We start from the raw sequence: 285,753 nt of genomic DNA, 5'->3' as shown, positions 1-285,753 counted from the left end.
CTCTGGTTCAAGGACAGACAAGCTATAGGCTGACCAGCCTCCATGAGGTGGCCTGGCAGGAGGCAGTTCTTCCCTCTCAGATGTGGTCAATCAGGTTCTCACTCTTTAAAAAAAAAAAAAAAAAAAAAAAAAAAAAAATATATATATATATATATATATATATATATATATATATATATATATAATTGATTTCAGAGGAGAAGGGAGAGGGAGAGAGAGATAGAAACATCAATGAGAGAGAACCATTGATCGACTGCCTCCTGCACGCCCCACTGGGCACTGCGGGCATGCGCCCTGACCAGAAATTGAACAGTGACCTCCTGGTTCATAGGTCGACACTCAACCACTGAGCCACACTGGCCGGGCCAGGTTCTCACTCTTGAAAATATGAACTGGAAATTATTGAGAAGGCCAGCCAGGTGACAAAAAGAGAAACAGTGGACACAAAAAAGGGGGCAAACAGCAAGAGTGACAGAGCCCATTAGTGGTGGAACTGGGAACTCCTGAGACAGAGTGGCCGTCAAATGAATCCAACGCTCAGAGTTTGCTCAGAGTTGCCGGGGGTCCCGAAGGTCCTCCCGGTGACTCCCTCTGATTGGACTGTTTCTGCTGGGGTGTTTCAGAGAGATTCTAGTTGCAGGCATTATATTAGGAGAGTTTGGGATGCAATAGAAAACCCAACTTAAAGTGGTTGAAATAAGAAAAACAACCCATCTCATTTAACAAAAACCCCCGAGGCAGCCCCCCCCCCCCCACCCAGGTTGATGAACTTAGTGGCTCAGTAACCCCATGGGTTTCCTGACTTCCTCCCCTGTCACCCTGGATATGCTGCTTGTCCTTTTAGCCCCATTTCTTTCATTGTCCAGACAACTGGTGCAATTCCAGGAAACTACGTCAGAGACAAAGAAGGGAAAATTCTTTTCCTGTGTCCCTTTTAAAGAGGGAGGCACAGTCTCCATCAACTCCCCAGATCTCATTGGTCAGAATCACACCTGATGCCCACTCCTAAATCAATCACTGGGGCCCACCCCCATGCACAGCCTGGCTCTATACTTTACCCCAGTCCGTGACAGCTTCCTGTTGGCCAGGGAGAAGCTCACAGGGGTGCCTGTTCCCCGTATTACCTCAGACCTGACAACTAAGTTCTATTTCATGAGATGACCTGGTTGCATTTGTTTCTTTAACTCCAAGAGGCAGCTACCATCCAGATCGTCCTTAGCAGGTGAAGGGACTGGCCCATAGCAGGTACACGCGGAGGGAGTGTTTGAGAGTCAAGTGGGTAAGGAAACGCAGTATTCCATGGGGCCCTAAAAGCCTCCTTTACTTTCCAGTATTTCATGGGGTCCCACACCCACAGGCACCCACACTTAACAGAGGCTGAGAATGGCCCTATCACACTGCCGCTAACCACTGGGCTCCCAGTTTATATCTCGCCTTCTTGGGCCGCTTAAGGAGGGTGGCCGTCCGCCTTTTGGACGCAGGCCCGCCTCTGGCCCCCACAGAGGCTGTTCTGTTGCGGTGGCTCTCAGAACGTCAGTGTGCTGCCCAGAACCAGCGGGAGGGCTCCTAGAGCAAAGCTGGCCGGGCTCCACTCCCAGAGGGTCTGACTCAGAAGGTCTGGGGCGAGTGGATCATGTGTGTTTCTCAGGTGATGTTCCCTCTGTCCCCGACAAGACTGAGACTCACTGCTCTGCGGCAACTGGAAGGGAGGCACTGGAGGCCATAGTTTCTCCTGCAATAAGGACTTGCTTCCTGGTTGCTGTTACTACCTCTCTAGGTAGCAGTGGCTGGATGGCCAAACTTGAAGAAAAAGAGAGGAAGGTCGGAGGGTGGAATGTGGCCTCCTGTGGAGAGAGAGAGAAAGCAGAAGGGACTTATTCCCGGGGAGGGGGCAGGGTTTAGCCAGGCAGAGGGGCGCAGAGCCTCAGGCCTTTGCTGCCCCTGTGCTCTCTCACCTGTAAAATGAGCAGGTACCAGCCCGTCCCCGGCCACGGGGTTGCTGCGGGGACAGGAGGAGAGATGGGGTGAGAGCCTGTGAAATGCACAGCTTTGGGATTGGCAGTCTAACTGATCACTGTGAGGGCACTAAGTCCGGGCTGTGCAAAGGCCCCTTTGGGGGTTCAGCACAGGGAGTGTCTGGGTTCCCTGTGCTTGCTATCTTCTCCAAGCAGGCGCCCACTCTCCGGAAGTTCCGCTCCTCCAATCCTGCGCTCCGCGTGTGGGTCGTTTGGAGGACAGGATTTTCTTCCACCGTCCACTCGGGATCGCGGAACCCGAGGTGTAAGTCGGGGAGGAAGCCCGTGATCCCCGCCCTCAAGCCCGCTCCGCGGTGGCCAGGCCCCCAGACCCTTTGCAGGCCGCTTGGCACAATGGCCCGGGGGAGCCCCCTCGCCCCTCCGGCGCGTCTTCCCGGGACCCTGGGGGCCCCGCCGACTCGTCCCAACATGATTCAGCACCCCGCGTCAGCCTTGGCCCCGGCCCCTGGCACCGGCCTCCGGGTTTGGCTGCCTCGGCCCCGTCTGAACCCTGCGGGCCGCGGGCCAGAGCCGCGCGCCAGGCCCCGCTCCGAAGCCTCTGGGTCCGCACCGGCTCCTCGGGCCCGGCCCCCGCGCCCGTCTTCAGCGCTGGCGAAGCGCGGTCTTTGCTGAAGGCTTTGCTGAAGGCTTTGCAGACGCGTGTGCGCCCGGGCCCCCCGCGCCCCGAGCTGCCCCCGCTGGAAATGCCTGCGCCCCACGTGGGTGCGCACAGGGAGCTCCCCGGCCACACGGTGCCTGGCGCCGCCAGGGGTGCGCCCTGACCGCCGCTGAGTGCCGCTCCGCGCCGGGCGGGTGCGAGCAGGGGCTGCAGGGAGGAGCCGCTCAGAGCCGCCGGGAAGTCCCCGCGCAGAGGGTTTGGGTCGGGGCGCGCCCCTCAGGGCTCCAGCCGGGCGGGTTCCAGATGCGTGTAGCTGTGCCGCACGGGCTGCCAGCGGGCTCTGGGCGGGGGCCTCTGGATGAGAAACAGAGGCCTTGGGTCGGGGATGGGGTCTTGGTCCCACCGGTGACCAGCTGTCCAGCCCTGGGAAGTCCACTCCAGCTGCTTTCCTGACTATCAATGCCGCTCTCGTGTGAGTGTGGATTTCCCATGCCGCCGCTTACAGATACTGTTCTCATCTTCCCAGCGACTCGCTGGGTGCGTGTGATCCACACTCTGCAGATGAAGGGAGGCCTCGTCCCCGCAGCCGGACCTGCTAAGGTGACACCGCGTGGAAGGGGGGCCCTCTGACTTGAAACTGTCTCTGACTCCAAGACTGTGCTGCCCCAGGGAGAGTGTAAGTGGACAGACAGGATTTAAAAAATGTAAAACCCTGACTGATGCCGTTCTCTTCTGACCAGCCCTCAGGTCAGTCCAGGTGAGAGCATGGCCATCCTTCCCCCTATCTCCATGGCAACACTGTGTTCGGACCGGCGAGGTTCCTTCCAGAGGAAGGGGCTCAGGACTGGGCCCTTCTGACAGTCGGCCTGGCCTCCCTCCCTCCCCCAGAACCAGCATATGGATTTATTCGTCCGGTGCATAGGGATCAATGGCCTTGACAAGCAGAACGGGTTTCCCTGTTGTGGAGTTTTCCCTCTCCCACCAGTTGGGCTAAAGGATTTTCTCTCGTGCCCAGAGCGGGAGAAGCAGCCTGGGAGGGCCACACAGTAACTCTGGACCACCAGAGCAGTCTCAGGACCTTTGGGAGGCTGGCAGTGTCTCTAGGTCCTCATCTGTGGTCTGAAAGTCACTCCACAGGTAAAATCGGTGGAATACGAGAGAGAGAAGAGAAAGGCTTGGGTGTCAGAGAACTTTGGGTGCTAGTCTTTGTGAAATGAAATATGTTCATACTGCGACTACTACTGGTCTTGCCTGACCCCACAAGAGTTGTGCCAAGGCTCAGAATGGATAATGGCTACACGGGGCTTGGGGAAGTATGACATGCCCTAGAAATGCAAGGTGGTGTTATGCATACAGACCACTGGGAAGAACAGGGATATACAGATGAATGCCAGCATGGGACCCGTCAGGGGAAATAAAATGACTATACAAATAGTTAAAGTACAAGACACAGTGCATGCGGGTGCTCCACAAATATATCCCCTCCGGTGCCAATTATACTCTTTGGAATAACGAAGAACCTGAATATAGCTATCTCTCTGGGCAGCCTCTAACATTCCTACGCCTACTGCAGGCGCTCCTTCTCTTCATAATAGCTCTAGCCTAATTGTCTCCCCTCTCCAGCGTATCCCCTTCTTTCCATTAATGTGCATCTGCAGCAGGAATTTTTCCCCTGGGGTGGTAGCGGTGTATTAGTTTCCTAGTACTGCTGTAACAAATGACCACAAACGTGTGTGTGTGTTTTATGCTGTTGAGTCAGTTCCGACTCCTGGAGACCTTATGAATGAGTGATCTCCCCAATTTCCTGTCAGTAGGCCTGCACAGTTCCTGTGGACTCCTGCCTATGGCTTCTTTTGTGGCGTCAATCATCTCATAGCTGGTCTTCCGCTTTTCCTACTGCCTTCTGTTGTTCTCAGCATTCCTGTCTTTTTCAAAGAAGGCAGACATTCTCATGACGTGCCTGAAATAGGACACGCCGGTTTTGTCATCTTTGCCTCCGGTGATGTTTCAGGCTTAATTTGCTCCAGGACCCACTTGTTGATCTTTCCAGTGGTCCAGGGAATCCGGAGAGCACTCCTTCAGCACTGTTTTTCAAATGAATCGATTTTCCCCCCATGTCTTCTTCACAGTTCAGCTTTTACATCTGTACATAGTAATTATGGAATACCACAAACTTAGTGTTTTAATATAACACCAATTTATTATCTTACAATTCTGGAGGCCAGGAGTCCAAAATGTGTCTCTTTGGCCTAATATCAAGGAATCAGCAGAATTGTATTCCTCCTGGAGGCTCTAGGGGTGAATGTGTCCTTCTACCTTTAGGAGGACATCTGCATGCCTTGGCTTGTGGCCCCTTCCATTTTCAAAGCTATCAGAGTTCTGCTGATTATTTCTCATACTGCATCATTCCAATCTGCTTCCATGGACACATCTCCTTCTCCGATTCTGACCCTCGTGCCTTCCACGTATAGGGACTTTCTGGTTACATTGGGCCCACATGGATAATCCAGGGTAATTTCTTCATCTTAGCCCTTTGCACTCGCTTGCTTTTTTCTCAATTCCTTTATTCTAATGCTAACCATGTCGAGTCACACTCGACATCCGAGTGCAAAAGGTTAGAATTCTTAACTGATCACATCTGTAAAGTTCCTCTTGCCAGGTAAGGTGACATATATATAGGTCCCAGGGTGGGGGTGGGGGTCACTTAAGGAAAATAAAATCAGATCTGGAGGGTGGGGGGGGGTCACTTAAGGAAAATAAAATCTAGAGCCTCAATCAAAAATAAATTTTTAAGGAAAAATATATAAGCCCAACTCTCCTTCTCCTTCAGTTAAGAAGTAACATTGCAACTTTTTCTAGAAATGTAACAAATTCTGCAAAGACCCTCTGAGTTTACCATATCCATTCAACACCAAACTCCCTACTCTCAGGGAAAAGGAAGCAACGGGTCACAACAGAATCACGTAAAAGGAAGGGAGAAGGCTCAGTATGTTGGCAGGTTGCAATATGTGCTTCAGTGGTAACTCGCCTGTAGCCCTTTGAAATGATTAGCTGCTAACCATTGTTCACAGCTCTTCAGCTGCGCTGCTCTGCAATCCTTTGGCGCTATAGACTTCAAAACATTCTTAAAGCATTAGTAGAACTTTGGCTCCTTTTCCACAAGAAATAACCTAAATAAAAAGAAAAACGGTGCTGCTCTGATTGAAGTGGGCATATGGAGCCCCCTCGAGCTCTTCTGTTAAATTCTAGGGACATAATTTGAAACCTGTTTTGGTGAGGTTCTTTCTCTGAGTAAAAATAATAAGAATAACGTTAGAAATTAGCATTCAGAGTACAGAAATAGGGAGAGGATACCATGTTGTAAATTATCCTCCTGCTGCAGAAACAAGGATCATAATATTCTCCAAGAACTAGCTTTCCTTCTGAGACTTGATCTCCCCACCTCTGCCCAAATAGCTTAGGCTCGTCTCTGCCACAAATCTGCTTATTTTAATTAGAAAAGGGGTAGTGGGCAAATATGGTGACAAGTACCAGAAATTGGAGCCTAGATGGATTAGCTCTGACTCATTCGTTCATTCATTCATCATTCATCATATATTTATGGAGTCCTTATGTGGGCCCAGGACCGGTTTAGATGCTGGGGACATAATATTAACCAGGACCCCGAGTGCCTTTTCACAGTCTGGGGGAAGAGAGGGCCAGGCAGTGAACGAGCAGGGAGGTTCTGCCCGGACTACCTGGAACTCCGGGTTGGGTAGGGCCCTCTGTCAGGGGCACGGGGAGGAGGGCCTGGCGAGCCTTCCAGAGGAAACGGTGTGTGAGCCAAGACCTAAAAGACTGCAGGAGTTACTGGCAGAGGTTGAGACTGGAGCTGGCTGGGATCATGGAGCCAAACGTGCAAAGCCAAGAGATGGAGAGGCGCCAGCGCGGAGAGGTGGGCGCGCTGGACGGTCCGCAGGGGCAGGGGGTGCTGGCGGGCCGCTGGGCGCATCACGGATCTGCCTTTCTCTCCGGGGCTGGGAAGGAAGCCCTGCGGGGTCCTGGGTAGACGTGACAACGGCATGTCGTGCTCCTGGCTGGCAAACTGTGACCTTGGACAACGTGCTTTCCTTGTTTGCTCCTGAGCGCCTGGCTGATCCCCCAAGTCGTTTCCTGCTGCGACCTTGACACCGCGTGGGCAGTGAGCGCCCGTGGCCCGGCCATGCGTGGGGGGCTCTGCAAACGGGACCTGCCAGGGCTGCCTAGGCCCCAGCCTCAGGTCCGTGCGATTTCTGAAAATAAGAGGTCGGGGCGACCCTGATCAAAGAGGCGCCACAAGGACGGGGGTGGGTGGCCCAGGATTCAAGGAGAGGGGCGCGCGGCCTCCCGGCGGCCGGGAATCCTTCCCCAAACCCCGGCCAAACCGCAGCTCCTGCTTCTTATCGCGTCTTTGGGGCCTCAGAGGAAGGCTGCCGGGCCCGGGCGGCTGAAATCCGCCCATTGTTCCCTCCGGGGACGCTGCACCGCCGCTCGGAGGAGGCCCACAGCAGCCCCCGCCGCCCCGGCCACCGGAAGCGCGGGCCTGGCTCGGGGCCAGGGGCCGCTTGGCGTCTTGCGCAGGCGCAGGCCGAGCCGGCGAGGGAAGCCGGGCGCGGCCGGGGATCTGCGTCCCGCTGCTGCCCTCTGGTGGAAGTTGGGCGCCATGGCACGGCCGCTTCCACCCAGCAGCCGGCGGGTGCAGGGCGGGAGGGGACTGGTAACCCCAAGTCGGGAGCCCAGCCAAGCGCTGTGTTTTTCCAGGTCCGCGCAGGCCAGGGAAACCCTGCGTGTTTGCTCGATGGGAATGGATTCCTGGAAAACTAGACGGAAGGTGCCCTGGACATCGGCATGTACTGTATTGTTTAGGAGTCAACAGACCGTTCAAGTAAATGTCAGGTGATAGCGGTGCCGGGAACCCCCTGCCCCCTCCTCCTGGCCTTGGCTGTTCCCTGACCTTGAGCGAGGAAGGCACTGCAGACCAAACAACTTAGCTGCTCGGGGTAGGGGAGGGGGCGGCGGGGGAGTCAAGACTTTGAAGTAAGAGCTGGCCTGCCCGGCCCACAAATCCCACCCCCAGGGTCTCTAAACGGGGCATCACCTCCCCTTGTGCCCACCCCACAGAGGCAGAATGCCTGCGGACTAGTATCCCTCCCAGAGAGGAGAGCTCTCTGCAAGGCGGAAGGGTCGAGGGGGACCCGTCCAGTCATAACCGTATCTGAAGGGCAACCCCAACAAGGAAAGATTTAGAGAAAAGAAGAGTGGACCCCACAGTGGAATTCAAAGTATGTGCCCTAGGCGGATTCCGGAACCACACCAGGAACAGGTCTCTACGTTCCTCCTCACCAGCTGGGTGTGCCGAGTCCTCCCCAAGTCCTGGCTCTGAGGAGCTTTGGTCTCCTTGGGTCCCACCCGGTTCTTATCTCAAGAAGTCAGTTTGGAATGTTTCCTCGCCTCTGATGGGAAGATGAGTCATGAAAGTCGTCATCTGCCGCTTCCCTGCGTAATTCTGCCCTGTTTCTAGGACTGCTGCTGAGGAATGGCTTCCATCATCATCATCATCATCACCATCATCATCATCATTATTACTAGAGGCCCGGTGCACGAATTCGTGCACTGGTGGAGTCCTTTGGCTTGGTCTGTACTCTCTCACAATCCAGGACTCCTCTAAGGATGTCGGAGAGGCCAGGCTGAGGGACCGCACTGGTGCACGAATCCGTACACCAGGCCTCTAGTATGTATATAAGATCTTTGGTTAATCTCTTCCCGCCCTCCCCCCTCCCTCCTTCCCTCTGAGATTCATCAGTCTGTTCCATGTTTCCATGCCTGTGGTTTCCACTCCTGTGTTAAGCGTCTACCCTCTGGTGGTCAGTGCGCGTCATAGCTACCAGCCGTTCAGTTAGCCAGTCACTTAGGCTTTTATATATATAGATTATTATTATTATTATTATTATTATTATTGATTTCAGAGAGGAAGAGAGAGGGAGAGAGAGACAGAAACATCAGTGATGTTTCATGCTACCCCAGCTCCCACTCCAGCCCACGGATGGGCATCATCCGGTGCCACCATAGTTGCTTTTCGAGCCTGTGCCTGGGTTTTTGGTGGGAAGAGAGCAACTTCAGGGATGCAGGGATGAACTGGTAAAGGTCTCCCCACTTTTGCAGCAGTCATACCTTCCATTCGGGGGCTATTTCCTTTCTCTGGGCTCTGACCCCGCTCCCTGGCTGCAGATCCTGGGGGTATAACCCCAGCACACGTGCACTGCACAGTTTATGGAAGCACTTCATGGTGGAGGTTACCATAAGGCTTTCCTGTGGAGGAAGACGTCAGAACATGGGTCCCGACGGTTCACAGTGTGGGTTCCGTTTGGTGACACCGATGTTCCATGTTCTTCAAGAAAGGTGCAGACTGGGTGATCTCATTGGAGAACTGGCACAAAGCCCTCGCCACACAGAGGGCAATCTGAGACTCAGAGAGGGGAAGTGACAGGCCCAGGTAACTCAGCAAGCTGGTGGCCGAGCTGGAATTGGATCCCAGATCTCCTGATGCCCAATTCATTCATTTGCTGCACACATCTGTTGAGGACCTACTAATGGTGAGGTGCAATGCTAGGTGCTGGGGACACAGCTGTGAATAAGATGTGTCTGCCTGGAGCTTATATCCTCTGGTGTATTTGGGGAGATTGTGGGTAAACAAATGAGCACAGGTATCCCACCATACCATGGAGCCAGATGTGCTATGAAGCTCTGGGCACCAGTTCCTCTGTCCTTGGAGGGAAATGTGTGAGGGGTTGGGAGGAGATGCTAACTCGCACCTTCAATCATTAAATAAATATCCCTGATGCCTCCGTGTGTGTTGGGTGCTAGAGGGGATACACACATACAAGAGCAGGTCCTTCCTTCCAAAGCTTGCCACTCAACCTGGTGGACAAGACCTGCTTCTTGGCATGATCTTTGCATGTTTACATCTGTCATTTCTGTGCTCATTGTTTTCTTCCTCAAGGAGGCTTTAGAAATTCCGATTGGTGAGAGTCTGCTTGTGTCTCCTGCCCCTGGGAAGTGACTCTTTTCTTGGGGTTCCATCAGGGACTGTGTTCCAAGTAAAGCCTGGACTGAGCCCCTGCTTTGTGGGCCCTGGGCTGTGAGGTCCAAGCTAGACTCTGACCTAAAGGCCTCCTCCCCACCTGGGTCTGTTGGACCTGCTTGAAGAAGGAAGAGCAGAAGGGGGGCAACCTGGGCTCAGAGCTTTCATCACCTTCCTCCCCGATTCCTTGTGTTGATGGAGGAACATGTCATTCACTGAGGAATAGTTTACCTACCATCATATGCACGCATCTGAAGTGTACAGTTTGATGAGATGTGACAAGTATATCTAGACACAAACCATGACTCTACAAAACGACACAGAAATCTATCACACAGAAATCTCCCTATGCTCCTTTAGAGTCAACCCCCGCCCCCATCCCTACTCCAGGCGACCCTTGGTCCAATTTCTAGCACCATAGATTAATTTTGATTGTTGTCTACCTTCATATGCATGGAAATATGTAACATGTACTTCTTTTAAACATATCTAGCTCCATTTACTCAGCATATGTCTTTGAGATTGATGCATGCAGTTGTACCTGCCAATAGTTCACTCTTCTCTTTATCGCTGAGTAGCATTCATTGTATGAATGCACTACAGTTTGTTCATCCAGTCACCTGTTGATAGACATTTAAGTTGTTTACAGTTTGGGGCTATTACAAATAAAGTTGCTGTGAACATTTGTATATCAGTCTTGAGCATCGACCTATGAATATGAACCAAGAGGTCATGGTTTGATTCCCGGTCAGGGCACATGTCCGGATTGCAGCTTGATCCCCAGTGGGGGCCATGCAGGAGGCAGTGGATCGATGATTCTCTCTTATCTTTGATGTTTCTATCTCTTTCTCATCCTTTCCTCTCTGAAATATATCTATAATAATAAAAGCGTAATATGCTAATTAGAACAGATGTCCTTCCGGACAAAGCCGTGGCTGCAAGGGCTGAGCCCCTGCATGAGTTTCGTGCATCAGGCCTCTGGTATATATATATATATACTTTATTTACTTATTTTTTCTTTTAAAATATATTTTATTGATTTTTACAGAGAAGAAGGGAGAGGGATAGTCAGAAACATCGATCAGCTGCCTCCTGCACACGCCCCACTGGGGATGTCCCCGCAACCAAGGTACCAAGGTACATGCCCTTGACCGGAATCGAACCTGGGACCCTTCAGTCCGCAGGCTGACGCTCTATCCACTGAGCCAAACCAGTTAGGGCTGGTATATATATACTTCAAAAAAGAATGCAGTCAGAGCTCTGGGGAGTGTGCGATTCAGCGGTCACCCACGCTATAGACGTTGTCTTTGTAGGAAACCACGGAAGAATTACTCCACTCCCTGAGCCTCATTATCTTGGTAACCAACTGAGGTAGCAGAGAGCTGTCCTTCGAAAACAAAGGCCCAGAGATGGCCAGATAGAGCGGGCGAGAAGGACTGCAGTCGCACCCCTCCTTCCTCCCTGCGTGGGGCCCCAGGAACACAAGGACAGCATCCGTAGGTGGGCCTTGAGGACACACACAGTGTGGCCTTCCTTCCCCCACCCACTCCCACCCCAGCACAAGATGAAATAAGGTTACAGCGGCCAGGGAAAGCAGCGTTCAGAAACGTGAATGATAAACGTGCCTGGAGTAATTGAATAGCGTTCTGCTGAAAAACGAGCTCTCGGAGCTCATCATCAAGACGATGCTTCACCAGAGGAGGGCTACCTGCCTCCCTGTGCGAACCCCGCAGCTTTAACCCTCGGAGGCTCCGCTAGGGGGATGCAGGCTTTGGCTTTTCACGAGGACTCTCCTTGGAAGCATCTGATGCTGGAGTGAGCTGCCAGGTGGTAGGTAGCGAGCTCCTTGTCCCCGGCTGTGTTCAAGCAGGGGTGGAGGGGAGGGCGCACCCCGTGATCACTCAAGGGGCCTGTCAGCTCTCAGATTCTGATTCTAACATTCTGATTCTTCAGACTCAGCCATCAGGTATCTCTCGAGAGCGTTCTGTATCCTCAGCTCTGGGCTCAGTGCTTCGGGACAAATACACACATACATTACGAAAAGGCAGTAAACCGCAGTTTAGATGGCACTTCGTATGCACCGAACAGTATTCTACGTGCTTTCAGGGATGTGCTGATGGGATCTGCCCGGCTGGTGTGGCTCAGAGGTTGAGTGTCCACCTATGAACCAGGAGGTCACAGCTCGATTCCCAGCCAGGGCACATGCCCAGGTTGCCCACTCGATCCTCAGGGTGGGACGTGCAGGAGGCAGCTGATCAATGATTCTCTCTCATCATTGATGTTTCTATCTCTCCCTCCCTCTCTGAAATCAATAAAAATATTCTTTAAAAAATTATGGGAAGGAACTCAATTCTGGCAACAACCATAGGAGGCAAGTACTCTGCTGTCCACATTTACAGGGGAAGAGACTGAGGCACAGAGAGTCCCAGTAACTTCCTCACGTTCACATGGCTCATAAGGAGAGGAAGGATTCAGACCTAGGTGACGGGAGAAAGAATACAACAGAATATACTCATGTGATTGGGAATTGGTAACACAGTCTCCAATCACGTGAATTCTCCATCTGGAAGGCGGAGTCGAAGGTTTGCAAATGGGGGATGATGGACGAGACCCGGAGTTGAACACCTCTCCGTCCTTCTTGTCACTCCTTCACCTCTAAGGCCCAGCCTTGCTGCAGCCGCCCTTGGAGGGGGCTGAGGGTGGATGCTGTCCCCTGGAACAACTGCACCCCCCTCCCCCCACAAACCCACCTCCCTCGCTGCTTTTTGCCTCTTTCTCTGGTTATCGTAATTATTTGGGAATTTACAGAATAATCTGTCACCAAGTCCTCCTGAACAAATCGAATGTCAGGTTTATAAAACAACCTAATAAAGCAGATGGCATTACCCACTGGTAAATCTCTTCCCCGCTTCCTGCCCCCCCGCCCCCAACTCCGAGTCTCTGAAAGCTGACAGATTATCCATTTATAGGCAGATTAATCCTGAACAGTATAAACATGGGGAGAAAATTACACTTTCTTGTCTCCATAATTGATAAGAAGGAGGCATTAATCTAGAAAGCCGGAGGAAAGGCCCATCTGTCTGCCCCGGCAGACGTGGGGGTGTCTGAGAAGGAAGGAGACCCGTCCATCTTCCTGTCTGTCTGTCTGTCTGCGTTCTTATCAGAAACCTCTTTCCCAGGAGCTTCCCTTCGTCTCCCTGGCCCTGGGCGCTGGGCACCTGCAACCTGAGACAGCCCCCTCCCTGTCCAAGAGGCAGGCGGGGTCAAGGTCCAACATTTCAGCATCGGAGGCCAGCGGCCCAGGCTCTGCCTTCTCTCCAGGGGCTCCCACGATTGAGACGTGATTCCGTGAGTTCCCCGCAGGTGCCCACTGACTTCCCCTGGAGGGGACCCCAAGAGAAATTTGTACAATCAGGTGTTGCTTCCGGGTCCTCCCGACTCGCCACTATTGCTTTAAAACTTTTTGCAAATGTGCACACTCCCCCTCCCTCCCTCCTCTGGAGGCACCTTCCTGAGGAGGCAGCTGGAGGCATTAATTGTCTCCTTGAGGCCTGTCAGAACCGTCAGGAGATGTCACGCTGGCCCAGTCCTCTCTCAGGAGGAGGCATGGCGGTGGAGGGGGGCTTTCTGAGGAGACTCTGCTGTGGAACAACCATCCCCCTCCCAACTCAGGCACAATGGACAACAAACACCCTCCCTCCCACCCCCCACACACTGCCACCCTCCCCCCATTCCATTTGAGGAATTTAGGGCTGGGCCCCTTCAGTCACTGAGCCTGCAATGGCTGGAGGTGGGGATGAGGGAGCGTGTGGGGGAATAGATTTAGTAGAGTGGAGACAGGGTCCAGAGGAAATCCTGGCAGATCCCAGTTTGACCAGAAGGAACCTGTTGGCCAGCCGGACCACGAATGAGAGAAGGAGGAGATAAAAATGGGGATGGGAGGGAGAGAGGCAGAGAAGACAACCAGAAAACACCAAGGGACCCGGAGAAAGGGAAGATGGAGATGGGATGAAGGAGAAATAGAGAAGTCCAGGGCCAGGGCTATTCATTCCTGCCTTTAGGATCGTGGGCATCCCTTGGGGTTTGGGAATCTCCGTTCCCACGCTGCCTCCCCCAGAGCACAGCGAGGTTGCTGGCCACCAGACAAGTGGGCACGTTCCCAGTGACACCCCCTGACTCTGTGTGGAGATGCATGGGGTCCCCCGAGTCTGAATGAACACTTCAACGCCTCCCCCAGATGGTAGACTGGCTTTGACCAGGCTTCTCCCAAGAGTGGACTGTGGGAGCGAGTGCCGGTTGTGGTCGCCCAGGGCCACCTTTCTATGCAGGGGATTGGCGGACACAGAAGTGCTTCCAAAAAAGTGTTCCAGTCTTCGCTTTGGCCTCCAAGCTCTTTGCACCAATGGCACCTCTGCTCCTGGCTGGAATTTGAGGATGGCTGAAGCCAGGGTTTCCCAGACTGAGTCCCTGGAGCACTGATGGTGCTTGAGCTGCTCTTTGGGTCCCATGATGAAATACATTTGGAAGATGCTGGGTTAACCAAGTTCAACAATGTCGTTTCCTCTGTTTCACTTTGGAGATTTTTTTGCTTTCCTCCTCTTCTCTACTCTGGTTGATAGTTTGTGCTCCTCTTTCTTTGTTTTCTTCTAGCCCCCTATATGTTAACGTATTACGGTGGGTTTGACACAATCCCAGTGAAACTGTACATGCTAACTCATTTGGGTTTCACGATTTCCCTTTTAAAAGATATCATTCAGTTCTGTTTTTTTAAATTGACAATTATAATTTTAAAGGAGAAAGAAATAGTGACTCTAACCCTATGGTCCTGAAAGCTTGGAGGTAATGCCATTCCATTTTCATTTACCAATTTTAATAATTGCAACATGAATTGTAAAGTAATGATATGTAAATGATCCAGAGAAGCCATCAGAGCACTTAATTTTAGCCCCTTAACTGTAGTAATTAATGCTGAACATCTAAGGGTTGAAGGGTTAGTTTTAATAAAGATAAGTTTGGGTGATAAAATAAATTTTTGTTCTTATTCTGTTTCTAACAGTCTCAAACTTCTCCAACCAATTAACTTGTTACTGTCTAAAGAGGCACCTTTTGTGCCTTTTTGATAAGGAAAACTGAGTTTCTTTGTATCTTCATAAAGTGACAAACCAGATTCAGTTCCCCACGCGCTGTTAAGAGGAGGGATTTTTTTAAAATATATTTACAAAGCCCTGTGCTAGACATCCTCAGAGGATTCAGAGAAAGGCATAAATACTGTTTCTGCCCTTAAAAAGATAATACAGAGTGAGATTTTCTTTTAAGCCACTCTGCCAATCTCTGCCTTTGAATTGAAGGGTTTAAACCATTAGCATTTAATGTAATTATTGATATTGTTGAACTTAGTTGTGTCCTTTTACTATTTGTTTTCTATCCCCCCTCCCCCCTTTTTTTTTTGCACCTCTATTCCCCCGTTCCAGCCTTCTTTGGGATTATTTAAATTTAGTTTTTTAATTATCATTTAAATAATATTTATTTAAACAATTATTAACCTTTGAAAGCATCTAGAGAAAAAACTACATAATATAGGAGAACAGAAGTTTTAATAACTGGAGATTTTTCATCCTCGCAGGCCATCAACAGGCAGAGCAGGGAGCCAAAGGTGTGGCCTCAGGCTCATTGACATAGCAAGCACCCTCCACATAACCGCTCTGATTCTGTCCCATGTTGGCTGCCCGAGTGCTGGGCTTTTCTTAGACTGAGGTTCCCTAACAGGGAGGGGGTACTGCCGCATTTCCATCTAGATGTTTCCCTCGACCAGAACTTAGAGAATTTCGTATAAACTTCTGTTGCAACCTCTTTCCCTTTGCATCATAAGAATTTATGTTTCTGTCTCCCCGGATGAAGCTGAGCTCCCCGAGGGCAGGCACGGTCTGATAGTTTTCCTTGCACTGCTCAGTGTCTGGCTTGGTTGGAGGTTGGCAGAAGATAAATACCGGATAAATGTGTGTGGAATCAAATGGAATAATACAAGTGAAAAGGAGATAAGTGCTTTAAGAGAGGTGTTTGGGGGAGAAAGACAGTATTTATGGTTGGGGATGTGGAGAGTTTTCTGAAGAAGCCACCATCTGAGGGTTTTGAGTGATGGGAAGGGAAGAACACGCAGGTCCAGAGGCAACATCAGGACAAAGGCATAAAAGATGGGCAAGTGCAGGGTGTTTGTTTCTTCTCTGGAGCTTCTTTGCAAGCCCCTTGTGCTTTGGACGTAAGGGGTGTTGAGACTAAACTGCATTGAGTGGAATATGGAAGCAGCCCAAGTGCCCATAAATACATGAGCGAATAAAAAACGTGGTAATATACATAATGAATATTACTTGGCCATAAAAAAAGAACGAAATCTTACCATTTGCCACAGCATGGATGGACCTAGAGGGTATTATGCTCAGTGAAATAAGTCAGTCAGAGAAAGACAAATACCATATGATTTCACTTACATGTGGAATCTAATGAACAAAACAAATGAACAAGCAAATGGAAACAGACAGAGAGAGGACTGGAGTTGCCAGAAAGGAGGAGGGTTGAGGGACCGAAACAGGGGAAGCGATTAAGAAGTACACATTGGGCCTGGCCAGAGTGGCTCAATGGTTGCGGGTTGACCTATGAACCAGGCAGTCACAGCTCGATTCCCTCTCAGAGCACATGCCCGGGTTGCGGGCTCGATCCCCAGTGTGGGGTGTGCAGGCGGCAGCTGATCAATGATTCTCTCTCATCATTGATGTTTCTATCTCTCTCTCTCCCTGTCCGTTCCTCTCTGAAATCAATAAAAATATATTTTAACAAAAAGAAGTACATACTGGTAATTACAAAATAAGTCATGGGGATGTGAAGTATAGCGTAGGGAATATAGTCAATAATACTGCAGTAACTACCGTATGTATGGTGCTATTGGGTGCTGGAAATATGAGGGAGATGGTACTATGTAAAAGTATATGGTTATCTGACCACTATGCTGTACACCTGAAACTAATACAAAATAATATTGAAAGTAAACTGTAATTTAAAAATTAAAACTAAACTTCTAAAAAAAAAACCCTTGTCTCCTCCTGCTTCTTGGGAAAAAGGGTCAGGATCTGGGGATGCCCAGTGGTCATAGAAGACTTTATTTACTATTATTATTATTATTATTATTCTCACCCAACATCTTCATTGATTTTTAGAGAGAGAGAGAAAGAGATCAATGTGAGAGAGAAACATCGATCGGCTCCCACAGGAGGCCTGGCCAGGGATGGAACCCACCACCTTTTTGATATGTGAAAAGACATTCCAACCAACTAAGCCACCTGGCATCTGGCCAGGGCGGTCACAGAAGACTTTAGATCTGAAAGGAAAAGATCTTTCTTTGTTCCCAACACGCCCACAGTGTTCCACACACTGCATCAATCAGTCGAGGTCCTTGTAGAAATAAATGCACACCCAGACAACGGGACTGAGGGGAATGGAAGGGAGGAGCTGATCACAGAGGTGTTAAAGGAAACCCACAGGGGTGTTCTGGTGTCTTGGGTCCAAAAAAGTCCCATCCCGAGGTCTGAAGGACAAGGGATGACATGCCTTCTGTGTGGGGCTGTCTAACAGGGACCACTGGCAACTCTGGGTGTGTACACACATGTGTCCGTGTGTGTGTACATGCAGGAGGGAGACAAGCCCTCCATCCTCTTTCTCCTCCTCCCCTCTGGAATCTCTCACCAGTGCCTCCCATTGGCCAAACCCAACTGGAAGCCTCCAGGGGCACAGAGCAGGGAGCGGGAAGGTGGAGAGTGGGCCTTCAGATGCAGAATCTCCACCAAACCCCCGTTGTCTCATTTATCCTCACAATAACCTGATGAGGATGGCTTTGACTATGAACATCTGTGTGTTACTTTTTTAAATGTTTTTATTGATTTCAGAGAGGAACCGACAGGGGGAGAGAGAGATAGAAACATCAATGATAAGAGAGAATCATTGATAGGCTGCCTTCTGCACACCCCACACTGGGGATTGAGCCCACAACCTGGGCATGTGCCCTGACCGGGACTCGAACCGTGACATCCTGGTTCATAGGTCGACTGACGCTCAACCACTGAGCCACGTTGGCCGGGCTTTGTGTGTTACTGTGGAAGGAAATAAGGCCTGAGAGATTGATTTTTCTAGGATTAAAAGCTAACCCAAGAAAGACTTGGGTCTTTATTGTTTGTAGGAGCAATTGTCGTGTGTGTGTGTGTGTGTGTGTGTGTGTGTGTGTGTGTGTGTGTGAGAGAGAGCTGGGGTAGGTGGTGAGTACAGGAAACACATAGGAAGCTGGAACCCTCACAAGCCACTCTGGAATGGGATCCTGGAAGGGGCCAGGGGAGTCTGGGCTGGCATTATGGGTTAGGAACTGGACCCGGGGGCTTGGATGCAGGAGGAACACTGGGGTCCCAGGCCCAAGAAGAAGAGACAGTGGTGACAGGGAACAGCGAGCTATAGAAGGATTCAAAAAGATTTCTGTTCAGGAGTCCTTTACATTCACAAAAATTTTGAGGACTCCAGCCCTGGCCGGTGTGGCTCAGTTGGTTGGGTGTTGTCCTATATACCAAAAGGTTGCCAGTTTCTGGTTCCTGGTGAGGGCACGTGCCTGGTTTGTAGGGGGTGTACAGGAGGACATTGATGTTTCTCTCTTTCCCGCTCCCTCTCTCTCTAAAAATCAATCAACTATTCTTTAAAAAAAATTTTTTGAGGACTCCGAAGAGCATTGTTTATTTGGGTTGTATTTCTAATACAATATTTTCCGTATTAGAAATTAAAATGAGAATTTTAAAATATTTATTTTCAATTTATTTAAAAATAACAGCAATAGAGGTACTTCATGTTAATATAAATAACATATTTTTATAAAAAATGTTTTCCAAAACAAAAAGACTTCTGAGAAAAGTGGCGTTCTTTTACATTTTTTGCAAATCTCTTTAAGCCTGACTGGATCCCATCTGTTTCTGCAAACAATCTGTTGGGATATGTTGTTTTGGTTGAAATATGTGAAGAAAATTCGGCCTCATTTGAATATGTAGGTGGAAAAGGTGGGGATTTTTAGTATTTTCTTCAGATAATTGTGGATATTCATCTTTGATATTACATGAAAACTCAATAAATGGTAGTTTCTTTTTCTTTTCTGTTTTTTTTTTCCCTAAAGATTTTTAATTGATTTTTAGAGGGAGGAAGGGAGAGGGAGAGAGTGAGAGAGAGAGAAACATCAATGTGAGAGCAAAACATTGATCAGCTGCCTCCTGCACGCCCGCTACTAGGGGTGGAGCCAGAAATCCAGGCATGTGTCCTGACTAGGAATCGAACCGGTAACCTTTCGGTGCATGGGAGGATACCCAACCAACTGAGTCACTCCAGCCAGGGCTAAACGGTAGTTTCTTAAAGGTTATTTGCAATATGAAATTTAAAATCAATAAGCCTCTATTTCATACTCTGTTGCATATGTGTATGAAAATACATGGGTGATTCTTCTACTTCTGATGGTTCTTTCATCCATGCATGATCTTGTTGAATCATGCATTGGACATGAAAAAACATGATTTCACTGAGTTATGTAGATCTTCCAAATGCTGACACATTTCATTACATAAGATTAAACTATCCCAGCTTTGTTACTGACCTCATCAGGAAAGATTTTAAGTACTGGGGAGCTATCAAGTTCATGGTGGTGAGTACAAATTTTCCATAATTCTAATTTCCAAAAAGAAAGTCAACTTTTATCATTGGCCACAACTCTGACCATTGTTTTCCTTAAAGTGACAGGCTCGCTTTGTTCATTTTTGAGAAAATTTGTACCCAAAACGTAAGTCTGAATGATCATAGCTGGTTAGTTGTTCTTTAAAATAATAGTGGTGTCCCCTGAAGGAGTAACTAGTTGAGCTCACAGCTCAGACTCACACGTGCTTCCACTTGAGAGGAGGATCGTGGTTCCACAGGCAGCAGAAATGTGTTGTGTGTGCTTCTCGGTCTCACAGAATATTAAAGAGACATGTGCTCAGGGTTGAGCTTTAATTAAGTCGATTATTTCTACTGCGTCATAAAGGATATTCAGAAGCAAGAGCGGCTTTAAAAACAACAACTGTGAGTATGTGGTGAGGAAAAATAAAAATAGTTCAATCTGGTGCCGTTACTTTGGTTCCTGTGGTGTCAGCAGTTTGTCCACCATGGTGAGAGCACATCTGTACAAATGGCAACACAGTGAAAAGGACAAAAAGTGCCATAAGAGTATTACAAACATATTTTGACCTTGTGGACCCCAGAGAGTGTCTCGGGGAGCCTAGGGGTCTGTGGACATTCCTTGAGTAGTGATGAGCTGGAGAATCAGGAATAGATGGTCATGAGGACTGGCCGGCGTGACTCCATCTGCCCGAGGAACTGCCCAGCCCCTGTCCTACTCTCTTCAGAGGCGCTGGGCCTTTGCTGCCCACACAGACCATCTAGGGGACATGAAATGGTCTCTGCTCAATATTAACTTTTGAATGAATGAATGAATGAATGGAAGAAATAAATAAATGAAGAAATGAGAGACATTTTTCGGATGACAATATCAAGGCTTATTAAATAACTAGAGGCCCGGTGCACAAATTTGTGCATGGGCGTGGTCCCTCGGCCTGGCCAGCGATGGGGGTTGGGGGGTGGGGTGGGGGCGGCTGGCAGGAGGTTGACTGTGGGAGCGCACTGACCACCAGGGGGCAGCCTGTGATCTCATGGCCTCACCACCATGAAATGGCAGCCGTGTGTGTGTGTGTGTGTGTGTGTGTGTGTGTGTGTGTGTGTCACTCAAGCTTGTGCCTTCTCTACTCCCCCACCTGCCTTGGTCCAAACTCATTTCGCACTGGAGTCAGATATGCACTATCCATCTCACCTGTGTGCATTTTCAAACAGCCGACATTGACATTGACATTGATTGTAAAATCCCTGGGGAAGAGAATGAAGGCACACGTTCTCCCAGGTCCCTGTACCTTAGAATTGGCCTGACTTTGAGTTAGGAGACCCAGGTTCCTAAATAGGGCCTATCAGTATTAGTTCATCTTTAAACAAGTAACTCCACCTCATGGACTTCGTTTCCTAAATCAATATATTGGGGATGGTAATGTACTTATGTATCACTCAGCAAAGCCACAGGAGGGCAGAGGACTATGCCTCGGGCCGGGGTGGCGGCAATGGACTTGGAGGGAAGCGAGTGGAACCTGGATGTGTTCCAGGGGCAGAATCAACGAGGCTCTCCAGCATAAAGGACGGTGGTTCTCCTTTGCACCGAGGCCAGGATGAGACGCCCCTTCCACCACTCACCTCCCTTCCCACACTCTGTCCCCTGTTTCAAAGTTGTGTGTCCCTGGATGCTGCCACTCACCTGCTTTTCCAGCAGCAAGGCCTTGAAGTCACCTTTGCCATCTTAATCGTTTTAAGTGCACAGTTCAGTAGCATTAGTACATTTGCATGGTTATGCAACCATCACCCCATCCTTCTCCAGAACTTTCCACTCATCTGAAACTCTGTCCTGATTACACACTAACTCCCCAATCCCCCCAGTCCTGGCAACCATTCCATTTTTTGTCTATGAATTTGCTCTAAGTCACTCATATAAGAATCATTTAGTATTTGTTCTTTTGTGACTGGTTTATTTCACTGAGTATAACATCCTCAAGGTTCATCTATATTGTAGCATGTGTCAGAATTTCTTTCCTTGTTAAGGCTAAATAATATTTCCATTATCCTTTCATCTGCACACTTGGGTTGTTACTACCTTTCAACTATTATAAATAGGCAACCTGAGTTTTGCATAAGACAGAAGAGTTTAAATCTCAGCTTTGTGAACTTTCTAACTTGGATCAGATGTTCAACTTCCATGAATCTCAGACGTCTTACATGAACAATGCAATGGTTTTGGGTGCCTTTTAGGGTTTGTACAGGCAATGAAGGAGAGCGGGGACGTGCAGTGGTTGGTGGTGAGCAGATCTGACAACTAGTGAGTGCGTAGCGCATGCTAGGAAGCTACTTGGATCCCACAGTGTCACTTACCAGTGCTGCTCTGTAGTCATTCCTTGTCTTTGTTAGTCTGCAATAGCTCTATCCCCGTATCTCATGCTAGAATCTCACGGGGCATGAACTTGAACATAATAAACAGTCACTGACTCTTCGTTGACTGTTTGACTTGGGGATGGGTGTGTGTGTGACTACATAAAAGCATGAGTGTGAGTGTGTATGTGGGCATGTGTGTGTGTGTGAGCACATAGGCTCACTCGGGAGCACCGGAGTGGGTGAGGGTGTGTGTTTGTGGTAGGCAGGGTTGGCAAAGAAATATTGCCCCTGCTGACAGCATATACATCGTGGGCCTGGGGGGCAGTGCGGGTGAATGCTCTGTGCCCACGTATTCGGCACTTGCTTGCCCCCCTTCCCGGCTCTCCACGCTTCTCTCTCGGGAGGGCGGGAGTGTGTGGCGCACAAGTGAGCTGGGAGCTGGGGAGCAGAGTGGCAGGGCGCCCACGGAGCACTTGCAATTGCAGATTCTTTGTTCTGTGGAACGATTCCCCTACCCCCACTCCCCACACACCCTACAGAGCTGTTTTCTGTGCCAGCCTGGCCTCCCATTCCCGCAGCCCAGCGGAAGGGCTGTCCCCGCGTGGCTTTTGCAGGCTCTGGCCTGGTGACAACGCCGTCGCCTTCCTGGCACCTCCCCCTCCCCTGGCCACTTTGCCTTGGCAGGTGTGAAATATTAATTGCCTCACCGGGGACTGGGCTCTTTCTGTCTGTCGTGTCTGACCAGAATACCATTCTCTCCTGCAAATATAATTACGTAGGGGGGCGAGAGGGGGAGGATGGATGGGAGAGAAGAGGGGGCTGCATGGCAGGGAGGGGGAGTGTGTGTGGGAGGGGTGTGGAGTGGGGGCTGTGGCTTTTTTCTTAATCGCCTCTCGCCTGTCTGTTAATTAGGAGCTGAGCTTTGCTACATGCGGAGATATTTTGGTTAATTAGGAAAGAGAAAAGGACAAATTTGTCACGTCTTTTGTTTTCGTTCCACCACGTCTCACGGTGACAGCGGTGGAAGGCTGATGGACTGCTCCGGCGGCAGCACCAGCTGCTCACACCTCCTCCCCGTCCTTGAGAGGCGGGGAGGGGTTCACAGGACCAGGGGGCCCGCGGGGGTGACAGGGCAGATGTGGGTATGGGGTCTGCCTGGGCTGGGCCCATGGTCTCATGGAGACATTCACATCCTTAAACGTGAATGTGGAGCGGATGACAGGGAGGAGCCCAAACCCCACTAGAAGGAAGGGGAGGGGGAAGACACTCCTGCGCTGTCCAGTCTGGGTTGTTGGCCTTGGGCTGATACCCAGTGGATGGAGGCTGAAGTTGCTGTGAGCCATCAGAGTGGACAGGTGGTGTGGGGGCCTCCTAAGGTCTTGGGGAAGGAGGGGGGCATGTTCATCTGGAGAGGGGGTGGTGAGCATATACAGTGTAATACTCCACGAGCTCGTCATCGAATAGACCGCCCAGGGGCTGTGGAAGGTCGCCCTAGTTCTAACTCTGCTCACCTGGCTCAGGTCGCTCTCGGGTCTCGGCTGTACTTCATTCCCTTAGACCCAGAGAGGAGCCCCACCTCCCCGAGCTTCTACCACAGGATGATGAATTACGTGTCAATTCGGCTAGGCTATGGTGCCCAGTTGTTTGCTCAAACACCAGCCTCGATGTTGCTACAAACCTATTTTTAGGTGTGAGTAATATTTACAAGCTGAGACTCGGAGGGAGGCAGACTGCCCTCCCTAGTGTGGGGGAGCCTCAGGCAATCGCTGGAGGTCTTCCGAGCAAAGCCCGAGGCTTCCTGAGCAAGCAGAGCTTCTGCCTCAAGGCTGCACCCCAGATCTTCCTGAGCCTCTCGCCTTCCAGCGGCCCCACAGATTTCAGACCCAAGACTCTGTCAACTTTGCCCGGCCAGCGTGGCTCAGTGGTTGAGCGTTGACCTATGAACCAGGAGGATACGGTTCGACTCCCAGTCAGGGCACATGCCTGGGTTGCTGGCTCGATCCCCAGTGTGGGGCATACAGGAGGCAGCCGATCAGTGATTCTCTCTCATCACTGATGTTTCTATCTCTCCCTTCGTCTCCGAAATCAATAACAATATATTAAAAAAAAAAAAAAGACTGGGTCAACTTTTACGTTATTTTCCTGCTGGCCCACCTACCAATTTCAGATTCGCCAGTTCCCCCAACTACATGAGCCAGCTCCTTAAAATAAATCTATCTATAGGTAGTATATAGATATGAATAGGTATCTGTCATTGGCTCTGTTTCTCTGGTGACTAATTCATACCATCTCAACCCTTACCTGCAACCTGGTCGTCTCCAGCCTTAGTCTGTGAGGGCAGAAGCAAAACTGGGTCCCATAACACCCCCTGGCTCCAGCAGAGGGTCTGACTGTAATAGGCCTTAATATGTATTTATTGCCCATTGAATGAGTTATTTGGGAAACAAGAAAGACCTACATCCCTGAAACCAATCAACTCACCATCCAAGGCAGCACAGGCCGTTCCTGCCTTACAAATGGATTGAGTTCCAAAAATTCATTTGAGTCAGTTGTCTAAAGCCTTTTCCCATAACAACAAGGATATCAGCGCTGGCAAGCGTCCCGGGCTGGCTGCCAAAAACCTATTTAACCCACAGTATAGATTAAGTACTGTGCATTTGCCATGAAAAATGGTAGAAAACAATACTCTTGCAAGGCTAGTAATTAAGAGAGAAATGTGATAGTATTGAATAAAATGGGTAATTTTTTATTTTGAATATTCGAGTTTGAGGAACATGCATGAGCAGGTAGAGAGGACTCAGGGAAAATCTGAATGGAATTTCTAAATCTTTTCAAGGGTTTTAGAAGTCAATGAGACCACGTCTTTATTTGATCTCATTTTTTCTGCAAAGCTCAGGGTTGTCCCTCCCCCTCATTATAAGGCATTGTTAAAATTGTTTTATAATGAGGCCAGTTATTGGTCTAAATTAAGGTCATTATTTTGTTCACAAATGTAACAAAATGGGAGAAAAGGAATCCTCCGGTGCTTGGGCGAGAGTTAGAGAAAACAGCACAGAACGGATAACGGGGTATGGCTGTGTGGGCATGAGAGGGCCAGAGAGGAAGTCCACGGCCAGGAGGCATGATGCACTGGAAGGGAGGCAGGCTGGAGCAGGTACCCAGACTCCCAGGGCCATGTAGGGGAAGTGGAGAGCCGCCTGCCATCAGTTCCCCCATCAATCACCAGGAGGCGCTGTTGTCCGGTCCTGGGGTGGGCAGCCTTTGAGGAGTTGTTGGGATAAGCGGGAGGGAGGGAGTGTGAAGGGCATTTCCAGGTTGGGAGTTACTCCTGCAAAGCCACTCTGAGGTTATAAAGATCCAAACAATGTGTTGCAGACTACAAATACCCTAGGAGCCCAAGGAAGGAGTGTGGACAGTGAGTGAACCACAGATAAGGTGAGCCTGGGACCCGCCTTTGAAGGCCGGCCGAGTGGGACCAGCAGGAAGGCAGGGGACGGGCTTCATGACCGAAAGGGCCGGTGTGAGCAAAGTGCCTGCGGCCAGAGGAGCCTGGTGAGTTCAGGGAAGGGAGAGAATTCCGAGGTACTGACACTGTGCAGTAAAGCAACATAAATGGGATGCTCGGATTGGGGAGTGTTTCTCAGGGTTGGGGTTGGGGGGAGCAAGACGATGAGTTCTTTTTAAAAGGAGTAAATAAAAGCGTTCTATTTGGAAATGATTTAAGATTTACAGGAAAGTGGCAGAGAGAGTCCAGGGTTTCAGGCACCCTTCACCCAGCTTCCCCTCATGTTAACACCCTACATAATCACGGTACATGGACTGATACGAAGACATTAACATCAGTACGATGCTAGTAAGTAAACTGTAGACTTGACTCTCGTTTCACCAGTTGTCCAATTGATGTGCATTTTTTCTGTTCTGGGATCCCACTCAGGATAGACGTGACACTTCGTCAGCCTTCATCCCCTCTAACCGGAGGCGGTGTCTCAGCCTTCCCTAGTTTTTCATGATCTCGACAGTTCTGAGTATTTTTGTCAGGCATTTGTAGGTTGTCCCTCAATTGGGCTTGGTTGATATGTTCTCACGATTTGAGTGAGGTTTGGGGTTTTTAGGACACAGAGGTGAGGTACCCTGCTCACTGAATTATCTCAGGAATCACATGATCTCAACGTGACTCATTCCTGGGGAAGCAAGCATTTCAAGGCCCTCTCTATGGGTCGATTCAGCCAACTTTCCCCGAATAACCCAGCACTCCTGCCTACAGGCGCCTCACTGTCCAGACGAACTAGGGGAGGTGACCTGCTCTGGAGAAGCGGCTTGCTCATCAGGATTCCTCATTGAAAAGTCACTGTTTTGCCTGACCAGTGTGGCTCAGTGGTTGAGTGTTAACCTATGAACCAGAGGTCACGGTTCCATTGGTTTGATTCCTGGTCAGGGCACATACCCGATTCCGGGCTTGATCCCCAGTGTGGAGCGTGCAGGAGGCAGCCAATCAGTGATTCTCTCTCATCATTGATGTTTCTGTCTCTTTTCCCCTCTCCCTTCCTCTCTGAAATCAATATATATATTTTAAAAAAAGAAAAGTCACGACTTTTCCCTTTTCATACTCTGTTAGAGGCCAGTCACTAAGTCCCGCCCACACTCAAGGGGATGGAAATTAAGCTCCACCTTCTGGAGGAAAGAGTAGCAAAGCATTTAAGGAGATACGTTAAAACCACCAAGAAATAACACACATTTGGGTGGAAATGCTTTGAAGCTACACAAAAATCCCAGTTTGATGCGTTCGTTGTTGGGTTAGTTGACTTTGCTATAACCTGGGGACAGAGGACACAGGCAGGAGATTGAGACACAGGGTGATGGCTCTGGGGTCCCCAGCACTAGAGAGTGGTAACAGCCGGAGAAGTTCATTCTTTGCCTGTGGTCAGTCACCCAGGGACTTGTGCCAGGGCTGGGACTGACTGAGTGTTGAGAACCTGGCCAGGGCCTCGGCGGGTGTGGTCGTGGTGGTGAGAGAAGTGGAGGAGGAGGAGGAACTGGAGGAGAAGCACAATTAGCATGGGTTCCCAGCTAGCAATTCGTGGCCATCTTTTCCAGCGGGGAGCTCAGGCAGTCAGGGCTGTAAGGATTCTGTCTTTGTCCCCCGGCTTCCCTGCTTGGCCCTGGGACGGGCCCGAATGGGGAAGATGCGTCTTTGAAAGCCTTACTTCTGAGCTGTGGCAGGAGCCTGCTCCCCGAGCACTCGGGAGCTGCTGGCAGCCTCCTGTTCAGGGCTGCAACCTGACAGAGCAGATGCTGGCCCACTGATTGTGGTCTGTTCCTGGTCACCCTCCCCCCATCCCCAGATTTGGGGGATCGTGAACAGGGGGGGGGGGGGACTCACTTGAGCTCTGCTGGTGTGCAAGTAGCAGCAATGAACCATTGCAGGAGCTCGTGTCCCAGTGTCCGGGCCCTGGAGGTTCTGCCCCTCCTAGTTTTTTCTTCCACGTCTCAGCTTTAAAGACAGGTGCCTGGAATCGGGAGTTGTTTGTTTGTGCAGAGCTGGGGTTTGGATCAGCTGCTGGGTGTCCCAAGGGCTAGTTAGGACTTCCCTTCTCCTTTACTCAGTCACCTCTGTCACTGTCCAGCCTCTGAGGCCGACTCAAAGGGCGTTATCCCAAAATATCTCCTAGGATTAACTAAGCCTGGCTCCTGATGTCTTGGTTTGAATCGCTTGCTGCTTTAGATACCAGTTCTCACCTCGTGTATGTGTGTGTGCATGCTCTCATACATTAAACGGACTGTGAATTGTCTCTCAGCATCTTCAGCCTTTCTTTGATTTATTTGATTCCATCTCACCTCCTCCAAAAAGCCTTCCTGGATTAGCGTTACATCAACCCAATTTTAGTGCAGCCAAGTTAACATCAGTTCTATGCTGTCTGTATTACTGAGCAGTTTCAAATGTGAACATTCTGTCACCTCCTCTAGATAGAGACCCTTGAGGGTCTCTCTTACCTCCCTAAGTCTGTATATTGCCATGCGGACTAAAGCATAAACACTGAAGGTCTTGGTCTTCTATGGTCCCCAGTGACTTGTGACTCAATTCATCCTCTGGAATGGATGAAGATTGGATCAACCTTCCAGGAATCTGGGGTTCTCCTGTTTATTCTCCTACCGTGTATGTGGGTGCGGGAGTGGGGGTGGGGGGGAAAAGTGCCTCTTATTCTAAGCCCATGGCCAGGCCTCTGTTCTGTAGCTTCCCCATTTCCCCAAAGAAATGAGCAGGCAGCAGAATGAGACTTACGCCAAGAGATTCAAAGAATCTCTACCCTGAGGTCCCCCTGGCCCCTGGAGAAAGGGCCTGGTACCTACAGTAGTGATTGATGCCATGGACAGAAGGGGGAAAGCTGACTGGTTCTACCCAGGCCTTGTTTTTTTTTTCCCCCTCCTTACCGCATTATTTGCATTCGGCGAGGAGGTGACACATTCTAGAACATAACCTCCCTTTTCCATTCCAGGAATCTAATTGTTACTTCTGTGTTTGTGAAAGATAAAGGATTAGCAAGAATGCTTTGCATTAAGGCATCATTTGTAAATGCTTTATAATTATTTATGAAATTATCCTGCATTTTATAGCATGGCGATAATAACTTAAATTGATGTATGAAACATGCGCAACCATTATTTCAACAATATTAAATGCACCTCTGAAGAATAATCATTTCATAAATATGAAGGAAGCATTCAGAAGTGGCACCTTAATTTAAGACATTACAGGCTTCGTGACACCCTCAGCCACGACCCTTTCTCTCGAAGACAGATGCAGTTTCTTATCTGGCTGCAGCGCTGTTCCTCTTTCTTGAAGTGAAAATGAATTCTTAATTTAAAATATGTATTATCGAGGTAATTTTGGCAATGTGATGAAGCAATGGGAGAGGAGATAAGAAGCGGAATTTCCAGGGACCAGAACAAATTGGACAAACCTTATCTAGATTCCTGGTCTCCACCTTCCCATGCCCAGGGTTCCTGAGACTCAGCTGATTTGGGGGTATCCTGCAGGGCTGGAGGAGGGGTTAAGAACTTACGGAGGGTGGAGACGGTTATGTTTTTACCCTCTAAAGCCCTGGCTTGGGGGCTGCTTTGAGCAAAGGAAACGCCAAAATAGAAGATCCATTTTGCACAGGTCTCTGCAATAAAGGGGGAGAATCCAGGAGAAATGTGAAAATTGGGAAGCAAGGGTGGGGAGGAAGAGGAGAAAGGAAAAACATAAATCCCAGTCTGTTGTTTGTGAGAAGCTGGTTCGTTTAGTTTCTTTTTTAGACAAGTTATTGGATCCAAGGCCAATCAGCGTGTCTCCCTGGCAGTTCAGCTTCAGTCTTCTGCCGGTGGTGCCCTCTGCTGGTCACTATCAGAATTTCAACATCACTCCTTCAAGAGTGTTAATGTCCACCAGGAATGAAGTGCTTTCCTGGGTCTAACCCCGGTGCTAAGTGTTTTATAAACGTGATCTTGTTCAATTCTCACAAAAGTTATTGGATGAGAAAACTGAGCCTCAGAGAGTTTGAAGTGCAGGTCCAACCTCTTAACTGTTGGACGATACTGAGTCAGCAGGCCAGAGAGCTGACCTTGGCTAGCCCTGTTATCTCGCCCCAGGCCCACGGATGAATGCAAATCTAGGCTGCAGTTCAAGGCCATAACCCAGAGTCTTAGTAATCCTATTTGGAAGTGCATCTTAGTGCCCACCTTAAATTCAGCAATATCTTAAGTGCATGTCCTTTGGGGTAGAATGGGTCTTTGAAATTAATATTCTTTATTCTAAGATCTGGTACTGGCCCGTGTGTGCGAATACTGGAAGTCATGCTGATTCCTCTTGTACTCTCTCGCCTCATACCCAATCTCTACCAGGGAAATCTGTCAGCTGTACCTTCAGAATACCCAGAATCCGGCTTCTTTGTGCCATCTCCACCATGACCATCTTGGTCTGAGGCGCTGTCCTTGTGTATTTGTGGTATTGCTCTAGCCTCCTCCTGGCCTTCCTGCTTCTACGCTCTCCTTCTGTCCCTGCGCTGTCTATTCTAAACCTGTGGTCAGAGAGAGTCTATTAGAACACAAATCGAATTGTGTCTCTTCTTCCGTCTCATTCGGGGAAAAAGCCAAGTGGTCTTACACTGATCTATAGGACACTATAAAATTTGGCCTCTCTGCCTACATCTGTCACTTCTCTCTCATTTTCTCACTATGTGCTCACTCTGCTCCACCTGCTTGGACTTCTTTGAATAGGCAAGTCACGCTCTGCCTCTGAGCCTTTGCACTGGCTGATCCCTCTGTCTGGAATGCCCTTCCTCCAGATATCCTCAGAACATACTCCCTCACTCCTTGAAACTCCTAGAATTCCACCTTCTTAGTCAGGCCTACCCTTACCACCTGTTTAAAATTACAACTCCATGCCCCTGATTGTCAATCTTCCTTCCCTGCTTTATTTTTCAACAAAGCACGTATCACTTCCTGGTTGTGTCATACAACATACGTCTTTAATATGTTTATTGTTTGTCTCCCCCACTAGAATGTAAGCCCGCCGAGGGCAAGTTTGCGTCTGCTTTGTACACTGCCGGTTTCCCAGGAATCTGGAAGAGTGCCCGGGGCATTCGAGGTACGTGGCCAATACTTGTTAAATACACACTGCTGGTTCCTTGTCCCCAGTTGGTGACAGGTAGGGTGACCAATTGTCCTGGTTTGCTCAGAACCGAACTGGCTTTAGCACTGGAAGTCCAGCATCTTGGGAAATCCCTGAGCTCCCGGCCAGTGGGGACTGCTGGTCACCTGAGTGACAGCCTTGAAGAGCATCAGGAAGGCACAGCGTCCTCAGGGGCGAGCTGAGCGTCTGGAGGAGGTGCCCCTCTCCCCCCACGTCATTAGGGGAATTGCTTCATCTCGCGTAAAGCCTTCTGAGTTATTGAAATTGCAGCTTATTATGAAGAAGAAAGTGAGTTTCTATTTCCTTGTAAGTGGCACAGGAGCAGACAAATGACCATGTAATGATGGTCCAGTGGAGCGATTATTTGCCCGAGATGGAGCGGCATAAAGCATCCCTTTGACTAACTCTGCCTCTGCCTTCCTACCCACACAGGGAAGCCAAGTTCAGTGGCCAGTAAATCTTCCTCGGGCTTCACTACCCTGGGACTGCTGTCTCCGCAGCAGCTCACTGGCTGGCCTGGTCCTCCTCTGCCCGGCTGACCCCGGGGTCTCCTGGCTGTGCTTTAGGGTGATCAATCCCGGGCAGAGCCCAGGGCAGGGGTGAAAGGAGACAGGCAGAGAGAGATAGGCAGCTCGAAGGCTCAGGGCGTGACCTTGAATCAAGGCCTACAATGGGCTGTGGAGAGCCATGGAGCGAGGAGCAGGGATCAGAACAAGGTGCAAAGGCGGTGTCAGCAGGGTTGCTTGGGCTTGAAGGCCAAGGGGCAGGGTCAGACAGAAGGTGAGGAAGGGCTGGGAAGAGCAGGAAGCCCTCGATAGGGTCCGTAGCAGCTGAGGGGGATACCTGGAGACTGTTCTCTCTTTGAAAAAATCTCAGTATTTACTCAGGATGTTTGGTCCCCGAGTCTGCCTACCGTAGTCTCCTTGGGCTCCCATAACAAAGCACCACAGACCGGGTGGTGGCTTAGGCAGCTGACATTTAGTTCTCATAGTTCTAGAGGCTGGGAGTCCAAGGTCAAGGTGCTGGTTGATCTGGTTTCTGGGGAGAGCTCTCTTCTTGACTTTAGGATAGTCTTCTTGCTGTGCCTCACAAGGGAGGGAAGGATGGAGAGAGAGAGAGAGAGAGAGAGAGAGAGAGAGAGAGAGAGAGAGAGAGGACTAAGAAGAACAAGAAGAACAAGAAGAACAAGAAGAACAAGAAAGGGGGTGGGAAGAAAGAGGGGTGAGAAGAAAGAGGGGAGAAACTCACTTTCTCCTTCATGCACACAGGCCCAAGCTCTGATGTCTCTCTCTCTTTTTTTTTAATCTATTTTTATTTATTTCAGAGAGGAAGGAAGAGGGAGCGAGAGATAGAAATATCAATGATGAGAGAGAACCATTGATCAGCTAGCTACCTCCTTCATGCCCCTACTGGGGATTGAGCTTGCAACCCAGGCATGTGCCCTGACCAGGAATCTAATCCAGACTTCTTGGTTCATAGGTTGGCGCTCAACCACTGAGCCGCATTGGCCAGGCTCTTTCCCTTATTATAAGGGCACCAGCCCCATCAGAATGGGGTCCCACCCTTATGGCCTCATTTAACGTTTGTCATCTCCCCATAGGCACGACCTCCAAATGCAGTCACAATGTGGGTGAGAGCTTCAACATAGAAATCGGGGGGCCCACAAACACCCAGTCCATTCCATTGCCTAATAAGACTGGTGCTTCCTCTTGGCCCCTGGCATGGCCCCCAGAGACGCAGCCTGAGAAAGGCTCACTTTCAGCCTGGGGATCATGCCTGTCCCCAGGTATTTAAATCGATGGTTCTCAAGGGGTGGTTCCCCCCCCCCCCCCCCCCGCCCTGCCCCAGCAGCATCAGCATCATGGAAACCAGTCAGAAGATGCACTTTCTCGCCAAGCCAGTGTGGCTCAGTGGTTGAGTGTCGACCTATGAACCAGGAGGTCACGGTTTGATTCCCAGTCAGGGCACATGGCTGGGTTGCGGGCTCGATCCCTGGTGGGGGGCGTGCAGGAGGCAGCAGAGCAATGATTCTCTCTCATCATTGATGTTTCTCTCTCTCTCTCTCCCTCTCCTTTCCTCTCTGAAAGCAATAAAAGTATTGTTTAAAGAAATACACAGCCTCAGGCCCCACCCCAGCCCTCCGGAACCAGGGGCTGCCGCTGTGGGGTTTTTCACAGCCTCTCCAGGCATTTCTGATGCAGGGTGGAGTTGGAGAACAATGTGCATACAAGAGTGCCTCCCGTGAGAACTGTGGTTTTAAGATTCTCAAGCTTTAGTGTCAGGATCACCTGTGCGTGGAAAAACACAGTCTGGCCCCACGTGCAGAGTTTGGGGCCCGGGGTCCGGGGACGAGGCTGGAGAACCGCATTTCCCTCTCGTTCCCAGGTGCTTGCTGTGGGCTCCCCTGGGCCCTTTCTCAGGAAGCCGCTCTTCCGGCCGCGGGAGGACCTTCCCTGCGGCCCCCGTTCCAAGTGTTCTGTCTCCTTCACCCCGGACGTGGCTGAGCCCGACTCCCCCAGGTTACACTGCCTTGGGCTGTTGCTCAGCGCCCATTGGCAGCTGGTGCCTGCCGCTCCCAGGCCCGATCCCTGTCTGAGCACCTGCTGCCTCTCATTTCAGGCTCAAACTGGAGGTGGGGAAGAGGCCCAGTAGGCGAGGGTCACAGCTGGTCAGTCCCTGGCCAGGCCTCTGCCAGGGCGCCCGGCAGCTGCTCTCAGCCCGGTCCCTGCCTCTGGAGAGGCCTCGTCTCCCCTGTGCCTTGCTCTCCCCCAGCTGCACGTCGGCTGTATGAGTGGATCCTTGTTTTCTTTTCTTTTCTTTTTTTTTAATTAAATATATTTTATTGATTTTTTACAGAGAGGAAGAGAGAGGGATAGAGAGTTAGAAACATCGATGAGAGAGACACATCGATCAGCTGCCTCCTGCACACCCCCTACTGGGGATGTGCCCGCAACCAAGGTACATGCCCTTGGCCGGAATCGAACCTGGGACCCTTGAGTCCACAGGCCGACGCTCTATCCACTGAGCCAAACCGGTTTTGGCGGATCCTTGTTTTCGTTTCTGCTCGGACCCTGGATGGTGTAGCCAGGGCCCTGCCACTAAGACCAGACCTTATTGCCCCCTTTCTCCTGCTTCCCTGGTTTTCTGACTGTGGCCTGCTCCAGGGGGTGCCTACCCCCCGAGCCGGGCACCTGCGCGTTCCATCCTCAGTGCATCCCGAGGGCCAGGCCACCCCTGCTGCCCTGCCTTCCACACCCCGTGTCTGCAGCAGCCCCAGCCCCGGTGCTCAAGGGGCTGGCCCACCTGGTGGCAGGCCTGGCCCCAAGTCCTCCCTCCAGGAGCCCACCAGCTGCAGCCTTCCCTGCAGGCTGGGCCAGGCACCGGGATAGACAGGTCCCAGGTCGCTCCTGGGGCAAGGCTGGCACTTGGAGAGGGAGTGGTGCTCAACTGCATGGTGCCGTGGCCAGGGAGGGGTGGGCTGAGCTGTTGGCTGGGCTCCCGAGCCCTTAGGATTAGGGACAGGTGGTGGGGTTTTAGTGCATTGTTATCCATTATAGGGGTCCTTCAGCAGTTGCTGGCTGGGAATAAGAGGAACGAGGAAGCCTGTGGTTTTTGTCCTAATTTGTTTGGTTTGGGGCTGGACCCCAGGCTCGGAAACCACAGTAATTAGCGCAGCTGCAGAATTGGGCACACGCAGCACACGCTGTCGCTGCTCCAAGGGCCTGGGCCAGCACCACTTCCCCTGGCTCTGACATGGGCCTTTGTCAGCTGGGGGCTGGGGGCTGGCGGCAAGATTGTAGCAGCGGAGGTGGAGGGACGGGGCTCTGAGCTCCCAGCCTTTCCTCCCACCTGTTTTGGTCTGTGGAGCGCTCCCCCATTTTCTGAGTCTGGGTGGGAGCTGGGAAGGGAGGGCGGCCGGGGATGAGGAAGGCAGAGAAGGGGTGGCACAGCCTCTGAGTGGCTGGGAGGCTCATTGGAGAGGCGGGGTGTGGGGCTCGCTGAGCAGGGACAGCGGGGAGGGCATTGCAGCCAGGGGGCAATGGAGCTGTGCTAGGCCCGCATCTGCCGCTGGCCAAGCCCACGAGAAATTCACAAAGGAGCTCTGAGTGGGAAAAGGGGAGGCAAGAGTCAGAAAAGTGGGGGGCACTGGGCCTGCTGAGAGGGGCTCCGTGTCAGCCACAGGCAGGATGGGGCTGGGGGCATATTGCCATGGGGAGCACAGCACTTTGATCGGAAGCACATTCCAGGCCTGTCACTGGTGCCACAGGCTGTGGGATCCGTGACGTACATGGTGGCCATCCCACAGCCTCCCCGGGGGCTCCAAGGCCACCCCTGGCTCTCCCCTGTCCCTCTCAGGTCCTGCCTGAAATGCTCCTTCTCGGCGCCCCAGTGTGAATGCTGGGTGACCTCTGTGTGCTCAGGAGTGTCCAGAATCTGACGCTTGCTGACTTTAGTTCTTCGCCTTTAATCGCAGGAGGAATAATCGCAGGAAGGGTTTAGGGCAGACATCAGGAAGATACGCGTACTCATAAAAATAGGCGAGGAGCAGAAGGTCATGCCTGAGGGTTGTCTGGACAGTCTAGACCAGGCGTCCTCAAACTACGGCCCGCGGGCCACATGCGGGTGTTTTTGCCGTTTTGTTTTTTTACTTCAAAATAAGATATGTGCAGTGTGCATAGGAATTTGTTCATAGTTTTTTTTAAACTATAGTCCAGCCCTCCAACGGTCTGAGGGACAGTGAACTGGCCCCCTGTTTAAAAAGTTTGAGGACCCCTGGTCTAGACAGACGAAGGGTTCCATCCCGCTGATAACTGATCTCTCTGGGGGCTGGGGAGGAGCCCACCGACCAGAGACATGGAGGGTTCTGTGCGCAGACTTAAGGCCAGGTGCACACCTGGGAACTAGGACGCACCGACTACCATTTTCTTCCGTGGCTGCGTGGTCTCCTTGTAGTGTGGCCAGAGGGTCAGCCCTCTTAGTGTCACAGGGAGCAGAGCCACTGAGAGACAAGGAGGTGGGAGCCGACACTGGCCTCAGCCTACTTTAGGCAAATGACCCCGGCCTCTCCCATGTAGAGTTCCATGGGACACACTTCCTTTCTTCTCCTGAGCAAGCCTAGAGGACGTGCCATGGTAAATGGCAGCCCTTGGCTTTTTCTCCTTCCCTGGCCTTTCCCGAAGGGTCTGGATGGACAGAGGAAGAGGCAGGGAAAGGAGAAAACAGCCAGATCCTAAGAGATGGCCAGTGCGGGGAGAGACCGGGAGAGAAGTGGCTTTAAGGGTTGAACACTAGGCCTTTGGGCTGTGGCTACATTTTGGGGTGAGGAAGATTTGGAGGGGCATTTCCCTCGGGCCGGGTCTCCTGTGGATGAGCTGAAAGCCAGAAGGACTGTGCCAGCAGGGGGACCTCAACATCGTTGTCCCCCACACTTCCATCTTAACGACCTGACACCCCCTGGGAGCCTCACTGCACTGGCTCCACTTCCGTTCCCCATCTGTAGGGAACGCTGACGGAACAGCGATGATGCCTATTTTGTTCGTTGTGGTAACCTCCAGGCCTAGAACTTAGTAGGAACTCAATAAAGTTGGATCAATGAATTTCCCCATGAGGGAGATATTGCTGCTGGGCCCGGAGCTGGGCATGGCGGCTTCCCACCATTTCTACTGGGGGCTCTTCCATCGGGTTTCTTTCTCTTCTCGGACCCCCTCCCCTCTTCATATTCTACTGCTGCCATGTTTCTTTTTTTCATTTTCTCGATTTCTGCTCCATAGGCCTACCCTGATCCCCGGATGTTCTTAAACGTACAGGTTATGCACTTATAGCATGCATTCTCAATGGGACCTCTCCAAAGGCCCATCCCACTAAGAAAACATACAGACACAGTCCCAGTCCCACGGGGCACTCTCCTTAGACCTTTCCAGCGTTCCTCTAAGACAGTGGTCGGCAAACTCATTAGTCAACAGAGCCAAATATCAACAGTACAACGATTGAAATTTCTTTTGAGAGCCAAATTTTTTAAACTTAAACTTCTTCTAACGCCACTTCTTCAAAATAGACTCGCCCAGGCCATGGTATTTTGAGGAAGAGCCATACTCAAGGGGTCAAAGAGACGCATGTGGCTCGCGAGCCGCAGTTTGCCGGCCACGGCTCTAAGACATTCTGAAAGGCCTGGGTCAGACTTTGCTCAGGCAGGCGGAGCAGGCCCAGCTTGCGATTTGATTGTGTCACTCTGACCACACCTCATACCCTATGTTCTCTTAACCTGACGATGTTGGACATTCTTTCAAAGGAGTAGAAGCCTTTCACACTCCTCCCTGAGATATAAACTTTATTTTCCTGATGTGACTGACTAGGTATTGGAGCTCTGCTCCCAGAAAATGTATCAACCAAAGTAGCATTCTGAGAAAGTACTGACAATGAAAGTTTTTATAAGAGACTGATTTGTAGCACAGAAAATAATTGTAGAGGGATTTTTGAGAAGGAGGGATCAGTGGGATGGGGGGGGGGGGGGCAAATGTAGGTTGCCATCAGTGATTTGGTCACAAAGTCAACTTCTAGAGAATATCCAAAAATTAGTATATAGTTACCCTGGCTATCTATACCTTCTATCTCAACTTCTGTAGCCATGGCAAATAATCAAGGTGGGTAATATAAGAGCCAGAAATTCTGTAATAAAAATATTCATCCATCAAAAAAGTTTACCTCACATACTGGCGTCGAGCCTGTAATGGCCCTTTAAATGAACCTGGCTTGCCCACACATGTAGTCCCACCTTTGGAACTAATAAAGCAAGCCCTGTGTGGTAGGCACCCTTTTAGATGGCCCCCAGGGGGTCCCAGTCTCTTGGTGTTCATCTACTTGTATAACCCCTTCCCCTTCCATGTGGGATGGGCTTATTGATTTGCTTCCAATGAAAAAAATATGACAAAAGTGATGGCATGTGACCTCCAAGATTAGGTTATAAAAAGACTATGGCTTCCATCTTGGGAGCTTGCTCTCCCTCGCAATTTCTCCCTTTTTGTTGTTGTTGTTGTTTTCTCTTTTTTCAACCACAGCTACCAGGTTGTAGAACATTTAGGCAGCCTATGGAGAGGCCCATGAGGTGAGAAATTGAGGTCTGCCGGCAACCATGGGAGTGAGCTTAGAAATGGACCCTCCATCCTGCCCCATCCCCGAGTTAAGCCTTTGCGAGGTGGCCATCTCTGGTCTTCAGCTTGACTTCAACCTCAGGAGAGACTTTGAACCAGAGGTATGCAGCGAAGACACGCTCAGATTCCTGATCTGCAGAAACTGCGAGATAGTAAAAGTTTGTTATCGGCCACTAAATTTCGGGGTGATGTGTTACACAGATAACTAATATACCCAGTTATTACTCGTTCTTGATCTCTGGGATTCCTTCAGACTCCCTGTGTTTGCCACTGTCCCTACTAACCCTTCTTTAGCTCCCTGACTCTCCCCCCGCTATTCCATCATGTCCTTAGCTCCTTCGCTAGCTGCTTGGTTTGATGGTCATGTCTTGGATCTTAACATGTGGCTCTGACCTTGGTATCTCTCCAGATAGAAATGTTAGGGTCTGCCTTCAGACATCACACGTCATAATCTTATGGAAGAAGCAACTTCCTGAACCCAGGAGCAGAATCAGAAAAGCAGCTGACTTACCCCAGCAGGAAAGCGCAACTAGAAGCTCTGGGAAGATTTTCAATGAAAGCTGAAACCACCTCCTTATCATGAGAAAATCCCTCGCATTGTAGCCCTTCACCCCATTCTTAGTGTTCCTATCAATCTGGACTTTCCTGCATTTGTTAGCTGATGGATGGCAACTGGTTGGCTCACGACTTTGTAAAAACAAGATGTTGTTTTTGGATGTTTTTCTTTCCTCCTTCTCCCTCCCACCCTGCCTCACTTAAAAGCTTTCATTCTTTAAGTCTAGTCAGTATTTCATTCGTTATTATTATTATTTTTGGAATTTAGACATTGAAATGATCGGGTCTGGGTTCCGTTACATGGCCTGGTGACTTAGGGTAAATAATCTCTGAGACTGGGAGAGTATATGGCTACTTTTTCTCAGTCATCCAGGTCTCATGATAGTTTGGGCCTCGGAGTAAAATCAGGGGCAAACCTAAGGGTGGTCATAGAACTGGAATTCGATTCTTTTTCACTGGATTTCCAGCAGATACTCTCACGTTCAATTCAAAGTTCCTGGGTGGGTTGGGGGCATCTAGACTAGGTTAGAAATAGGACACGATATTCCTCATCTCTGTCACCAGGGCATGATATACCAATAGATGGAAATGCTTGGTAAGAAGCCATGACTGTTTGCCTAGATGCATGGTAAATGTTTGCTGAAATGATGACCAAAGATTAAGGCCCAGTAAGGACCTGTGTGGCCATTCCACCTGCTCTTCCTGCATGATTTCATCTGTGATCATACTGCAACCATCATCAGTGACCTGGTAATTCCTAAAGCATTAGCTCCAGGCCATTATCTCTCTTGAGCTCCAGAGCCATGTCTCTAGCAGCTCACTAGATGACTGCCCTTGAGTGTCCCTCAAGACACCAAAGCTCCTCATGTTCAACATTGAACTTGCTTTCACCCAAAGCTGCTCCCATCCTGTCTTTCCCATCTTCTGGAATCCCTGCACTTTGCTCAAGGCAGACAACTGTGGTCAAATGTGGCTCTTTCTCCCTCACACTGTTCTTGTGGTCAGTCACTGAGTTCGGTTCATTCTATCTCTCGAGTGAGACCACATCTCTCCATCTCCACGGTCACCCCCATGTCTCCTCCCTGGCTCTTCACTTCCTGGGTGGCCTGTGGCCAGTCCCTCTCCACATTCCTAGCAGAGATGAGCACAAAATACAGTTTGATTTATATCATTTCCTGTTTAAAACCATTCAGACTTCTTATTGCCCTTGGGTTACCTGCCCAAGCTGTGAGCATGGGTGGTAAGGCCCTACCTGATCTGATCCAGCCCCGCTTCCTTCTGCGGCCTTATCACTGTTTCATAGCACACCTCGCAGGCTAGGTTTCCGGCACGGGAAACACCTTTCGGCAACTCTCATGCCTTTGCACACGGGCTTTCCTTGGGGAATAGCCTGGGGATCCCCTCCCCTGTGGCTCTCCACGTGGCCTGGGTTTCTCCTCTTTGTCCTTCCAAACTCAGCTAGGCTCCACCTCCTCTGAGGAATCTTTCCTGCCGTCCAAGTCTGGGTGGCTATTTCCCGGGGTGCTCCTGCAGCAGCCAGGGTTTGCTCTGCCATTGTAAATACCTGCCTGCCCCTTCGAGAGCAGGGACAGCGCCTGGTCCCCAGGAGCAGATGAGCAAGGAAGTCACTGGGCAACAGAGGAATGTGCCAAAGCTATGGCAGGAAGTTTCCACCTTCTAGGTACCAGGACATGGTAAAACCCTGCACCTGCCCCACCGGTCCAGCAAGGAACATTGGCTGGTACTATAACGCGATGAGTGCTAGACCCAGGGTCTTGAGGTTGCAGGTCTGAATCCCAACTCTGCCTCTTATTAGGAGAAGTTACTGAACTTCTGCTGGCTCAGCTGCGCAGCAGGGACCATAGCACATACCAGCAGACAGGGCAGCCGTTGCTAAGGTGCCCATCTCAGGAAACAGCTGGCTGGGAGGGAGCCGTCCCCTCTGCGCCCACAGGAGCCTGTGCCCAGGACTATGAACTTGGGCTGTCAGGAGCAAGGTTGACAGAGCACACTCGATAAGGGCCAGGTTGTCGGATATGATAATAATAGTCTCATTTATTAATATAAAGGCCCTCTAATGGAGGCGGCACTTTTAATTAGCCCACACAGCCACGATATTAATTTTCATCCAGAGTTATTTAAGTCCGAGAGCCTTCCTCCCTTCTTCGGCTCGCACTTAGCTGGAGGGCGATGGGGAACGTTTGTAATTGGATTCTGTGCAGGACTTAATTATAAGGAGACAATAAAGCCCCTGAAATGCGGCAGGTCCTACCCCGCTGGCTCTTATTTTCCAGAGACACACTCAGGCCGATGAGGGCACAGATTTATCTAAATTGTAATTTTTAAACTTCCTAAAGCTCGCCTTCCTGGCCCCCAGGCCGAGAGGCTGCTGGGAGGACCGATTTGCGGGGAGGACCGATTTGCAGGGAGGAAGCAGAGATGGGCTGCTCACTCCATTGCTGTAATCAAGTCTTTCGCTCCATGGGCCACTGAGCGGCTTCCCCGGGCCCCTCGGGATCTCAGAAGTGTATTTCCTTCCCTCGGCCAAATGGCTTATTAATAGAATTGGCTTATTTATATCTCACCCAGAAAATCCCAAAGTGAGACGGCGGGGAGATATCGAGCCAATTAGTTGTTGGGCTCGTTGTCGTGGGGGGAAATCTAGTTATTAATTTACTGCCCTTCACCAGCGGCAGAATCGATTCGGAGGAAGCCAGAAGGAAAAGAAGAGGAAGAAGGAGAAAAAGCCCACGAGTTTCCGGCCACCTGGGAAAACTCAAAGAGACGAGGCTAAACCATTTATACCTTCCTCAAAGCTGTCCCACCGTGGGGAGCAAGGATTCGAAGGCCTTGTGTGAGGTCAGCCAAGTGCTTCGAGCGTCTACGGACCATCTACTGTGGGCCTGACTCTTTGTGTACATTACTGCATTTGGTTCATACAACCTCTGTCAAATGGGCTTATTTCACCCAGCTCCTAGCAGAAACGTTGTTCATTCATTCACTCATTCATTCATCCATTCATTCAATTTGTTGAATCCCCCCCGGAGAGACAATAGTGGACTAGAAAGAGACTACCCGCCTGGAGCAAACTTTCTGGCTCAGATGGAGACACTTGCCCAAGGTCATCAGCCAGCATTCAGACTCGGCAAGACTAAGATACGAACACTGGGAGGTTCTGTCAAGGCCAACGTCTGGCGAATCGCTCTGCCTTCTCCATGTATTTGGCTGCAGAAAAATTCAAACCATCTCTTTCAAAAACATCCAAGAGAGTACAAAGAAATAGCAAAATGTAGGGTGTTGGGTTCTGTGGGTGGCATAGCCCTCTACAAAGCATATCATGTGAGGGCCCATCTAGCTCCCCAACTGGGCCACCTCAGAGGAGGACGAGAGATCCCCACGCAGCACGGTTTAGTTTAGGACCTGGAAGAGGAGCGTCTGCTGAGATGCGCTCAGGGGAGAGTCCTCTTGCTACACAAGCGTGATTGTGGAAGATGAGGCCCTCAGGGTTACAAGCTTAAAAAGAAAGTTACTTTCTTAAAAAGGAAAAAAAATGCAATCATCATTACACTTGTAAGAAATTCGGGGTGAGGGAAGGTGGGAAACAGAATAAGTAGGAAGTAAAATAAAATTCACCCACGATCCCACTGACCTGCTCAGATCACACTGTAACATATTGTGAACCATTTTCTCAAACATTAAAAATACTTTCTGAGCATAATTTTAAATGATAATGTAACACTCCATCTTGTGGATATACTATACTTTATTTAACTTTTCAAAATGTGGGGGATACCCAACCCCATAGTGGAGATTTAATTGGCTTCTACTTACTACAGATAAGCGATAAAAACATGTATGTTTGTCCTTATTTGTACTTGCTTAAAATTGAAGTGGAATTATTGCAACAAAAAGAATGAATATTTTAAAGACTCTTGAGATTTATTGCCATATTGCACTCTGGAAATATGGTACAGATTGCTGTGGTGTGAGCAGCGTGCGAGTGGGCTCATCAGTATACCGTACCTTCATCAATATTCTGCATTGACTTCGACAAGTATTTGCTAATTCGTTAGGGCAACAAATGTATTTCATTATTGTGTTTGTTTCACATATATTGATTGCTAGTGAGGCTCAACATTTCTTTGTATGTTTAAACCATTATTTGTATTTCTTCTGCTATTCTGTTATTGTTCCTTACACATTTTTCTTTTGGGTTTAGTGGGTTTTATGTATAAAGACTATTTTATATTTCAAGAACATTAATTTTTGATGTTTTTGTTGCAGACATTTTTCTCGGGTTGATTTTGCTGTTTATTCTTATTCCCTTTGATGTTTTTTATAGAGATGGTTTGAATTTTTATGCAGCCAAATATATGTATTTTTTTCTTTGTGATTTCCCCAATTGCTTTTATGCTTAGAAATTTATCTCCACACTGAGATAGAAATAATAATCTATATTTTAGTCTAAGCATTTTATGATTTCATTTTTTACATTTAACTCTTTAATTCATCCGAGGTGTATTTTTGTTCCATGTTGAGGGATAAGCATTTAAATAGGCAATCATTTACCCCAGCGTCATGTATTAGAGAATGTTTTGTTTCCTCACAGGCTTGGATGCCACCTTTATCACATGCTAACTTTTTTACAAATACAGTAGACTATTTGAGTTGTTATTCTGTTCAGTTGGTTCTATTATAATCACACTGTTATAATTACTGTATCTTTATAGATTCAGGCATTTTTGTATATGAAATGTAGCATTTTATTATCTGGTAGAACAAATCTTCTACAATTACTCGGTTTTAAAAAAATGGCTACTTCTGCTCATTTTCCAGATGAATTTTAGAATCATGCTGTCTAGCTTCAGGGAAAAAAAAAAATCTCATTTGGGACTTTGAAAGGGATTGGATTCAACATATATCTTAATTCATGAACCATTTGCATCTTTATCCTGTGCAGTCTTACCATTCAGGAAAATGCCACGTTCTGCCTTTTCCTCCCTTTCCTTTGATTTTTTTTCAGGTTTAACTCTAGTCTAAATGAAATCTTAGCGAATACTGTGAGACGAGGATCAAAATGGATTCCTTTTCAAATAGCCAATTTCCCCAGATCCCCGTTTTTGCATAACTCACGCCTTCCCCGGTGATTGAGGAAGTTTCTGTTACCATTTATTATTAAGTCCTTATGTATGTATTAGGGTCTGTTTCCAGGCTGTCTAATCCCACTGATCTGCCTTTTCTTGTGCTAATGCCACGCTATTTTGGTTATTGTCTGGTCTTCCCCTTGGAAACGACACCCCCTCCAGATGGCTCTTGGAGTCCCTGCCCGCTTTTCCCAAACCAGGATTCATGTCCTGAATACAGAGCCAGCCCTTGACCAGAGCCTCGGGTAGGAAGCTTTCCAGTGGCCCAAGGGACAGACCGGTTTGATGCCAGTTTTGTTTGTTTTGTGTTTGTTTTTTAATATGAGAGGGGAAGGAAGAGGGACAGAGAGAAACCTCGATGACAGAGAGACATCCATCAGCTGCCTTCTGCACGTCCCCTTCTGGGGATCCAGCCTGCAACCCAGGCATGTGCCCTGACTGGAATTGAACCGGTGACCTCCTGGTGCATGGAATGACACTCAACCAACTGAACCACACCAGCTGGGCAGGTTTTGGTTTTTAGTTGCACAAACACCAAGGCTGGTGGAGACTGAAGACTGATCCCTACCCGTACCCCCCCCCCCCATCTCCCCCACACACACACCTTTCTTAGTTCAGATCCGGGCCCTGGGGCCTCCAATCTCCAGACTCCCCCAGGGAAGAAGGAGGGAGAACGAGTGGCCTGAACATTCCAGGGAGGTGGTGCGAGGTAATAATGCCGCTGTACTGGAAACCTCCCCATTTCTCAAGGGCCTGCTCTGTGCCAGGCCTGTGCGAAGGCCATGGCATATATTAGTCTAATTTTCACCAAAGCCCTGAGCGCACACTACATTTTACACATTAGAAGACTGGCTCGGAGGGGGTGAGAAATACCTAATATCACCCAAATTCTATGATTCTCGCTACTGTGTGGTGGCTGACCCAGTGGCCCCGCTGCCAGGGACTCTTCTGACTGGGGAATTTATCATCCGGAGAAATGTTGGAGGTTCCTTGAGCTTTGAGGGGCCTCTAACTCCAGCTCTCCGGGCTAGCAGAATCTGGTGATATGAGGTCCAGGTGTTTGAAGCTGGTCACCTGAGGCAAGGCTCAGTGCTCACCTCCCCCCACCCCCTTCCAGGCTAGTGGGCGCACCTGAGCATCCTTGCCATGCTCAGCCCTGGGGAGGCTCTGGTTGGTCCGCTAGGTCAGTGGTCGGCAAACTCATTAGTCAACAGACCCAAATAGCAACAGTACAACGACTGCAATTTCTTTTGAGACCCAAATTTTTTAAACTTAAACTTCTTCTAACGCCGCTTCTTCAAAATAGACTCGCCCAGGCCGTGGTATTTTGTGGAAGAGCCACACTCAAGGGGGCCAAAGAGCCGCATGTGGCTCGAGAGCCGCAGTTTGCCGACCACGGCTCTAGGTGAAAAAACAAGTACCTCCGGAGTCTGTGACGTTTGTTGCATTTGCCGAGCTAAGAAACGCCCCAACAGGTAGAGAAACATATGCTGGGCGGCAAGATCTGAAACGCTCCTGAAAATGACCGTTTGCAGCTTCTTTTAGGCAGTTGAAACTAAGGAGGGAATTTAAGGGAGATTACCTGCAGGTGGGACAAAGCAAGGTGGGGATAAGATTATGGGGTGGCTAACAAGATTATGTGCTCTCTTAAGGGACCCCAACGTTAGGGGCACTTGAGGTGACAGCCAGGAACTGGGGCATGGAGCCACAGGCAGACGGGAGGAGCCAGGGAAGATGAGAGTGGGAAGGCCTGAAGGAGTCTCGGAGATGAAACAACTAAAAATGGTTTTGCGTGTTTGTTTTACCAGCTTCTGGTGTGTGCTTCTTAGCTGGGACTCTTGTTGGTGGACTAGGACTATACAGACATTCGTGAGTTCAGGGAAAAAGCAGAGGAGGAGATCATTCCAGTTTTCCCCATTCCAGTTTATTCCTCTCTGACCTGGGCACCTCCCTCCCCCACCCCCATTGCTGGCCTCCAGGGCACTTTCACACCGGGTTGATATCTGCCCCTTTTCTCCTTTGGTTTCCTAGCAAAGGCTGTGATTCTATCAGGAAACTAAGAGTTTCCTCATGGTTGCCAGGGTCTGGGGTGAGCGGAGAATGGAGAATTGTTGTTAATGGGTAGAGTTTCAGTTTTGCAAGATGAAAAGAGTGATGAGGGTGGGTGGTGGTCATGGTTGCACAACAGTGTGAGTGTAGTTAATGCCACTGACCTGTACACGGAAAATAGCTAAGAGGGGAAATTTTATGTTGTGTGTATTTTAGCAGAATAAAAGCATCACAGTGAACGGATTTGCGGATGACACGCCTGCGTTCAGCTTCAGTGTTTGAAAGCCGGTTGACGTGTCTTTTCTTCACTGTGATGGTTCATTTTTTGTGTCAGCTTAGCTATGGTGCCCAGTTGTTTGGTCAAACATTAGTCTAGATGTTGCTGCAAAGCTAGCTTTTAGCTCTACATTGACATTCAGTAGACTTTGAACAAACAGGTTTCCTGCTGTAGTATGGGTGAGCCTCATCTAGCAGTGGAAGGCCTGAAGATCAAACAGGGTTGCCAAAGAAGACATTCTGCGTCTGCATCGATGCTTGCCACAGTCACTAGCCTGCCAGCTTGCCCTGCAGATTGCAGACTTCCAGGTCCAGTTATGTGAGCCGATTCCATAAAGTCCCTAAAATCTCTGTCTCTGTCTTTATCTACCACTACACTACACTACACTACACACACACACACACACACACACACACACACACACACACACACACACACGTGCCCTGTGCCTCTAGCCCACTTATCTGTGCTGCGCCAGCACAGCCATGGGTGAATCTGAGGGCGGGGGTGGGGTGGGAAGGGTGGTAGGGTGGTGGTGAAGGATTTAGAAAAGACAGACAAGAGAATAAAGCTGGGGCTAGATGGGACGCTGCCCTTTGACTAGAGAGACAGCGCCACGGCCTGCAAGCCGAGTCTTTATTTTATAGCCAGATTCCAGGAGGCGAAGTAAGGGCGTGGTCAAGATGTTTACAACGTTCTCGTGGGTTTCGAATCTACTCAGTTACATGCACCTGATCAAGCTTTGTTTACTTGCTGCACCTTCTGCAGCCCATATCACTCAGCCACCTGGGAGCCGCTCTCCACATTTATCCTTCTCTGTTTCACCTGCTCTGGGCCCGTGGGCCTGCCCTGCCTCATGACTGTCCGGGTAAAGGGGTATTTTACCTGCAAGGTCCCAAATAATTTTTGGATCCTGGTCCTGGTCAGGCTTTCAGAAAGCCATCTACTGATGTGTGGCGAACTGGACTCTGTCTGTGGCTTGAGCACATGGAGATCTGGTTTGATCCACTTCTCTCTGCTACTTTCTATTTGCCTGTAGCATTTAAAAAAATGTTTTATTTTTATTGATTTCAGAGAGGAAGAGAGAAGGAGAGAGAGCAACATTAATGATGAGAGAGATTCATTAATCGGCTGCCTCCTGCACCCCTCCTCCGCCACCCCCACCCCACACATCCACACAGGGGAGGGAGCCTGCAATCCAGGTATGTGCCCTCCCTGGGAATCTAACCATGACCTCCTGGTTCACAGGTTGGCGCTCAACCACTGAGTCACGCGGGCTGGGCTACCTGTAGCATTCTTGACTGGCTGGTTCATAGCTGATTCTGTCTTTGGGTAAACCCTTCATTCATCTCCTGCTTTCTTTGCTCGGCATCCAGGCCTAGTCCTCTAAGTGCTTACCTCTCAGCACCAACTTGCACTTCTGAAACCTGTGGGCATTGATTCAGCTTCAACCACAGCCAGATAGACCCCCATATCCTCCTGCCTGTACGTCCTGCAGTAGTTTTTTAAAAAGAAGGATTTATGGTTAATTCTATCTCTCATTTACCTTTTGTAATATCTATGGACCCCAAGATATAGTTTACCCTATTTAACTCCTACAAAAACCCTATTTAATACATAGCATCCCCATTTTATAGATTTGAAAATTGATACATAGAGAGATGATGTCACTTGCCCCAGACCACTCAGCTTTGGGATGGAATTCAATGGTAGGCAATTGAATCCCAGGCCTGTGCTCTGAGGGGTACATGAACCCCAGCGATTATCAAGGGGTCGGGAGCGAGGAAGCAAGAAAAATGAGGCAGAGACATAAAGCAAAGCGGGGAATCAGATGGATAGTATACTACTGTTATTAGTGTTTATATATTATATATATTATTAGTTAATATATGTCTTATTACTTAATAACATATTATTACCACATAGCAGAAAGTCCTGCACGTGTGCTACCGGTGAGCCCCAAATTTGGCTCCCAGCTTCTGTGTTTCAGCTCCCTTGCTGAGCAGAGAAGTTTGACAGCTCATGGTGTTACTATGATCAAACACACCTCACCAGCAACACCCACCTCCCCGAATTCTCTCCAGTGCCTTATCCTGCACGTTTTCCCTCAAATCGAGGAGCTCAGCACTCCCAGGCTCCTGTTGCTGCAGATTGGCAACATTACTTTGCACTTTGTAGGAAAAATGAAGAAAAGGGATAAATCTTTCTCTCTTTGAGTAATGATTCAGTATTGACATTAGATTGTAAATTCTGAGAAAGCGGCAACATTGAGACTTGTATATCTAATGGTGCCCAGTCTAGTGTGATGCTAACTTCAAGCAATGAATCAATAGCAATCGTGTGGAACAAATATGAATATTAATGAATGCTGAAGACGGGTCCCCTGGCACCTGCTTGTTGTAAGAGGGAGGATCCATTTCTGGAGAAGACTGCCGAGGATTCAGTGGTTCTAGAGGTTGTGCAGTAGGAGGAGCATGCGACCTGAACTCTGGAGTCAGACCTCAGTGGCTCTACCACTGAATAGCTGTGTGACCTTAAGGAAGTCCCTTAACCTCTCTGAGCCTCAGGCTAGAAAAATGGAACACTCCTATCATGTGAGATTAAGAGGCCTCAAAGAGGATGTTCCCATGCTTGGAGTATGATAGGTGGTTCCTAACATTCATTCGTTCGTTCGTTCATTCATTCATTCATTCATTCATTTATTCATAGCACTGTTACTGGGCGTGTGCTGTGTGCCTGGCACTCGCTGTGCTCTGCCCTGTAAACAGGACAGGCCGGCACCTGGTAGATTCCTCTCCCCGCCTCTTCCTTCCTGAGGACGGCAGTTCCTGCAGCAGCTATTTAATAATAGAGGCTCTCCAAGTCCAAGTTGCTAAGGGGAGATGGGGCCCGGCAGGGAACTCTGGGGTGCAAGGACCCTGTGTAAAGTAAAGGCCCCCTCCATCCTGTCTGTGTCCCAGCCGACCCCAGGGCCCATCAGACACAGTCAGAGGCCCTTCTCCTCTAACCACACTCTTGGCAGGAGCTCGCCAGGGCCACCGGGTCTCTGCTGAGAAACCATCACGCCTTTTCACTGCGCCTCCAGTGCTTTGGGTCTGTTTTAAAAGAGAAGCCGAGGATGGTTTAATGTCAGTAACATTAGTCAAATGGCCCATGGCCCCTGTGCTCACAAACCAACCCTCCATGCGACTGGAAACAATGCACTAATTACACACAGGCCACAGCAAGGTGGTGCCTGCTCTTCCCGGCTCTTCAGGCTGTTGTGTTTGCATTTTCCTCACCCTCAGGGCCAGCATTTGCATCTCTCCTGTCTCTTAGGAAACTGTGTGTGTGTGTGTGTGTGTGTGTGTGTGTGTGTGTGTGTGTGTAAGCACCACAAACTCAGAGGCTGCAGAGTGAGGGTGAGAATTTTCTCTTTGAATCTACGATAATTCTACAACTCCAGCATGCACTGTATCTATGGACAGACACTTGTTTCCATGCTTTTGTCTTTGAGCCCCAGGCCCCATTCCTGCAGCGTCACAGTCCAACTAAGACTGGCCACCAGGCCAACAGGGTCTGCGTCTCCCCGCCGGCTGGCTGGCTGGCGGCTCCGTGCAGGCGGCTGCTACCTCCGCCATCAGATCAGAGGCTTTCTGAGGGTAAGGGCTGCTGCTCCTCCTTCAGGAGTTTTTATTCCCGGCGCCAGGCACTCAGCGGTGGGGCCAGAAACCAGTTCTGACCTTGTTATCATGAAGGGAGTGACCGGCAGTTCTGGCCGCTCAGCTGAGATGTCAGAGGGCAGGTTGTCCAGTTATCTTCATCCACGCCCTTCACCGGCTGAGGGTGGAAATGTCACTCACACACTTTGGGAAATGAGCAAGAAATACAGAAAAACGGATGTCCTCAGGTCAGCCTAACTGCTTATCTTTTAAAAACATATATATTTTTATTGATATCAGAGAGGAAGGAAAAGGGAGAGAGATAGAAACATCAGTGATGAGAGAGAATCATTGATTGAGCCCCAAACCTGGGCATGTGCCCTCACTGGGAATCGAACCGTGACCTCCTGGTTCATAGGTTGACACTCAACCACTGAGCCATGCAGCCAGGGCCTAACTGCTTATCTTTTCCCTCTCCCTGTGCTGGATCTAAAGGCACCCATGGCCTGGCACCTTCTCCCCGACCCCTTTAATCTCTCAACTGAAAATAAAAGAAAAACAACAAAAATACCCCTCCTGTGGCAAGGCTCAGACACTCCCTTTCCAGAGTCTTTATGATTTCCACCACAATGCAAGGCTAATGAGGGCGATCAGGTCTTTCTCACTTCCCCCCCCCCCAAAAAAAAAATAATTTTTATTGTTTTCAGAGAAGAAGGGAGAGGGGAGAGAGAGATAGAAACATCAATGATGAGAGAGAATCATCGATTGGCTGCCTCCTGCACTCGCCCTACTGGTGATCGAACCTGCAACCCCAGCTTGTGCCTTTGACCGGGATCAAACCCGGGACCCTTCAGTCCACAGGCTAATGCTCCATCTGCTGAGCCAAACCAGCCAGGGCATCTTTCTCATTTTTAATTTTATCCCAGGGCGCCTGCCACAATGCCAGGCCATGGTAGATACTTACTAAGTGTTAAGTACTAATGAGTGAATATCATTTTCAGGAAGGGCTAGGGGTGGATCGCCTCATTCTTCGGAGGCCTTATTCACCCCTGGGAAAGTGCCACAACCCACAGCGTCTGGCGCTGTGCCTTTTGGGAAGAAAAGCTATATTCTGGGGCCTTGGGGCTAGAGGGCAGTGTTCACCTATTGGTACAAGCAGAGCAGCGTGTGTGTGTGTGTGTGTGTGTGTGTGTGTGTGTGTGTGTGTGATGACTGGACATTAATGAGCTCTGGCTCCAGAGAGAATTCTAGAAGTCCCTCAAAACAACTTAGCTCATCTTTCCGTGTTATCCTGCTTCTTAAATATGCCGGGAAATGTTCGTCTGCATCTATGCTGCTGAACAATCAAGTGGATTTGAAGAGTTAAGGTATTTTTTAATCCAGTAAATTTTATTTATATATAACAACAGTACAAATTGTGTCCTTGGCTTGCAAAATAGGAGTGTTTCATATTTACAATAGGTACACAATAATATATTAGAAAAACAAAAAACCCTATTTTATTGGAACATTTTAAATACTTCATTTTCTTCCAGTTTTTTTTTTTTAAATTCCGCAACACCTGTAAAAACAAGAAAGCCAGACAACTATCGCTGCATTTTCTTAAAAATATAGATATCACACAGATTCCAGTGTGTCAGGAAGAGTGGGTTTGGGGAGGAGAAGTGGGCAGAGGCGGGTGGGCTCAGGCCCCTAGAGTCGTGGTACAAGGAGCTGGTCCCTTCCTCCCAGACACACCTGAGGACATCTGCTCTGGATGGAGGGCACTATTTTCATTTTGCTCTCCACCTGCAATGCCAGGAAGGAGGGTAACCTGTCGGGGCCCTTGACTGAAGCCCGGAGGGCGCCCATCTTCCTTGATGCTGGGACAGGGGGCCGGGCGAGCTGCAGAAAGGGTGGGGCCGGCCTGAAGGTGGAGCTTCTTTCAGGTGAGGAGGTGGGATGAGGGCGTCTGCAGAAGAAGCCAGAGAGTCTCAGGTTGCCTTGCTGGGCTGCTGGCCTGTGTGACCAGCAGTGGGCTGATCTCTCCCAGGTCTTTCCTGAGTCCAAGACGTTTCCTAGGTGGCATCGCTGAGCCCAGTAGCTAAACCTTCACTCACGGGGGAAACCAGGAGGAAGGAAGAGAGGAGGGAGGTTGGAGCTAGGGAGAGGATGCTGCCAGCGTCTCGGAGCTTGTTCCTGAGGCTCCCCAAGGCCCTGACCTCCATCCCGAGTCTTGTTGTGGGATCCACTCCGACATGGACCCTGTGTCTGTGCGGCTGCTCGCGTTTTCTCACCGTTGGAGCCCCTCCGCCCCCATGTGCAGGTCTTTCCTGTCTGCAGCCAGGCCTCCCCCAGAGCAGCTGGCTCCGTATTCACCGGCTGCAGGTTCATGGGGGCAGGTGCGGCAATAGGAAGCACCTGGAGATTTAGCGGACGAGGCTTTCAGGCATTCATTCTCTAGGTGTTCTGCCCGGGCCATGTTCAGTCGGTCACACCCATCCTTACTTCTGCATGCGCAGCGGGGCCAGGGGCCTCCATGGCTATTTTTTGTCCTTATTTGGTGGAAATGAAGGAGGTTCAGGGGCTCCAGGAGCAGGGAACTGTCGCCACAAGAGGCAGTGGTCATGGAAACCAGGGAGGCTCTATTGCCCAAGTGATGTCCCCAGAATAAGGTAAGGCAGCTGGGGAGGTGGGCTTTCTTCTTTCCGCAGGCCTCCTTGCTTAGAAAACTCCTGCCCCCTGCAGGTGAGAAAGGAGAGCTGCGCCTGCTAAGTTGGTGGCAAGAACCAGTAGCCTGAAGAATGTAAACTTGCTAGAAGGTCCTTCTCGGTCTTGTAGGTTGTTGCCAGTTTCTCAGCACAGAGAGCGGTGCCTAGAAAATCGTTACCGGTCTGAAGGTTCCCTGAATAAATGAACGAATGAACGAATGAATGGAAAAAAAAAACAGGTCCCTCCCTGGAGTGAGGTTGACAGCTGATCCATGAGTTCAGTGACTGAGCTCTGCAAAGAGGGGTGCTCTGAGCCAGTGGCGGATGGGAAATGGTCCTGAGGGATGTGCTGTGGGAGGGGGAGGGGTGATGGCACGGCAGCACGTCACACCAGGCTGAGGGTGGGAGGCAGCAGGCCCGCTGGAGTGACCTGCTCCACCAAGATGGACGTCTTGTCCATCTCCGTGTCGCCAAACACATTTCTGGGGTCCTGTTCCTCCTTTTCCAGAGGATCGTCTCTTGTGCAGATCAATAAAACACAAGCTGCATTGCCTTTCAAGAGACACCTCCTTCCTCGCCTCCCTCCAAGGTGGATGGCTTCATGTGGGGGAGAGGCTGTGACTTTAATACTTAGTCTGCACTCAACGTCAAACATGTCTTCGAACTGGATAATAGTGAGGAGGGAGGCCAGCGGACTGCCCCTCCTCCCTGTTCCACAGGGCGGACTCCACTGGTTCTTGGCGATCCAAGGTCAAGAGCTGGTGGAGGAGGAATAGGTGAGAAGCCAGAGAGGGGGCAAGGCTCTACCACCACTTACCCCCCTAGCCTGGCTTGAGTCCAACCGACGTTGCCTTTCCCTTAAGTTCTTTCTCAGGGATGCCCCTCCGCCACTTCCCTTGCCAACCCAACTTCCCCAACTCTCCCGTGGAATCCCGAGAAATGGGGCCACGTCTCTTGCCAGCGTTGGCTCTTCCGTCTGTGCGGCTGCTTTCTTCAGTCTACCCCCCATCTCCCATCATTCTCTGCACTCAAGAACCTTCACGAAGCATCCCCGGGGGCAGTGAGTGGCCACCAGAAGTAGCTGCTGGGAGATGCCCAGGTGGAGGCACGGAGGAAGGTAAGGGATGGTTAAGATGCAATGGAGATGTCTAACTTGCTTTGCTTCTTGGTGGAGCCACGTGCTGGGTGCCAGTTAAGAGCAGGGGTGTGATTGGAAAACCTGCATTCAGCACTCAGAAGTAACAGGAGGCGAGCCGGCTTTGTGTGTGTGTGTGTGTGTGTGTGTGTGTGTGGGTAGCACAGAGTTCCTTCTCACATTCCTCTTGCCCATATCGCCTCTCTTTTCATCTCCATAAATCACGGGCTCTGAGCTGATAAGCTTTGGGTGCTGTGAAGAGTAAACACTTTGGCTGAGTGCGGAAGGCCGGTCATTAGTATTTCTTTCAGGCCGTTAATAGAGCCCAGAGAAACTTTAACAGAAGAGGATTATCAGAAGAAAGTGGCCTTGGCATGGCTGGTGGTGAATTATAATGAAAACAAGCAAGTTTCCTGAGTAGGTCGCTGAATGCTTTTCTCTTCCCATTTGTCAGCTGCATTCAGGCAAGAAACTGGAGCCGAGAGCAGGCGATGTCGGCTGTGTGGTTAGCTCAGCAACCCAAAGCCACACGCCAGGGATGGGAGCCAGCCCCAGAGCCTCCTTCCCCCAGCCCTTTCCTGGGAATCCAATGTGGTCAGCAGAGCCTCTGGAAATGGGAATTGTTCGGAGGTAAATCAGGGCCCAGAGAAGCTGGGGCCCAGAGTTAATTACAGAGGAAATGCCTCTGGTCTGGTCTCTCTGGGGATGGCTGGTCCAGTTTCCCAGCATTGCAGCCCCTTGAAAAGTAGGTGGGAAGGGGAGGTCGGTCCGCTCCTGCCTCCCCCACTTCCCATCCCTTTGCCTCTCTCTCGTCCTCCTTCCCCCACACTTCGGTGCCGCTTGTCGAGAAGCCGGAGCCATCTGCTTGGATCCTTGCCAATGCGGGAGGGCTGGAAACTCGGGCGGCTGTCCTGGTCACCAAGGTCTTGTCCCCAACAGCGTGCCTTCCTCTTGGTGACTCCCACTGGCTCCCAAGAGTCCTCTGGACCAGGGCGTGGCGCTGTGGTCTCTCTGTTTGCAAACTGCACTCAGGAGAGTTGGTCATCATGGTTTTAGGTGCCAGCAGGAGAGAGCAGGGAAGGAGCCCAGCGAGAAACCGCCCACGTGTCCCTCCAACTCAGAAGGACAAGAGAGGCAGAAGTCATGGGACCCACAATTTCTTCTCCCCAGGAAGTGCGCAGTCAGGAGCGTCCACATGTGAGCGAAGGGTCGTCTCCCCTCTCCAGGCACAAGAGAATGAAAGAAACTAAGCAGAACAGGAAAGACCACGGCTTCTGTGACCGATGCTCTGCAGGTACTGCTTGCTGTAAACATAGTTTGATGTTTGATTTTTGTTTTCTCTTTAACTGTAAAAACCTCTAGCGGATTGGAATGGAATCCAAAGCCAAACACCCATGCCCCCACAAGGAACCTCCTGGAGGCCTGGCCCAGCGCCTCCAGGCCCTTTCCCCAGGGTGCCTGGCTCTGGACAGTGACTGATGTTAAGGCGGAGCTGCTCATGTCCTCAGGGAGGCCCGTTGTCTGGTCTGAGAGAGGCCCACCTCTCCCCCACTTCCGGTAGGAACTTTGGGGAAACCAAAGGGAAAGGTACCAAAGATCAGCTCCTCATTTGTTGAGGTTTGGGATTAAATAAAACACACACACACGCGTGCGTGCACACATACACACACACACACACATAAAACAAACGAACAAACAAAACAGTAGCAAAAAGCATTGGTACTCTAGAGACACATCTCTGGAGAGATGAGAATATACAGGTGTGTGGTCTGTAAAGCTCAATTTCCCATCCGCCAGGCTGAGCCGCTCCACGGCTTTGCAATTGGCGCAAAGTTCTGTAGTTTCCATGCTCTCTGGCTGCCGGGGTAATTCCAGGTTTTACTGGCCTCTAGTTTTGCAAAGTGTTTGGTGCAGACTTGTGCTCATTCTTCTCCTCCTCATTTTTTAAAAGAAACAACAATTTCCCCTCCGATTTCTCTCAGCCTCTCTGTAGGTTTTTTTGTGGCATTTGGAGACAGGGGTTAGATAAAGGAAGGAGGGCCGGGGACAAGAGAAGGCAGGCGGGGATCGAACCCAGAATTCAACAAAAGTTGGACGGGATTAACAGGGAAGCTTTTTGTTTTGTTTTATTTCTGGTTTTCCTTTTTTCTTAAAAAAAATTAAATAAAGTTCTCATTATTTCCCCGATATACATCAAATGAGTTTTCATGCAAAGCAGCAGTCCCAGAGGCAGAACCGTGTCCAGCTGGCGCCTCTCGGCTTGGAGAGCCGCCTCCTCCGCGGCCCTGCTCCTCTCCTGTGCGGCCTGGGGTGGAGGACGCCCATGGTCTCTCCCTGTAGGATCCGCCTGCGAGGAGACTTGGCTGGCGTGGGAGAGGGGTCCTCCCCTCTCCCCGGGATGGGGTCTCGAGGGATCAGCAAGCTCGGGGGTCCGATCCCCTTCACTCGTCCTTCCTTCCGAGACGCCCAGTGTCACAGCTTTCACGGGTCCCTCTTCCCAGGAACGGGAGGCTCCGTCTCTCAGCTCTCGATGGACATGGCATTTATGAGCTGTTCCACCTTGTAGGCCAGCCGCTGGCGCCGGGCCTGCTCGTCCTGCTCTAGCGCCCCAATGAGCTGAGGAACAAAGCAAAGGTGGGGAGACTTCAGGACTCAGGAGAGGAGACGCCATTTCCGAATCTTCCATCCTTCTATCTGCCTTTCCATTCTCCCCTAATGAGCATAACCTTAAGTAATGCCTATGCTTAATTATGTCTGTATCTATGTGTTTATGTATGTGTGCACGTGTCTATAATTACATGTTATGTGTGCATGTATGTATATAGTGACCCTGGAACAGCCCAGGGATGAGGGGTGCTGACCTCCCAGACAGTAGAAGATTCTCATATAATTACAGTCAACCCTCTGCATGGGTGACTCCCAAAAGGATAGTTGATCTCCAAACAACGTGGGCTTGATCTGTGCGAGTTAGCTGAATTGTGGTCAAGTGAAAAAAACCCACGTGCAAGTGGGTTGTACAATTCAAACCGTGTTGTTCAAGGGTCACCTGCACAGCTAAGGTGTTTAAACAACACCTGGCATTTAGAGAGTGCTATGCAAGCGTTCGTTATTAGTATTATCATCATTATTATTACTGACACCACTTTCAGGCACAATGCTAATGTGTGACTGGTGAATTCCCTGAAGCTGTCCTGTTGAACTGCCACTCATGTGAAGGTCCTCCTGCGTCTCTGACTTGTAACCGACAGGCTGTGCCCACGTGCGCACTGATTCAGTGTTTAAGGAAGAATGAAATGAATCGCCCAACACTTCCCACTGAAGAACAACAACATTAACTAAAAGTGTTATTTATTGCGTTACGACGAGCGAAAGCCGAGGCGATGTGTAAGGAGGAGCTGGATGAGCCAGGGGAGGTTGGGCTGCCTCTGGAAGGATGGGGATGGGGATGATGTTGGAGCGCAGGGGTTTTTGCCTCCATGAATGTGTTTTCTAAATGACCTTCGGATGCTGCCGTTTAAGGACGAGCACGGGCATTGTGTCTAACCGCCTAGCTTGCTGCGTGTTGGCGTCTGTGCCCCGGGGCCCGGTCTTACCTCTTCGCTGTACTTGCTGACGTAGGAGTAGATCTCATTGAGGGCACTCAGCATGTGGAACTCCACCGCGTGCAGGCGGGACTGCTCGGCGAGGTAGGCGTTCATGTCCTGGTCGCTGATGGCGGGCAGCTTGGCGATGTCTGCATAGTATCTGCCGTGCAGAGGACAGGCTCCTTGAGGGGGGCTCACCCTGACCCGGAGCCCCTTGTGAGCACGAGGAGTCCCCCCATTCACTAGCGCCTTCTTCTTTCTCTTCTGATGTGGCTTCCTCTGGCCTCTTGCCTCAATCTGAGGTGGAGGCGCCCAGACAGGCGGGGGGCCCCCCTAAGGCCAGGTTCCATCTAGCTGTGAGCTCCTGGCTGCAGTGCCCCCCAGCGGTGAAAAGCCCAGACTCTGAGCAGAATCCTTCTATTCAAATCTCAGCTCTGCTACCTGCTAGCTGTTTGACCTTGGGCAAGTGACGCACCCTCTCTGTGCCCTCAGTTTCCTTATCAGTAAAATGAGGAGGGTGATACTACCCACTTCACGACTCTGTCGGATATTTTAGTGGGACGGCACAGACAAAATCTTGATCACAGTGCTGGGTGCTTAGCATGTGCTCAATAAATGGTAATTAGGGTGATGATGACCTTGACCTGATTTCCAAGGCCACAAAGCTTCCCTTCCTCTCCCCAGCAGGCAGTGCAGACAAGGGAAAGGACGGAGCAGGTATAAAGGTACCAAACACAGTTGTGAGTGCTGGGCCAGTGAAAGCCACAGGGTGGGGACAGGAGCAGGCAGCGGGCAGGGGCCTGTCCTCAGGTGCCACTGACCTCTCCACCCAGCTCTTGTAGCTGGGGATGTCCTTGGCGTACAGCAGCTTGTTGGACGGGGAGTCCTTGCCCAGCCGGTGCTCTGACGTGGAGCAGGAGTCCATGAAGGTCTGGGCCACCACGGAGAGGCAGGCGTCCGTGATGCTGCCTTTGTGGATGTCAAACACGAACTGGGGGTTCTTGATCACGTTCACCCAGAAGCGCAGAGGGAGGCTGGGGGAAGAGGCGGAGCAGACCCTGAGGGCTGCACCTCGGCCGCACCCCTGATGCTGGCCACTACTATTCACCCCTGCCCCCCAAATTCAAGTTCTCTCTCCAAAGGGCAAGGGATGGAATTACAGAAAACTGGTCCAGCCAGGCCTGCAAACTTAGCTCAAGCTGCTCCCGATCCTGAGAGAAAAGGAGAGACGCCACGGCACCCTGGTGGGGCTTACCCTGCTCTCTAAGAGCTGGGGGTGGGCGAGGGGCGTTCTGTTCCCTCCTGGCAGCCGTTTCCAAGGGCCTCCGCGCCCCAGGGCAGCCCAAGTGCAGAGCACTGCACAGTTTTCTCAGGGCTTCACACAAAGCCACCAGGCTCCCCGAGCCCCTCCACAGTGCCCGTGGCCATTGTCCGGAAGGCGGCCGCCGGCAGCCCCAGGCTCGGCCTCCGAAGGGCACAAAGGGCGCCACCTGTGCTCCCCGCCCAGCCCAGGCCGCTTCCCAGGGCAGCCGGGCTGCTGGGGCTGAGGAATGGGCTCCCCTGGGGCAGGTCTTTCAGGACTCGCCCCGGGGCCTCCCCCAGGGCTTTCGTGTGTCCGGGCAGGGGCCGAGGGAGCAGAGGAGGCCATTGTTGGCGCTGGGAATGACCCACTGTAGCTCCGTTTTTCCCACCCCAAGAGGAACCCATCAGTCCTTAGGAGAGTTCCTTCAGCAAAGTGGGAATTCATAATGGGAGCAGAATGCATTTGCTCCGCTCCTCAGGCCAGGAGGAGGGTAAGCCCGTTTAGTCCCCTTCAAACCCAGAACAGCTGCTGTTTTTTCCTGCCTTTCCCAACTCTGCCTCCTCCTCCAGCTGCCTCCGGGCCTTAACTCCTTTGGCTCCTCTGTGGAGTGAGCTCTGTCCTCGGGCTCGTCCCTCGGGCTTGAGGTGCGGGTCCAGCAGCCCAGCCTACCTCTCCTCTCCTGTTTCTCATCTTCTCTAGACTCCGATGGACCCCAAACTTTCCCGAACATCTTAGTCCTGTCAAGTCTTGGGACAGATCTGCTTTGCCCCCTCCAAGCCCTTCCTTTAGGTTTTCTGCTTATCTTCCAAAATAAATGGTCATTAGCCTGGCCGGCGTGGCTCAGTGGTTGAGCATCGACCCATGAACCAGGAGGTCACGGTTCGATTCCCAGTCAGGGCACATGCCTGGGTTGCAGGCTCCATCCCCAGTGTGGGGTGTGCAGGAGGCAGCTGAGCAATGATTCTCTCTCATCATTGATGTCTCTCTCTCCCTCTCTCTCCCCGTCCTTTCCTCTCTCTGAAATCAATAAAAATCTATTTTAAATAAATAAATAGTCATTAAGATGATGGTGACCTGGGAGGAGCTGCCCCCACTGAGAGGTGACACATCTCCCCCCGCCCCCTCACTTCCACCAGCAGCCTTGGGGAGCTCCTGACCGTCTTTCTTTGGACATTGGCTATTTGAGTCTGGGTAAGGGGACTCCCCCCACCACCACAGCAGGGGAGGGAATTTCTATGACTCGGGCCTGGCCAGCAACAGGAGGCACAGAGATGGGAGAATCCAGACTTTTCTTTCGATTTCCCTGAATTTGCCTACTCCCAGCAACGCAAAGGAGACATGCATGGCCCTGCCGCTGGGGACACAGGCAGAGGGCCTGCCCCGGTGAAGTGCACCGTGGGCTCCGCACCCATGAGCACGCGAGTCTCTCCACTTCACTCCCCTGCGATCGAAGCTGCAGGCTCTGAGGGGCTCGGCAGCCAGGACACACCAGAGAAGGAAGGAATATTCGAGATCGGGGTTGGGTATTTCCAAAGTGTTTTGCTGGTTGCTAGGACCGTGGATTCCCAAATAGCAGCCTGGGCCCATCTGTGTCGGCTCTGTTTTCAGAAGAGATCGCTGACTCCAGACAGCTGTGCGGGCTGCTTGCCCAACCCCAATGGCTGGACCTCCTTTCTCCACTCTCTGTGCTCTTTCCCGAAGGAAGGGTTTTGACTCCGGCTCCTGGCCAGGCCCGATCGGACCTGAAAGCCAGCCCTTCGCTTGGCTTTTGGTCCAGGTTCAAACCCAGGGGAGAGAGGTCTCGTGCCAGCGGCCTGTGGGAGCTGCCTCCCCACGCTGGGTCTGGCTGCAGAGGTTACTTTCAGGGAAGAGAGGCAAGCCTGCAGGACACCTGCCCGCTGCTTCCTGACAGCCACGGGGTAAAACCTTGGCCTTTGGGGATCAGGTGTGCAAGGACCTCCTCCTGATCCGTGGGCTCAAGTCTACAGCAGGGGTGAGCTCTCTCCGGAGCGTGGGCCACCTTCCTCGGGGCTCTCGGCTTAACTCCGGGCTCCCAGGTCTCAGGAAGTGCCTTAGACTCTGTCCTACTCAGGGTGCCCGGCGCTGCCTGGGCTCTGCGGCTCAGCTGCTAGTTCTCAAATGAGGCGCTTTGTGTAGGTTCCCCCAGCTCCCTTTCCCTGAGAACAGAGACCTCAGAGTGAGGGAGGAGGTGCTTCCTGGGGAAAGGTCTCCACCTGAAAGGGCCGAGCTCAAGTGTGCGTCCTGGCCCTAGCTGGTTTGGCTCAGTGGATAGAGCATCAGCCTGCAGACTGAAGGGTCCCAGGTTCGATTCCACTCAAGGGCACATACCCGGGTTTCGGGCTCGATCCCCAGTAGGGGGTGTGCAGAAGGCAACCGATTAATGGTTCTCTCTCATCATTGGTATTTCTCTCTCTCTCCCTCTCCCTTCCTCTCTGAAATCAATAAAAATAATTTTTTTTAAAGTGTGTGTCTTGGCCCCGGGCCCTAAGCCAGGCAGGCCCCCCTCGGCGGCAGCTGGGGACCTGGTGGCCCTGCAGAGCATATGTGTGCTACTTGCCCAAGGCGCCTGGGCTTACCAGCCACCGCGAACTGGCTCCTCCATCTCCCTGGACCCCGCTGGTCCCAGCCCCTCCCATACACAGCTGGCAGCCTCCCCAAGGGTTACCAGTTGCTTTTCCAGGTGTGCCGCACATCTGTGTCGTGGATGCTGTGTCTGTCCGCCTGCTCATCCAGGAAGTCAAACATGTACTTGATGGCCAGCGGGAGAGCGCTGCCCCGGTGCACAGTGCTGAACAGGGTCTCGAACAGGTCGTCCACGAACTTCTGCAGGGTGCCCTGGGGGAGGGGCAGGGGGAGAAGATGAGGTGGGGGGAGGGGAGAGAAGGGGAACAGCAGGCAGCAGGCGGGCAGACCAGATGGTGCCTTGGACCAATCCCGCCTTGGAAATTTGTCTGCGACTCCAGCCCGAGCAGACGGGGGAGGGGTGGGGGGTGGGGGACGGGGAGGTGACTGTTGGGATGTCGGGGGGAGAGGGGGGCAGGAGGGACGAAATGGGCTGCAGATTCCTGAGAAGATCTGCTCCAATGTGCAGCCACATGCCACATTGATGCAGTGCCCATGCCAGGAGGGAAGACAGCGAGAGCTCCGAGTCCAGGCTTCCCATGGGGAAGGGGGGTGCAGGCTGACAGGAGAGGGTGTTTGAAGAACCAGCTGGCAGACTGGGAGCCTCCTGGCAGGGGCACGGCAGGGCCGCAGAGGGTCTGATAGGTGTGAAAAGGCTTATGATGTTAGGGGCCTGGAGTAAGTGGTGTCTGGAGTGGGGGCTGGAGTGAAGGGTCCAGATCTAACCCTCAGGCAGAGCCCTGACCCACAGGGCCTTGGAGGGCCTCTGTGGAGGGACAAGACTGGGCCGGGTCCCACAGCTCGCAGGTTCCAGGAATACCCCTGCAGGCCAGGACAATGTCTAACCCTGGTGCCTCTTTGTTGGTCTCTCATTGGTCTTTTAGGCAAAGCAGAATGAAAGACATGTGGCTGGCTGGTGTTTTTTTGTGCCATTTCTGGAAGCAGGTCTGAGAGCTGGAACCTGGATGCCACTGTGCTGGAACTGCCGTGGCATTTTCGTGGGGCCAGTGGGGAGAGTATTTGAAGCCTAGCCCTGCCTGGCCTACGTAGCCATGTGGTGGCCACACGTACAGGCATATTAGTTCTCTGCGAGGGAAGCGGGGAGCGGCTTCACGTCACAGTTTCCAGCAATGCAGCCTCCCCCCACTCCGCCCATCAGGGGCAGATGGGATTGGGGAGCGGGGAGGAGCTTTCTCTGTGATTATTGGCAGGACCAGGCCTTCCTTTATGCTTCCCCTCCCATTGTGGCCAGCAAGTGGGCAGAAAAGGCAGCGATGGTGAAAGCCGGCATATCTGTCCAGTCAGCACCAATAAAAAAACCATAGTCTGTTCCTAAGGGGTTCGGGCAGATGTGGGAGAGTGATGGCGGGCCTAGGAGTGGGCCAGGAGCAGCAATCGGGCTATGACTTTTTGCCAAAGGGAAGAAAACAGCGGTGGCGGGTCCCCTGGAAAGCCTGTCCGGAGGCCTGGGCCTGCTCGTCCTCCGGGTCCCCTTGAGGGACGGACTCCATGATGTCCTCCTTGGGCCGAGCAGAGCAGGAGTTACCTTGGTGGCCAGCAGCCGGGTCAGGTAGATCTCCGACACCATCTTGCTGCCCCGGTCACCCTCCTTCTGGTCTCCGTGGTCGTGGTTCTTCACCAGATGCCACACCTTGACCCCGCTCTCCAGGTCTGGGGTGATCATGGGGGCCCGGGAGCGCAGACTGTCGGGGCTGCCTGTGTACCTGAAGGAGGAGTCTGAGGAGAAGGGGGCGGTGGAGGCCTGTGAGCAGCTGATGGCACCATCCTTGCCTGAAGAATCCTTCTAGCATCCCCGCCCGCCTGCCACGCCCGCTCGGAAGACACCAGTTTCCATTGGAGGGGGACCCTGGGCTCCTCCTATGGGGGGAGTGGTTAGGGATTCTTGGTTGGCATGAGGACAGCCTGAGAGCTTTGGGTGAGAAGAGGATTTAGAGATTCTGGGAGCTGGAGGGACCCTTGGGGATTTCGGAGTCCCCCGCCCCTGATGCTTCCAGCCAAGATGATCAATAGGTAAAATGTCAAACAAATATTTCCACGAGGGCCGTGAGGAAAGCCTGATACTTGGGAGCTGGGATCCTCCCTCGTTGAAGTTCATGGGGCCCTTCTTGGGGCCTAGAATAGCGAATGGCCAAGGCCTTTTGGAGCTGCTGGCTCCGTCCTGAGGTGTCCTTCAGGGGGAGAGCCCAAAGCCTCAGGGCACAGGTGATCCAGAGAAGCACAGGAACCTCATCTCTGGAGGGCACGGGGCAGGGGGAGGGGGGTGGCAGGGGGGCGGCTAACGCTCCTCAGTGTGGACAGGCTAGGACTGCAAACCGATCGCCCAAACTGGGACGCTTTGGAGAGCAAACGGGGGCACTATTCATACTCTAGCCAGGACAACAGACGTAGACTGGGATATATGAACCTCCCCCATCCAGGTGCCCCTTCAACTCCTTCACCAGGCCTGGCTATGGAAGGAAGGGCACAGGGTGCCACCTGCTCCCGCAGCTCTGAGGAGGTGGGCTGCTCTGGGAACCACTGGACTCGGGAGGGAGGGAGGGAAGCAAATGAGCAAAGGCCTCTGACTGGAGGCCAGCAGCAGCCGGGCCTCCCGCTGTCAGAAGGGACAGCGAGTGGTCCCTGGAAGGTCCCAGGAGACTGGTCCTCACCATATCTGCTGATGGACGTCCGGGAGATGCTGGCAGAGGCGGGGATGTTGTAGGAGGAGGTCTGTTTGGGGACCAGAGCCACCACCGATCTGTCTGACACCTAGAAAGGGTATGAAAGGTACAGTGCGGGTGACTGTTGGTGTCTTGCGAGACTGAGTAGTCAAGCGCTTCTACACGGTTATGGAGAAGATGTGGAGCAGAGTGCAAGCAGTTCAGGAATACCAGAAGTAGCAGTTCCTGCCATTCAGCATGGCAGCGCTCCCACTTGTGGCTACTGAGCCCTGGGAGTTCGGTTAGTCCAGTGGTCGGCAAACTCATTAGTCAACAGAGCCAAATATCAACAGTACAACGATTGAAATTTCTTTTGAGAGCCAAATTTTTTAAACTTAAACTTCTTCTAACACCACTTCTTCAAAATAGACTCGCCCAGGCCGTGGTATTTTGTGGAAGAGCCACACTCAAGGGGCCAAAGAGCCGCATGTGGCTCACGAGCCGCAGTTTGCCGACCATGGGGTTAGTCCAAACCGAGATGCACTGTAGGTGCCTGAACTGAAATGTGCTACAAAGAAATGTTCAGGCCCTGGCTGGTGTTGCTCAGTGGTTAGTGTTGACCCATACACAGAAGGGTTGCAGGTTCACTCCCTGCTCTGGGTCAGGGCACATGCAGGAGGCAATTAGTCGATGTGTCTCTCTCACATTGATGTTTCTCTCTCCCCACTCTCTCTCAGAAGCAATGGAAAAAATATCCTCAGGTGAGGATTATAAATAAATAAGTGTTCAATATACTCTGGGTTTCAATGACTTAGCATGAGTAAAAAAAATACAAACTATCTCACTGATAATTTTTATATTTATTGCATGCTGAAATGATAATTATTTCAGATCAGTTGGGTGAAATAAATAGATTGTTGACATTAATTCCACTGGTGTATTTTTAGTAAAAATTTAAATGTGGCTTGCATCGTATTTCTATTGGGCAGTGCTGGGTTAGAACTGGCCCCCTTCAACCTTATGAGTTACGGACAATGATTCCCATTTTTCAGATGAGGGAATCGAAGCATCGAGGGGATAAGCAACATCTTACAAGGTCACACCCTGAGAGACATGTCTGCAGCCAGGCCTGTAGGCCCCAGAGCACCGGTTCTCCTCATTACCCCCTCATTGGGAGTTTATTTCCAGTCACACTGGTCTGAAGTCCATTTTCCTTTCTGGCTCAGATTTCTTTCTGGCCCGGGTCCTACAAGGCCTGGGCCACCTTGAAGAGTTCCTCACACAGAATGGCTGCTCTTGGCGACTCAGAGAAAAAGACGGTGTCTTGCCCAGTTCTCTATGAGGGTGCCCAGCGCAGCACCCAGCCTGGAGGGCAAGGGTGATAAATGAGGAGCCATATTGAAGACATTTGGGGCCATTGTGATTTAAGATCACCCTCCATCCAATAAAAACGGAGAATCCCCAGAATTGTGATGATCCAATTAAACCCCTAACGCAGAGGGAATAAAATAGCTATAATAATGTTATGGGCCATAAAACATTCCTATTAAACCATTTTTTATTTTAACAATTTTTATGAACTTTATAAGTTTGATTTATAGCTGCACCAGTCGTAAAACCATCTTTCTGGGTCTTAAATTGTCAGTCCTTCTCTCCCACCAAAAAAGAATTAGATGTTGGGAAGTCGAACTATAAATGAACATTAGCGCTAACGAGATTCCCTGATAGCTGGTTTTAGTGGTGGTGTTTAATTTTACCCTCCCCATAAATCTGCAGGAGCCCAGGAAGATGTTAGCATCTCTCTGTTAATTAAGATTATGCAGATTTTCTACCCTAGGAGCTCCAAGGACCTTTGACTCCGGGGAGGGTAACTAGAGGGCAATCTTTGACCTGATGGCCTAAAGCTGCAGGGTCCTGCCAGGGCTCGGGCCTGAGAAGTGCCAAGCTCCCTGAGGTCCAGCCGGGCAGCCCTCAGGACCTCCAGCAGTTTGCAGCATCAGCACCAGGTCTGGAACCAGGGGGAACTCTCCACTCTGTCTTTCAGAAACTCTCCTTGCCCGATGGCCTAGAAATGATGCTTCCAAAGCCTGGGGGCAGGGGTTACACCCCCAGAAAGGACAGATTACCTATTGTTCACCACTTGTTGTCAGCTAAAGGAAGATTCACAAGATGCTCGAATGAGCACAGTTGGACTCAATTCCAGGTCTCGTCACCAAATCTCTCGTCCTCAGTCTTTCTCTTGACCAACAGGCAGTGCAAGTCCATGGTCAGGATGCCTGACTAGGGCTGACCGTGGCTCTGCCACTTCCTGGCTACATTATTCCAGGAAAGCCACTTCACCGCTCCGTGCCTCAGTTGTCTCTTTTGTCCAAGGGGATAATCATCTTGTCTAAAGTTTGTTGTGCAGATTAAAGGAGCTGGGCCAGGAAAGACTGCGGGCCGGGCCTTGGTGCCCAGCGAGCACTCGGTGAGAGATGGCATTAGTGCTGTTATTATGAGCAGCAGCAGCAGCATCACCGGCCCCCAAAGGGAGGGATAATCCCCGTGGTCCCCTGTCACTCAGGGCTAGCAGGTGGGAAGTGCTGCGCACTCCGTAAAGCTCGGTAAATATTTGAGGAATGAATGAATACATGAATGATAAATGGCATCAGGGAATTGGAAGTGCGTTGTGTGATGAGCAAATGTAAGAATAGAATATTCCATTCTTCTGATCGAGAGCCATCGGACGGACAGCCCAGTCGCAGCGTTAGGGCATCACAGGCAGAGAAGAGAGGCCCCGCGCCTGCCCTGGAGACACTAATAATTCGGGGGCGCGATGCTATTCTGTTTGGCACTTCCTTCTCCAGCTCAAATTGGTTCATTACAACTGTTGTGCAGAATACATTAAGCACCGTGAGGCAGGGGTGGGTGGGATCAGCACGAATGTTTGTGGCTCCGTGGACGTGAGTCTGCATCCTGGGCACCTCACCTGTTGTTTCTAATCCTTCCAACTGCCTTCAGAAGTCAGGTTGTTATTTCCATCATACAGATGAGAAGCCCGAGTTTCGGAGAGATTAAAGTCACACCACCGGTGAGTGGGGAAGCAGGGATTTCAATAAATATAGGTTGCAAAGCCCTTTCTCCTCCCACCGCAGCACACTCCTCCTATCTGGGGCGGGGATGCAGGCCCGGAAGGGGGATGCAGCCTGGAGAGGAGCTGCTCGGGGTTTCCCCAGTGCCCCTGGAGGCACCCAGTCAGCTCCTGTGACTGTGAAGGTCCCCAATCTCCTGGTCATTGGCAACTCGGTGCGTCAGAGCCGAGCCTGCCAGCCCCCTGCACCCTCCCGTGAGAGGCTGGGCATAGGAGGATGTTATTAGTCAGGCAGCCCCAGCGGGCCTTGCAGCCTCAGGCACTTCCTCTGGTTCGTTTAATTTCCCTTGGTGTCTCTCATTTTCAGCTTCTATTTTATAATTTTTCCTGAATCCCAACCCGCCTATCTGTGCTTACTCTTACAGAGGCCCGAGCCTGGAGTGGTTACCATGGGAGGGAAAGGAGGAGGGGACACCTCCTGGATCTTTTGTTCTTTTGCTGGGATTTTTTTTTTAAGTTTTATTTTCTTTCTTTAAAATGTTTTGTTGTTGTTGTTGTTGTTAATCCTCGCCCGAGGATATTTTTTCCATTGGTTTTTTTAGAGAGAGTGGAAGGGAGGAGTAGAGACAGAGAGAGAAACATCCATGTGAGAGACACATCAGTTGGTTGCCTCTCGCACTCGCCCTGACCAAGACCAGGGATCGAGCCTGCAACCGAGGTACATGCCCTTGACTAGAATCGAACCCGGGGCCCTTCAGTCCACAAGCTAACACTCTATCCACTGAACCAAACCAGGGAGGGCTGGGATTTGGGGATTTTTTTTTTTTTAAATTGCTCTTTCAACAGGCAGTTGAGTTCTGCCAGTGTGCTAAACACTGTATTTAACCTATTCCACAGGACTTGGGGGCAGCGATCACCGTTAACCCTATTTTACAGATAAGGAGGACGAGAGCTTCAATAATTTCCCCAAGGACGTCAGCGAGCAAGTGGCAGAATGTAAGACCTGAAGACAAGTCTATCCAATTTCCTGCTCTGCTGCGCGTGAGGAGCGTAAGCTGCCTCTGCCGCTGCTCACGATGAAAGCGCAGGCCCCGACAGTGGTTACCTTCCAGGTGGACTTTACCACGTGCAATTTCCCTGCAGGTGCAGGGCCTCCAGGATAGCAGTGCCTGGCCTTCCCCCAGGCCAGTCAGTCAGTTTCTCAGGTGGGCCTGGTGCTCATGCGTTTGCTAAGTTCCCCCAGTAATTCTAAGGGGCAGCCGTGGCTGAGGATCACTGCTCTGGGATCCGGGAGAAGGGGAAAAGGAAAGATCAGAAAACCCCTTTTAGGCGTTTCAGGGCCTAGGAGCCAACCTTGGAGGGGAGGGGACATCTGGGACAAAGGACCTGAAGCGAAGCCCCCTCCCACACCGAGACACCCCCCTCCCCCGCCCCCTCACCTGGTAATGCATCAGTGTGTTGAGCCGCTTCCAGTCGCCCTCGATCTTGGTGGTGATGTCCTCGTCTTGCAGCACGACCCTGGCGATGCGGCCTTGACGCCACTCTGGGTGGAGGGGTGGTGCAGGTGACTGTGAGGGGGTGGGGGCTGCCAGCCAGGATCACCCAGTCCTACCTTCTCTAGGGACCTGCAACCCCAGCTCCCTCGAGCTGGTGCAATGGTAGCACCTAAGGCATCTAGGCCTCCCTGGGGCCCAGAACGCTGGGCAGAAGTGTGGGCCTCACCAAAGGCGGCCCCATCCGAGCAGTAGTTCAGGTTGCCCCTCTCTGGGCAGGACCCAGTCATGCCACAGCCCAAATGCCCTCCTTGGAATCCCCCCGCCCACCCTGGCCCCCCACTCCAAGCCAGGCCTCCTACCCAAGTCCATGTCCACGGCCCTCGGCCGCTGAGAGTAGGGCACGTTCTTGTAGATGGCGTCGAGGATCTTCTCCTTGACCTGCGTGATGGTGTCACAGTTTAACACCTTCACTGGGATCTCCGGACTGTTCTCGTTGTCGGGGTTGACACAGTTCAGGATCTGCAAGTGGCCAGAGAGGGGGAGCAGGAGGGAGTTGAGGGAGGAGTCCGGGGATCTCTTTCCAAGGCCCCCTCCCTTCCTGGGGGTGTGGGGTGCCTCTCTGTGCTTCACTTTCGTCCACCTCCCTGCCATCTGCCAACAACAATGTGAGCCGCTCTGCCCGCCTCCTCTTTCTCAGAGAACCGGGACTCGACTTTCTAGCTCCTGGATGGCTGGGGGTTGCTGTGACCCTGGACCCAGGCGTCCTGGCTTCCGAGATGGCTCCTTCCCCGAAACCTCTCTATCAGGAAGCCACAGACCCACGCTCTTTCCCAGGATGCCAATTTCCTCCTACCTAAGGGCGGGTGATATTTTTTCTCCACCCTATATTATCTAGGGCAGTGATGGGCAACCTTTTGAGCTTGGTGTGTCAAACTTCGCCAAAAAACTGAGCATAACTCAGGTACTGTGTCACTTTGAGGAAAAAACATTATTTCGCAAATGTTTCATCCTCAGGAGCAGCAAATGTTTCATCCTCGGCATGCGGCCGCCTCAGCAGCTGCGTGTCATCAGAAATGGCTACACGTGTCAATGCTGACACGCATGTCATAGGTTCACCATCACTGATCTAGGGTAAACTGAGGCACCGAGAGCACTTTGGGCCCACCAACTGAGATGGCGAGAAGGCACCCAGGTGGTCTGCCTGCCCTTGGTGCACTTGCACTTGCTCCCAGGCCGGCCAGTCTCCTGGCCTCTTTATTGACCCCCTCAGACTGGCTGTGTGCCCAGAGGGTGAAGTAGAGATCCGGGCAGGAGGTGGACGCTGTCCCCCGAGCTCCGGGCCTCCTCACCAGGGTCTTGTACTCGATCTGCTGGCGGATGAGCTTGTCCTCGCTCAGGGAGTAGCGGGCCTCGCCCGTGATGGCGTCGATGGGGCCCTTCTCCATCTGCTGCTTGATGGCGCAGTACAGCATGAAGAGCGGCTCGGCTGCGCACTCCTGCGGGCACAGGCGGGGCGGGCGTGTGGCAGCACCAGCCTCCTCCCTCCTCTCCCGACCACCAGGTGGGGTCCTGCTCCCGAGCGGTCCCCATGCGGCCCCGGGGGCAGGCCCAGAGGAGCGGCCCCCCCATCTTGCTCTCATCTGCGGCTCCTGTCTCACTCTCACTCACCTTCAGGAACTTGTGCAGGAGGAAGGCAAACCAGTTGGTCAGCATCTTCTCAGCCACTGACTCTGTCCTGGGGAGGGAGAAGGGACAGGGACAGACCTTTAGGAGGGGTCTCAGGGCAGCGCCTGGTTTGCTGGGGGGCACGGAAGGACACAGGGCTGAGAGCCGGGACACCTGGGTCCCAGCAAACTCAGCCAGTAACCACAGTGGGGCCCCTCTTCTTTCTGGGCCTCAGTTCCCCGTGATGAGGGAGTGGTGCTGCCGTCTGCAGATAAAGGTGCCCAGTTCCCCACCCCCCAGGGCTATAAAGAGCCAGTTCTCCCTCCTCCCTCCTGGCCTCAGGTCATGAAGTTTCCCTGTCCCTCTGGGATGGCTTGCATGCCTGAAAACTGTACTCTAGTTCGCATGACTAGAAGGTACCTGGTTCCTGCCCTCCAACACTCAAGAGTCAGACTGCCTGGGTTCAAATCCTGGCTCTGCCATGTACTGGCCGTGCGACCTCGGGCCCGTGAGCTCACCTCTCTGAGTTCGGTTTCCCCATCTCTAAATCATCCTCATCATCATCTATCCCACAGGATCGCTGTCAGGGTTGAATGAGTTAAAGATGTAAAGTGCTAAGAATACCACCTGGTATCTTGCCAGGGGGGGTCACTGGGGTCAGGTGGGGTCTGGATCCCAGCCCCTCCGGTAGAGAGCAGTGTGTGTGTTTCACTGACAGGGGATCTGCTTCTGCAAGCGTCACCCGTCCCCACCCCCATCCTGGGCTGCAGGTCTGGGGGCTTGGGAAGGAACAAAGTAGCTGTGACAGGTCCTCAGCAATGGGGACGTGGAGGGGCATTTTAACTCCCTGCACGTGGTGCAAATTATACCCTCTGGTTGCAGTAAATCCCAGGCATTTGCCAGGCTGCTCAGCGATCGGGGCCTGGGAGCGAGTGCCGATGCGGGAGAAATTGCAGCTCTCTCCCTGGCCCCTCCCAGCACCCTCTCCTGCATTGTGCCTGAGATTAGCTCTAATTTAAAGACAACGGTTCTTAATGAGAGTTGCTAATGCTCAGATTGGCAGGATAGGGGCCCAGTCGTCATAGAACAAAGCCATTCTTTCTCCCTTCCTTGCTCGCAGGAGGCTGAAGGGAAGGCAGCGACATAGGCCTGGTGCATTCCAAAGCTGTGCTCTGCTTCCCAGAGCTCCAGAAGGTGAGCTCTAGGGATGGGCCCCAGGGTCTCCAGCCCGCTCCTCTGCCAGGAGAATTGGCAACCGGGGAGGGGGCATGTGGTGGATGCTGGTGATGCAGATCCCAGACGCTGGGCCCGGGAGGCACAGGCCACACCAAAGCTCTAGCCTGCTGCTGTCCAGTAGGGCCTTCTGCTGGATGGAAATGCTCTCCTTCTGCTCTGTCCAAGAGTGGCCGGTATGTGGTGACACTGGTGGAATGCGGCTAGCGCAGTGGTCGGCAAACTCATTAGTCAACAGAGCCCAAATATCAACAGTACAACGATTGAAATTTCTTTTGAGAGCCAAATTTTTTAAAGTTAAACTTCTTCTAACGCCACTTCGTCAAAATAGACTCGCCCAGGCCGTGGTAATTTGTGGAAGAGCCACACTCAAGGGGCCAAAGAGCCGCATGTGGCTCGTGAGCCGCAGTTTGCCGACCACAGGGTTAGTGTAATGGAAGGGCTGAATCATACATTTTGTTTCATGGTAATTGTCACAAGTGGCTACCATGTTGGACAGCACAGGTCTAGACACACCGAGAGGGACAGGTGCTCTCAGTGTCATCTTATCCCGAGGAAACTAAACGGCAGAGGCCATGTCACTGGCCCACGTGTACACAGCCAAGTAGGTGGTGGAGCTGGAGTTCAAGCCCAGATCCGAGCCAAGGCCTGTGCTTCTCCATCAGGTTTAGCGGCTGCAGACACCCCACAGTGCCTGGGAGATGCATTCTGTTCTGTGGATGTGCGGACACAGGTCTATGGGACCTGCTCTCATGGGACCTGCTCTCACGGGCGGGGTCCCTGGTCATACCCGCCGCCCTCCCGGCCTGGCCTCAGCTCACCTCCGGAGCAGCAGCTTGGGGTGGTTCTTGTTCTCCAGGTTCTTATCGATGAGGTCGGAGAGCAGCTGCTTGAGCACGTCGGTGGCGTACTCCAGGCGGCCCTGCAGGCCGGTCATGATGAGCGAGGCCACGTTGCCACGGTCGCGCATGGAGAAGCTGCGCTGCAGCTCCAGGGTGCGGATGAAGGTCAGCAGGAAGACCTTGTTGTTGATGAGCTGGGCGAAGAGCTTCAGCGCCTTCTCCACATGCTGCTGCCCGTTGCCCTGCACCTGGGTGGGCGGGGCGGGGACACCCTCAGAGGACAGCTCCTCGCCGCCTGGCCCGGCTCCCCCTGAGGGTCTTCACCCCACCCATGAGGATGCAGGCATGGCCGGTCTCTGAAGCCCACAGTCTGCTCGGACCTTCTCCTGGGTTGGGGGGGGGGGGTTGGGCTCCAGGCAGGGCCCTGGGTGCAGATGCCATCCATCTGATTCTCCCAAGGATATGATAGGAGACACCCCACAAAATCTGCTCTGTTTACTGGTCTCCCCTTCATCTCTCTCCTGATTTATCATCTTCAGTAAGACAAACCAACAAACAAACACACAAACCTCACAGAATCCTACATCTTTCCCTAAGCCACCTTAAATCCATTGGAAAATGAGGCAGAATTGTAGTTAGTTAATTCAGTTATTCATTTAAAAATGACAAACAATGAGCCTTGCCCTGGAATCACCCCAGAGCCTGGGTGCCCCCCTGGCCATGATCTCCCTGATTGGAAATGTGCCTGTTGGGGTGATGCTGTTACCAGCTGTTTCCCCTCCTCACTTTTCTCTGCCTGGCCCCATCGGCCTGTCCTAGGACACCCAGGTGCTGCGTCCCTACTGTGTGACTGGGCCAGGGAGGCGGGTGTTTCTTGAGCTGCCTGGCCCCATCGGCCTGTCCTAGGACACCCAGGTGCTGCGACCCTACTGTGTGACTGGGCCAGGGAGGCGGGTGTTTCTTGAGCTGCCTGGCCCCATCGGCCTGTCCTAGGACACCCAGGTGCTGCGTCCCTACTGTGTGACTGGGCCAGGGAGGCGGGTGTTACCTCCAGCTCCCGCAGGACAGGATGGTCCTCGATGCCAGGGAACAGGACGCGCATGGCATAGGTACGATAGTCCAGGTAGGGGATTCCTGAGCGGTCCAGGTCGCTGGTCAGCTCAATGATGTCTGTCTGGAGTTCAGCAAAAGCTACGGAAGGGCAGCAAGAGACAGGGAGGCTCAGGACGGGAACCCCAGCCGAAAGGGGAAAGTGGGAGAAGTTTGTGAAGAAGGAGGGGAGCTGGGGGTACAGACAGGGAGGGTTATAGGGGTACATCTCCAGAGGGGGTAGATTCTCTCCAGGCTGCCTTTCATAGGTGGTGGGAATATGGCTGATTTCTATGTTATTTCCTTTTCTGTGCTTATCTGTAATTGTGAATTTTCTTTGTCCGTATGACAAGAAAAAGGAAGAACGCCATGACCTGTCATGCAGGTGCTACAGGTGCTGAAAGCAGGTAAGTGGCCAAGCAATGACCAAAACAGGAAGCTCTGATCCCCTTTTCAAGCAAGAGAATAAATCAAGATGCAAAAGCTCGGGGGACAATAAAAATCGAAACCGCCATGAGATAGTGTGGCTATTAAAAAAAATGGCAAATAACAAATGTTGGCAAGGATGTGGAAATATTGGAACCGTCACATATTGCTGGTGGGAATGCAAATAGGTGCTGTCACTTTCGCAAACAATTAGGCAGTTCCTTAAAAAATTAAACATAGAATTACCATGCGACCCAGCAATTCTGCTCCTAGGTATCTACCCAAAAGAACTGAAAGCAGGAATTTGAACAGATACTCGTACACTCATGTTCACTGCAGCATTATTCACAATATTGGGGTGGAAATAACCCAAAATGTGGAAGACGAATGGAGAAGAAAAATGTGGTCTATAGAGCCAGTGGAATATCATTCAGCCTTAAAGAGGAATGATAGTTTGACAGTACATCATGGACAGATCATGAAGACATTAGGCTAAGTGAAATAAGCCAGGGACAAAAGGACAAGTACCATATGATTCCACTTATGTGAGGTCCCTAGAGTTGTCGATCTCAGGGGACAGAAAGTAGAATGGCAGCTGCCAAGGGCTGAGCAGATGGGGTTATTGCTTAGTGAATACAGTGTTTGAGTTGGGATTGAGAGAGTTCTGGAGATGGATGGTGGTGATGGCTGCACAACGTGAACGTACTTAATGCCATGGAATGGGAGGCGGGGAGAGCCCTGGGGTGTAGAGACAGTGAGGGTTAAAATGGTAAAGTTTATGCTATGTGTATTTTCACACACACACTCATATACATGAGAAACGGAGAACCAAACCAAACCCAGCCTGGGGGCACCCTGGCCATTAGGGCCTCAGCCGACAGGGAAGCACCCCCTTGGTGGCAGGCCTGTCTCCTGGTACCCTCCTCTCCCCTCCTCCCCAGCCCTGGCACCGGGAGGAGCCCTTGACCACCTTTGCTCAGCCCGGCTCTCCCCTCTCATCCAGCAGAGGGCTTGTTTCTGATCCTGACGTTTGCAGCAGCAGAAGAAATGTTTTGATTCCTAATGGAAATGTTTACCCAGTGAGCTCACTGGGTCCTCAGCCCCCAGGGACGCCAGGAACATTCACCGCCTCGCGGCTGTGGTTGCGTGGGAGACCGGAGATGGGAAAACACACACTCTCCACTCCCACACACGTCCATGGCCAAGGACACCAGCAAGCGCGGCTTCAGAGCCCTCAGCCGGCTGCTCGGAGGAAAAATAAACCCTGGAGTGGGAGGCAGGTGAGATGCTCCTGGCGTTCCTGCTGCTGCCCCTTCTACATGCCCAGGGCCTCCCGCAAAGGGGGCCAGGCGCTCCCACATGGGGGCTCTGGAGGCTGAGATTCTGATGGAGGGAGACTGAGGCCCGGAGAGGGAGATGAAGGCAGCCAGACTGAGGCCCGCGTCAGGGCACAGGGGACACAACAATGCGACCAGGCCTGGGCCTCACTGTGGGCACTCACAGGACGTCTCTGGTCCCGAGGGCACAGGAAGCAGAGGTCAAAGCGGAGCACAATGGCTGGGGTGGGGAGGATGGAAGTGAAGATGAGCGCTGTGGGTAAGAGGGAGGTAGGAAGTTCGCTAAAGACAGAGGGGTCCAGGCTGCGCCGAAGTGCCTCCACACACCTTCCTTACACTCCAGGGCCACACGGGACTCCAGGTTGTCCATCTGCATCTGGAGCCTCTTCAGCGTGAGGTCGTTTTCTCGAGACTTCCGCTTGTAGGCGATGAGGACGATGATGACGATGATGAGGAGGAGGCTGCCGCCCGCCGCGATGCTGACGATGGCTGGCAGGGTCAGCAAGCTGTCTGAGACGACGCTCACCGAGCCCGGAGAGAACACCATCCCGCCCACGTGAACCTGCGCATTGCACACACACAGACGCTGTAGGGCCCTGGCATGCCACCGGGTCCTCGTCGTTTCAGAAAGGACACGGGAGGCCACACCCGCACAGTGCAGTCCGTATTCAAAACAACATCCTGCTGATTATCTAGCCCCCCCGCCCCCCGTTCTTGGGTTCTCAACTGCTACCCATTTCCCGTTTGAATGCAGGATGTGGAGAGGGATACGGACTAGGAGGAAGAGAGAGCCTTTGTTATGGCCGAGCGATCACATATGCACGGTGAAGAGGGGGGGACATAATATGAAGAAGAGGGAGCACTCACCATGACCTTGTGCTGCCCCGTGAGGTTGGGGGGCTCGCAGAGGAGCTGCGTCTCGGACACGGTGACGGCGCACGGGGTCTCTCCAATCAGCACCGTGTAATTGAGTTTGGCGCCTCCAGAGGCAGGAGGGCAGAGGTTTTTGCCCTGTAGATAACAGTCAGCGTCATAGGGATAATTGACACAGGCGCTCAGAAGTTAATTGCCTTTTTTCAAAAGAAAGGTGAAGGGGCTAGATGAAGGAGGGAAGGGCAGCAGTGCGAAGACCAGTGGGTGACTCCACGGTAAGTTTTGGGAGAGGACCTCAAACAGCCACAATTTAGAGACAAAGAGAGAAAGCGGACGGAGGAGAGGAAGGAGGAGGAAGAGAGTAGGAGAGAGAGGAAAGGGAGACAGAACACTACACAAGTGAAAAATTTGGGGGAGGACACCTCGGGTATCAGTGGAAGTGGGGGACTAACAAAACTCTTGTCCCAGGGACGTGACCTCCTGAAATATGTGCGCAGGTTACAGTGGCCACAACAGCGGCCAAGAAAGGCAATGGTTACTTTCAACTCACGGCAGCCCTTTCGGGCCCCAAAGCTCACGAGAACGAGCAGCAATATCTGCAGGGGTCCTCAAACTTTTTAAACAGGGGGCCAGTTCACTGTCCCTCAGACCGTTGGAGGGCCGGACTATAGTTTAAAAAAAAACTATGAACAAATTCCTATGCACACTGCACATATCTTATTTTGAAGTAAAAAAACAAAATGGCAAAAACACCCGCATGTGGCCCGCGGGCCGTAGTTTGAGGACGCCTGATCTAAAGTGTTTCTCGGGAATCCCAGGTGCAAGATACAGGGTGGGGCAAAGGTGGGCTGACAGGTGTTGGTATGGAAAAGAATAGGATAATAATCAATAACACAGGAATAAATTCTGTGCTCCGCATACTCACAACTGTAAAGCTACATTGCCCCACCCTGTGTATCGCCCGCTAGGCCAATACCTACAAACAAGCTCCCTTTACAGGGAGAGGCCAGCTTTGTGAGTCTGTCCCGTGTAGAAAAGAGAACGTAAAAGGCAAGGAGAGAGGATGCTCTCTACCCTCCCCGCCCTCCCCACGTTCCTACCTTCAGAATGATGGGGGATCCTGGCTTCTGATTCAAGACTCCAGTGGGGCTGAGTAGTTCGAAGGTTGGGTTGGGGTAGTAGATGAACTTGGTGTCATTGTAAATGAGCAAGGACTGGACATTGTTAAAGACAAAGCCAAACTCGTCTGGCCGTTCCACAGTGTCCAGGCCGGGCCGGTAGTCCGTGGTCAGGGAGGGTGCCAGGCAGGTGAGGGTGGTGTTGTTCACAACTTTACACACCTACGAGGCCCAGAGAGCAGCATTCAAATGCCTATCGAGCGACCGGGGGTCTGTGGGGCCCCTCCCACCCGCTGCTTGCTTTGGCTATTGCTTATCTTCATTAGCTAATGAACCCCTTGAGGAAAAGGGCTGTGAAACTAATTTTGAGGGGTTGCATTTTAATCTTATTCATTCATTTATTCACCAACATCACTTGAGCGCCTCCTTTGTGGCAGGTGCTGGCTAGGAGTTGGGGCTACCTGGCGAATAGTCACAGTCTACAGGGGGAGACGAACGATTCAAGCATGATATAGTCCTGGCAGAGGACTGGGAACACAGGAGGGGCACGAATGGATATGAGGAAGGTCCTGGTGGGGTGGTACCAGGTACAGGCAACTGCTGGTGTGTGGCCATGAGCATGTGTGTGAGTGACAATGGCTCACGGAAGCTCCCCCTGGGAAGAAATGAATGAAATTTAATCTGAAGAATGAGTGGGACTTACCTAGACAAGGAGAGGGAAGGAGAGGGGAACAAATTGTAGCAAAAGCCCAGGATGAGAACATAGAAGTTTAAGGAAAACGTGGGATGCAGTGCTGGATGTGAGTGTAAGTAGGGAGGGGAACTGGGGGGAGCAGGACATAGTGTGAGATAAGCACTTTGCCAGCACATAGTAGGTGTTCAGTTAATGTTTACTGACTACATTGATTCATGAAAATGAGTCTTCAGCTCTTTAAATGTTCTACGTAGAATCTCTTTCTTTTCCAACCAAGTCCTCTAACTTCGAGGGAATGTAACCTTGGTATTGATACGGAGTTCGCAATGTCCTTTCTTTATTGGTGGACTCCGGTCTCCCAAATAAAATCCTAGCTGGGCTGACCCCTCCTTAGCATGATATGTGTCATGCTCTCCTCTGGGTTAGAACTGGGGTTGCCCGAGGCCACAGCTGGAATGAAGAAACCACTACAGGACCCACGTGGGGCTTGGGAAGAAACCTGGACTCCTAGCTCCCAGCTCAGTTTCGGTTTTGGGAGCCACGGTGTCCCAGCAACAGCCAAGGGCATCCGTGAGAACTCGGCCTGCTCAAGTACACACTGTCCTGGCAGGTCCGCACATGTGTGTCTGGCCAACATACACTTACATGGACTTCATGCTCAGAAAACAAGGCCGTGTGTGAAATTGCAAAAAGGCTGCCACTGGCACAGAGATGAGGTCAGAGCTCCAAGGCCAAGCCTTAACCCTCTGCTCCCAGAGGCCATTTGCGTCTCAATCAACAGCTCACCGAGGGGAGGGCTTCCTGCCATCTTGGAGGTCAGTCCCCATTCCCACCCTTTTCAGCTCACACTTCAGCAGCCCTTAGAAGCCCAAAGTCCCTTTCACGTTCCAGCTGGGGACACTGGCGGGAGGAAAATGGGGGTGCAGTCAAAGGGCAGAGTTGAGCCAGGGAGACTGAAACCCCAGGCTTTGCAGGCAGACACGCAGCCAGGGTGCCTCTCTTCCCTCCCCACCCCACCCCACCCCACCTTCTTCCCTGCTCTTTCCAGTTCCCCAGACTGGGCTCCTCCAGGAACAAGCAGATCACTCCCAAACAAGCGGCCTCTGTTTGCTTCCTGCCCCGTGCTGCATCGGCATTTTGTTTGCCAAACATTCCTTGGGGTTTTGCGGCCTTGGCTTTGGCCCTTCTCACTGGGGGCTGCTTCATGGCCCAAAGGCAAGGAGAGGCCCAGGCTGGGCTGAGGGGCCAAGCGCTTCTCTCCCACCAACCTGAGAAGAAGGCCCAGGGCAGAGTTCCCGGGCTTCCCACTGTGGAGCAGGCCCTCCCGCTCCGTCTGCCTCCTGCACACCCCAGGCGGGTCACTGCTGAAGCTGAGGGCCCCGGCACAGGCTTCTCTTCAGCGGCTTCCCCGGGACTGGGCGTCTGCCTTGGAGGCCGACCTTGTCAGGCACATCCTCCCTCTCCCAAATTCCCTCTGTGCCGTGTGAGCCGTGCCTTTTACTGTCTGTGTCTGATGCTCTCACATCTGGGGCCTCGCTGACTCTGGAGGGGCTGCCCCTCCTCAGACTCGCCAATCCCTAGGGACCATCAACAGCGTGCTGCCTGCTAGAGCGTGCTTTCTAATGCAGACGGCCAATCAGAGCCCACACCCCAACCCCCTCCTTTCACACTGTGGGCAACTACCCACCTTCCCTAACTCTACCAGGGCTGGGCACCAGACAGTAGGGCCCCTCTGCCCCGAAGCCCATTGAAATGATCCAAACTGGCCCTAAACCTGCCTGCCTTGCCTTGCTAGTTCCTTCCTGTGGAAACCAAAATAAAGGCTCTCACACCAGTTTTCTTTTCTCCTTCTGCCTCCTAACCTACTCTGCGGCTTCCTCTCCCCACCCCCCACACCCCCTGGCATGCTCCCCCTTTTCTTGGGATCTGTATTTTGTTGTTGTTTGTTAATCCTCAGCTGAGGATATTTTTCCATTGATTTTCAGAGAGAGTGGAAGGGAAGGGGAGAGACAGAGAGAGAAACATTGATGTGAGGGAGACACATCGATTGCACGCACCAAGACCAAGGCTGGGGATTGATTGAGCCTGCAACCGAGGTACATGTCCTTGACTGAATCGAACCCGGGACCCTTCAGTCCATGGGCTGACTCTCTATCCACTGAGCCAAACCGGCCAGGGCGGGATCTGTGAGTATTAATAAACTATCCAATGGCAATCATCTCCTGGTCTGTTGGCCTTGTCATACCTGAATAATAAAATCTAAATTTTAAAAATGCACCTAATTTGGGGGGAGTTTTATTTTTCCTGAGTGTGAACGCGCCATTCCATTCCCATTCCTACCCCGCACGCTCCTCCCTTCCACGTAGGCCCCGGAGTTGGACAGATGGAGGTGGTCTGTGAGCTCCTGGGGGCAGTGGTCTCAGTCTGGAAGTGGAGCTGGGGCACAGATTCTTTACCCAGGGGCCACACGCTACACCTCCGATAAGGAAACATGTGCTCCTCTAGCCCCAAAAGCTGGGATCCTGGTGTGTAGAAGGTTGCACAAGGTGTCCCCACGCCTGGCATGATGGAATGCCAAGTACAGGAGCATCTCTTGTGATCTAGTTATAAAGAAGTTCAGTGGTTGAGCATCGACCTATGAACCAGAAGACCAGGGTTCGATTCCTTGTCAGGGCACATGCCCCGATTGCCGGCTTCATCCCCAGTGGGGGGTGTGCAGGAGGTAGCTGATCAATGATTCTCTCTCATCATTGATGTTTCTATCGCTCTCTCCCTCTCCTTTCCTGTCTGAAATCAATAAAAATATATTTTTAAAAAAAAGAGTCCAGATATTTGGGATCTAGCTTGGCCCTGCCACCAGTCATCTGCATGGTTGGGGGCAAGTCATTATTCCTTTCTGGCCTCAGTTTCCTCAGCTGTACAATGAGGGGGTGGCCCCAGATGTCCCCCAAGAGCCTCCAGATCTAGCCTTCTAGCATCCTGTCATTTAGTGCATTTCTGTCTCCTAAGGGAGCCCCAAGCACTCCGGGAATGTGTCAGAGATAAAGGTAGACATAGAGCCATCCTCCCCATCTGCATCTCAGCCTCGTCAATCCCCCGAAGGTCGAAGCAGTAATGATAGCAATTCATTTGAAAAATCATGGCCATAATTCATAGTGCCGGCATCTCCTGGACTATAATTATAAATACAATAACGTTTCAGAAAATATTGGCCAGGAAGAGCCACTCGAACAAACTAAAATATTTATAACATATCAGACATGCTGCCCTTATGATAGAAAACTTCTTTAAAATCACAAAAATCCATAATGAAAGAAATTGAATTACGTGGCTCTGCTCAGAGGAGTAAAGTAAAATGTTCAACCTGATCATCTTAGCGACCGGGATGGGATTATTCGTATGCAGTGCCTAACATAAGTCAAGTGCCAACCTCGTGAGGGCCAATGGCTGCAGGTGACCAATCTGCACGCGAGTCTTATCACCATATGAAGTGATGGGGGGTGGAGGATCAGAGAGGTTAGATGACTTGACCATGGTTGTTCAGCTAACCAATGGCAGTGCCCTGCTTCTGATCCAGAAGAACCTGAATCTGGAGTCAGAATTTCTTCCCCCTCTCACAACACTGCTGCTTATCAGGCCTCAGAGTGAGCATGTCATACAGCAGGAGCTCTTTTGTGCTGCATCTTAAGCTCAGAAGGCACTAGGTCGATACACTCATTATATCACCTTCTGACAAGAAATGACTATGCCGTAATTATAACAATCATTGTCAGGCTCAGGCGTTTGGGGACATGATCCCAGGCTCAGTCTTGAGCCACCTAAGTTCAGACGCTCCAGTGCCCAGCACAGAGCTCATCACATTACGAAACACTGATACATGTCCTGTTTGCTAAGGGCCAGGCGGACCAGTGGTTACTCACATTGACAGATTCTTTGCCGTTAAACTTGACTCGGATCCTTGGCTCCTGAATGACATCCAGGTTGGAGCCTGTGATGGTCAGGGGTGTGTGGCCACTGGGGACAAGCAGAGGCCAGGTTAGGTAAAAGTTCAAATTGCCTCCACCTCACCCCTGGGTCCTCTCACAAGCCATACTTGGGCTGAGGGGCTGATGCCACGTGGTGCATTCCTCCACGCCGGGCCTCACCTGGCGATGCTCCACTCCGGCTCGATGCTCTGCACCTGGGGGTCCCCTATGTACTCAAACTTCAGGCTGTTATTCACACGGGCTCGGTCAACACTCACGAAGACAGGAACACAGCTCTGTCCGTTGGACGATGGGGGTGAGACACACACGATCTCATTCATTGACCGCCTGATGGGGAGACAGCAGGAGGGTTGTGAAGAAAGGCAGGGGCAATAGGGGTGCCCTCTGCTGGAAAAGGGGCTTGCCTCGGCCAGGACATGTCCTTGGTCGTATGTACTGTATACTACGGAACACCCTTCCCTTGTCAGTATCCTCTTTCCCTGAGATCCAACTCTGGTTCCATTAGGAGGGAGCAGCTGGAGAAGGTGATTAGAGAATGTGAGGCAGGGGCTGGGTTTCACGGGCTGCACTTTCTTTTCTGGATTTTTCTAGAAAATGACTATTTAACTGATGCTTAGAATCTAGTCAGTCAGTTAATAAATATTCATTGAGCCCAGCCGGCATGGCTCAGTGGTTGAGTGTCGACCTATAAACCAGGAGGTCACAGTTCGATTCCTGGTCAGGGCACATGCCCGGGTTGCAGGCTCGATCCCCAGTGTGGGGCGTGCAGGAGGCAGCCGATCAATGATTCTCATCTCATCATTGATGTTGCTATCTCTCTCTCCTTCTTCCTTCCTCTCTGAAATAAATAAAAATATTTAAAAATAAATAAATATTCATTGAGCATCTACTATGCAATAAAGTGAACTTGCAGTTCTTGCCCTTAGGCAGTTTATGGTCCAAGGAGGAGATTATCCAATACTGGGCAAGCTGGGTTATCATGCATGGATTCTTTAAGAATTCTCTCAGGATTCTCTACACCTCCATTCAATGTGTTTGACAAATAGTAGGTGTTCAATTTTTTAGGCCTAAGAGATGCCAGAGGGTGAGTCTGGCTTGCTGAGGGCTGAGGCCATGCAGTGTCCATGTTTCTCAAGTGACCATAGTGGGGACCTAATGAATGTGTGGCTGATGGCGACTGGACAGCTCCTGGGGGCCTTTCTCATCAGCAGCTCAGGGCTCTCACGTCTCATTCTTTTTAGAAGTATCTAGCCCTGTGATACAGGAGGTGTGAACGGACTAGTGCTATGTGACCAGAATGGTGTTTGGGTCAAGGATGCAGCACACAGCATGGAGGTAGGCAGGCCTATGTGTGAACATGCACAGGAACATGTGTACACATGTGTGAACATGTGTGCATATGTGCAACATGCACAGGAACATGTGTGCATATGTGTGAACATGCACAGGTCACACAAGGACAGTCTCCCAGTGCTCCTTGGAGTCCATCTCACCCATAGAACTCGCAGGTCTGGTTGCCCAGGTACACAGCCACGCTGCTCCCAGCTCCAAGATAACGGCCCGTGATGGTCACCATGGTGCCTCCGGACTCTGGGCCGCGGATGGGGTTGAGGGACTGCACAGAAGGGTTCTTTGGGAGGAAGCAGAGACATGATCACAGCTCAGGTTTTGTGCAAAGGGACAGACACAGGCTAGACTTAAGGACAGAAGGAGGGACCATGTCCATGCTTAGAGTGGAGGTACTATTCCTGCCCTTTTGAGTCCCACACACTCTCTCCACCCACCCTGGAGCTGAGACGCTTTCTAAGAGGCTCCGGGCATGTCCAGGGAAGACAGAAAGGTCACACTTTGGAATTAATTACCTCCCCAGGGAGTCTCATGCCCATAACATTGATGGGAAGGCAGAGGTGACACTGACTAATCTATCAATTAGTTTACAAATTGAGAGCCAATTTGAAAATGCTTCTCTATCTCGAACCTGTACTGATTTTTTTGGCACAAAATCGATAGGGCTGAATAAAGCATCCCTGCCTGGATCGGGCCACTCTGAGGCTAAAGTCCTTCATTAAGGGCCACGCACGTCCGTCCACGCCTCCCTAAGCATGTGAAGGACACGGCAGTGCCCCTGGTGCAGAGGGCTGTAAGGGAATGCTAGACATGGCTTCCCCGTCCTGCACCAGGAGGATGGATGGCCCATCGTTGGCTGGGCTTTTTAGTAAGCTCATTAAGTTGTAAAATTAAGCCTGAAGCTTAGAAGAAATGTCTTCAGGCAGCCGACCTGAATCAGAAAGGATTTGCTTCTGCCTCTGCAGAGGGCAGCGGAGCAGAGTGGAAAGTGCATTTAACTGAGCAACTACACAGACATGGACTAGTCCCCATTAGCCACTCACTAGCAATGAGCCCTGCAGCAAGGCTCTGGATCACCTTGCGCTTTTATTTGCTCCTCTGTGGAGAGGAGGGTGGGCTAAAGCCTCTCTACTCTGGCATTCCGCTCCTCCCTGCTCTGGCCTTCCGCAGTTCTCTCTGCATCCGGTGTTTCTGCGTTTGCCTCTCACAGAAGACCCTGTCTGAGGATGGGGTAGGCTGGAGGCAGACAGTCTGAGGTTCTCTCCAGCTCGAGAGACAAGAGTACAAGAAAAAGGTGCAGACGCCAGGACAGGAAGGCAGAGACTGGAGAACAGACAACACGCAGTAAAAATGCTGCAGAGAACAGCATCTTGTGGTTTAGGGATTTTTCAAAACTCTCAGCAAGGCTAGTTGGACCCCACCTGCTGGTGCTGATACTTCTTAATGAAGCCAGGCAGGTAAGTGTCAGAAAAGGGACTTGAGGGCCCCGGAGGCAGATTATTGATTCAGTAGGCACCTCAAAGGAGGCCTGTGTGGTTTTCCGACCTGTTGCCTGAGCACGGAGAGATGGTTTCAGGTGTGAATGTGTGCTTACTTGCGTGTAACCACACCAACACACAGAGCAGCTCACTTGTACACCCCACGCCCGTGATCCCGCACAAAGACACGGCCCTGCAGGATTTCAAGGGCCCCTGCTAAATTCCTACCTACAATATCCTTGGCAGAAAACAAAGCTGGTGGTGAATCTAGACCACTGACCTAGACTCTCGATTCCAATAATTACAGGCTGTTGTTGTTCCTTGTGATTAAGCCCCTATCCCAGTGGTCGGCAACTCATTAGTCAACAGAGCGGCAAACCTTGGCTCGAGAGCCGCATGTGGCTCCCGAGCCGCAGTTTGCCGACCACTGAATTCTAGACCTTTCTAATTGGGCCCTCCAGGCGCTCCGGCCTCATTAGGCTGAATTAGGCGTGAAGGTACTACATTGGCAGGGAAGGGGGCCACCCCTCCCTAGCCTGGGAGGTGCTTTCTAAGATCCGAATTCTAAGAAAGGCCTGCTTTGGCCACGTGTAGAACTCTGACCTTTGGCTCTGGGGGACTCCTGTCTTCACAGACTCCTTAGTCACACACCCACCCCACCCGGAAAGACAGGCTTGCAAAGCGAGGCCCCAAGTTCCCTTTTCTGGTCTCTTGGCGGTGGTGCCTGCCTTGGGAGGAGGTGTGTGGAGAAGTCCGGGAGGAAGTGTGCCCTTGCTGGGAGCCTGCAGCCCTGCACGAAACCCCATACTCACCACAAAGGTGTACTGCTGATGGGACTTGGTCATGAACTCTGGTTTGCACTCGCCAATGCACAGGCGCACGGGCCCAGACGTGGTCCCCACGAGGGCGTGGCCCATCTCACAGACGATCCTGAGAAGAAAGCGTACCTTCCCGTGAGAAGCCGGGCAAGAGCTGGCATCCCTGGCCCTGCTGCTCACTGTCACAATGAAGGACTCCTCACCGCCTCCCAACAGCGCCCAACAAACCAAGACTCAGCTCGCTCACCCGTCTGAGCTGTGTGACCTTGAGGAAACGGCTTTCCCTCTCTGGGCTTTAGTCTCTCATCTGTGCAGTGAGAGGCTGGATGAAATCATCTCTAAAGCCCCGTGTGTCTCCAAAATGCCCAATTCTCTGAACAAGCGTGTGGTACCCAGTGCCTAGGGCAGTGCCTGCCACTGGGTGGCTGCCCGCTATTTGTGAAATAAACCGAATGCCCAACAGAGAGGTTCTGCCCAATGGAGTGTTCTTTCCCATGTGACGAGCCAACACTGCCACTCTCCCTAAAAGAGGGAGGGAGGGAGGGCCTATTTGCCAAACTGATTCAATTGTGGTCTGCTTCCTGCAGTGAGTTTTCAAAAGAGGAGAGATAATCCGGGGAGATAGTGAGAGCCCAGAACAGGAGCCGGAGCACAGCGGGAGGAGTGGAGTCCTGTGGCGGCGGGCGAAGGGCTGGGAGGCAGATGAGTTCATTAGGACAGCGGCGGGCACTGGACTCCCACTTAATCAAGGGCTGAGCGCACGAAGCCGCTGGGGGAGGCAGGGACCCAGCCCTGGGGTTGGAAGACAGGTCTCCTGTTAACAGGAGAGAGAGAGCTGGAGAGGAGAGGGATGCAGCATTCTCTCTCATGAAGTGCAGATCGATACCCCCCGGTGATGACTTCCCTGGCGCCCGAGATAAGTCACAATGAGCACAACCAGAGACAGGTTGCCTTGGCCACAGATTAGAAATGGTGGGTGGCTGGAGGGATTGAAGAAATCGGGTTTTTTGGGGGAAACTCTTGCCTGGAATGGTAGACGTGGAGTGCATGGGAAAGGGCCCCACCAGGCTGAGCAAAAAGCAACCTGGGGACAGAGACAATGATTTTCCTTTCCTCCCAACCTCACGTTAAGAGTTCAGAGCAGCTGGGCACTCCTGGTAGGTTTGCTTAGTGGGGAGTCTGCAAAAGACACCCCCTCCCCCGCCCCCGCACTAATCCCCAGCATTATCCTGGCACGGTGGGGGAGATCCGAGTTTAACCCAGCGATGCTTATCTCAACCGCTTCTCTAGGAAGGAAGGTAACTAAACAGAGATTTCATTCCGATGCAATAAAACCTGCATTAAACAAATACACCGCATGCTCGCACACACGGCGGGCGCTGATCTCCATTTCCTTCATCACAGTTAATCCCAAATAAGCACTTCATTCCTGGCGAATATTTACTTAACATGCAATAACTGTCTGGCTACGTTTAGCATATTAGATTCAACAAGCAAGAACTGAATCACAGGGAAGGCTACTCTCCCGTCCCTTTCGCTAAGAATGAATACATTAATTATGAGCCCAGAGTAAAGATGCTAGTGATGATCAGTTAGTATTTTCCACGTAGCTGTCTCCTCAAACCCCATGAGCAGAGCATCGGAGAAGCCTAATTTATGGCACGGTGTGTGGTGACCTCAGTGCTGCTACCTGCATGGAGTGAACACGCTCAACCTGCCTCCTGGGCCCTAGCGCCTGCTGCTGTGTGGGGCCGGTCCCCCCTGCAGACCACACGCTGGGCTCTCAGGAGCTCCAGAGGCACAGAAGAGAAGGGGGCAGGTATGGCAGGTATGTCTCCTTCCCTCTCTTCTAATCAGGGCTTTCTTGTCCCTCACGCACCCCCGCCCCCCCTGCCCCGCCCCCCCCTGGACAATCTGTGCCTAAGTGATTCTCCAGAAGAAAAGGAGGAAGGAACCGTGGCAGGCTTGAAATCACGGCGAGAGAAAACATGAGAATATGTGAAGGTCACGGGCATATCTGTTCCTCCTCGGGCCACCCCAGGGCCTGTCTAGGAGAAGACAAAGCCTAGCCCGGCTTCAGCTGTGCCTGGAGGGCGTTTAGCAATGGGCCAGGACCTCTGGGCACTCTGCCTTTTCTAGAACATTTTTTTTATTTTTGCTCAGGGTTCATGTCCCAAAAGATACGCCTTACATGTCAAACACCTGGGAGAAAGGGGATGAATGGAGAGGGGCACTGTCCAGGTGTCCAAGGCTGAATGGCTGCAGTCGGATCTGAGTGCCCCGCCTAGAAAGGGGTGATGCGGGGGGGGGGGGGGGGGGAGGGGGTGTCAGGGGCTGGGAAGGGAGAGCCCGGAGCTGGACCGCTGCAGCTGACCCTCTCCCACCGGTGGAATGAGGTTTCTCTGCAGCGGGTGAGGGGAAGCGAGGCGGTGGGCTGCGAAAAGGGTCTGGGTCGGTAGGTCTAAGAAACAGGTGAGAGTGGGAAGGGTCATCATGAGGAATGTGGGTCAGGCCAAAGCAGATTCTGTGTCTTAATAGTACCAGGAGCTCCCCTGGACTGAGCTGTGACCGTGGCAGGCCCCGGGGAGGACAGGATCCCGTGTCCTCAGGCTCTCCTACCGGGAGAATCTGATGAGCTCCTTTTATAGACAATATCTCAGGCTCCGAGATGCCGGTGACTCACTGTAGCCACAGCTCTGGTAAGCCGCAGCGCCCTATTCAAATCCACGTCAGCCGCTCCAAAGCTCACACCTTTGGCCACTCCAGTCCACTGCCTCTAGGATTAATGGAAGGACCTGTGTGTCTGTTGGGAAGGGGACAGGGTAGGCATGGCAGCAATGCTGGGGTGGAGTTGAGATTGCTGTGGGAAGAGGGGTGGGGGAGGGAAGACCTGGCTGGGTTCCTAAGGCCCCGAGAGCTAACCACCTGGCCGTCGATGGCCACAGGCAGCGGTGTGCACCACTTCCTCCTTCGGGCCTTACCCGTGGGCCAAGTTCCTGTGGTTTGATTTCTGGAGGCCGCCGGCCTTCCCTGCCTCCTCCCAGTGTCCCTGGTGGCTCTAGGCTCCCTACGCACCATGAGGAGACAACAGATGGCCGTGTTTTCTCCTGATAAAGTGAAGAGCTGGACTAAATCGCTGTCCAATAGTTACTAAGCTCCAGCGTTCGAAGGCTTGACTCCTCCTGGTTGGCAGGGATCTCTGGAGACACATTAGTGCCACCAATGAGCTTTCTAATAGTGGGAGGAACGGGCCCCATGGGGCATACACTTCACTCCTTCTGCCATCCGAAGGACCACAGACGTGACTGTAGGGATCATCTAGTTCTACATGCCCATTTTCCAGATGAGACATTTGAGGAGCAGAGAGCAAAGCCACTTGTCCAAAGTCTCCTAGCTCATCAACAGCTGAACTCCTGGCCCCCTGCCAGTGCCCTCACGCCCACCCCTGACCACCTCCCTTAAATTGGCATAGGCGATGCTTTTCAGCCCAGCACTGTGCACCTAGGGTGGGGGGGGGGCACACATATCTAACATCCATCCAGCTGTGGCTGAGTTCACAGGTGCAGCAGATAGGAGGGAGGTGGTCTGAGGCCCGGAGCTGAGTGCCTATCGCACAGAGCCCCTGTCCCAGGACCGGCTCAGTTGCGGCCTCCACCTGCGTCCCACTGCCCGGAAAACGTCCTGTGGTGGGTCCTCCGGCCCTCGCAGTCCTGTGGGGTGCCGATCGCAGGACTAAGCGGGGCCCTTTAACCAACATTAACCTAATTGCTGAGTGATAGATGGCAGGCACCAGCATATGGTGAGCCATTACCGTGCCCGCTAATCCTGCCCGCACCCAGGACTCTGCACCGCGCACGGCCAGCCAAATCCATCTCTCGCAGACATCTGTAACGATTGTGCCTGCTGCTCCCTGCCCGGGATGGAGGCTTTAATGATGTTAACAAACTCGGAAACCTCGAGAGCAGTAATGAGGCTGGCACGGCTGGAAAGCAGGGCTGCATCCCGCCGAGGCGCCGGGCGTGCCCGCCCCTGCGGCCTGCCCTGTGCCCAGAGGCAGTGGTGGTGGTTTTCTAGGGCGACCACCAGCCTTGGCAGGGAGCCCTGGTCCATTCACCTCCCCAGGCTCCTTCCAGTTCCTACCAGGACTTTCTTCCCCGGGGCCCTGAGCGCGTGCAGAGCATTTGATTTCACGGAGAAAACTTCCTTACATTCGTAGGGCACGTTCCAGTCCCCGTGTTCTCATCTTAGTGAATTTTCCTCAAAACTCGTGCAGCAGGCATCATGGTTTCCATGAGGCCGGTGAAGGTCAGGAGCCTGGGCAGAGTGCTAAGGTCTCGGGGCTGGGCAGGGGAGCAGCCAGGACTCAGAACACCTCTGCATCCCCAACCCCATGGCACGTCCATGCCCAGCTGCCCAGGCTCTTCTCACCTCAAAGCCGTACCCCTCACTCACCCAAGCCCTCTCCTTTGGCGTCCTGTGGCATCTCCCCAAGTTGGAGACTTAGCTCATGTCTAGAGGCACAAGGCAGGGCCTGGACACCCGGGGGATTTGGGTCAGTGAGACCGAGGGGCTAGCCCAGCCTGGCAGGGCACTGGCCCCTGTAAAGCCCTTGACTGTGAGGATCTCTCAGGCCGGCCTGGCTCCTGCCCACAGCTGTCCCCTCCTCTCCTGGCTCAGACGTGCTACTAAGTCACGTCCCTTCCCCCTCCCTCCTCTTCCTGCAGACCCTGCCAGCCTTTCCCGACATGCTCTCCTCCCAGGGCTAAGGTTGCCAGTGAAGGATCCCACAGGAAGGAGCTGCAGGTTGAAGGATCAGGCTCCTTCTCCCCTGCTGGCAGGCGTCCCACCCAGCCTCAGAGTCTGGGAATTCACCCTCTCGCCCTGACCCAGCTCTGGGCCACCCTGGGGTCATGGCACCCGAACCTGGAAGCCGCATTGTGACGCATCATGAGATTTCCAGGCCACTCTCACCCCGGAGTCCACCCCGTCGCTCGTAAGGAAGGGAAGACTCCAGGGCCCGCTCTGCCTTGGCCACTGTGCTCTGAGCGAACGGGACGGATTTTCACTCCTCTCTTGCTTTGGAAAGTGACGATAACGATATGTACCTCACAGAGTCCGGACCAATGAAAAATGAGGTAATAGATGAGACTGTGCAAGTGCTGACAGAACAAGGTGATGTCACTTTTATGGTTGCTGATGCCACTTTTATGGTTGCTACTAAAGGCTGGTTCTGGGGGGTGGGGGTCAGAGGGAGGCCCTGAGGCTGCAGGGGGTAAAGCTTAGGGAGAGAAGCCCCACCCCCCAGCCGTGCTCTGGGTCAAGCTCCGAGAACCCCTGGCAGAGCTGTGTTCTCTGTGGAACGAGGGCGGCTTGACCAGACTTGATGTGACCAATGATGCAGAGTGATCTGGCTGCTCCCCGCCCTTTCTCCTTTGAAGGGGAGGCACCCCTCCTTGTACCCTCCTGCCCCAGCTTCATGCCCGCCTCCTGCCCACCAACTCCACAGTGGCCGCCACTGCCAAATGAACACCCCAAATTGGAACATATGTCACTCCTGGAGCCCCGATCGCCTGTCTGCTGCGACATGCCTATTTTCTAATTTCCAGCTGACATTTCCCTTAGTGAAATAAATGAATTTACTCCGGCGGAGGCCCTGCTCGGATTAAGCTGCTGTCAGAGCCCCATGAGCCAAACAAATGGTTGCCCACAGCCCACCTTGCGGAATGCATTCCAATGGGGTCTGGCGGGGAGGGGCCAGGGAGGAGGCGGAGCCTGGGCTGGCTGGGAACTGACTCAGTGATGCCAGTGGGCAGGGGAAACTGAAGGAGGGGCAGCATTGCACAGGGATCCCTGGTGCCAGAGGAGCCAGGAGAGAGAATGGACTATGGCCTTCTGAGACTGGAGGTGGGAAAGGACAGGGCCCTGGGTAGACTTCTGGCGGCAGGGTCCACGGGAGAAGGGAGATGGGAAATGACTCTTGGAAAAGCCCCAGAGAAAGGGGGGTGGAAGGGAGTCTCCGCCCACCCAGAAGCTCCCCTGGGAAGGGGCAGGCCAGAGCAGACCGGACTCACTGCTCAGCGATGATGTATTCCCCGGGCAGGGGTGTGCAGGGCACCCCAGCCACCTGCACGTGATGGGCGATCTCGGAGAAGTCCAGACCCAGGTTCACGCCGTGGATGGTCACTCGAGTCCCTCCTTCGGGTGGTCCAGACACTGTCAAAATCTGCGGGAGGGAAAGGGGATTAGCGAGCCTGCGGTCCACAGGAGTAGAGACGGCAGCATCCTTTGCCTTCCCGGGGGAGGCTCGGGGACTTCGATGGACATCCGGAACCTGGGTGAACAGAGAGTGTTTTCTCTATTTTGTAGCTTGTCTGGGATCCTGGCACCATATTTTTTTATACTCCTTCCTCGGGTCTTTAGGTCATTAACTCATTCATTCATCCAATTGTTAAAAAGAAACGAGAAAGTACTAGACTCGAGGAATAAAACCATCGTTTGAACCATGTCTCGAATTCACCAGTTGCCTGACTGTGCGAGTCATCTCTACCAGCCTCGCCCGGGGAGCTCCCGAGTACCAAACAGAGGGTGTTTAGGAGCATTCTCTACACCAAAGAGGCCTTGCAATTGTGAGGTGCAGCTATTGATTGCCACTCCTGTGTGCTCGACTCCGTGGGAATACAGTGATGAACGCACAGGAAATAGGCCCTCAAGGAACGTATGGGCGAGAGGAGACATGTAGGAGGCCACATACAATGCTGATGCCGGGCACTCATACAATGCGGAGGCCACAGACAATGCGGATTTGAGGCAAAGCTGGGGGATCCCAGAGGAGCCTGAAGTAAGGTAGCTGCAGAGGGATGACCAAAGATGGGAAGGGTGTTTTACATTGTTCTGGAAAACAAGTCCTGTGATGCACGCTACAGCCCCCCTGCCCCCATAATAATAATAACTTTAGGATTTCCCAAATTTTGCTGGCTTCCTGTTAGTAAGGATCATTTATGGATTCATTTCTTAATCCAGTCACCCAATGACGACTGTCTCATTTTGCTCTGGCCCAACAGGGAAGGGAACGGCAGAATCAGGCTCTCCCCAGGCGTAAACTTCTGTCCGGGGAGAGATCAGGCTCAGGCAGAACGCAGCTCTGAGCGATCCCACGGATGCCAGGGATACGGTCACACTGTGGTCCACAGTCATCGGAAGCTGAAGGACATCAGCCCAGAACCCGGTCCTAAGCAGGAACACGCACTTTCAGAACTGGAAGGGGACTCGGGTGTCTTAGTTTAAGATGCTCGTACAACCTATATGCACAGTTGGAAGAAAGTCCCCTCAGGGCTCTTTTCACGACCACAGGGAAGGCAAGGTGGGGAGAGAGGGAGGGGGTTGGTCGAGGCCAAGAGTCCACCAGACTCTCCCGGATGAGGCCGCTGGGCAGAGAGCTGCAGCCTTGGTCCCTTCTGTCCTTAGGCCCCTCTAGGGAGTTGGCCCTTATGTGCTGGTGGGGTGTCCAGTGGGCAGATGAGTCCGCACACCCCAGGGCACAGATGACAGGTGGGGCAGGTGAAAATGCTGTTGAAGGCTCTGGAAACTCTTCCACCTCCCGCCTTCCCGAAGGGGCCCTGCTCTCTTCCTATGATATGGGCACCGTGAGTTCTGCCACCAATTCAAGCATGAGTCCCCAGGTGATCGTGGACTGAGATGTTGGGGATGGGACCACCTCCATCCCTCCTCCCTCACTGCCTGGGCTCTCAGTAATTGGGCTGCACAGCTAGGACCTGAGCTCACTCTGACCTCCTGACGTCCCCCCCTCCCCCGCCATTGCCTGCAGGCCTTATATGGTGCAGACTCCTTCCTTCCTTGTCAGCCCAGGCCCTGAACTCATCTGATCCAGGGACTCATTTCACCTAAGTCACCTTGTCTATGGCTCTGACTCCCTTTCATGGGAATAAAATATCCCACCTTATGAATAAAACCAACAAGATTCATGAAATGAATCAATGGAGGGAGACTGGAGGGGCACAAAGGCATCTCTGTGTGCTGGCGCGAGTGTGGGGGGAAGGCGGGACAATTTGGAGAGAAAGGCGCCGGCATGAGGAACCGTGGCCCACAGCTTTTCTGTCCCTGGGATGCTAAAAATAAGCAATACTCGATCTTCACTCTCCCACTCCCCCTGCCAGTTTCTCAGGTCCCCGGGCCTCCTGGACTCTGCAAGATGGGCCCTTGTCCATGAGGAATGGGGAAGGGGTTGCTTCCATGCCCCTGCAGGAGCTCTGTAGGAAAGAATTTGCTCTCCACAAGCTTGAGCACCTGGCTGGCTCTCCTTTGATCCACTTGGAATGAGCTCAGCAGGCCCCTCTCCGCCTCCCCCAGCCACCTGGATGGCAGGAACCCACCTACTAACAGCAACTGACAAGCCTGCAGTGATTGGTTCACTCTCCTCCCCCCACTTTTATTTTTAAAAATGCTTTCTTTTGCTCCCTGCAGTTAATTACAACCTTTCAGAAAAACTGTGAAAGGAAATCTTTCTGGGGAGACTAAAAATATTTTCGTCTTACAGGTAGCATGTAGGGATTGTATTGTGAGTAGGCAGGGGTGTTGGCAGGTTCCATGGGGCAGCTTCCTCCTGCTGGCAAGTCATTTAGTATCCCCTTCTTATGCTTCAGGGTCAGGGTCAGGGTCAGGGACATGGTCATGGGCACTGAGCTGCTCAGAAGAGTAAGCCAGCTTATACTGTGCAGGAAATGAAGACTTTTAAATAAAATTATTAGCAAGTGCTATGATCTTCGCATGAAGACACATGTTGAAGAGGTAGATAGTTTGGGGTGTCGAGACACCAGCCTGATCCCTTCTATCCCAGCTACCAGCTGTGGGAATGCAAACCCGGAGAGCCAGAGTCCTTCTGAGTCATGGGAAAGCACCGGGGAAACGCTGGATCCATGTGGGTCTTCTTTCCCACAAGGCACATGCTATGTGCTTGCGGCCAGCACCTGGGGTAGGTGGCGGAGGAGTATGGGTGCCAAGGCATTCAGCATCCATCACGCCCTGGGGCTCACATCTTCCTTGATTAAAACGAAACGGATGTGTAAAAATCTGGATTTCCCAAACATAGATGAGGTGGTGAGCATTTGATTTGCAAGAGAATTCCCAATGCCTCCATTACTGATGACTTTCAAATCTATATTGTTGGCTCAGACCTGCCTCTCGAGCTCCATATCCATATATCCAATTGCTACTAGACACCTCCACTTCCACTGTGTGTCCCTCAGGCACCTCACATTTCACCAGGTCGAAAAATGAACTCTTAATTTTTCTCCTTCCACCTCTAACCTCATTATCCTCCCAGATTCTCTTTCAAGGTTAACGGAATCACTGTGCACCCAGCCGGGAATCCTGCATTTTCAACTGTTTCCCTTCTCTTGCCTACCATGAGTAATAAATATGTTCTTACTCCCAGGTGTCTTTTGAATCTGTGCTCTGCTCTGTGCTCCAAGCCAGGTGATAAGCAGGGCTCCACCACCTCTCACCCACACTAACAGCCAGAACCCCATGCTCCTCCTTTAGATCTGACGTCCTCAGATTGACCTTCATGAACACATACTTGACCAGGTTACTAGCTGTTTGCTCTAAACACCCGTCAAGGCCCTGGTCCTTCAGGTTCTGACCTTGGTGACTTCTTCATCCACATCTGCCATCCTGTACTGTGTCTTCTGTGTCCCCCCAGGTTCCAGCGATTCTTGTACACACATGATCTTTAAACTTTCTGGATCTTTGTACATGTCATTGCTCTCCTTTTGCTTACAAATGGGAGTCAGGTGGAGATCTGGGCTCAGCATACAAAGCAACAGGAAGGTACCCTGTAGGACACATCCCCTGCCGCCTGATGGCTTCCAGGTGAGAAGGCCCTTGATGTCTGTGCCGTGGCCGGGATGGTAAAAACCCAGGCATTCTGCTTTCCTATTTCTCCTCAGGACCAGGTGTTGGGGAGATGCTACAGAGGGGAGGCTTGATGGGAAAGGATCTATTCTCCAGAGAGGGAGTGAGCCAGATCCCTTCAGGACACCCACTCAGACCAGGCACCTGTAGGGTCCCAAGCCCACCCTGGAGACTGATCCTAAGGCTCTTGTCTTAAAAGCAGCGTTAGAGCCCGGCCCATGTGGCTCAGTGGTTGAGCACTGACCTATGCACCAGGAGGTCACAGTTCGATTCCTGGTCAGGGCACATGCCTGAGTTGCAGGCTTGATGCCCAGTAGGGGACATGCAGGAGGCAGCGAATTGATGGTTATCATCATTGATGTTTCTGTCTCTCTCTTCCCCTTCCTTCCTCTCTGAAATCAACTATATATAACTTTTAAAGCAGCAGTAGATTGCAAAGCACCCAGTGTAGCACTCACAAAGCTTGGGTCTCCAAGGAGCAAAGTCTCGCCCATCCATCCTGGTCTATAAAGGGGTAAGTTGCTGGAGTCCCAGCCACTGCTTATAGAACTCCAAGGAAGGCCATGCCTTCTGCCATGCAGATCAGGAAGGTGTTGGGCTACAGCAGAAGGGAGAGCTTATCTCTCACAGAGGTGAAGGTGAGAGGGCGGGTGGAGTTATAAAGATTCCCCCACTGACAGGGGAGAAGATATGGCTGGGATGGAGACAGACCATCCGATGCTCAGGCAGTGTCTGCAGCAGGAAGAGAGTGGCCTCTGGCGTCAGATAAACTTGAGTTTGAATTCCAGCTCTGACATGTATGGACTATGTGACCTTCCATCTCTGTGTCCTTATCAGAAAACAGACAATGATGCTTGCCTCACAGGGATGTTGGAAAGTCCCTAATGCAGTGGTGGATTGGAGAGCAGGCCTTGAAAACTGGCAATTCCCTCCCTTGTGTTCCCCCATACCTGTGCCTTCCTAGATCACAAAACCACGGGATGGCGGTGTTGGTCGGGAGCTTTAGAGGGTGGGGCTCCTCCTACTGATCTGGAAGGAGGACACACGGACCAGGCGCACATAACCTAGATGCTGGGGTGACCCCGGTGGGAAGAGGTGTCCTGGGTTGACTGGAGAGAGCCTGGGAGGTGGCCTGCAACCTGGGCTTGGGCAGGGAGTGGCTGGGGTGCTGGGGGCAGGGCCTGGTTTTGGTGGGTTCCGGGCCCTGCACAGAAGCACAGTCTGAGCCACACATCACCTTTCCTCCCGGAATAAATTTGGGAGGACACTGGTCCTGTCTAAAATGGTCCACATCCCTTCCTCCCTCCCTTCTCACCACTTCTTTTTCCCTTGCCTAGGAGCTGTCTGGGGTAGGCACTGACCTTCACAACAAACGCAATGAATTCTTTCAAGTAATTCAGTAATTCTGAATGAGACACCCACACAAACAAATGGTTTGGCAGTTTGGGCTGAGTGTGTGTGTGTGTGTGTGTGTGTGTGTGTGTGTGTGTGGTGGCTGAGGGTGTGGAGAGAGGGAGAAGGAAGCTGAAAACCTGTGGAATCAGCTGGCAAGATCTTTAGATATTGACTCATTTCAGCCCCGTGCTCTGTAACCTATTACAATGTGGACCAGAGAGCTATTTAGATTCTCTGTGGTCCTCGGAAGTCAGAGCCAGAGGTCAGGCCCGAGGGAGAGAGGATCCCAGAGCAGCTGCTGTTGCTGAGTGGGGTGCAGGGGGCACTGGGGGTCTCCCCTAGGTTCTGTGCTGGCTCCTGCTGGGAGCCCTTCCCCACCCACCTCCCTGAGCGCTGGGTCCCCACAGCTAGACAGCGAAAGCCCATGTGCATGTGACATGCGCAGGCAGCGTGTCCACTGCGAGTCAGGGGCTTCTCCGACTCCCTGGGGCAGGACTGGCAGCACCTTCTCCTACACGCCCACTGCCCTCTGGGAAGGTCCCGGGGCAGCAGAGCCCACAGGGGCTGGAACTGCTTTTTCCTCGTCTTGGGACAGGGGCCCTCTCACTTGAGCCTAGCAGCCTAATACTCAGCGCACTGCCTTGATAGACACCCCCAGCTCTTGTTACTGCGAAGTGCTGGTCTGGACCGGATTCTGGAACAAACTGTGCCCTTTTGTGACGGCGGGGAGCATGGGGGTGCCCAGTGTGGCTGGGAGTGACGCTGTTTCTCCACGTGGAATCATCAGGACGCCCTTGCTGCGTCCCCCCGGCTTTCATGTAAGCCAGTTTCCGCTGTGATTCCGCATCGAACGGACGACTTAGCAGCTGCCTCCTCATCAAACATCTTTCAGACACCGAGGACGGCCAATCTGTCACCCCTGGCCTTCGCTGCTGCGATTCTCTTAGCTTTCTGTCGGGAGATCTTGTTTTCTAAGCCCTTTGATCATGGCAGATGCTGTTCTTTGGACCTCGGGTTTTCGTGCCTCCATGGAGAGGGTAGTGACCCCAGGTAGGGCCTGCCCCATGTGCAGCAGGCCGGCCCGCGCCCAGGACTTCCTTCCCTTGTCGCACAGACATTCACCAGGCCGGCCCTGCGCAAATCCTAGGGGCAGGTAGCCCCTTGGTATCCTTCCCCTTTCTTCCTTTTCCCTCTGGGCTTCCGTCTCCCCTTTTAAGGAACCTCTCACCCTGCTAGTCTCTCCTCCCTAAAGAAAACTTTATTGGCATCTTAATGGGACATTAGGCTGTTATTACCTTGCCTTAAGAGGACTGGCTTTTTAACTGGTTGTAGACTATAACGTGTTTGTCTATTTGCAGGATTCGGAAAGAAAATGTGGGAACACATTAGGGCGGAGGGCTGCGTTCAACAGCCCTAAACCCGTCTGAGAAGCAGTCACTGACCAGGACTGGGTAGAAAGGGGTTAGTTTGTCTGAGTCCTGGCCAAGCACTTCTTTCTCTGCCTCATCTTCAGCCAGAGGATGTGGGGTGAGGCTGGCGTGTGCTGATGGCAGGGGGCTAACTCGGACAGTCCTGTGTCCTGCTGGGTCCTCTCACGCTCAAAGCCTCCCAACGCCTCTGGTTTGGAGAGCCGCTTCCCCACCTCCCCAGACCCCACTGCCCACAGCCCAGCCCAGCTGAGCCCTGCCCAGCACCGCGGCCGAATCTGCCTTCCTGCCAGACTGTGTCATGCGTGTTTCCAATGTGGGTGCCGTGAACTGGAAACCAGTCCCTGTGGTGCTGCGCTCACCCTGAGTCCCGCAGCCACTCATGGGGCAGTGTGGAGGGAACTGTGCCACGAAGCCGCCCTAGGGCCAGCGCAGATGCAGCCGGTTAATTACAGCTGGAGAGCTCCCAGGGGCTGCACCAGGGAGTGGTGAGGGAGGTGCCACGGCCCGGGGCTCCGCAGCCTGGGGAGTGTGGGGTGGGCCATTCCTGGGGCTCGGGAGCCTTGCAGGGGTGGAGTGGAGGCCTCTTACAGGGTCCGGGCTTAGGGGGTCAGAGGAGAACCCCTTCTTGGTGGGCGCCTCACAAAGCCAGGCTCCCATCCTGGAACCCAGCTTCCTCTGGTTGTATCTCTTGTCTGATAGACACAGTGAAAAAAGACAGAATCCGGCATCCGCTCCAGGTCATTAAAGGTTCTGCTAATGATGACGCCCGGCTTTGCACTTATTAAGTACTTATCATGAGCCAGGAATTGTGCCAAGGGCTTTAAATATTTTATCCCACGATGCGCTCAAAACAAGCTCGGAGGGAGGGACTATGATGATGGCCATTGTATAGATGGGGATTAGTGTTCCAGAGAGGTTAAGTAACTTGCTCAAGGTTGCACAGGGAGTGGCAGAGCCCAGCTAGGCCTATCTAACCTGTGCTTTCAGCCTCCGCACAGCAGCGCCTGAGCTGGCCATCCTCCCACCCTGGGGCAGACCCTGGGGCAACTCAAGCTGATCTGCCCATGGGTTCCCGCTGCTCAGGCCCCGTCCCCTCTCCCTCAGCTAAGGCCATGCTTGCTGCTTTCCAAGCTCCGAGTTTGGCTTTGCTGGTCACCGAGATCTCTCCAAACTTCTCAGCTTCCCTCCTCCCTCCTCTCTGCCCCTGTCCCTGGGAATGTCCCCCCTCCTGGCCCTGGTACCTCTCCCTGGGAGTGGGCACTGGCTTTCTCCCCATCCCTGCAGCAGGCTGATGCCAGAGGCCAGCAAATTCTCTGTGTTTTCCGATGGTCTTAGGCTCTACAGCAGCGGTTCTCAACCTGTGGGTCGCAACCCACAGGTTGAGAACCGCTAGCAGGGTCGCCTAAGACCATCGGAAAACACAGATATTTACATTACGATTCATAACAGTAGCAAAATTATAGTTATAAAGTAGCAACGAAAGTAATTTTATGGTTGGGAGTCACCGCAACATGAGGAACTGTATTAAAGGGTCGCGGCATTAGAAAGGTTGAGAACCACGGGTCTACGGGTCAAATGCAGGGCTCTAGCATCAAGTAGCATTTAAGTCCCAGTCCTAAAACTTACTAGCAGTGACTTCAAGAGAGTTACCACACCTCACAGAGCCTTGCTTTCCTCACCTGTCAGATGGGGCTGGCAATTATAATAGCTCTACCTCCTAAAAGTTACTGTAAGGTCTACATGAGTTAACATACCTAAGGTGCTAAGCCCCATGCTTGGTGCCAGGTTAAGCATTCAGTGACTCGTAGTTAATTATTTTTCTCATTACTATTTTATGAGTAAGAAATCTGGGCAGAAGCTGGGCTAGTTGAAGTCCTGAGGAAAAATGGCTGTTTTTTTAAAATTGATTTTAGAGAGAGGAAGAGAGGGAAACATCGATCGAGAAACATGGATTGGCTGCCTGACACACCCACCCTGACCTGGTATTGAACCCACATCCTGGGTATGTGCTCTGACTGGGAATTGAAGCCGCCAGCCGCCACCTTTTGGTGTACAGAAAGATGCGCCAACCGACTGAGCCACACCAGCCAGGGCAAGTGGCTCTGGGTCCTATACCTGAGCCTCTGGTATTGTTCTTGGTGGGGACTCAGGTCACATTGTGGATCAAAGCTCAAGCAGTCCACAATCAAGACAAGTCCGTGAGGACACGTCTCGGGTGTGTAGTCAGCTCATCTCCTGACTTCTCACTCCTTTCCTGCTGCTTCGAGTTCCCTAACCACAGAGAGCAGTGATGCCAGCGTTGTGCCCGCAAATGCTGATCCCACCCTGGATCCCAAAGACACCTGGATGCTCATCCAAGATAGCACATTGTCACATTCTTTTCCAACTTGGGATGTGTGTGTGTGCGTGTGTGTGCGTGTGGGTGTGCACACTCTTCACGGTGGGCGAGAGCCCAGCTGATGGCTCTGCAGGAATCTATAGCCCTGGCGGTGCCAGCTCTGCTACCCGACATGAATCCTGGCTGCCTCTGTCTTAGCTGATAGGACATTCAAAACCTAATTGTTATCTCAGCAGAGTAACTCCATTATTCATCTTGACACCATCCCCCGTTAGCGGTGTGTTGCCGGGATGTTATATTAATGAGGCCTGCAAATAAATGAACGGGGATCAGAGTGCTGACTTGTTTCTCAGCAAAGCGGGCGACTTCTCTTTTATGTGTCGGGCACTTTGCGGCGAGTCACTCTGGGCCTGGGCAGGTGGCGTTTGGCCTTGGCTGCAGAGATGTGAGGCAGCCTTACAGATAAATACTTGTAAAGGCCTAGCTCCCCGAACGGTTTCACAAATGCATTTGCATCTGAGGGAATCCAGGGGGGAAATCTACTTAAAATTATTTGGGCAGGAGGGAAGCAGGAGGAAGCCAGAGCGATGGATCCTGTCAAACAGCAACATGATTCAGGCTTGGTTTTGGAGGGCGGTGTACACGGTTTTCTGCAACGGGTTTTCTTTCCTAGTTATGTGTATGTACCTGAGGTAACGTTAAAGAGAATGTATATCCCCTGAGCAGGGACTAGTGAGGTGTAGGGGAAGTTAGTGAAGTTGAAAACTGTATAAAGCAAAAGCTACAAGGTGATCAATGGAGAGACAACTGCAGAACCAGGACCTGAGCGGCCTGGCGTGCGTGTACCCTCACTAGGCAATGTGGCAGGTGACTTCAGAAACACAAAGGGACATTTTTTGGGATCCAAATGGTGGTAGGTTCCTGGTCACGCCCTGAGGGTCCAGCACTGGGCAGTTCCGGCCTGCATTGCCGTTACTTCACCCTGACCTCGTTCTCACCTACAGGTGTGGACCAGCGGGGCCCCATCCTCTGGGCTCTCCCATCGGGCTGAGATGCTCGGGAAAGCTGAGCCACCAGCCTAGGGAACTTCCAACTTTCACCTTAACCATCATGGAATTAGTAAAGACAACCAGAAACCAACCGAATCAAGTCTGGTGGCTTTAAGAAACCCGAAATTAAAGTTACATCTGCCCTAGGCAAGAAGTGACATCCTTAAGCTCAAGGGCACCCCAAAATGCTCTTCCTGTTTCTCCCCAACTCACAGGCATATGTGTGGACCTAGTTATGTAAAGGGTTTTTTTTTTGTGTTGTTGTTTTTAAGGCTCAATACAAAGCATAGCCACTGTTCTCAGCTTGTCTGGCATCTCTTGGGCTCTTCCAGAGGATTCTGACCCTGGGCCCAGGTATTTCTGATATACATGGAGTGGGGTGAGGTGTATAGCAAAGGAGAACCCCTCCATCCCTCTGACCAAGAGCGGTCACATGGCATGGTGGGAGAGTCTGCATTCTGGAGTCAGCGGCCTGGCCTTGAGTTTGCTCTGCCACTAACCAATGCGTGACTTCCCTAAGCACTGCTTCCCCAACTCTTAAATGAAGACACTTTTAGCCGTCTCGCAGAATTCTTAGGAGTCGTAGGTACGCAAAGTGCACAGGTCCTGGCACACAGCAGAGTCTCGTTAAGGAAAAGCTGTTATTACTAAGACTCCCAGAACTAGGATGCGGCTCATCTCTTCGTGTCCCTGGCCTGAAGTCTGTGTCCCTGCTGCAGACCTCTTTCCAAACAGGAGACAACAGCAAAGGGTGTAGATTAGAAGTGATTGTCTCAGGTCCTTTGGAGGATGCCGACTGGCTGCAGGGCAAGCAGTTTCCAGCCTCTTCCTGGTGGCCAAGTGCAGAGACAGGCTGGAGTTCTACAGAGAGAGGCTGCATCGTCCCGCCTCCTCACCCAGGACTAACCTATCCAGCGAGAACTTCAGGCCTCGCCCAATGCATGGCATACAGTAGTCACTCACTAAATGAATACTGAATGAATGAATTCATTTCCTTAGAGCTGGGCATCTCCTCCTTTTTTTCTCAGAATGCTCTTATGAGTTGAACTCTGTCCCCTCCAAATCCGTATGTTGAAGCTCTAGCTCCCATTACCGTAGACCGGGACCTTATTTGGAGACAGGATTTTACAGAGGTAACCAAGTTCAAATGAGATCCTTAGTGTTGGCCCTAATCCAACATGACTGGGGTCTTATTGTTGTAAAAGATGGAGATAGACATGAACCCAGGGAGAACAGCATGTGGACATGAAGCTGGAGATTGGGGTGATGCTTCTATAAGCCAAGGAAAGCCAAAGATTGCCACAACCCCCCGAAGCTGGGGGAGAGGCATGGACCAGATTGTCCTCCCAGCCCTTAGAAGAAACCAACCCTGCCAACACCTTAATCTTGGACTTCTAACCTCCGGAACTGTAAGAAAACAAAACAAATTTCTATTGTTTAAGCGGCCCAGTTGGTTGTGTCTTGTAACTGCTGCCCTAACAACGAATACATTCACTTTGAGTGGAGACCTCTGTCACATGAGCCCCAAAGCCCCTTGACCCTTCCCAAATTTCTCCTCCCAAACAACATATTCTGTATCCTTCCCCTTTGTGCTGGATGCTGCCCACTCACAGCCTGTTGGAAAATGTTTTTTTCTGAGCCTTCCTGTGGGAAGGCTTCCAGTGGGAGGCGCATCACATCCTCTTCTCCGAGGTCCCAGCAGGACCTGAAGCGAAGCACACGCTGGGAAGAACAGAAACGCAATGGGCCAGGCATCTCCCGGGCTTACCAACCCTCTGCACGTCGCCTGTTCCTGGGGTTGAACAGGTGACACGTGCAGAGACATCCAGGATGACAGCTGGAGTGGGAGCAGCCGGGGATGCCTCCCACGGGGGACAGCGTCATTATCACAACACGGGCTGGCTGGGAAGGAGCAGACGGCGAGTCCTGAGGGGGTCCTAACCTGAAGTTTATGCAAACCGGGAAATTCGATAGGCTGTAAGACTTGTCTTACATGAAGCTGCCATAAGAGATGGGTCTCTAGGGGTGGGCTTGGTTGTCATGGAGACAGCGGGGGTAAGGAGGGGTTAAGGAAGAACACAGCTGTTCATCTAACTAAACTCGGGCCCACTCCTTTTCCTAAAGTAGAACTCGTTCCTTCGGGGGCATCTCATTGATTTGCCTGCCCCTGGAAAGGACAGCACCCGTTCCAGCTCCAGTTTGCTTCCAGCATTGGAAGTTCTGCCGCCCCCAGCAGCCTTCACAGCTGTCATAGCATCCTCCTCTCCCCACCCCTCAAGAAGGCTCTTCATAGGAAATGGCTTCTGCTTGCACGTGGGCTTGCACTGAGGGGATACCCTTAAGGGCCAGAGACAAGGAGGAGAAAAAGGGCATGGCTTTCATAGAATTCCAGGAACAAGGGGAGAAAAAGAGCATAAATCTCATATAATTCTAATTATTACGAAAAAGACCTATGCGAATGTTAAGGAATTGGCTAAGAAAGCTGGGGTACAGAAAATAAGTTAATTCTTCTTAAAAGTTACTTTAAACAAATTATACATTTTGAGAAAAATAAAAAGCCATAGAAATGAGGTCATGTTCTTATTCTTAGCACATGCTATGGAGGGGCACATGAGGTTGGTTTCCCCATTCCTAAGATGTTAACTTTGATCCCGTGGCTGAGGTGGTGTATGCCAGGTGTTTTTGCTGTAAAGTTACTATTTCTTATTGTAATTAATAAGTATCTTGGGGGAGATAGCTTGAGACTATGTAAATATCCTATTTCTCATCATACTTTCATCCACTAATTTTAACATTCATTGGCCATTCTTGCCTCAAACAATTATCACTGTGAATTTTGCCAAACGATGATTTTCTATTTCCATAATTCCCTCTACATTTATGAGCTGAAATTCTAGTATAAAGAAGAGCTTTCTCTCTCCTCCATGAGTTGTTTATTTATATCACGGAGGACCATACATTCTCATTTTATTCTATTGCTTATCGCCCATTAGGATCATTATTTATTTTCTTGCTAAAATTGCCGCAAATTTGCCCAGTGGGGCCAAATCAAGTTGGCTCCTGTGCCCTTTTGACATGTCACCTACAATTTTTTCCTGTTAGTGCTCACTGCCAGAAACATATAACCCGAATTTAATCATGAAGAAACATCAGGCAAATCCAAATGGAGGAACAACTACAAGATAATGGGCCTACATTCTTGGACAGTATCAAGGTCATGAAACACAAAGAAAGATCAGAGCATGAAGGGGACATGGCAATGAATTTCACATATGACCCTGGGTTGGATCCTGGACCAGAAAAAAGGACGTCAGAGGGACAACAGGCAAAATGTGAACGAGGCAGGTATAGGAGATGCCATTCTTGTATCAATGTTAATTTCCCGATTTTGATAATTACACTGTGGTTATGTAAGACGTTAATTTTAGAGAATCTGGGTGAAGGGTACATGACAGTTCTCTGTTCTATTTTTGTGCCTTTTGTTAAGTCTGCAACTATTTCAAAAATTAAAAGTTAAAAAAATTGAAAACGACTTTCCCAGGGAGAGGAGGATAGGTTGGAAGTAGGAGATGCAAAGTGAAAGAAAATATTCCTGATAATAGTGAGTCAAACATTCCAAGCCTGGGTCCTCCTTCCCCCCATGTCCTGTCCAGAATGATCTGCCCACAGTGTCTTGGGACACAGCATGGATTTGTCTCTCCAAGAAGATGCACTTTCCTTTCTCCACTGCCTCTGCTTGAAAAACCCCAACAGGAGACCCCACTGCTCAGGGCCTCTGGCTCCTGCTGCTAGGTTCTCTGGGAAAATCAATTACAGCCTAATTACCTCAGGGGGTTAATTAGCATCGTGTAGCTGGGTGTCCTCTGTGAGCAGAGCAGCCTGTCAGTCCCCGGTCAGTGAGCAGGGGCGGTGGAGGCTGAGGTTTCCCGGGGAGAAGCCTGCCTTGGGGCTGGGAGGGGGGGCCCTGCCAGTCAGGGAGTAGACACATGGGGCTGGAGCAGCAGCCACGGTTGGCAGAGGTGGGAGGTGATGGTGGAGTCCCGGGCTCATTTAAGAGCCCCGATGACACAGGCACCGAGACCTAGAGGCCACAACTGCATCAACAAGAAGAATTACAGAACAGAGCACGTTCTAGGCCAACAGCTGCTGGAAATCATGACTATCAGGGTGAAGGCGTGGAGCCCTGAGAAGGTTGGGGGGCCAGCTGTCTGAGGGCAGAGGCTGGGACAGCCCTGCAAGCATTCTTTCCCGCGAGATAAATAAATGCACAGGGGACCGTCAGTGGGCCCCGTCACTGGCCACATCTGAAAGTGCAATGGGATTAGAGAAGCCAAGTCTTTGAGAGGCAGTGTCTACAGTCTCAGAGCACCTTCCTATTGGTTGCCCGAGGGCCTGGGTGCAGAAACCACCCGCCCCCAGCACTGCGCTTCCCCTGGGATATGATGTCCTGTGGATGGACGGCCTCTATCTGGTCCATAGCAGCTGGGCAGGTCAGATATAAAGGAAAGGGAAGTACCACTGCTTCTTTTATGTTACTTGAGCAAAAACAGTAAAGGCTTTAAAAATCCTATCTAATAATAGACAAATATGCAAATTGACCATACCTCCGACACACCACAAGCCACACCCACAAGCCACGCCCACCATCAAATCAGAGCAAGTATGCAAATTAACCCAAACCAAGATGGCTAAGCCACAGAGAGCAAGGTTTCCTAGGTAACAGAGGAAGCCAAGCTTTCCGCCTGCCCTTGCCAGGCCTAAGCCTCCACTCAAGCTACAAAGTTTCAATTATAGAAGGTAAACAAATTCAAACAAATGGTGGCAGAATGGAGCTTGAGAGAGCAGGCCAGGGTTGCTGCCAGCAACAGGGGAAGCAAAGCTTTCCGCATACCCTGGCTGGGCTCACCCGCTTAAGGCAACAAAGTTCAATTATAACCCCAACACAAATGGCTGCCGGCCTCGGAGGGAGCCCCAGGCTTGGCTCCACTCCAGGCTACAAAGTTTCAATTGTAGAAGGAAAATAAATTCCAGATACCAGGGCCTCCGCTTGGGTTGCCAGGGGGCGTGGCCGGCCTGCAAACCACCACAGGCCCCTCGCTCAGGCCGCCCCACACCCCAAGGGAACCCCCACCTGATCCGGGACGCCCTTCAGGGCAAACCAGCTGGCCCCCACCCCTGTACCAGGCCTCTATCCTATCTAATAAAAGAGTAATATGCAGATTGATCATCACTGCAACACACAATATAGCTGCCCCCATGGGGTCAAAGATCCTGCCCCCATGTGGACACAAGATGGCCACCACAAGATGGTCAGCAGGAGAGGGCAGTTGGGAGGCACCCGGCCTGCAAGGGAGGGCAGTTGAGAAGGACCAGGCCTGCAAGGGAGGGCAGTTGAGAGGGACCAGGCCTGCAAGGGAGGGCAGTTGGAGGTGATCAACCCTGCAGGAGAGGGCAGTTAGGAGTGACCAGGCCGGCAGAGGAGGGAAGTTGGAGGCAAACAGGCTGGCAGCGGAGTGGTTAGGGGGTGATCAGGCTGGCAGGCAGAAGCGGTTAGGGGCAATCAGGAAGGCAGGCAGGCAAGCAGTTGGGAGCCAGCAGTCCTGGATTGTGAGAGGGATGTCCAACTGCCCGTTTAGGCCCGATCCCACCTAAACGGGCATTCGGACATCCCTCAAGGGGTCCCATATTGGAGAGGGTACAGGCTGGGCTGAGGGACAACCCCCCCCCTCCATGCACGAATTTCGTGCACTGGGCCTCTAGTGGTTTTATAATCAAATACACCCAAGCTAAAATTGGGGCTCTGACGCTTAACGGCTGTGTGAACTTGGGCAACTCACTCCCTTCCTCGGAGCCACGTTGTCTTCCGCTGTCAAATGGAGCTGAGAATGTATACTTCCCACGGTGGGTGTGAGGACTGCATGAGACCGCACCAACCAAGGCCACTACGTGGATATGAGCTCCCTCTCCAAATGACCCAGCTGTAGGTTAACAATATTCGTTTGATCGCGAGGGTTTTCTTTGCTCTGTTCTGCATCTTGGATATGATCATAAGGATGCTTCAGAGGTTTCCCAGGACCAGACAATACAGGGGAGAGCAGAGGTGCTTTCTTTGGCCGGGAGTGAAAGCGAGGCAGGAAAAGGGACAGAGCTTCTGCTCAGAAAAGCGGTAGAAGAAGAGGAGCCCGACCCTGCCTTCTTCAAACGCAGACCACGGTGGTGCCTGCCCAGGCCTCTCTGCCTCGTAACCAGAGGAACGTGCAATTAGTTTCACAGCCACAAGTGACAGTCAGCGAATTGGGAGCGGTGAAGAGTGATGAGCACATTAACGCCAGCAGAGTTAAACTCAACTATGCCTCTCCCAGGCCGTCCAAACCCCAGCAGCTGCATTTCCATGTACATCACCTATTCATCGTCCTTTGCAATTTGCTATTCAGGAAACATCATGCTTTTTTTTAGGATAATTAATTACCTGTTTCTTTCCATTAAAATGCACACACAACACGGGACAGAGTAAACCCTGGGAAATGGCATGGTGGCTGAGGTAGCGCCTGCCTTGACTTCCTCCGTGTTCAACTGTGCAACTCGGAGCTAATCTCAGCTGCTGAAATCACATTTCTGCTGAGACAAGCAAAACCTGCTTTCTGAAACGTGCACCTACCACGCGGCCAATTTCCCATCCAGTGCCGCCCCCCTTCCTGGCCAGCAGGCCTGGCTCTGCCTCCCTTGTTGGGTGCACGCACTTTCTTGCACAGGCGCGAGGGCACACTTCCATACACTTGTCACTGACACCTGGACCTGGGCCATCGAGACACCCCCGAGAGGCCAAGAACTCTTCCACGAAGGCTCGGCTGGCGCTCCTGTCCCACTGCCCTGGGGTCAGCTCCTGGCCATCCCATTCCGCTCTGGAACTCGGGGGACTCACCTCGGTGATCTGCGGGTTGGAGCACTTAACGTTGTAGCTGGACCAGTCGAGCCAGGGACTGGAGGGGCTGGCACAGTGCTGGTGGAGGGTGCACCTGCGCTCGCCGCTGCACCAGCCGCACTCAAACTTCCGGTCGGCCTTGAGGCACAGGCCGCAGCTCTCCCGCTGGGCCGCGCACTTGTAGAGGTGGACTGCAAAGACAGGAGGGCGGTCTCAGAGCGGGTGGGACGGGACCTCCCACAATTTACCCTCTTCTTACAGGTGTGACAGAAACGTCCCCAGCCACAGATAACATCAATAATCATCGTGATCATTGCAAGAACAATTGATGAATAATTAACAATAAGTGGAACATCTTAGTAATCACTTAAAGGCAATACAGAGCCCTAGCTGGTTTGGCTCAGTGGATCGAGCATCGACCTATGAACCAGAAGGTCACGGTTTCATTCCAGTCAATTGCGGGCTCGATCCACAGTAGTGGCAGGCAGGAGGCAGCCAATCAAGGATTCTCTCGCATCATTGATGTTTCTATCTCTCTCTCCCTTCCTTTCTGAAATCAATAAAAATATATTTAAAAAAAATAAAGGCAATACAGAAAATAACATTATTTAAAAGTTCTGGCTCCAGATTGAATCAGATGAGGGTGAGGATGAGGATGAGGGCTTTAATGGAAGCTTCACCCCTCCTTAGCCACGTGACAAAGACTTTGACCTCCTGGGACCTTGTTTACTTAATCCATAACATGGGGATAATCATCGTTTTCTGTGAGGTTTGAATGAGATGTAATATATTCAGTGCTAAGCACTGGGCCTATAACATACCTGATGTTCTGTACCTGCTTGTTATCTTTTCTTTGAACACAAACTACCTTCTTATGCCGCTACCTCTCTGACTCACATGTGGCCTCATCCTGAGATGGGAGGACTAACTTCCCCATTTCACATAAAAATGCAGCTCAGAGCTCAGCCGGCATGGCTCAGTGATTGAGCATCGACCTATGAACCAGGAGGTCACGGTTCGACTCCTGGTTGGGGCACATGCCCAGGTTGCGGGCTTGATCCCCAGTGTGGGGCGTGCAGGAGGCAGCTGATCAGTGATTCGCTCTCATCATTGATGTTTCTCTCTCTCTTTCCCTCTTCCTTCCTCTCTGAAATCAATAAAATTATATTTTTAAAAAATGAAGCTCAGAGACTTGTTCACTCTTGGAGCTCACTTAGGTGAGTGCCCCAAGCTGGGATCCTGAAATTCCAACTGGCTGTGCTGCTGGACTCTAAGTCCTGAGCAGGGAGGCAGCTGGCCCGGCACAGTGGTAAGTGGTGGGTCTGGGAGAGGCGTCAGAAAGGCCCGGCGGCTGGCAAAGTAGAGGCAGCACTGATGAGGAAGAGGGTTACCACCGTCCTGTTCATGCCCCTGTGGATGGAGAGGCTGTCCCCAGAGAGGACAAAGTGGCCACTTAGCAGGTCACTTTGAAGTCTGCAAATCCATTGCTGCTGCTCCTGTCATTCCCTGACTTAGAAGCCCTTGACCGGCCAGTTAGCAGAACTGTGTCTTGTGAGCCTGGGGTTTGGTTGTTGCCTGCTGGTGTTTTGAACTCAGAGTTCCAAGTAGAATCTATAGAAGCAGAATACTCAGGAAGTGGTTTTCCACTCAAGTCAAGCAGACATAGCTTTCAGGAGTCCTGGCGTGTCTCTGCGGGAGGCCGTGTACATGCCCCAGGGAAGGAGTAGTTTTTTATTCTTCCACAGGTTCTCATCCTCTTCCTCTGCTCTGTCAAGCGTACCCAGTCCCAGCTGTAGGGACTAGATTTAAACATCCACCTGCCCGTGGCTTCCTATGATAGGAATCCTAGGAAACAGGCATCTTACACTGAGCAAGCACACACTGAGCATTTGTCACTGTGCACAAATGGTCCATGTCTAGCATCTCATGGGATGCTCAGGATGACCTTGAGATAAGGGCATCCTTTCCCCCTTGCACAGATGGGGAACCTGGGGCGGAGAGAGGAACGGTATTGAGCCCGTGTCCACATTGCTGTGAGTGAGAGAGATAGGACGTGAACTCCGGCTTGTTAGAATCTAGAACTCGAGTCCTCAAATGCTATGGCCTCTTCCACCCAATGTGGTGCATAGCCTCCAGGATCCTGGGGCTCTGGGTGGGAGACGGAGGTGAAGATGGCATCGCCCGTGCACTCAAGAGCTGCTTAAAAGTTGTCCTGCACCGCAAGGGAGGGTTCTGATGCGACAGCTTGGATGTGGCGGTTTTTCTTTAAGCTCCAGGTGCACAGGCAACCTCTGGGAACTGAGCCTGGAAGCTCAGCAGGGGAAATGTCTATCTCTTAGCACCGAGAAAGTGTGGCCTGGGTACGAGGAGAAAGAGAAAAACACAAAACCCCTCCCTGGCTCAGTTTCTCGCCCCCGTGTAAGCAGCATGGGTTTTCAGGCAGCGTCCGGGACAGGGAGCCGCAGCCCATGGATCTGAAGCCTTTGCAGGGCCTGCTGTGGCCTCGGTCTCCCTCCCGGTGTCCCCGGGGTGACCCTCAGGCGCAGGGAGAGGCCTGTGGCAACCCCAGCTGTTTGAACTGTGGTGAGGCATGTGGCTCACAGTGGGGGGGGGGGGGGGAAGGGGGAGGGTGGGTTCGGGGGGGGGGGGGGAGGAGGCGTCACACCCCACAGTGGCCTCAGTCACTGGGAAGACAGAGATGTGGTTCAGCGTGAGCTCTGAAATCAGACTCTCTTGGTTCAAACCCTGGCTCTTACTATCTGACTCTTGGTCCATTTCTTTTCTTGATTTTTTTCCAGCTTTATTGAGGTAAACTAAATAAGGTCGTATTATATTGAAATCAGGATGCTTTGCTATACACATACACAAGGAAAGGATTCATTTCATTTAGTTCATTAACACACACATCCTTCACCATATACATAGTGAGAACATGTAAGTTCTACTCTGCATGCAAATTTTAATTGTACTACACGGTGTTCTTAGCTAAAATCACCATGTTTTACATTAGATCATCAGACCTTATTCATCTTCTAGCTGAATGTTTGTACCTTTTTATACACCTCTCCCTGGTCCCCCCACCCCCAGCCCTGGCAACCACTCTTCTACTTCCTGTTTCTATGAGTTTGCCTTTTTTTTTTTTTTAAGATTCTACATATAAAGATATCATATAGTATTCGTCTTAAAAATGCAAAACACGTTGTGAGTTGGCACATTTGTGCAGGGGCCCTGCTATATATGTAGTCTAGACCAGTGATGGGCAACCTTTTGAGCTTGGTGTGTCAAACTTCACCAAAAAACTGAGCATAACTCGGGTAGTGTGTCACTATGAGGAAAAAACTAACTCCAAGACTCTAGTCGTAAATGTTTCATCCTCAGGAGCAGCAAATGTTTTATCCTCGGCATGCGGCCGCGTGTCATCAGAAATGGCTACGCGTCTCAGTGCTGACATGCGTGTCATAGGTTTGCCATCACTGGTCTAGACACATCACTTCAGTCTTAGTATAGGTGCTGTCGAAGTGAGCACTCTGGTCCATTTCTTAACCTCACTGGGTCTCGGGTTTTTAATCTATAAAATGAGCATAATACTGGTGCATACCTATCCGGGTTGTTGCAATGATTTAAAAAATAATCTCAGCCTGCCTGGCATGTCTCCGTGGTTGAGCGTCGACCTATGAACCAGAAGGTCATGGTTCAATTCCAGGTCAGGGCACATGCCCGGGTTGCGGGCTCGATTGATCCCCAGGGTGGGGTGTGCAGGAGGCAGCCGATCAATGATTCTCTCTCATCTTTGATGTTTCTCTCTCCCTCTCCTCCCTTCCTCTGTGAAATCAATAAAAATATATTTAAAAAATAATCAATGCGTGCTCATCAAATTGGAGGTGCCTTTGCCATTCTTGAGAGCATGATGGAATGTTGGTATTGACTGAACTGCGGGTACACCTGCCTGGCACATTGGAGGAGCAGCACACGATGAATGAGGGTGAGCCTCCGGGAGAGCCCCCTGCATCAGCCCAGCTCCTTCCTGAACTTCCTGCGCCCGCTGTGCACTTGAGTCCCCATGCCGGCCTCTCCCACCCACCCCGGGACCAGGGAGCAGCCTTGAAAAGCTTCTTTGTGCCAGGACGGGACCAGGACCTGATTGGAAACAAGACCCCCATTTCCAGGGGGACTGGTGGGACATTCCGCCCCCTGCTCCCCGAGGTCAGGTTCCACAGACACTTCAAAGTCTCTGGGAGCCGAAGGAAACCGCGATGAGCCGGCAGCCACGGCGGATGCTCTGGTTGTAATAAAACAGGGATCCCAACAGGACTCCTTTGATGGCTCCAAACGTTGCTTTCGGACCCTCGGAAGAGTTCCGCTGACAGAGGCAGTGTGTTATTCATGGCACAGCGGCCGCAGGCTCTGATCCCGCCAGCCCCGGGCTTTCCCGGGGTCACGGACAGATCACAACTTTACCCAGAAGCAGCCGCTTACCTTTCAGGTCCTGAGGGTTGTCGATGATGAAATTGCCATTCCACACCACGGCAAAGTCCACGGCCAGGTTGCTGATGTCCATCCCGTCGTACTGGTACTGCGGGAGAGGGCAGAGGCACATGCTGGTGAGGCTACCACAGGGGGCAGGGATGCTGGGCGTCTCAGGGGACCGGGGCTACAGCAGGAAAGAAGCGAGGGACTCCGGTTCCCTGGGCTGAGAAAGCAGCAGCGGGCCAATCAGAGGAACCCCATGTGCCGCTCAAATATCTCTGAGGCCCACCACCCTGGCTCCTAGGCCAGTGGTCGGCAAACTCATTAGTCAACAGAGCCAAATATCAACAGCACAACGATTGAAATTTCTTTGGAGAGCCCAATTTTTTAAACTTAAACTTCTTCTAACGCCACTTCTTCAAAACAGACTCGCCCAGGCCGAAAACAGACTTCTGCGCATGGGCCCTGAAGTTTCAATCGCACTGTACGTGCGCGCCCGCACGTGGTATTTTGTGGAAGAGCCACACTCAAGGGGCCAAAGAGCCGCATGTGGCTCGCGAGCCACGGTTTGCCGATCACTGTCCTAGTCACTAAGGCCAACAGGATCCAGCTCAAACCCCTTAGCTCGGCATTCAGTGCCTTCCAGGTCCAAACCGACTCCTCCAACCTTCTCTTCCTCTGCTCTCCTCCAGAAATCTCTGAACCCACTTGACTGTAAGCCAACTCGCCCCCGTCCCCCGCCCCCCCCCCCCCATGCCTCTGTTCCCTCCTCACAAGGAATGCCCCCTCTCCCTATGACATGGTCCTTCACCCACCCTTATCTTCCTGGTCTAGCTCAGACTCGCCTTCCCCAGGTGTCTTCTCTGACACCCCTGCCAGCCCTCCCCAGGCTCTCTGTCCCCTGGGGTTGCCAGCTTCTGTCTTTAACCCGGGACTGTTTCCCGTGCAAGTCTACTCTCTCCAGAGGTGCATGTGCTGCCTGTAAACCCCAGAGCCTCGAGCAGAGCATGTGTGTAACACACGGTTGGCTGGGCCCTGCATGGTCCTTTCTTTCTGCACGTGAGCTTGACCTTGGTCAACACTCTGCTAGGGAAGGGCCCAGAGCCTCATGGGCAGATACCTGATCAGCTCTGCCACGAACGGCCTCAAGCTGTGTCCAGGAGTCGACTCTCTATGGTGCTGACCCCACAGAGGATGTGTAACCCCGCCACACACGTCAGAAATAGCCTCTCTCGGTGGCCCAGGCCCTGTGTCTCCGTGAAGGGGACCTCTGGGAACCCCCGCCCCAGCCCCAGCCACTTAGCTCTCAGGGCATGTCCCCACCAGCCCTTTTGCCCGGAGCCCCTCCTGCCACCTTCTCCCTTTGTTGTTCCATTTCTTTCTTGTCCCAACTTCCCTTTGTGCTTGGCGGCCTTCCACCGATTACAAATTCCATCAAGCGCCTGTGACCCGGCAATCTGACAGCTCCCTGATAAGAGGCCCAGATCCTCTTTATCTCTCCCGGGCGAATTAGCTTCCCTCAACACCTTTGTCATGTCACCCCCATCTCCCGCTGACCTCCCACCTGCGGAGACAGGGAGTTGGCAGATAGGAGATCTTCTCCGGGCTGCTATTATAATTAAACACCTCGGGCTTTCTGTCTGGCGTTTGGAATTGGTTGAACCCTGGCTGCTCTTGAAACTCACGACCTCCACTTCCTTCCTTCCCGCCTCCCCCCATCCCATCCTGCTTCCTGCTGGTCTCTCCTGCGCAGCGCCCTCCTGTTGGTTTATCCACTCCCTGAATGGGGACGGGGTTTGCAGGGTCCGACTGGCCTTGGCTGAAGTGTCGCCAAAGTCCGAAAGGCACTCATCCAACTCAGAAAGGGCACAGAGCTCTCGGCTCTGCCGTTAGGGTGCGCACAGCACTCCCGCTCCTCTGACACTATCGCCTGATCGGCGCTCGCTGAGGGGCCTGGCATGCATGCCTGCCCCTCTGTCCTCTGCCTCTGGGATCTGCCTGTGGACCTGGGAGGTTCTGGAAGCTGGGGCAGGCCAGGCTGAGGCCTTGGCAGGGGTGAGAGAAGCCCTGCTCCTGGCAGGGCCCAGGCCCGAGTCCTCTTACCGAACTGTTCTGGCACTGGACGCTGGAGCTGTTGAAGCGCAGGGCGGGGACCCGGTGGACGGCCCCCTGGATGTTGAGGACACACTCATAGCCTCGCTGGCCGGACTGAGGCTGGGGCAGGTTTCGAGCCTTAAGGGTGATGGGCTTTACTTCCCCGACGGGTATCAAGATCTCCTCCGTGGGCACCAGCTGGGGACAGTCCTGGGGGAGCAAGCAGAGAGGTTCTGTCTGTCCGGCTCACACCTTCCTGCTCACCTGAGGCAGGGCAGAGGACAGGGCCCGAGGCCAGGCCAGACCCTTTGGTATCCCGGTGGGCTGCCCAGGAGAAAGACATGCCTCCCTCAAGGGGCATGTGGCGTCAGCAGGGAAAATGAAATCGATCTCTTAGCTCCCGGCCTTGATACTGTTATTCCCAGCCCACAAGTTGTCCGGGATCTGGTATGCGTGTTACCCTTCAGGAATTAATTTCCAGGCACTGGTGTGACAGCCTGTGGATTTTATCTCCCGAGACACAGGATGAAAGAGGCTCCCTGCGTCCCTGCCTCCAACCTGGAACCCCCACCTCTCGGTTCCACTCATCTCCCCAGCCCCTCGCACTGTCCCTGCCTGAGGCGGTCTGTTATCAGCAGCCTCAGCTCCCAGCTCCCACTGCGGCCTTTCCAGGAGGCTGGTCAGCCTCCCAGCAATGCTCTAAACACTGGCTCTGGCCTTTTATCTCATTTCATTACCAGGCCCTGCATGGATGCCACGTTGCTCTGAAAACAAAACTGAAACACACACACACACACACACACACACACACACACACACACACACACACACACACAAAACAGGTCTTGATGGGGAGATGCTCTGAGAAGGACCCTGAGAAAGGAAGTGATTGCTTTTCCTCAGTTCTGTTCCTAGATGTTGCTTCTCCAGCTCCCCGCAGCCCCGATCCCCTGCCCACTTTCTCCCTCTCCAAGGAAGACAGAGTCCAGTAGCCTCGCTCAGTGAGGACCTGGCTGTCACCTCCCCCTGCAACCATTTCCTGTTTCCAGGGATCAACTAGGAAAATTCTGGAAGATGGTGCCTCTCTCCCTATCCCCTTCCCGTCTGCTGTGGTTCGCAGAGGGAGCGCTGGGGAGTCTGCGGGGTTGATGCCCTTACCCTGCAGAGGGAGCTACTGGCATTGAGTGCCTGGGGGCACGGTCACAAGCAATACATTGTCCTGATGCTGGAGACGAACCTTAAGGCCCAACATTGCTCAACAGGCAACGTTCAGCAATGGACAGCCTTAGAGGGAAACCGGGAGAGCTGGGCGTAGGCAGGTTCTTCCTTTCTCTGGGCCTCGGATGCAGGCCCTTCACAACCTGGCCCCTGCCTACCTCCTTCGCTGCGGTTCTTGTGGCATCAGGGTCCAGCCATGTGAGCTTAAGATTAGTTCTGAGGGACCAGCCTTACTCATCATCCACCTCTGGTCCTTTGAAGGTACTTTTCTCTCTATGGGAAACACTCACTCCTCCCCCCACCCCCAATCTTCCTCCTGGCCCACCTTTAGCTAATTGCCTCTAATTAGTCTGCAAACTCAGCATCTCCCTCTTTTTTAAAAAAATATATATTTTTTATTGTTTTCAGAGAGGAAGGGTGAGGGAGAGATAGAAACATCAATGATGAGAGAGAATCATTGATTGGCTACCTCCTGCACACCTCCTGCTGGGAATCAAGCCTTCAACCCCGGCATGTGCCTTACCAGGAATTGAACTGTGACCTCCTCCGGGTTCATAGGTCAACTGAGCCACAATGACTGGGCAGCATCTCGTTTTTTGGGAAGCTGTCCCTGAGCCTCTCCCTGCACTGGCCTCCCGGCTGGGTTACGGATATCCTCCCCTGATCGCCTCTAGCCCTCAGAATTGGTTTCTGGCTGGCCTGCCCTTCTCACTGGTCTGTGAGCCTTGAGGATCAGGCCCTGTGTCCCCAGTCTTTATCCCAGTTCCGGACAGGTAGTGGATACCTGGTCATTGCTTCTGGGCGGGTAAATGAAAAATGAGAAAACAAAGCAGCAGACAAAAAGATCTCTAGCTTTCCTTCTAGATCCTACTTCTAGATTCTTTTTAATATATATATATATATATATATATATATATATATATATATATATTTTTATTGATTTTTACAGAGAGGAAGGGAGAGGGATAGAGAGTTAGAAACATCGATGAAAGAGAAACATCGATTAGCTGCCTCCCGCACCCCCCTTTCCCCCACCACTGGGGATGTGCCCGCAACCAAGGCACATGCCCTTGACCGGAATCGAACCTGGGACCCTTCAGTCAGCAGGCCGACGCTCTATCCACTGAGCCAAACCGGTCAGGACTATTTCTAGATTTTTTTACAGAGGAGGAGACAGCCCTGCCTTCTGGACATCAAGACACTGGAGAAGGAGTTCGATTGCCCAAGCTGGGTTGGAAGTGGCCATTGTTTCTGGAATCACACAATTACCAAACTGGTACGCCCATGTCTATGAAGAAATCTGAGGATTTACGAAAAGCTGGACCCAAGGGAAAGTTCCCATGGAAACCTATCTAGGAGGCCTGCACGAAGCTCCGGGTGCTGACCCCGGCCTGCGGGCCAGCTGCATGCGAGGACCCAAGCAGGCAAGGTTTCCATGAGAGCCGGGATCACAGGGCGACCCCAGAAAGAGGGGTCCCTGTTCAGAAGCCAGTCCCTCAAGCTGCCAACTCATAAACTTGCTCTTTGCCGAGTTTTAACCTTTATTCCCTGCGGGTACTCTTGAGAGAGTCTTTCATATATTTATAGCCCAGAAAAAAATAAACACCACTTTAGGGAAACCCAGGCATCCTATGGAAAAGGAGGTACTGCTTCCTGTGAGTGGCTAAAAAAATCCCCATTGAGTCTAATAAATTGGAATGTTAATTTAGACTAGAAATGAGGCTGAGGTACAATGTGTGTGTGTGTGTGTGTGTGTGTGTGTGTGTGAGAGAGAGAGAGAGAGAGAGAGAGAGAGAGAGAGAGAGAGAGAATAAATCTTCAGACCTGGGACTAGTTGACACATTGTAAATGATGGCCATTGTTTTTCATCTCTAATGAGCCCGGAGAACAAATTCAGATTTCAGTAGCAGAGCATTAAAGATGTGCTTTTGGAAGTATAATGTCTTGGGTTAGTAAACAGGATTGTAGAATGCTTTTAACTTCGATAAAAAGATATGCTTATATAGGTATTTGTTTTATTATGAGGGCTCTTAGGAGTTTCTTTTTTTTCCTATGAAATTCTTACATTTTACAAAAATTCCTTATGGTCTGCTGTTTCAGACCTTTTGGCACTACATTTAAAGACAATTTTTAAAAATATATATTTTTATTGATTTCAGAGAGGAAGGAAGAGGGAGAGAGAGAGAGAGAGAGAGAAACATCAATGATGAGAGAGAATCATTGATTGGCTGCCTCCTGCACGCCCCCCCCCCCCCCACTGGGGATGGAGCCTGCAACCTGAGCATATGCCCTGACCAGGAATCAAACCGGTGACCTATTGGTTCCTGGGTTGACGCTGAACCGCTGAGCTACACCCGAATGGGCTAAAGATAATTTTACTGGGGGCTTCCCAAATGCCTAAACAGGCTCCAAGATTGCCCCAGGAGACAAGGATGTCTTATGCTTTTGCTTGTGTATTTGGCTGTTTCTCTCAGGCCATAGAGAGTAGGATTCGTCCTGCTAGTCTCTCAGGCAAAAGAAAAAAGTGGTTGGTGGCCAGGTACATGCCTTCTTGGGAAACAGGGGAAGACAGAGACCTCCGGGGCTGTGAAATGCTCTGGAGCAGTGGTCGGCAAACCGTGGCTCGCGAGCCACATGCGGCTCTTTGGCCCCTTGAGTGTTCTAACGCCACTTCTTCAAAATAGACTCGCCTAGGCTGAAAACCGACTTCTGCGCATGGGCCACGAAGTTTCAATCACACTGTACGTGCGCGCCTGCACGTGGCATTTTGTGGAAGAGCCACACTCAAGGGGCCAAAGAGCCGCATGTGGCTTGCGAGCCGCGGTTTTCCGACCACTGCTCTGGAGGATGCAGCACCGAGGGGGCAGCGAGTCGTGGGTGGAAATCAGTGACCAGGGCTGAAGGCAGGCGCAGCAGAGCGGGTGGCCCAGAAAATTGCCAAATTGTCAGAAATGCAATACCCCTAGAGCCTGAGGAAGGTGATGGCTTTTATAAGCTACAATGAGGCCTCCCCAACCTGTTTGCTTCTGTGAGCGTGCACACACACACACACACACACACACACACACACACACACACACAGTTCCTGTCCTAATAACAAGAGACAAAAAACCATGCTATGCTTCTTCTTCCGTGGGACGGAAGGACTGTCACTAACATCGATAAGACACCCGTTGCTACTACTGGCCTCCCAGCGTGGACCGGCCTCTCGAGCTCATCTTATTCTGTTTCTAGGCAGCAGCATCACCTCCTTAGCAGCCACCTGAGTTGCCATCAGGATGAACAGATGCATTTGGGAATATCCCAGGGACACGGGGAGGCTGGGAGGAGGCAACACGACCACAGGGAGGGCAGGACCCTGGCACAGGAGCCCTATGACCTTAGGGTGGCATCGCCCTCCCATTCAGCTGTGCATCGCCAGCGTTCAGTGCTAGGGACCCTCCGCCGCCCTCTGAAACGACTTCTCCCACGTGAAAATGGCATTATCTTCACCCACTGGACTTCAAAGAGAGAGAGCAGCCAGCATCCTGGGCCGCTAATCGGATTTATTTGGTTCTATCTTTCCCCTGGGGCAGGGCATAAAGAAGATATTTATGTATCTACATCTAACTAGGCCTGGCTTAGCCATGGAGGGAGATGAGCTTTTAAAGCTGAAAGCCATACATACTCCCGTGCACTCCGCTCGCTAACACCATGTCGCAGCTGGATCCAGCCCGAGGAGGTGGAGGATTTGGGGGCTCCCATCACAGATCCTCTGTGCTCTGAGGTGGTGGGGGGCGGAGGGGGGAGGCTTAGTTCACAACCTTATGGGAGTTCAAGAGATGGTTCAACTGCAATTCCGTTTCCTCATCTAGAAAATGGGGCCGAGAATGACTGACGACACCAGCTTGCATGAAAGGGTATAAAAGTATGTTGTAAATGATAATACATGGAATGAACAAGGTTAATATTGTTACTGCATATTTCTCGCATGTGTATACCTAAACCTGTTTATTTTTCCATAATAGAGTCCATTTCATAGAGTAAATGAGATACACAGGTATTTAAAATATTGCTTATAGAGTAAGCACTCAGTAAATGTTTACTGCTGTGTTTTCATTTTTTGCACCTGCATTCACTCCAGAATAGCGCTTCCTTGTTGTCAAGTCTACGCGTGGAGTTGGGCCACCAGTCCTCTGGAAGGAAGTGGGCAGACCTACCGCACAGGCCGGCGGCCTCTGTCTCTGGGTGTGGCACTAGTGACCCACCTTCCAGGGGCAGTTTCTCTATCCATGGAGAAGGGTCCCTCTACCGCCTGAACCCTTAGGACCAGCAGCAACAGGCCAGACCACGGTCAGGTCCTCCAGTGTGGCTGTGGCCAATGCAGACAGAGACGCTAACTGGCCCTGATTTTCTGGAGAAAGCAGACCGTACTCAGCTTTTTTGGATGCTTGAGTTCTCTGTAGCCTTGGGCAAAAATCCTGAATTTGTAGCATCTTGGTTACTATGTATGTCAAATATGAATTATGTGAAACTGCAGGTCTGTTGCGAGAATCAATTGAGATGCCATATGTCAGTGGTTCTCAATCTTCGGGCTAACCTGGGATGAGGCCCAAGAATTTGAATTTCTAACACGTTCCCAGGTGCTGTGGCTGCTGCTCTGTACCCCCCATCCCACCCGCCCCCCCCCCCCCACACACACACACACGCTGAGAGCTCCTGTCACATGTGAGAGAACTACAAATGTGTAACGCATTCGTGTTGCTATGCAAATCAACGCAGCTAATCAGTTATATGTTGTTTCTAGGAAGTACACACCTAACATTTTGATTCAGAGTTAGGGGGTGCCTTACTGCAAGTATAAAAGAGATATTCTAGGAACCCCAAAGAGGCACCTACGGGGTTTCCAATCTCCAGAAGAACCTGAGGCTGTCAGAGAGGACTCCTAGTAGAGTTGGGGAACCTCTCCCAAGCTGGACACGTGCATCTTTGCACATTCTCAGGAATGGGGTTCCCATAAGCAGAGCTCTGGACAGAGAGCAGGGCAGGGGGGCGGGGAGGGGAGCTATGCGCTGGGATGGGCTGCACAGTGGCAAGGCTTGGCAACCCGCTGGGAGCCTGCACCTTATTTCCCTTCCTGAGAAAAATCAGGGGCTGATGGAGTCTGGGCTTCCCTCACCGGCCTCGGGAGAGCCTACCCTGGGACCCTCGGCCTGTGCATATGAGCAGGATGAGAGGGGTCCGCCCCATTCCTGTTCGGGGAGGTGGGAGGTGCGGGGAGACAAAGGCACCTCTCCTACTCCAGGGACCAGACGTTAAGGAGGAAAAGCAAAACTACAAGGCAATGGGAAGCCTCTGGGTTCCCCCCAGGCCTCTTTCCATATTGATTCAATCCTGAGATGCAAGGGGTGGGGGTGCGGGGGCTAAAGCTCCTCTCAGGCCCAGCTCTCTGGACTGCATGGACCTCAGGCCTCAATCTCAGCCCCGGGGCTGAGAGGAAGCTGTGTTCCAGTGGCTTCTAAAAGGCAGAGGGAGGCCCGCATGCTTCCAATTAGCCTTCTGGGGCCCAGCTCCCCACCCCCCAGGCCTCCCCCCCCCCCCCCCCCCACCGCCTCCACACCAGGCAGTTTATTTGTCTTGCTCTGTGACACTCCTGCCCTCGCTCCAGCTGCTGGCGGTTGCAGGCTTGGCTTTGGGTTTCTCCTGCCCGAGGGGGAGCCCCTAGGAGCAAATGCAGCAGCTGTTCCTTCTTGTCCAGGGTGTCTCTCTCTCTCTCTCTCTCTCTCTCTCTCTCTCTCTCCTGTGGTCCGCCTCCATTTATTTCTGTATTTTCTTAAGGAACTTAGCAGTTTAGAAGTAGCCAATGTGAAGGCCAGTCTCTGAGACTATCTGGATCCTTTGCTGCCTGAGCAGGTCTGCCCGTGGCTTCTGGGCTTCCTGGCCCACCTCCCTCCCTTCCCATTCTTCCATTCACTTCCAAGCTGGGGTGACCAGCCCACTCCATTCCCTCCGCACGCTCTCAGGCCTCTCCGACCGGTGAGAAGACAGGCCTGAGAGCAGTTTCAGCTCCTGCAGAACCCCGGGCCTGGGATGGATTCCCAGGGTCCACAAAGACCCGTGCACTGCTTACTGGTGGGCTACGTCAAAGCCGAGCAACTGGCTGGAGGAGAAACCTTTCCTCAAAGGTTTTCAAGTGACTACTATGTATCCCATCCCATCATGAGGCACCTGGGGGTGGGTCTGCCTTAAATCCCCTTGGGCACTGTCTATGTTTCTCTTATACGACAGGCAAATTCCATTTCTTCTGGCTGAATATAACACATATTGCTTCAGAAACTTAGAGTTCAAGGCCAAGAGTATGTGTTTGGGAAACCTTTCAAAGGCCTGCTTTCTTTATTTTTTATTATAATTTAAAAAGTGTTTTTAGCTTTATTGAGGTATAATTGACAAATAAAATTATCAAAATATATCAAGGCCTGCTTTCTTATGTTTATCCATGAAAGCAGCCAGCACATCTATCAAGATTAGGAGGCACGTGAGGCTCTATTTCTTGATATCTTAGACACATAGATCCAAGGAACCCTTTCTATCAATGGCATTTGGGTAGAGTGGTCCTTGGTCCATCCATTCTTTCAGGCATGCATTCCACAAACATTCACTGAAGAAGGCACTGAGGACTTAAAGGTAAGATGTAACCTTTGCCTTCAAGGATCTTGTGGTTTAGTCCAAGAGGGAGACATGTATAGAGAGGCTATAGCAATAAGTGCAAATGCTACTTGTCACCTATTTATGTTTGTGGATTTCTAAAAGGTAGAATAAGAGGGGATGGTTAGCCCTAGCCAGTTTGGCTCAGTGGATAGAGTGTCCGACTACGGACTGAGGGGCCCCAGGTTCGATCCCAGTCAAGGGCATATACCTCAGTTGCAGACTTGATCCCTGGCCTTGGTCGGGGCCTACGTAGGAGGCAACCAATCGATGTGTCTCTCTCACATTGATGTTTCTCTCTCTCTGTCTTTCCCCCTCCCTTCCACTCTCTCTAAAAGTCAATGGAAAAATATCCTCGCTTGAGGATTACAAGAAAAAAAAAAAAAGAGGGATTGTACATATGCACATGTGTGAATGCATAAAGTCTCTACAGTTGTTCAAATGCAAAAGAACTGGGAAGGGGAAGGGGAATTGACCAAGCAGGCTTCATTGTCCTAAGGCATAGCGTGAACATGTAAGAAAGTTCACATCAGTGAATAATCATTGGATGGAATATTCATAGAAAGATAAGCAATTGTTTTTTTTCACTGTTTTGATAACAAAGGTGGGTCAGGCCTTAGGGATGAAACATGGACTACATAATAAAATGGGACTTTTAGCAAGGCCTGGTTCTTTCCACTCGCTGAATTTCTCTCTCTCTATAGGCCACCCACCCAGTCATACATCAGAGTCAAAGAATCACTGAATTTCACACTTGGAAGAGAAGCTGGCATGAAAGAATGGTTGAGAGTGAATGTTCTATTTAACTAGACTATGTCTGCAGCCAAGCAAAGGGCTTAGACTCAAAGAATAAATGCCATTCACTGCACTTTTCTAGACCCTGGAGTCTGTTTGGTGGGATATGTTTCCTCTAAGCTTTCAGCCTCAACCTTCCATTCCCCTCAAGCTTTTGAATTCATGGAGTCTTAGGAGTCTACTAGATACAGCGCACTTTCTCTGCCTCTGGGGTGTTTCCTGCCACGTTCTGAACTTTACAATAACAGGGCTTTCTAACATGTAGAATCTCTGGAAGAAGACCAAGATGGGCCGGAGCCAGGAGATGGCCAAGCTGCTGGATTGACCATCTGAAAGGGAGGGCCACTCCGATTCACTGGGAACAATGCCAGGCCAAAGTGATCCCCGCTTACCTCCGAAATATTGATCCGGCCCTCCTGGAAGGAGCAGGTGGTGGGGTCGTGAGTGCAGAGGTTGCGGTACTTGCACCAATGGCAGCGGAAGGCGCTGTTGACACAAGACAGGCACCTGCAAGGACGAACACAGTCAGAGGCAAAGAGAAGGAAGCAGAGAGGGAGGATAAGGGTGCGAGGTAGCCTATGTATCCTGATGTTAGTCTGTTATCCTAGTCTTATTCTCAGGAGAGTATATTGATGGGGCAGCCCTCAACACTGATCATTGTGGATTCTCCTTCTAAGCTATTCACAGGATGAGAGAATTGAAAAAAAAATAAATAAATGAGTCCAGAGTAGAAATATTGTAACTTATGAAGCACAGGTGTGCTAGAGCTGGCCTGTATCAGTTCATGAGAACTGGTTATTTATAGCCTCAGGAATTTTGCAAGTGGGTTGATAGCTTGAAATCGGCCACAGGGAGTATTTACACCATAGGAATTGGCAAACACTAATATGAAGTTTTCCAGGCAAATTCCACTTTTCTGGCTGAATATAACATATTGCTTCAGAAACTAAGAGTTCAAGGCCAAGAGAGGGTGTTTGGGAAACCCTTCACAGGCCTACTTATAAGACAGAAAGGCTGAAAGAGCACTGGGGTAGAAACTGGGCAGCTCCGATTCCAGTCTTGCCTCTGCCTCTGCCACTGGGGTCACCCCGAGTCAGTCACTCCACCTTCTGAATAGGAATGTCTTCATCTGTCTGTAATCAAACTTTCCTGGCTCCTCCACAGGGATGTTTAGCATCAAACCAGAGAATGTATAGGAAATGGTTTTGAAAAATACAATGCTAAATGTATTATTTTCAAGCCCTTAAATGACCTGTTATTTCAAACTCTCAAATCATATTTGTTAATGATTGGTTCACATCACTTGTGTTCCTGAGCTTTGGGAGTTAAACAGTATTAAATGGAAACTTTGTCTGGCTCTCCAAGTAGCCAGGCATAGGTGGCAATAGGCTGTGTGGCTCATGCATTTTTGCCAGGGTGAGCGCTTCCCTCCCTGCCTTTCTACCTGCAGGATGTGCATATGATTTTGGCTCTGTGTGTATGACCAGACCATTAGAATGGGAATGGTTTCTGTAACCTGGGGTTGGTCTTCCTGCCCCTCCACAGCTTCCCTAGCCTAGCCTTTCATGACTTGACAACCTGGAAGGGACACGGCCGGGGCTGCAGTCTGGCGCCACCTGGTGGGGGCTCTCATTACATTTGGGTGGATGGGGCTCCATCCCTGGGGGCCATTGGCTGTGTGCTGGGTGCATTAGCCAACTGCATTCATCTCCCCCATTTGTTTCCCCTCCCGATATGCCCAAAGTGACTTCATTTATGAGCTTAGGCCAGATTGACTGATTCTTGCTAACACCTTGCGATTCAGCAAGTAAATAATGACAATGGTCCAAGGATGATGAGATGGGGTTCTAAGCCTGGCTCTTCCACGGACTAATTTTGTGCCTTTCGTTGAAGCACTTGTCCTCTGCAGGCCTCAGTTTACCACACTAATAGGGGAGACTGAACTTGGTTCGGTGACTTTTTACTATGAATGCCAGGAGAGATAGTTTTTGGTAATAAAAAGAGAGCTGCTTTTTTTGTCTTTCCTAAGACTGCTTGGGACAGCACCTTTGTTGCCACAGCAATGCATGGTTGAAAGTGGTGACATCACATTGGACTGCCATTGAGATGAGAATGCGCTCACAAACAGTGGGTTCCATCACCACTGTGTTGGAGTCTGAGAAGAAGGTTGGGAGGTTCTTTTCCCAAGATGCTTGCATTTCCCAGAACAGGGATATCTGGGATTAGAATGCAGTGGTTAGTGGGCAATGTTGTCTGTTTTGACTTCAGCCCTATTGCCCTGTCCTGGCTCCTCCTCCCCCCCTCCCCCTGGACCATTTTTAATACTTGTCCTTTCTCAGCACATCTGTTGATTTGTCCCAAATGGGGCTCAGCCATGTCTCCTTCCTTAACTACTGTGGAGGCCCGAGAACTCTAGCAGATGATTCTAATCATCAAAATCAAGAGCAGGGAAGGGGAGAAATGAGGACTGGCTCATTGGTCTGTTTTAAGGGCTAAAGATTCCTCCCAGGTTTAGCTGCAAACAGACCCTCTCCCCATGTGGCTGCTGAGTCCATCATGCCCACCCTATAGACGTGATGCCTTGGACTTCTGCCTATTATGTAGACCCCAGGCTGTTCTTGTCCCAAACAATGGGAAAGATGGGCCCATAGAATATTCTCAATTACTGTTTCCTCTGGTATGGAGTTGTTGTTTGATCTCGCTCCTTGCTGAATGTCCAAGATCACTGGTCCAGTGACCATTGTTCCCACTTTGTATGAAAGAAGTCTCAGTTTCTTTCCCAGAGAGGATCAGCAGAAACTGAATGTGGATCCATTTCTCCACTGCTCCTAGCTCTTCCAGCTTCCTGAGCAGCTGTAGGATCTCATAGCTTGTGGGCACCCATTGGTAGACTTTCTGCTGCCGTAGAAGCTGGTGAAGTCAGTTGGGCTGTATTCAAGCCCCTCTGGAAGCTGGGGTTTAGTCTGGTTCCCACCTCCTTTTTAAAAAGTTGAAGGCTGGGTTTGGACCACAGTGGAGTTAAAGCCTCCTCTCCCTCTCCCAGCCCAGGTCCTTATCCTGGGTGCTGGGCAAGGCTATTGCCCCATCCCGGTCCCTCCTCTGGGGGTAACTGCATGCAGAGCTGAGTCTTATCTCTGAGTCCCTCTTCATTTGGTCATGGATGACATGTCTAAACTCTACCCACTGTCAATCTCTACGTTCAAATGCTCCACCAATTGGTCAGAAATGAAGACTTTTTCTTATGGTTCTGGACCATGATCTTTGTCTTTACTTCAAACTTTCTTTTTACTCTCTTAGCTTGAGATCTGGAGGTAGGGTTGTTGGGGGCGGGGGGCGGGCGGGCAGGCAAGGGAGTCTGAATGAGACCCCAGGCTCTGGTCTGTGATTGCCATTCGGATGAATGGAACTGAATAAACTGAATGGAACTGGAGAGTAACCTTGATGGAGAGCTTCCCTTGTTCCAGACAATGTACTGGGCCCCATAGGAAGACTGAGAGGTGAATATGATATGATTCGAGCTCAGAGAAACCCCACACCCACATCCAGACCCAGGGCAAGGCTCTGACAAGGACTTACAGTTGGTGGGCGCTGCAGTTGTAGAACTTGAACTCGGTGCTGACAAATATCTTCCCTGTCTCCTTGGATCTCAGCTGCAGTTCTAGCCCAAACCAGTCTGGAAAAAATAAAGAAAAAAGGATGGAGGTGGCAACCTGCGGGCCCGGTGGAGATCCTGAGGGTAAGTCATTCGGCCATCTCAGGGTGTGAAGGGCACAGGTGGTAGATGGCACCTCCCTAAGTCATCTCTTCCGCGTCCCTTTCATCCTGCTGAGACCCAGGCAGCCCCACACCCTGGCTGAGGGAGGAAGTCATCAGTCACATCCCACAGAGCCCCAGGCTTTGGTCTGGCAAGTTCAGCTACTGAAACACTTTTAGAAGGATTAAGCCAGAACCCCTCAAGCCTCCAGTTGTGTGGAGAGAAGCCCGCTGGAAACCACTGGCTGAAGCCACAGCCATTCTGAGAAGGGAAGTCTAGAAAAACGCTTTGCACACCAATGCAGCCTTAACCCAAACGGGAGCGAGGGATTTCCTTGTTCCTCAGTTTCTCTTTGAGGCGTGTCAGTTGGCTCCCAAACTCATTTTATAGCCCATTTGGGTGTTGGGCACAAGGAGACTTGGTCAGGCAACTTCTGTGTTAGTACTGGTCACCCCGGTTCCCGGCGTTCTCTACTCCTGGTCTCCCTCGGAGGGCCGGCCCTAGCATGTGACTCTCGTGGCAGACACTTCTTACCTTGATCCAATGGGATGACAGGAACATCCTTGGGCCCAGGTGAGATGCAGATGACTTGGGTCCCAGACACCTGTCCCTCCACCTCTGTCAGGTTTCCAAAGGCACATTTGATGCCCGCAGACAGGTCTGGAGCATCATTCACAACCAGGCTGAGCTGTGGGAGGAGCAAAGAGCTGCAAAGAGGCTCAGGAGCAAAGAGCTGATGCCCTTGGAAGAGCCCCAGGGGCTTGGAGACCTGGCCCTAGTCCTGGCCCTGCCGTTGCCGCTGCCTCTCTAATCTCCCCTGACTTCATCTCTAAGAAAGGATGCTGATGTAGGTGATTTGGCTTCGACACTGAACAATTACAGCAGCGCTGCCAGGGTCAATGGTCTTTATTAATGTTATTATGAATTACTGGGGTGGGGTGCCCTAGGGGGAAAGGTACCCAAATCCATCTCAGACACAGCTAATTTTGACATGAAACCATGCAAGCTTGAAAGCAAGTCATGAGCTGAGCCCTTCACAAGCTATAGCCTTGGCTCCTGGGAGAATAAGGGTCATTAACCTGGAGGTTCCCGGGAGCTCACCAGGGTGGTGAGAGACAGCCAGCTCCTCACTCTGGCTGTCCTTAGGGGTTCAGGGGCTGCTTATCAATGGGGTGAACGTGTTCGAGTTTCTGTTTATTTGTCCCTCTTGGGCTCTCAGCCTGCTGACAGCTCCCCTGGAGGGGCAGTCCCTTCCCAGGGTGCGTAGAGGATGAGAGAAAGCAGGGATTGGGCACCAGTGGCGTGGATGACGTCAGCTGTTACCTGGAACAGCTTCCAGTGACCTAGGCCAGAGGTGTCCAGCCTTTTCAAGCGTGAACACCCTCCTTGGAATGGCAAAAACATCCCCGACTGCCAGAAGAATCTGTTGCTTGAGAAACGATTTAATGGCAAGATGCTGCGCTGAATTCAGTGCACTCGGAAGTGAGCTTGTACTCAGTTACCACAATATCACCTCTAAGTGGTATTTAAAACAATATGTGAGAAATGACACTGGCTCCCTCGGGCAGTGGGGGGTGCCCATAAGCGGTCACAGTGACATCAGCCCTGTGGCCTCCGCGTTGGGAGCCGTGACATCGATGGGTCTTCCTGGGTCTTCCTACGGGCACCTGGTGGATTTAGCAGCAGCGGGCTTCGCAGACACAGTGGGTGTCCCCTCGCCTTCCCATACATTTGCTTGCTGCTGAATCTCTGCCCCAGTTTCGTTTCCATGGGGCCCAGAGACTTAGGTACAAACTCCGCTATTTGTTCCCTCAGCTCCCTGGGAGCCAAAACCTCCCCGTGGGGATGAATGAACGGGAATCTTGGAAGGTTCATTAACTAATTAACATTCGTGAATGCTCATAAAACTTCAGAATGAAATAATTGTGCGGGGCCCGAGGACATGAAATATTTGGGGTTGCACTTTGACAGGTGGTTAAGGGCTATTGTCTTCTCTTTAAGCACACACACACTGTGAATTAAGTCTCTCTCTCTCTCTCTCTCTCTCTCTCTCTCACACACACACACACACACACACACACATGCAACTCTCAGGTTTCTGTGAGAGGCTGTATGAGTGGAGGATTATAAATACAGCATCTACCAAAGAACGCATTATCTGCTATCGGATTGCAGGATGTTGTAGATGCTGGTTGCTAAATGCAAAATCGAGGTTTACAAAACAGATCAATGGATAATGAATTTGCAAGGCGTATGCAGGATGACGGTGCCCTTTACAATAGCAGTTGCCGCGGGTTTTCTATAAATATAGTTTCCGTGGAGCGTGTAAAGCACGATCCATTGACAGCTCCTTGTGTGAGTGTTAAAGGAACCCGCCCACACGCGTGTGTGTGCTCCGTGTCCCCCTGTCCTCCTGGGTGAGTGACTTACCAGCCGGCTGTGCTCAGACACTGAGATGCTGCTGGGATGCACCTCGAGGCTCATGCACTGGCTGATGCTGGCAGCAAATCGATTCGGTTCCCAGGCCCGCTGGCACTTGTCCCTGCGGGAGCACCTGCCACAGACACAGATTCGCAAGAGGTCAGGCCTGTGAGACCCGTCTGTTGGGCTCCATTGTCCCCTAGGCGTAAGGAAGAGGGATTTGCTGCTCTGAGGCTGTGGCCGGTCCCCTCATTACAACTTTCTCCCATTCCCAGAGGCTTGGGTGCCTCCCAGATGGTCTCTATTGCAGTGAAAGACAGGCTAGGAGGAAGTGGGATTAACTCCCAGAATGAGAGACTCGGTTTAGGCACAAAGCATAGCGCTAGTTAGCATCTTTATAGGTTTCTCAGTGAGCAAGGGAGGGAAGGTGGGGACCGTGAGCACACAGGAGGCTACGAATATAAACTCTGGAGCCAGGCGACCTGGGTTCTAACCCAGACTGGTTGCATGCTGGCTGTGGCTCTTTGGGGAAATTATTTCATCTCTCCGTGCCTCAGTTTCCCCAACTGTAAAATGTTGACCTTATCTCATAGGGTTGTGGCAAAGATGACATGAGTTATTGCTTAGAAAATGGCCTCCTGGCCCTTGTAATAATAATAATAGTATCAATGATGACTATTACTATTCTTCTCCAGGGATATTTGAAAGTCTGCACAGGGTCTTAGCGGTGTGGGACAGCATACATGTGATCGCGTGGCTGGGTTAATGGCTTTGTGAAGGCAGGGACCGTGTTTTATTCACTGAGATACTCTACCTGTCACGCGGCACATTTTAAATAGATGTTTGTGGTGTGAAATAATGCCTGGAGACAGGGAGACAGACGAGGAGTCGCAGCCAGGGCTGCCTCTGTCAGAAAACTGTGCGGCTGTTTCCCGACAACTTTATCTCTGGCTCGCGGCGCCTCGGCCCACGGTGGCAGGTGGGCACCGTGGATCTCCACACAGGGGCATGTGGTTGCCACTTATGTCACACGGGAACACGCTGGTGCTTCCCCAAACCCATAGCCAGGGGACAGTACCAGATTCCCCACTGCAGGGGGGGTGGGGGAGCAGTGATTCCCACGGAACTCCCCCGCCCTTCCCCCTCTTCCTTTCCAGGCACATAATGGATCTAAATATGAATGCTGTCACAGAAAAGAATTATGGAGGTTTAAGTGAATCCTTAAGATAGCTCTAAAGTGAGCTCTTGACTGGAGCCTTTATCTCATTGACTGGCTGAAATGGCTCTTTTTTATCATACTATTTATGGCAACAGCCCTAACAGAGATAAATAGCCCTGGAGACAATAACACACTCGCAAGAGCAAGGCACATGGAAGAGACTGGAAGGTTGCGAATCCCCAGGGACCCAGAGCTTCTTGAGCAATCTCCCTCAGCCCTCTGCCTCCACTGAAGCCCAGCGTGTGGGCCCGGGAGCTGAGCTGGGCTCTTCTCCTTCTTCCCTCCCCAAGGCAGGCTGGTGGTGGCCGGTGGAGGGGCTGGTGAAGAAGAGAGAAGAAAGCTCTGGATACAAACAGGAAAAAGCTTGCTCCCCGCCTACTCCTGGCAGGCAGAGGGGCTGGAAGGAGAGGCGTGCCCTGGTAGGTAGCAGGGCGTCTCTGAGGGCAGGTAAGCAGTTCGGAGGGCAGAGGAGGTCTGAGATTGTGATGCTGTGGCTCAGTCATTCTAGAAGCCACGTCTGGCCTAGAGGATGGCAGGGGTGGGCCAGGGCCACCAGGAGGCTCAGGCATTGCCGACAGGTTTGTAGGCACAACTACAAGTTGAGGAATGCGGATGTCCTCGCTGCTGACCAGATGGCAATCCTCTGTCTATCACTTTGGTGTGTTCTACCCGGGAGAAGTGATGCTGGCAGGAGCTGGTGGCCAAGGCGGGGCAGCAGGGAGTGAGGGGTACAGTTGGACGTGCCCATGCCCAGTGAGGGGGCAGGTACCCAGGACACGTTGCGTGGCTGTTGGGTTCTTTGGAGGGAGAACTCCCCTGGAGGAGAGAGCCCACTGGCTGGCAGGTCAGCCTCACAGGAGGGAACCCAGTTTTAGGCACCTTTGCCATTCCCGGGCCAGAACAGGGGTGTCACCTGCATCTTCATCCCTTGCCTGCCTTTAATGGTGACTCCATGTCGGGGTTCCAGTGCAAGCATTTTTTTTGCAAAACTTTTTTTGCAAACCCAAGCGGGGAACCCAGTATTTGTGGGCTCAAATCCAGTCCAGATTTTGCATCTGCGAGGCGCCTGCTTCCCTCTCTCCCTCCGTAGCCCTCCCAACACCTGCTGCAGAGGCTGGGAGCCAAGAGCTATTGTGCGGCCCCTGAACTCTGGCCCCCGCCTCCGCCTCCACCCCAAACCCAAACCCAGCGCATTTCATAGAGATGCTTTGCTGGCTGGCACCGAGCCACGGAGTTTCCAACTCTGCTGGGGAACAGAATTCCTAGTCAGCGCCTGCCTTTCAGGGTTTCACCCTTTTCTCTCCCTCTGCGGCTCTTCAAATTCAGAAATTTAAGTGTAACTTTGCATTTCTATGGAGCTGGCATTCAATGGCGGGTGTCTGTGTGTGTGTGTGTGTGTGTGTGTGTGTGTGTAACTAAATTGGGATATATGGCCAGTAGGAGTGGGAGGCAGATTTCTTGGAATCCTGAAATAATGAGGCCAGAAGGGTGCCCCCAAGAGTTCAGGGCCCACAGGAATTATTTTGATTTGTGCAGCCTATTCTGGGCTTCCTCATTCCCAGATTGTTTATTAGTTGGTTTAATCCTCACAATTCACCTGTGAGGTAGGCACTGTCCCTATTGAGCGACGGGGGCCCAGAGGAGTCCACTGACCTGAGGGTTTGCGTCGACTCTCTGCCCAACATGACCCGACACGGCGATGGAATAGCTGGAGTCACACAGCAGCTACATGGAGTCCAAACTCCCGACTCTACTGCCCGGCTATCCCTACATTGGCAGCAGGAGACACCTGCTCAGGCTGCCCCCATAAGGTTCTCAGGAAACCTAGAGATTCTACAGCTTCCCACTTGAGATTTTCCAAAACCATTACCCTTTCGATACTGACGAGGTATAGACTGAGAGCAGCTGGGAGGGCAGACTTTACAAGTGCAATGAAAGAGCCTGGTCAGCGTGGCTCAGGGGTTGATCATTGACCTATGAACCAGGAGGTCAGGGTTTGATTTTCCACCAGGCCACATGCCTGGGTTGCAGGCTCGATCCCCAGTAGGGGGCGTGCAGGAGGCAGCTGATCAATGATTCTCTCTCATCATTAATGTTTCTATCTCTCTCTCCCTCTGCCTTCTCCTCTGAAATCAATAATAAATATCTATTTTTTTTAAAGTGCAATGAAAGACAGAGAGATAAAGACGCTGCGTGGGACGAGGCCCCCAGTGACCTGTCTTCCTCTTGCTGCTCCCAGCACAGCAGAGGAGAAGCTCTCTCTCCCTGCAAACCGCTGTCACATCCTCGTCGACACCCCCAGGAAAGTACCTGGTCTGTGCATTCCTGGCCCTTTCTCAGAACAGTCCCAAACTTACATGTTGTGCAGGGCACACCAGCCACAGTGAGGGTCCCCCGAGCTCAGGCACTCCCCACAAGTCGTGTACTGCTCACAGGATTCCACGGGGACCCTGGTGATCTGGTGGAGAGAGGAGAGATCATGGTTAGGTCAGGTAGTGCCGCCTCGCCGATGTGCGTTCAGACTCGTCTACAATCTCGCCACACTTGCACCATCCCCACCCCTAAAGCGGAGACACTGGGGGGTGGCCTCCATGTTCTCATCTGTTTGCACAGCTAAGCAGACTGCGTTTCTCAGGTGGCAGGTCAAGGCTTTCTGCCCTCCCAGCAATGAAGCAAAACCTCCAGTGTCCTTCTGCCTGCACTACAGCCCTCGCGAGAGCTGGGCTTGCCCCTGCTGAGTGCCGAAAACGGTTAACTCTGTTAAAAGGCTATTGCGTGCCTCCAACTCGTCTCTGAAGAGCTTTCAGCTGGGCTTGGGCTGAGACATCCTGCCTGCGCAGAACACATTTGAAAAGGGAGAGAAGCAGAAACTTTTCCTATCAAATAATATTCATCATGTGGCACAGCCTCTTTACAGCCGACCAAACATACCACCTGGATCCAATTATCCCATTCTCTGATGTCTGAATTCCGTTTCTTCAGTAAATGTCCCATCATCTGAAAAGTCTGGCTAAATGGGAACATCCACAGAGATGAGCTGCCTTTCTGGGGAAAGTGGGGGTTTTCAGATCAAGCTTCCCACGCCCTCCCCTCACCACCCCAAGACTGCAGCTCCTGCCAACTCCTCCTGGTGTCCCGGTTGTGCCCTGCAGGGCTTGAGCTGAGCCTGTTTGGACATTACACACCCCTACGTGCCCAGGTGTGCAACATTAAGGGGCAGGAGATTGAAGTTTTCCATTTGATATGTCCTAGGTCAGGGGTCCTCAAACTTTTTAAAGAGGGGGCCAGTTCACTGTCCCTCAGACCGTTGGAGGGCCGGACTATAGTTAAAAAAAAAAACTATGAACAAATTCCTATGCACACTGCACATATCTTATTTTGAAGTAAGAAAACAAAACGGCAGAAACACCCGCATGTGGCCCGCGGGCCGTAGTTTGAGGACGCCTGTCTAGGTATCTGTTGCTGGCTGGGGCAGGAGGCCGCTGGGCCGCAGAAACATCTGATGGCTGGGAATAGCTCCTCATTTGTTAGGGCGTAGAGGTCCCCCACCTCCTGGATGTGTGAGCTCAGGTGAAAACGCAACCCGTGGTCCAGCAGCACAGTGTTCCGCCTCTGGCAGGGGCAAAGGATCTGATGGAGATGCCTTACAGCATCCTCCCGAGAGGCTGGGAGGGAGCCTGACGCTGCTCAGGCAGCAGATGTGCGTTAGATGTCACTGTATGGAGGCTCACAGGCTTCGCTCGAGAGACACAACAGCACACTGGACACAGATCCTGCCCCCGCAGGGCCCACAGTCCAGTGGAAGTTGGAAATGACACACCGAGGTGCTCTCCACTGTGCCTGGGATGGGTGTGTGCCCTGGTAGCTTAAAAGAGGGGTACCCAGTACAACCTGCCGGGAGGAAGGATGTAAAGGTGAGCGGGGAAACAGTGGGCCTAGAAGGGCATTCCAAGCTGAGAGACCATCACCCACACAAGTAATCAGGCTCAGTGTGCACACGTGTAGGGTGCGCCCTGGATGGGCGGGGCGGCGATGCGGCTGGTGGGAGGTAAGCAAGAGCCCAAACACCAAAGGCGCCAGCTCACAGCCCTCTTTCTCTCTGTTGCCCCGCCCCTCATGCTTACAACATAACACTTAAGATTCTCTGTTTCAAGGCCTTTCTGTTAGTGAGTGACACGATCCGCTTTAAACACCCCTAACCTTCCATTAATCACAAAAATAGAAAATGCAAGAAGGAGAAATGTAAAATCCTGCAGTCGGATTTTTAAAAATTTACTTTAAGTGGAGGCTGGGGGATAGCTGGTTTGAAACAGCTCATGCGGAATAGACCTGGGGGTTGGTGTCGACGCTATGCCCAACACGACCTGACACGGCGATGGAATAGCTGGAGGGGCTAATTTGCTCATGGGCTGCAGGAACAGACACAGTGTCCAGATTGAGAGAGGCTGCCCCACACCGGGGGGGGGGGGGGGGGGTCCCCGCTCAGGTCTTTGCAACCCACCCCACGAGGGGTGTTGCTCAACCAAGGATCCTTCCCAGAGGGAGGTCACAATGGGGTGGACCCGGATGTGGCATCGCAAGTACAGCCGATGGACTTGGCCTGTTTATTTGGCTCAAAAAAGACGAATCTCGGGTTGGCCACGGAGGCTGTTTTTCAGTGTGGCTGCAATAAGACTCAGGTGAAGAGTGTGAGGAAAGCTCAACAGAAGAAAGGCAAGGCTGTGCAATGAGGCACCGGACCTCGCTTCCGGAGGAGCGCCCCCAGTGGGATGTGTAAGCAGTGAAAGTGACCTGTGTCGGGGGCCGGGAAGGGATTCCTGCCCTCGGAGGAGGGCCGACCTCGTCCTTCCACTCCTGCCACTCGGGATTCTGTTTCCCACCGTTTGCCTAACTCCTCCCTGACACTGTTGATGCTTTTTGCCCTGTAGAACGTGTACAGTTAAAAGCGAACATCCAGCCATCGCCACCGGCCACGGCTATCACATTGCTTTAAGGAGTAGCCCTTGACCACGGACTCCAGGCCTGCGATTCCTACCAGGAGCACCTTTCTGACAGGTGCTTGCCATACACTGTCCTAGTGTGCCTCTGCGGGCCTGGGACTCGGCCCTTCGGGATTTCTGTGACCCCGGCTGCCCGCTCGGCTTCCGCCCGGCCCCCTCCCCCCCCCACTCCGAGGCCTGAGAGCAGCAGCACAGTGCCCGGCCTCCCTTTCTTGGGTTTCGGGCTCCGTGTGAGTGATGTCTGCATCTGGCTGGAAATTAAAACAACTGTCTGCATTGCATTCGGCCCGTCTGTCAAAACACAGCCCGGCTCTCAGCAGCTGGGCAAGGGGGCCCTGAATGGGAGCAGTGTCTCCGGCAACAAAGCCCACTTTCACGCCAAGTGCCACGGAGATAGTGAGAACCCTGTTCTTCTCCAAACATGAAACCAAGAGCACAACTATTTTTCCTGTTTCCTGGGCCCTCCTGGTGGGAATTTTTTTTTTTTTTTTTTAATGCACGGAGTTGAAGAGCAAAGTGAAACAGGAAACTTATTGGGGTGAGGGGCGGTTCTAAAACTTGAAGGACTCTCTCCTCAAAGATCTAACAGCCATATACAAACCAGAGGAAAGGAATGTCCCAGGGACCCGGGGGAGACCCTCAGAGTCAGATGTTAGTTACCATGGGCTCCCTGTCTTTGCTATATTCGCGGGCCGCGACAGTCATTCATCAGTCAGCAGCCAATATTCATTGATCATGTCCTACCTACAGGCCCGCACCAAGCACTTCAGGGGCATAAAATCAGCAGCAGCATTACAACACAGCCATCATCTTCGAGTTGCAAAGTGACATGTGTCCTAACAGAGGCGCGGAAAGAAGGCCGAGGGAATTCAGAGCCAAGAGAAAATACATCTGCATCGACAGTGTCCAGTGGGACAGCCGCTCGCCCGTGTGGCGGAGCATCTGGAAGGTGGCCAGTCCCGACTGAGATGTGCCGGAGACTCACAGGACACACTGGCCTTTGAAGATGTAGTACGGAAAAATTAATATAAAATACCACATTAATAATTTTTATCGACATGTTGAAAAGAAAAATTTAGTAAATACTGGGCTAAATAAAATTAATTTTAATTTCAGCTGCTGCTTCTCACTTTTTAAAATATGTCTGCCAGCCCTAGCCGGTTTGGCTCAGTGGCTAGAGCATTGGCCTGCGGACTGAAGGGTCCCGGGTTCGATTCCGGTCAAGGGCACATGCCCGGGTTGTAGGCTTGATCCCCGGTGTGGGGCGTGCAGGAGGCAGCTAATCAATGATTCCCTTTTATCATGGATGTTTCTACCCCTCTCCCTTCTCCCTCCCTCTCTGAAATTAATAAAAAAAAAACATTTTTTAAAGAGGTGGCCTTGTGGCTCTTAAGGAACAATGGCTCTCATCGCATGGGTCTCAGACCAGCACCCTTGGCATTAACTTGTGAGCTTATGAGACAGAAAAGCCAGAAACTTTGGGATGGCCCTGCAATGTTCTCAGAGCATTCCGGCTGATGCCTATGAACGCTAAAGTTTGAGAACCACTGATAGAGACCACCTCACATCTTGGGGAGATCTTGTCTAATGTTAGGGCCCTGGGGCCAGGAAGAAACGAAATGAAACTCTGCTGTGGGGCTCTGTAAGGAACTAGACTGATTTGGGGGGAAGTGGGTGAGGGTACTCTGAGGGTGGCTTTATGTCCAGGGAGGAAGAAATGGTTTTAATAAGTCTGAGTCTATGGAGGTCCTAAAGGACCAAGTTCAAGCCTCCGGGAGACAGGTGGGCACTTGCTCTAGGACCTGGCGGCGTGGGGTGGGATGGGGTGGGGAGGGGTGGGGTGGGGTGGGATGCGGTGGGTGGCAGTTGTCTCTGGAAGCTCTAGGAGGGAAGAGTTTCAGGTGGCCTCTGTCCGGGCTGACTCAGAGCTTAATGGGACACTCCAGGAGGCTTTAATGAGTGTTTGTTTATGATGATGGCGTTTTAATTATGCCTGCGTCTCCCCACCCTTTTCACGGAGTGCTGGGATCTGAGGGTGGCTGGGTCCCACGTAGCCCTTAATGAGTGTGGTGATGAGAAGCCCAGGGTCGGGGGGCGCCCTTCTCCTGCCCCTCCGCCGCCTTCTCCCCGGGACCACGGGCTGCGGCAGACTTGATTCCACCCTCACACTCCGCATTCTTCTCTGCTTGATCTTCCGTCTTGTAATTATGCCTCTAATGAATGTAACTGTCCTATTAAGTCATTTACTTAAGAAATAACTCTTAATTAAAGGTGACTCAGACTGTGTTCTGGGCTCCTCTGGCCCCAGGCCCCCCATCTCTGGTACCTTCCTTGGCCGGATTCGGGGGAGCGGGACATCTACGTGGGAAGGGCTGGCTCAGCAGGGCTTGCAGAGTTTGGGGAAGTTCCTCCCGATTCTCTCCTTCCAGCAAATCTGGGTCGCCTAGGGGGTGTCGGGCCCAGCACAGTGAGGGACATGATACAGGATTGTTATTGGCTGTGGGGACCAGTCACTGAGGGGACTGCTGGAGCCAGCCTCATTCCTAGAGACCCCGAAGAGCTGGCAGACCTGCAGGGTGGGGACCCCCCAGGGGGAGGGCAGAAGTGCCTCTGGGCCCTGTAGTCACTACCTTCCTGGGCAGAGGCCCTGAGCAATCCCTGCCTTTAGGTGCAAACCCATTGCTCTTCAGAGAGGCGTTCCCACGGCGGAGGGAGGTACAGGGGCCCTTCCGGGAGTGTCCTGGGGGCAGCGAATCGGTGCTCCATCTCTGCCCCTGAGCGGACACCTGCAAGGAGCCGCTTGGTTCTGAGGACCTGGAGGGCTCTGCCGCAGAAACACTGGGGCTGAAAGCGGAACAACACGTAGGACCCTGACCGTGGATGGTGCCTGGGTCCCACATAGTCCTTAGACGTTTACTGAGCATCTGGGCTGAGTCAAGCTCTCTGCTAGGCACTGGGCTGCATTCTGGGCCCTCCTGGAGCCCATGGTGCGACTGAGGATGAACCTAAGGAAACAGGGCCTCTCAATGCGGTGGGACAGATGCCACCATAGAAGTGCAATCAAGAGACAGTTGTGGATGGAAGGACAGAGTGGAGGTTTGCCCCAGGGGGTTTTGGTACAAACACTTGGTGTTCAAGAGGCCAGCGGGATTCCTTTGTAATCCTGCAAGGGAACCAAGAGGGAGCCCCCCCCACCCCCACGCTGGAGGGGCCCCTGGGGCACTGAGCATTTAATCCTTCCCTCCGCTTCCCTGGAATCTGCTCCCCCTGCCAGATAGTACACCTGTCCCCACACGTGTCCCCTGCTTCCTGACTCCAGGAAAGAAACAGAGGCCTTCTCAGTGCTGAGACCAGGTGGCAGGGGTGTGAGGTGACACACACAGCCTGGTTGGAGCATGCAGTTGGCCTGATCCGCAGCCCCCGGGTCCCCAGGGCCGGGGGCACAGCGCACAGCAGCTGAAACACAACTGGCCGGACTCCCTCCCCTTCCTTTGTACCTTCCCTGTGGTCCCTGCCTGCCAGCCCAAGCTCTCTCCCTTGGAGTTTGTAGGTCTCGGACCCACTTTCTCCTTTTCACCCAATCCAACCTGTTTTCAAGAAAAGATCTGAAGCTCATTTACATACTGGGCTGAGGTCCCGCGGCTGGTGTGCGGACCAAGGTCCAGCACCCAACCCCAACACCTGGCGCGGGTTTTAGCATCTCCAGGCGCTCTCACACGCCTGGCTCCCAGGTCTGCACAGCTCCCTAGAAGGAAGAGAGGCTAGGTCTCCTCCTGCTCCATTTGAACCAGCAGGAGGCAGGCCCATAGGGCTGGCTCAACCCTAGGCATGGTCTTGCTGTGAGCAGAGGACAGTCCTCCATCGCCCCTGATGGTGACATACTAGGAGGCGTCTTTTGGAGGGTGAGGAGGAAGAGACGGTTCAGGGGTCAGTTCCAGGAATCGGAGGCTGAGGGACCAGGAAGCGGGGAGCAGCCTGAGGGCAGGGCAGGCTTTCTCTCATGCCTCTGACTCCACCGCTCTCAGCGCTGCTTGGCACCGGGCAGCTGTTAGTTGAGGGACTGGATGGGTGGGTGGATTTCTCTTCACAGGCTCCCCCAAATCTCCTCAACAGGTGCCAGGAGCATTGGGAGGCCCAGAGCTTGGGGCTCTGTCCTTCCCTTTGCACCAGATGGGGCCGGGGGCAGAGTCCTCACCGGGAGACGGACACGAGCAGATGGGCAATCAGGGAGGCCTAGCCCAGCCCCCTGCTCTGGCCAGTTTCTCTCAAGCACCAAAGCTAAAGGGGACACTCCGGGGGTGGGCCAGGCTCCCCGGGCTCCTGACAGGCCTCCAGTGCTATCCTCTTTGGCTCAGCAAGTCCCACGGAAAAATACCCATCCTCTCTCGTGTCCTTAAAGGGAAAGGAGCCCATTGACTATGGCTGCCTGAAGCAGCATCTCAATCTCAGTCTCCCATGCAGAGTGGGTGTGGAGGGGCTGCTGAGGCAGCAAGGGGATCCCCTCCTCCTGGGACTTGGGGAAGGGAGAGATGGGGACTGAGGTCTCCGGCTGATGGCTGGCAGGTTCCTTGCTCAGTGCTGGGTGGTTGATGGAACTTGTTGAACAGAATGGAGCAGTAGGGATATTAATAATAATAAATAATAATAATCCTATCGAACAAATAGGGAATATGCTAATTGACCATCACACCCTCATAAAGATGGTGACACCCACAGTCAATAAGGAGGAAATATGCGAATTGACTGCCCACAGCCACAAGATGGTGGCGCCCAGTCCCCTCAGCCCCACCAGGGCGGCAGGCATGTGGCACGGCCGGGCCTGACCCCAGGTGGGTCCGGCTGCACCGCGTGCCTGCCTCTGGAGTCCCCCAGTCCCCTCAGCTGCTCAGGGCTGCCCGAGGCTCAGGTAACCAGGACTAGCTGAGGCTTGTGCTGCTGGCAGTGGCAGCAGCAGAGGTGTGATAGGGGTGTCGCCTTCCCCTGATCACCAGGTCGCCTCCTGCCCCTGAGGGCTCCCGGACTGTGAGAGGGGGCAGGCCAGGCTGAGGGACCCCTCTCTAGTGCATGAATTTTCATGCACTGGGCCTCTAGTAACTAATAATAATAATAGCTATTTTTCCAGCGCTTACTGCATGCCAGGCCCTTTGCCTATTTTATCTCATTTGATCCCTATACCAACCTTGCAGGGGAAGTAATATTAGGCCCACTTATTAGAAAACTGAGTCTCAGGTTAAGTAACATGCCCAAGGTCACCTGCCTCATGGGCGTCAGAAACAGACTTAGTTCAGGTTTGTCCAACTCCCAGGCTCAGGAGTGATGTGGAGACAGAGGCATCACTAGAGGGCAGGCCCCTCTCCTGGGGCTGCCCTGGGGGTTGGCTCTCGGGTCACCTTGCTTCCTCCTGGACATGGGGTGCCATGGACATGGGGTGCCGGCATGAGCTGAGGCTGTTGACAGCACAATCCCATCCCCCACCATGGCATGCCCCTTAGCTTTTTTACTCTTCTCTGTCCACTAACAACATTCAGCGGGTGGATCCTGAGCCAGACCACAGAGGGATGGAACCAAAGGGGAAAAGGAAGGGAGGTCGGGGAGGAGGGAAGAGCCCTGCTGGGTGGTTTTCAGCCGCCAAGACCAGCACACTAAGGGAAGTGGCTCTCAGCAGGTTGCATGTTTCCCATCCAGAGCCCCCCAGGAATGCCGGGGCGACTCAGCGAGGGCAGTGAAGGTGGCAGGGGTGTTCTGTCCCTGTCTTGCCAGTTGTTAGCTGTGTGGTCTGGGCGAGCCAGTTAACCTCCTCAAGCCTCCATTTCCTCATCTTTCAAGTGGAAACAGCAATGCCAGTCTCACCCATCTCACCTGCTCATCAGGGAGGACCTCTGAGCTCACATTTTCAGCCTCGGTCTCATCTACGAATCAGCTTCCCAGTAATTCATGTGAAGAACTCACTATTGTGTGTCCCCAGTGTTAGATCCAGTTCTTTAAAAATCAATAGTCATCTGTGAGATCCCCGTAAGTCCGCATAAACACAGCCCAGCCCCCTGCTGTCCGCTGAGCTGTGACAATCACATCACCAAGGTCATCAAGAAAAAGGAGACACGAACCCCCAGAAAGTCAGCGAGAGGTTCTGGAGCCTGTGACTGCAGCTAAAGCAACATGCAACCTTCTGGTCAGAAGATGACCCCGGGTGTCTCCTGGGAACTCCTGACTCTCTGGAGACCTGAGGGAGGACTGGAGTTCAGAGAGAAAATCTATTTTTAATGACCTGGGGAGAAGAGTGGAGTGGCTGAGTAATTCAGAGTAATTAAAGCTATCTATCACTCAGAGAAGTGGAATCCGAAGTTGTTGAACTTTTCAATGACATTTTTCTCCCTCCTCATTCATAAAACCCAGCAGAGGGTCCTGCAGGAGTTCAAAGGGGAGAAGGCGATGGGGAAAGACATGTCTGGCCCCAAAGAGTGGAATTTTATCTTTTTGGTAAGTGCTTAGGGGAGTGGCCGCTCTTGAATCTTTTTTTTTTTTTTAATTATTTTTATTTTTTAGGTAAAGGCCAAATTTAATTCTGGTTGAGAAGGTGGACTTTGAAAGAGTCAGTGCTCGTTTTCAAATCCAGCTCCTATCTGTACAACATTACATTCTCAGACCTCCTTGAGCCTCAGTTTCCTTCTTTGTGAAGTGGTGGCCATAATGAGATCAACTTCAAAAGGTTGTTTTGAGGCTTAAGTGACATCTGTGCACCAAGGGCCTTGCACACAGTTGGTGCTCAATAGTGGTCGCTGTCATGCTCAGTCTCTATAGGCAGCCCCCATTAAGGGTGGCAGTGTGCGCACAAGGAAGCTGGGAGGGCTCCTGCCCAGGCTCTGCACCCACGGGTCAGGTGACCTTGAGCCAGCCACCGAGGCTCTTTGGGCTGAGACTGCCGATGTATCTTGTGGGGAGAGTTATATCTGCCCTTGGCGTGGAGAGCAGCACAGCCCCTCAAACTATTGTCCTTATTGATGACATGATCCCTTCTAAAGGCCTGAAGTGCACGGACACTCAGGATCCCTGGCTGCAAGACGTCCACCTAAGCTTCGTCTCCTAAGGAAGAAGGGGAACTTGGATAAGGACACCATACAAAGAGGCGAGGAAACCAATGGGCAAAAGAGATATGCCCAGTACCAAACTGTAGTTTCTCAGACAGGACTCCTGGGCCAGAAGTGCTAGGGAGTTAGGAGTAGGGCCCTTCCTAGTCCTAGGCTTTGGAAGGATCTACGACGAAGCAGAGATGCTAATACTATGTTGTCTCCATGGCAACAGTGGATTTATTCCGTTAGGAAAAGCAGGTGGGGTAGGAAATGAGAGATGAGAAGGATTTGGGAAATAGGGCTTAAGGAATAACTAAAATAGATCTCTCATCTGGAAACCAGACGCCCGGGATTAGCCAGGTCTCACAAAGCTCCCTTTAGGGTTGACATCGATTCATCTGCCGTGGGAGGGAAAAGTGGTGATGGTAACAGGACGGAGTAACAAGTCAGGGACGCCCCTATCCCCACCCACCCCCATTCATTCATCTCACCCTTCTGTTCAGTCAGGCGGTTCTGGTGAGGACCCTGGATGCAGAGACCACGTCTACCCTTACCACACACAGCTTGATTTTATCTAAGAGCTGGGCATCTGGCTCATAGTCCTGGTCTTTGGGCCCCACCCCGTCAACTAACTTCTGGTTCCTCTGCCTTCCAGTCAACCAGGAGAGCAAGATGAGAGGGTTTGGAGCTCCAGCTGGTCTCACATTCTCTGTGAAGCAGCTATGGTTCATGAGCTTAGCAAGGTGGGGTTTGGGTGTGAATTCATCAGGGCCCAAGAGGAGGCTGGTCAGAGATCTGGGGTAAGCACACCTTTGCTGCGGTCTGGGTAGCAGGCAGGGGCTAATGTTAGATTGTGTGAGACGAGGACTCAGGAAATCCTTCTTTAAGAGGGAAAGTGGGGCCTTAGGACTCACTGTTTCTGAAGGAGATCATAACCCTCCCTTTGGCAGAGATCCTGGCATTGCCTGGTGTCCGCCTCCTGGTGCCCAACTTCACCTCTGGTTCTGACGTTGGCACTCATGATTATTGATACAATCTCAGGGGTTCTTTGTGTGTTACTTTTCTATCCTAAATGCCCTCCCTGAAATCTGCCTGTGAGGTTCTGAAGGAACCTCGAGCTGAAGTTCCCAGGTCACCTGGATCTAGGGAGAGCAATCCTACCAAGTGATGTATAAGATGGAATCGGATTTTGTCAAGCCCAACTCCTCAGGTCCTTCTTTAGTACACCCGTCAGCAGCTGTGTGCGTAAGAAAAAACACAGCTGGCTTAGCCCTACCCATGGTCGCTGGATCTGAAGTGGTCCCTCCACCTTTCTGCCTCAGCTGTCTGCCCTGTAAGTCGAAGTAGATAAGAAACGACTGGAATCTCATGCTGTAATCCAGAATTCTGGCTTCCAGTGGACCCCATGGAGCACATTTCTTCAACCATCTCGCAACTTTCCTTTCTGATCATCTAAGGCGTGGCCATCTTGTCCTCCCTGCCATATTGGATCTGAAAATAGTCTGTCTTATTTTCTTAGTATGCCAAGTGGCTAGCACCTTTGGGAAGGACAGAGCCTTTTCTTGTCACTCACAGCTTCCTGGGACAAATTAGTAAGTAGATAAGTGGATGTGTGTGTGTGTGTGTGTGTGTGTGTGTGTGTGTGTGTGTGTGTGAGAGAGAGAGAGAGAGAGAGAGAGAGAGAGAGATGGAGGATAAGAGTACATGTTAAATGTCTAAGGCAAAAAAAGTCTCCTGCAGGTATATTTAAATTTCCTTCCTGAATAGAGCAAGTGTATTCATTCATGCCATTCATTCATTCATTCATTCATTCATTCATGCAACCCTGGCAAGGTGGAGACGTGGAAGGCAGAACCATGCTTTGCTGAATCCTGTGACACTGTGCTGCTTTCGGGAACCTGTATAGACAAGACCATCCCCCTGAGGCAGCAATGACTACAGGGACACAGTGCTCTGTACTTGGGAACTAGTCGATATGGGTTGATTGACCTGGCCTTATGGATCCACACTCAGGTAGACTTAATTTATAACTGAGTAGACCTGCATATGGTTAAAATACACTCAGTACTTATAATTTGTTCCTTTGTTTCTTTGTCTTTCATGGACTCATTCATTAGTTCATTTAGGAATGCATCCTTCATTCATCGATTCATTGATTCAACAGAGCCGGTGTCGAGTCTTGCACTGTGCTGGCACAAATACGAGTTAGCCCTGTTCTCACAGTCCCTCCAAAAAGCATACCCTCTGGCCGGGAAGCTAGAAAGTGAAAGATGTCCCAGGAGGTTCTGAGCTGGGAGCGGTCACTTCTGGCTGAAGGAACCAGGGAGGCGCCATCATTGGTGGCAGCCTTGAAAGTGTGGTGATACTTTCATAGACAGGAATGGAGGAAGGACATTCTATGAGGGGAGAAGGGCATCAGCAAAGAACAGCCATGAGACATGCAGGGAGAATCCCAGACATGGACATGTATTAGGGCAAGGCTGCCGACAGGGAAAATGATCTGAGGGAAGACTGTGGAAGGCCAGGGTCATGGGCACAGAACAGGAAGAAGGGAAAGAAGTTTTGCATTTCTTTTACGATGTGTCCCATGTCTGTCCCTGTCATTGTATTCCTTCAGCCTCCCTCTGCCTGCGCAGCTGCAGGCCGCATCCTCGCCAGATGTGTTCTGCACTTCTTCCTTTTCCTTCACAAAGGCGTAATGGGTGAGGGCAGACTGCCGGGGGCCACATCCCAGCCCCCTGCTCATTAGCTGTGTGGCCGTAGCCCGTTACTCAGCTCTCGGCCTCAGTGGTTGACTTGTGACAGGGTGATCATATGGCACATACTTATAGAAGACCTACTATTTGCAGATGCGGAAGAAGCAGAGGCACAGAGAGTCGTAGTGAATCCACTTAAAGTCGCATAGCCAGTAAGTTGTCGAGTTGGGATTCGAACCCAGGCAGGCTGCCTGCAGAAACCATGCTCTGAACTCCTACACCAAATTGCCTCTTAGCATGAGGAGGTCCAGGTTAGAAAAACCTTAGCCCAGGGTCTGACGTGTAGCTGTTCCTTGTTGTTAATAAATATGTATTAAGCACCTGCTATATATTCTGCACAGGTAGGAAGTTCAAAAGAGGACCAGACATGGCTCTGATCCTGAAGTACTTAGAATGTTGCCAGGAAGATGGACAAATCTCCACACTGTAATGAAATATCAGCACTATGACGGAGATGTGGGACAGCTGGCTAGCTCTAAGAGCAAAGAAGAAGGGCAAATCAGGGAAGGCTTCCAAGAGGCAGTGTGTTGTAATGACAGCTTCAGCTAAAACAATAACAATAACACACACACACACACACACACACACACACACACACACAAATCAAAACAACAAGAAAAACTGCCTCCTGAATGAAGTTTAGAGTCCAAGCACCGCAGCTTCACGTTTCAGCCTTTCCACCTCTGCTCCCCATTCCCACCCAGGCTGCCATTTCCGCGCTAGGCTGTCTGTCAGCGTCAGCCCCGACCCCAGGCCGGCCTCCTTTCAGACTCTGCACAGTCCTGCCTCCTTAACTCGCTCCCACATTCCTGCTCCTCAGAAGGTCTCCCCTCCCTCCCTGCTCATGGGCACATCCCGGGCCCTCCCCTCTCCACGCGGCCTTTCCTGACCAGCCGCTGGGACTCCCTCTGGATTTAGAATCAGACCCGGCCCAGGTGGCAGGACTCGAGTGAACTTTTAAACTCTCCTTAGCTCTCCCTCTTTTCAGGTGGCTCCTAGGACTCGGCTCTTTATTTCTGCAGATGAGCTATCCCTGTGTGTTCCCACCTCAGTTTCTTACACAAAATAGGTCTATAAACACCCGGGGAGAAGCTAATCACACTTGCCCAATGATCCAGGTTTTATTTTAAGCTCCTTAAGTAAATGTACTGAGCTACAGGAAGGCTGTCTAGGTGTGGCTGAGGCCCCTGGCATTCTGCTGGGATCCATTAGGTGACGTGGAGGCTTTTATTTTTTAATGGACTTACTGTTTATACCCCAGCAGAGGCGCACGGTGTCAGGGAAAGGACACGACTGTTAAGTCAGAAGAACTTGGCTCGGCCTCGCCCTGTACTCATCTGCGCTGGGCAAGCCACTTCAGCTCTCCCAGCCTCAGTTTCCACATTTGTAAATACTATTGGCTGCCCAAGTTCAAGCATCCTCCCAGGCACCGAGATACAATGAATGAATGCTGCGTGCAGAAGCGCGTGGGCAGCCTGGCCCTCGACTCTCAGAGTTGATTCTCAAGACCCAGGCTCACCCTTCTTCTGTTCTTCATCCTGGGTCCCCTGACCCAGCTCACGGAAATAAAACGGTCCAGGAATACAAAGAAAGGATTTTGTGAGATGCTTGGAGGAAGGCCCTAAGATGCTGTCCCCTTAGCCACCCTTCAGTAGGGCCAGAAAAGCTTGAGGGACACACACTGGACTGGAGGGGACAGAGTGGACAGGGGAATCCAGAAAGCAGGACGTCCAGAGGGCAGGTGGGTGAGCTCCCAGGAGGCAGAGTGATGGCAGGACGTGGGGAAGTCACTGAGCTCCCCACCCCTGTGACAGTGGCAGGCGAGGACCCGGAAGTGCTTTAGGAGGGAGAGCTGGCCCGTCCAAGCGGCCCCTGGGGGTGGGGCTGGGGCCCTGCTGGAAACATCTATGTGGAGGGACAATCAGGGCTGAGGGGCGGGGGGCGGGACAGCAGGAGGCACCGCCTACCTGATGGGAGCTCCCCCCCCCCCCCAGGTTGTCCAAGGGACAGGAGGGACCCAGCCCCGAAAACCAGCGTCATCCACCAGCTCGGAGAGCGGGAGCCTCCCTGTGACAATCCCAGTTCAAGCGAGGCAGGGGACAGCAAGGACAGATCCAGTCGGGGAAGAGAAGGGTGAAAAGGAGGGAGAACAGGCCTCCAGCCTGCATGGCTGCAAGTGGGGAGTGCAGCCTCCCGAGGAGGGCTGGGGGGAGGTCTGAGCTTCAGTCAAGTCCAGAGTTCCACTTTGGGGCTGGAGCGGGACTTGATGATTCTGAACTGAGATGGGCCTGCATCTGAGACTTATCCAGCGGTGACTGGCTGAGCTACACAGGCTGCCCGGGACCTGGGGAAAGGGGGCCGTTGGGGACAACATAAAGCAGTGTTTTGATTATATCTCCCAGAACACTGGTTGGGCCTGAGAACACCATGGTCTGCCATGCCTGTTCCAGTCATCAGGGTCACAGGCAGTGAGGGCAGGACACTGCACGGTTCAAGATCAGGCTTACTGGACAAATCCGGGGGGATTATGGGTGTCACCTCTGAGGACAGGATTGATAACTTACTGATAACATGATTTTTAAAAATATCAAACTCGGATCGTCAACTCTCAGATGGCTCAGTGGACCATTCTCCCTGAAATGCTGGGGCCCCTCTCGGGAGCAAAGAGGGGTGAGGTCTCTTTTCAACCCAAGTAGCTCATGGGTCAAAAGAAGTTGAGAACTGCCACATTGGGGACCTGATGACCCATGGCCTCTGTCTTCCAAGACAAAAAAGCACAGTCATGGGCGATACCACCGGAAGCTGGTCTAATGAGGGCAGGGTGCTGGAAGGAACTGGCTCCTGGTCAGGAGCCTGGTGGTGCCCCTGCCTGCCCAGCCCTGCCTGAGTGCTCGGTGGGGAGGGGGTCAGGGGGGGTGTTAGGGCTTTGCAGCCTCCCCCTGCCTGGAGGCTGGTGGCAGGGACTTCACCTTCCTCCCTGCTTTCTATCTGTGGCCTCCTTAATGATGGCCTCCAATGTACCCGATGTCACTGTGCCTCTGAAGATAGAAAGGGGTGGAGGGGTACGTGGGGAGTTGGAAGAGAGACAAAGATTTTTTCCTTTTTTTTTAACCAGGTGCTTAGGAAATTAATTAGGACAAATAATCACCGCGTTGTCGGAGTCTCTATTATATTTGGTGCACGCCGGGTCTGGTGGAAAAAAAAAGGGGGGGAATTTTAAATAATTTTGGAGTTATAACTGATGTAATTAGATGCTCAGTGAACACTTAGCATCGAGCTGTGCTTATTAAAATTACTGTTTTAATCAGAACATTGCCGGCGAATCATTAATAATACAATGGCTCGATTCCCTGGAACTCTAATTAGACCTGGACTTTTAACCACCTGAGCGTAATCTGGATACGCACCGCGGGTGATGCATTATCATCTCAGGACCCGTGGGGCTGGAGCATGTATACTGCTATTTGGTGACTGCCTGAATGGCTCATTGTGGAGTGTGAGAGCTGCCGAGGGGGCGCAGGGCACGGATGCTGACAGGGGGATCGAGGTGGAGGGAGTCAGCCCGAGGCCCGGCTGGGGGGTCCTCAGGAACAAAAGGCAGAGAGAGTTCTCCCGCTGCTGCAGGCTAGACCTGCCTCATGCATTGTTCTGCAGGGGAACGACCAAGCCACCATGTCACAGAGCCAGCCAAAGGCCCTTTCCCAGGATGCCCCGCCTTCACGCGCACCTGCCTCTCATCACACCACACAGCTGTCCAGGGGGGTAAAGTGTTAGCCCCTGCCCAGCCACTGCACATCAGAAACCCAATCCATCAGTCACTACGTGATGACTAAAGTGGTGAAGGGCTGGGGCCACGTAATTTCCCTGTCCGGCTCTTTGTGTCACCCTAGAGAGAGACGTTGGGAAGGGCTGACTTTTTCCAGAACTTTCTTTTTCTAAATATATTTTTATTGAACTCAGAGAGGAAGTGAGAGGGAGAGAGATAGAAACAAAAATGATGAGAGAGAACCATTGATCGGCTGCCTCCTGCACGACCCCAACTGGGGATTGAGCTCGCAACCCGGGCATGTGTCCTTGACAGGAATCAAACCCAGGACCCTTTAGTCCACAGGCTGACACTCTATCCATTGAGCCAAACCGGCTAGGGCTCCAGAACTTTTGAGTCCTTAGCGACATTTTGCAGGTGACTAGGTCCAGAGCTGGAGGGAGGCCGAGTGGGTGTGTGTTCCCTGAGCTGCCTGCCTGAGCTGGTGTTTGGGGAGGGCAGGGCTCTGAGCACAGATCCGTGTTTCTCTGCCCCTCCAGCTGGTGGCTCAGTCTCAGCAACGCTGATCTGGCCCCCGCTGAGGGGCAGGGCAGAGTCCTCGGACAGTGTCACAGGGGCGGCTGAAGCCAAGGAGCTGGAAACACGCTCTCTGTCTCCTTAGCGCCAGCCAGCTCGTCAGAGGAACATGACAAAGATGTGAAAAAAGATTTGGAACACTTAAAAGGCAGATACTGGGAAGTGAAAATGAAGCTGGAGCGAGACGAGGGCATGTGGAGCTACGTGCTGATCACAGGGCGATGGGCTTCCTCAGAGGGCGAAGGATCCTTAGGGACAGTCACAGGAGGGCCGTGGGTGATGGCACCCTTTGTCTCTCATTAAGCATCCTTCTGGCTGCTTCCGGGGCCTTCACACAACAAGCTTGAACCCTCTGGGGCTCCCTTTCTGGGCCTCCTCTCCCCACTACTTTTGTGCCATTTGCAAAGGGCGCCCCTCTAGGGTTGGGGTTGGTAAGATGAGTGAGGACTTGGCTTCAGCCCCACTTGCCCTGAGCCAGACTCCTCTGTGCAGCACCCAGCCCGAGCCATCGCATGTGGCGGCCCTGATGCCCAAAGTCCCCGGGAAATAGAGTTGGAATGTGTAGAGTAGGTCTACCAGCATTCTAGCTGACCCTCAGACAGAAGATCTTAAGGGCTAAAGACTGTCCCCTTTGGGGACAGAGAAGGTGAGAGTCAAGGGTGGATGAGGTGCAGGGAAGACTCTAAGAGGAGGAGAGAGCTGAGGAGGGGCAGGGGGAAGTGTCCGGGCAGGAAAACGGCCAAAGCCCAAGCAGGGAGAATGGGCTTTGGGGTGTCTCTGGGGACAACAAAGGACACAATAAAGATTCCTTGTCTTCCTTGTCAGCAGACATTGTAACTAAGAATCTAAAAAGTAAAGGGACTCCAGGCCTCCCTCAAGGAAGACTGGCCCAATGGAAAACGTTTTCTAGAAACAGATCACTCCGGGATGGAGGCGAGTTCCATCACTGGAAACGCTAAGCAGAGGCTCCATGTCCGTACGTGAGGGATGAAGTCATCTTAGGGGAGAGAGCCTGGCAGGTGCGGGTGGGAAACAGTCCCTTTGCTTTGGAAACAAATGATTAGGCCTCAACTCAAGAATCCTCGTGCCTCTGAGCAATGACTCGATGAATGACAGCCCCCTGACACACACACTCACCATCACTCCGCAGACGCCTGTTCTTGTACAAACACACTCATGAACAAAAACACACATTCCTACCATACACTCACATGTCACACCAACACACTGACACCACACACACTTCACACATGCCTCTCACGCTCACACCGACATCCCACACACATATTCATGTCACACACACTCATGACACACAGACGTTCCTGCCCCAACCCGTCGCCCCACTCCCAGCCGAGCCTGGACGCCATCGGGAGCTGTCTCCCTGTGGCTGGTACGGAAGAAGGATTAGGGCTGCCCAAGATTAAGCGGAGGAGTAAAAAATGACAAACAGACTTCTAAATAGGATTAGAGCCTTAATGAAAGCCATAATGAATGGAAGAGCCACACAGATATCACCCATAAATGGCCATAAATATCAGGCCACCCGATGAGATGTTAGATACTGCAGTTTTGAACCCCATCAAATGACTTCTATTATAATTCATCAATAAATAACCAAGCTCAGCCTCATATTTAAGGCCTTATCGTGCTTTGAAGAATAGTCTCTGAGGCCAGGCAGGCTGGGATTGGATTCTGGTTGTGCCCCAATCAACCTGGGCATGTCACGCTGCTTGTTTGAGTCTCAGTTTCTTCATCTATAAAATGTGGATAATTATTCCCTAAATAGTGATGCTGTGGACAGTAAATTAAGCCCTCCACTGCTCTAATAATAATTTGTAATGCTAATAATTTACTAGTATAGTTATGATTAATTTTCACTCTCTTGTTCCCTCTCCTTTCAGCTTCCTGAGGTCAAGGAAGGCCCACTGACTGGTGGGACCGTTAGGGAGAGGAGGGAAAAGGAAAAGAGAGGTAGAGGAACTAGGCAAGAGCAGGAGACTGAGGCAAGAGAAGGGCAGAAGAAGGGAAAGGCGGAGACAATGAGGGTGGCAGACCCCTTGGCTGCCACACACTGGCACCATCTGTGGCGGGTGCCCACGCCTTCCTGGGTGGTGGTTCCTGGGGGAAGGGGAGGTTATGGAGTAGCCACACCATTATGGCCCAGCCTTCCTAAGATTTCTAAAATAATAGCTTTATGGAGGTATAATTCACATATCATAAAATTCCTCCACTCAAAGTGTACGATTCAATGGTTTTCAGTATATTCACAAATGGCGTGATCATTACCACAATCGATTTTAGAACACTTTTATCACCCCAAAAAGAAACCTCATATCCATTAGCAGTCTCTCCCCACCCACACACACTCACCCCCCCCCTCCACCTGCTCCAGCCCTAGACAACCACCCATCACGTATGGACTTGCCTCTTCTGGACATTTCATACAAATGGGATCATACAACATGTGGTCTTTTGTGGCTTGCTTCTTCCACTTAGTCTTATGCTTCCTATGTTCATCACGTTGTAGCATGTATATTAGTAACTTCCCAAGTTTCTTAATTCCCAGCCAAGACAGTGAAGGCCCGGAGCTTATTATACCCACACACCAGCAAGTGTCATAAATAATGGAAACCATCCAAGTGTTCACCCTAAGAAGTCTCACTGAACCGGGCTAGTCACTGAGCGATCGGCTCCGGGGCCAGGCCGTGGAGCCTTCCTGTTTACCACGGGGAAACCGAAGCGCAGCGAAAGGCTGTGTTTTTCGAGTGTGTGCTCTCTGCACCCTCCATATGCCTCTTCCGAAGAAAGCAAACAAAACAGGCCCCCAGCGTAAGCGTCTCTCATCTGCGGATTTATGATTTAGATGTAATGTTAAAAGATAAAGGGGAATCTCTTGGTATTCTGTCCATATGTCTCTCTCTTACCTCTGAAAAGTGGCAATTCCCAGCTCTGTTTTTACAATGGAAACGAATGACTCTCCTCTAATGGGTATCTGTCGTTGTTTATGTTTAAAGTAATTTTAAACGTTGCAAGACTGTAGCATTAGGAAGCAGGAAAGAACACCCCTGGGCCAAAGGCGGTCCCTGAAGTAGGAGGGGGCTTATCAACAGGACTGAAAAGGACTACTCAGCTATTCATTGGACTCGGGAAATGCCAATCATCTTTGCTTTCTAACTGATGTGGGCTGTGTCCCTTAGGGCAGCAATCCCAAGAGTTTCAGGAATAACAGGGTACATGTTCCAGCCAGTGGGCCCCAGAGACAGAAAATACTTAAAGATTAAATCGCGTGTGCAGCTTCCCTCTCTGAATGGATAACTATCGTCATTACCCCATGGCCACTAGATGTTAGTCTCGGGCCACGGGTAAAGAAATTGAACTTCCATGCAAAACAGAACCAGACATACCACTAACACGTATGCTTTAGGCAAACCCGACGAAAGAGGGTTACGTGCGGTCTTCCTCTCCTATAAATTCCAATATGGATTTAGCTTGAATTACAAGGAGAGGAACTGGTCGGCAGTCAGGCCAACACAGTGCGACAAGCTGCCAAGTCCTTCGATGCCAGGCGTGGTGGCAGCGGTAGCAGCCGTAGCTAGAGACCCAGGGAAGAACTCAGATAATGAGGCGTGACCGTGAAGGTCAGGGGTCACTGCTGGTCACTTCCTGTCTGAACTACTCAGTGACCAGCACCTCCGGTGATCTCGGTGAATACCATGAGAGTCGCAGAGTCAAGTTTATCTCTAGAACTAAATTTATTTGAAAATGGAGCAATAACTATACCAAATGGCATGTTGGAGAGGGCCCTCTTTCGTGAAATAAAACGATCTAGTGCTGCCACTCTTTAAAAGGTCAAGCATTGTTTATTAACAACGCCCAACGAATCTCATTAAATCCGGACACATGAGGACAGTACAAACTGATATCACACACGTGCAGTAGCCTGCATCCCAGGGAGGACTGCGCTGGGACCAACCAGAGCAGCAGTGGCTGCCAGAGCCCCCACGCTCCCCAGAGGGCTGCTCCCCAGAGGGCTGCTCCCCAGTGCTCAGTGTCTCCCTCCTTCCGCCCAGCAGAGAGGAGACACTGGTCACAGCCACCCAGCCCTAGAGTTCCTTCCTGAATTGCAATTTACTCCTTAGTGCATCCTTGGCAAATAAACAGGGGACCTCAGGTGAGGGAGATAGGGTTCTGGGAAAAGTGAGGGGACTCGAATTTTCTCCATTAATCTGGCATGCTCCAATTTGCACTACGAGCATACATTTGCATGCTGAATTCTAGAGATTCTAGAGGCGGGGAAGGCTAAGAATGTTAGGTAAAATAAAATTAATTCTTGTAATCCTCTGTGATCATATCCAAACCCAATATTCTCAGCTTGGCACACAGAATAGGTATGCCTGCCTGCTTTCCTATTAAAATTATTTTCTCAAACGCTGCATTCTGGCCGTACACTCAGCGCTGGGAGGGGGTTGGGGACCTCTAGCCTGCACCTGGTCCCCAGGAGCTTTGAGCCTAATGGGGGAGACACCATATAGATAGTCACCAGATAGGTGGGTGGTTTTGACCATAAGTTAAAGAGGCTCAGAGAGTAGGATTCATTCGGATTGGGGAGCACGTGGATGGTTTTGAGTTCTGTGGGGGGCCGAAGAAGCAAGGACACATGAAAGTGGCAGCAAGCTGATACCCTTTTCTTTCCACAAGTTCAAAATATCTGTATGGCTCCTCGGCCTGCGGTCTGTTCCCTGTCCTCGGGAGGCTGTTAATGAGAGACAGCTCCCTGAGAGGGGATGGCTAACGGCCGGGACCGGCAGGCCTCAGAGACGTGGGCAAAGCCCATGATCACGGGTAACTGCTGGGTGAGCCTGGGACCGTGAGTGCGGCCAGCCCACGGCAGAGAGCAGGATGCCAGCCTAGCCCGATTCCCCGCCGGAACCTGCTGGGCCTGGGGAAGCGACCTTGACCCCACGCAGTGGCTTGGCGCTTCCTGGCCCTCCGTGAGCTGGGGCTTTTCCTGTGGTTCTGGAGGTGGAATCGGCCATGAACTGTGGGCTTCCTTTCCCTGGAGAAAGCAGACTCCCTGGGTATCAGTCTCCGGGGGCTAGCGAGCTAACCACTGCCCATCCCTGCCAGGACGCCTCCAGGACAACTCCAGATCTTGTGAGGAAGCAGCTGTTTCGAATGTTTGCGGTGCGCCCAGCCCTGGGCTCCGTACTCTACATACGTCCCCTTGTTTAACCCCTGCAACAAGTAGTCTACCCCATTATCGACACTTTTTCTAAGAGGAAACTGAGGGCTCCGTGAGATTCGATCAATTGGTGAAGGTCAACGTAAGTGAGAGGCAAAGCCAGGATTCCAGATGTGCTTAACACAGAGCCTGCCCTTCCCCCATGCCACAGGTCTCCCAACAGCTGGCAGGGACAGGGAGCGGGTGTGTTCAGAGGCTGCCCGGTCTACCTGGGAGCCAGAGTTCTGCTTTCGCTCTACCTGCTACTTCCCTGCCCCCCTCCCCACCCCCTACCCCACACCCCCTCCAGAACACTCCTGGAAGGGAACTCAGAGAAGAGAGGCAGGCACACTGTGTCCTGGGCCCGGGGACAGGTGACCTTTCCCATTCAGCACCTTTATAAATCTTCCCTAATGAAGTTAAGGGGAAAAAAGAATTAATGAATAAATGAAGGTTAAATCACTCCCTGCAGAAAATTGATGCTGACAGCGCGGGCCAAGAAGAGAGCTTGGAAAATGGGGGGGGGGGGGAGGGGGGGGGAGAGGGGGGGTGAACTTGCACAGGAGGCTTTCAAAATTCCTCCCCCCAAATTCGAGGGGGCTGTAAGGCCGGCCAGCTCTGAGGTGGGCAAAGGAGGCTTTGGGAAGTCCAAGGCAGATGGCCTGAAGGCGATGGAGGAAGCAGCCACGTTCTATCTTGGATCAGTTTTTCCAGAAGCAGATTTGAGTGTGGCACACACACACAGACACACACACACACACACACAGGGTTTGCACACTTAACCCCTGCAGCCAATCAAGACACGGGTAGGTTGGGTCAGCCTGGCTCATTCCTGGCCTCCTGGGGCCTCTGTGGTATATTTTCTTGTCAGCACCACTTGTCAACCATCTCTACCTCCTTGTCTACCCCCAACGGCCCCCTCACAACCCCGGGGGCTGCACACCTCAGCCCAACTGGCTCAGAGGGCCTGTAGTGACTGCATGGCTGGGCCCAGGGAGAAAGAAGAGAGAAGAGTGGCAGGCCAGCCAGCTAGGAGTTGATGTGAGAGAGGTAGAGCTCGAGGAGAAATGGATGAAAAAGAGGAGAGACACCAGGTAAAGCTCCAAGAACAAACAGGGATGAGGGGCTGGGGAAACACACGCTCTTCCGGGAAATGCTGCAGCTCCCTGAGGGACGGTGGGCAGGCCACTTGCTGGTCTAAATCTCAGTTCGTGCTCCAGCGACACAGGATGGAAAGGGAGGTCTGCAGAGGAGGATCAGCTGCAGAAATCCTCCTGGTGGGAGCCCCGAGCAGGAAAGATCAATACTTCTGCTCCCTCCTCCTCTCTGTGGCCACAGGTTTTTAGGAAAATGGTCATGAAGACACGGGGGCTCGAGGGAGCGGCCTAGCTGGCCCACCCTGCAGTGGGATGTGGCCTGGGAGGCAGGGAGCCAGCCCTGCGCTGCTGAGGGAGTGGGGGTGCGGGAGGTGGGCTGGAGGGGGAGGCAGGGAGACCCCGAGCCAAGAGCTGACTAGATCAACCAGTAAATAAAAGGTCACAGTGATTTTTCAGGTGCCCAGGGAGCAGCAGGCAGAGAGCTCTGCTGACGGCAGGAGCTGACAATTGGCAAATGAGCCTCTGCAGTTATCTGTTTCCCTTCCTTATTCTTGTCTCAGAAGACAGAGGCTAGAAATAGATGCAACTGGCAGGTGACTTAAAGATGAAAAATGAGCAACATGGTAGTGTGGGGGCTCCGCGGCAGCGGGACGAGATGCTCACGAGTGAACCAGAGGGAAGGGCCAGGGCTCAGCCGAAGCTGGTTGCGGGGTTTGGCTCTTTCTCTGTCCCGTGGATTAGTTACTGGGTCTTCTCTGCAATCCTAGAAGGCAGGTATGATGGTTATCCCCACTTTACGGAAGTGAAAACCGAGGCTTACAGAGGATACGCCAGGTCCTGCCAAAGAGGGGCAGAGCCAAGATTTGAATACAGGCCGAACTGCTTCCAAAGATGAGCTCTCTGCACCACCCTCCAATGCCTCCATTTCATAGTTCTCTCTTCTTCCTCTGGCTATCTTCCTGATCTTCAACAAGTGTTTACTGAGCAACTAGTAAGGGCCAAACGTTGTACTATTTCTAAGGGAGCCAGAAGCAGCCCAGACAGGCAAGGTGTCTGCCACCAATAACTGCTGTTGAAACGATTGAATGAATGAATGAATGAATGACCAAATGAATGGATGAGTGAGATGGTACACTATCTCTCTTTTCCTCTTCCCATGAACCTGAGATGGGCAGAGGTTTCCACACAGTCAGAGAAGTGGCTGCCCGGAGGGGAAGTGGATTGGCCTGATCACAAAGGGCCATGGCGGTGGGCTCTGCCCATCCCTGGCATCTTTTGTCTTGACGGAGCTGCCCAGATCCATGGCCTGTCCGGGGGGGGCCCTGCTGATGGGCTTGCTGCCTGAGAAGGAGCAGCACTGGGAACTGTATGCATGTTCGTTCCCTCCCCCCCCCAAAGTTCTCTGCCGCAGCAGCAGGAGCTGGGGGGCTAAAGCACCGGCTCTTTGAGCTGAGGCTCCTTTCGTCTTGGTGAGGGTAGGTGGGTTGAGTCTACCTGAAGGCTGCTCGCCTGGGTGCTATGAATATTCCGTGAGGGTTGATGCCTTCAGCTCCAACAATAACTGAATGTGGGGAATAGGCCCTGAATATGCTGAACTCTTTTATGCCTCCATGCTTCCCTTCACTGGGGAAATACTCCTTTGCTTTTTATTCCACTTGGTGAAATTAAATTATTTCATAATTCAACTAAAGCGCCTCCTCTGGGAAGTCCTCCTTGACTCAGGCTCTGTTGGGTGGCACCTTCTCATGCATTCCCAGTGTTCTGCATACCGTACTGTAATTCACTGCTGACTCGTCTGTTTCCCTGGGGAATGTGATTTTGTGAGGAGAAACTCTGTGCACCCAATAGGTCCTCACAGGTTCTTTCATGAATTACTTGGTGGCTTATTGGTTAACTAGACATTGTTCCAGGCCCCGTCCATTTTTCTCTCTCCAGTCTCCCTTCTGCCCGACTCTCCTCTCTGCCCATCTCCCCCTCCTCATTAAACATTACTTGAGGGACAGAGGCTGGTGCTAAGCCACCGACTGCTGAGGACACAGTCGCTTCTCCCTCCACCTGGTGCAAATTTCAACCCCCAACCTGTTTGCAGAGGTGGGGAGTGGGAATAACTGGGAGGGAGACTGAGGAAGGCGACTCCGTGCTGAGTGGCAAAGGCTCGGGGAGTTTAACTGTGCAGCATGCAAACGGTGAAGTGGAGACCGTGGTTGGGACGCTGGGTCCCTGAGCAGGCGGGTTACTGAAGGATCGTGGGGCCAGCTGGAAAGTATAGCCACGCGGGGCCCTGAGGACAGCAAGCCCCGAGGAGACGGTGACAGCCCTGCTCTCCCCCAGGACCCTGCCCTGTGGCAGGAAATAGCCCTGCTAGTGTAGACACCCCCGATCACACAGGAGCGCTCATCCCATCTCACTCATCCCCACACACCCCTGCTCTCACAAGCACATGCGCACGGGGCCCAGGTCACCTCCAAGTGCTGTGCACAGCCACTGTTTGAAACACACTCAGGCTAGAAAGGAAGTCCCAAGTGTCCTGGCTGCAGGGACACTCAAAAACATTTTGTGGATGGGGAAACTGAGGCTGCAGCAGGCCCTAAGTCAGGTGCACTGGTGGAACTCTGATGATTAACCTAATCGACCACTCCCCTGTCCCTCTCCCATCACCCTCTGCCATCTCTCCACCTCCTCCACCAACTCCCTGGCAGCTCAAAGCGGGATTTTAAGTGTCATCCCTAGGACCAGCCTCAGAGAGAAACCTCGTCTAACAGGCAGTGCATGTGAGATGCTGGCCAGCACTCTCAGGAGTGAGGAAGGCCCCCCCGGATGCCGGGAAACCAGCACAGCCTGGCTGAGGAGCTCACAGGCTCTAGAGAAAGTGATGATGGTCAGTTTCCCCTCACAGGCCTGGGCCATCTGTGTGAGAAGCCAGCTGGTTTCTCCTTTCCCCTCCCCCGTTGGGCACCCAGGACCCCCGCCCACTTAGAAAGGAGCCTCATCAACTCGCCTAATGCCCGGCCTCCAAGGGCCCCCTCTCTGGGGGAGACCACGTGGTACTCGGAACTTCCCAGCACGCTTCTTTCCGCAGGTGTGCTGGCTTCCCTTTGTCCCCTCCCCCTGCCCCGATGCCTCGTGCGTCCTCTCTTGGCACCTCTGAAGCTGTGTCCTCACATCACAGCGACTGTCCCAGTCGTCAGCGGATGGAAATAACTTTTCGTGACGGCTCCTCTGATGCTGCCATCTTTTGTGTAGATCAAAACAACACAACGGATCAGACTCTCGGTGTCTGATTGAAGCCTAATTGGAAATCCAAAGTGGCACTAACTGCTCCGGTCTAAATAAAACACATTCAATTACAGAAACGCGACCCGGGGAGCACGAAGGAAGCTCTGGAGCCAAGGAACAGGCTGCAGAGTCCTGGGGTGTCACCATGGGGCCCCCGCCCTTGGCTGCATAAGTAAGACTCCAGAGGGCAAGCACAGAGCTTTCTAGAGTCTAAGAGCTCTGGGTTGGGCCAGCCTCCGAGCCCATACCAGTTTGCCTGGGCCGAACCGGGGCGTGGGTGCAATGCTTCTCATGGGTATCTCCTCTCCTTGCAACGGGGTCCCTTCGCCAGACAGGCCGAGCTGTGGATGGGGGGAGAGAGTGTGCTGAGGAGTCACAGGTCCCTGCATGGGGCTCCTTGGCGGTGGGGGAGGGCAGGTGGGCAGGAGCTTTGCCACCACAGGGTTGTATGAATGGCTTGCTCAGGGCACCTCACTTAGCTGAGCCTTCCTCATGTGTCAGATGAGGGCGACAGTACCTGTGTTTCAAGGTTGTTGTAAGGAGCTGAGATAATGCTTCTGAGGCACCTGGCCCGCTGCCTAGGATCAACAGCGGCAGTAACTTCACGCACCACTCTCGCTCCCTCCGCTCTGAGCACCAGAGACAGCTCTGTGACTGTCCATGTAAAGGCCCGGGCAATGCTCACCATCCTCTACTGGATTTTAAAACAAGACAGTGCACTGCACCAGTCTCCGTGGGGGTGTCCAATGGGGAGTTGTGAGTCTGCGCTGGTCTCCTGGAGCCTCGAATGCCACCTCTGAGGCCTTTCTCTTAAATTTGGAGCCCGGTGAACCCATGCAGCCGCCAGGGGGCGTCATCTTAGGAAGCTAAAGGTGAGTTTGGCTGGGACGTGTGGGGTGGAGTCCCAGCCCTGCTTTTTTTTTTTTTTTTTGCCAGTGCGGTGGCCCTGGGCAAATCAGGCAGATTGAATGTCAGTGTTCTTATCTGTAAAAAAGGCCAGGAGATACCACTTATCTCACGGGATTGTTACATTCACCGAGGTCAAGTCTGTAAACTAAAATAAGAAAAAACCTGACCTACAGGTTCCTTAGCTGATCTCAACACTTCCTCAGGTAGAGCTGAAAGGCATGGCAGGGTGGTTAGGTTCCTTTTTTAGGTGTGGCTGTAGGCACAGCATGGTCTGCAGGGCTTGGCCCGGTGATTATGCGTGGGGCACAGCCACGCACAAAAATATAATTACCACTACGAACGTTTATTAAGCAGGCAATACGTGCCAGGTACTTTTCAAAGTGCTTTTTATGTATTCATTCAATTAACTTAATCCTCAAGCAGATCTCATAATTAAGCCCATTTTGCTAATGAGGAAACCAGAGCACCGAGAGGTCAAGCAACTTGCCCAAGGTCACCCATCAATGAGTAGCAGAGTCAGGACTTGAACCTAGGCAGGCGGGCAGAGTCCAGAGCCCATGCTCTTCATAGGGTCAGAAAACCACCCCTCATCAGCCACTACCTGCCTCTTCACAATCTAGGTAGGTAGACCTGCCCTTCTTAAGAGTCACTTCCCTCTTAGGCCTCCTGTCTTCAACTATAAAGGGCTACTTTGCAAGAGAAAATCTCTGAGGTGCTACCATTCTGGTTTGCTGTGTCAGAGAGAAGGTGAGTCCTCTGTTACTCCAAAGAGGGACCAGGAGAGGCCTGTCGCTGGCTGGTATGAGTTACTTTAGTTATTGAGTGAATGGTGTTCCTTTGCTCTAGCAGTGCTGACTTTATATTGTAGACTAGAGGCCCGGTGCATGAAATTGTGCACTGAGTGGGGAGGGGGAGGGTTCCCTCAGCCTGACCTGTGCCCTCTCGCAGTCCGGGAGCCCTCGAGGGATGCCATGAGCCAGGCTTCTGGCTGAGTGACCCTCCCTCTGTGGGAGTGCACTGACCACCATGGGGCAGCTCCTGCATTGAGCATCTGCCCCCTGGTGGTCAGTGCACATCATAGCAAGTGGTCATTCTGCCATTCAGTCGATTTGCATATTAGCCTTTTATTATATAGGATGCTTTTATTCATTGAATTTTTTTTTAAGAGAAAGGAAAGGTATAGAGAAATAGAAACAATGATGAGAGAGAAACATCATGGATCAGCTGCCTCCTGCACGCCCCCTACTGGGGATCGAGCCTGCAACCTGGGCATGTGCCCTGACCTGGAATCAAACCGGCAGCCTCTTGGATCATAGGTCAACGCTCAACCACTGAGCCACACGAGCTGGGCTATATTGTAATTCATTTATACACCAATCTTCCCTCCTGAATGTGACCTCTCCGAGAGCATGGATTCTATTTTATTTATCTCTACACAGAAGCACACTTACCAGGGTGGTTTCGCATTGAAAGGGAACAGAAAGAAATCAAGAAGGTACCTATCTTCAGGGCAGCCCTGTTTATAAGATCTTGGCTGGAATATTACTTAGAAAGACTGCCCTACCTACATCTGTATATGCAAATGACTTGTCAGGTGGACAGCTCTATGCATTATACATGGTAGACACTTAAAGGTCTACTGAATGAATAAGTCTGTATGCAAATGTATGCAAATTTTCCTATTTTAATTTGACCCTTGGGAACACCTTCAGGGACTCTAGGGCCCAGGTTGTTTTAATTTTCTTAATTGAAAGTCTTTTAGCACAACCAGTTTTCTCTCTGAGTGAAGCTGTTGTCAAGTTGGGAAAAGAATGCTGGGCTGGACCAGGTTAATTAGGATTAATTCTGGCTCTTCTGTAATTCAGAGGATGGCCTAGGCCAGTGGTCGGCAAACTCATTAGTCAACAGAGCCAAACATCAACAGTACAACGATTGAAATTTCTTTTGAGAGCCAAATTTTTTAAACTTAAACTTCTTCTAACGCCACTTCTTCAAAATAGACTCGCCCAGGCCGTGGTATTTTGTGGAAGAGCCACACTCAAGGGGCCAAAGAGCCGCATGTGGCTCGCGAGCCGCGGTTTGCCGACCACGGGCCTAGGCAAGTGCCTGTCTTCTCTGGGCATCAGTTTCCTTATCTTTAAAATAAATGGAGGAAAAAAAATAATAAAATAAGTGTGGGACTGGGGGTTCCTTCCGGTGTTGACGACTTCCCCTCTCTGGGTCATGGTCACCTCCTCCTGGGCGGTGGGGTGTGAGCATTCAGCAGTACCTGCCTAGAAAGAGAAATCAAATCCCTTGCCAAGGATTAGAGCCTCCAGCCCCCCCTGCCCATTTAGAGAAATGAGTTTTTTGGCGCCAGTTCTTTCAGCTGGGCATTGTGTTCAATCATTTCTTTCCAAACCAAAGGATTTTAAAATAAGAAGCTGGAGTTTTCTCTCTTCAATACAACAAGCCAAGCATCTGATTCATAGGGTGGGTTTGCCTTCCCTCTCCCTGGTGTGAAAATATTTTTCAAAAATGCTCCAATGAGAATATTAATCGCCAAGGAATCAGCTCTATGCTGGCTTCTCTGAAACAGGGGGAGAGACGGAGAGAAGATGGAAACACAGGCTGGAGGTGGTCACTGCTCCCGGGGTCCCCTCCCCAGGCGGTGGGAGCCCGCTCTTTCTCTGGGAAAGGCAACTGGGATGTGGACGGGCTCCTGGCCCACGCTGGGGGCCCGTCCTTAACCAGAAACACATGTGCATCAAAGGCTTGGATCGAAAGTGACACATTTGAAAACAAAAGTGCAGCAGAAATTCGCTTATCCTCACTTTCCTAATCCGCAAACTCTGTAATGCTCCCCCAAAGTCCCTGGGGCTCCACTGCAGCCCCTGCCTCCTCACATCCCCTCCTCCCCGCCGCTCAGCCAGGCCTCCCAGCCCAGGCAGCAGGCAGGGCTCCTGTTACCAGACTTCAGGGCCTTGTAAAAATACACCTTGGCACGCTCGGCCTGCGCCCTGGGATGCCTTATCGCCTGGACTAAACAAATGTGCACAATCAAAATAATCGTCCGAGATGTCAAAATAAATGGTCAGGGGACATCTGGAAGCACGGCTCCGTGTTTTTTCCCTCTCTTTTCTCAGAGTCTTTACATGCCTTTCGGGTCTGGCAGTTCCGTGGCGTTGGCCACAGGTAGGAGGCTTGTATCACAATAGGCGCTTGGAAAATGCTTCTTATTTTGGGCCCTAGGTCCGGGTTTGTAGTTGTCAGGACCTCTCCCAAACCAAAGAAACCCAAATTAGTTCTCTGGTGAAGCCAGCTAGAGACTGCAGGTATGACATGGGGGGGACTGGTGTGTCCTTCCCCGCCCTACACAGGATCTTCACCCAAGGACGGGGGGGAGGGGAGTTCTGTGCTATACTTGAGACCTGCAGAGAAGTGGGAGGAAGGCTTCCCATCTTTGCAAATAATTTTTGTTTCTAATAGCACCGAGTCAAAGTTCCTCGTGCCCCTACTCTCTTAAAGGACTCAAAGCGTTGTGGTTAAAAAGTTAAGTCTTCCGTAACCCGTGCGGGTAAGTTTCCTCCCATCCATTGCCCCGCGTGCCCAAGGCGGACCACCAACGAGGACCACCTTCTGAGTGGGCGGGTGCCACACTGCCACGGGTGCTCTCACGCTCTGCGGCTCCGTGACCCCGGGAGACAGGAAACCACGGATTTCTCTTCCCAGAGCCTCGTTGCTCAAAGTGTGCTCACGGGCCACAGGCATCAGAGTCACCTGGGAGACTGCGGTAGCGAGGTGGGGCAGGGGGGGAAGAGAACGGTGGAATTTCTAAGGCTAGGCCATAAAGAAGGCAAGGAAGTGTCTCTTCACTGTCAGCTGTCAGCTGCTCCGGAAGGCTGACCATCCTGAGGACACCATGCTGCGAGGAAGTCCAAGACACACGGCCAGCCTTGTCCAAGGCATGCTGGCCACCAGACCTGATTCCAGCCTCTGAGAGGAGGAGCTTCCAGAGGATTCTAGTCCCTAGTCATTCTAGTCCCCCCACGTCATCAAGCTGTAGAGAAGGATAAAACTCTGTTGGGTGCACCTTGTCTGAATTCCTGGCTTACACAGTTGGTGTTTACCAACGGGTTGTTTTGCCCCTAAATTTTGAAGCGTGCCAACCACACAACTCCCAGGGCGTGCAGAGCTGGGGCCTGAGTGTCCACGGCCTGGCGCACGGCAGGCCATCTTTGGCAATGAGCTTGAGACTTAGTTTACTTCCTGAGGAGTCCAGAATGAAAAGCCCACAGGCAGCCCCTTTCTGGCCAAGGATCCACACAGGCAGCCAGACCGGGCCCTGGCGGTGGGGGGTGACCAGGGCGCAGGACCCCGCCCTTCTCGCCACAGATGCTGCAACACCAGCCGCCTGGGCCTCACACACGGGCCCGGGGCTGCCTCTGCCTGTATCAAGGGGAGCAGGACTGTTTAGTCTGCTGGGCACATTCCTGAATTTTTAAAATAAATAGGAGATTATGAGCAACTCAGCCTGATGCTGTCATTCGGCCAGGCCAGGGGCTTTGGAGGTGTCCCTAGGGGAGGGGCCTGCAGGCATGGCGGGTTGGAGATGTTTGATGAGACTGGGAACTGCTTCTAGCCCTCTCAGGGGATCCAGAGAACTTCTACCACTACTAATAACAGCAATGATAATCATCACTACCACTGTTTGAAAGCACTGATGATGTGTCAGGCACACGGCTAGATCATTTATGTATATTCTCTCAATCCTCACAATAGTTGCCATTCATAGGCCCATTATACAGATGAAGAAACTGAGATTTAGTGAAGTCAAATAACTTTCTCAAAGCCACACCCCTAGAAAGGGGCCATAGGTTGAGTGAAGAGCAGTCTGACACGCATGCTCCAGCTCTTAACTGCTGGGCTGTGTTGCCTCTCCAAGCCTTGAAATAGACAGCAGCATCCCATGCCCTCCCCTCCCACCCCCCCCAGCGCCAGCCTTTCTGCTGTTCCCCAGGCCCTTCCCAGCCTGCACACAGCCATTCTCCACTGCGACTCCCTTTTTCCATTTCACCCTTCGCTGGATCATTTTATGCCTCTATTCCCTCTGCTAATTCAAACTAATTAAAGTATAAAATAGAATAATTGCTTCCATCCCCGTACTCTTTTTCTATCCACCCAGAGTAGACTTAGGTTCCCTTTCTAGGAGTGGCCAGCCTGAGAAGTTGGGTGGAAACTGGGGCTATCGAGTTTCTTTTCATCTTGTCGCTTGGTTTTTCTCTTGGCTCGCAGCCTGATTTCCCCTGGACTTGCCGTCTGACTTCCATTAGACACTGAAGATATGGGAGTGACTTGTATTTCTCTCCCACAACATCTGTCTACTCGCTGTTGAGGAAGCTGGGTGGACTTTCTAGGGAAGAGCCAGGCACCTTATCAGTGGAGAGCCTGGGCAGATAACAGGATTGGGGAATGGGTTCCCAAAGATTCCCCTGGGTCTGGCTGGCTTCAGACATATTAACAGTATATTAACGCAGCTTGTTAGGCAGTGGCACTAATGACCCAACACTTCTGATTAGTCCTAGTCCATTTTTTAATTACATTTAATCAACACACACACACACACACACACACACACACACACACACACACGGAATGAATGAGCTATATTGAATTTTTTAGCTCTGTGGGAAGATGAAAACCTCTATAGGTGGACCTTGAGACTTGAGACTTCATTCTACTCTCACATGGTGCCATGAATACAATAGGGTGCCATGTTTGGGGCTGGGGAGGGGAACAGAGAGAGCAGAGCTGGGGACAAGATGAAGATAGGGATGAGAGTAGGCTGCCCGGAGATTTATCACAAAGTGAAGTGACGGGAAGGCCCATTCCCATGACGTCTTGTAAGGTTTCAGGCCTTCCAGAGAACTCCAAAGCCTTAAGTCACTGCCTCAAAATAGAGACACACACTTATCCACAACCACCAGCACGCTCCCTCTCTGCAGTGCTCCCCCTTCGGGGAGGAAGTCCGTATGGATACCCATGGCCTCGCGAGCTTTGAAGCCCGCCTACTGTGCTTTGGTGTTGTCTTCTGGAGAGAAGAGTCCCCGTGCCAAGACCTTAGACAAGCCTCTTTAAGATCTGAGAGAGACTGGGGACTAGGATTGACTCTCTCCATCTTTATAGGTGAGGAAACGGAGTCTCTGCAAAGTTAAGGGGCCAGGCCACCCAGCTTGTTAGAAGTGGGACCAGGACTAGAACATAGGCCTCCTGATCAGCCTGGGGCCTCCTGGGTGTGCTACCTGCCACTTCACTTCCTTCTAATCACACTCATTGTCACCACCCTCCTGAGTCATGGGATCAGAAAGCCTAAGAGCTGGAAGGGGCCACATAAAATCTTCCCATCGGCTATTTGTGTGGCACTTGAGGCACTGGGAACCAGATTCCCATCTGTGGTCTCCACTGAGCCTCATGTTGACCCAAGACACATTGAGGAGAATTGACTTATAAAAGGCCGCCCAGCTAGAAAATGATGAGATAGGATCGAAATTGAAGCTTTGGACTTCAGAGACAACCCTATTATCTGATGCCACTCCTTTATTTTATAAGGGAGGTAACTGGCGCTGTGCGAGGGCCATACTTCCGGTTATAGCGAACGCTGGGCTAGAACCCAAGTCATCGACTGCATTTTCATTGGTAGTTCTGTTGACATACATTAAAGAGTTTCCTTTAGGAGGTCCGAGCTGTCTGTCTGTGAACATTCTGTGCTCATAGCTGCTCAGACTCAGACAGATGGGCCTCCTGAGCTGTTCTTGGCCCTCATCCCTGGCCCCAGCCCCTGGTGAAATCACCTGGCTACCTATTTCTACATGATTTACAGCTCCCCAGGCGACAGGCCTCAGAGCTCCACCACAAATCCCCCTGAGACTCTGCCTGCTGCTCATAGTCCACCTGGTATATGTCACCTCCTAGAGACAGCCCCATGGCATTCAACCCAAACGCTTCCTATATCTGCTCAGCGTGACTGGCTACTACTGAGCCCCTCTGTCTGGTGCAGCTGAGGCAGAAGGAGAGGACGTTTAGAAATAAGTGACATCGACACTTGGTTTAGCCAGAACTGATGCTCTCAAAGGCGACACAAGATATGGCCTCAAGAGGCCCTTATATTCTCTAAAGGCCACTCATCAGCCTCCATCCCTGGCCTAGGCGTCTTTGGCCACACTTCAAATGGAATTTCAGAAAGCATCCCATTTGAGAAACAGATATGCACCCGAAAAACGGATGCCTTGACTAAGGTCTCATTGGTCACTTCTATTTGCTGTTTCTGTTTTTCCACTTCAGTGGGCTCAGAGAACCCAAGAAAGTGCTTTTACCCAGGGTTACCCACCTGGTCCTCAGCCATACATAATAATGCCTTTTGAAAATATCACGTATAATGTGGGTCTATTTGATCCCTCGGACCACCTTTTACCCACTCATCCAGATTGCCATCTACCCATTCCTCCCTCTATCTATACGTTTTCTTGTAGAAAGTGTCTGGAATGGTGTTCACCAAATGTTAACAAGGTGTTACATTTTGGGTAGTGGGTTTGGGGACTGGTTGTTATCTTGTTTTCCAATTGTATTGTTGAAATTTGTATAGTGAGCATCTACCATTTTTTAAAAGAAATAACCCTTTGTTTATAAGGAAAAAAATAGGAAGAGAAGGCAGAGTATTTATAGATTGAAACCTGATGTTATAGATTTCTGGGTATGTGTCTCTCCCTCGTTAGACTGTAAGCAACTTCAGGGTAGCGACTGAGTCCCATTCCTTTTGATATTTTCTCAGTACATTGTTCCCAATAAACATATTTCAAGTTATGGGTTTTTAGGGCTCACCAACTGTTTCACTGGAATGATAGGTCAGTGTTTACTTCCAAGACTGTCTTTCCCACTGAAGGTCAGGCAGAGCCTCCTCCAGCTCCACCAGGTTCCCATCTGGACCTGTTTACGCCTCAACTGCAGGGGCCACATGAAAGGAGGTAAGAAGACAGGTGGGTTCAAGAGGATCTGGATGTAATTTGCATGTCATTAGCATATGATTTGTGCCATCTATTCTCCAGAAGTAATTTTCAAGTTAGAGCTGCATCACTGCTCCACCTCATGCTGTCATGTGCCCATTCGCCTCTTCGTTCTTCCCTCCACCCATCCATCATCCCCGGAGTCAGAATTCTTACATTCAGAGAGAAAGGAGGGAAAGAGAACTCTGGGTGACACTGATCAAGGACACCTGGAATCTTGGCAGAGTATTTTGAGAGTGACACATGAGCTAGAAGGCACCTTGTGAAAGTTTGCTGGACCTCTAGCCCAGCATCCTTGTCTCGCCTAAGTCATTGTCCTCAGCACCAAGACAGAGTCGCAGGCCTTTTTCTCCATCTTTGTTTGGCCTTTGTCTTGCTTACCGTGTTCAGGTCAACGTCAAGACCACCCATTCTGCTGAACAACTGCTGACCCACTTACTGAATGAATGGATAAAACCAGCCTTTCCTAAGGACTTTGCTCTCTGCATCTCCATTGGTTTGGAGAGTCCCCCATCTTCCCTGTTTCTCTTGCCCATCACTATGGCTCTCCTTCCATTTGCCTTCTCTCTGTTCACACATATTCAGAGCAAATACAATCCAGGGAAATAATGCTCTAGCCCAGAAGGTGGGGAACCTGGTCAGCGGTTACCCAGCAAAGGGTAGAATTCTATTTCTCAGGCAGACAGGTAGAGCTTCAGCTTCTCAGTGCTGGCCAGCTTCTACCCTGCCTCATCTAAGGCGCAGGCCAAGATTTTTATCTCCTGGGGGGAGGCCCTCTCTTGGGCCTGTCTCTCCCAGGATTGGGCCCAGCCCGGAGGCCCGGATTATTTACACCACTCTGGCTCCCTCAAGCAGCAGACTCTGTGGGCCCGGGAGCAGTAAATCTACCTCCTAATCACACCAAGCTGCTCCGCGCAGTCTGGCCCGGTCCTGCGGGGCTGTTCATCACGCGCTGAGACAGGGGCTGTGGCCTAGAGAGAAGCCTGCGGGAAGTGGCTGGCCCCCGATGCTTCTCTCTGGCTCCCTGCAGGAGCCTCCCTGGACTCCGTCTCTCCCAGGCCCCTGAGCAGCAAGCCCAGAGGTCTCCCTTGTTCGATGCAACAGCTACTGCATAAAGGTCACAGGTTATCAGCCCCTCTGGGCTTCAGAAAGGAGGGGGTAGGCGCCGGCACTTACCTGTCTCTCAGACATGACATACAGGTAGCGCTGATCGATGGAGAAGGCCATGTCCCGGAGGATGGGGCTCCCGTCTTTGAGCACAGAGACCATCTCATACTGAACCCCGCCATGGGGGGGACCATCAGCTCGAATCTGCACAAGAAACAAGGGCATCCTCAGCATCTGCACTCAGCAGCCTCCTGTGGGTGGGCCTCAGCCTCGGCAGTCTTACAGAAGATAATCACCCCACCCCACCACCAATGGCTACCCTGACCCAGGCTAGGCTGCAGGGAACACAGAGGTGCCCCTTAGCTCAAATAGACCAGTTGCACTAAGACGAATCCTTTCCCAAGTGGTCTGAGTGTGCAGAGTCTGGGATTTCTAATGGTGGCTTTATTTGTGTGCATATCATAAGCCCTTAAGTGTGATTTTTGAATATTCCAATGTGGTCATTCTGATGTGTGTCTACAGACATTTATAGCACAGTATGATGAGTGTATGTGCAAGTGAGTGTGTGCTTGTGTACACTCATTTGTGTTTGGGGTGAGAGAGTCAGGGTTTCTGTCTCAGGCACATAAGGGAGAATGGTGGGACAACACACAAAACCACCAAAAAGCTGGTCAAGAGATGCAAGACTTTTGGATCTTAGAAAGGTCTGTCTGCTCCCAAACATAGCCCCCAAATGTCTGCAGATCCACTCGGTGAGATCTGGTGAGCCAGGAATCCCAGCTCCGGCTCTCAGAGCCCATTCCAGGGTCATAAGTCAGAAAGGACTTGGACGTCATCTCATCCAGTGCTTCTCAGTCCTGGCTGCACATTAAAATCATCTGGAGAGTTTTAGAAAATATGGATGTCAGGGGCTGGGTCCATTCATCAGAATCTCTGTGGGTGGGGCCTGGGCATCCTTTTTGGATTTCAAAGCTTCCCAGGTGAATCTAATGAGCAGCCAGAGTCTAGAAGCCCTGATGTCGCCCCGTGGTTCTCAAACCCTGAGAATCACCAGGCGAGGGGGTTGGTAAAATGCCTTGCTGGGCCCATGCCCAGAGTTTCTGATTCGGTGGGAATAAGGCCTGAGAATTTTCATTTCTAATGAATTCCCAGGTGATGTGATGCTGCTGATCTGGGGGTTTGAGGAGCACTAATCTAGTCTAAGCAGTATATGTAGAGAATACTGAGACTCGGTGGGGAGATGTCCCTAGGTCATCCAAAAGTTTGTCACCAGGGTCCTTGGTTCCAATGTGCCCCCACCCTAGGTTTCTTATTCCCAGCATAGCAGTTGACTGTTGACCAACATTCCGTACCGGTGGCTCATTCCTTTGTCCTCTACTCCTAGAAACCCCCTCTAGCTCAAGCCCCATCTCCTCCATGAAGTCTTCCTCAATCTCTTCCCACACCAATTGCACTTCACTCAGATGCCTTTTTTCCTACCAGACATTTTGTCCTAGAATTATAATCAATTGATCTGTTCATCGTCTATGTACTAGCTAGTGTGTATTGGTGACCTATTGAAATTGTTCTCTAATTGCTTCACATGTGCAGACGTCCATCAACGTTTCTGTTTCTCTCATAACCCTCTAACCCTGAGGACTAGAATGGGGCTGGGGACATAGCTGTTAGTGGATAAAAGGGAACGCTTGAAAAATACTTGTTGAAAGGACATGCACTACAAACCAACTGATAAAGTATTATGGACTCTTCAGTGCTAAGTCAAAATGAAGTCAAAAGACATTTTCTTTGGAAGATTTTAAGATTAAGCCTTCCTGTCCCAATTCCCTTTCTAACCACCTCCTCCCCTCTGCCCATTTTTCCCACCCCATAGAGAGCTCCTTAGGGGAGGACACGGCTTATTCACCCCAAGGGCTGAGCCTGGTGCCTGATGCCACAGGTAACATGTCAAGTGGAGACATCCTCGGTTCCTATTGGCCGAGTAGGGAGGGTTAAGAGCATTACTTATTGCAGAGTTGGGGAAGTAGGACCAGTGCTTCCATTCATATTCCTCTACCTTCCTGACAATGGCCTACTTGAAGGGCCTGAGCCAGGGCATGGTCTGTACCTCTGCAATGGGATTGGACTGGAGTGGGTGGGAGGTAAACCATCAGCCCACTGTGAATGGGGAACCGTGAGGCCCTGGACTTCCTAGTGGAAGAAACAGCAGATTCCTGCCTGAGGCCTTGTGCCCAGCCCCAGGGTGAGAACAGTAGAGCAGGACCTGGAATTGGGGATATTGTTTCTTCTCATCGCTTTGATGGTTGAGATGAAGATGAGGAGGTATCCTCAATGGAACCAAAGAAATTCTGCTCTCAGCCATTCCTACCCAGGTACCTCCCTTTGTGGGTGAGATTCTCCTGTTTCCCCTAAGCTTCTCCTTTGCCTCTTTTCTGCCTGGTTAGTAGCTTCCTGCTGTTCAAAGCTGTTGCCTTGGCAACTGTCACTAAGCCCCTCCTTCTAGGGGAGGGACCAGGCATCACTGAATTCATTCTCACAGGGTGGAGGAAGACTCTGGGGTCGGTGATGATGGAGGCTACTGCCCTGCACCCTGAGCAAATCTGATTATGGACTCAAGTGGAGTGAAGGGCCAGGGTCTTTATGTGGGAAAACACCCCACCATTAAATTGGTTCCCCTTAGCATTCAAAGCAGCACTCTCTCTCAGATGGACAGATACCAAATTTCCATGAGACTCTTGCAGAAGTGGTAGCTTTTAGTCACAAAAGTTCTTGTGCTATTGCCAGAGGAAGAGGGTAGAGGTGGCTGTCATGACTCCCGGTTGACTTGACCTCAGCCTTCTATCTCCATATCATGGGAAGTCCAGGCTCCATTCTTCCTCTCAAGAGGAAGTGTCCAGTGACTCTCGCCACCCTCCCTGTGACAGCTGCTCCTCTCCTGTGAGATTCCAAGGCTCTGGCTCAGGCCCAGGAGCTGCAGAACGTGCCCCTCTTCCGGCCTGGCCCAGGATCTCTCTGCCTAGGAGGCCAGTTACCCCTCTGCCAAGCAGAGCAGCCTCCCTCCCCACAAGCATGGGCACCTGCCTGGACCCCCAGCAAGGCCTGGACACAAAGTCAGAAGGAGGAACACCGCATGCCTGGCCCTCCCTCTCTGGTCCCTGGGACTCGATGGTACCCACGGCGAAGCTGAAGCTGGGATTGCGCCAAAGACAACTTTTCACCACATCCTCTGCTGCATCCCAGTTAGGACCACTCCCAGCCATTCACCTCTTACTGAATCAGAGACCTAAGCAGATTTGTTGTGTTTTGTTTTTTATTCTCATCTGCAACCCCAATCTTTTAGTAAACCAGTTAAAGCCAGAATCAAATCTGCATAACGCTCAAATGGCAGAGCTAAAACTAACCAGAACAGAAAATGTTCTTGGAGCTGAACCTGAACTAAGCTATCCTATTTCACTCCGTCTAAATTCCCCGAGAGAAGAGTTGCACTGCCCAGGAAGCCCAGCGCCTCCCCTGACTCTCATTCCACGCTGTCTGCCTCCAGCTGGTGCCTCTCCCAGAAACTTTCAGGAGGGCAGAGAAGATGGCCAGTGGGCCAGGTGGCCAGTGGGGGGGGGGGGGGTGTCAAAGAAACGGAGGTGGGGCTAGGGACTGGCAGGCAGAAGGCAGGGGAGGCCAACTGGCCCGCAGAGGTCTCTCCCCGCCCTAATTCTCTTTGCTCCCTCTGGCAACACACCGAAGTGGGCAGAGCATGGGTCTGCGGTTCAGGGTTCCTGGGTTTCTGGTCTGGCTCTGTTCTTGCCCGGGCTTGATTTCTGCTTACGGGTATACTTTTAGGTCCGTTACCTTGTCTCTCCGAGCCTCAGTTTCCCCCTCTGAGTTACAGGAAGAAGCAATCTGCTTGGGCCCTGTCAGTGGAGAAGCACAGATTGTCCGATACTGCTGAGCTACAAGGGCTCTGGAGCACATCTCATCCAAACACTTCCATTCAAGGGACACAACTAGGATTGGTGGAACGGGGCTCCATCTGGCTCCCAGCCGGTGTGATCCAGAGGAAGCGCATGGCTGAAGGGGGCTAGGGGCTAGGCAGGAGGGTCCTCCTAGGGAGGAGGAGGGTTCAAGGTCAGCCAGAGGGAGCAAAGGGAATTAGGGCGGGGAAAGACCTCTGTGGCCCAGTTGGCCTCCTCTGCCTTTTGCCTGCCAACCCCTGGCCCCACCTCATCTTCTTTGACCCCCCCTGGCCTCCTGGCCCACACTTTCCACCTTCTCTGCCCAGATTGTTCTGTCTGGGATAGGAAGGGTTGAGTTTCAAAGTTGTCCCCCATCCCTGCCAGACCCAGGGTGGTAGTGAGGGGCTGTCAGAGAGTCCCAAACAAAAGTGGGGTTTTAAAATCCACCTGGTTGAGTCTATTGTGTAGTGGCCCACAAAGTGACAGTTCCATTCAGCTTTGAAGCTTGTGCCCCCAGGGCCAAATTTCAGTGCCCATGAAGACAACATTAAACGGAATTAGGCCAAGATCACACGGCGAAGGGTGGTAGAAGGGGATTCATTCACACACAAACCTGTGTCTCTCCTAAGAAAGGATAACAAATGGGCGACTCTAGCTGTTCATTGCGGCTAAAAGTCCAAATTCTCTCCTTGCCCAGTCTTCCTCCTTCAGACCCCAAGGCCAAGGTGGGACAGTCACCTCTTTCCTGGGAGGCAACGATAAACTCAAAATCTACTTTGGTTGGTGGCTAAAAGTCCTTTTCTCAGGGATGGCATTGGGGCTGTGATTTCCAGGGGAGATTTACTGTCCTTTCCCCAGATGGGAGGGGCCTCTTGGAAATGAGAATGAAATAGTAATCCTATTAGTAGCTTCCCTTTAAATCACAGCTAGGTCTGTGCAGAAATTAATGGCAGCCTCTTTACTTGAACATCCAATTCAAATCAGCATATCCAATTAACTAGCTTACCTACAGCCCCCCCCCCCCCCCCCCGCCCCGGAACTCTTCCTCTTGAACATCAATTTCTTCTCTAGTTAGTCCTAAATTATGGTGCCTTTGCTTGGAATGTGATGCTGTAATGTCACTTTATTAGTAGTAGTCATCGTCATAGTCATTTTTTTTTCAAGATCAGCTGATGAGCAGAAGAATTGAGAATTCTCTTCTTGGGCCTCCCAGTAGGAAGCAGATTGTGTGAGAGGCATCCCCTCACAGTGGGAGGCACTGGTTCCTGTTTGGAGGGCTGGAATGGAATCCCAACTTTCTCAGTAATTGGCTATGTGACTGCAGGCAACTCGCTTCACTTGTTTGTGACATGGTTCCCATTGCTGCCAAAGGAGAGTGGTAGCCTGTCCTGACTAGCTCAAAAAAGATGTCGTGAGAATGAAATGAGTTATTAGCTATGAATTTCAGTATCACCCCATAGGCATTTAGTACATGCCTACGGTGAGCCAGGCCTGTGCTAGCCGCTGGGGACACTGTGAGAAAGGATCTTCTTAGGAAGCCCAAGGAATAGGGAAATGGACAATTCTACCCTCTTCACAAACACATGGGGGGCCTGGGGAGGCCAGCCTGGGGGCCAGGACAGCACCCCACCTAGAGCCGTGAGGGGAGGCTTCCTGAAGGAGGTGACACCTCAACTGAAAAGCAGAGGCGGAAATGTGACTTCTTTGCAAAATTTAAAGCGGGATGTACTATAAATATGAAACAGTCGTTGTCATGTTTGAGCCCAGGCTTCTTGGAAACGTGGGGTTGCAGACCTGACATGCAGTTACTGAGGGCTCAACAATTTCAGCCCTTGTCATTTTTTTGTCCTAAAATTCACTTTGGGAGAGGCCTTTAGTGACTTGATTGTATCGCTGCCTCAGGACTCTGGGTTGCATGGCATATAAATGTGTGTGCGTGTGCGTGTGTGTGTGTGTGTGTGTGCGCGCGCACGCACATTTAGACCTTTAAAGAGGGCAAGGTGGAAAAAGCCTGGTGCTGCCCAGACTGAACTCAGTAGTGAGTTAATGAGCGAGTGTGTCTGCAGCTGCGCATTTAGTGCTGCGAGAAGGGATTCATGCTGAAGTTTATTTCTGTACAGCTTCATGACCCGGATTATTTATAGATGGAAGTCTTTAGTAAGTTCAGCCTCCGAGATTCTTCTCCCCTCTATCCTGCACACACACACACACACACACATGCACACACACACATGCACACACACACACGCACACACACACAAGCAGCAGCAACTTCCAGGGCTCCTCGGGTTCGCCCCCCAACCCCCACCCTCTGGAGCTGTGCAAACATTAACTAACCATGCAGAGTCACAGCCAAGCAGGCGGGGCTCCCGGAGGACAGCTGGGCACCTGGCCCTACATGCTTGGCTAATTGGAGAGGGACCCGGGAGCCTGAAAACTTGGCCAGTGGGCTGCACTGACCCAGGAGAGGAGGGGAAGAAGGAAGACAAGGCCCAGGATCTGCCTGCCCGTGAAAAGGAAGGAGGTCACTAAGATGTGCTAAACTTGGAGAATTCTGGCCACCCCTCCCTTACACACACACACACACACACACACACACACACACACACACATGCACGCACGCTTCCAACACTGGTCCCTAGAGCGTTGGAGAGTTGTCGGTTCCTCACTGGGGCTCTGACATTGGAGAATGACATGTCCATGTACAATTACTCCTATTTCTGTGCATGTTAGCAATCTGCCCTAAACACTAAACTGCGGGTGATGGGTTAGCAGAGGGGCGCATGGGGCTACAGGCTCCTGGACTTCAGAGGGCCACGCCACGGAGGGCTTTCTCCTGAAACATGGCGCGGAGGGATCTAAGAGGAAGCACTTTCTGGACTCCTGCACCTTGGTATGGGCTGAGGTTTAAGAGCCTGGCTTGTGACCGGGGATCGTGGATGGTGTGAATATTTTATTGAGCACCTACTATGGGTAAAGTAAGTGTTCAGGAGTTGGGTTGGAGGTTGGCTGGAGTGGGGAGTGTTGTTTTTTACTTTTCCCTAAATCGTGGCTTCTCTGCTCCTCCTCAGCCAGGGGTGGAGGGCCCAGCAATCCCGGATCCCTGCTGCCCACAGGCCTGAGAAGAGCAGCCTCTGCTCCCCACCTTCCTGAGGTTAGCGGCTCACTGCGCTCCACCAGGGCGCCAACGCTCCTATCCCAGGGCCTCTCCCTTTAGACTCAGGGGAAAAGGACAGCAAGACCCTGAGGCAAAAGAATCCAACTCTGGGGTCTCCCTCTGTCAAGAAGGGCTTTGAGCTTCAAGGCGGGAAGGGACAGGAGCCTGTGCAAGTGAGTGGCATGGGTGGGGCAGTTTCTGAGCTCAGGGCTTGGTCTCAGACCAGCCCCACCTTTCAGTGTTGCTCCAACTCAAGACTCTGGGCAGGTCAGGAGGCTCCGGGAACAGGATGAAGCCGCCAGGGGCAGAGGAAGCACTTGATTGTTCTGGGAAACAAATAAGATAAACACAGCCAGGGACAGCTAAGGCATTAAGCAGCCTCAGATGGAATCACATCACGCAGTGGCAAAGCAATAATTCACAGGGAGCGTGCACAGAGCTGGGGGGAGCGTAGAGGGATGGGAGGAGGAATTAATAAAGAATAATGAGCAACTTCTGCCAAACAGAATCTCCATTGACCCAAAGCTCTAATACGTGGGGCTCGAGGCAAGCGCACACAGGTTCCCGCCTGGGGACGCCCTGGCTGCTTCGGGATTGAATGAATGATTTAGAACCGTCCTTTAGAGCCCATGTTGCGGGGGTGGTGGTGGGGGGGGGGTGGGGTGCAGCCTTCCTCACCCAGCTCAGGGACAGGGTGTGGTGAGAATTAGGCACACTGACACTCAGGTTAACTACCTTGAATGGCCCATCACACTGCTAGGGAGGAGCAGGTAAGGGAACCCAGCCCTCCCTGGGACTGGATCTACACCGGCTTTCTTTTTCTTTTTCTTTTTTTAAATATATTTTTATTGATTTCAGAGAGGAAGGGAGAGGGAGAGAGAGAGAGAAACATCAATGATGAGAGAGAATCATTGATCGGCTGCTTCCTGCACGCCCCACAATGGATATTGAGCCTGCAGCCGGGGCATGTGTCCCAGCAGGGAATCGAACTGTGACCTCCAGGTTCATAGGTGGACGCTCAACCACTGAGCCACACGGGCTGGGCGACACAGGCTTTCGAACGGCTTCTCTCCCTTGATTAATTTAGCTTCAAGGGCTTATTGAACCTCTATTGAACATGGCCATCAGTGTGCAAAAGGTGGGAGATATTAGCAGGAATCATCTTGAACCCTCTGTGGGACAGGCTTCCCATGTCACAGAATAGGAAATGTTCAGTGTCCAGATCACACAGCCGGTCAGGGGTGCAGGGAAGTGCAGAGCAGGTCTGCCTGATTCCCAAGCCTGGATTCTTGTCTTTCATCCAGCCTCACTCTGAGGCCTCGGTTTTTCCAACCGGTAAGTCCAACCAGAGGATGCATCTGATGCCTGTAGTGGGACTCAAAATTACATCCCAGGACTGCTGAGTGGCCCTGGAGATAAATCCTGGGACACAAAATAGATCATATAGCTGTCTCCCCCAGGGTGACAAAGAAAGGCACCTGTAGTCTGGAAAAAGAGCAAAGGATGCGTGTCTGAGAGGGCTAATACCCTCTTTAATTAACGCGTTCTTCTCCATGGCCTAACAATGTCCTGCATTTCATAATCTAGAACAGTCATCTCGTGCTTTTACTGACATTGAGGATGGCACTGCGGGCTGCAAGGAGGAGGAGGGAGGTCAAGATTTGTGTGCACAGCAATCCGACCCTGGGCTGTGCCCGAATGCAGGGGACTCCCTGAGAGTTTCAAAGGAAAAATCATTTAAAGAACGCGTGTGGCATGTGTATACCACGGTGCAGAAAATGCGTGGTAACTGGGGGGGGGGGGGGGGGGGGAGTGGAGACCACATCCCTGTCTCTGTATTTCTCTCCCATTGCTCGAGGGCTAGGTCTGAGTCTTTATTACCTCTTATCTGTGCTACTGCAATAACCTGAGAAATCTGCCTGCCTCCAGCATATTCCTGCTCTAATCTGTCCTCCCAAACACTGCCAGATTAATCTTCTTAAAACACTTATTTGATCCTGCCTTTTCTGTATGCAAAACCCTTAAATTTCAGGTGTTTGTAATTTTCTTTCTCTTGCTTATCTCAGGCTCCTAATTTTTAAAAAAATAATGAACATACACTAAGTTAGGAATATGGAAAAGGGTAAATAGTTGCATGCATCCATGCACGCACACACAGAACACCTTGACTTGCCCCCACTGGTAATTCAGAAAAGTCATTTAGGGGTTCGCGAACACGGCCTTCTCACCGTTTTCCAATGAAGTCTCCGGGTTTTTGGTCTTGATGCCTTGGCTTGACAATTTATTCTACCTCCCAGATCCTGACTATCCTTCAAGGCCCAATCCAAATGCCGCCTCCTCCATGAAGCCTGTCCTGATCCCTCCTTTGAATTCTCATAGCACCTAGCGGTGTCTCTTGGCACAGTTACTGGTAAACACATGCCGTTATCTTTCCTGAGATGGTAAGTTCCCAGAAAAGAGGCACTGTGTTTTCTACAGCTCCCCATGCCCCCCTGCATTGGGTACTACTGTGCATACAGCAGGCCCTCAAGGCCACATGCTGATGGAATGCATGAATCCTGCTCTGGGACCTGGGCAGGGATGGCACATTAGCCACGGCTCACGTATATGTAGCCCCTGTGACTGTTAGGCATCATCCTAAGGGTTCTACTCTTCCCATGTTACGTATGAGGAAACTGAGGCACAAAGGGGTGAGATAATGCCTCAAGGTCACACGGCTGGGAGGTGGAAGAAAACAGAACCTTATGCCTGCTGGGCCTTCACTTTTCTAGGCCCCACTTTCCCCACCTCTAGAAAAGAATGGGTGGAGAAAGAAGGAATCTTGCTCCGCCATTGCCCTGCCCCCCAACCAAATCTTCTGGAACTGGCACCGAGACACACTACACACATTTGCTTCTGCTGAAACGGCCTTTGTGCCTCCCCACTGGACCTACAAGGGCTCTTAGGAGGAAAGCACTAAACACTCAAGGTGCTGTTATGTAAAGAACGCCGGGGCCACTGAGCTGGAGCTGTGCTGGCTCAAAGGCAGACGGAAAGCAGGGGTTAAGGTCACAATGATGGGATGGATGGGTCAGAGCTGGGGTCTGAGACTCAGAGTCGCAGGAAGAGGAATGAGGCCAGAAAGGGGTGAGGCCAGAAAGCCTCCCTCCTGAAATCCGGAGCAGCCCACACAGGGTGGCTCAGGGTACCCATGTACTCTTCGGGTCTTTCTGGCAGAGCAGACAGCTGTGGGGGGCGGGGTGTGTGTGTCTAGCTCCTTTCAAAGATTCTGTTTGAATAGCTGTCCCCTTCACACCTTTCCCCGTCTCCCCTCCCAGCAGAGGGACTTTAATAATGACAACAGACCCCTAATGAATTCATTGCTATTCTTCTGGGGCCAGGTCATTCTAATCAAAGTGGGGTGGTGAGCAAGGGTTGTCTGGTCTGCTGGATTCTGCCATGGACTCCAGCTCTGCTCCCTGGCATCACGGCTCGGGACCCCTCCTGGTCACCTTGTTCTCTATGGCTGGACACCTGCTTCTCCTTGGTGCCCGCCCCTCCTGGCACTGACGCCCCACAGCTGCCGGGCACAGTGCCAGCACGCAGACCTTGCTGGTGACTGGGTACAGCAGGTGCCAGGATCTCCTTGGAGAGGGAGAAGGAGGGAAGCAGAGGCCTTGTGAGGGGCAAACTGACTGCCTTTTCTCTGAGACTATCCAATGGGCTGAACGGTCAGCCGCCTCCCACATTCTCCAGACCCCCGAGGGCTCCCACTATCCAGGACGCTGTGCTCCTGGACCTTGCGCAGCCGCACACCACTGCGCCCGAAGGGTGGCGGCATTTCTACGCCCCCTGCAATTCTCTGCATGAGGATGTGAGCAGATGGCAGGGACCATGGCCACAGGGCCCACTCCTAGCGATGCCATGGAACACAGAACCTTAGAGAAATCCTCCCTAACGCTGGGTCACACCTGGTGGTGATGGGAATTAAAGAACACATGGGTCTGTCTCCGCAGCTACTTTCTAGATTTTCCGTTTGCTTCCTAGGTCTTCTAGGCCCCACACTTCCATCTTCCCTTCCTATAGGCGCTGATGTCTTACTAGTAACTGGCTGGGGCGGAGGCCACCCAGGGACACTGCCAGGGGTTCATTCTCACGTCCCTCACCTGCAGAACTGATAGGAACAGCAGTGCCTGCTAGACAAGGCTGCGGCAGGAACACATTAGATGAGGAATGTGAAAGCGGTTGGGATGCTGGAAAGGCGGCGTGGAGGCAAAGACTTTTTGACTGATTCGCTTTCAATCCAGAGATTTGGGTGGGACGCAACTGAGGAGGAGAATTGGGCAGAGAGGAAATTCTTCAGGGGCCCATTGGGGCAACTGGTCACCCCTGCTCTCTGTCCATTCCAGGGGAATAGCTGGGGAAGGAGGAGGGGGAGGAGGGAGGGGCAAAGAGGATGGAGAGCATAAAGAGGGGAGGGGTGGGAGGGGGAGGGTAACGGGAGGGTAGGAGGAAGGAGTAGAGGTGGGAGGAGGAGGAGTGGGAGAAGGAAGAGGAGGAGGAGAAAAGGCAGAGGAGGGGAAGGAGAGAGAGAGGAGGAAGGGGAGGAAGGAGGAGAGGGGCAGGGGGAGAAGGGAGAGGAGGGGGGAGGAGGAGGAGGGGGAAGAGGGGAGGAGGGGGAGAAGGAAGAGGAGTGTGCAGCCTGCTTTTGATGACAGCCTCTCTGAGCGGCTGAAGGGGGGGTTCGGCCAGGGTCTGCCTCGGACCTGTGCTGGGACGCAGAAGGCTGAGGCCACCGGGGCCAAAAGGATGGCAGTGCCTGACTCAGACCCTTTTTACTTTGTGAAAAAGAGAAAGTGAGGGGGAGGCTCCAGTCATTACCCTCAGAGAGAAGGCTGCTCAGGGCGAACCTACCCACTTCTAATCTGCTCCTTAAAAAGAGCTGCAAGGAGCGACAGTGTAGCTTTTGTGCAAAGTACTAAAGCATCCCCCTCTCCTGCCCCTCCCACACCCCACTCCTCTCTGTTTTTTTTTTTCTTCCAGAAAAAGCGCTTCTCCTCTCCAGGGACTGGAATCATTAACTGAACAGCACTCTGCCTCTCATAGCTTTTGACAATTTGGCAGTGGGCTGGAAAGTACCAGAGACACTGCAAAGAAGCCGAGGGAGGGAGGCTGGGCAAAGGGGATGGTGTGTGCCTGGCCCCCGGCCCGACACCTGGATGCTCTGGCTCTGCCTCCCCGTCCTGCCCAGCTCCGTGGTCAAGGGAGTTCAGGGTCGCCAGCTGCCAGGGAGGGGTGGTGGGGTGGGCAGGGAACACCGCAGGGCTGCCTGTCCTCACCCCCTTTTGCTGTTGCCTGGAGGCTGCCTGGGGTGGCCGACATCCAACCTGGACACGGGTGTCCCAAGGAGAGGCAGGAGTGAACACCGGTCACCCCACACCTGACGCCTGAACCGCCCGTGGCAAGCGGCGGAGGCACACCTGGGGGTTGAGGTGTGGGAAGACGATGGGGCTGGGCGAGGAAAGATGGACCTAAACAATGACCTTCGGCAGCAAAACCCAACTCCTGGACATTTCCGAAGAGGACATAAAACAGGTGAGAGGAAGCAGGCACAGGCATTTCCCAGTCAGGCTCTGATGGAGGCAGAGCAAAGAGCGCATTCTGGGGCCTCAGGAGACGCAGCCTAGGTTGGGACATGCAGACGTGGCTTCAGACAGTCGCAAGCATTAGGAGCTGATGGTTTGGAGGGACTCCTCGAAAGGGGCTTGGGGTCCCCAGCCACCTGGGGAGGACCAGAGAACCCCGCCCCTTTGCCTTACTCAGGGTTCCGCTCCTCACACTAGGAATCTAGCCAAATAGGCAACCCTGGAATGTGTAAGTGACCACTTATTAAGCTCCTATCACGGGTTGGACAGGGCACCAGGTGCCTCACACAGAATATCTACGTTAATCCCCCAAACCCATTTCCACTGATGAGGAAACTGGGGCGCAGAGAGGTTAAATAGCACGCCTTAGGTCACAGAGCCAGTAAGAGGCAGGCAGACATTGGAACCTGAGTCGGTTTGATTGCGTGAGCTTTTATTAAGCCACAGGCCTCCCAAAAATGCATCCCCCCCCCCTTGCCATCTTACTATCATTTTAATGGTCTTATTCAGCTGTCTGAGCCCCTATAGAAGTGGCAACAAAAATGATAAATTCCCAGATGTAGAGGCTGGATCTATAGAGTTCATTTTATTCAACTTTTGGCAGCGTGCCAAGCATAAGGGGGTGCTTTAAAAAAGTTGCAAGCTCTCCTTGAATCACGTCGGAGCTCCGGCAAGCCACAAACTTGGATCACAAAAGCTAAATCATCAAGCCTCACTTTCCTTAATGGCCTTATCTCCTCGCTTCTTATTGTTGGTTACTCCAGGAGAGTAATTTATTGAATGTTGATTATTCCATGGATGTCACAGCCTTGGCATCTTATCGTGAGTTATTGTAAGAAATCGCCACATAAAAGATGCTTCTGATTTTGATGTCCAACTTTTGTCCTGGTTTCTGTACAAGGTTTCACATGATAAATCACGTATAGAATGGAACATCTGGGAACTGTCTCTCTCCTGAAAAATAGGTCTACTTCTATCAGAGAGTACGGATTTCTATCCAGTTCATCCCATTTCCCTTTTTGATTTGGCTGCCAGGAGACTCAGGCCAAATCTGATGCTGGGTGATGGTTCCTATATAAGCTTTATTGTTGATATAATTACTTCCACTCCACTGTGTGGCTTGGATTTTCTGGTTCCATGCTCATTTTCATTATATATGTTTGCCAGATCTTTTCTTCTAAGTTACCTAATGCCTTGTCTGAAAAGTGGGTAGAAATATATACAACTAATTACTAATTCATGCACTCATATACTGATTTCATGGATGCATTTTCACTGTTGTATGTTGCCTTGACATATTCTCAGGCCTTTGCACTGTGTGCTTGTATTTTTTATCTCTGGGTAGGAGTTAGCCAGTGAGTGTATCTGAGGAACTGGACTACTCCCAAGATGGTTAAGTATCTATATATACAAAAAGCCTGTGGCCGTAACGCCGTAACGACCAACGACCGGACGGGGAACCAGGGGAACCAGGTGGGTGACGGTGGTGGCCAGAGTGAAGCAGTCTGGGTCACCAGGAGGTGCATAGAGCACCTCTAGGTCCCTCTCCCCAGCCTGCGAGCCACTCACGGTGGCGGAGCAGGGCTCACGGCTCATGCAGCGCAGCCCACAGGGTTCGATCGCAGCAAGGCTGGCGGATGGCAGGCAGGCGGGGAGGCAGGCAGGTGGGCACGGCGAGGTGGGAGCGGCGAGGCGTGCATGGGTAGGCGGGGCTGCACGATTTCACGCACTGGGCTTCCAGTATATATATATATATATATATATATATATATATATATATATATAGTGCATTAGAAGAGAGGAAAGAGGTGAGGAGACAGATTACATGTAAAACCTAGAGCCAGTGGTCAGTTAGCCTTCGGTTGGGCTAATAAAAATAAAACTCCTTAGATCAGCTATGGGTCTGGCCCATAACAATGCTCCCTACCTATTTGTGAAATGGAAGAATGAACGAATAAATTAATGAACAAATGCTTCTCTGAGCCAAGAGATTCTTCTCACAGAAGAGAAGGCAAGAACAGTCTGGCAGAGGGGCTCGCCTTCGGGTCACAGAGGAGACTTGAAATCAAGGGTGGGGTGCAAGCTCCCACCCTACCCTTGTCCCCTGGCCAGGCCGAAAGCACAGGCCACCTGCACGGTGTGTGGTGAAGCTGGGTGAGTGAGCTGGTTACTAGAAGAAGGAGAGAGGGAAGAGAGGGAGGAGCAGGCAGGGGGAGGCCTGCTTCTCCTGCCTGCCTGCTGTCCTCCCTTGAAAGGGAAAGTGACAGCAATGCTGGCCATCGGAAATGTGAGGAGAGAAAGGGAGGTCTCGGAACATGTGTCTGTCTGTCTGTTTTCACTAGCCATCTCCTTTTAGCCCCCACCTGCTGCTCTCTTCCTTCCTCCCTTCCCTGTCATTCTCTTGTCAATTCCAGTTTCTCTGGGTGTCCATTACATCCCTGTCTTTCTCTGTCTCGCCTCTCTGCCTCTCTCTCTAACGCAGGCACACACCTGTCTCCCCGATCCCTGCGAGAGAAGCTCTGGGAGCCCCCGTCCACCCTCATCCCAGAGCCCAGAAACAGCCAGGAGCAGAAGACCCCAGCCCAGAGCGAGGGGCATTCCCGCCTGCCCGCTGACCTGTGTCCAGACCTGGGCTTCCTTCTAATCCCAGTGGCCTTGCTGACATGAGTTGGGCTAATTTTTTTCCTGTAATTAAAAGGGACCCCACCCCCACCCCATTCCCTCCTAATCCCAGATAATGAGCTCGCTGATTGCCAGCGCAGGGCAGGAAACCTCGTGTTTGGAGAGGATTTGGGGGGAGACAGATTAGGCAAACACTATGCCGGAAGCTGCACCGGGAACACAGGCGGTTCCCAAAGTTTGTTGTTAAAAGAGATCTGTGGTAGGCAAAGGGGCCTGGTTCCCTGCAGGTGGTCTGCGCTGCCTCTGACCCCTGACCCCGCCAGGGTCTCCAGCAAACAGGTGACCTGTCTCCGCGGGCTCCCAGGATCCTCCCCGTGGTGGGTGCTCTCCAGCGCACCAGTCCCAGGGGCTTCCCATCTTGCTCACAGAGGGCAGTGTGCATGTCTGCATGTGAGAGGGAGGGAGGGCCCCATTGACGGCCACCCACATGCTGGCTGGGTGGCGGTCAGAGGCTACTAAAATGCGGTTACAACAAGACCACCAGGATGCCTACTGACCCCAGGGAGGGGGAGATGCCAGGAAAGTGGGGAAATAAAACCCTCTCCTCCAGGCTTTGTGGAGCACTCCCTGTCATGGCCCAGGACAGGGACCCTGGGGGTCAGGTCCTCCCCTCGGAGGCTGCCGCTTGTTGCTGTAACTGGCACCGCACTGCCATATGGGACGGCATCCCATTTTTCGTTTCTATCATTTAAATGTTTTTTTCCGCAAGCCTCGTGATCATCATGGGGGGAGGGAGGGTAGGTATCCTATTAAAGAGGAAGGAAACTGGGTCCCAGAGAAAGAAAAGGCCTCCCTCAAGGTCACAGAGCAAACCCCTCAGCAGAGCTGAGGCCAAGCCCAAGGCTCCAGGCAGCTGTCTATGCCTTCCGACCCCGAGACCCCTGTGTTGTGAGAACTTGAGCACTTAGGATACTGGCGTGATGGGCGATTGGGGGCACCAGGTAGCCAAGGAGATTAAGGGCTCTGCCAGCCAAGGAGGGCTGGTCGACTCCTCCGTGGGGGTTCTGAGGGACTCCTCCGTAAGGGCAGTCTGGCCCGGCCCGCTGGCTCAGGGGTTGAGTGTTGAACTATGAGCCTGGAGGTCATGGTTCGATTCCTGGTCAGGGCCGGCTCCATCTCCAGCGTGGGGCATGCAAGAGGCAGTTGATAGATGATTCTCTCCCGTCATTAACGTTTCTATCTCTCTCTCCCTCTCCCTTCCTCTCTGAACCAATAAAAAGACACATTTTTTAAAAAGGCCATCTGAACCTCTTTCTGACAGGGAAGGGATTACGTTCCCAGGCCCCTGGGCGAGGACTCGGGGTCTCCTTCCCCTTTCCCCTGCTCTACTGGAAGCCACAGACGAGCTCACTCTGGTGCTGAGAGGAAGGGGCAGGCACTGCAGCCAGGAGCGGGTGCCTGGGCGGCCTGTGCTTTCAGAGCTCGGAGCGGGCCGTGGGGGCCTGTGGCTGGCACCTGGGGGTGGCCCGGCCTGCTGGTGGAGGCGGGCGCCTGGCCCTGCGTCCGCACTATAGCTCCTCCGAGGAGAGGAGCTCAGGGTGAGGGAGAGGGAGGCAGGCGGTGGATGGGTTCCAGATGGGCTATCAGGTTTGCCCACAGTCGACTCTGAGGCTCCTCTGGTCTGGGCAGCTCCCTCGGCTCTGACTCAGCAGCACGGCCGAAGCCCACTATGGAATGCCAGCGATACCCAACCCGCTCTGCCCGGCCTCCCCCTCACCCCGCGAGACAGTGCATGTCCTCCCTGCCCCTCCTCTCCTGCATCAGCACCTCCCCCTCCCCAGGGTGGAAAGGGTTAGAGTTGCGAATTGGCTGATGGCTGGGCTCCCAGCTCCAGATCTCTTCCTTTCCCCTGGGAAGAAGTAGTTGTATACGGTTCCGGGTTCAAGTTCTGGATATTTGAGAACAAGGTGCCAGCAGGGGAAGCCTGGGGGTAGAAGGCAGAAACCCCACGTGTCTCTCTGATGACCAGGTGTGTGCAGCTGGCCCTGGCCCAAGCCTGGGCGGGAAGACGGGGGGGGGGGGGGGGGACCAGAAACCAGGCGGAAGGAGGCAGCCAGCCATCTGACGTCACCCCAGCACTGCACCACCGCCTGGCTGCCAGACTAATGGCAGCATCTCATTCTGTCCACCCCGCAGGCTGCAGGGAAGGGAGGCTTTCTTTAGCCCCATCCTGCAGATGAATACACTGAGGCTCCGGGGGCGGGGAGGGGGGGGAGAGCAAACGTTTGCTGTTGGTCTCCTGAATCTGGCCACAAACATTTTCCTCAAAGACCTACCATATGCCAAGGAGAGTGCTTTTGCTTTGCGGCTATAGGAACAAATACACACAGATCATGCCATAGGAGCCAGGGCTGTTTCCCTTACGGCACGTAATTAATAGATGAATTATCCTCATAGAGGGCCTGCGGGGTCTCAGCATAGAACAGACTTTCACACGTTCTCGCCCATTCGCTGCTTGTTTCGACAAGAAGATCGAGTTCCCTTCTGCCTTGTAGAGAGAAGAGGGAAGCATTTCAAGTGGAACAAAGGGATTCCATCAGGATTTCCTGATGGGTGGAGCGTGCCTCAGTTTCCCTTTTGGTGATCTGATTCTAAAGGTTCCATACCCCTCCATGCCAGCCTCCTCCCTCAGGGCTGGCCGGCCTCCTCTAGCCACCCGGGGTCATTGGTTAATGAGTGGCAGGCCCGAGGTGCTGCTGCCCTGTCAGGGTTGATTAGTTGGGCTGAAATTTGCATTTTGCTTCAAAAAACCAGTTTGGGATGAGAAAGCAGCAGGGCACCAGCTTCCAGAGAGAATGCCCTGGAGGCCAGGCATCCGAATTAACCACAGAGCCTTCCTTCCTTCCCTCCTCAAGCCCTCCTCCCTCTCCCCTGCACAGAGGCCTATAACTGAAGAAGGGCTCTCTGAGCAGGCCTGCAGATGGAAAAACCTTTTTTTTTTTTTCTTCAAAGAAGACATGAAGCTCCCTCCAGCCTCCCTGGAGTGGGAGAGGGAACAGGCTGTCTCAAATGCCATTAAAGCATCTCTCAAATTAAAACAGTCCTGGAATGTGCGACTTCCTGGATTTAGGATACAGGAATGCTGGTCTCCACTACCTGGGGGTACAGACAAGGTCAAAGGCAGTGGCCCAGGCGGGTCCCCCGTTCTGTCCTGTGATGCACCAGTGTCCTTGGGCAAGACATTTGGCTTCTCTGAACCCCAGTCTCACCCTTCTTAGTAAAAAAATAAAATCCGCATCTTTCTCCTCGCTCCCTCATTTCGGAGAAGTGGCCCTGTTGCTCTCAGAGGTAATGGGCTTGGTCCTCACGAGCCATCTTTGGAGCCTCCCTCCCCTCCCCTCCTCTTCCTCTTTCCCAGTCATGGTGCTATTTTAAGTGGAGGCTTCCAGCCAAAATCTGTACTTCATTAATTACACGTCAACTGCTCTGTGTAATGTTTAATGCATTTTCTTTCTTTTTTAAAATATACTTTTATTGATTCGGAGAGGAAGGGAGAAGGAGAGAGATAGAAACATCCATGATGAGAGAGAATCATTGACTGGCTGCCTCTTGCATGCCCCCTACTGGGGATCGAGCCTGCAACCAGGCATATGCCCTTGACCGGAATTGAACCCGGAACCCTTCAGTCCGCAGGCTGCTTTATCCACTGAGCCAAACCAGCTAGGGCATGCCTTTTCCAGATTCTATCAAGTCCACAGTGAAGGGAGGAGTCTGAGTGGGTTCTGGGTGCCTGGCAGGGTGGCCTGGGAGAAGGTGGGGATCAATCTGACTGGCAGCTTCCTATTTAAAGAACACACAGCACCGGCCTGGAGGGTCGGGAAACCTGCCTCAGGAAGGGCAAAGGACTCAGGACAGCTGAGAGCACTGGCAGGGAGGGCGGAAGGCTGAGGGGCGATTTGGAAGTGTGGCTCAGGGATAGGCCAAGGGAAGGCTGGGGATGACAGTGACCATCCGTTCTTCTCCAAAGAGGACGGAAATAGCATGCGGGCAGGAGCAGGAAAGCTGGGAGTTCGACCCAGGTATTCCATTCCTGGCTGCTAGGCTCGGAGTGCTGAGGGGCTGTGGTTTGAACAAGACCTTCCTTCAGCTCATCTGGACCGCAGGTTACTGCTCTGTAAACAATTAAAGAGGCTGAGCTATCTCCTAAAAGCTGTGGGAGCCATTAAAAGGGTTAAAAAAAATATGGACGCCAACTAGGGAGCCAGCACAAGTTCAGGAGCAGGATGTAAGTCCTAGCTGGGGCGGGGGGCGGGGGGGCAGGTGAGGGCACCTGGAGAAGAAGAAGGACTAATAATGTGGGCAATGCAGGAGAGGGAGGCGTGAAGGAGTGCAGGGGGCACACCTGTGCCTGGAATGGCTGGTGAGGAATGTGCACGGTGGCCCCTAGGGGTGGGGGTGGGGGTGGGCGGGGAGAGTCCGAAATTGTGCAGAGAGGCTGGTGAAGTCTTTTTATTCAGCTTATCACTTGCGCAGGAAGCCCCACCCCCAACAGTTCTGGTCCCCTGGTTACAAATCATCACCTGCCTGTGGGACCTGCACACCTCTTTAACATGGTCACCACGGTGACCAGCAGCGACTCCTGGTGTCTCTTCCCCATCAGCCCTGCGCCCGGGGCCGGGCACAGCACTGGGCATGTCAATGCTCATGAAATACCTGCTCCGGGAACTGAGCGCTGCCTCGGGCTGGGTGCCCTTCGCCCATCCTTGGGCATCACGGTCTGGGCTTCTCATCCCCATTTCCCCAGGGCCCGCCCCTCCCCTAGGAGTGCAGGGCAGGAGAAGTAGTCATGGGTTCGCCTGCCACTCTCCCCACGTTGGTGGGTTCTGGCGCTTCGGTGCCTGTTGCCCGGTGGCAACAATGAACAGTTCCGCATGGAAACTGGTCTTGGCAGGAGTGGGCTGAGGTGTGCGTGGGCGATCAGAGAGCATCCCGCTAGCAGTGGTCAGCAAACTCATTAGTCCACAGAGCCAAATACCAACAGTACAACGATTGAAATTTCTTTTGAGAGCCAAATTTTTAAAACGTAAACTTCTTCTAGCGCCACTTCTTCAAAATAGACTCGCCCAGGCCGTGGTATTTTGTGGAAGAGCCACACTCGAGGGGCCAAAGAGCCGCCTGTGGCTCGCGGGCTGCAGTTTCCCGACCATTGCGCTAGGGGACACCTTCAGCCCTGCAAGTGCCCATGCAAGAGATCTCTGACCCCCTTCCCTGGCCAGCCTCCCAGGGGATCCTCCTCTGCCCCTTCTGTGCCCCCAAACTCTTCTGCTTTGTCACTACCAACATCTACCTGAAGAGGGGTTGGAGGGAGGAGCCTGCCCCCCAGAACGCTGTTCAGTTCCTGCTCCCCAGAACGCTTCTCAGAGAAGTTCCCGTTCTCAGCCCCCCACCCCAAAGGGAAGAGAGTGCAGGCGGTCTGCCTTCCCCCTCCTTCCAGGTGACCACCAGTTACTCAGTGGTGGTGTCTTCCTTTGGGGACCAGTTCTAGGCACTTTCTAAGAACTACTTTCCTGCCAAATCCCTGTGGGGTTTTGAGGGAAATGGGAAGACAGAGCATGGGATCCTCACTCTCAGATGTGGGATCATGGGGGTCCTCAAGGAGCAGGGGCAGGGACCATCCCTGAGAACTCCTAAGAAGGGAAGGCCAACTCCTTCCCGGCTGCACCGGAGCATCCTTCCCCGACCCTCGAGCCAGCCTGCCTCCCCCTCCGTGTCCCTCCAGGCCGCCGCGGCCCCCAGGAGGGACCTCCTTAGGACTACTTAGCAGGCGCTGCGGATGCTAGCGGCACTAATGGATTTTGTTATCTCGCAGGGACCCTTGTCTGCAGATCGGCAAAGCGGAAGGAGGCGGCAGGTTAAAAATACTCTGTTAGCGAAGAGGCTTAGGTGGGGGCCGTGCTGTGGGAACTGCAGTGAGGGGAGGCCTCGGGGACAAGAAGTCACGAGTGGGCCCCAAGGTGCTGGACCTTCGGCTGGCCAAACCTCTCCTTTGCCTCCAGGTAGAACCTGCTACAATTTTGAATTTGAATTTGCAAAGGAGCATGGGGATGGAGGGGCTCCTTTAGCCTCTTTCGTAAGGTCTGGACAGCTAGCCACTTAGTGGGTGAAGTTCCTGACGCTCTCGGCTTGGGTGTGGGTGCCAAGCTCTGATTCATTTTATAGCGCATTCTCTTCCCCGGGATAAGGAACCGAGTCCTGGGTGGGAGGGAATAACAATACCCCACATTATGGGATATTTTTATTGCTTCGGAAGTGTTGCCACGTACGTCATGGCAGACTCACAGCATTCCTGAGGTGAGAATCATTACCCCGGTTTTATATATAGGGAAACAATGCTCTGAGAGTTTATGAGACTTGTCCAAGGTCACGTAGCTCGGAAGTAGGAGCGTGTGGACCTGAATGAGGGTTTTCATGTTTCCTGTCCGGGATTCACCGTGCATTTTCTATTTTGCTTTCCTCCATCCCCCTGTTGGGGAAAAGCCCACGGGGATCTCCCCAACAGCTTGGGGCAAACCCTCAGTTCAGTTCATTGGTCTTAAGTGCCACAGGCCCCGCTGCCTCTAACAGGTCCAGGGCTGGCCTAGCCCTAAGCTGGCCTCAAAGCCCTCTCCCTCCCTCCCTGGAGACTGAAGGGACGTTTGCAGGTGTGGCTTCCCCTCCTCAGCTCCGAGCTGCGGGGTCCCTGGATTGAGGGGAGCCACAGGACTGAGGGGAACCCCAGGATCGAGAGGAGCCCTAGGATTGAGGAGTCCCAGGATTGAGAGGAGCCCTAGGACTGAGGGGAGCCCCAAGATTGAGGGGAGCCCCAGAATTGAGAGAAGTCGCAGGATTGAGGGGAGCCCCAGGATTGAGAGGAGCCCAGGATCGAGGGGAGCCCCAGGATTAAGAGGAGCCCAGGATTGAGGGGAGCCCCGGGCTTCCAGGTGAGACTCCACTCCCTGCCGGGGCCAGGGATCTAGGTCTGATTTTTTGACCAAAGAGAACAAATGCTCTACAACTTCCACTGGCAAACTGACTCCTGCTCACTCTGCTCGTCCCTCCTGCTCAGAAAGCCCCTGCACGGGTCACCTTCCTGCTATCGCTGTTTATTCTACGCAGGTAAATTGAGGGTCACTTCCCCCAAGAGGGCAGGACCCATCGCCAGTGGTCCCAGGAGAGAGCACCCTGAAAAGGGGCCCATCCACCCCACCCCAGGAAAGGGCACATGACATTCCTCACATTTACACATGGCGTGGAAAGAAATCAACCCCAACCGGCAAGGTTTGGGGAGAGAATGAAAAGATCTCAATTGGTTAGGAACTCGCACCCGAACACCAGCAGTTGCTCTCCTGAGTTCCACTCCCGGCCAGGCGTCTGGCTGAGGCAAGGGTCCTAAGAGCTGATAGGAAGCTGGTTGGAAGTAAAGCAGCCAGCAGGGCCAGCACTGCCCAAACCCTCAGCAGGCTCTGGCCGCCGAGCTGGGAGCAGGGACTCCGGGGACAAACACAGGAATGATCCCTGACCTTGGAGACTTCAAATGTCACCCAAGTGCCTGCTGTGCAAAGCGCGGTGCCCGGCACAGAGAGCGGGCTGTGACCTGGGCCTTGCCCCCGCCGCCTGGACCAGGAGGGAGCCATACGGGCTCAATGACAATGCACATGGAGGGGGGGGGGGGGGTTGGAAAATGTTCTGGAGGTTCCAAAGAATGAGACATAAAGTCTATAGGACAGGGGGTGAGAAAAGGAAAATCCATGCCTGTGCAAGCAGCCCAGTGATGCAATCTGCAAAGAGCACGGAGTGAGGGCCTCGTGCACTGCCAGGGATTAACCAGAGTCAGGAAGGGCCTGGCGTGGGGGCGGGTGGGGGCACACGCTGGCAGGAACTAGAAGGTGCTTCTCCCTGTTCCTCTCCCGAGTGGCTAGACCCCTAACCCCGGCTTCGGCCCCTGGCTCTCCCTTCCTCTCACCTCAAACCCCTCCGTTCCCAGCCCGGCGGGTTTCTGTGCAACTCAGCTCCCGAGCCTGCACCTGACGCTTAGCATGGGCGAGGGCGTTCCCAAAATAGAGAGCAGAGCTCGGGGCTATGACAGAATGTCACTCAGAGTCTCTAGGTCCCTGGGGATTGGCACCAACTAGACAAAGGAAACCCACACGTAATTTCCAAGCTTCATTGACTCATGTCCGCCAGAGCTTTCACCCCTTTGCTCACTAAACCGTTGACCAGAGCTCCGAATGGGGGCTTCCTGGGACTACTGAGGACTTCACAGAGTTTGTGGAAGAAAAGGGCTGGGAGGAAGAGAGCAACAGGAAGGGAGAGGAGGACACCAGGAGAATACCGGGTGCCCTCTCCCCCACACCCCGACACCAAAGGGAGCCGCTAATGCATTAATTAACTAGTAGTTTGGAATGTACTCCATTGCACCTTGTTGTCTGCAGCTGCCATTCCCTGGAGGAGCCATAATAGACTCGGCGCACACTATATAATTAAATATCAACACATGTGTCCCCTGCCCAGTGCTGGGACGCGTATTTACTTGTGTTAATTAGAACTGGAATGGCCCTACTGATGGAGGTAGGAGGGGCCGAGGCACAGGCCATCTGAAGTTGAGGTGCTTGCAGCCCCCCCCCCCCCATCCCCCTTGGCTCTCGCTTCTCCGCCACCTGCTCCCCACATCCTGCCCGGAGAAGGACATCTCAGAACCCCTGGGGGAAGCTTCTCCCCAGACCACAGGCCAGAGCGCCCCCGGCTCCCCGCTTCCCTAATGAGAGTCAGACGCAGCAGCCCGCACGTGCTGCATAATGACTATGTTTTTGCTTAATACAAATTGCGGTTATTTAGCAGCCCAAGTACCAATTCCCCACTGAGATCCCGTCGTTGGAACCCCACACACATACACAGACTCGGCAGACACGAGCACAGCACCTGCCTGCCGCCCCTGCCCCCACAACCCATCACTGAATTACTCGGTGGCCTCGGGGACCACCCAGTGTTATTAATACGGAGACGGGCGACAAAGGGAACTTTCTCTATGGATGCAGATGAGTGGAACCCAAAGGGCAGGGCTTTAGAGTCACAAGGCCTGGGCTCAGAGTCTGCTGGTGCTACTCACCCGCTGTGAAACCCTGGGCAAGGGACTAGAGCAGTGGTCGGCAAACTCATTAGTCCACAGAGCCAAATATCAACAGTACAACGATTGAAATTTCTTTTGAGAGCCAAATTATTTAAACTTAAACTTCTTCTAATGCCACTTCTTCAAAATAGACTCGCCAAGCCGTGGTATTTTGTGGAAGAGCCACACTCAAGGGGCCAAAGAGCTGCATGTGGCTCGCGAGCCGCAGTTTGCCGAACACTGGACTAGACCTTCGGAGCTTTGGTTTTCTTACTGGAAAGTGGGCACAGTGACGCCTATGCCACAGGCAAGGATGACAAGGTGTAATTTATGAGAAATATTAGTGCATCCCTCCCTCCCTTTCCCCTCTTTATGCACAGCCGTGCCTGGAGGGGGCGTGGAGGCATCTGTCCAGCCGAGGGGAAGGAACTGTAGGGATGAAACAATACCTCACACACAGGTTTCAGTCTAGAGCGTACTCCTTGGAGTTTAAAACAGATCGCTAGCAACAGGCTTGTGTGTCTATTTTGTTCACAGATATATATTCCCCCTAGAATAGTGACCACCATATATATAGTCAGCGCTCAGGAAATACTGAATAAAGAAATAAATGAGACTTGGCCAGGTGGCTCAGTTGGTTGGAGCCTTGTTCCATGCACCACAATGTTGTGGGTTCAATTCCTGGTCAGGGCACATACCTGGGTAGCGGGTTTGATCCCTGGTTGGATGCATACGGGAGGCAACTGATCGATGTTTCTCTTTCTCTCTCTCTCTCCCTTTCTCTCCCTTTCTCTCTCTCTCTCTCTCTCTCTCTCTCTCTCTCTCTCTCTCTCTCTCTCTCATCAATGATATCCTCAGATGAGGGTAAAATAAATAAGCAAATAGATAGATAGATAAGTAAATAAAATAAATGGCTTTCTCTTATTTACTCCTCCTAACAGCCCCACATGGTAGACTATATTGCCAGCATTGTGCAGAAGAATAAGTAGGCCCAGAGAGGTTGGGTGCCTTGCCTAAGCCTGGGATAAAAATGTGTCTGACTCAAGTGTTCTTTCTGATGCCTTCAGCAGGCCCTAAATGCTTGGGGAGTTGTTAATTTTTTTTTTTTTTAATGTGAGACCTTATTTTATTTTACTTTTTTTTTCATTGATTTCAGAGAGGAAGGGAGAGAGATAGAGATGGAAACATCAATGATGGGAGAGAATCACTGATTGGCTGCCTCCTGCATGCCCCCCTACTGGAGAAAAAAAAAAAAATCCTGCATGTGCCCTTGGCTGGAATTGAACCTGAGACCTTTTAGTCCGTAGGCCGACGCTCTATCCACTGAGCCAAACCAGCTAGGGCGGGGAGTTGTTAATTTTATGAAAAAGGGGAAATAGACACAAAAAGAAGATAAAGTATGTGTGGTTTTTAAGGATACAGATACTGCTTCTGAGCGGCTAATGGACCCCAACACAGTTCTTAATTGGCACCCGTGACCAGTAAGTCCCAGTTTCAACCAGGACCCGAGGCCAAGGAAAAGGAGCTTCTCAGCAGGCACCAGAGGCAGGGCCTCTGCAAAGCTGACGCTGGACCCCTCCAGGGTCATGGACTCTAGACTCCACCTTAATCCATGTTGATTTCAAAAGCTACCCTGCCCCTTCTGTGGTTTCCGATGAGGCTGAGCTGATCACCGGCCCTTCTTGCACTTTTAGAGTGTACTCCCTAGAGCGGGTCCTGCTGTCCTCACTCAGGCCTGAGGATGCTCCAGACCGAGTTATTGGGAGCGGAACAGCTGGGCTGGGGTAAAGGCTGCCCCTCCCTCTGTACTGTGCTCCCCATTACGCTGCTCAGAGGCTGGAGGAAAGAAGAGGCTGACCTTTGGGAGTCACTGGCAGACGGGTGACAGGCCACACACTCCAGACCCAGACAGGACACATACTGAAAGACTGATAAACAAGTGCAGATTAATGGGGTGATGACAAGACGCAGGGAGAGTTCAGATGGGTTACAAGTGATCGGCAGAGTCTTGGACCACCGGCCTTGTGTGCGGGTGGAACTTGAACTCACGTGACTATTGCTCTGTCTCCCACAGTGGACTGGACGCTGCAGAGCCCAGCCTCAGGGCAGGTTGGTGCTGCATCTAAAAGTAAATTTCGGATGTCTGGGAATGAGCCAGAGCCCCTATCCTAGAAAATATAATCTAGAGTGGCCCCAGCCTTGCGGGCAAGAGGGCGAGGGGCTTAGAGCGCCAAGGAGTCAGAGAGACACGGACTTGGACTTGGCGGTTACACTGGGGTGTGCAGGGGCAGATGGTGGAGAAGCCCAGGGAAGGGAAGACAGAAGAGGGGCAGGGCTCAGGGATGGGAGAGGAGGAAGAACCGGAAGAGCATGTGCAAACGGTAAGGAGGGGACTGCAGCCAGCCGATGCCAAGAAAACTGGGTTCTGGCCCTGGTTTGGGAACAGTCAAGTGTGGCTTTGAACAAGTCACTTCCCTTTGGTGATCTGAAGTTGCTTCATCCCCCCCGAAATGAACGGGTCAGGCTAGATGAACTCTAAAATCTTTACTTTTTAAAAAATTCTAAAATTCCAGACTTATTACTCCCACTTTCCTGGTCGCGGCCAACCACAGAAACCAGGATCTCTAAGGACTTTTCCGGCAAGCTGCGAAGCACCCCGGTGCATCCCTCATTAGCTATTCACCACCTCTTCTCACTCCCGAGCCCCCCTTCATTTCCCCATATGCAGATGGCTTTGTTTTCCAAACCTGATAGATGCTGACAGGTATATTGTCTCAGCATCACCAGACTGCCAGAGGCAGCTTAAGTCAAATAATTTTCTCTCCCCTAATAACTTGGAGGATTTTTTTTTTCTCTTAAAAGGCAAAAAAAAATAGAGGTCTTCTTTTTTAATGCCTCTTTTTTTTTTTTTTTAACCTTAAAGAGACAGAGTGTCATTTATCTCCTCCTTTAGCCCAAAGTCAAATGAAAGGAATGTTAAACAAAGACCAGCCTGCCTTGGAGCAGTCATTTGTGACTGGAGGCTGGGAGAACAGGGATGGGCCTAGGGGACCCTCTCCGGAGACTGGTGATTGACAGGCTGAGGGGAAGTGGGGTGGGTGAGATCTGAACCGCTGCCAGAAGGAGAGGCACAGCCACCCACAGAGGCAGGGGAGCAGGAGGCCCTGTGAGGTTGGATGGCGGCCAGAGGCAGGGTCAGGGGCTGGCTAGTAGGCAAGAGCGATCTGTGGGGGTGCTCATAAAGGGGCCAGTTCAGCCAAGCACGCTAGGAACAAACCTGATGCTGTCAAAGTCAGATAGGCTTCATGATAGAACTCCACGGCCCCCAAATTATTTGGCCTTCGGCCTTCGGAATAGGCCCAGTGCTGACACTTGGCCTTCTCACCTGCCCATTGCCTCATAACCTGTATTGTTTTTAATGAACAATTCACCATGATTGGGTGATCTGCCAACCCACGAGTTCCTTCAGGTCCTCTTGAGTGATAAATATCCTGGCAGTGTAAAGATAAATAAAATATACCCCTTGCTCTGAAGAACCCCGGGAGCCAATGAAAAGCACAAGATAGGGAAAGAAGAAGGACAGGGAGCCATGCCAGTGAGCAAATGCCTGATACAGATGACAGTCGTGCCAGGAATCAGGAGTCAGTGGGGGTTGGAGGGGAAGGCTTCCTGGAGGGGGTGTCCTTCCCAGTGATGCTGTAATGGGTGGTACCATCTCCCGAAGGGCTCAAACCTGCCTGCAAGTGGGAACAGGGGGACACAAATGAAAGGTAAGTAGGAAAGTTTGCTTAGCACTTGACAGAGTTGGAAAGAGGCAAATTGTCCATGTGAAAGAAGAGTAGTGGCGGAAGTGGGGTGGGGGTAGGGGGCGCCATGCATTGGCATTGTCACTGCTTGAGGACTAGTAAGACTTGTGTGCTGGGTATGGGGAGAACGCTTTTAGTTAGACTCAATGGTACTTATAATCATAGCTAACTTTTTAAAATATATTTTTATTGATTTCAGAGAGGAAGGGAGAGGGAGAGAGAAAGAGAAACATCAACGATGAGAGAGAATCACTGATTGGCTGCCTCCTGCATACCCCTGACTGGGAATCAAGCCCACAACCCGGGCATGTGCCCTAACCTGGAATCGAACCATGACCTCCTGGTTCATTGGGTGATGCTCAACCACTGAACCATGCTGGCCAAGCCATAGCTAACTTTTATTAAATGCTTACTAGGGCCAAATACCACTCTTAATATTTTATATACATCATCTTATTTAATCTTCAAAATAAAATTGAGCTAGTTCCCCATTTTAGAGGTGAGAAAATGGAGGCACTGAGAGTTTAAGAAACTTGCCTAAATTACCCAATCTACTCTCTGAACATCGGTTTCTTTTGCTATTAAGTGACAGTAATAATAGTGCCTACCTAATAGAATGTTATGTTGTGAGGATTCAGTAATGAATGGAAGGCACTAAGCACAATGCCTGGCACATAGTAGGTGCTCAATAAATAGTAGCATTGGCATTATGAGCAGTGTCTCTGAAGGAGAGATGCAGACCTATGTGAAAGCCACTGTTTGGGGCCTCAGTTCACTCATGGAGTAATGTTTTTTTGGCTAGGGGAAGAATAATTGGAAAGGTAGGTGGGATCATATCATGAGAGGTGATATGGGTCTGGGATGCCTGGATTTTGCCTTGTGAAAAGGTATCTTCTATTCTTTCTTCTATTTCTAGCTCACCATTTTGCCACTGCCTTAAAAACAACTCCTAAGAACCTGCAACTTACTGCTGCCCTTCTTCTTCCATTCCTGGTGCCTCTGCCTCCTAGCCATGCCCACAGCACTGCCCTTCTTCTTCCATTCCTGGTGCCTCTGCCTCCTAGCCATGCCCACAGCACTGCCCGCATCTGCAGGTGACAGGGGGCTCACAGGGTCTGAGCTCAGCTGGCGGCAGGGAGAGGGGGGGGAGCAGAACACGTGCCCTCACACTTATCTCACCGCTTTGGAGCTGAGGCTTCCGTGCTCTCGGGTGCAAGTGTTCCAAGGAAGCTGTCTTCTCCTGCTAAGAAGCTGGAGGGCACAGGTAGCTGGCCTTACCGTGTCCTCAGAGAGAATGGAGTCCACTGCCTATGTGCACAGAGAGGAGGGCTGGGCGGGCTCTGGCCTTACCCGGAGTCCCCTTGGAAGCCCGCAGGAAGCTGCCTTTTGCATTCAGGAGACACTTTCTAGAGCCACGGAGCAGAAAGGGGTAACCGAGTTGCTCTGGGACTGGCTGGCCAATCAGGAGACAGGGCCCTGCAGCACCTCCTAAAGAATGTGGCCAATCAGCCCGATGCCATGGGAAAGCGCCCTGGCCGAGGAAGAAGACTAACAGCTGGTGACCCTGAGCAAGGCCCCGCCGTCTCTGGGCTGCAGTTGCCTCACCGGCACATCTGAAGGCAGTGCTTGGGAGCGGAGCCCAGAGCCCTTCTCCTCGGGGTTCACTCCTAGCTGCATCAGGAAGGAGCTGCATGGCCCGGGGCGAGGTACTTAATCTCCAGGAGCCCAAAGTCTGCATTTGAAAAACGAGATGGTGCAGGATCACGAACTGGTACACGTACAGCCCTGAGAATATGACCTGAAACATTCGATTACTGTGTGGTGTGACCCCGGGCACCGTAGGGTTCTGTGAAGTCTGTGGTTCCAGTTTCCTGCACCATTTAGATCAGACTTAGCGAGCATTAGCTGAGCGCTCACTACATGTGAATATGTTATCATCTTTAATCCTTGAACAAGTCCTGTGAGTCCTGTGTTATTATGCTCATTAAGAAATGGGAAAAATCAAAGCTCCGATCATCTGAGTCACGTACTCAAGGTCGCACAGCTAGCACATGGCAAATCCAGGGTGCGCGCACGGCCCCGCCCAGTCCTCTTTCCACGCCAGTCTGTCTGCAATGGGACAAGAGTTGCTCCTTCGGTACCAGGCTGTCCTGTCTGACCAAGATCTGGGGCCAGGGCTCCGGTGCCAGGCAGATCCAGTTCTGGGCCTATGTGTGTATGCTAAGCCCGTCTCAAGGGTGGGCAGGGGATTTGCCAGTGGAAATGCTACCGGCTGAACCAGCATAAGCCAGCCATATCGGGGCTGAGGCTGAGGGGAACGAAAATTAATCCTCTCATTACAGGCCTGACCTGCAGAGGGATGGGCAGCACTGAGCCAGGACGACGAACTCCCAGCAACATCTGCTGCTGCAGTCTGCTCGACTTCCATTTCCTCCGTCCCGCCGGGGGATGCTGCCTGAGCACGGGATGCCAAGACGTGACATGTGTGCACACACACACATGCATACATATACGCACACACACACACAAACACATGCGCACACACAGGGGCACACACGCAGGCACATACTCACACCAGAGACAGAAGGAGGGGTCCAAGGATGCAGAGCCTTGCACAGAAAAGAAGTTAGTGGAATATGTGGGTTTTCTCCCTTATGCCAAGGGGCCTCTGAGGAGGGTCTGGGGTCAGAGGCTGGACTCTCAAGAGTGATGATGAGAAGGGTCTCTGCAAACGTGTCCAGGGCCTGCCTGGTCATGGAGAGGCCCTGCCCACCTCCCGGCCTCGGCTCCTGTCAGCCAGATGGGTTTCTGAATGTAGGCACGAGGGGCGTGGGGACTTGATAAGGCTGTGTGTGGGGCTGGGGGCGGGGAGCGAAGGGATAACTCTCCGGAGAGCCTGTATTCTTGTTTTATTTTTGCAGGGCACCTGGGGGAGGCAGGGAGGAACACAGACGGTAGAGTCATAAGGAGACTCAGCGGGTGGGGGTGGGAGGAGGTGAGGGCTGCAGAGGGAGGGATAAAGGCGTTGTCAACGTCTCCGGATGGTCATCAGCCAGATGTGCAGACCATATGGAGCCGGGCTGGAGGCGGGGTGCGGGGTGAGGAGAGAAGGACAAAATGCAGGGGAATGGCTGGGAAGGGCACCAGCGGCAGGTGATGAAGGCAGCGCACCTAAATTGGCCGCCCGGATGCCATCAGAGAGGGAAGTGGGAGGCGTTCCCATGCCTCCTGCCAGGCGCTCCTGCTGAGCCTGTGCCCAATTCACAGGGAAGTTCTCATTACATCTCCATCTCCCGCTCCACACTAGCCCTGACGCCTCCTCTCCCCCTTTAGACCTCAAGTTCACTGCTGCCAAGTGATGGCATTCCCAATTCTGCAGTGACACAGGAGAAATCCCCTCAAGAAAATGAGCTGGTGTGTCCTGGTCTCCCTCAGTGTCTCCTGCTGCTCTGACCCCTGCACGGTCCTAGGACTCCCTGGCAAAGGCCCCGTCAATTGCTCTTTGGGGGAGCAGGGTCAGCTGTGAGCCAGCTGTGGTTGGAACTCTGTGCACTGGCAACTCTGTGGGGACTCCCAGACCCCTTAGAGCCCAGAGCTCAACTGCACACCCACCAGCCATCAGCCGTGAGCAGATGGCTAGTCCTGCAGAAATCGTTGGGAGGTGTACAACGAAGGGGTAGAACTCCTGGGGACCCTATACCTGGAGACAACTCAGAAATTAGACTGAGGGAGGGTGGAAAAGAAGGCTAAGGAGTGAGTATGGGGGAAGATGGGGATGTGCTAGGTCAAGAAGAAAGTGTGGAGCCCCGGCTGGTTTGGCTCAGTGGATAGAACATCGGCCTGCAGACTGAAGGGCCCTGGGTTCCATTCTGGTCAAGGGCACATGCCTGGGTTGTGGGCTCGATCCCAGTGGGGAGTGTGCAGGAGGCAGCTGATCAATGATTCTTTCTCATCATTGATGTTTCATTCTCTCTTCCCTCTCCCTCTCCCTCTGAAATCAATAAAAATATATATTTTTTAAAAGTGTGGATCTCCCACCCAGGTCCACTCAGCTCAGCTCAGCATCTGACAGACAGTGCAGTGTGGACTAAGCGTGGACACAGCCTGCCACTGGGCAGGGGGGCCATTTCTTCTGGGGGAGGTGCCTCCATGGGTCCCCGCTGGGGCTGTCATGCCTGTCACCCTGGAGTCCTCTGAACGGGAGGCACAAGGGCTCTAGCACCCAAGTAGGAAAGGATCGAGGTTACTGGCTTGAAGGCAACGAGAGAGGGAAAATGACCTCTGAGAAGTCCTGTTAGGGTGGACAAGGTCTCTAAATGTGCCTGTTATCTCTTAAAATTCTAGGCATCCCGGTGAGGTCTGTGTCCTCCTGCTTGGTTCTGTTCTAGGCTGGAAGGTCTGGGGCCAGCTGGCTTCACACCGGTAGGAACTGCTCCCCTGGGGAATGGGCTGGAAATCCGAAAAGGTTATCCACAGTCCCCGTGGGGGGTGGGAGCTACACCCTGAGGCCCTGGAGGGGGCGGGGAGTGGGAGACCGTCTGGAGAAAAGGTTTAAGAAAGGCAGACTTCCCAAGAGAATGCCTGAAAAAACCCGGCAGTCCGAGATGGAAGACCCTACAGTTCACAAGGTAGTTAAGAGGTACCTGGGGACTCATTGGGATAGTTACAGGGTTGGACACGGGTCAGATTCCCATTGAGTGGTATCTTGGGCTTTTGCTTGAAGTGAGTTGATGGATGGCTCAATTCTGCTCCTGACTGAAGCAACCAGCCTTACGTACCCTCCTCTCCCTCATATCTGCCTGGTGCTTTACAGTTTACAAAATGCTTTCCAAGTTGGGTTTAATTTCAGGTCACACAAACTCTGTTGAATAAATGGGCGAGGGCTTCCTGCCCCTTCACAGGTGAGGAAACAGAGGTGGAAGCATGTTGATGACGAGAGCCCGGTTCCACAGACCAGGCAAAGCCTCTTAAATGCAGGGGAGGTGAGCACTGCAGAGGAGTCCTAATGGCCTGTAATTAACTGTGGGGCCTGTCCATTTCCACGGGTGTGGGCAGGAGGGAGGGCTGTGACCCCTATAGTTCTTTAATTCTGCATGTACCCAAGCGCACCCTTTCCTGCCAGAGTAGGGGCCTCAGTCAACCCAAGCATGGGCTTTGGGCTACATACCAGCAGGACTCGGGGTCATGGAGAATGAGACCCAAAGACCATGAGTGATAAGGTCAGAATGAGGTTGCTACAGGTTGGAAACGCCTTGAGAAGAATGGAAAAGATCAACTAGAGAGAGTCCCAACGTGGGAACCAGACAGTCCAGGGATGCTGTCCAGATAGACAGAAAATGCCAGGGAGAGAGGGCTTTTATTCAGGGGGGATGTGCGTCACCGAGGAAGCTGGGGAGGTTAACACTTGGTGTAGCCCATGCTGGGTCAAAGGCTAAAACCTGGAGTTATCTCTCGCAGTTACACATATGTCCCTGACTTGCTCACAGTCCTTAAACAGCTCCCCCATAGTTGCCAAAGTCCAAACCATGAGAAAACTATTCAAGAAGGCCCACCACCTGGGCCCCGCCTGCCTGCAGGGCTGGCCCTCTCCGCCTGCCCCTGCTTCCTCGAACCCCGGGCCACTCAGTTCCCTGTGCTTGCCCACAGGGTCTCTGCAAAGACTCTTCCGACTGCTGCTGGGGAGTGGCCTTTAGCCTTTGCTTTTATTTAGAAGTCAAGCTCAAAGGCCCACTCTCCTTTGATACCTTCTCCCACTTTCCCAGGCTGAGTGAGGATTCATTCTCTCCGCCTTAGGCCCTCGGCACTTGGTCCATGTTTCTATCTTTATATTATCCTATCGCATCCCCTTTGTTAATACATGGCAAAATGTGACGTACTCCATCTGTGTATTTCTCTTACCTACCCCATGCCGAGTCCAGCACGGTCCCTAAGTTACCACAGACACCCAGCATGTTGAAGGCTGGTTAGGAGAACAGATTCTAGAACCATACTACCTGGTTTGAATCCCTGCTCTGCCTCTGATGAACCTTATCTTCCCTGTGCCTCAGTTGCCTCAATTGTAAAATGGGGGTAATCGTCACAGATACCTCATAGGATCACTATGAGGGTTAAATGAGTTCACCTATGCAAAACTCTGGGACAGTGCCACTGAGCAAGCGCTCCGTGTTTACTCGAATAATTATTCCCTTTTGAAAGTAGGAAGAAACAACATGGAATTAGCGAGCTGGTCACATTTTCCCTCAGGAACATGAGAACCCAGAATGAGTGTAACCTGGGGTAGGGATGGAAATCAAGTTGGGGTGAAGTGCAACGTGGAATTACAGCCAGCGAAAGCCTATTCGATGGGCGGTGGAACCAGCACCGTGGTTCTCAGTGTGGTCCCTGGACCAGCAGCATCAGCCCAGCCTGGGAACTTGTCAGCAATGCAAATGCTTAGTCCTCACCCCGGCCCAGGGGTCCTGAATCAGAAACCCAGGGGCTGGGGCCCAGCAGGGGGGCGTTTATCAGCTCTCGGGTGAATCGGGTGCACACTCAAGTTTGAGAACCCACTGGGCTGGACTTTGTCAGTGTCTTATTATAGTGTGTGCTCCGAGATTTCAAGCCTGCTGTTGCAACACAAGTTTGGGGCCTTCCCCCGAGGCCCGGGGCACGTGTCGGGGAGAAAACGCTGCTGCTGGTAGGAGACCACGTGCCATGAGGCCAGCGCAGGCTCTGCCTGCGGCAGGAGCTCACCACGTGTCAGTCAGTTCCTATGCTCTTTCCTCCTTTTCCTCCGGAGACCTGGGACCAGGGGGGTGAAGGGGGGGAAGCCAGGCTCCCTGGCACGGCTCTTGGAGGAGAATCCTGAGCTCTCTGTAGCAGAGGGGGGGAGGGGCGAGCTACAGCATGGAACGGTGGGTGCCTGTTCTCCCATGGGTGTGTGCACAGGGTGGACAGGGACACTGTCACTCGGCGAGCCTGTGGCTCAGCTAGAGGAACAGGTGGAGACGCGTGAGGGAGGAGAGGCTGGCTGGGGCCCAGCATTCCCCACAAAGGTTTACACATGAGTCAGGCTGACCCAGCCTCCCCCTGGGGAAGGCCTGAAATGCCAGGTGAAGGGATAAATCTTCGGGGGGTGCTGCGTGCCTCTGCCTCCTCTCCAAGGGGGGTGTGTATGTGAGAGCTAGCAGCACTCTTACCTCACACGGCACCTGGGCGCCTGGCCCCCCGGCTGGGAACCTACTTTGGAGGGTATTGAATGAGGCACGGTATAAACACCTGTATCCATGAGGCTGTGAGGAGGAGGGGAGTTCAAGGGCCTCTCCCCTTAAATAAACCCAGTTTAGGGTGATTTAGGGCAGGGGTTCGCCAAGTGTGGTCCCCAGACCCAGAGCATCAGCCTTATCTGAGAACTGGCAAAATCAGCATCTGGGACATGCTCATTCTCAGGCCCCACCCCATACCCATTAAACCCGATATGGGGGCCCAGCGATCTGCATGCTAACACCTTTCAGGGGCTTCTGATGAAGGCCCGGGTTTGAGACCCACTTGTTCAGGGCACGGATCAACGTCTTTTTCTCGTTTGGAAGAAGGCCATGTGCTACCCCACAGGCACGGGGCCTCCCTCTGCTGGCATCCAGTACTCCCACACAGTCGGTGCCCCCCCCCCCCCCCGCGCCCCCCAGGATGAAGGCATTTTGGGCCTGGGCCTGGGCCAGGGGAGTCTCTGGGGACAGGATGGGAGGAGAGGCCCTGTGGGTGGTAGAGGGGAGGAGAGAGGCAGGGAGGCTGCCACGACTCATTTTCTCTGCACACGAAAGCCCAGAGGAGGCCCCAGCCTCCTCGCCATTGAAACTGGCAAATTGCCGGATGCTGATGGTGATATTACCAATAATGACGATAATAGCATCAATAACGTGAGGTCAGACGGGCATTTTCCCGTCTTCGGTCAAGGGGTAAGGTTGCAGCTTTCGTGCATTTGCTTCTGATTTGGAAGAAACCCTGGACCCCAGCCAGCTCCATTTCCATGCCAGGGGGTGCAGCTGGGGCTCCTAGCCCCTTACCCCCCAACCCCCTTTCTGCTGGAGCCTCCCTCCAGTCAGTCCCCTCCCCACTCCTGGCACAGGGGTCTGCCAGTGTCTGGGCAGGCGAGGGGCTAGGGAAACAGCCAAGAGGCCGGCAGTACCCACCTTCCACCCGCACTGAACCATCCGTGCGCATTCAGTCTGCAGGCTTAGATCCAGCCCCGAGGAAGGCATGCAAGAGGTTCACCCTGGACGCTGCCTGCGTGCGGGAGCTGAGGGGCCTGGGCTCTGCTGGCCTCCAGGTCGCTCAGAGAAGCCACACAGAGAAACTGGAGGGGAAACCATGCATGGGAGGGTAGGGGGCCTCAGCAAATTCCTACATAGTGAGAGCTACAGTCTCCCCTTAGAGCTCGTCACCTCCCGCCCCTTGCCCAAAGATACAAGACTACAAGACGGAGCAGCGATCCAGAATTTCAAGGAGAGAAAAGGGCATCTGGTAGCGTTCTCCTTCCACAACAGCCCCCACCACCCACCCAACCCTCGTCTCTTATTTTTCCAAGATTTCCCGGGATGAAATAGTTCCCTAAATGCTGTAGCGTTTCTGAAAGGATCAAAGGCAGCAACCAAATACCCCAAGTCCTCTCTGTCGCTTCCCTCTCGCTGCCTGCCACCCTGCCCCCACGCCCCAGCTTCAAACACAGGAGGAAATTAGCACAAGGCCCCCTGTCATCACAGCAGTGACTTGTGAACATGTGCTTGGGGTGTTTCTCCTCCACGACCAGAGGTTTGGGGCAGCTCACTGGGGGCTTGTATTTTTTTTTTTTTTTTAAAGAACTGTGTGTATGTTAAAGTCATTAAGGCTTGAAAAGGGGGTGGCGGGTAGGGGAGTAAAGGCCATTATATGGGGAGAGAAGAAAAATGACCTGTCTTCAGGCTGTCAACAGAGGAAACGCCTCTGCCTGGGGCAGAGGGAGAGGGCCTGGCTGGGGCCTGCGCAGGCACCTCTGCGCCTGGATGCTGGGGCGGGAGGAGGAGGCAGAGAAAAGGTTTGGGCCTTGGCCGTGGCCATGGCTGTGGCGGCCTGGGGCTGGGCTGTCCCCTTGTGCTACAGATCAGTGCTGCTAGCACTGACGCAGTACTCCTATGGATCCAGCACGCAGGGGGCACTGCTACCATCACCAGCCCACAGCAGAGACACCGAGGGTCCCAGTGTCATAGCCAGCAAGTGGCGGACAAAGCATGGAAACAGGCCACGCGACATCACGGCCGAGTCTTTGGAGACGTAGCTCCAGTTGAGACCAGCTCACTGCCTCATTCCTGCCTCATCCCAAAGCAGCCAAGGGGAGCGGGGACAGAGGAGTCCGAGGCTGGGGCTGGGGATGAGAGCGGTGGCATCAGGGCAAAGGAGAGCTATGGCCCTGGGCAGCTCAAGCGTTTGGTATCTCCCTCCTGCCCAGGCGTGAGAAAGGGTGATGGGCTCCCCTGGAGCCCGGAACTCCCAGCAGGGAACCCCAGCCTCCAGGCCCCGAGCCTGTGGCTTCTCCCTTCCTTTAGGCCTGAATTTGCCTGCCCGGGGGACAGAATTGCACACGTGTTCTCCGCAGCAACGTGGCGATGTGGAGGGGTACCCATCCTGGCTGGCGCTCTGTGGACCCTTCACATCCACATGGTCCTCACCCAGGCCAGCCAGACTGAGCCAAGCCTGTTCATCCTCCTGAGCAGCCCCTCAAGGAGGGGGGCTGTCATCCAATTCTTTCCCCCACGTCCCCTAACCCTGAGGGGTGCGCCCCCCTCCCCAGAGCACAGGCTCCAAATCACCGGCCCAGTGGCAGCTGTTGCTCTCTGCGTGAGGGGGGTTCAGGAAGGATGAAAGTCCCATCCCACTGGCTGCTCCACAGGCCTCCTTTGCCAAAACATACTGTGAAAGGACCCCTGACCCTCACCTCATCCTTTCTCCGCTCTGCCTCCCCGTCAGCCCTGATTGCCTCCCTCCCCCCAGAGGGGGCTAGACAGCTCAGTAATTTAGGGATCACTAGCAAGAAAGGTGCAGAGGTCAGAAGTCAGCGAGGGGCTGGGAGGGGAATTTCACCCCTGCTCCCTGGCCCGAGTCTTCCCACCATCTGTATTCCAGGCCCTTGCGGGCCTGGGCTCAGGGGTGGGAAGGGGTAGTGAACGGATACGGAGACGGGGAATGCACCGTTTTCACTCATGCCCTGAAAAATAACTCTCGAGACCCACATGTACCCTCCAACGTTCTTAATTGGAAATCTTGCCAGGAAGGGGAACGCTAGATTTCCCTGGGAACTCAGCCGCTGTAGGAAGTCCCTTCTACGATCTCAATTCAACTCCTCCCAGTGCTAGCTGTTACACAAACAAAAGCTAATTCACACAGATCTGTCTTCGCTCTCCCACCCTGTCTAGCTCAGCACTCAGCTTGGCTCCAAGGCGCAGAACAGGTCAGGTGGGGAGTGGCTCAGCCTCGGGCAGGGAGGTGAGCACCCCTAACTCCGAACCGCCAAAAACCTCAAGAGGATTGGACTGCCATTCCGTAGCTACCAGCAGCTCCTGCTCGGCCCGCAGGAGTGGAGTGTTTTGGAAATCACACTCATGGAATGTTAGTTCTCCAAGGAAGATGTTAGTTACCACAAGGCAATCTCATCATTTTGCAGATGGGGAAACTGAGGCACAACTGCCTTCCTCCGGCTGGCTGGTAGGCGTCCTCTGCAGTTACGAGGAAGGAAGGGACCTTGAAGAGCTGCCTTACAACTGAGAAGGGGACCAGGGGGTTTGTGGCCTGTACTCCTGGGTTCTCACCCACCCTGGGAGGGCAGCTCAGCCTCCCTGGGAAGAATCCGGCTGCTGCGCGACCTGGTGAATTGCAATTCACAGCTGGTCACCTCCCTGGCTGTGCAGCCAGCCAAGGCCAAGGGGCCGGGATCAGAAGAAACCCTTTCCTCCCTGTGGGCTGTCTCCTCACACGGAATCCATCCGGGGCTGGCGACCTCCTGGCCCAGAGAGGACTTTCCGCTCTTCCTCCTGGGTACCCGGATGGACGGAAGGTTGAGGTCAGGGGGGAGGGTGGGATTTTTCAGCCTGGGGAAGGGAGTGAAAGCTCTTCCAGGGCTCCCTCCCCCTCCAGGGGTGAGGTCAGAAGAATAAAGGTCACAGATGGACCTGCCATGGTCGGGAAGAGGCACATGTGGTCTTGTTTGCATGGGAGGGAGAAGGGGGGGGGGGGACTGGGCTTTGACATCTCAGACAGGAGAGAAGCATCGATGGCAGAGAAACCAGACGAGGTTCATCCTGAATCCTGTGGGAGGGCAGTGAGCGCCTATGAAGTCACCTTCGCGAATGTCAGTAACATTTCATCTCACCCTCACTCTGCCTCCCTGACTCTCTTTTCCTCTTTCCCCCTTAACCTCGCTCGGCAGGGGATGGGGGCCGAGGGAGCCGGGAAAGGTCCGCAGGCCTCTCTGACTCTGGTGACCGTCAGCGGCCAAGAGCTGCTGCTGACAGGAAAGCAATGACGGGGCAGAGACGGAGGGCGAGCCCATGTCTGCAGCTGCAGCCGCTCTGCACGGTGGTGCCCCCACCCGCTGCCTGGGGGTCCAGGCTGGGGCTGGGGGCGGCCAGGTGCAGAGGGGGCCAGGCTGGGGCTGCGGGGAGGGCTGGGCCCCATCACGCTTGCTCCATCCCCCAGCTCCTTTGTCCAGGGAACGGATCACAGAAAGACGGCTGGCTGGTGCTGGAGGTGGGAATTCGGCTCGCTCGGGGGCAGATGGGAGGTAAACTTCACTGGGGCATTTACAAAACGTCCCCTTTCAACAGGGACTGGGAGATGGAGGACCCTGCTTTAGGCTTCCAAGTTGCTTCTACTTCATATTCTAGAACTGCATCATCCACTACGGTGGCCACACGCAGCCATTTCCATTTAAATGAAGTAACATTAAGTAAAATGAGAAATTCAGTCCCTCAGGTGCACTAACGCATTTCATCTCTCAGTAGGGAGCAGTGGCCACTGTGTGGGACAACCCAGATATAAACAGTTTCTAGCATCACAGGGAGTTGTTCTGGACACTGCTGTTCTAGAAAGTTCCTACTTGAGTCTAACGCTCGCTCTCGATTTCTTCAGATGGTCACAGGCCAGCCTGCTCCTCTGGGATGAGGGAACGGTGGGCCCTAAGGATGGGCGTGGGTGGGGTGGGACGGGGCAGAGGGAAGCGAGATGTAAGAATGTCACAACAATTATGTTCATGTTGGCAGCCCCTGTGCTTTCTTTAGACCTGGAGCCTCTTTGCTGGCGCGGGCGGAGGGGTGGCTGCCGCAGAGGAGGAATTCAGGCGGCTAAGCCAAGCGGGTTTTGCAATAATATCCTGCCTCCCGCCCCCACCCCTGCTTCAGCGTCAGAAACCCCGGAAGGTAGACCAGGGCAATCCCAGATAAGGTGGGCGGAGTGGCATTGGATGACTTACTCACCACACCCCCTGGCCTCCACTGGGCCGGCGGAGGCAGGCATGGGGACCGGGACATGGGCTGAGGATGAAGTAAGCGGTTATGCTCAATTTTGAAAATTGTTGACAGGATAGAGCTGGAATGAGAGATGCAGAGCCAGATACTGAGCACGCCCGGCCAAGCCTCCCACCCAACTCACTCACCCGCCTGGCTGCTTTACCCACGGTGGGAGGTCCCGGCACAGAGAGAAGTCAGGAAGAGCATAGGCACACACGAACACACACACACACACACACACACACACACACATCCTACACACAAACACATGCATATATATATATATATATATATATATATATATATATATATACACACACCCCACACTCCCACACAAACCCACACACCACGCACCTATGTATGCACACATGCACATATAAACACCACAGACATACCACATGCATGTACGCACATATCAGACACATACACACTCTGCACAAACACATACATACACATATATCACACCCCTCCACTCCACCCCACATGCACGTAAACACACATACAGACATACACCACACATCCACATCCACGCATATGCTGCAGGCACATCACACATACACACCACACACATACCACACACATACATGCACACACCACACACCATGGAGTTGCAGGGACCTCCCATCTCTCAGTGGCTTCAGCTCTTCCTCCAGGCTCCACGGGGCCCACAGAGGGTCCCGCGAAGCAGGCAGCCTCCAGGGCCTCTAAACCCAGGGTCTGGGCTCCTTAAGGCCAGCAGTCCACCTTTTCCCACACGTGGAAAGCGAATGCGTTTGGAGTCATTCCTTCCCGTCCTGGGGCCAGGAAGCCCTCAGGCCTCCGACACCCCTCAGCACCCTGCACTTTCCCCGACGGACTTGCCCCGACTCGGCTCCAGATTAGGTTACTCAGGATCACAGCAAGGTCTGCTGCCAGCCCGTCCTCTAGGCCTCAGGGGCCTGCCTGAACATCCAAAGGAAACTGGGCTGAGAGGCATGGCCTCCATCAGGGAGCTTCTCTCCATCGGCTCCAGGAGGAGGGGTCCCGGGGGATGAAGGCCAAGGATCGCGGTGCCGTCCATGATGCCATTTCCGTCTCCCAAGGGCCCGGAAGAGCTGCAGGGAGACCCCGGTGCTCTCCTCCTCCTCCCTGCAGAGCTAACCGGCACGGCTGGCATAAATATATCCGTATATCTCTCTATAAATACACATATCCTTAACTATATATAACTTTTCTTCTGAAGACTTGGCAAGAACTCCCTGGAAGCCTTTTCCATGACACAATAGAAAACCATCAGAGTCATCAGTTTGATGGTTCCCACACATAGAGCTCAGGGGTGACCTCTGCAGAGCCCCTGGACCCCTCTCACAGCCCCCACCCCCCAGTCACAAAACACAACTTGCTTGCTTTCCAGAAGGTGCCCCTTGAGTCCTCTCCGGCCTCTGAAAGCAAAATAAAGTCCATTGCTTTGGACCCCCCCCCACACACACACTTAAAACATACATAGGCATTGCATCGGAGCTCCAGCTGGCAGCAGGAGGACACCAGCCGGCCAGCGGCACCCCCTGGCACTTAGGAGCAGCGTGGGTAAGGGTGGCGTGCTGCTGCTTCGGAGTGGGTTACAACTCCGTGGGCAGGATGGGGTCCCGCTGAGTAGGCATCTGCCAGGGCTTGGCAACCACTTGGGCAACAAGCAAAGATGGGCTGGGCTCCTGGTGATGGCTCCTTGGATAAACAGGAGAAACCCCCGGGTACCAGCGAGAGCTGGAAGAGCCGCCTACGTAATGACTTTCTGAGGGAGTTACCACCAGGCACAGGTTCTAAGAAGCCCGTCTCCATCACCTGCATCAGCAGTTCTTGGAAGGCGGCCCAGGAAGAGAGGACGGAAAGACTGGTTCTGCCACCTTTCTACTTCCCCCTCCACTCTTCAAGGCTGGGTGGGTGTAGCCCTGGCCGGTTGTGGCTCAGTTGGTTGAGCATCACCCTCATGCACCAAAAGGTCGAATTTTCAATTCCCGGTCAGAGCTCCTGCCCGGGTTGCAGGCTCAATCCCCAGGAAGGGGCATGCAGGAGGCAGCCAGTTGATGCTTCTCTCACACATCCATGTTTCCCTCTCTCCTTCCCTGTCCCTTCCTCTCTCTCTAAAGTCAATAAAAATATATGGTTTAAAAAAGGGTGGGGTGGAGAGAGCCCCGTGACTCCTCTCTGAGGTATTATGAACCCAGCCACAGGCTGGCACCATGTTGAATCCCCAAACAGGTTTTCTTTTCTTGATTTTTCAAAGTGGGGGTTGGAAGAGGGGATTCATAAGCAGAGCATGGGGAATGCAAAGGGATAGGAGATCAACAGAGAAAGGCAGAAAATGTAATGTGGAAAAAACAAAACAAAACAAAAACACACCAAAAAATACACCAGAAAAACAAAAAGCCCAAAACTACAACTCCACCTCCCGGAGCCTGTCTTGTTTGGTATTCTTTCTTTTTAAAGTCGGTTGTTATCTTTATAACGGAGACACCCGTGCCAGCAGGTGCTGCTGGCAGCTGTGTAATGACAGTGTCAAGAATGTCTTCGGAAGGTAGGCTGGGAGGCCGAGGCCCGATGGAGAGAATGGGGGGAGGGGGGAGGGGGGAGGAGTTGGCCCACATCTGCAGAGAGTAGCTAAGGAATGGCGCTCTGGGACTTGCACTGTTATTTTGAACAAAATTCTTCCTGTAGGAAGTAAGGGGGAGGGAGGAGAGCCACAGTCCAGTGTTTTTCGGCCCCTAAGCACGTGGAGCTGGAATTAAGAGCCGCTCGCTGTGTCTTTGGGCAAACATCTTAGCTCTCTTCTCAGCATCTCCCACTTCCTTCTTTTCTGCTAGGATCAAATAGAAAGACCTGCCGCCCCTTAAAGAGAGACCCCAGCAGACCCAGGGGTGATCAGCCCTGCAACGCTTCCACATCTGGAAAAGGTAATGGCTCCCAGACTGGCGGGGGGCTGGGGGGTGTCACAGACCAGCAGGGAGAAGGGTGGTTTTTGTTACCTCGCTGACCTCAGCTCCCCACTGTGCGAAGGAGGCTGTGGGAGGCTGGATTCGGAAGGGAGTGGGCAAAAGGGACCGGGCCTTCACCACGAATGCAGCCCTCAGGAACACTCAGAAGCTGACATTCTCTCCTGCTCGGTGCTTACTTACAGCTCACTTCCCTACAACTGACCTCCTGAAGGCAAACCCGCCAACCTCGCAAGCAAGTCAAAGTCTTCCTTGGAGAAACCAGGGCTGCGAGAAGATGTCCTCGGGGGCACCATGCCCTCCCCATACTGTCACTCCCCTACCTGTTGGGACAATCACCAAGATCTTACGGAAGTTCCTGGCATTTTTTTCCTCCATCTGAAGGACATCGCCAGGCCTGATTCTTGGGTTACAACCTGCCGATGTCGGGTTCTATCGCTCAGGTCCTGCTCATTCTATGCTTTTTAATTTTTTTTTAATGGGGAGGGGGTTGTACTTTAACCTGTCATCACACAGGTAACATCTGTAATTGATGGGGGGGGGGCATAGGTGGTGGGCAGCAGCAGTTAAAACATGCAGCTGTAATTGCCCTGGTCACAGGACATATGGTCAGGGGACAATGGTGATTAGCATAGAAATGTCTTCTGCGGGTCTCAGGCCGCTAATAAGATGGGAAGGGGACAGAGGCCCTTCATTTGCTTTCCAAATGCCTTCACAGGTATTTTCTCACCAAATGTGCCCCTTGGTCCTGGGAGGTAGGAACCAGAATGACCGATGTCTCCAGTTTTAGAGATAAGGGAACAGGCTGGAGCGCCGACTGCAGTGCAGGCCTGGAGGATTCTGGGCTTCTCTCCCCCAGCTGCAGAGCCAGGCCTCTGGGAGATGGTGCACAGGGGACGTGAGAAGGGGGCAAGCACACCCCTGGCAGATACCTGGGGAAAGGGCCCTCCATTCTCCTTTACATCTTCCACGGCCCAAAAGCTAGCGTTTACACACCACAGGGGCTCCAAGAATAGTTTGAATGGCTACTCGAGGCAGGAAAAGAGGAAGGACACAACAAGGGTACCAAGGCATCATGGGGGTTGTGAACCTTCAGCCGCAGAACTAGGGTTTGTGTCTAGGCTGCAGGGCTCACTGGCTGAGTAATCCGTTGGGGTTTCTGTTGACCTCATCCTCAGAATGGAGAAGGCACACCCAGCTCCAGAGCTGCTATCTGGACTAAATGAGACGAGGAATGCAAACACTGCAAACGGCGATGTGTCAAGTTGGGTCTTGCTGACCCTGAGGGTCAGGAGGTCGCCAAAGATGAGAGCACAGAGAGAGAAGGAAGCTCCTCTTCCGAGGGCTCTCAGAGCAACGCCCCTGCCCTCCTGCCCCAGGCGGGTGAGTAGTGTGTCCAGGAGGGGACGGCGAGCTACGTTAGGGTGACAAGGCATCTAGGGCAGTGGTCGGCAAACCACGGCTCGTGAGCCACATGCGGCTCTTTGGCCCCTTGAGTGTGGCTCTTCCACAAAATACCACGTGCGGGCACACATGTACAGTGCGATTGAAACTTCGTGGCCCATGCGCAGAAGTCTGTTTTCGGCTCTCAAAAGAAATTTCAATCGTTGTACTGTTGATATTTGGCTCTGTTGACTAATGAGTTTGCCGACCACTGGTTTAGGGCATGTGTTCTGACTCTATGCATTCTACAAGTTCCTCTATTGTGAGACGAATGAGAAGGGAAAACGGGGAGGACAATCATTAGGCACCTTGAGGATCCCTCCCAGCCTCAGAGTCTTAAATGATTTCAGATTATGTCTTCACAAAGGATCAACTGGCACCACTGCTTCGCTCTTCCGTGCCACTCTTTGGCTCTCTGCTTGGTTGAGGGGTAGATATGGATAACTCCGGCTTACATGCTCATGTCAGGGGAGGTGGTAGTGGCTGTCATCAAGTCACCCAACTCACCACAGAGACAGGGCAGGCACGAGGGCACTCCTGTGGCTGATTCAGGGGCCTGGGCTGACCTATACACAGGGTCCCCAGAGGAGGCCCAGAGCAGGCAGAGAAGCCAGGCTTAGCAGGCCCACCAGAAGGGTGGACTGACTACGTCTCCCATCTGCTGGAGCCCCTGGAAAACGCCAACCTGGGGCGGAGGCGAAAGGATGCCCAGGCTGGCTAGCACAGTGGTCAGCAAACTGCGGCTCACGAGCCGCATGCGGCTCTTTGGCCCCTTGAGTGTGGCTCTTCCACAAAATACCACGGCCTGGGCGAGTCTATTTTGAAGAAGTGGCGTTAGAAGAAGTTTAAGTTTAACAAATTTGGCTCTCAAAAGAAATTTCAATCGTCGTACTGTTGATATTTGGCTCTGTTGACTAATGAGTTTGCCGACCACTGGGCTAGCATGTCTTAAGTACCCACTCTCGGCCAAGCAACCACGCTAAAAGATGAACACATCTGACCTCATTTAATTTTCAAAGCACCCTGCCAGGTGGGGAACCTTCATTTTCATTTCACAGTTGAAGGACCCAGAGCTCAATAAGGTCAACCACTTTTCCCAGCACCATCTTCCTAGTAGGTGGCAAAGGCAGGGCTTGAACCAACATGGTCTGATTCCAAGGTCCATTTTCTTCCCATTACACATGCTGCTCCGGAGCAAACAGCCCATGGTCGGGAGCTACAAATAAAACACCGCACCTCCTACGGGAGGCACTAAATCAGCACAAGGAGAGGCTGGCAGGGAGCAGATCTTTATCAAGACACTTGAGGAGCCAGAGAAATATCTCCGCCTCCTCCCAGCCGGAGGGCTGGCTGTGTCTGTAAGATGAGAAACATTTTGGGGGTGGGGGGTAGGGAAAGGGGAGTGCAATCTCAAGCTAAAATCCCCACCCACACCAAAATAAACCTGCAGGCAAACGGGGGCCTCAAGGACTTGGTTCCCTTGCCTGTGTGTGTCTGTGAGTAGGTGAGCCTGTGTGGGGAAGAAGGAAAGAAGAAAGCAGAAAAGGGAAAGTAATATCATTTCTCAGACCCAGTGGCATTTACCAAGGAGAGTCTCCTCCCAAATTTATGTTCCTCCCTCACGCACTGATTTCATGGTTTCTCCTTCCTGACCTTGTGCAGAGGGAAGCCCAGACTCTGGGGCCAGCAGAACTAGGTTCGCTCTCCGAATCCACACCTACGGGGCCGCCCAATAGACACGTAGTACAGGAATGAATGGGAAAATGACCGAACCTCCCTGAGCCTCAGTGTTCTCATCTGGAACAATAAATAGTCATGGTACCTGCGTTGCAGGGCTGTTTCGAGGATTAAATAACATTGATTGAGCATCAACTCTGTGCCTACCACAGAGTTGATGCTCAATCAATGTGTCTCGCTTTGGTGCTTGGGTCAGTGTCTGCTCTTCAGTACTGTTGGCATTTGGGCAGGGTAATTTTTTGGTGTTGGGGATGTTCTAATATTGTAGGATGTTGGGTAACATCCCCAGTCTCTATCCACCGGATGCCAGTAGCACCTCCTCCCTCCAAACAGAACATTCAAAAATGTCTCCAGACGTTGCCAAATGTCCACAGAATTGCCCTCACTGAGAAATACTGGCTTCATGTAATTAAGGGTGATGTCGGCAGCAAGCAATGTATTTGAAAGCACAGAGTAGGCCCTGGTAGTAACGTGTGTTTTTTTGAATGAGGGAGTGAATGTGTGAAAGCATACAGTAAGTACTAACAGGTGGAGTTCTGCATTGTCAAGTCTTGGTGTCAAGAGCAGTACAGTCTACTGGACTCTAGGCAGTTGATGGAATCAGCAGGGACTGGGAAGGGCATCACCGGTGGGCCCCCCGACTCCCCCCACACACACACACACACACGCCGTCTCTGCTGCCAGCTGTTTTTTGGCACAGACCTGGCATCTGCTGGGAGTTGCAGACAGAGCACTGACAGGTGAGTGCGGTTGAGAGCTAAGGAGGCTGAAGGAATTTTCCCTCTGGGAAAGGGCAGTCCCGCGGGATTTGCCTGCAGCGATGAGGGCCTGAATTTCAGTGTAAGAGATGTGATTGCTCTAATCACAAGCACTCCCCCAAAACCTCCTTCATGCCCAGCGCCAGTCAGGGACACTGGGTGGAACCCCTGAAGTCCCACTCCACCTGGAGGCACAGCACACACCTGCAAGCCACTTCGACTCACATCAAGAAGGTACCTTACAGCGGGGCAGAGAGGTGGCTCCTGTCCTAGGATTTTTTCCACCTCCATCCACTTCCCCCCATTCTTTTCTTTTTTAAAAAAACAATTACTGAATGTCTGCTCTATTAGTTGGTAAAATGGGCACAGAGATGAGATGCGCAGCCCCTATCCTAAAATTACTGCGTGCACTGAGGGACAGAGACAGGAAAAGGGAAATTATAATAATCATAGCTCACATTTACTGAGCTCTTAGTCTATTTTGGAAACTGATCTATGTGCTTTACATGCATCAACTCATTTGCTTTGTCCCTCACAACAAGCCTGTGAGGCGGAAACCGTTATTTCCAATTTTCAGATGAAGAAACAGGGACAGAAAGGTGAAGCGATTCCTACTCCATCACCCAGATTTCAAGGGGCAGCATCGGGAGTGGAGCCCAGGGCACTTTGGCTCCTGGGCCTGGGCTCTTCTGAGCCACTTTGCTCTTCTGCTCTGATAATCATGTGATGAGCGCTATGAAGCACATCACGGGGGGCTTGCTGGAGGAGGTGTCCCACAGAATCTTTTAGATGAGAAGTGATAGCTGGGCAAGGGGAAGGGAGAAGTGTTTCTAGTCTGAGAGAACAACACATGCAAAGTCCGAGGTGAGGAGCATGGAGACCCATCAAGGTTCCATGGGGCAATTCTTACCCTCCCATGGGAGCCCCCTCTCCTGGCCTCTTGACTGATAGGACTACTACTGCTTGCCCCTCTAGTATATATATTAAAGGGTTTGAATGAAAGAGGATGACATGCTGGGCCTGTGTGGCTCTCCTGTGGCCTGTCTCTCCGGACACTCACGTGGAGCCACCTAGTTGGCCTCCTTTGCCCGCCGTGCTGTCTGATTTAAAGGCTGGGAGGGACCCATGCTCGGTCTCCCACAGGTGTGTCTTCAACACCACTCCCCCACGTGCCGGATCTGCTCTCCCCGCTCGGCCCTCTGGCTCACCTCCTGGCCCTGATCTGGGTTATTTCAGCATCGCCTTGTTCTGCTGACACCAGGCCTGGGGGTGGGAGTGTGTGTATGTGTGTGTGGCAGGTGGTGATTATGATGTATGCGTGCCTGTTACAAGGGGTACACACCACATGAGAGTCAGACAGGCTCAGCATTTCATCATCTTTCGTTCAAACCCTTGATTCAGAGGGAAAGGGAGAGGAAGAGAGAGAGAGAGAGAGAGAGAGAAGCATCAATGATGAGAGAGAATCATTGATGGGCTGCCTCCTGCTTGCCTGCCGCGCCTCCCCCCCCGCCCCCCAGGCCCCTCGGGAACGAGCCTGCAACCGGGCATGTGCCCTGACTGGGAATTGAACTGTGACCTCCTGGTTCATAGGTTAATGCTCAACCACTGAGCATGCCGGCCATCCAAACCTTTTTTTTTTTTTTTAACAACAACAAAATAATACTATTTATAACCCTACTTATATATGGGAGGGTGGAATTGGGGAATTAGAGTGGTCACCCTAGAGCTCAGAGGCACACTGCCTAAAAACTTGTCTAAAAACCATTAGACATTAGACAAAGGGTCTTAACATTTTAGGGTTGTAGACAGTTTTGAGAATGTGATGACAGCAATGCTATCTCCACACAGAAATTATAGATCTACAAATGTTTGCACGGCATTTTTCTCCAGATCATGGACCCCCTGGATCCTGGAATCAGGTTAAAAATCCTGTGCACTTAGCTTCGGCCATATCTTCCTACTGGGTCTCCCTGCCCCGCTGATGGCAAGGGAGAGATGTTAGCTGTGGGTGGCTGCAGACAGTCAATGACGAAACCCAGACCGTCCCGGCATTGCTTCGTCTGCCCCGAGAGAGCAGAGGCCTAGGGTTTGGAAAGCCCGACCTTCTTGGGTTCGAATTTCTATTTTGAAAGCATTGGTGTGAACACAGTTCCCACACGGCCAGCCCTAGAGGACCTGGGGGGTCAGAGATGATTTGTGCCTCAGTTTCCTCACTAGCCTAATGCTAGTGAGCTCACATACCTGGGCGAGGGTTAGAAGAGACAAAGGAGGGCATCCAGGTTCCAATTTAGTGTCATTCCTGGGGAGTCATGGGTAAATCATTTGATCCCTCCAGGCCAGTTTCCTCGTCCACAAGATCACAGCCCGTGGTGGTTAGGATCACTAGATGAGCTCAAAATGGGCGAGATATACATGAAAGCGCTTCATGTACCTCCAACCACTGAACAAGCTTGCGGGTGGGATTATTATCTTGGCGTTCAGAGACCGACGAGGAGATACACCAAGAGAATTGCCTTCCAGACCGGCAACCAGGGAGGCTGATGGGGATCACTTTTACTCAACAAGGTCAAGTTGTGGCTCAAGATATAAAATAATTTGTTCAGGGTCATCCATCGATTAATCCTGGGGGGTGTGGGGAACCTCATCACTCATCAGGTAGGGTACTAGGCTCTAGAAAATCCCAGCAGCATCCAGTGGCCCTGAGCCATGTGTACCGCTGTCTAAGGCTCCCTCCCATCCCTCAGACAAGGAGAGAGACTCTGGGAACTTGCTCCTTGGTCCTTTGTGCTCAGGTTGGGGCGCTTATCTGCTATGATATGCAAACCAGCTTCCAGACTTGCAGTGATGGGAGGACGAGAAGGTTCTTCTTTGGGTCTGCCTGCTGTTCAAGAGCTGATCTGGGGGCAAAGATCCAGGGAAATGACCAATCTCCACCAGAGTCACCGAAGTGCTCTGTGCAGCCGACACACGTGTTTTATGCAGCGTTCCGCCGGCTGCCGGAGCCTGCCTGTATGTTTATGAGATTAAAGCCCAGTGCTCAATAAATAATTTAGCAGCTCGCTGCAAAAAAACATACACGCAGCATAATAGCTACTATCGCCAGCAGTCTGATGTGTACAGACATTGTAGATGCACATCACTTTCATCTGTGTGTTTCCATTAGATGTGGGGTCCAAAACCAATAAGGAGGAGAAAGGAACATCACCCCATCCTCTGTGTGCATCCTGCCACTAAGATGAGGCCGATGAAACAGGAAACTCGTCAATGCACTAATTATTCAGGGCCTCGCTGGCTGTCCTGCACCTCCCACCCCCTTCTATCTTTGCTCTCGTCTCCGCTTTGGGTTGCTGTTTGTACGTGCAGGAAGAATCTGAAATCTCCACTAGACACAATTATCCATTCGGAATTTGGTTTTCTTCTCCCAGGGGTGCCCTTTGGGAGCAAAGCTGGGTCCAGGTGCTGTCACGAGTGACTTGCTCGTGGGTGCAGCGTAAAAGCAGAAATAAAAAAAATATATATCACTGCCACCGCCACCAGAGCCCTAGCTGAAGTTTTAATAAACCAGAAGAAGTGGTGACAGATTGGTAAGGCTAGGCCCTGGGCATGACGAAGAGGGAAAGTGTTGGAAAGGGGAGGAGGGAGAGGTTGGAGTGCTGTCACAGGGAGGGAGGGTACGAGAAGGCAGAGACACTTCCGGGAAGTTCCTCCAAGATCTAGAAGCATCAATGGGAGGTGAGTGGCACGTGGCGATCTATGCAGCACCATGAGCTCCCAGGAGAAGAGAATGTCAAAGGGAACCGTCCTCTCCCCACTGGAAAGTCCCCTGGTTCTGATTACTGTTAAGGGACAGGTGGCTTCCGTGGGGGAGCCGGGCACGAGAGAGTGAGAGGATTTCCCTCTAGCCTTCGGGGAAATCTGGAAGGGTGGCATCCACTTCTGCACTAGCCCTTGAGTCTCCTATAGGTGGCATCTACTCCATATCCACCGGCCACTGGGCTTGTGGGGACACCACCAAGCTTACCCCAGCCCCCCCCCCCCCCCCCCCGCACACACACACACCTCCTTGGCCTTGGATGCATTTATTGCCAGTGACTGTGGTTTATCTCCCGTTGTTTATGGCCTGGGACAGGCCGCCTACAAATAGCTCCCCAAAGAGCGGAGAAACGCAGGCATCTGCCATTCTGTGCGGCTCTTCCCAGAAATGAAAAGGGCAGTCATAAAAGGTTGCGTTGGGGGAGGGGTGGTGGGTGGGTAACGCATCATAAAAAGCGTAATGGACTAATGCAAATGCACAGACTGGCTGCAGCCCAGGGGTGTCTGCTGAGCTCAGACATAAATATTGGGGAGGCACCAAGGAGACAGATTTTTTTATTTCTTTGATTTGATGGTGGGGGGAGGTTGGGCATATTTTCCCCTCTATTTCTCTACGGTCATTCCTCTGGGGATACCACCTATCTGTCCGAGACCGAAGCTACTCCATGTTTTACGGCTTCCAGAGCAGGTAGACCCTTGGAAAGACTGGAGGTGCAGGAGGGTTTGTGGGTGCATCACATTACCTCACAGGGGGAGTCAATTTTGGAGTTTTGTTTGGATCATCCAAGATTTTGCAAATAACAAAAGAACAGAAGCGGGTGAGGATAATTATGTTAAATGTGTGCTCCGATGCACGAATGAGTAACTACGTACTTGCCCAACATCAGGCTAATTTCCAACATTAAGAGGACTGAATTATGTTCTCTACTTAGTGGGAATTAAAACAGCAGCTTTACCAACAATAACTCAACAATAATCTCCATCTTGCTCAACTCCAGGTATGGAGAGCAAAACAGTTGCTTGGTAATTAATGAAACATTCAAGTTGAGGACTCATCCACACACATTTTTTTTCTTCTAGCGTTTTATGTGGCGAAGCGCCTACATTCTCTGGTTGATGTTGGCCGTCGGCCAATTGCCATGTGTCCACACATTTGCCTTGAAGTGTGCACTTCGGTAGAATGGGTGGCTGTACAGGGTATGTGTGGGGCAGAAGGCAGAGTGAATACACGTCCTGTATAATAAGGGCCTCCATTCTGGGGGATGCGAGGACGCTCTCGCCCCTGTCTCCATATGCCCGAAGCCCTCAGTGCTAGAGCTCTGGGCCCTGAGCTCAAGGGTGAATTCAGTTCACCTAAGATCATGGGCTACTTGAGACTAAGCAGAAACTAGGATACCTATAGTCGGACAAGAAGCCCCTTGTTCCATCTTTCAGTTGGTGGGGAGAAAAAGCCTGAAGGCATTGGAAATTCATGCTCCCGTTCACTCGTGTTTTGGAGGAGTTAATTTTCCTTGTGCTGCACCAATGATGGGAGGGAAGTAAAGTGGCATTCCTCTGAATGCCATGGGTACCAAGAGCTAGGCTGTTGCCCTTTCTATCTGGGTATATGTGAAAGGAGAAAGAGAAGGGGATGGGGAGTGTTATTAGGTATAGAAGACCGATGATGAGCAATTCAGATAGTTCTTCATCCTTATTCTAAGTCTTATAAAGTAGCTATAATTATCCCTATTTTAAATATGACAATTCTCAACTCCAAGCTTCCAAGTTGGGGGAGTAACTTAGCCAGGGTCTCATCCTTAACAAATACTAGTAGTAAAGTTAGCACTTGAACTCATACCATTGTCTTCTTACAATGACTTAAACATATGAAAGGGGAAAAAAAAAATCAATAAATGATGATTTGGAGGAAAAATTGTTTCCAGTCTGAAGGTCAAAGACTAATGCATCCCTTATGCCAACTGGTGTGTATTATTATTCCAAGTGATGAAGTGGTGGGAGGGGGTGGCCACCACATGTGCTGTTGGGAAAGAGTTAGAGACGGTGGGTGACACATAATTCCTCAAATTGGGGGTGAACGGGGGACCGAGAGTCTCCAACGCTGAACTGGGGGCCTGATAATAAAAGACTGGGCTCCCCAGTCAACAAATGCTGCCCATTTGCCTGGAGAAGCATCTCGCCCTGAGAGAGAGCTCATCCTTCCCACCAGGTGTAGCGCAGGCTCTTTCACGCGCGAGGCCAACCTGTGCTCTGTGGCCCCCGGAGCCCTCTGGGTGGGGGGTCCTTGGAATCAGTTGTGAGCAGGGGTCTTGCCGAATCATCTGCCCAGGATGGAGGCCCCAATGGGCTCAGCCCCGTTCAACCAGCCTTAGGGCGTAAAGAGATGTTCCTCTCTCCCGAGTTGGCTCATTGCCACCTTAAAGTCTGAGAAAGCAACTGCCAGAGCGTCTAGTCTCTTAGGTGCAGCTGGCTAGCGTCAGGTTAGGCCAGTGGTCGGCAAACTCATTAGTCAACAGAGCCAAATATCAACAGGACAACGACTGAAATTTCTTTGGAGAGCCAAATTTTTTAAACTTACACTTCTTCTAACGCCACCTCTTCAAAATAGACTCGCCCAGGCCGTGGTATTTTGTGGAAGAGCCACACTCAAGGGGCCAAAGAGCCGCATGTGGCTCGCGAGCCGCAGTTTGCCGACCACGGGGTTAGACTCAAGAGAGCCCTTCCCGGCTGTGAGCTGCCCGAGGCTTGACCATGAGCGGCCAGCACTGGCTCTGGCCTGTCCATTCCTAAAGACCTTAAAGAGCGTGAGAGACACCTAATTGCTGCCCACAGCACTGGGCAGGCGGGAGCCTTCCCGCCAGCCTCACCTTTGCTCGCTGGTATTTTAGCGAAGGCCCGATACCGAGAGAGAATGTATAATTTTCACATCATTCCTGGCAAACCCCAGGTGCGCCCCATTAGCAGCGTTCCAAGGATGCCATTTTCTATCAAGAAAAAGACGTGCCGCATCCTAGTGCTTAGCTCAGGGCCCTATTAATAGCAATCCTAATTATATGGCTGAAAATTTAATTCATAGCAATGATGAGTGTCAGAATCAAAGGCATCAGGCATCAATATTGATGGAATTGCATAAGCCCATAAACAGAGAACAAGCATTCCGGCCCTTCCCTCCCCCCCGCCGACCCCCCTCGCGACGTGGCTTGCTGTTAACTATTGCATTAATGTCTCTTCCAATCTTGCCAGACGAAAATGACTCCATTTCTCAGTGTCCCCATCCTTTGCCCCGCCAGCTCTGAATGGGTATGACTGGCACACAAAAGATCCCAGACGGCGTCTTTGAAGAAGAGCCCTAGGGCTCCGAGGGATGCTCGGGTGATGGGGCAGGCCCCGCGCTTTACACAGCAGCTTTTGGCCTTGTCAGCAGTACCCCTTTGTCTCCCTTTCAGAAAGCTCTGGGCAAACAATGATGCCTGGAGAAAGGGGAGTCAGCTGGGACTGTGTGTGGCACAAAAGGCTGCCACCCCATCCATTGTGGCCTGGGCTGAGATGGGTGGGGAGCGGCGGGGGAGGAGGCCCGAGGGGAGTGACACAAGGCAGCGTGTGCCAGGTGACAGCTGCCATGTCCTGGGTATCCAGGGCATCTCTGCTGGAAAGAGCACCGAGGGTTAGCCCGTTTACTCTTCTCTCGGCATCTCCTGGTAGCTCTCCGTAGGGCGTACGGTGGGTTATGGATGGACAAACAGAATCTTCAAGAAGGCCAACAGAGTGCTAAACACTGGTGGTTCACAAAGCACAGGTCTGGGTCAGAAAGATTTGGATTCAAATCCAAGCCCTTCACTCGGTAGCAATGTGACTCTGGCAAGTTACCTAACTTTGAGCTCAGTTTGCTCATCCGGAAAATGGACATAATAGTAATCCTTCTCTTATAAGCCCAATGTGAGGTGTAACTGAACAAAACCCAGGCTACTTACCCCAGGGTTTAGCACAGAGGAAGTGCTTAATTTGTGATAGACCCTTCATGTCCCCCCAAAAGTGGCATGCCTAGAGAGAGAACTACCATGTGAGGCTTGAGATTCCCAAATCGGTGTTAGGATTTGCCAGGACTTCTTAGCCCCAAGGCAAGGATTTTGTGGTTCAATAGGCCTTCTTGCTGGCCAGGCTCTAATAAGATTCCTGAGACGTGTGGGGTGAGGGCTCAGGGAGGCTGGTCACCCCTGAGCAAGGCTGCCTGGCCATGCCTGGGATAGGACGCTAAGTGAGACTCTTGCCCTGGGTAGGGTGATCTCCAGACCAATTTTAGGTCCCGCTTAGGGAACGCTTGCATGCTAGGGAGAGGCAGAGGTTAGTCTGATGATTCCTGCACAGAAGCGTTCTTCTCTTTGATGGCGAGAGAAGGGCCCAAAACATGGCAATCTGAAGACCCGGATTTTAGTCCTGCCCCTGCTGCTAAGCATCTCGTGATTTTGTGCAGATCACTTAGCCTTTCTAGGCCTCAGCCGTCTTACCCATAACATAGAAGACACATCTCAACTGCCCAAAGTCTGTAGGCTGGACCAGTTCTCTGAGGTCCTTTCTAGCTATAAAATCAGAGGAGGATTCTGATAGAGATAGAGTCCCCCTCCTCTGCAGTTGGGGGAGGGGGGTTCCTGAACCCTCTTCAGGGTCCCAGCTCCATGGCCTCTCCCCCTTCCTTGACTGTGTGCTCTCACCCACCGTGTCAGTAAAGCATGAGAATTCCAGATTTGTTACTACACCCTGTGGCTGCCACTGCCCCTTTTAGGTTAGGTGGGGACATCCAACTGGTGGCAGTAGCCGCTGAAACAGAAAACCAGAATGTGCTATCGAAGCGATGGCTGATTGGGACGAGGCCAGAGGCACCAGCTTCTACGTTCGGCCGCACCTTGCAGCCCAGAACCCTTTCTGGAAGCTGGGACCAGGAGAGGGACAGAATCCCAAGAAGAGACTCTGAGGGCCAGACCTTAGTTGACCCTCCCCACCTGCACCTCTGCACCTGCTTCTCTGGGCAGGAGAACATGTGATAACAAGAAGAAAAGAGAAGTTAAAATACTAGTAGCTGCAAGCTACAAAGTTAGCTTTGCCACCTTTGGACTCTACAAGTGAGTGCTGGGCCCAACACCACCTGAAATGTATTTGTAGATCTGGTTCCAGTTCCCACATCTTCCCCTTATTTACCCTGTGACCCCGAGTAAGGCCATAATCCGAGTTTCGGTATGAGTATGTGCAACGGAGCAGAGAAATATCCCAACCCTTCCTGTCCATTCAAAATGTTGTGGGATTAATGACGTGATAGAAACCAAGGGAATCTGGCTGGGCCCTTGGAAGAAAAGCGCGACAATGGTGTAGGAGGGGCAGTAGCAATCCAGTGAGAGTCATACTCATGGTGAGAGTGCTAATAGCAGCAATGGCTGCTCGTTATTAAACGCCTACCATGCACCAGCCTCTGTAGTAGCCTTGCACCTGCCATGTCTGACGTGCACAGCAATCTCACAAGGCAGCCCAGTTGAGGAAACTGACGTCCCCCAAGTTCACGCAGTTATCCGGGACAGAAGTAGCTGTGCGGCACTAGGATATTATGGTTGCCGTGGGAGTGTGCAAAGGGCACGGAATGGCCCTGTTTTCGTCTGTCTGTAAAGCTGCACTAGCAAACCGCCACTTCCCCAGCCCCGCCCTGGGGAGGGGCCAGCACGTATTGTGTGGCCATAGGGGGCTCGGAAAGCTCTCACTGGTGACTGAGGCAGCTGGTGCCAACGTCCAGCAGGAGTAGATTAGTTCGGCTCAGCTGGGCTAGTCTCCGCAGTATTTTTTCCCATGACTCAGGGCTGGGGGCAGGGGGCAGCGTTCTCTTCCTCCATCTGACCTTGCAAGCATGTCACTGAAAAGGCAGCTGATATGACAGCTCCACTTCCCCAGGGAGCCGGAGGAGAGTGGGCTTTGGGGGAGGAGGGGGGGGAGACTCAAAGATGTTAGTGATAATCATGAAAAGCACTTTTGTGCTTGCTTTCATTTAGTTCTTACAATAACCATGCAAAGTGTTCATTACTACCCACTCCACAGAAGGAAAATACATAGGCTCGCAAGTTAAGGAGCAACAGCAGTGATATTTAAGTTCATATCCGCTCCAGCTCGGCACCACTCTTCACAGGAATTAGTTCATTCTGCTCTATTTTTCCCATTAGCACTAATTATTTTCTAAACATACTGTTGGTTTATGCTTTTTTTTGTCTGTCTCCCCACATTAAGATATAATCTTCATTAGGAAAGGCAGTTTTGACTGTTTTGTTCACTACTTATACCCAACAAATGGCACATAGTAGGTGTTCAATAAATTTGCATTCCATAATGAATTATTTCATTTAGTCTTCATTACAATCTCATGAGGCAGGTATTATAACTGTCCTCCTTTTACACCCGAGGGCACTGAATCTGAGAGGTCCAGCAGCTAGTAGGTCTGAGTTAGGAAGGCATCCCCTGAGTTCACATACTTCTTTGTTATGGAAATCAATTCCTACTGGAAGGCAGAGGACTGGGCTCCTGGTATTCCAGGTCCCTTCCAGCCCTGCTCCACAGGCAGGTGAGTCTCACTGGCCTGAAAGGATGTGCATCTATGTGGTTGGTGTTGTCCTAAAGCTGAGCACCTCTAACATTAGTACCTTGGCCTCTTGGAAATTCCGCACAGCCTATGTGGGTCACCTGGATTCTGTAAGCTCCACCCTCCCTCCCCCTGTCCTGCGATGCAGCTCTGAGCTCCAAGGGGCAAACTCTTGGATATGAAGCAGCCTGCTGAGCACACAGCCTGATGCCTCCTACAGGCATTGTCCAAGATTGAGGCATAGGAAGAGCTGCACAAAAAGGTGCAAAACATAAATGAGTCTTCAGTTTCCCCCTTTCAGCCCGGCTCTGGGAGATCGGGGCCTCCTCCCCCTGGGGTCAGCTGGGGCTCTGCACAGACACCCACACCCCTTCTCTACACCTGTCATGTGGTGGGGGGCGGCCAGGAGTGTCGGCGGGGGGGGGACTCTGTAAATATGCCTCCTTCCCTGTGCCAACCAAATGCTGCCTTTCCCAGCTTTCAGAAGACCAGTTCTCCGAACTCAAGAGGGCTATAAAACAACAAAACAAACAGCGAGTTTGGCGGCAGGAGTCTGGGCAGGGAGCCAGACTCATTCCTAGGGCTGCGGTGGTGAGCTCCGAGCCACCACCGGCCTCTGCCACGCAGGCTCCGGGGAAGGAGAGAGGGTGTCTGCCCCTGACCCCTGCTCCCCCAGCCCCAGTACTGCGGAGATGCCCGGGGAGTTGGGGCATCAGATCAGTAGGTCCCAGGAGAGCCAGGAGGTCTCCTGGAAATGGAGCCGCAGCCCTGGCTGTTTACAGGATCCAGGGTTCACACTGAGAGACGAGTGAATCATTTCCACTCCGAGGAATGAGTGGCTATTGTTTGGTGGGGTTGGCACAGAGGGAAAGGCATGTTTCTCAGCATTTCATCCAACTCGGCCTGGTGTCTGCCAAGCCAACTCCACCCCAGGAGGGAGCCAAGTCAAAGGTTAGGAACTTCTCTGGGTGTTTTGGGAGGAAGTAGGATTGCCAATGTCAATATTGCCCATGGAGGGGCCATATAACCTTGGGCACGATGTTGAGTATCTCTGTGGCTCGGTTTTGCACATCTGTAAAATGGGGACGAGCACCACACTTCATAGAAGAATTTGTGGAAGACGGAAAGGACCGTGAAAAGGTAGCTTGTAAGTAATAAACGTTATCGAGTAACCCCAGGGCCTGGGGCAGTCAGTTAATACTTAGGGGCTCTCAATGGATTCTTTCCAGCGCCTAAAATGCTACTACAAGAAGCTCACACTGTTCCTGGCTTTGCTTAGCAAATTGGTGAGATTACAAAGAGAAGAATAGGATTGGGACGTCAGGGCTTCCTGAGAGCTGAGGACTGGAGACCTTGGGTTGGTATGGCCCTTAGGGAAAGGCAGAAAGAATGTTCCTCAAGAATTTCACAGGCATTTCTGCAGCTGGCTGTTAGCTCATGGGAAATAAGGTGGCGCCAAAAGAGGCCACACCCCTCCCCCCAACTGGAAAAGGGCTGTCTCTGTGGATTCTGGGAATGTCCAGGGGGCTGATGGGGTAGAGGGGAGCGGTAGTCACCTGAGCCTTTGCACCTGCCTCCCTGCCTGGGTGAGGTAGATGCCACCCGCCCCCCTATATTATTCTAGGGGTCTCAAGCAACAGTATAAATGCCCTCCCCTTTTCCCACCCGTCAACATTTCTGAGAGCACCTCCCCACCCTCATCCAAGTGTTGTTAACCAGCAAACAAACTCTTTCCCTGTTACCCACAGCAGTTCTCTCGCTCCCCTAATTCCTCATCCCACCGCCCCCCAACCCTCCCGCCTCTGCCTCCTCCTCCCCGTCCAGCGTATCCAACACATAATACGTCCTTCCTTTGCAAACCAGCCATGTCCACAGGAGTCACTCTTGGTATCTAATCTGTGTACATAGGAGTCTGGCAAGGAGAAAGCCCCCCCCCCCCAAATTTGACATAAATTTAATGAGCACCTAATGTGTGAGAGATGTTGGATCTGACAGTGGGGGTGGGTGATATAAATATGAAAGGAGGGTCCCTGCCCTCAAGGATCTGTGAATCTCAAGAGAGGTGGACACATGTGTAGCTGCTCCTGTGTCAGATGCTGTCACAGCAAAACTACGTGCCATGAGGGATCTGAGGAAGGCGCAGCTCAGATGCTCCAAGGGACAGGGTGGAGGTCCCGTCACCGGCCCTGGAGCAGCAGGCAAGTTTCCAGTGGGGACAGAAAGCGAGGAGCCAACCCACTTCCTGCTGCTGAGTGAGGCCCGGGGGCCGGAGGAGGCCTGGACCGAGCCAGCCTTTCTAGCAGCTGCGGATGAAGAGAAGGAACCAGAGGGACTTTGCCTGACGAGGAAGAAGGGAGGGAATCCTTCCCCCCAGGTCCTGGTGGCTGCTGCCTTCTCAGCTGGCCCCTCCCTCCTCTGCCCCAGGGCCTGTGCTTGCACCTGGCTCCTCCCTTCAACCGGGAAGTGGAATTAAATGAGGTTGTGGTTACCACCAAACATGAGCTGTGCCCACTGCTCTTTCTCCATCTGCTTCGGGGCTAGCACCCAGCACCTGTCCTCTGGCCTCCCACAGCCGGCTCTTAGCCAGGAGTGATGCCATCGCAGTGAACCGGCCCAGAACAGCCTGCTGTCGCTCCCCTGGCTCCTGCCCGGGGCCTCCTGCCCTCGTCACCTTGGCAAAGCCGATCCCTGTCGGTGCCAAGCACCTACTCCTGGACCCTGAGGGGCTTTCCATCGCACTCTGAGGCAAGCTCTAACCCAGCCTGACTTCAAAGCCCGCCCCCAGGGGGCCTTGGCCTCCCTCTCTGCTCCTGTCTCTGCCACGGCCTGCCCGCCCTGTCACCCACTCCCACCCGGATTACAAAGGTCACGTGGTTAGTGCAGGGGCCCCTCCACAGCTTCCCTGGTCCGTGACCATCCAGTCTCCGCTTGAATATTTCCGATGACTGGGAGCTCACTCCCTCTTGAGTCAACTTTTTCCATTATGGGACAGTTTGGCCCCAAGAAACCTCTTCCTTTTTTTAAGTGGAAAGCTAATCTACTGTCACTCCCACTCAATAGCCCTGTCCCGCCCTCTGGGGCCACAGCACATAGGTCTAATTCGTCCTCCACAGCTTAATGACTGAGCATGCAGTTTGTGAAACTCAGTGATCAAGGTTCAAATCCTGGGGCTGCCATTCACTGGCTATGGGGCATTGGCCGCATTTCTTGACCTGTCTTGGCCTCCATTTCCTCATCTATAAAACGGAGATAATAATAGCACCTACTTCATGGAGTTACATACGGACTGAGTGAGTTAGTAGATATAAGCTCTTAGAATAGCACATGACACATGATACGTGCTCAGTAAATTACAGTATCTGAACAAAACGGTCTCCTCCTTTTCTCTTCCTAGCTTCTTAATATCCTTTTAACAGTATTCATACGGCATGACTTCCGCCTCCCCCCAGCTCTTGTTTATCTCACACTTTAGTGGGCTTCAGGTATCCTTACAATGTTATCTCCAACGTAGAGCCCCCACTTCTCATGACCCGGAAATTGTCCTTCTGTCAGTGTGGCGAAGACTAATTAACTTTGCTCGTTTGTATCACACAGTTGGCTGGCAACCTGTGGTCAGTGAAAATCCCAAGATCCTTCTCATTTGCTTCTCTTAGGGACTGGATCCTCTCAGCACTCTACCTCTGCCTTCCACTCCACCAAGTCCTCCAAGCTCCCCTGTGCACTCTATAGCACCCAAGGTCTAGAGTGTCCTTCTCTCATGCCCCTAACTCCTCCGTGGACCTGTCTCAGTCTTTAAGCAAAGCCTGGAGATGGTCCTTCCTGACAAAGCCTCCCAGGTTGACCGCTCTATTGCAGTGGTGTTTCTGGAATTGTTCCATCCCAGTGTGAAGCTTCACCTGCTTTCTTACCACCTGCAAGCACTGACCCTTGGCCTGGGCAAGCATTACTCATCTCCCATCTTGGCTTTGAGGACTTGTCCCTTTTCCTCCTGGTCCTTCTGCATGTTTGTGGCTCAGAGGAAGTGGCCTCATGGTCATGCACTTGTCATGAGTCTCTGCTTCCCCTAAACTTCCCCTTCCAGGGACATCCTATTCCTGCGGGCTGCCATGGATGAGTGCTGGGCAGTCTGGCAGACGCCTGCTCAGGCTGGGAAAGAGTGCATAGTTCTGACAGCCTGCTTCCCTCCCCTCCCTACACTCTTAGCTAGTTTTTTTCTTTATTTTCCTTCCTGTGTTGAAAGAGCTATGGGGCCTGGACCATGGTAAGGTTTCCTGGGGACATTCCATAAATTCATCACGGGCCATTTCTCTGGAGAGGGATGGGTGGGTAAGTGGGAACCCAGCGGGAGCCAGGGTGTGAGTACCAGGTGCCTCAAAGGAGTGTGGGTGGAAAGGAAGGGCGAGTTGCACAGAGGAGAAAGAGGGGTATTATGAGCTCATAGAAAGAGCCAAAGAAAGGCAAAGCGAAGAGTGAGAAGGAGCAGCCAACTTGCAGGTTGGAACAAGCTGAGGGCAGACATACTCCCAGCCTTGTCCTTGAACCTGCTGACTTGCCTCCATAACGACTTGTCCACCAGGGTTTGGAGAACTTTGCTCGCTTGGGTGTGTGGCTTGGAAAGATGCCCCAAGCAGCCCCTGCTGTGTGCTGTGCGAGACACACGGAAACATGGGAAGGTCAACACAGGGTCCCTTAGAGTCTGGCTAGGTCGTTCTTTCATTCAGTCCTCATCTGTCCATTCAGCAAACACTAATTCCTTAACTCAGATCTAAGACCCCAAAGAGTGGAGGCACTAGCCCCTGGCTGACCCCTGCAGCAAGTCTGCGCCCAAAGATTGCTCCCAGCATCCATCCCTGGGCTCTGTGGCTGCTTCTTTTAAGTAAAAAATGGTGTCAACCTGGGTGTCAAGGCAAGAAGCAACTTGTCCTAGTCTCTAGGCGTGGACAAGTCACTTTTCTTCTCTGGGCCTCAGTTTCCCTGCCGAATCCTGAGAGTGTTGGGCCAGATGATCTCTAAGTTTCCTTAGAGGATGGTTCTATTTTTCAAAAACACTTTTGAGGGCTATCCCATGTGTGACCACAGATGGGGGGAGATTAGGGAGAAAGAAGGAAATAAACATGAATAAAGCATGGCCCCTGCTTTTAATAAAACTTTCAAGAGGATAAAGGAGACGGAGCTACATGAGTGATCCAGAACCGTGTGGCTACTGCTGGCCCTAGGCAGAGAACTAGTAAGAGCAGCCCCTGTGGGAGAATGTTTATACCCCCAGGAACATGGTTGACAGGGAGAGCTGAGGCTGGACTTCAGCTCCCATAGGCCCCTTGGCCCAAAGCCCCCTTGCAAGGAGCAGTCTACCCAACCGTACAGGAAGCTGCTGAGCAGGGAAGCAGCCAGCTACGGGGTCCAAGCTGAACCTTGTCTGGTGGAATACGTCACTTTTATGTTTTTGTTGATTTTTTTGAGAGAGAGGAGGGGAGGGGTAGAGAGAGATAGAAACATCATCATCAATCAGCTGCCTCCTGCATGCCCCCTACTGAGGATGGAGCCTGCAACCCGGGCATGTGCCCTGACTGGGATTCGAACCATGACCTCCTGGTTTATGGGTCGACACTGAGCCACACCGGCGGGCGGGATATATCACTGTTAAATCTTAATGGGATCTCATAAGGCAGTTCTTTTCCTCCCTCGTTTTGGGAAAGCAGGGACCACACTCAGCCTCCCTTCCATGTGTCTAAAAGCCAAGCCAGGATCCACAGCCCCTGGCAGAGGAGCAGGCATGGCACAGGGAAAGGCAGGAACCTCTGCCCAGAGCGAGAAAGGGTCAAAGGGCGTTGGTCTCATGAGAACCACAAGAGGTCTACAGAGTTCTGCACCTCCACATACTCCCAGGCCCGCTGTTCTCACCTCCTCTGGCAGCAGATCAGAACAAGCAGATCACGGAATTTCTTCCTCAGGCTCCCGCCCTGCCACCCTCCTACCCAAGTCACATCTCTCCCAGGCTCTAAATGGATTAGGAGGGAAGAGCTACAGGGGTCATGTCAACATCAAGGGGGAGACGTGGTGATGTCCCGCAAGTGCCGTGATCCACAGGTGGGGGGAGGGCTGGAGAAAGGTGGCAAGAAGGTAAGTTTAGGAAAAGGATTAGCTGGGACCGGAAAGAATGTGGCCGCCGTAATCCCACATAATGAGCCAGACCTTGCTCGGTCTCCGCACCCAAGCACCAGGCAAGCAGCTACAAGCTTGCTGCACACAAGGCCGCCCACACTGTTAGCCCAGACAGCCCTGGCCCTCCCGCTGGCAGAGGTGCCCAGGGCAGGCAGAGGTTAAGATGTCTACTTCCTCCTGGAAGCTCAGGGCGTGGGGGTGGGTGGGGGTGGGTGGGGGTGGAGGAGTGGAGAAGACTCTGTAATTTCGGAGAGAGGAGAGACAGAGGATGGCATCTTACCCAGGCACCATGTGCCCTTGGAGGGCAGCCCCACCACTTGCCCTGTTCTTAGAATGGAGACCCATCATCTGCTTCAACCAGATGCTCTGAACTCAACAAAGACTTCTGACCAGTACAATCAACTCTCCGAGCCGTGGGGAGGAATCCGTGATGTTGGCGATTTATAATACAGAGAATCGAATTATCAAATCAGTTCTGCTTGACTTGGAGATAAAGAGTGAAGTGTTTTTCTCCCTTAGGCAAACGCACCTTCCTAATTCCTTGAAGTGTGGGCAATACGAAATGTGCCTGCATTTCCTACCCACCCATTGACTAATGGCTGGGGAAACAGCTAGAAGATAAGCCACAAAAATAACTCCGCTATCCGACGCCGTCTGCCAAGAAAATCAGAGTTGCCTGTTGTTCAGTCTCCACCAACAGCTACCTTCCAGGAGGGGCTTCCAGCTGAGGCGCTGAAGGGCCGCAGGCTCATAGTCTCTTACCTTTTTCAGCTTGCCACTCTTGGTCCCCACGAACACCACGCTGTAGCCGTTGTAAACATACGAGGCCACTGACGTCATGCGGTCCCGGCTGGTGGTGTACAGGGTCAGGCCCTCCACCGGCGTGGACCCTCCAAGCGGCTGGTTGATGTCTAATCCACAGAAGTTGTCGTCGATGGGGACCGGCTGGAGGGAAGAGGAGGAAATTGGGGTGAACAACAGCAAGGTCACGGCCATGAGTCTATAGGTCACCCCCAACCCCCAGCCCTAGGACCAGGCTTCGGTGAGGTGTGACACAGGAGCAGGGCCCTTACACACGCTGCAAACAACATCTCACCAGCTGACCCATGTGTCCCACAGGGGCATCCGGTGACACCAGCCGTCTTCCTCACTCACCTGTAGTCACCCATTCCCTTTCTATCAGGAGATCCAGGGTAATTTGTAAGGCTGATGGCTTAAACTCACTTCCTGGTCATTTTAATGTCTCCATGGACATGCCATTTTGGTGATCTTTCTATTTAGACAGTAGTGGTTCGGTCTAGAGGCAACATCCCAGGATTTCTACCAGCCTGGGGAAAGTTTCTTGTTTGTTTGGGATACAATGCCTCCCTTTGGGCATAAGAATGTTAAGCCAACTATTCACCACTTTCTATACTGGGGATAGATTGAAAAGGGTCATTTTAATGTTGACCATAAAATTTTAATTTGAAAAACGTACTTCATCTATATAAACCTCAGTTTCTTCATTTGTCAAACTACCTGCGCACCTTTCTGAGAGAATTACAGAAGAGCAAATGAAGTAATGCACGCAGGAGAGTTTGAAGTTACGCAATGAGAGTTTGGAGTTACGCAAAGGGCCTGTGGTCTCTACCCAGTGCCCATCCTGGGGCTGGGCCGTGATGGGCCCTCCGAAACGCCCCAGTGGACTGCACAACTGGAATCGCGTGAGCAAAGGCTGCAGACTCTGGGCCAGCTAAGAGCCCGGAGTCCTGTGACAGCTGTTTCTTCTGGGTCTGGAAAGGCATCCCAGAGGAGGAAGGAAATGACTGTTGTCGCGTAGAAAGCGTCAGGGAAAAACCTGCAACCTGTTCCCTCCAGCCTCCTCCTCTCACCCTTCCCAGGAAATAGCTGGCTGATGCATCACTGGTCAGCGGCCTCCTGTCCTAAAAATAACTGGGTTATAAGCTAGGACATGTGCTTGCTAAACCAGGGTCTTCCTTCCATTCCCTCCCGAGAAACACAGGAACAGAGACTTGTGTTTTGGAGAGAGCTGTGCTCCTGCTGCTGGTAGGAATGGTGGTGCTGCCCGTGTGTGTGTGTGTGTGTGTGTGTGTGTGTGTGTGTGTGTGTGTGTGTGAGTGTGTGTGTGTATGTGTGTGTGTGTGTGTGTGTGTGTGTGTGTGTGTGTGTATTCTTTAGGAAAGAGAACTAACTTTTAGGGTAAAGATAACCTTGAACTCTGTGAACTCTGGTATTATGGAGCCACCTCCACACCCCATGCCCTGCCCCAGCAGAAGGGATGAGCTTCTGAGGAAGGGAGGGAATGGAGCAGGGGTATGCCGGCGCCAGCCCCTGAGGGTTGACGGCACATCTCTGCATTCAGTGATATCACACCGGTTGAGTGAAATCGGTTATGGTGGGAGCATTCGCACCATGGACATTAGCAAATGCTTGTAGCCAAGGCTCCCACCACCACCACCACCACCACCGCTGCCACGGCCTGCATAGAGCTAGTTGTTTAATATTTACCAGCACACCATGGGAGCCCACGTGGAAAGTTCTTGTGCCTAGGAATGAAGCCAGAGGAGCAGCTACTACCTTTTACATCTTCCACTTGTCTTTCTCATCCCCACCCTGCAGGCAGCAGGGGCCCTGGAAAACTTGTAAGATCTAGACCGTAGTCCTGCCTCTAAGACCAACTAGCCTCATGACCTTGATGTGTCACATGCCCGCTCTGGGCCTCAGTTTTCTCATCTGTGAAGTGAAAGGAGTAGACCAGCTAATCATCAACTTTCCTTTCAACTCTGAAAGTCCCTGTCAAGGTTTCAGCTTATTTCCCACCGTCTCCTGGGGCTGAAGGAGCTGCAGAGTCTGCACACAGGCATAGTCCAAGCCAGCTTCTGAGAGATGATGACAGAAGCAAAAGTCTGCTGGTGATTGTGGGTTTCTCTACATCCCTCCTGACTCTAGAATCTCCGGACCATGAGGAAAACGGTTTATTCTGAGTCTAAACCCCTGGGAATGGCTGACATTTCTCTGTCTGTCCTCTAAACTGTCAGATCCTCCCAAACACCTGATGTGCCTTCACTTTTTTGCTCAAATGGTGAGATCTTGGAGTGTGGCTTTCTTTAAAGCAGCGTGGCTAGACAGAAATAACTTGGACTTGTGGTAGGCAGTTAGACATGAGCAGAGCAAGGATGACAGCCAGGTACAGAAGGTCACCAGGGCAAAAAGCCCCAGGTGCCTAGCAAAGGGCAAAACTGGGAAAACAAAGACCTGGCCCCCGGGGTAACCTTTGTCCCCTAGCATATCCCTGGTCATGTGGTTTAGAGCCCCCCTGACCATTCATATTGCCGGTCATGCATTTTTGATGCTCCCCTGGCATATTTCTAGACTATTGGTTTAGACCCCTTTAGAAGGGGAAGGGAGGAGGGGGCCGGGGAATAGCCCTTAAGCATTAAGCCCCAAGACAAGGAGGCTCTGACCCGCATCAAATATATCTAGGTCTCAGTTGTGTTTCACCTCCAGGCCCAGAAAAGCAGCAAAATCAGACAAGCGATGTCATGGCTGACCTCAGGACCAGCTGCACTGACTAATGGCCTCTGGTTCTGACCCTGACCAATCAGTAGAGACCATGACCCTGAAAGGACACACCTGAAAAGCTGGTGAATATCCTATTGGGACCCTCTGGCAGGACAGTGCTTGCTACTGCTTACCTTGTCTCTGCTGCCCTCTGGCCCTTTCTCCTCCTCTCTTCCCTTCACCTGATTATGTTTCCCCGGTTTGCAATCTACCAAGCAAGCTTAATTCCCTTCCCTCTCCTCCGGCTTCCGTATCCACCTGCCTACCCGACACTCCACCTTGGCTTCCCAGTAGCCTACAGGCCCCGCACAGACACTATCTGACCCTGTTATCTCTGACCGCCTGCCTCACCTTCTCCCAGTCTTTCTCCCGCATGCGCTGATCCAGCTGCAGTGGCCTCCCTGCCAGTCCCCACACAGGCCAGCCATGCCCCCGAGCTTTGCCCTCGCTGTTCCCTCTCGGGAATGTTTCCCCCAGATCCCCAATGGCTCACTTCCTTACCCTCCTCAGTCTTTGCTCAAAGGCCCCATTTCTCAATGAATCAACCCTTTCAGGGACCGCCTCTTCCCTTTCTCTGCTCTAGTTTTCTCTACAGCAGCCATCACCATTTGACAGGCTACATATGTCATGTATTTATTTGTCTTGCCTCACTAATGAAAGCTCCATGAGGGTAGGGGGCTTTGCTGTGCAGGTCACCACTGAAGCCGGCAGTGCCTGGCTCTTGATATATATATATATATATTAGTTGACCCTTGAGCACATGCTTTTTTCCTTTCAATAAATACTATAAATGTATTTTCTCTTCCTTAGAGTTTCCTAGTATTTCCTTTCTCTAGCTTACTTTATTTTAAGAATACAGTATCTAGTAATACAAAATAGAAGTATTGATCTACTGTTTATGTTATGGGCAAGGCTTCCAATCAACACTAGACTATTAATTACGTTTTTGGGGAGTCAAACGTCATAAGTGGACTTCTGTCCGCACAGTGGGTCGGTGCCCCAACCCCATTGTTCAAGGGTCACCCATATTTGGAATGACTCCATGGATCAACAAACGTGTGTCTGGTGTAGGTCAGACTTGGTGTGATAACGTGAACCTGGGTGTGCCACAGAGCGCAGGCTGGGCAGTCGGAGCCGGAGCCCCCCATCAGGGGCAGAGCAGGCGCGCGCCGCCTTACCGCCTTGGTGCACTGGACCTCCTTCCCCAGCAGCCAGTTGAGCTCCAGGTGGCCCTCGCCCTGGTAGCAGGACTGCAGGCGCTCCTTGATCTGCAGGTTGACGGCAGGGATGGGGAAGGCACAGAGGGCGGAGTCATCGGGCGGGTGGTGGTACTGCTTCTGCCCTTTGGAGAAGATGGCGAAGAGCACGTCGTCCTGGCTGCTGATGTTGAAGGCCTGGGCCAGGGAGTCCCCGGGCTTGGCGAGGTAAGCCGCCTGCAGGAGGCGGTATTCCACCCCCGCCCGCGTGCAGCCGAAAGGCAGGGACACGTAGGAGTGGAACTTGGGGTCATTCTTGCAGAGCCTCACGATGCGCGAGGTATAGAACAGGTCTCCGGCCGAGTTGATGGCCACCCCCTCGGGGGTCTCGGGCTGCACCGTGAGGAAGTAGACGAAGCCCCCGCTGGCGAAGCCGTAGATGTAGAAGATGTCGAAGTGGGAGACCAGGGCCAAGGTGTCGGAGGGGATCTTGATGAGGGAGGACACGAAGTCACTGTGCAGCTCGTAGTCGAGCATGGCGGAGGACTCGGGGTCGCGGGGCAGCTTCCTGCTGGACAGGGTGGGGAAGTAATCCTGCTTGCCGTCCACGGCCGTGCCGATGAAGAGCTTGCCGTCCTGCCCGTCGGAGCGCACGATCACCCCGTACATCGTCCCCGTCTTGTTGACGCTGGACAGGTAGTGCTCCTTCTTGTGGAACGGCTCCGCCAGGATGAAGAGGTCGTCCAGCCGCAGCAGCTTGCAGACGCCCTGGTAGAGGCTCCCACAGGCCAGCAGGCGGTTCTCGGGGTAGTCGATGATGAGCAGCTTGTTGACGTTGTTGGTGAGGGTGAGCGCCTCGCTGCAGGGCTGCACGGTGAGGGGCGGGTAACAAGACTTGTTGTCCTCCCGCGGCCCAGTCATGTGAGCCACCTGGATGGTCAGGTTGCCCGTCAGCTTGTAGACCCGGTTGATGGCCCCGACGTACACTGCCCCCGTCCCTCGGTGGACAGTCAAGTGGTTGAAGGTCCAGTCCCGGTTCTCAGAGTGGAAGGTGTTGAACTGAGGCATGCCAGCTGCCGGGGGGGCCAGCAGCACCCAGACCACTGAGAGCAAGACCACAGACCGGCTGTCCACGTCCGCCCGTGGCCAGGGCCTCCTCTGTTCCATGCTGAGCGGGGCAAGGACCAGGAGGCAGATCCTCTGAGCGCTCAGCCACGCCACCGTCCCGGGTTGGCCCTCACATGGTTCTGGAAAACACAAGGCAGGGAGGGAGGTCAGACGGGAAATCGGTCCTGGGAGGAGTGAATCGGATTGCCTGACCCGGAGTCCCAGGCCCGGCTAGCTCTGAGTCTCTTCCTTGCGTATTTCAGCGTTTCTATTTTTAACAGACTTTCTCCCTCTTGGGGTGGTTCAGGGAATCCTATTATCTATTTTGGTCTCCAGCCTTTACGCTGTAAATTCCTCTCTTTTACTTTACAAAACATCTCTATTTCTGTCCTCTGAAGACACCGTTTTTATCTCTCAGAGAGGTTAAAAGACAGTTCAAGTTCACTGGGCTAGTGGATCCCGGGTGGGGACTGAAGCTAGACTTCCCTCCCAGGCATCACGTCTGTCCTCTCCCCGTCAGGTGGAAATCTCCCGGTTTTAAATGCTTGAGAGGCAGGCCCTCTCCTGGGCTCTCCCGGCCAACTACTCCCAGAGTGGGACATCGCAAATAAAATTCCCCTTGGTCTCAGACTTCCAGCCCCTCACGCAGCTGCACCTCCTTACTTCCTCAAGCTCTGTCCTCCACAGGGAAGGACTTCTGAATGACAGTGCCTCCCGCTGCCCCTCGGCCTCTCCAGAAAGAAGAACCCCTGCTGTTACCTGTTACAACCTGTTAGACATATGAGTGCCCTTTGGAGCCTGAACAGCCCCGGGGAGATGGGTAGACACCCCCCACCCATTCTTCTTGGAGACAGGCGGGTGCCGGTCACTATCACTCAGTGAGGGGGCTGCCGGGTCCTGGGGACATTGCTTCAACTTCTGCTTCTGTGCAGGCGGGCCTCCTCGCTGCGGGGACTGGCCCTCTGAGCCCAGCTTCAGAGGCCTGGATGGGTTTGGAAAATGTGAGAGGGGCAAATGGGAGCAAGTTGAGGGTCAGTCTCATTGTAGCTACTGCTGAGGCCTCGTGACTATTTAAGGATCCATGAAGTCACCCCGGGCCTCGGCCTAGCCCTCGGAGCCTGTCCCCTGCCCTGACTCCTGTGCTCCTGCCCCTCCCTCCAGACCCTCAGGCTTTTCCAAGGAAGCCGCCCAGAGGAGCAGAGGGGGGCTCCCGGGGCTCCCGAAGATGCCTGGGCCAGGGGAGCAGAGGAGCCGGTCCCTCACTCAGAGCGCTGCTCACGACCAGCGCGGAGAGGGACAGCAGCAGGAGGAGGCCGCGAGCCGCGCCGTCTAGCAAAGACCTCTTTCCTCCCGCTGGACGAATGGCCCGGCACCCTTCTCAGACAAGGGCAGCCAACTCTAGGTAGCCAGGCGACAGAAGTGAACACACCCCGGCCCAGGATGGAGACCTGGCTCCCAGGCAGCTTAGCAGGGTCCTGCCTCCTTCCACCCTCCGGGCTGGCTGGACCGGCTTAGAATCAGAGCAGGCGCCACCTCAGGAATTTACTCCGTATCTTTAGAAACTCTCCTTCCGCCCCTTGCGCCCTGGGCCCAGGGCCTGACAGCCACCGCGGTGCCAGAGGGGCCACCTGACTGCGCTCCTCCAACCAGCTCCGTGGGTGACTCACGAGGCCCGCGCTCCCCTGGAAAGAGGAAGGCCGCGGCGGCGTGAGGCCCGGGCTGACCTCGGGGACTCCAGCATGGCCCTTCCGGCCCCACGCCCGCACCCACCAGGAAGACCTCCGACAGACAGAGCTTTGGGTTTAAAAACCGGAGGCTATTTTTAGCGATGTCCTGGGGCTGGTAGCAGGACGTGAATTCCTCAAGAGGAGCTGCGAAAGGAAATAACAGAATCCTCACGTCCCCCACTGGACAGGGCGCTACGGGAGGCCGTAGGCCGTGCTGGGCATGCCCCTGGCCCAGCGGGGGGAGGGCAGTGTGTCCCACCGGGAGCCACGAGGAGGAAAATAATTGTCACCACATGGTGCTAGGGTTTTGCCTTTTAGAAAGTGCGCTCTCAGACACTCCGGCACTGAGTTTGTGGACAGCACACTCCTGCCTCCTCCATGACATACATGCACATTATGTTTAGCCTGACATACATGCATATTATGTTTAGCCTGACATACATGCACATTATGTTTAGCCTGACATACATGCACATTATTTACCCCGGCATATATGCACATTGTGTTTAGCCTAACATGCATGCACATTATTTAGCCCGACATATATGCACATTATGTTTAGCCTGACATAAGTGCACATTATTTAGCCTGACATACATGCACATTGTGTTTAGCCTGACATACATGCACATTATTTAGCCCGACATATATGCACATTATGTTTAGTCTAACATACATGCACATTAGTTAGCCTGACATACATGTACATTATATTCAGCCCATGGCTACAGGAAGAAGGTCCTGGTAGCAGAGATAACGTCAAAGGACAAAGTGTGAGGTTAAAATCAACCGTCTCACCTCCCTACCCAACATCCCAAGACATGGTTTGAATCGTGAGTGGCGTTGTTGGCAGGCAGAGTTTGGGAACAAATTTGGGAGGGTGGGCAAGCCAAGTCTCACCTCCCCTTCTGGGGGAATGGGGATCACTACAGTGCCGACCTCTCTGGCTGTCATGAGAGTAGATGAGATAACGCAGGGGAACCTCTTAGCCTGCTGGCTGGCACACAGTGATGCTCAGCCTCTGCGAGTTGTTACTATTTTCACCGAAGCCTCCCCAGGAGACCGCACCTCAGGAATCCTGCCAGAGCCCCTGGCTTCCTTCTTTTGCTCATATTCTTTCTTTCCATGGGAATGAACACGGTGGGTTGACCTTTGATCCCCAGCTTTCCCTGACCCAGTGAAGGGGTTCAATCTGGGAAGCAATTGTCAAGGGAAAGAGAACAGATCTGAGGTGACCTTCTCTATCATACTACTGCACAAGTCCCAACGTAGTCTCTCGGCCGCCTGCAGGGGCGTCGGCAGAGGTGCAGGATCCTGAGAGCTGAAATGGGAAAACTGGTCTGGTGGCTGGAAGGCATGCAGTCATGGGGGAAGAGGAAGAGTGTGTGTGTGTGGGGGGGGGTGTCTCAGGAGCTTTTGATTCAAATCCTGCCTCTGTTAGCCATGCGTCATGTGGCTTCAGACTGGCCTCGCATCTCCCTGAGCCCATTTCTTGATTTTAAAACAAAGGGAGCTTGAGTGAGCCAATTTGTAAGATTTCTTCTTTCAGATGAACTAATACCGTGAGGCTTGCTTCCTTCAGCTTCTAGTCTGTGACTGAGAGAGCTGCAGCGGTCCTTCCCTCCGACCCCATAAAGCTGGGTAGGTCAGGAATTCTCAACAGACCACACAGCTGGGCTGTTTTCCCCCGACTCCTCCGTCAGCATCCACTTTGAGACAGACCACTCTTGGTGACCAGCCAAGCAAATTCATCCCATGGGGCTCAAGGTTCACTGTGTGGGAGCAGCAGGTGCTGGCAGAGTGGAGTCAGGAGGCGGCATGGTCTCCTGCGGGGCAGAGGTGGCAGGGAAGGCGCCCGCTCTACCTCAGGAGTGTGGCTTTCACACAGACAACCGACTCCGACAGCAATTTGAGGGCCTCTGTCTTTCCATGCCAAGGCGGATGGAACCAGGTCGCTGTTCCCAAGCAGGGCCCAGCTGGCAAGGATCAAGTCTCCTCTCCGCATTCAGAGAAAGGGGGACAAGCCCCCTCCTTGGTACCTCTGACGAGAAGCCGTGCCGTGCAAGGGTTAAATGCGTGAACGCTGAGCTGAGATTTTGGATAGCCGTGCAAGCTTGGTCAAGGTCCTTAGCCGTTCTGCGATGCCATCTCACTATCTGCATAAAATGGGATTCGTACTAGCATCTGCCTCGTGGGGTTATTATGGTGAACTCCGTTCATACAGATAAAGCACTTGGAACAATGCCTGGCCCATCGTAAGTGGTCACCATTCATTAGTCTTTATTAGTAGTAATTTATTTGTCAATATGTCCAGCTCTTCACCTCCATCCATTCTACGCTCTGTCTTAGAATAAACTGTCCGTCCTCGATTTGGTGGAAGCCAGTGAGCACATGCCCATGACTTTGCATAGCCTATTGTTTTCTCCCAACTCCGGTCTTCTGCTCATGTCAGCCTCAGGAGTTTCCACTCAACGATGCCTCCTTTTTCCCATCGCTTCTCCTCTCTCTGTCTAGTTCATGAAGTCACTTTGTCACATGCATTCTCAAGAGCCAAAGCCTGCCTCTCCCTCACCCCAAGTCTCACACCAGGACACGCGGCGCTGGGACGCTTGCCTTACCAGCGGGCCTCCCAGGACATGTTACTCCGAGCCCTCCCGATGCCAAGCAGAGGCCACGGCTGCCTCTGTGGGAAGCAGTGTCACTAAATATTTTATTTGGGGGGCCCGATGACACCATCTCCCCGATCAGGATTCAGGAGGCAGGTGTGGGTGACAGCCAGGGGAGGCATCGAATACCGTCCCCACCAGCTGCTGCGGGCGTCAGTGGCTAAGCAGCGAGGAAGTGGCCATCAGGCATTTCCAGTTCAGCTCAGCGCAGGGTTCTCTCCACCCGCCGACCCGCTCCGTGGCCTTTCTCAGGAGATCCGGGCACACATGCTTTCACTTGTCCCTTTCTTATTGCCAAAGGCGCCGCCAGGAAGAGGAGTTAGAGTCGGGCTGTGATTTTGTCAAATTGAGTCAAAGTTCACGAGCTCAGATCTCACACCCTTGGACCCATCTGTAGCCCTGCCACCCCCATTCTGTCATGGCTGTCACCCCCTTCATCACCCTCACCGTCCTGGCTAGGATCCTTTACCTAGTGACAGTAACAAGTGCCTATTATCATCACTGCCCTACCCAGCGGCTCACACAGCCAGCATCCCGAGGAGCCAGATGGTCAAGAGAAAGGCTGTGAGCCAGGGCAGGGTGAGCACCCACCCTCCTTCCTCTCCCAGGGCAGAGGGAGGTCCACCCTCTCCCCCATCTCCTTTCCAATCAGTAGCACCTTTAAAGCAGCCACTCAGGGCCAATGCTGAAGGGCATTATGATTACTCCCAATCCACGACTTATTTTTAGATGAAGAAACTAAAACCTTCGGAAAGAAAAATACTGTCCCACGTCAGTCAGGGACACAGGCTGCCTTCAGAACTCTGCAAAAAGTCTAGCGCTGCCTCCGTCATGGGGCGAAAGGGTCCCGAGAGTCAGTTATGTTCTGCCTCGAGGCTGCCCTGTTTGGGGGAAAGAAGGTGCCATGAATGACGATGGCCCCGTGATGGGAGCTCTCAGAGGGAGAAGGACTTCCTGGGACGTGCTCTAGGCCCAGGAAGTCATCAGTCGCAGGAAGGGAACCTACGCTGTGACTTGGGGGCTATGGGAGCCTGTGCCACATCCCTCCAGGTTACAGACAGCCTGACAGGCAGGCCAGATGGACTCTAAGCACAGGAAGCCTCTTCTCCCCGGAGGTAGAGCTGCAGCAGAAGGGACTCAAGGTAGATATATTCAGGGGACATCCTATCTGGAGAGGATCCCGGAGGCAGAGTGCCAAGGAGATGGTGGAATTTTCTGACAGTGAAGGGTCCTGACAGCTGTCTAGGAATAAGTTACCCGGAGGCAGGGAATTGGTCCCCGGGACTTCAGAAGTCTTCTTCTGCTTTAAGAGGTCTATGAGGATAAAATGTCTAAATGTGCGATCGGGGGGCCCCCAGCTTGTCCCCGGTGGGTGGAATGACCCCAAAGGGCCCGACATAATGTCATCTGCGTGGTCGTACATGCAAACATTCCGAGCGTCGCTGTGTAACACCGACCTCAGACGTAGTCCAGGCACGTTGGTAGCACAAGGTGAGCGAGAGGGCGCACACAGAGGCCCCGGGGAATGCCGGCAGCTGAAAGGCCTCAATTAGAGTGAAAGGCGTTATCTGGTATTTAAATAATTATTAGATTGAAGGAATAATCATGGGTTTGAGCTGATTTTTTCCCCACTGTCACCCTGATGGCGCCTATAATATTATTATTCAAATGCCCATGAGTCTCACCGAGGAGAGACCAGGAGAGAGAGGAGAGAGTGGGGGGAGAGGGGTGGTGAGCGGGGAGGGGGAGAGAGAGACTCATTTAATCTCCATGTGACAGGGCTGCAGGAGGTACGATTAGTCTTTTTCTTATTTCAGCTGTCACTCATGCACAGACACCAAGATTGTTATTAGCGTATTTTATGCACACGATTTAAAGGAAAAGGGGGGTGGGGGTGGGGAGAGGGAGAATTTCCTACAGAAAATAATGGGACCAAAGGAACAATTTAGATGTCACTGCTATACCAGCTGCGTTTGCTTCATTAATCGAATGTCATTTCCACCCCCCACCCCCCCCCCCAGACTCTGTGCTGTTATGTGAAGCTAAGTGGCTCTACCTCGCCCCGGAGTGAGCGAGAAGGAAGGCGAGGGAGACCCGGGGATAACGGGCCTCGGCCTACATGCCCTCCTGGCACCCTTCCCAGAGCAGGGGAACCCGACGACACTGTGGCACCCCAGTGTGTGTCAACACAACTTCCGGCGACCGTGTCTATCCAGCTGCCTTCTCTCACCACGAGAAGAGAAATCCCCTGCTTGTCTTTATACACGATCCCTTTTATGGGTGGATAAACCAGATCCGATCTCCAATAAGCGAGGAGTCAGAGGGCGAAGGAGATTCCGGGTGGGCCCTGACCGTCCGGCTCAGCAGTGAGGCTGTGGGACTGTGGCTGCGTGTGGTTCTCTGCTCAGGCACCAGGCCCTGGACCCACGGGAGCCCGTGGCCCCGCTGGACTCCACCTCTTAGCTGGCAGGATGGGCAGACGTGGGGTGATGTGCAGGGGCTGGGCGCTGGCAAGAAAGGCGGAACGGCAGGTATGATGGGTTGAACTGTGTCCCCCCCCCCCACACACACACACACACACATTCATATGTGGAAGTCAGTACCTCAGAACGGGACTGCATTTGGAAATCGAGTTAAAATGAGGTCATCAGGGTAGGCCGTAATGCAAAAGGCTGTTGGTCCTTATAAAAAAGGGAATGTGGACAGAGACGGAGACAGACCGCCCCAGAGGGAAGGGATGTGAGGAGACACGTGGGGAGATGGCACCTACAAACCAAGGCCGGAGGCCGGGCCGATCCTTCCTTCCCAGACCTCAGGAGGCGCCACCCTGCTGAGACCCCGACTCCTTGCCTGCAAAACCGGGAGACAATACACGCCTGTGATGGAAGCCACCGCCTGTGGAACTTTGTTAATCGGCCCCAGCAAACGGAGAGCAGGGAGGAGTAACGCGCCTGGGCATCCTGGCTCCCAGGTTGTTCTTTTAGAGAAAAGGGGTGTGTGGGGGGGGGCGGGGATGAGCAGGGTCTAAACGCGAGTGCTCGTGCCCAGCGGTGGCGAGGGGAATAGATGTCTTGCCACCTTTGTGAGGACCAGGATGGCACAACAGGCTGCCTCTTTCCCCAGAGAACCCGCTTGCTTTGCCTCTCCCGGGTTTATCCCCTTGAGTCAGGGCTGGGCTCTCCCTGCAGAGGGTTCTTACCCTCCCCTGCCCTGCTCTTCAGCTCCTGCCCCGACGAGTCAGTGTGTCCCTTCCCAGACCCCAAGAATCTTACGGGATACTGTGTGACTCCCGGGGACCGATGGCCCGCCTATCCCACCCCAGCTCCCGCCTGTGCCTGTCCCCCGCCAGGGCCTTTTCATGCTGGGGAGGGTTTTCTGTTACGTTCCCCCCCCCCCAACCCCTGCTCCCCGCCCCCCGCCCAGGTCTCCCAGCGGGCTCGGGTGGAGCCCTGGAAACCGCACGGGCTCTCGCAGGGCCTTAGCAAAACATGCAGTGTTTGTCCTCTGCTCTCGCAGCCTGTAAAAGTTTGCAGTTGTCCCCCTGAATTATGAAGGGTTCCAAAGACGCTCACTTGAGGGGTGGCGCAGGGGAGGGGGCACTGGCCGGGTTGGCTTTGCAAAGCCATTACCCTGGGGCCGGGAGCAGGGAGATACACGCCTGACCCTGCAGACCTGCCCCATATGTCACGGGCCTGTCAGAAATCTCCCAGAATTCCCTTTATTATCTAAAGGTCGCCACCCGGGCAGCGCTGAGAGAGCCCAGGGTATAAACTAAACTACAGGAGCAATCAATTTCAAGCAGCTGCCTTCCCCCCATCCTGCTCCTCCCCCTACCATGGCTCTGCTCTCTTCAACCCCCTGGGGTCAGGATGCCCAGCAAGGAGGGCCTGCCCACGGCCACCTCATCCCGGGGAGGGCGGGCGAGGGGGCGGGGGGAGAATTTCTGCAGGTGAGCAGGGCTCTGAGGCTAGGAGCAGTGGGCCCTAGGAGCGAGCCTGCTCTGGGCACGGTGAGCTCAGAAAGGTCACCCCACTGCTCCCCTGACTCCACGCCAGACCCTGCTTAAACCATCCTGGTAGGAGGGCCGTCTGGTAGGCATTATGGGATTAAAGAACAGGGAAAAGAATGTTCAAGCTCCTTCCAAAATCAGGCTGAATAATAAAAGTGGGGGTATGTGGCTAACGTCAAGTCCAAATTCATATCAGGAGACCTGGTACCCTAATGGCATGAGCAGCAAAATCACAGCAACTCCCATTTGCTTCTAGGAAAAATAATAAATGTTATTACTAACGACCTGCCACTTGGCACACTGTGCTAGGTTCTTTGCCTATGCAAGGGGACATGTTGCGTTCATCTTGCAAGAAGGGTATTATTCTCCCATTTCACAGATGGAAAAACAGGATCTCGGGAAGGTGGAGAACCGCGCTGGGATCATCCTGCCGGGCCACAGAACTTTCTGGAGCCGCGCTATCCCCACGAGTCCACATTGCCTTGAGAGTCAGCATTTCTTTTTCAACCAAACCCTCTTATCTCTGGTCTGGAAAGACTCACTCGAATGTTAAGTAAGACTTGGCAAGTACCTTCTTTTAAAGGTCAAAACTTGAGGCCCCCACTTTGGTAACGGCGCAGGGCTGGGGGGGTGGGGGTTGAGTTATGTGCTGCACGGTGGAACCCAGGGCTGTTTCGAGGCGAGAGGGGTGCTAGCTGGCAGGCACCTGTCGGACGCATTCCCGTGACCTTTCCCAGGAGCCTGGAGATGCGCCTCCTGCCTCCTCTCTGTCCACGGCAGAGCGGGGAGTTGGGGGGAAGAAATGGCAGGAGAGCAGGCCACAGGGTAGAAAGTGCCCAACTAAATCGTTAAATAAATTACAGTTACTCCACATAATGGCGTATTATGCTGCCATTAACCACTGTAATGTTTTCAGAGAATAATGACACGGCTCCAGTCCACAGCAGTGGGAGGCGGAGGGAGGAAAATAAGGGGGTAGAAACAATTCAAACAAAACGCCAGGCATTCCTCTCAGCTCCCAGGCAGTGGACTGGCCCCCAACTCACTCCCTGTCCCCAGAAGGTCTCCCCCTCTTTCTCCTCTTGCAGAAAATAGAATGGCCTCAGGGAGTCCCTAGAGGAGAGCACTTCCTGCTTCTCTTACGGACCCTCCCAGCCCCCTGCTTCCAGGGGCTCCGTGGCGGTCCCTGCGGCCATCTGGGGACCCCCTCATGCTGCTTCAACCTCCGTCAGGGAAAGCGGCCATTTGTGCCAGGTCAGGGTTCATGGTTCAACACTGTCCACTTCCACAAGTCGGGGGTCCCCGAAGTTCAAAAGAGTGGGCCTCTTGACCAGCAAGTCTGGTGTCGCCTCCCTGAAAATGCACGGAAGACTGCCCCAGGGACGAGGGGCTGGGCGCCACCCTGGAGAGAGCCCTGGGCAGCTGTAGGTACCCTGCCCGGTGTGCCTGGTTCTGCTTCCTTTCTTGTGCCTTGGACTCCTTGTCTACCTTTGGCAGGCACACGGCCAGAGTGTGATGTCCCCCCGTGGAAGCACCTTCCAGTGCCCAGATAGACTCAAAGCTGGACTCCTAAGCACTCAAGGTCATGTCCTTCCCAAGCTGGCTCTTCTGTCTTCCTCTGCCTCTCTTCCCATCTCTCCCAGAGACTCCACTCCCAACGCACTGGCTCATGTGTCGAGTCCCCAGAACACCTGGCCCAGTTTCACCTGCGTGGTCCCCTCTCCTGGGAACCCGTCTCCACTTTCAGCTTTGCCTATTCAAACCCCATCCATCCCTCAAAGCCTCCTGAAGACTCTAGGCCCCCCATCACCCAGCTCTCCTCCAAAGTCAATCAGAAATGGCTCTTTCTAGCACACACGGCATTGCAGTATTGGCTCTTGCAGGTTATGGGACTAGGTCCCATCTCCCCATTGAACTGGACGCTCAGAGAGGGCAGAAACCATACCTCAAGCTCTTCAGCGCCCCGTGCTGGGCTAGCCCAGTGCCTCTCAGTCGGTCTGAACCCCGGGGAGCAGAGGAGAAGGGAGACAGGGCTACTCAATGCCTTTTCTCACTGCTGGCCTGACCGGAGACGCGGTTGGAACTCCCACGCTCAGCTCAGCGGTTTGTCACAACTGCTCTTTGGTGGAAGGGAAGAAGGCATGAACCGTTTGGAAAGGATCCTGCCAGTTATTCCTCTTGAAGCCACAGGGTGGAGAGCAGTGTCCCCGGCGAGGTGGGTGAGGTGGGGAGAAGGATGGAGAAGAATGGGAAGTCACCAGTCTGCCTGTGAAAAATGCCCAACGCAGACAGGGCTTGGCAAGAGAGCCCCGAAGCCACAAATCATACACTATCATAGGTCACATGGACGTATGTGATACGAAACGGTCAACTGACAGCAGGAAGCGGTCAGGAGCAGAGTGGGGTGGGTGAGCTGCCCCAGGAAGTTTTCAGAACAGGGCTCACGGACAAGGCCAGGCTCCCCGTGCTGCAGGCAGAGGGCACACAGAGCAGACTATGGGCTTCGGAGACAGACCCGGGCTCCAGTCTTGCTCTATCACTTTCACTTGATGACCTTGAACCTGTTATTTCACCTTTGGGAGCCTCGGTTTCCTAAGCTACGGAAGGACACCTCGCAGGGCTGTGGTGAGAATCACCGAGAAAATGGATGTGAAAGTGTTTTTGGTAAACCCTGCGGGTCTGAATCAACACCAGTGACTCGCATTTCTGTTTGTGGAGAAACACCGTTCAAGGGCATCATCTCCTTGGCGATGGCGGCTGCCCCATATGATGGCAACGAAGGCTGCTGAGGGCTCCGTTTCAGCCGGGCGAGGGGTGCTTCTTGTGCCGGGGAATGTGGTCGCCCAGCTCCCAGCTCCTAGGGATGCTGAGAAGGAACTGGGTGCTGCTGGCCCCTAGTAGCCATTCTCCCCAGTCCCTTTGGCCCCACACTGTCCAGGTTACCCCACTTCTGCTGCTCTTGTGATTCATCCAGGGACCCTGGGCAGGAGAGAGGGAGGAGAGGAGGAAAGAGGAAGGCCTTCCCCCAGGAGGAGGAGATGCTGGGGCTCCGCATCCTTTGGGCTCTACCCATCCTGGGTCCGGCCAGCATGTGGGATGAGCTTCCCCTCCCTTGTCTTTTCCTGCCTCTCCTCCTCTCCAGTGCTTTTCTGAACCGACAGCCGAGCCTTCGAATCCAAAGCTAACTCCTTTTTTATGAGGGAGCTTTTTAAAGCAGGCTGTGTCCCCGCCCTGTACCGCCCCACCTTCGGTTTCTATTATTTTCCTCTCTGTCTGAAACTCGGAGCTCTTGCAGAAAAGATCCTGAGTCGTCAGCAGCCTCTCTGAAGTGACAGGGGAGCTCACAGTCACACACGCCGCAGCAGGGCAAGTGCCGTGGGGCCGGATAAAAGGGACCCGTGGAGGTTGCTGGGTGGCTGGCATTCCAGACAGAGGGGCAGCGCTCTGTCCTCCTAAGGAGCCGGGCTGTGCCAAGAGGCACGCACACTCGCCTGCGGGCCCCTCAGCACCGCGAGTGGCATGGGCCCTGGGTGAGCGTGCAGAGCCGAAGAGACTTTTGATGTCTGGGACCCCAGCCCTGCTGCCGAGGGAAAGTGAAGGGAGCAATTACAGGAGCCTGACACCGGGGAAGAATGTGCTGGAGGGAATGCAGGGGGAGGCAGGCGGCTGGGGCAGCGGGGCACCTGGGGCAGAGAGATGAAAAGATCTCCCCGAGTGGGAATCTGGCCCCGTGATGAATGGGGTGTGAGAGAGGAGTCTGGGAAGGGGTAAACAGCCAGGAGGGACGCAGGAGGGAGGGCTGGCTGAGGAGAAAGAATGCTGAGGTCAAAGAGCAACGCGAATGCTCCTGGAATGATTGAATCAAGATCCAGCACGTTGCACACCCGGTGGGATGGGTGCTGATGTGCACGCAGACATGGGGCCCTGCCCCCGGCCTCAGCCCCCACCCCTGCCGAGGGGTGAGCAAGTCAGCTCTCCTCCCAGACACATTCAGTGACCCCTGCAAAACTCCCCCCACCCGCCCCGATGGCTAGTTCTGAGGCCCCCAGGGAGCCCCCTGTAACATACACTAGCATCTGTGCAGTGACCGAGTTTCACTGTTGGCTGTGAATTTCATGTATGTGTCCCCATAAATGCACCCCTCACCCAAGCCAGGGAGGGACAGAGCGCGTCAGCATCACTTTCCGCAGGTGGGAAGTCTCCGGTGTCTTAGAGGTGAAATATTTTGGCAAAGGTACCAGGTGTGGAGCCAGGACTTGGACGTGGGCTCCCGGAGTTAAACGTGTCACCCTGCTTCTCCGCCGCCTGCAGCTGTAGGTGCCACCACCTGACACCTCCAAGGAGGGATCACTTACTCCGGCCATCACTCTCTGCTCCAGCTGGGCAAGGCTCTGCCCTGCTCAGGAGAGACGCTTTGGGAGTGGGGGTGGGAATTAGGAGCTCCGCTCAGAGTTGGGTTCTTGGGGACCCCCTGTGAAAGAGGAAAAGGCCATCTGGCTCCTACTCAGACCTGACTGGTGGGAAAGAGGGGTGGGAAGGAGGGCTGGGAAGGGCTGAGGACTGGAGTGGGCCCCAGGGGGTGCTCAGGAGATGGCAGATGGAAAGAAGCAGGTGTTTGTAGGGAGAGAGGCTGGGGTGCCACCATCCCCTTCCTGTCCGTGGGCAGAACACTGGCTGCCCACCACCCCTCTAAAGACGGTGGCATTTCCACGACCCATGCGGCCGGCCTGAGCATGCAGGCAGCTCCAACCTGCCATCTCCCCGCCCCCTACCCCCCACCCCCTCACATCCTCCCTGCTACCCTGGCCCTGCCGCTCTTCAATTTCCAACCCCTGGCAGATCACTGATTAATTCAGGGCTGTTTAATAACCCTTCCATTTCGATGAAACAAGCTGTCTTGTTTTCTTTATTTTTAACACCGACTTGCGTTTCTTTGCTAAGCATCTTACTGTCATTTAAATTTCTCTGTCTCCAACCAAGCTGATAATAGACTGGAGCGAGCAGCTGCTTCCCTCCCGCTTATGACAATGATTAGAAGTTAGAGCTGTGCCGAGAGCTGACCAGTCTCGGTTCAGAGGGGTCTGCCCCTGCTTGTAGAGGGAGTGCTCATTCTAACGCGATTAGGAGAAATCTGGCTCCCGGGGAGACCAGAGCTTACCCCGGCCTAGCCTTCCGGGCACCCTGTGCCGCCGAGGGGAGCAGTGGGGGTGAAGGTGTGAGAACCAGCTCTGTTTACGATGGCATTAAGGCCAGCAGCTGCGGGCCTGACACTCAACTTCACTTCTCAACTTTGTCTTCCTTGAATTTACTGAGCAGCAAACAGGGAGACTCAAGGTTAGAGGACGTGGAGGCGGGTGGCGGTCTCAGCCATCAGCTATTATACCTTTCTGCTCCACACGGGAATCCCTTTTCTTAAAAAAATTAGATTTCTATTGCTTTCAGAGAGGAAGGAAGAGGGAGAGAGAGATAGAAACACCACTGATGAGAGAGAATCCTTGATCGGCTGCCTCCTGCACGCCCCCTACTGGGGATGGAGCCCACAACCCAGGCATGTGCCCTGACTGGGAATCGAACTGAGACCTCCAGGCTCATAGGTCGATGCTCAACCACTGAGCCACGCTGGCCGGGCAAGAATCCCTTCCTAAGACCTGGTCCTCAGCTTCCAGCCTCTGCCTGACTTCTCCAAAGGATGGAGCTCATTCCCTCCCCAGACGGCCTTTCTGGGGTTGGAGGGCCCTGGTGCCCTCTCCCCGGTCCTGCAGCACTTAAGCGAACTTGGGCAATAGTATCCGTGTGCACACCCTTCCTTCCTTGGCACATTGCACGGTCCTCAAGAGCCAGCACAGCGACGTGCCTCCCCCCGCAATACCTGGCACATAGTAGACAGCCAACCAACATTTGCCCAACCACATGAAATTATGTGCCAGTGTCCTCACAAGTCCCAGGCCCTCCCTCCCGCTGGGCAGGCCCCTGGGGAAGCTGCTGGTTTGTCTCTACCTGGACAGGTGTGCCGCCCCTCCCTGTCCTCAGGCCAGAAACGCCTGAGTCCTCAGGGGCCAGGTCCCTTCTCTTCCCCCCAGGCCCCAGGGACGACACAGCTGGAGAAAAGCTTGGCCAAGGAAACTGGGGTGTCGGGTGGAAGCCAATCAGGCGGCCTGGACCAGGCCCTCTGGATCCCAGCTCTCCCCCATTCCCTCTGGGTTGGGCCTGGCTGCCTGAGAACGCGCCCAGGTGCGTGCGAGGTGCACAAAACCTGGCTGGCCCAAGGTGCAGGGAGGGGGAGTGCGGGTGGGGGGCTCCCAGCTGGCAGTCTGCAGGCAGCTGCTGGGGTCATTGTCTCACCCTCTCCCAGTGTGAATGCTGAGCCTATAGAGGCCGAAACACAAACAGTGCCCACAGGGCCTCTTGCGAAGGGAGGGGTGGCTCGGCCTGGCCAGAACCATTGGCTGTGCAAACAGCAAGGCCTGCTGTGCCTGGGGGGAGCTGGTGGGGCTACTGAAGAGAAGGGCCCTTCTTACACCATCCAGCCCAGAGCAGGGAGAGGCAGTTGGCAGTCCAGTCGGTGTGTCCTAAGGGCCAGCGGACTGGCAGTGAAGGGGAGGGGTCAGCTCCATGGGATCACCACTGTGAGGTGCCTGCCTCTTCTGGGCACGAGGTCGGGGAAGGAGAGACTGGAAGAGAAGGTGGCTCAGTGGGCAGATCGAGAGGGTGTGCTGGGCTAGTCTGGGGCCAGCAAACCTCCTCCAGATAAGGCAGAGCCTGGCCACCCGCCCTCCCACACACACACCCCCCGTGTAGAGTTGGGTTTCACATCTATTATGTGGGCCTGGGTAAAAGCCGCTAGGAAATACTCAGAAACATTTTCCCCAAGTATTCTACACAGAACACCTAATTCCTTTGTAGTTCAAATGTGTTTTTTAAAATAATATGTTAGAAAAGAAAATGAAGGCACCTTGCCACACTCATTTCCCACAGCTGGCTCTTGGGCAGTGCTCTGAATGCATAGACTCGCTCCTCTGAGAGCCACCTTCCCACGCTCTGCACTTCCAACAAGGGACGGATCTTGTGCATCAGCTGGGGGGGCAGTGGGCAGCTCCTTGGGCTAAAGACAGCCGAGGTGTCCCCCAGACCGCCTGCTACGTTCTGACCAATGATGGGAGCTGGCTGAGGATCTAATCCCCATGCCCTAGGGTCCCGCTTGGGCTCTGGGACGCAGCGCCTGCTCATGTCTTTTATGCCACGTCCATGCCCACACTCCAAGGAGCTCTGTCTGCCGAAAGATGTAAGCTTATTGCAGGCAGGCAGAGGCCTGTGGGAGCTGCCCCGTCCTCTGCCGTGGGAGGTTGACTCCCAGGAAAAATGCTACCTTACCAATTCTATGACGGTCTCGTTCACCCTACCCTTACACCTGAAGGCACCAAAGGTGAAAGGATAGCAAATTCAGAATTCAAATTCCAGTCCCACCGGTTAAATGCTAACCACGAGCCCTGGTCAGCTGGCTCAGTTGCTTGGAGCGTCGTCGCTTACACCAAAAAGATTGTGGGTTTGACCCCAGGAGGGCCACATACTGGAGGCTACTGATCGATGTTTTCTCGCCCTCTCTCTCTCTAGAAATCAATAAAGACATATCCTCAGGAGAGGATTTCAAAACGAATGCTAACCAGGAGCCACACACCAGTGGCCTCCCTCTCCGTTTCCCATCTCCACTGAGAGTCTTCAGCCTTTTATCTATTTTTATATATAAAAACCTTTAGCACACAGATCTTCTTTAAATAAAATCTCATTTTCCCCCCTCAGAAAGTCCCAGACAAATTCAGAGAAAGAGAAGACCTTGTCCCTAGCTTGGCTTCGTTCCTGCTCTCAATTTTGGAATAGTTTTACACGTTTGCAGCAATTGTCCTTTTTCCAGATCCCCTCACCACCTTGCTCTGCCTGGCTCCAGACACGGAGGCCGCTGAGGGACGTGGGGAGCCCTGAAGAGCAGCCATTCCCACCAAGCGAATGGAGAAGCTGCGGTGCTGGGGACAGGGCGGGGGCCAGCTCTCCCAGGGTGGCTTGTGGCTCTGTCTCCTCGCCCTCCGGGGACCAGGGAGCAAATGGTGGGAAGGTGAGAAATCTCTCAGGAAGGAGGAGGAGCTCAGGTGTGAAGGTGGGCCCTTTGTGCTGGTCCATTAGGACCCTATTCTGACACCAGCTTCTTCCTGGCCATCTGTTGGGACCTTCGTGGTGGGACCCAACCTCCAGCACAGGGGTGAGGGCGAGGCTTCCCAGCCTCACAGGCTGGTTGGATCCGGATCCGGATCAGTTTCTCTACGCCTCTCACAGTGGGGTCCTGGGCCCCTCCGAGTGGGCGTGGGCGGCAGACTTGAATTTTCTTAATTTCCGGATGAACCTCAGGAGGGGCGTTTGCCTAACAGAAACCCTAGTGGTGTGGTTTGAGCTCCACAGAGAGTCAAGGGACTTGTCAGGATGGTCGAGGCAGCTGGGGCAAGGGTGGGGGGGCCATTCTTATCAGGGGACTGTGACATCCTGACCCCCTAGCTCCTGGAATACACCACCGCCAGGTCCTGTCTGCTTTGGGCTGGGCTCCCGTCCCGTGGAGTTCAGAAAACAGGCTCTTCTCCCTCGGGTACCTTTGTTACTCAGGAGAAAGACGGGGAAGCGGGGGCAGCAGTCAGGGGAGGTGGGAGGTCAGAGGCCAACGTAATATTTACCCAGCCCAGCGAGGTCTTTGCTTTTATGAAGCAGGAAAGCACTTCAAAGCAGCCACATCCCCTCCTGCCACTTGGCTGCCCCTGTGCTCCTGCCCTTCGGGGCGAGCCGGGTAGCTTTCCCAGCCCTTCGTCTCCTCCAGAGCTTTCCACCCTCTCTACCTCGAAGGGAGATGCCCCTGCCCTGCCTCCTCATCGGAGAGGGACAAGGACTTGCCTGGAGATGCAGAGCAATTCCAACGCCTGGCTTCCCCTGGCGTTCGGAGCCCCGGCTTGGATTTCTCCCGTTTACTCTGAGTGAGTCATCCATGGACTCCTGTGGATGGAGGAGAGAGGGGGGCCGGGTCCCAGTTCCTCATCAGAAGCCGCAGTCCAACCCCCAGAGCAGGACCCAGCATCGGAGGGGGGATACTAGGCCGTATGCTGGTTCTTTACATTTTTGAGGGGGGGTCACGAAGTCTTCAGAAACACACCGAGATCTCCACCTATTTCTAGAGAGCACACGCTTGTAAGGGTGTCACAGAGGCTGCTGAAAGCCCACGCACGCCCCCTGGTTCTGTGCATCCCAGTCCAGGGACCTCCCGGACCCCAGACTCGATTTGAACACTTTAAGGAGTCGGGAGAGCCCTACCTTCCAGGAGTAAGACCAGAGACAGTTTGTAAGCCGTGCTGAAGCCGGCCTTCCCCCTAACCTCCCTCCTCGCACCCCTCTCTGCCTTCTTTCTGCGCAGACACTTCGGGGGTTCCTAAGTGCCTCTCTGTTCAGCCACGGGGCAGGGGTACAGTCTGGATGTTCTCTCCGGTGGGACCCATTCAGTGAGCTCCCTGGGATCAGAGAGGGTGAGGAGCAGCAGGATTCTGGACGCGGAGATGCGAGCACAGATGAGTAATAACGTGTCCGGAAGGACCGCCCAGCCAGCTCCAGGGGACCGGAAAGGGATGCGATTTACATAGAATACAATGTGAAGCCCTAGGGAGTGGGCCTGGAGACCTTGCTCTAGGATGCGGACTAATAGAAAACAACCCCAGTGCCTACCCTCTGTTTAGTCAGTGGAGGAGAAGGAGGGGAAAGGATGCTTAGGGGCAGTGCTTAGAGGCTCAGGAATGAGGGGTTAGTCATTCCCCACCGGCCACTTTGAGGTTCCCAGGCACCTGAGTCTCTCTCCTGGCCTCTCCTTATCAGCACTGGATGTTTCTGGCTCAGCTCCAAGGCACCTTGCATGGCCTTGAGCAAGGGCTTCCAGAAACTTCTGCCCTTTCACTTCCTGAGTCCCAGTGCCCAATGGCCTACCTTCTGCCTTATGCTAAGGTTCTTTGGGGGGCACTTGGCTTCCGGCCGTCTCCCTCCCTCTAGGATACTGTCTGTTTCCTGAAGGCAGGACCCGTGGCATTTTCCTTCTGTGCTGGGTGCTGCCGCACGCCTAGCACTGCCTACGTGACCAATTTCCGCCCGTTTCACAGAAATGGATCGCAGCCCCTGCTTTCAGTGTCTTCTGTTCGCTGCAAGGGCCAGCAGTGCGGGGTACAGCTCCAATGTGAGGGTTCCTGTTGGAGGGGATGTTCGTTCCCTCCATCCCTCCATCTGCCAACTAAGGGGAGGGAGGGGGGCTGTTTCAATACAAAGCGAGGAAGCCCTTGGGCGTCATTCCTGGGCAGTGCAGGCAGCCCTGGGGTGCCCCTTGGAGAACGGGGGTGTTGGGGGCCCAGGAGAGAGGTTCATTCACGAGCTATTTGCTCTGGGCCCCAGGACCCCTGGGTTCATTCACAGGCTATTTGCTCTGGGCCCCAGGACCCCTCTCCCTCTTCCTTCTCCAACACCTCTGAACTTTCCAACTGCCTTTTTATCTCGCACACCGAAAGCAATTTTAGCCAAGGAAAAGCAGGATTAAACTTCCAGAACACGAGACATTTATCTTGTTTTTCTCTTCTCCCTCCCCGCTCCCCCTCCCCTCCTTGACCCCAGGTCAATGTGAGCCAAAGGGAAACCAAGATGAACTATCAGGGGCTGGTATCAGATCTGAGGAGATGCTGCGCTCTGGCCCTCTGCCCGCCCCCACGTCCATGGCTCTGCACCCCCCCCCCCTCTCCGGCAGTTGTTATCTCCCCATGAGACAGGCCTCTGGACTCGGCGCGCTCCCCACATCGTCCTGCGCGGAAATGAAAGGGGGAATTATCACTCAGAGAAAGGCTCCCGCAGAGAACATGAAGACCGAGATTAAATCAGCGATGCGCCGTGGACAGGCCTCCGGGTCCGAAAGATCTTTTGAAAACAGTCTCCCCAGAAACAGTTTTGCCACCACCTGGGCGGGTTTCGAGAAGTCCTCATGCAGGGAGCTGGGAGGCGGGGAGGCATGTGCAGGCGCCTTGGGGATGGGCCAAAAACTTTTATTGCTGATAAAGACAGGCAAGGGCCTCTCGGCGGGCCAGCCGGCTGACTGAGTGCCTGCTAACCTGCTAACTCGAGAAGGCAGCCCTCCTCCCGGCCTCACACCCCCAGGCATCCTGTCCAGACGGCCTCTCCCTGGCTGCTCCCCACCCTGGGGCGCCCTGCTTAATGCTGCAGGCGCCTTTTCCAGTCCCCTGCCACCAGACAGGGTCCCCAGGTCCCACTGGCAATGGGATTCTACCAGTTGTGGTCTCTGGGTAGTGACAGCTGGTAGTTTCTAATATATCTCATCTATTTTTTTCTTGTCTTAAAAAAAAAAAAAAGGCACAAAAACCACTGTTTAGAGCCAAGGCTGGTTTTCAAGCGCCCCCTCTAGTGGCGATAACCTGCTCCTTCAGCCTCCCAGTTCGCCCAGAGGAGCCTGGCCTTCCCTGGGAAGATGGGAAGGAGCCCCCATCTGCCTGGAAGGGTCTTTGCCACGTGCTTTCTGCTTTAGCTCTCAGCTCTTCCTGCTCCACTCACACTGTCAGTTTCTCTGTCTTTACCGTCCCCTTCTGTCACCTGCTTCTCTCCGTCTATCTGTGACTGTCCGTATCAGGCCATGGGTCTTTCGTGGCGCGCCCAGGCTGCTGCATCTTGGTCTGCATCTTTGATCCACCTGCTGTTTTTTTCTGGACACCAGGTCTGGTGAGCGGGAAACGCTCTGACAAGGCCCCTGATCGAATGGCCTCATCTCAGGGGCCAACACCGGGACCCCCTAAGCCAGACCCACAGCGAGAAGCACAAGGAAGACTGAAGCGCATGGAACTCGGGCGTCAGCTGCCTGCCGCAGCCCCACCCCCAGGTAACCCTGGGTTGACTCCTGTGTGAAGGGGTCTAGAACCCGGGCTGGGAGTTCCTGCTCTGGAGCCCCGCGTGGAAGCAGCTCCTGATTCTCCCCGGCGTGCTGCCCGCTGCCTGGCCTCTGCCAGTACCCTACCATGCAGACAACTGGCAGTACCAGGATGGAGGGCCAGCTGGCAGGGGGTGGGAAGAGGGCGCCAGGGAAGAGGGGGAGAAAAGGGTAAGTGGGGGCCAGGACTGAGCCTGGGGCTGGAGCTGGCAAGGGGAGACAGAGTGAAAATTCTGCTGGGGCGAGAGGGACGCGGGGGGCACCTGCTCGTCCTCTGGGTTTCTGAGGATGCCCTCACCCACGCAGGCGCTGTGGCCAGGGCAGGGCAGGGGGTTAATGGTTAACCAGCTGTGAGAGCGGGCACTTTTGCACTGCTCAGGCCTACGCCTTCCCTTTCAGCTCCCTCTCCTTCACCCCTCCTTTCTTTACACTCTTACCCAGGAGGGACCCTGCTCCCCAACAAAGAACTTTCTCGCCTCTCTTTCTGCCCTCAGTTCCAGATGGAAGAGTCTGGAGCTAGATAAAGCAGTTCCATATGCCCCATGCCAGGCAATGGGCCCCCAGGAGAAAGGTGGGGGGGCGGTCTACTTCTGACCATCTCACCCTCTCTCGGGACCAGCTGTTTGACCCTGGGAAGACGGGCCTCTCTCTCTATCCACAGGGCTCACCTTTAGAAATGACCAGAAAAGAAGTGGACACACACCCGCCCTCATTTACTTTAATCGGGCATGAAATCTTTGTCACTAAGTGAAAAAACTGTTTCCCATAAGGGAATGGGGCCCATTCATCATTGTTTGAACGGAGCATATGTGCAGGGGAGAAACAGAGTATTCCCCTATAATGAATTGATAACAGACTGCCCCTGGGCGAGGGTGGCGGTGATGGGAGGGGCGCACATGAGCTATAAAACTACAGCACCTCCACGCCCGGTTCTGCCTTTCCCCGCGGACAGTCCTGGATTATTTGTCGTTAACAGACTGTAACACAATGCTCCCGTCGCTTTATGATCAGAATGGGGGTGGGGGTGGGGGTGAGGGGCTTGGCTGGGAGCTCCCTGCCTCCCCGTTGGCCATGATGGACAGCAGTATATTGGGCCCCGGCCTGTGTGTGTCCGGACAGCTGTGTGGCAGCAGAGAGACAGCTGGGGGTGGGGGCTGTTGCTGCTGGAGACAGGAATAGTCTCCCCGCTCCCCCCAGGCCCCCTGTCTTGAAGAGGCAGCCAGAGAACAGGAGAGAGACGATAAAACCCCCAAACAGTGCCAACTCCAGAGCCGTAAATATTTCCCAGCACCTGAGCAGGCGGGCTCGGGCTGCTGCCAGCTGCTGCCCTGTATATTTAACTGTGTCACCGGCGTTCCCTCCCGCTCTGTGCGTTTCCCTGTAACGTGCCCATGAAATACAGATGAACGGAATCACCAGAAGCGTTTGTAGATGGAAAAGAGACCTAAGAGAGAAGGAGCTGCTGCTCTTTGCGGGTTTTCTTCTTCACCCCATTGGAAGCACAGACTCCAGTAAAACGGATGGCGAACTTTTATGGTTCCCACACCTGCAGCTTTAGCCAGTCAACAGGGTAAGAGGGTGAGAGGGTGAATGGCCGCCGGCGCTTTGGGGACAGGGGCAGGGAGTCAGACCAGCCCTGAAAGGGGGCCGGTGACTTGTCACGACGAGGCTGCTTTTAGGCAATAGACATGCACCGCCACCTTTCACTCCTCCTCATTGAGACTTGGAAGGCCAGCCAGCCCCCTGTCCTGCTCCAGGCTGTGAGGCACCTGGATGACCCTTATGTCCTGTCCAAGGAGAGGCCAGGGGGGACCCCCTTGCCAGACTTGGGGTCCCTGGGCAGAGGAGACCTGCTGGTACTTGGCCAGGTCGGATCTTGCTGCTCCTCAGCACCACCATCTCCACTGCCCATCGCTCCAAATGTCATTCCCATGTAAGTGCTTTGCAAGCCAACTTGCCCCATCCCAATGCAATTCGCAGAAGACAGCGAGGGAGCACAGAGGGCCATCTGCACAGCCCCCTTTATCAGCGGGACCCTGAGGAGGGTCCGCTGGGGGAGGGAGGGGAATGGCTCCTTTAGAGAATGCTCGGGATGAGGAAGGGTTGGGGTGAAAGGTAGAGACGGCAGGTGGAAGAAGGGAAAAGAAACCCCCCCTGGCTAGGGCATCTTGACCAATGCTCCTTCAGTTTCCTTGGTCCCCTCTCCTCTCTCTCCTCACTCCCCCACCCCCATCCCCCAGGCCAAGGAGGGGAGATCACGGGTAATTAGTTCACCTGGTGCTTGGAGAGGTGAGGGGGACCTTAATGAATTCTTCTCTCTTCTAGCCAGGAGGCCAGAGGACAGAGGGCTGCTAGCAACTCCACGAGCTGTCTGGGGTGAGAGCTTAAAACTTGGGCATTCCCATTAGGAATAGCTCCATTCCTCCTGCCAGAGCTACCTCTTCCCTGGGCTCTGTTGCTCTGTGGAAGGCCCCAGAATTCAAAGCTGCCCAGAGGGAAGAGGGGGGTTTCAAGGTCTGAGAAAGAAGCCCAGAGGTATGGGGGGGGGGGGGGGGCGGCGGGAGACTGCTATCACCCCAGGAGGGGAGAGATGAACTTGACTCTACTCCTGAAATGTCCAGCCCAGCGCAGATACTCATAAATCTTGTCCACTGCACAGAGCATACAAGGAAGAGAATGAATGGGTCCCCACATTTCTGCAGGTCCCTACATACTGCTGGGTCCCCCAGCCACTGCCAAGATCAGCTGGCAGCCCTAGTCCCTCAGACTGGCGGCGTCTTATGTCCCTTGCAAAGCCGCTGCTGCCGTGTCACTAGATCCCTACGGGAGACCTGGCCACGTTTCCACTGCCCACCTCAGGGGGCTCTCCCTGTAGACCCTTAACTGGCCTGGAACCCCAAGTCTTGTACTCCCCACCCCCACCATCTCTATCACTCGGGACCTGAGTTTGAGTAGGTAACTCCTCCTATGGCAAGGGTCATGCTATTTGTCTGGGAGCTGAAATGACGGTTTTTGGCGACTCTCTCTTTGGCCATCCAGCCCCTGACTAACATTTATGGAGACGACCTGTGGGACGGATCCAAAGGTCTAGAATTTTCTAAGGTCCCTACATCCCTTGTGGGGTGGGGCGAGAAGGCTCCCATGGGTCCCGGGCAAGCGAATACTCCAGTTCCCAGCCCTCTCCTGCCGCCCAAGCCCGGGGCAGGTGCCCAGTGGTGTGCACCACGAGGGCGCACGGAGAGGGCATGGGGGCGCCTCTCCCCATTCAGCACCTCGGACTGGCTCCCTGAGCCCCTGGAACCCGCGCAGCTTCCTCTTCCATTCCCCAGTCCCCCCGATTCTCAAGGAACAGCCGGCGGCCACCAGGGACTCTGGCCCGGGAGTGAACGCCCCCCCCCCCCCCCCCCACAAATCGAACGCTGCCCACAGTGGCCTGGGGCTCTCTTGCTCTCGTGCCACCTTTGCCCACACTGGCCCCAGCTCTCGGGACAGCCCCGCCGCCCCAGGGCTCCCCGAAGCCGCAGAGCACCGGCAGGTGCGCGGGGAAGGCGCGCCCCAGAGCGCCGCCGCCACCGGCAGCCGGTGGCCGGGAAGCCGGTGGCCGGGAAGCCGGTGGCCGGCGAGGAAGCCCAAGCGGGCAGGGCTCCGGGTCCGCCCCGCCAAAGTGGCCGAGCCCGCGCGGGGACTCGCCCGTCGCAGCCGAGCCCGTGAGCCGGGGGCCGGGACCCCGGAGAGGAGCCTGGGAGCCGGAGGAGCCGGCGCGGGGCGTGCGGGTGTCTGGGGAGAGGGCCCAGGGCGCCGGCGACTGGAGCGCCGCTTACCCAGCTCCGCGGCGTCCGTCTGTCCTTGCGTCTCCGGTCCGTCCGCCCGGGCCGCCGGCTGCCGAGGGCGGCGCGCTGCCCCTCTCGCGGCCCGCAGCTCGCAGTCACCGGGAGAACCACATCCACACGGAGTCCACATTCACTGAAATCCACGGCCAGCCACCGGCCACTTATCTGTATTCCTGGAGTGGCCCCTCGGTCTCCGGTCCGCGCGCCCCTCCGTCCCCGGGCGCTGGCCGCCGGCTCGCGGGGGACCCGGGCGGCGCCGAGGGGGCGTGGGGGGTGGGTGCGTGGCGGTGCCGGTCCTGGGGACGCGGCGGAGCCCAGGCGGTCTTCAGATTTTTCCCAGCGCGACTTTCCGGGCTCCTCTGACATCAGCAATCTCGGCGCTTCCTTCCCTCCGCTCTCCGGGTCCGCTCACAGTCCCATTTCCTCCGGGAGCCGGGCTTGCTCGGTCCGCGGGGAGGTCCGCGGCGCTCGCGCTCCCCTGCTCGCGGGGGCCCCCTCCCTGTCGCTCGCCCTCTCGGCCGAGGATTCCCAGCCACTGCCCCGCCGCCTCCCGCTCCCGGCTGGCGAGGACGCCGCTCCTCCGGCGGCTCGGGCTCCCCGGCGGCGGCGGCGGCGCTGCTCTGCGCCCGGCCTCCCTCCCTATATTACCAGGCGGCTCATTATCATAGAGGCCGCGCGCCTTAACCCCCTCCCTGCCGGCCGCGCCCGCCGCTGGCACCGCCCGCCGACAGCCCCCTGCCCCCTCCCCGCCTTCCCCGCCCTCCCCGACTTCCTCCTCCGCCAGCTGTCAACAAAGAAGAAGCACGTTTGGCATGGGGGGCGGGAGGGGGGGTGCGCCCCTCTACCCTCCAGGCGCCCAGCTCAGCCCGGACCCACCGGCCCCCTTAAGTGCCAAGGGGCAGCGAAAAAAAATCCTGCCGGGGCCTGGGAATTCGGGTGGAGGCTTGGCCAGCCCAGCTGGCTTCGCCCGGGGTGCGGGGAGAGCTCGGGACCCCAGCCGAGGCGGGTGAGGGCAGCGGGGACAGGCACTCCCCCACCCTGAGCATCACCGGTCACCGCGCGCATCCTGCACACCACCCTCTTCATCTCTCCTTTGCGCGTGGGGTGAATGGGGAGGGGACCGGCCTTGCCTGCTGAGGTTGACACTGGGGGGGGTCTCGGAATCTGTGGGAGCAGATTTCTTCTGCTGGTGAATTTCGGAAAGCCAACAAGCTGTCAAATGCGATTTGAAGTTGTTATGAATTATTATTTTCATAACGCAAAGATGAGTCTTGCTCGGAATCTCACGCTTCCAGCTCTTTGGGATCCTGGGCCTCTGGCGAGCGGAGGGCACCGGAGGGGAGCTTGCTAGACCCAGACCCGGCGCCTGCCTGGCGGGGGATTCAGAGAGGTGGCCTTAAGATAACTTATTTTAATAGCCTAAGGTGAGAGGTTTCTGGGTTCCGAATGGCCATGCCTCGGCGGCGCCCTTATGACCACTGATTACACCCCGTGAAGAGCCCGGGTATCTCGGCAGCTTCTGGACGCGGCTTTCGGAACCGGGCCTGCAAGCCAGACCCTGGCGAGTTCGCGGGATCTGCGTAGTCCCTGCTGGAAAGGCGAGCACAGGAGAGTTTGCTGGGCACGTCCAAGTATTCCGATAACCTCCCTCTACTGCCCTCTCGTGGCCACAGTCTTCAGTGGTAAAAAATAAGGGGAAACATTTACTCCTGAAACCCCAGAGTTGCATGAAATTCTGCAGTAGGGGCCTTAAACAAGGAAAAAGAAAGAAATTGAGACTCACCTGTCATCTTGCACAATTGTCCATTCAATACAGGATTGGGGGAAACCCCGGCTTTACTTCATTTACAGAAATTAGCTACTGATTCAAAAATTCTTTCTTCATTGTAATTAGCTGAAATTTGTCTCCCTGTCACTTAGTTGTGTCCTGTGGAGCCACAAAATAGTCTAAGCTGTTTTCCCTGATCCATACTTGTTCTCTTCTGTGAACTTCTTTAGCATTTATTGTTGGCACCCCTCCAGGCAATTATCATAAATTACCCTATATTATTATTAATTTCTCTCTATAAGTAGATCTTGTCTCCCCATCCAGACTGTCTAGTCTACCTCCTTATCTCTGGGTAGACTACATCTAAACCACAATTTATTAAGGAAGATGATTTTGAAGAAGGCACTAGGAGATTTTGCAACAGCATTTCTCCCATTTGTTTGATACATGGGGCATCAGTCTGGCCGGCGACGCCTCAGCCAGCCAGCGGTCGGTTGGAAATATCTAGGTGATAAAGCTGAAAGCCTCTGGTTCTAAATCAAGTGCTCTGTGACCCTGGCATAGGTCACCTCTCTTCCCCATGCTTCAATTTAATCACATCTTTGGAAGATTATAATACAATTTAAATAATTAAATTGCATTAATACAATTGTGTGAATACCACCCAGGGCCCAGAAATAAATTCTAAATAGAGGGCAAGAAAGGATAAAATGAAACAAATTCCTCCACTTCTTCTATCTTTCACTCCTAGCCTCCCCTTTTCTTCCAGAGAGAGAGAGCGAGAGAGAGAGAGAGAGAGAGAGAGAGAGAGAGAGAGAGGAGACAGACAGGAGTACACATTGAAGGCAGCCTGGCCGTGACTCGGTTCCCATTGCCACTCAGTGAGTCTGAGATTTGAGTCCCGGGAGATTGTGGCAATACCCGTGGTCAACATAACAATGGGAAGAACACCAACCTGGTCTATTGGGAGGAACCCTGGACGAAGTAGCCTTAACATCTCTGGGCCTCAGTTTGTCCATCTGTAAGATGGGGATTGCTACCATCAATCATCAGACAGTTGAAGGAATTAAAATAGGCATATTTAAAAGCACTGGAAGAATTAATGGCATCATTAAAATGGAAATATTTATTCATACGTTCAGTCCTAATCAGCTAAAGCAAAAATATGGATCTTGTTAGTTAAGCACATAATTATAATACTATAATCCTCCTAGGCAATGTCCTTGGTCTTTAAAGGTGTTCAAATAACCTCATTTCTTTTTTCGCTGGGTATCCATTCATTCATTCATTTATTCCACAAATATTATTTATTAAAATCGAGTTTATTAGATTTCTTCCTTTAAGGAAATTATATGCAGCACATAATTATCTCTTCCACACATTTTTTTTTCCTTAGGAATCATGCTAATAATCTAGCAGGCTCTCTACCCCCTAGGCCTGTCTATGTCTTTCTGGGATTCGAGTTTTCTGGTATCTATCTGGCTTTGATGTCCTCTCCCTCATCCTGCCCAACTGGTGTCAAACCCACAGCCCCCGGGGACTCACCAAGCTTCGGCACGGTGCCTGGCAGTGCACCCTCCTTTCCATGAGGAGGGGCAGCCAGCCCAGCCCCGTAGTGGGTATTTAATAAATGTTTATCAAATGGATGCAGGGAGCATGGTCGTCTTATATAAAATCATCGTTTTTTGGAAAACCCTCGAAAACTCAAGCAGGGTTCTTCTCCATCCCAACCCACCCCCCTCCACTGGTCTCCGTGCTCCTGGGACCTCACTCTTGCCAAGTCACCTGTGGCTCCCGGGCCCAGGCCTCTTCTTTGCTTGTCACTAGACGGGTGACTTGGGGAAGAGGATAGGGGAAGTGGGAGCGAACAGGGCGAGGGCATTCTAGAATGGAGCTGAATTTTCCCTGGGAGCCATGACTACGGATTTCCCCTGCAGAGGGTGAGCCTGGCTGAGTAGCCCTCCTGGGGCCCTTGGAAGGAGGCCTTAGACTTTGGGGAGAACAGGCCCCAATGGGCAACCAGCCGATGCCAGGGGGGAGTCCTCTCTCTGTCACAGCAGCAGCTCCAGACCCACAAATAGATGCCAGTACAGTAGCCCCTTGGATCACAAGACGTATTTTTGGTGCTGGAAGCTGGCCACAGTTCGGCAGGCTTTCCGCATGAAGTCTGCTTGCTTTCAGAGGTGCGGGGGGTGGGGGTAAGCCTTCAGTGCTGAGTATGGGAATGCTGCCTGGGAGTGTGTGCATGCATATATTTAGGGTGCCCGGAGCAGAATGGGGGCTGGCTTGGGAGGCTGTGTGCCTGGACCTGTGGTGTGGAGGCTGGAGGGCTTGCCAGCGACAGCATGTGATCTTCGGGGAAGTGATCTCTGTTCGCAGGCTGCAGCTGGCTCTCAAAGCTGAGACCACGGATGCCACCACCAACATGATCTATCTTTGCTCTAAAACACACGTCAGCCGGGCCAGCGGGGCTCCGTGGTTGAGCGTAGACCTACGAACCAGGAGGTCACGGTTTGATTCCCTGTCTGGGCATATGCCCAGGTGGCAGGCTCAAACCCCAGTGTGGGGCTTGAGTGCAGGAGGCAGCCGATCAATGATTCTCTCTTATCATGGATGTTTGTATTTCTCTCTCCGTCTCCCTTCCTCTCTGAAGTCAATAAAAATATATTAAAAAATAAAAATAAATAAAATCCACATCATCTTTCCCTTGCCCCGACCTTGAGACTGCCCCTGGTGGGTGGGCCCTCTGTCTCCCACCAGACCTCGCGGCAGGCCGTCTGGGGTCTGGGGCAGACTCTGTCAGGCGCAGTGCAGAAGCAGGCTGCTTCCTCTACCCCCCACAGTGCTGGGAACAAAGGGATTCCTCTGATGGGCCAGACAGGAGTGTGTGGGCCAAGTCCCATGAATGGAAGAGGAGCCACTGGGATGCCAGCTTGGCAGGCCTCAGCCGGCAAGGGGGCCAGGGGCCCAGGACACAGGGCAACGGGGCACCTGCGCCAGGATTCTCAGCACCATTCATAGGATGTCCCCTCCTTTCTCCACACCTCTCATCCCTGCACAAATCCCACCTTCCTGTGTACTTTACACGGTAGCGAGCCTGTTAAGGCTCCAAATCCAACGCGGCGGGATTTCACTCCTTTCTCGCTAAACCTCCCACAAGTGGAGCTTATGTCCCTGTATACCTCGCCCTCTCTCCCTGCCTCCCCTCCCTCTCTCCATCCCTCTGGAACGGTGCTCTGGGAAAAGGAGAGTCTCCGAGAGGCCCAGCCTCGCCCAGCTCTACAGCTACATACATGGGTCCCCGGGACGGTGCAGACTGCAGGGGGAGGGAAGGAGCCTGGACTCCACTGGGCTTCGGGCAAGGAAGGCCTGGGCTGCGTGGAGGCTCCTGACTTTTGTCCCTGCTGTGTGCCTAGCAGTGAGGGTCTGAGAAAGGGTCTTCTGTCCTGATTTTCTCCAAGAGAGTCCAAAAATGGAGGCGCCACCCATCTGGTCACGTCATTCCTGGCTAATTCGCTCGGTGCCTCAGTTTCCCCATCTATAAAGTGGAAATAATATTCTTCGCCTCGCAGCCACTGCTTCATAAGAGTCAAATTAGACACTGGCTGGGAATCGGAATGTGTCAGACACACATGGGGGTGTTGTCTTACCATCCAGGCGACTCTTCCAGGGCCGAACCCTACTGCTCGACGGCTGTGGCTGCAGTTCATTCTCTGGCTTGGTTTCCAATGCAAAGCAGCCGACTCCTTAGAAATATGTCTTTGCTTCAGGGGTGGCTGCATTGTCTTCCCATCACTTCGGGGCCCCTCTTTCTCTCCCATGCCTCCCCTGGAAACTGCTACAGGCCCAAAGGGGTTCTGTCCAGTTACCTTCCCACACAGACACAGAGCACACGGATGCTGGAGTCCGCTCACCGCCTGGCAGGGCGCACACACGCTCCTCCCAGGCAGCAGCGAGCAGGAGAGTGGCCGAGATGCCTGGGAGAACACCCTCGATTGGACAAACACTGGGAAAGCATGGACCCTCATTGCCTGAGACGTATTATGAAGATGCACCTTTGGGGTCAGTGGCCCCCCACACCAACCCCCTGGCTTCGATGGCCCAGCCTGGCTTGGATGACAGTTGCTCTCAGAGCTTCAGTGGGAGCTGAGCTGCCAGCTTTCCGAGGGACAGTGTCTGAGGGGCAGGCTCACCCAGGGCCATCTGGGGTGGGAGTAAGGCAGGACAGAGCCCGTCCGGTTTATTCCTTTGAGATCAGAAACTCTTGGAAGTGATCAGAAGCAATCATTTTATCCAAGCTTCTTCCTTTAAATAAAATGATGGCTTCCTTTCTGTTGTTTATAATGATCATAACAATGGCAAGAGCTAGAAAGTATTGGGTGCCCTCCCTGTTTCAATCACAGTGCTTGGCGGTGATGCACCAGTCTTATTTTACAAGGTACATGTTATCATCCCATTTTGCAGATGCAAAAACCGATGAGCAGAAGGTCAAGTGGTTGGTCCCAAGGCCATGCAGATCAGAATTTGCAGCTAGGTTTATCTGACCTGACATCCATTTTCTTTCTTTTTTAAAAAAATATATTTTGTATTAATTTCAGAGAGGAAGAGAGAAGGAGAGAGAGATAGAAACATCAAAGATGAGAGAGAATCATTGATCGGCTGACCGGGAATTGAACCATGACCTCCGGGTACATAGATTGATGCTCAACCATTGAGCCACACCGTCTGGGCCCATTTTCTCTAGTATTGTCCTCTCCTGAAGGAGGAGAAAGTGATGACAAAGGGGAGCCGTATTTCAAATGCCAGAAAATGGGGGGCGGGGGCCTCATCCTTCCGAGCACTCACCCAGCCGGTGGCCTGGAGCCCCCGCATCAGGAGCCCTCCAGACGCCCCAGAGTCCAGCAAAGCCGCCTGGGCTTCTGTTCCCCTGAGGGTCAGGGTGTCATTTTCTCTAACAAAGGAGCGCATGTTGCAATTATTACCATGATTTTTATAAGCAATCATACTAATGAGCTCAATTCTCCTCCGCTTTGCAGGGTGTCTGTGTTTAACAATGAGAGTGGCCCAGAGGAAAGAAGTTGCCGACACATGCAAATCTCCACCAGCCACGTCACCTCTGCCCTGCACAGGGCCGCACAGCACATATGTGGCCATGCCTGCCTTTCAAAATAATGGGATAATTGGGTGCAACGTGTATCACCCCCACCCCTTAGAGAGCATGCCAGCCGGCCTTTATGGGGGTCCACGGGGAGCAGGGTGAGCCAAACGCCAGTGTCTGCCTTCTCCCTGATTTCATCTGTGCCCTGCAAACCCCAACGGAATTGAACTTACATCTCCTCCTAATTAGGGGAGAAAGGAAGACAAGAATGATAGCAGAAGAATTTCTCCCTGCTTCTGACTGCGGGCTTTTCCGGGACAGAATGTCAAGCTCTCCCTCTGTCGGCCCCTAACCCCAACTCCTCTTTCCTGACTGATATCTGGAGTCCCTAACACAGTGCCAGGCTCCCCCTGGGCCCAGAACCCTGTGCGATGACAGTGATGAACAGGGCCTGGGAGGGGAAGCTAGACTGGCTGCTGAGGCTGTGCAGAGCACAGAGCACGAGGGGAGTCTGGGAGGCCTCAAACCAGGCAGGTGGGGGCTGGCCCAGGGCCCTGCGGGGTGGGGGAGGCCTTGCCTGGAGAGGAGGCTGGCAGAGTGGAGTCCATCTCCCTTGCAAAAACAAATAAGCGCACGGCTTCCATAAATCACACACTCTGACATCCAGGTGCAAGCCCAGTGCCTGCCTTAAGGCGGTGAATCAGGGCAGGGTGTGAAGGACACAGGTCTAGAAAGGAAAATCCAGAAACGGCACAGCGCCTGGCAGGTAGGAGTCAGCTGGGCCATCACCAATGTCATGAAACAATGGCCGGAGACAGAGCATGTTCGCATGGCATTCTGCATTCTGAGTTTCGAATTCCTAGGAAGAAAGGGCCACACTTTCCCTTCAAGGTCAGCTTACTGTGGAGTTCTTTACTGTCCCTTTGCGACTTCTCTCCTGTGGGATGTCTGGGAGGAACAGGAGGTGGGAAGAAAAGATCAACCGGAGGAATTCTGCTTCTGTCCTTTTCTGATGTTTCCTCTTTCTCTTTCTTTCTTTCTTTCTTTCTTTCTTTCTTTCTTTCTTTCTTTCTTTCTTTCTTTCTTTCTTTTTTTTTTTTTTTCCAGAATGGCTTCAATCGCTCAGAATTCACATTTGAATGAAAAGACTGTCATTTTCATCAAAACGCAGAGGTTGGAACCGCCAGCTTAGGTGTCAGGTGTCAGGAGACCGGCGTTCTAATCCCGCCCCTGCGGTTCCCTGTCCTGGCACAGGTCACCTCCCTTCTTTGGGCCCTGGCTTCCCCCGTCTGTAAAAAGCAGAACTCATGCGGGGGTCCCCCCCCCCCTCTCTCTCGCAGCACAGCTGTGCTGCCATCACTCCAAGCCTCTCCTTGGAGAACGCAGGAAGGACATTGGACACAAAAAAGCCTTCAAAAATCGACGTGGGAGTGCGACCAGGGACAGAGCTGAGAAACAGGACTGCGCCTTTGAATTGTCTCGAGGTGGAAGACGGCTCGCCCTGCCTGCCTGTGATAAATGCTTCTGTTCAGGGCTCTGCTGTTATGAATCTTTCTGAGTCATGGGTGGCTCCAGCCCCTTCCATCCATTCAGCTGTCAATATTTCCCGACGTTTCAGAAGCCAAGAGTCTCTGGGGTGATGGGGTATCACAGATCTGCCTTCTCTCTTCTTCTCCCACCCACCTCGCTCTCTGGCCTCCTCTCTCTCTTTCTTGTGGAATTCCTATTCTGCCTTGTTCCAGGAGGTCCTGGGATGTGGGCAGATCCCAGCCCTGGGCGACTGGAGAAGCTGGAGTGCAGAAAGGCTTCCGTGGTCGCTGGAGGGCATCACCGCCCCCTGGTGGAAGGATGGGGAACTGTCCAGAAAAGCTGGGGCGCTGGCAGCCAGCCTTACCTTGCCTTGCACTTTGCAAAGTGCTCATAATGATTACCCCGTGTTAATCACGGCAGTGGAAGAATTGCAGGCCATTATTTCGAGATGATTGGCTTTGGTCAAGGAGGACTTAAGACAGCGAAGGGGAAGAAACACCAGCGCCGGGGTGTCCCCATGTAAATGGGGCCTTGAGGGAAAGATCAGGAATAATGGACTGGGCATTTAGTTCCATTTTCCTCCCTAAAGGGGCCCTTTCAAAGGAATTTCCCCTTCCGTGCACTACACCTCGCTATTATTTATAATATCTTTTGGGGAGAATAAAACAAAAAGTGGACCCTCCTCCTCCCCGCCCCGCCCCGACCTCCCCCTTCCTGCCCCCCCAACAACTGTGTCTCTTTCTGGAGTTTGGCAAACACAGCTCCTTCCTCCTGCTGTGCTTTCAGTGGAGCTGAAATGAATGTGGCTCTAGTTATATTTTCCCTTAATCATTCCTTTGCTTTTTTGCTGGAGAGCATTTTCATGAAGCACAATCACAGAGGAACAGAATGTCCTGATGTTTGGGTGAGCAGCATGCATTCCTTTTCTTTTTTCCTCCCCTGGAATAAAAATAACACCCATAACCATAATATCAGAGGACCTGAAGGCCATCTTTCAAGGTTTTTCATAAGCTTGCCCTGCCCTCTGTGCTCCATCTCATTTCTAACAACCCCTACCCACCCACCCCAGGCACACGGGCTCCCTCTCAGTCCTTGGAGATCACGGTATCCCCTGAACCTCTGCCTGTTATTCGTGCATTCTGGAATGGGTCATCTGCCCCCCCCCCCCGCCCCGCTCCGACTCCTTTTCCACAGCCTGAGGCAGGTTTAGGGCCTCGTTGAGACCCATCTCTTTTACAACATGTTTCCCCGTCTTTGCTAGGGGCACATTATGGCCATACTGTGTTTAAGAATTTATGGACTTGTTCCTATCCATGGTAAGCTAGGCATAGAGACGTCACCTCATAAATGTTTGCTGAATTACATTTACTGATGGCATCTGCCATTTCTTACTCATTTCAGAGCTGATGAAGGAAGGATGTTCAGAGAGGTCCAGTAATGTGGGGATCACATGTCCAGGAAGTGGCAGAGAACATACTGGAGCCCCGGTGTTTTAATTCCAAGGCCGGGGTCCTCCCCATCTGCTTCGCTGCATTCCGACTTCAACCCCCTCTAACCTCTCCGGGTACAATCAGCACTTCCTTTTCTCATCAGAGTGCATCATGAGCAGGCACCATGTCTCACGTTGGAAGTAAAAGTCATGGATCGATCTCATGTGACCGCTTCGCCCCAGCTTTTCTCCAGTCTGTCGAAACTGCTCACAACATTATGGAGCCGAACTTTGGAAGGTCTTGGTTCTGACGCTGGGGTCTCCTGCGGACCTGGATCTGCAAACACCCATGATCTGTGCTCCTCTCCGAGGCTGACACCAGGGGCTGCCCGGCTCTGCCCCGCTGGTCTGGGTCTCTCCTTCAGCAGCGTGGTGACAGCGGGAATGTCAGGAGGCCCAGCATCTCCTTCTTTGAGACATGAAAGATGCCTTCAGTTTCACTGCCACCAGCTCTGCCTCCGGGGACAGCCACCAGCACCTCCAGCCTTCTTGAAACCAAGTACTCTCCTCTCCTTTCTGTTGACTGATGAGCTCAGAGAAGACCCTTTGACAGAAGAAGGTGCCAAATTGCTTTGCAATTTGTATATCCACCTCATCCCAGGACCTATGAATCACCTCTGAGCGTTTGAGGAGCTTCAAAGTCAACCCAATACTCACTTCTCTTTAATGCAATCATATTTAACAGTGAATGTTAATCATAATATAGGTATAGCAGGTTACCATTGGCAAAGTTTTTATGTTCATTTGAAAGCAGATAGAGACTCAAAAATAAATAAAATAAGTAAAAATGCTGGGTTCAGTTCCAGTTGCTGAGAGCATCGATTTCAGAGAGGGTTGGACTCCTGGCTCTGCCACCGCTTCCTTCATGGTCTCAGCAAAGTTACATAACGGCTTGCTGACTTTCATCTCCTTAATGGCAAGACAGGGAAAGAATGCGGACATCGTAGGGTTTGTATGAGAATTAAATGAAGGCCTCATAAGCCACAGTGTCGGGCCCAAGAGGAACTGCTACTCACAGGCCAGGTATGCTGTGGTAGCCTCTGTCTGCGGTGGCCTCGGGGCAGTCGGGTCACTGCATGGTCCTCCTGTAGAGCAGGAAGCTTTGGGTCCTGATGCATTTCGGTCTTCAGAACAACACAGAAAGACAGGAAGTAGGGGAGTCGTCCCTATTTTCAACTGAGGAGCCAGGTTTAGGAGAGGGAGTCCTTTGCCCAAGGGAATGCAGGTGATAAATGGAGAAGTGGGTCCAAAACCAGGTCCACCGAGTCGGGCCTCATGCACTGTTCATGGAGACATCCGGGCTTGCCGACCAGTCTCCTTTGTCCTCTGACATTGGCCATCTTTACTCTTGGCCATGGTTTCCCTGGAGGATGACAGCGGTGTCTGCCCCTGAGAATGCCGGCAGCGATTCAGAACCATCTGTCTCAGGGAACTCCGTCATAGAGAGCACAGTGACCTTGAGGCTGAGCCCACTCTGCTTTGTCTCCCACCTCGTCCTCCCGCCACGGCCCTGGGAGACTTAGTCTCTAATGGCATTAGTGTGTGCCGTCTGCAATGTTGATTGGATTATCTTAATTGTTTGGGATTGAATGGCGCTCCTGAGCCAGGAATCCCACTTGACAGCCCTGGGGACTGGGGTCTGGTTCCTGTCCCCTAGATTGAGCACCGAGTATGCAGCTGTTTTACATGGGAAGGCAGCACATGTGTGAGAGAGTGTTGTAGTGTGACATGTCGAACGCTTTCTGAGGGAAAGAGTCCCCTTGAGGCTCTCCCTACAGGACCTACAATGGCTTTTATAGTTCCCTACGGCTCATTGGCAGACACGCTTTCCTCTCTTTCATGGTAGGACTGTGGAAATCAGTTCAGAACGATGTTTCTGCATAAACTCCCAACAAAGAAACCCCCATGAATTTAGGTCTGCAGCCTATTGCTGTTGGAAGAGACCCTCCACGCCTCCTGGTCTCACCCTGTGTTAGTGTCCTAAGGCTCTGCCATAAAAAGGACCGGAAGCTGGGTGGTGCAAAACAACTGTACTCTCAGAGGGCTTCGTCAGGGCCACGCTCTTCCCGAAGGCTCCAGGAAGGGATCTTTTGAGCCTCTTCTAGCTCCTGGTCATTGTCCATGGTGCTTGGCGTTCCTTAGTTGGTAGGTGCATCATTCCAGTTCCTGCCTCGGTCTTCACAAGGCCATCTCCCCCTCCTTGTGCGTGTGTGGTGCGTGTGTGTGTGTGTGTGTGTGTGTGTGTGTGTGTGTGTGTTCACATGGCCTTCTTATAAGGACACCAGTCATTGGATGTGGGCCTAGCCTATTCCGGTCTGACCTTATCTTAACCTGATTACATCTGCAAAGACCCTGTTTCCAAATAAGGTCAAATTCAAAGGGCTCTAGAGGTTAGGACTTGAACATATCTTTTGAGGGGACACAATTCAACCCCACTACATCCTCTATAAAAATGTCTCCTAGATCAACTCAGTCAGTGGTCATTCTTTGTCTCTTTGTACCCATCCAGTGATAAGGCATTTACCAACTTATAACTTATTTTAATCCTCACCGGAGGATATGTTTTTATTAATTTTAGTGAGAGCAGAAGGGGGAGAGAGAGAAACATTGATATGAAAAAGAAACATCAACCAGTTGCCTCCCATATGTACCCTGACCGGAAATCCAACCCAACCTAGGTATGTATGTGCCCTGACTGGAAATCAAACCTGCCACCTTTGATATAACAGGACAACACTCTGAGTACCTGGCCAGGGCAGCCACCTTATCACTTTTAAGAAGTCTAGAATATATTACTGATATTCCTACCACCTGTTACAGTTTTACAGTACTTTTAGTCTGGAAGATTCTTACATTCTAGTCTACATTTTCCTTTTAAACTTTAATCCAGTGAAAACAATGATTTTTATGAAAGCCTCGGACAGAAGGCTCTAGAACTAACTTCTTTTTCCATGGCAATATTGTGAGCATCTGGGAGGCTCCTATCACACATCATAGTTTTATGTGCATCCTAGTGAGAAAAAGAGACCCAGAATTATCACAATAAAATATTCCTGATTAGCATCCCTATGGGACTTTGGCCTTCAAAGCCATTCGGGCCCCCTTCTCTGGCACACATTCAAGTTCAACAGCATGCTTGCCCACCCTCTCTGGTTTCCTACATCCCCAACAAACCTAAAGCTTGTGGTTTGAATAGTTTATTTGCCTTGACTCGCTATGAAAGCCAGGAGGCCAGTGTAAGCTCTAGAGAGTACATTGAGATAAACGATTGTATTAACGTGTATGCATGTGTGTGTGTGTGTGTGTGTGTGTGTGTGTGTGTGTGTGTGTGTGCATGCTGCCTGTGACTGAAACTCTGTTGGGTTTAACTGATGCATTCAATTACTCTAATGATTCCCTCCCTGGAGCTTTCCAAAATAGCCAGATGTACCAAGGAGACCACCTCCAGCTTTTGCCTTTGGTTCAAACTGCAGGCAGGGGACAGGGAAAGGCAAGGATTATGTAGATTGGCACAATGGAAGAAAAACCCAAGCCTCATTTCTATAGAGCGCAGCCCCCATCTCTTTCTACCAGGATATAAATTAGACTATCTCTGGCCAATGGAGCCCTGGGGATAAAAGTGCAATGGCAGACGTGGAGGAAGCCAACTGTGAGGCTCCTAATGGGGGTGCCGTGCCCCCAGACATCCCACCCACCCACCCACTGCCTCTTTTCACTGCTAGATGATCAAGGAAAAGCAAACGAGAGAGCTCATTTCAAGTTATTGTGGGAGGAGATAATCCTTTCTCAGCCCCCTCCCCCCTCTTCCTCTCAACTTACTTTGGATGTACCTCCTGGATACGGGTCTAGCAATGGCTTTTGTCACTAAAGCTTAGACAAGTCGAGTAGGGTCTGATTCTTGCCTTCGACACAGTTGCAGAAATGTGATATTAGGCCGAGACTAGATGTCAACAACTCCCTTCATTCAGACCACCCACTGCAATGTATTGGCGGTTCGCTATGATGGCACAAGAGTGGACGAGACCCCGTAGCAAGGGAAGGGAAGAGCCTCATGAACCAGGAATGAACGCTGGATTCTGGTCCTAGCTCTGCCTTTCACTGCCTTGCTGATCCAGGCCACAGTTTTCTCACCTTAGGGATTGAATGAGATCCTTCAAATCCCTCTGGCTCTCAAGTCATAAGGCTGGGGATGGAAGTGCACTTAGAGGGTTGGGGAGATTTGTGTCACCTCTACCCTCGAGTAATCCTAGGATTGGCCAAGGGAAGCAGCTGTTTGCTAATGGTGACAGAGCCCTGGGACAGAAGATCACAAAGCCAGCTTCATCCTAGGTGTCGACAAACTGTGTGACCTTAAAAAGTAATTAACTTTTATATGCAACCAACTCTCTCTCCAAGGCCTAAACCCACTCTCCCCAGTTCTTCATGAAAATCTTCAGGGGCAATGAAGGGACCAGCTAAGGTTTCCTTTTGGCTTTGCCGACACAGAATGGCATCATCTAAGACAGCAGAGGGGAGCATCTACTAAGAACCATTCACTGCAAGGGCTGTGCTCCATCTGGGCCTTTATACAGAGTGGCTGCTGGTCAATGACACTCCAACTGTCCGTATAATGGAGTCATAGCACATCATTTAATCCAGATTCTTGGCGATCACTTTTGGGGATTCTGATTCAGTGGGTCTTGGGTTAGAACTTGAAAACCTGCACTGTTAAAAAGCTGAAATGGCCCTATCCGGTTTAGCTCAGTGGATAGAGTGTCAGCCTGCAGACTGAAAGGTCCCAGGTTCAATTCCGGTCAAGGGCATGTACCTTGGTTGCAGGCACATCCCCAGTAGGAGGTATGCAAGAGGCAACTGATGGATGTTTCTAACTCTCTTTCTCTCTCCCTTACTCTCAGTTAAAAAATCAATAAAATATATATATTTAAAAAAGCTGAAATGGCTGGATCAGTCATTTGGATGCTTATCCGGGGCTAAGAGGCATCACTTTGTGCATTCAGTTCAACAATTTTTCATTGAGGCCGTGGCTGTATGGAATATAAAAAATATGTAAGGGCTGATCTGGTCCTGGCTTTCAAGGAAATCCTAGCTACTTTTGCTACCAAGGGAGGCAGATGTGGATGCAATGAACTGTAATCAGATAAAACTCAGGCACCAAACAATTAGAACAGAGAACCCAACAATCAGCATGGAGGCCAGCTGTGAACAATGCATGTGACCATACCAGTGTACTGTCAGGCAGGGTATACTTCTGGCAGTAATTACTTTGACGAGTACTCTATTTTTGGTGGTGAGGCCTAGAAAAGTAATATTGGAGCTGAGGCTTGAAGAATGAGGAGGGTACAGACATATATTTGTATTTTCTTAAAGGAATTGTAGAAGGATAAGCCAATGAAGGATAAATTGTAAAAGCAACATGTTAAAAAGAGAGAGAGAGAGAGGGAATAGAGTGGAGAAGACTAGGATGGGCACGAGACTTTTTTGAATATACCACATTTTATGGATTTGTTCTTGGAACTATGTAAATATTTTTACACAAGTTTGAAACAAAATAAAACAAAGTGGTTTCTAAAAATTTAGAAAGTGAAATGAAAGAAAACAAAAGCAAATGTAACCGTATATCCAGTTGGAGCAAAACCACACCAAGAAAGCATTTCAAGTAACTTAAAAAATAAGTATAAAATTTTTTATATCCCTAGTGGGATCCACCCTAAGAACAAAAAGAAATACAAAATGAAACCAACCTTAAGCTATTCTGAGCAATCATATTGGTGTTGGTAGTGTTGATATTATACAGCAAGTCCTCACTTAACGTCCTTGATAGAACTCAACCATAAGTTTAATGATATAAATAAGAGTTAGGTTCCTCTGGCATCTCATCAATACTATAACAAAATGACGTTGAATGAAATGACATTATTTGAGGACCTGCTATATATTGTTTTATGTGTATGTGTTGTATATGCGTAATTATATACTAAATGTCATTGGCAGCAGGGGATTTTATTATGGGAGAGGAGACACAGATGTGAGATCGATGAGGTGAAGAAAAACCTGTGATTCTGTATTTGTACTGGGAATATTATAATGAACTCATGATCCATCTTATCTTTTAAAAATGCATGTTTACTGGCTCCGTCTCTTGAAAAGACCTACAAACAATGAACTAGAGCACCGCTAGCTCCAAGATTACGTTTTCTAAATACCATTTTCTCCTAAAAGGACACAAAATTTCTTGAAGAAATGTCTGATGCCAGATCCAGGGCAGGAATGCACAAGATGAGTCTGGAAAATCTTGTCATACCAGAAAGAAAACTAAATACCCAACACTACTAGTGTCATGTCAAAAGGACTCGTGAGCCTGCTAGGATAGATTCTCACTGAGTAGAGATGGGAGGGTTTAAGCACCAGAAATGAGGTAGGTGTTATCAATATCTCTATTTTACAGAAAGGATAATAGCTGCAAAAGCTTGAAATTCACAACCAATATATTTACATCTGTGAGTTCATCATGATACCTCTATTGGCCATTGAAGGAATTATCTCATTATTTTGAGATTGATAAATAAAAGGAAAAATCGAGCATTTATTCTGCTTTTCATGTATAGTCTGTATGCCAGGGCTATCTAATAGATGAGAGAAAGTTTCTCTTTATATATGTCTTACATCTAACAAATAAAGAAGGAATCATAGAATGTCATCATTTTGCAGCCCCCATTTAGGGTTGCTAGATTTAGCAAATAAAACAGGATCCTCAATTAAATATACATTTCAGATTAAAACCAAATAATTACCTGGATAAGTGTATTTGGGATATGCTTACACTAAACAATCATTAGTTGTTTATATGAAATTCAACTGTAACTGGACATTCCGTGTTTTATTTAGAAACCTGACAAAGAGTTAATAAATGTAGGCAATGATCACTAATACTGCTAACATCACAACAAAGAAACCAACCAGACATTGTGAACCTCCTTATAGAAATACTTACGAGGACCCGTGAAGTAGTCTTGTCAAATTATTGAAACTTTATCAATCAATCCTGCAGATCTATCAATTTATAGGAAATGCAGAGTGGCAAGAGGAGCATGTTAAATGATATGCAATCAACAAAATGCAGACTGTCAGAAACATTATACAACAAATGATCTAATCTCCTGACTAAAACATTGCAAGGGGACAATAGTATAAAGTAATTGAAGGGGGTACCCTACAAATTAAAGAGACTTAAGACTTAAAAGACTAACGTGTGGACCTTTTTTCATATCCTTTCTGATAGAGGGGAAGAGAGAGAGAGAGAGAGAGAGAGAGAGAGAGAGAGAGAGAGAGAGAGAGAGAGAAGAGGAGACAATGATTGATATTTAGTATTGTAGAATTTTTCTTATAACTTTGGGGAGTGTGGTAATGCTATTATGGTTATACATTTTTAAGACATTCCCTGCTTTTTAGAGATGCATACTAAAATATTTAAAGAATAAATATTATTTGCTTTAAAATAATAGGGATGGAAATGAAGTGGGAAGAGTTAAGATAAAGCACGAGTGACCATGCGTTGGTCATTGCTGAAATTAGGTGAGGCATTCATTATTCTATGTTGATATATGAGTGTACATTATGTTGATATTTATGCTTTTGTGCATATATATATATATATATATATATATATATATATATATACACACACACACACACACATATATATAATGACTTAAAAACATTTTTTTTCAAATGAGCATCTCAGTTACTTGATTTGGAATAGCAATATTTTAGGTGCTTTGTTTATGTTAACTCATTTTCATCTCACAAATACCAAATGAGGTAGGTGTTATCAATATCTCTATTTTACAGATGAAGAACTGAGATACAGACGGGTCACGTAAGTGGTCTTCAAGGTCACCTAGGAGTGAATGAACCAGGGTTTAAACTCGGGGAGTCTAACTCCAGGCAGACTAAGTCCATGATCCTAACCACCAGTCATCCCCTACACTGGCAAAGCTGGTTTCTCTGCCTTGGCATCTTGTTCCCACTTGAGATGATGTGGCTCTGCCCAGCCCTGCATCTTGAGCTGTGCTGTGGGCAGTCATGATCATATCATTGGTGATGGGCTGTGTTATGCAGGCATTCTAGCATGAGATCGGTGATCTGACTAAATGGGCTTTAAGGTCATGTCTAATTATGAGACTCTATGATTCTAAGTAGTTTCTTCCCCATTCAAGTGACTGTCCTGAGAGCGTGATGTAGCACTAAATACGTCATCTCCAGGAGCTGTGAAAGCAACTAGGAGATAAATCAGTAACCCAGGGTGAGGCAGCACAGGGCAAGGGATTCACAGAGCCCAGAATTCCTCAAGAAAACTCCCTGTCTCTGCCCTGGCCAGCGTTGACCTGGAAACCGGAGGGTCGCAGGTTCAATTCTAGTCAAGGGTGCATACCTGGGTTGCAGGTTCCCCTAACCAATTGGTGTGGGTCTCTCACATAGATGTTTCTCTCTCTTCTTCTCCTCTCTCCCCCTCCCCATTTCCTTCCACTGTCTTTAAAATCAATGGAAAATATATCTTCCAGTGGGGATTAACAACAACACCGAAGGCCCTGTCACCCTTCCCCTTGCAGAAGCCTATCTAGGGATGGCAGACTCTCTGTTTTCCAGGTCGGAAAACTGGTTTGAATATTTGCAAAATGTTTCCATCAGCTTCTGGGTATAGCTAGGGTCCCCTTCATGAAGACTCACTCCAGCTTGAGGAGATAAACAGTGTCTGCCAATGCCCTGTTTGTTAACATTGCAGTTCCTCCAGGCCAGACCAAACCTTTCCCAAAGTACAATCTCGAGAGAGCTGGAATTCAAATGCTTCCCCTTGAAGAATACAACTAAATTTCTCTGTAACCCAGATCTTCCCTTTCACTAAAATGCCCTTTGCTATTTTGCCTTACAAACGTCTTAGAGTAGAAGGATTTGGGGATCGAAGTCAGAGGAACTGGGCAGGTGGCTTCAAAGGGCCAGTTAGCTGGGCTCTGAAGTTGTTACAGGTGCATTGCCTTCTTAAGTTCACAGGAAGGAAAGACGAATTCATGGGCATTTTTTTTTTTTCAGATTGGGGACAATCTCATAGATTGGCTGACACATATGTACTATTTTTCATAACTCAGAACTATCTTTGGAGCTGCCAAAAGTCAATTCCAACTCTGTTTGGATAAGATGGAGTTTTCAAAGGAAAGTTTTCCTTGGCAAAATGTATGTCTTGGCTCCAACAGTCCACGGATGAAAATACCCAAGACCAAAGGCGAGGCAGGGCTGCTTCCAATTACTGGGGTTGAGTTCGTTGGGAACAGGCCTCATGACATGCCTCAGATGGGGAGCAGACAGTGTTTCGATTGGCAAGTCGGGGGAAAAAGAAAGAGACCATTTCTCTGCTATTTGGTGGACTTTCCCAATTATGGAAAGGTAATCCATGTCTTTGGTGACTTTGGAAGGCTTCCTACTGGAATATTCCCATTGGTTTTTAGTATTTGCCTTATTCTGGAGCATTGAGAATAGTCTGGAGGGAGTGGAGTCTAAGTGGCCTGGGGGCTCGAGAGGAATTCTTGGGCAAGTGGCATTGGCAGAGGAGTTGCCTGGGACTCGCCCAAATGTCTCAGAAGGTTCTGGCTTCTCATGTGAATTGCACTCATCACCAACAAAAGAAGAGCAGCCTGGGCTGCTGGCAAAGGGCAAACCAGAAATCTCTTTAAGGCAAAAACTCTAAGAAGCTTAATAGTAAAGTCAGTAGGAAATGAACCCAGACATGAGGCGGGTGGGGGAAGAATGATACTTCTCCCTTTTAGGATTGCAAACTGTGATAAGAAAAACAACTATGTTGAATTGCTGCCTAGGCATTTTACAGTATGACAACCCTGTCCACACTCAGAGTCTGGACACTTAGATAAGGACCTGAGCTCAGGACTGATTCCTGCTCCAGGTTCCCCCTTTGCTTTTCCCAGGGGCACCCTTTTAAATAACCACTTAGAGCTGAAAAGTTAGTGACCTCTGCCCCAACCACCTTGTAAGTAAAAAGTGCTTCTGTCCTGCTGGCTGGTGACCTGGGACAGTGGGCTGCCCTTCCCCAGCTCTTTTGCACCCTCCCCACTCCCCTGGTTCTGGGATCTGTAAGTAACAAGTCTTATGACTTTAATTCTTTTGTGTGAGTGTATTGGAACTGCACCTTCCATCAAAACGACCCTGGGGTTTTCACTTCCCCAAAGTGGGAGCTTAGATGATGAGGGATTTACCTGCCGACCCGATGTGGACAACTGTGCCTCCTCCTTCAGCAGATCGTAACCTGCATATTCTCAATTTAATGCACCAGCTCTGGCTTCTCAATGCACAGCCCATAACATTTTTTGTTTTGCTGATGATCCTCAGTCATCGATAAGGAAGCCTATGTGCTCTGTCTAGGCAACTCATTTCATGAAGGTCAAAGAGGGTAGGTAGGGCTTGCCCTTTGTTCCTTGACACTACTTTGCCCTCTCTTCTGAACTTCATACTTGCTGAGATATCTGAATGGAGAGGAGAGGAGAAACTGTTGACTAAAATAAATAGTTCCCATTTTTAGAGTTTTATTCCTTATTCTAATTTTTGAACAGTTGCATATGGCTCCCTCCCCCCACTCAGGTCCCCTTCTCCTTCCAAAGTCCCAGACCTCCCACACTGGTCTAGACCCCAGGGCATTCTCATGACCCTCTGTGTGGCCCAGACAGGCCTCAGCCACCTCAGCTATAGAGGAGGGATGCAATGCATTAGTGCTTTGGACTCCCTTTCCCTGTGGGTGAAAGTAAACGGAGTGAACAAATATATGGTCATCTTTAATAAAATCTAAGATACACCTTCCGTAGACATGGTACATATGAATACGCAATTCCTCCAGCCCCCTGGCAAATGGAAAATGCCCAGGTGAGTCGGCCTGACCATTTTCACATGGGCCAGGAATGGCTTGACTATCAGTTGGATCACAATTCCCAGCCCTGCCCTCAGAGCAACGGCCACTTAAGCAACACGCCCATTGAAGCTCTCATCTCAGCCTCTGCCAGCTAGGTGAAAACAGAAGGGACATTCCAACTGTGCTTCTCCAGAGACAAGAATTCCATGCAGAGGGAGGTGTAGGAATCAGAGGTGCTGGAATCCATCTTCCCATGACAGCTCCCCGAACAACACCCTCCTCCCCCTCACCTACTATGCCCACTGGCCAGCCCCAGGCTTTCTGCAGCAGGAGGCGGAGGTGTCTGGGAAGGATCAAACACTAGCAGGGCCAGCAGCTTCCAATTTAATTTCCTGAAAGGACACCAGAAACAGCAGCATTGTGGTGACAGAGCGCTCCTCGGGAGGAAGATCCTGAAGGCTATGTCCTTTTGATACAGACGGGAGGGAGAGAGGGTAGCAGGTCAGGCTCCTCTCAGCACAGGCGTGAAGAGCCCACCCAGCTAGACAGCTCTGTCCACACCCTCCACCCCATCTCCTCATCCCAGGCAAGGGCTCAGAAGCCAAGCACATCTTTCATGCTCTTTGCCTCTCCTTACTTTCCTCCACGGTCCAACCACCTGAATGGTTTGAACATGCTAGATTGGAACTTGCCCAGCCCTATTTTGGGGGGGGCTTAAAGAGGTTGAGTTCCCCATTTGGAATGTCACTGCCCTTCCATTTTACCAAGGCATGCCCTTCCCTGTTTTAAAATCGACCTCTGTTTTCTTTCCTCCTGGAGTTCAGGTCACTCTTGAACGTCCGCATCCACTTTAGGGCCCAATTTGTCATAGTGTCATACAAAGTCTGGGCCTTGGATGGCCTTGGAGATCACCCAAATGTCTCAGGTTCCTTTGGGGAAACTGAGGCCCTGCGTGGGAAAGGAAGTTGTACGGTCATGCAATGAGGGGTGCTAGAGCCTGGATTATAACTCAGGGTTTATGCCTCCTGGTCCAGGACACTTTTTTCCCATGTGAACTTGTCTTGCTTCTCCTTCTCCTGCATTTGACTCCACTTCCCGATCGATCTCAGAACTTTCTGAGAGCATGGTCTCTCCTTCTCCTTTTAGAGGCATCACCGTGCCCGCTACAGCCCATACCTCATGCTTGGGGCACATTATATATTTTTAGAGGTTATCTAAATTATTTCATTCCATCCTCATAAAGATACTCTCCAGCAGCGGCAGAGAGATAATTT

General features: G+C 52.4%; 1 protein-coding gene across 1 annotated transcript; it reads right to left on the bottom strand.

Annotated features, from left to right (window-relative positions):
- Positions 1-50,709: 50,709 nt before the first annotated feature.
- On the bottom strand, positions 50,710-264,308 carry PLXNA2 (plexin A2). Its single transcript, XM_079761625.1, has 32 exons — positions 263,677-264,308; positions 238,340-239,604; positions 234,363-234,545; positions 169,371-169,505; positions 132,845-132,945; positions 129,278-129,401; positions 127,382-127,535; positions 126,670-126,766; positions 123,486-123,600; positions 114,406-114,606; positions 112,312-112,408; positions 107,836-108,026; positions 90,843-90,994; positions 84,766-84,883; positions 82,622-82,758; positions 81,288-81,455; positions 81,063-81,156; positions 76,431-76,670; positions 75,325-75,468; positions 74,785-75,019; positions 72,654-72,796; positions 71,585-71,853; positions 69,534-69,600; positions 69,215-69,361; positions 68,225-68,384; positions 67,809-67,912; positions 63,309-63,408; positions 62,186-62,376; positions 60,683-60,852; positions 57,515-57,727; positions 56,703-56,853; positions 50,710-55,725 (listed from the first exon to the last, which is right to left on the bottom strand). Exons 1-32 carry the CDS (start codon positions 263,813-263,815, stop codon positions 55,630-55,632), a joined length of 5,901 nt encoding a protein of 1,966 aa, XP_079617751.1. The 5' UTR covers positions 263,816-264,308; the 3' UTR covers positions 50,710-55,629.
- Between the last annotated feature and the right edge of the window lie 21,445 nt (positions 264,309-285,753).

The sequence above is a fragment of the Cnephaeus nilssonii genome (assembly GCF_951640355.1).
Source record: "Cnephaeus nilssonii genome assembly, chromosome: 21".
Taxonomy (NCBI): Eukaryota; Metazoa; Chordata; class Mammalia; order Chiroptera; family Vespertilionidae; genus Cnephaeus; species Cnephaeus nilssonii.
Note: the sequence above shows the minus strand (reverse complement) of the source record. Positions and strands in the feature narration are given on the sequence as shown.

Coding starts and splice junctions, on each gene's coding strand:
- PLXNA2 (XM_079761625.1), bottom strand. CDS start 263,815: ATGTGGACTCCGTGTGGATGTGGTTCTCCCGGTGACTGCGAGCTGCGG. Junction 126,767..127,381: donor TGTCATCCCATTGGATCAAG/GTAAGAAGTGTC, acceptor TATTTTTTCCAG/ACTGGTTTGGGCTAGAACTG. Junction 81,157..81,287: donor CCGGAGTGGAGCATCGCCAG/GTGAGGCCCGGC, acceptor GCTTGTCCCCAG/TGGCCACACACCCCTGACCA.